Below are 288,358 nucleotides of genomic sequence, written 5' to 3'. Positions count from 1 at the left end.
CATGCCATAATCACAGAGCGTGCACACGGCTACTGCCGTGTGCTCGAGGCCTAAGTATTCATAGAGAAACCCCATGTCTAAACAACAGTAACAGATGAAAAACATAATCTTTATTATTATAATTATTTATAATCTAATTAAAAAAATGAAGCATCACTGCAAATATTGTTAAAAGTATTCTACTGTTTTCTGTATACAGCTTTTATACTGATCTATGTATTAAAACGGTTATAGACTATAAGCGCACCCTGTGTGTAGTCTGGTCCTGCAGTTGCATGTTATTCCCTTCTATCGATACTCTCTTCATGCTAGCCTACAGACAGTATGTGTGCGGGCAGATGTAAGGGAAGGATGTGATACAGGACTGCAGGATTAGGCAGAAAAAATAATTAAATTATTTAGAACCTCCTAACAAAGTGACATAAAGGGGCAGCCGCTAATAAATTTACAGGGTCGATACAGATCACAATCACATCGTCTGCGAACAATGCTATTTTATGGGTAAACTCTCCCACTTGTATGCCTGATATAGCAGGATCAGAATGTAGCATTTCCACAATGGGTTCAATGGAGAGGTTAAAAAATATTGGGGATAAAGGGCATCCTTGTCGGGTACCATTACCCAAACTAAATTGGTCCGAAAGGGCTCCATTTACATATATCCTGGCCGTTGGATTGGAGTAGAGCACTTGGATAGCTGAATAGATAGGTCCCTCAAACCATAATTTGGAAAGTACTGACAAGGCATATTCCCAGTTGACTCTATCAAATGCCTTTTCAGCATCAAGTGATAGAAAGATGGTTGGTAGTTTCGACTTAGCAATTTGCAAAAGTGAGAACAGCCTCCTGGTATTGTCTGGGGCTTGTCTACCCAATCTGAAGCCTGTCTGATCACGATGTACCAAGGAGGGAATAACCCTAAGCAATCTATTAGTCAACACTTTGGCATACATTTTCACCTCTCCATTAAGAAGGGAGATGGGACGGTAGTTATAAGTGGAATTCGTTGGTTTCCCAGGTTTTGGTATAGTGTCTACTAGAGCTGTAAGTATTTTAGTAGGGAAAGTTCCTGTGGACATTGCTAGGTCAAATGTGGACTTCGTGTGGTCCACTAGTATATCATTGAATGTTTTATAGTACTCATTGGTGAGTCCATCTGGGCCTGGGGACTTATGTAGTGGCAAGGCTCTTATAATTTTACATATTTCTTCATGAGTAATAGGTGCATTCAACAAGGATAGTTGGTCGGGGGTTAGGGTGGGCAAATGTACTCTATCTAAAAAGGATTGAATGTCACTGTCGGTGGGTTGGGGAGTGGTAGAATATTTTTGCAGATTATAGAGGTGGTGGTCATAATAGTCTCTAAATGCATTAGCAATACCTCTGTGTGTGGCTTTAGATTGTACGGTAAAAGGATGTTTTATATTCGCAATTCTAGATTTTTGTGTCATACGTTTAAGTCTCTTGGACAAAAGAGCACCAGATTTATTGGCTTGAGAGTAGTAGCGAGTTTTAAGCCTCTTCAGAGCTTTGTCATAGTTGTGAAGTAACAAGCTTCTCATGTGGAGTCTGGTGCAGGGCCAGCCTTTGGGGTGTGCGACCTGTGCCATTGCAAAGGGCAAATCACTCCAGCAGGTGGGAGGGGGCGCTGCGCTGGCTCGCTTCCCCTGCTTTTTTCAGAAGCGCCCGGACCCGGTGACTCAGCAGCTGCCTTTCTTCCCGGGACGGGCCCCCCTATGGCCGGCGCTGTCGCTAGCAGCTGCTGCAGCGGTAGCGATGCCACTATAGCAGAGCAGGTAGGTAAATTTGTGCTCTGCTATCTACTAGCGCCACTGTAGCTCCCTGAAGGAGCGGAATCCCCGTGTGGCCAGGGATTCCATTCTTGGATGGAGTGCTAGATGTCTCTGTCCATATATAGACAGTGACATCAGGGGCAACTCATGAAGCGGAATCCCCGTCCACAGCATTGCCGACTCTGTGACTGGGGATTCCACTCCAGGAGAAACCCTTGATGTCACTGTTCATAAATGGACAGAGATGTCAGGGGCTTCTCCTGGAGTGGAATCCCCGACGCTGTGACCGTGGATTCCACTCCAGGAGAAGCCAGTGATGTCACTGTCCATAAATGGACTCAGACGACAGGGCTTCTCCACACCCACGCTGTGGACGGGGATTCCACTTCAGGAGTTGCCCCTGATGTCACTGTCCATATATGGACAGAGACATCAAGCGGAGCACTCCAGGAGCAGAATCCCTGGCCACATGGGGATTCCGCTTCTTCAGGAAGCTACTGTGGTGCTATCTACAGGAAGGGGGGTGCTATCTACAAGGGGGATGTGGGCTGTGTGGCACTACCTACAAGGGGGCTGTGTAGCAGTACCTACAAGAGGGCTGTGTGGCACTACCTATAAGGGAGCTGTGTGGCACTACCTACCAGGGGGCTGTGTGGCACTACCTACAGGGTGCTGTGTGGCACTACCTATAAGGGGGCTGTGTGGTACTACCTACAGGGGGCTGTGTGGCATTACCCACAAGGGGCTGTGTGGCACTATCTACAGGGCCTGTGTGGCACTACCTACAAGGGAGCTGTGTGGCACTACCTACAGGAGGCTGTGCGCACTACCTACAGGGGGCTGTGTGGCACTACCTACAAGGGGCTGTGTGGCACCATCTACAAGATGCTGTGTGGCACTACCTACAAGGGGGCTGTGCGGCACTATCTACAGGGGGAATCTGTCAGATGGTCATTTTAGTGAGAGCGGTGGGCTGATGGTCATTTTACTGTGAGTGGGGGCTTATGGTCATTTTACTGTGAGTGCTGGGCTGATGGTCATTTTACTGTGAGTGGGGGGCTAATAGTCATTTTACTGTGAGTGGCGGGCTGATGATAATTTTACTGTAAGTGGCGGGCTGATAGTCTTCAAGTGGTTTCCACCTCTGAGCTCCAATTGAAATTAATATTAGGCAGAAAATACCTCTGGCGCCTGTTTGGAGTGCTTTTTTGCCTGGGCCTTTTGGATGAGCTTCAACGGCTTAAAGAAATCACAAAAAAAAAAAAGGTCAAACAATGCTGTCAATTCAAAATCTCCTTCAAAATTCCTGAAGGAAAGATTTTTATTGCCTTACAAAAAACACTGTGTGAACATACCCTACGAGTGTAGTGCTTGTTTTTAGCTGTTTTCTGTCTTTCTCGAAAATTTTGGTAGGTGTGCCCTGAGGAAATTTTATTTTTCCAGTGGTGCCTCAAGTCCGAAAAGGCTGGGAAACTCTGCACTAGGCTATAGGATCATGCCGGCCTATGCAAGGATTCCGTCATGGAGCAACTCAGTTCAGCGTGGGAACGGGACCTAGGTGAGTACAATTTGTTTTTGTTTGGGGGCACTGTCTACAAGGGGGAGGTGGGGGGCTGTATGGCACTATCTACAAGGAGGAGGTGGGGGATTATGGCACTGTCTACAGGGAGGCTGTATGGCACAATCTACAGGGCGGCACTATCTACACGGGGGCAGCTGTGTGTGGCAGCCAGAGGAGGTAAATATTATACTGTGTGGGGGCCACTAAGTGGACATTATACTGTGTAGAATTACTACAGGGGGCAATATACTGTGTGTGGCACTTAGGGGGCATAATACTGTGTGTGCACAATTAGGGTATGTTCACACGGCGGGGGTCCGTAACGGCTGAAATTACGGGGATGTTTCAGCCTGAAAACATCCCTGTAATTTCAGCCGTACAGGCATGTGCAGGCGCTTGAACGCCGCGTCAATTACGGCCGTAATTAGCGCTGCTATTCATTGGAGTCAATGAATAGCGGCTCCAATTACGGCCAAAGAAGTGACAGGTCACTTCTTCTACGCGGGCGTCTATTTACGCGCCGTCATTTGACAGCGGCGCGTAAATATACGCCTCGTGTGAACAGACAAACGTCTGCCCATTGCTTTCAATGGGCAGATGTTTGTCAGCGCTATTGAGGCGCTATTTTCGGGCGTAATTCGGGGCAAAAACGCCCGATTTACGTCCGTAAATAGGCCGTGTGAACATACCCTTAGAGGACAAAATACTGTGTCCTTGAAGGGGTTATAATATATTATTAAATATTATTATTATACTCTATGGAGAGCACTAAAGGGGCATTATACTGTGTGGGGGCACTATATAGGGCATTATACTGTGGGGGGCATTATACTTTTTTTATGGGGCATTTTTTTTATGATGGGGTGGGGCACCAAAAGATAATTTCACATGTGGCGCCATCTATCCTAAGGCCGGCCCTGGTCTGGCGTTTGCCAATTTGCCAGAAATGTGGGCCGAGTAGTGTTGCTTATTCAGTAGCTCTAATTTATGAATTTTGGCCAGCGTGTCCTGGAGGTCTCTTTGTATCTGTTTCTTAAGTCTGCTACCCAATTGGAAAAAAAAAAAACCTCTAATGTAGGACTTGTGAGAATTCCAGAGTGTGAAATCGTTTATGTCTGACATGCTATTGAGGGTGAAATATTCAGAAAGCGATTTACGTAATTCCTTAGAAAGAGTGTTGTGGGAGATAATATAGGAGTTAGCACGCCAGACATAGTCTGAAACCCTTGGCTACCTTTCTTTAACAGATAACAGTATAGGAGCGTGATCCCACCAGTGTATCATACCTATTTCAGCTGAGGACATCCTATGTATCAGTTGCTGGTCAATCCAGAACATGTCAATATGGGAATACGTTTCTGCTCACAATCTTCCCATACTGCTGCTACAGTTAATGCCCCACTCAGTGCTCCTACACAGTAATAGTGCTTTCTTTGTGCCCCACACAGTGCTAGTACCCCACCAAGTAATAGTGCCCCTTACAGTAATAATTCCTCTATTGTGCCAACACAATATAATATGCCTTCCTTGGGCCCCACTGTAAAAGCGCCCTCATTTTTGCCCTTACTCACAGTGATAATACCCTTTTATTTTGTGAGACAGCAGATTGTGTTAAAGTAATGAAGTTTGTCCTGTTTAAATAGGTGCTCTAACAAGTGACACAACTAACAGCCTTGTCAGCGTTATTGTGGGGATTGGGGCCTGTGGACTTCCCTGGCTTATGGGGCACGGTTGCAATTGTGACTACTGAAACCCCTATAGCTGGGCCACTGCTAAAGGCAACCTGTTCTTGACAGCCACACCTGGATGGCATTACCATTACCACATCCTTCTAGCTGAAATATTGCTCTTCCTTTGGGCTTTAAGAGGCTAATGGCAATTAGTGACTAATTAGAGATAATAACAAAACAAGGAAAGCATTCTATATATGTGCCATTTCCTCCCCACATTGCAAAATCCATAACTTTTTTAATTTTTCGGTCGATAAAGCAGTATGAGGGCGTGATTTTTGCAGGTCAAGTTGCAGTTCTTAATGGCACCATTTATTGTACCATTTCATGTATTGGGAAACTGGGGAAAAAAACTTTTACAAGGAAAAAACTAATTGTTAAAAAAATGTTTTGTGCCCCCATATTCTGAGAGCCATAACTTTGTTAGTTTTTCATCGATTGAGTGGTTATGAGGGCATTTTATTTGCAGGGCAAGCTGTTATTAGTAGTTTTTATTGGTACCATTTCAGTTCAGGTACATGAGACTTCATGATCAATTTTTATTCAATTTTTTTAGCGGAGACAAACTTTTTTTGTTTTTTATGCCGTTCACCGTGCCTGTTATATTGCAATAGTTCTGCTTATGTAGTGATGTGGTATTTTTATTCCTTTCTCTGCCTCCTTTCTTTTCATGTATGGAGTGGGTGGGTCTAGGATATATTTATATTGTCGTATATGTTGGAATGTTTTGTACTTAACAAAAGTTAATAAAATAAAGGAAACAACTTTCCAGAATGCAAATCACAAGAGCAAACTCTGTACATGCACGGAGCAAGGAATGTTGGAAGATTTGAAATAAAGTATTGGGAATGCAACTGTGGATGAAAATGCGGGTTGTTACTCAAGATAAGTAAAGCAAAGTATTTACAAAGGCATATCAAAATATTCACACTGTAAGACCCTGTAAGGAGTATTTTGCAGACAGAAAAAATATGCCTCAAAATTCCTTCAGGAAATTTAAGTCAGAATTTTACCTGCCTGCAATGTCTTTCCGCAAAAAACACAGCGAAAAACGCTTGATTTCAATAGGAGGTCAGAGTCGGAACCGTGGCAAGAAAGGTCATGCTACTTTCTTTTCCCGCCAGCGGCTGAAAGCCACTCAGGAAAAAAGACGCCTCCGCCCCACGTTTGAAATCAATGGGAGGCGGTATCGTCCATTTTTTGGCGCTGATTCCGACGCGGTTTCCATGTCAAAATCAGCACCTAAAACTCAGTGTGAACTGAGCCTAACATAGTATTTAAAGGTGTATGCATGCTTTAACACTATAAAATAAACTTTTTCACATGGTCATATATTGCTAAAAATTAGGCCTTATATTTATGAACGAAAGTAGCCAGAATTAAACCTCAGTCATGCACATTACCAATATCTGAAACATGTTCTGTAGCGGCTTATAGTGATTAAAGTTCAGAATTCCAGAATTAAAGACTATAAATAGCCCTTAATATAAGGGTTATAGATGCCTTATTAAAAAGAACATTGTACTTGCACCTGCATCCAGTAAACAACCCACCATCTTCGCATCTCCATTTCCATAGAGGGCATGTCATTTTTTGGTCACTCCCAACTGGACAGCCAAGGGACCTTTAAGTGAGCACAGATTCACCCATTGTTTCCTTTGTAATAGGGCATCTTATGAATATTCTAAAATTATTAACTATGATGATTCAGGAAGGTAGAGACGTATCCCACTGTATAGGCATACAGTGGGATGCGTCACCCGAACTCCCCGGGGACAGCGCTACTTGAAGCGTTGTGCCTTGGGAAATGGGCACAGATGCAGTTGGCACAGATGCACCCATTGTTTTCTTTGTAATGGGTCATCTTATGAATATACTAAAATAATAACTATGATAATACAGGAAGGTAGCGATGGAAGGTAGAGACGTATCCCACTGTATACAGTGGGATACCTTGTCCGAACTTCCCGGAGAGAGTGTTACTTAAAGCGCTGTGCACGTGGTAGACGCTGACGTCATTGTCCACATTTGGATAGTGATGTAAGGGGATTTCATCTATGAAGTCGGGAACTCCTGTCTTCGGAAAGCCCATGACGTCACTGTCCATACATGAACAGTAATGTTCTGCCCGGGGATTCTGTTCCTGTGGGAACCCTTGACGACGCTGTCCATATATAGACAGTGACGTCAGGGGCTACTCCAGTCCCAGAGTTCCTGGCCAGAGCCCTTCTGATGCTCTGGCCGGGGTACTCCGTAGTTGAAAGCCCCTGACATCATTGTCCATATAGTATACCACACGGTATTAATTTTTTCAGTGGGATCCCTCAGAATGGAATAGCATTACTACTATGTTATTCTATCACCCCAAAAACAGGTATACCGATATATATCATCCCCATGGAGGCCAAATAGACAATCGTTTAACCTTTGTCAAGCTAATAGAGCCCTATGGACACGTTTAGCGAATACATAGGGAGTTTTCCCAAAAATACACGCCAAATGTATGCCTAAAACACAATGTGATATGACATTCAGTTCAGTTTGTACAAATTTTATTATTGGTTGTTCTGGTGGAATGAAAATATTTGTGTTTTGTGTTAAGTTGCGTTAAAAAAAGGATGATGGTAGTGAACTTGTGGAAGAAGAGGCCTTAACCTCATCTCTGGACTGGATGTCTCGGCGGGCTGCATAGTCTCGGATATTGGTGAGGCAGGATACTACACAACAACTTAAGGCGCTACGATAGCTATTCATGTCATGGACATCATACCACTCATTTGTCTTATCATCATAACATTCAACATTAAAGGTGGTGGTAAATCCATTGAAGCCTCCTACAACAAAAAGAAGGTCATCTACTACTTCAATTCCAAAATTACTACGTGGTGTGTACATGGCTGGGACCACTCGCCACGTGTTGTTGCCGGGATTGTAAGCCTCGGCACTTCGCAGACGATTAGCTCCATCAAAACCTCCAACCTGAAAAACACAATTTTTGTATAATTTAACTGTTGAGAGTACTTAGTAATCTGAACTGTAGCATCATCCATCATGAAATAGCATAATAAATTGCAATGAGGTGTTTGTGGTTTTGTCGATTTCATAAATTTTGTTTATCACCTCTTAAAGAACCACATTTTTAATACAATGGAGTGTTAAATATGAATCTTAAATTCCATTGTCCTGAAAAGAGCAAAAACAGTCCAGAAATATGAAATTTGCTGATCAGTGATAAAAAAAAGCTTTCACATTTCCTTCAGTCTAATAACGGGTATTAAATAAGAGTCCTCCATACCACATATACTTTCTCTCCATAGGCCATAACTCCCACTCCACTCCGCCGGCTCCTCATTGAAGAGATTATACTCCATTGCTTGGTATCAAGGCTGTACATCTCGGCAGTAAACAGGCACTCAGTGCCATTGAATCCTCCACAAATATAGATCTGAACAAAAATTAATAACAGACATTAAATGTAATACATACAGGTCTCATACATTTAGATGAAAGACCTATTGAAATGTATTAACCGTTGTAAAGAATTACATAATAAAGAATAAGGGAAATTTTGGTTTCTTATGAACAGTCCAATAAGTGATGTGCCTTGAAGGATATGATGCCACTAACATAGGACACATTTGTCTTCCGCACATTATTTAAGCTGAGGTCTACTTGTTATTTTTCTTTAAGGTACCTGTACAATTGTTTATTTAGTATTATGTCCAAATGTCCTTTATCCCCAAAGACTTGTTTACACTGGGCAATTATTGGTAATAAGTTGTTTTTTTCGAATGAACATAATGATAATTGCCCAATGTAAATGCACAAAAAGATCAAAGATCAACATAAAGTAATTGTTTATCATTGATCCAAATCGATGCATACAAAAAATGTTGTTGCTGCTGGCATCGATAGTAAAATTTACATTTACAATGGCTAGCCCCGGAATCATGACACTACCTGCCATGGAGGAGAAACTCCTCCCAGATGATCGCTATGATGGGAAATGTACATCAGATTCTCAGAATGATTCTGTAAACCATCAGTCAATAGTTTGATGGCGGTTTGAAAAATTGTTTGATAATACATGAATTGTTAATTGGTAATACATGTTTCTGAATTGTGCTTTTATAATTTTTAAGGGGATATAAGTCCGGGGGGACTTATTCCCAAAATATGTGGTTAATGACTTATAAAAACATTTTCCAAAATTCTATTATTAGTTCTTCCTCCAAAATGCATGTCACTCTGATTCACTGAAAATCTTGAGCCAGGTAAATTTATCTAAAATTGTAACTTGACATGATAGTTTCAGATGAGTATTATTTTGTTCTGTTAAGCTAAATTAACAGCTCATCTATACAGAAGTGTAATTAAAGTTTACCTTAGAGGATATAGGATTTTTTATATACTAAACAGGCAGTGCCAGTACTACTGAAAACTGGAGCATGTGGCATCCAGTGTTTGCTCCAGACATCTACTGCAATTTGGATGACTTACCAATATGCACAAAAAAAACTACAGGTTAAAAACTTAAGGGACATATAGTCTAATTTGAGAATTTTTTACTGACTTAGATAGAAATTAAAATCAAAGAAAGTGCAAAGAATTCCCAACTATCACTGTATAAAGGTCAATATCTCCTTACCTTATCATTAAGTGTGGTGGCACTAGAATCACTCCTCCGCTCATTCATGGGGGCAATCAAACTCCACTGGTTGGTTTCTGGCTCATATCGTTCAGCAGTGTTCAGACGAAAATGGCCATCAAAGCCACCCATTGCATAGATACTTTCACCCAGAATAGTAACACTGACATAACATCTTTTTGAGTGCATGGGTGCTACTTGCTGCCATGTTTTCTTGACTGGGTTAAAGCATTTTACATTGTTAAAATAGTCCACACTATCAAATCCACCAATAATGTACACATAGCCATTTAAATAGGCTGTTCCATGATAAGCTCTTGGACTTTCTTCTTCACTTGTAATATCGAGCCACTGGTCGGCACGGGCATCATAACACTCAATGGCATTAGTAGGACTACCGCCACTCCAACCACCAACAGCAAACAAAATTTCATAAGGAAGACGGGGTCTGCTCATAGGGTTTTTAAAATCGGCATTTGAGTGGCCATTGATATTGAGGTCATACATAGCTTTGAAAGCATTAATAATAATAGGTTTGCATTCTTTATTGTCTCTTACATAGTTGTTGACCTTGACATTGTTGTTGAAGTAGTCAATGTGCATGAGAGCAAAGCGAACCTAAAAAGGAACAGTATAGCAGTTTATAAAAATTCAAGTAATTGTCTCATGCAAAACAGTGAGATGTATGGGGATAAAGGTAAGTAGAAAAATTAGGGTATGTGCACACACAAACTCAAAAACGCCTGAAAATACGGAGCTGTTTTTAAGGGAAAACAGCTCCTGATTTTCAGAAGTTTTTTAACTCACGTTTTTCGTGGTGTTTTTTTTACGCCCTTTTTGGAGCTGTTTTTATAAAGAGTCTAAGAAAACTGCTCCAAAAACGGCTTAAGAAGTGACATGCACTTCTTTTTCGCAGGCCGTTTTTTTACGCGGCCGTTTTTCAAAATGGCCGCGTAAGAAAATGGCCCGTCGGAACACAACGTCGTTTTCCCATTGAAATCAATGGGCAAATGTTTGGAGGCGTTCTGCTTCCGATTTTTCAGTCGTTTTTCGGGCGTTTAGGGCCTTAAAAACGGCCGAAAATAGGCCGTGTGAACATATCCTTAGTCAAATAAATCCATATTGTAGCAATATATATATATATATATAAATATCAGACCTTTGCCAGAAACAGCATCACCTTTGTTTATGCCCAGTGTCTAGTATTGTGGCGTATTGCAATACTAGACACAAAGCACTGATTGCATATTGACCGCCCATAAGCCTTTTCACGATGGTCATTAAGGGCACTTATGCCATAGCACCAACTTTTCAAAGCGGTGTGTCATAAGCCGGCTAGACGGATGTCGGGTGTCCAGTGCCGGCTGGACAGGTGTCAGGCTGTTTAAAAATATTTGGGTTCCTGCTCTAATTGCTGGGACAAGTGCTACATCTGATCCCGGCCGTTTAACCCTTTTAGCCGCGGTCAATAGCAACCGTGGTATCAGAGGGAGGGGGCTTTTCCCCCTAACAAAATGCTTTATCATGAAAAAGCCAAAAAAATAAAAAGAGCTACACATAATTGGTATCGCCGCATCCATAACGACCTGAAGTTTAAAATGATAAACTATGTTATTTAAAAAATAAAATCAAAAACAATGCCGGGCTTGCTTTTTTCTGTTCATGCTGCCTTTAAAAAAAATGCAATAAAAAGCGATCAACCAAAAGCCGTATCTATTCCAATTCTATAACTAAAATTCGTCCTGCAAGAAAATAAGCCCATATATAACAACAGGGGCAAAAATAGAGTTATGGCTCCTAGAATGTGGAGGCACAAGAACAAAAACTTTTTTAAAATAGTGTTTTTATTGTGCAAAAGTAGTAAAACATAAAAAAACATTACATTTTGAACCCGTGGTAATCATAAAGACCCACAGAATAAAGTTCTTATGTTATTTGTACCACACGGTGTAAATCTAAAATGAAAAAAGGAATGATGGAATTTTTTTTTTCCATAAACCCCCAAAAAGTTGATAAAAGTTAATCAATACATTATATATACCGCAAAAGGGTGCCATTACGAAATACATGTAACGTCTGCAGTCGCAGACTGCAGACCCCTATCATTCTGCAGATGTCTTCCTCCCCAGAGATGCCATCACATGCGGCCGTCCTGTCCTGCAGTGACCACTAGGGTGCGCGCTCGAGCTCATTCCCGACCTTAATGAGCCGGAGCACACACATCTTTTAGATTGACTAATTTCTCCCATGATCACCCTGGACTATAAGAAGTGCCCTGCCCCTTCCTTCATTGCCTGAGCTTTGTTGTGTTACCCATGTTAGTCTTTGAAAATGGTTCCTTAGTGTTGTCCAGTTACCAGTGTTCCCGTTTCTGCTACTTGTATCCTGTATCCCGTGCTACATTGTATCGTATACTACGTCTGCTGTATTTCACCACGCCTGGTGTCTGCCTGGTGCCAAGGTCCCATCCGAGCCTGCATTTGCTACTGTCTGTATTGCCACAGGTACCCTTATTCGAACTATTGACTTTGCCTTGGTATCCTGTTTGGCCAGCTGCTATCCCGCTACGGCGGTATGGCCCAGCGGGTCCACACACCCATCGTGACAGTAAGCTCAGGCCATTGACCCCGCTGGTCAACCCAAGACCATGACGACGTCACAAGTGATGCGAGCGGATATGCTAGACCTCCGGTCTCAACAGGACCAACTCCTGCAGGCGTTGAACATTATTGCACATCGGCTGGATATGCAAGCTGCAGTTTCCCCAGCACCTGCTCCTATTGCCTCTGCTGTTCCTCCTACTACACATCCTTGCAGTATGGACCCTCCGACTACACCTCCTTGCAGTGCTGACCCCCGATTTTTTCTGCCACTACCAGATCGCGTATGACGGAGATACGAAGACCTGCAGGGGATTTCTGAACCAGTGCCAGATCCACTTCAGTCTGTATGCCAGAGCATTTTCTACGGACGGTGCAAGGGTCGCTTTCATCGTCTCTCTCCTCACTGGCAGGGCCCTAGCATGGGCGAACCCTATCTGGGAACGACAAGGACCAGAGACCCGTGACTTCCAGGGATTGCTACGGACATTTAGCATGGTGTTTGAGGAGCCCGGATGAGTCTCGTTGGCAGCTGCCTTCCTGCTGGACCTTCGCCAGCGAGACACTCCGTGGGCGAGTATGCCATTCACTTCCGCAGCCTGGCAGGAGAGTTGTTTTGGAACAATGAGGCCTTGGTGGCTACATTCTGGCAGGGACTGTCGCCTGAGATTAAGGACGAGCTTGCCGCCCGAGACCTGCCATCTACCCTGGATGACCTCATCCTTCTGGCCGCCCGTATCGACAGAAGGATCCGAGAACGGTTCCAAGAGACTCATCGGGAGAGAGGACTCAATAGTCCCACTCCTACATTGCAGCAATCCGTGCTGACCTCTGTATTGCGGCCTCAGAGGCCATCTTGCACGTCTGTGCCCCCAAAAGCCCCAGAGACTAGGGTTGGTTGGAGAGACAACTCTGAGTGAAAAAGGACTTTCTTCTAAATTGTCCATCCCTGTGACCATAGTGTCTGGCGAAAGGACGCACCGGCTCTCTGCCTATTTGGACTCTGGCTTCGCAGCTAACTTCATTCAGAGAGACCTGGTTGATCTTCTCCAGTTGCCCACAACCCCCCTGGAGAGGCCTTTTTGCGTTGCCTCGGTGAATGGGCTGCCTCTACCAGACCCGATTGTGGCTATGACCAAACCACTGAGGCTCCAAGTGGGAGCTCTTCATTCCGAGCTCATCTCATTTTTTGTCCTGTCCAAGGCCGCCAACCCTGTGCTGCTGGGCCTGCCTTGGCTCTGACTACATGCCCCAGTTCTGGAATGGAATTCTGGAGAGGTTTTCCAGTGGGGTTCCAAGTCCCTCAACCGCTGCTTGGAGCAGATCTATCCGTCCCCGCCTCGGTCATTGGCAGGATTGCCTTCTCACTATTCACAATTTGCGGATGTTTTCAGCAAGAATGAGGCAGAGACGCTGCCTCCACACCGAGTGTATGACGGTCCTATTGAACTAGTTCCTGACACATCCCTTCCCCGTGGAAGGGTATACCCTCTCTCCTTGCCAGAGACTCAGTCTATGTCCGCCTATGTTAAGGAATTTGGAGAGGGGCTTCATACGAAAATCCTTCCCCCCGGCCGGGTTCTTCTTTGTCAAAAAGGACGGATCTCTTCGACCCTGCATTGACTTCCGGGGTCTCAACCAGATCACGATCAAAAATAGATATCCGTTGCCACTGATTTCTGAACTTTTGACCGCATACGAGGAGCCAAGACTTTTTCTAAGCTAGACCTAATCCGGATTCGCCGGGGTGACTAATGGAAGATGGCATTTAACACCCGAGACGGGCACTATGAATACCTAGTGATGCCCTTCGGCCTGTGTTACGCTCCCACGGTCTTCCAAGAGTTCATTAATGACATCTTCCGTGACCTCCTCTATGTCTGTGTTGTGGTCTATCTCAATGACACCTTAATATTTTCTCCAGACCCGACGACTCATCAGAGACATGTCCGTCAAGTTTTGCTGCGATTAAGGGAGAATCGCCTGTATGCCAAGCTGGAGAAGTGCGTGTTTGAGAGAAATGCTCTACCTTTCCTGCTACTTCATCTTGGATCAAGGCCCCAAGATGGATCCTGGGAGGGTAAAGGCCGTCCTGGAATGGCCACGTCCTCAAGGCTTAAGGTCCATACAGCGTTTCCTGGGATTCACCAATTTCTACCGTCAGTTCATCCTAAACTTCTCCTCACTGACAGCTCCCATCTCCGTCCTCACCAAAAAAGGCATGAACGCCAAGGTGTGGACTCCAGAAGCGAAATCCGCATTTAATAGCCTGAAGAGTGCCTTCACGTCAGCCTCTACCCACCATCATCCTGATGTATCTCGAAAGTTTTTGTTGGAGGTTGACACATCCTTTGTTGGTGCTGGCGCACTTCTGTACCAGAGAGGCTCCAAAGGGAAGGCAGTGGTATGTGGCTATTGGCCCTGGAGGAGTGGAGACATCTACTAGAGGGCACAGTTCATCCCATCCTGATATATGACCACAAGAACCTCACCTAACCCAGACGGCCCAACGACTGAACCCTCGTCAAGCCAGGTGGTCGCTGTTTTTTGCCCGTTTCCAGTTTAAGCTCCACTGCCGCCTTGCCAACAGGAATGTGAGGGCCGATGCCTTGTCCGGGTCATTCGAGACAGAGGACACCGTGGAGTCTCCACAAAATATCATTGATCCATCCTGCAATATCTCTATTCAACCCCCTGCAAGTAAGAGACATCCCTCCGGGGAGGACTTTTGTGTGCTTGGCAGACAGCAGGAGAATCCTTCGCTGGGGACACAGCTCCAGACTGGCAGGTCACGCAGGTGCCTGTAAAACCTGAGACCTGATTGCCCGTCATTTCTGGTGGCCCACGCTGCCCAAAGACATCATGGACTTTGTCTCGTCCTGCACGGTGTGCGCGGCTAACAAGGTTGCTCACTCGAAGCCTGCTGGCCTGCTCCAGCCGCTGCATGTGTCCAATGCTCCCTGGCAGCATATAGCAATGGACTTTGTCATGGACCTGGCTCCCTCTGCTGGATGCAGTGCGGTCTGGGTGGTGGTGGACCGATTCTCCAAGATGGCTCATTTCGTTCCACTGTCCGGTCCACCTTCTGCTTCTCAACTGGCCGACCTCTTCATCCAACACGTCTTCTGCCTGCATGGCTTACCTCTGCATATCGTGTCAGATCGGGGGGGTTCAGTTCACCTTGAAATTTTGGAGAGCGCTCTGCAAACTCCTTGATGTAAAGTTGGACTTTTACTCAGCCTATCATCCCCAGTTCAATGGCCAAGTTGAGAGGATCCACCAAATCATGGAGAACTATTTATGACACTTCATCTCCAGGCAGCATGATGACTGGGTGCAGCTTCTTCCTTGGGCCGAGTTCTCCTATAACAACCACACAAGTGAGTCCACTGCTTCTACACCGTTCTTTATTGTCTACGGCCAACATCCATGACTTCCTCTACCGGTGTCCGCTACGTCCCAGGTGCCTGCAGCTGACTCTGCTTTCGGGGACTTCCTACAGATCTGGCAGAAAATCCTCTATTCTGCTGGCGGTCAACCGCATGAAGCGAAAGGCAGACACAAGGAGAAGAAAGCCTCCCCAGTTTCTTCCAGGTAACAAGGTCTGGTCGTCCTCAAGGAATATCAGGCTGAGGGTGCCGTCGTGCAAATTCGCTCCCAGGTTCCTCTGACCCTTTGAGATCCTCCAGCGGATCAACCTGGTCTCTTATAAGCTTCGTCTGCCCGCTACCCTCAGAATCCCCAACTCTTTTTACGCGTCTCTTCTGAAGCCTGTGGTCCTGAACCGCTACTCTAAGACTCTTATTCCTGCAGTTGCCCCCAGCGGATCTGCCGATGTATTCGAGGTCAAGGAGATCTTGGACTTCAAGAGGATAAGAGGAAAAGCCTTTTACTTGGTGGATTGGAAAGGGGTTTGGTCCAAAAGAGAGGTCCTGGGAGCCAGAGGAGAACGTCAAGGCTCCTCCCCTCCTCTCTCGTTCTGGCCCCAAGAAGAGGGGGTGTAAGAGGGGGATACTGTAATGTCCGCGGTCGCAGACTCCTATCATCCTGCAGTCGTCTTCCTCCCCAGAGATGCCAGCACATGCGGCTGTCCTGTCCTGCAGTGACCAGTAGGGTGTGGGCTCGAGCTCATTCCTGGCCTTAATGTGTAATGACTGGGTAGGGAGGCAGACAGGTGAGCCCTAATCTACCCGCCACTCAGTCCCTTCCTACTTGCAACGGCCCGTCCTAGGCGACAGCGTACAACTGGGCGACGGTCCCTACGCTCAATAAGTGCATGACAGACAAACAGACAAGGGTACACAGAAGCTAAGGGAAATGGGGCAGTTGCCCACGGCAACACAGTGAGCAACAAGAGTAGTGAACGAGCCGAGTCAAACCAGGAGAGTACGAGATACAAATCGCAGAGCAGGAGTGTAGTCAGTAAAGCCAGGGTCAAAATGAAGCAAGGTCAATAATAATAGCAGCAGCAGCAGAGCCAGGAAACAGGAAAGAATCACAGGCACTGGAGGAGCAGGAAATGCAGGTATAAATAGACAGAGGGCGGGAGCTAACTCCGTCTGGCCAGGCTGTGATAGGCTCTCCCACTCCTCAGCCTCCCAGCCTGACTGGTAGAAGGTCGTGTCACTCTCTCAGACCTAGGAGCAGGTGCAGACTGATTACCCACGGGCATCGACACAGAAGCTGTGTCTGGCAGATCCTTTACATAATGAGCCAGAGCACACACACGTTTTAGATTGACTGATTGCTCCCATGATCACCCTGGACTATAAGAAGGGCCCTGCCCCTTCCTTCATTGCCTGAGCTTTGTTGTATTACCCATGTTAGTCTTTGCAAATGGTCCCTTAGTGTTGTCCAGTTCCCAGTGTTCCCGTTCCTGCTACCTGTATCCTGTGGTACCTTTTTCCTGTGCCGTAGAGAGTTGGAGTCGTGTTGTGTCGTATACTACGCCTGCTGTATTTCACCATGCCTGGTGTCTGCCTGGTGCCAAGGTCCCATCCAAGCCTGCCTTTGCTACTGTCTGTATTGCCACAGGTACCCTTATTTGAACTATTGACTTTGCCTTGGTATCGTGTTTGGCCAGCTGCTATCCTGCTACAGCGGTACGGCCCAGTGGGTCCACACACCCATTGTGACAATAAAACTCGAAAAACAGGCACTCTATGTGTACAAAAAAACGAAAAAAATATGGTTTTTGAAATGATGAAAAGGTGAAAAATCGCTTTGCCATTAAGGCCCAAAATAGATTGGGTACTAGAGGGTTAACTCTTTAGGCAACTCTCTCCCACCATTCAAACCTTCAAATGCAACCTGAAAACCCACCCCTTCAGAAAAGCTTGCAAACTGCAATAACCCTGCTGCTACTACTCCACCGGATGAACAGCTTCTACCCACACCTACTGTCTCCTGCCCCCTTCCCTGTCGGGCAGTGTTCTCTCGCCTTCTATACCAGTCTGCCATTCATTAAACTCATTTGAACTTGTTGTTCTTATTGTGTCATGTCATGTTCTTAAACCCTTTTCATATGTACAGCACCCTGGAGTTAATGACGCTTCAAAATAACTAACAATAATAATAATAATAGTAATAATAATGTAAAAAAGTAGCATTACCTCTTGAAGAAGAACTGAAATATACTGTTTCCGGTTAGCGGGATTATGATTGATCCACTTCACAATAGCTTCAAATGCAGCTTCCTCCTGTTTAATGTTAAGTTCATCTTTCTCTATAAGACCTTTAAGTTCCATAGCTGACAGTTCAAGGAACTCATCTGAGGTCTTCATTATATTTTCAAAATTATGCAAGATGTACATATATGCCTTCTGGTGGAGCTCGGGGCAGTAATAATATTCTGTGAACTTATAGATTCCAATACTATTTTGTGGGCACAGTTGATTTACCAGGAATTTGGAGCAAATTTGTACAAGACCTAGAATGTTAAAGTAATCTGCCGCAATAAAGAGATTTTCCACATTGTCGGGGTTGATTGGGACTCTCCGGGTGTAGGCGTACTCTAGAATTAATTTCATCATGTCTGAAGAGACGCCAGGGATGTCATAAAATTTCTTTTCACTGTTGTTCCAGCTACTTGTGAACAATGCTCTGCATGTAGAATTAAGATACATTGGAAATAAAAGCATGTTTTAACCATTGACAATGGCATTGTAAAAAAACCTACATTAAAACTGGTACAAAATGAATTAACCCCTTGGAGACACAACCAATTTCAGTTTTTTCATTTTCATTTTTCCATTGTCTCATTTCAAGAGCCATAACATTTTTATTTTTTGCCGACATAGCTGTATCAGGGCTTGTTTTTTGCCATTTTACCAGTTAATGTACCATATAATGTACTGGAAAACGTAAAAAAAAATATTTGTGGTTTGGAAGGGGAAAAAAACAGGGATTCCTCCGTTATTTTTTGGGATTAATTTTCATGTTAACGTTATTCGTCGGGTCAATATGATTATGGCGAAACCAAATTTATATAGTTTTTTTATGATGTACTACTACTTTTGCAAAGAGAAAACAGTGCTATGTTTCGCCATATTCCGAGAGCCATAACTTTAACATTTTTCTGTTGATGGAGCAGTGTGAACGCTTGTTTTTTTTTTGTGGGGCAAGCAGTAGTTTTTATTGGTACTATTTTGGGGTACATATGGTTTTTAGGGTATGTTCACACGGCGGGGGTCCGTAACGGCTGAAATTACGGGGATGTTTCAGCCTGAAAACATCCCCGTAATTTCAGCCGTACCGGCATGTGTAGGCGCTTGAACGCCACGTCAATTACGGCCGTAATTGGCGCTGCTATTCATTGGAGTCAATGAATAGCGGCTCCAATTACGGCCAAAGAAGTGACAGGTCACTTCTTCTACGCGGGCGTCTATTTACGCGCCGTCATTTGACAGCGGCGCGTAAATATACGCCTCGTGTGAACAGACAAACGTCTGCCCATTGCTTTCAATGGGCAGATGTTTGTCAGCGCTATTGAGGCGCTATTTTCAGACGTAATTCGGGGCAAAAACGCCCGAATTACGTCCGTAAATAGGCCGTGTGAACATACCCTTAGATCACTATAATACATTTTGGTTGGGAAGCTAGGTGACTAAAAAACAGCAATGCTTGTATTGTAATTTTTATTCTCCTACGGTGTTCACTTGGCGGGTTAAATAACATGATATTTTAATAGCCTGGACTTTTATAGACGCCACAACACCAATTATGTTCACTTTTTTATTGCTGACATAATTTTTGGGGAAAAATTTGGATTTTTTTTAAACTTTTAGTTATTTGATTGGTTTTAATATTTGTTTTAAATTTTTATTAAACTTTGTTAACTTTTTCTTTAAGTCCCCCCTAGGGGACTTTACCATGAGATCTATGGATCGCTCATGTAATACACTGCAATACTTATGTATCCGTGCTCAACTATCAGGTGACAGAGGGTTTCTTCTGTCTAACTGCTCAGATGCTGTGGTCGCTATTGACCACGGCATATGAACGGTTTAACGGCCGGCATTGGAGTTATCTCTAATTCCGGCCCTTACAGGCTGGTGTACAGCCGGCAACCACCATGTAAGGTGTGGGCTCAGCTCCTGAGCCCACGCCATAATGTGATGGCGCACATGTGACATAATTGTACACCAGATGTTGCCAAGGGATCATAGGTGTTTTACCAGGAAAAAATATTAATGGCCTATCCTTAAAGGGATTGTCCCACGAATCAGTATTATATTTCTTAAAACAAAAACTCATGTGTCCAGATATTATAGTTAAATACTTGTTATGGCGCCCCCTGCTACTTGTTTGATTTTCTCTTAGAACATCCACATAAGGTGTCCAGTGCTGGTGGTCACACATGCTCAATAGATCAGTCGCACTCCCTAGATCCTCTTGTACACGAGTGGAGGAGTGATTCCTGCTATTGTGCAGGTCTGTGAATAAGAATTGGAGCGCTAGAAGCACATTCTTACCACCGGCACTGTATACATTAGGTGGATGTTCTGAGAGGGAATCAAAAGAACACCAGGGTGTGCCATAACACGTATAAAACATGAATATCTAGCGTTTTTTAAAATTATTCCAATTGAGAAATTTTAATGTTTTGTGTGATCTAACAAAGAAATTTAATATTTAATTATAGGTCAACCCCATTAAGATATGCCACTAATTTGTGATTGAGGGTAGTCTGACACCTATCAGAAAAATGAAGGGGCCACAGGATTCTCTGAAGCGCTGCCATCCCTTCAATATTTGTCCAGGCACAGCTGTTTTTCTGTCCATGCAGCGGGGCCCCATAGTGCGGCTCAGCCCCATTCTCTAGTATGGGTCTGAGCTGCCGCACCAGTCACAGCCCCACATAGACATGTGTCTGGATGAACAAAAAAGAGCTCCTTTATTCTGCTTATCATAGGGGTAATTTTTTGTCTAACACACCCCAAAAGACCTTCGGTGTGCATTATGATTGTCTATATATTTTTGTTACACTACAGTTTTTCCATGTAGCTTTACAAGTTATAGCAGCACTAGTTACGGGACATTTACATTGTAACATTTATCATAATCAAAAATTATTGAGGTGAAGCAAGACACAGCATATCTGATTTAATGAAGGATGACCGGTGATCATGTGATCAATCGCGTAACTGCTTACAGTAATACAGGAAACAGCTCTGCTACTTCCAACATTATATACACAGCCCTCTTTTAGTCTTTTAGCGCTCTGTATGTAGCAAACAAGAAGGAGAGGGTAAAAACAGCTTCTGCCTTTTCTCTCTGATTGTAAATGACATCAAGACAGCCAACCCTGCGGCTACACGATTGTTTATGCTTTGCGTTTCCGTAGTGAAGGCAATAGCCAAAGTGCGATTATTAAGGACTTAATATCAATCGGCTTCTAAATAACTTTGAATACTGTGTAAGGTCAGTCAAGGATATTTTCCATAAAGTTAAATAAAGTTGTCGTTTCGGACTTCAGGCCTCCCATACAACCATTCCCCCCGATTGTGTACACAGCTGGAAAAACTCAAGATGTAAGGACTCATGCACACGGCCATGCCCATAATCAAGGCTGCCGACTGCCACGGGCTGCATTTTCATGCCGTGTTCCCATACAAAGTATGGCAGCATGGCCCGTAAAAATCAAAAAGTAGGACATGCTCCATAATTCCCGGCACAGTTCTACGACATGGACACCCTTCCGTAGCGATACGGAAAGGTGTCCGCAGCCAATAGAACCGGGCAGGTCCGTAATTGCGGACCGTATTGCAATCCGCAATTACAGAGTTTTTTTTACGGTCGTGTGCATGGGGCCTAAGGGGGACAAAATGCAATTTCATTACCAAATAGTTACGCTGCTACTTTCATTCTATATTCAATTTTAAAAAAGTCAAATATTCCATTGGGCATGAACATATGATAAACACTGACCTGAAGTAAGGACTGCAGCCACATAGGATGTTCTTATGGGCATTGAACTCCACACCGCTGACTTTGATTATAACGTCACATAGTTTTCCCTCCAATCTGAGCTCATTAAAAATAGTGCAAGCCATGGAGCTCATTTTGCGCTCCATGTTGCTGGTGTGGAAGCTTTCATTAATATCCATTATGTGTATAGGGTGGCCTGTCCTGTCGCTGCATCTTCTCTTCAATAAGCCTTTCACCTGATATAATGGAACACCACTGCCGATGCTGGGCCTTGTGGAGAACTCGACTTTCTGCCGTGAAAATCTGATGTTCTTTCATGACATCACAATCTTCACTGTGCAATGGAATTCTGAATGGAATAGTCAGGATGGGAGATTGGTATCTCAGCTAAATATATGTGTGTCTTAACTATTAAAAGTTCATGGAAATTCCAACTTTTCTCTCTATTATTTTTGTTCTTTATCTTATTCATGTTAAAAATGATCTGAACAAATCTTACTTTTGCCCGGAGTGTTTTGTAATCTCTCCCCAAGTGCTGTATCCACCCCAGCATGGACAGAGTTAAAGAGCACATGACACAACCAATGTAGGCCTGTCTGAGTGCCAAGAAGGTAGGTGCTATCAACCTCATCATTCATCCATATCTCAAATAAATACTTATGTAGATGAAAGGAGGACAAGCCTGAACATGAGCCTTTTGTTATTCCTCTTCTCTTCTCGTCTCTGTTCACACTGGCATCATGGTTTCCATGAGACATGGCAGATCATGACAAACCCCACTGACTTACAGTGAAGGAAATAAGTATTTGATCCCTTGCTGATTTTGTAAGTTTGCCCACTGTCAAAGACATGAACAGTCTAGAATTTTTAGGCTAGGTTAATTTTACCAGTGAGAGATAGATTATATAAAAAAAAAAAGAAGAAAATCACATTGTCAAAATTATATATATATTTATTTGCATTGTGCACAGAGAAATAAGTATTTGATCCCTTTGGCAAACAAGACTTAATACTTGGTGGCAAAACCCTTGTTGGCAAGCACAGCAGTCAGACGTTTTTGTAGTTGATGATGAGGTTTGCACACATGTTAGATGGAATTTTGGCCCACTCCTCTTTGCAGATCATCTGTAAATCATTAAGATTTAGAGGCTGTCGCTTGGCAACTCAGATCTTCAGCTCCCTCCATAAGTTTTCGATGGGATTAAGGTCTGGAGACTGGCTAGGCCACTCCATGACCTTAATGTGCTTCTTTTCGAGTCACTCCTTTGTTGCCTTGGCTGTATGTTTCGGGTCATTGTCGTGCTGGAAGACCCAGCCACGAGCCATTTTTAATGTTCTGGTGGAGGGAAGGAGGTTGTCACTCAGGATTTGACGGTACATGGCTCCATCCATTCTCCCATTAATGCGGTGAAGTAGTCCTGTGCCCTTAGCAGAGAAACACCCCCAAAACATAATGTTTCCACCTCCATGCTTGACAGTGGGGACGGTGTTCTTTGGGTCATAGGCAGCATTTCTCTTCCTCCAAACACGGCGAGTTGAGTTAATGCCAAAGAGCAAAATTTTAGTCTCATCTGACCACAGCACCTTCTCCCAATCACTCTCAGAATCATCCAGATGTTCATTTGCAAACTTCAGACGGGCCTGTACATGTGCCTTCTTGAGCAGGGGGACCTTGCGGGCACTGCAGGATTTTAATCCATTACGGCGTAATGTGTTACCAATGGTTTTCTTGGTGACTGTGGTCCCAGCTGCCTTGAGATCATTAACAAGTTCCCCCGTGTAGTTTTCGGCAGAGCTCTCACCTTCCTCAGGATCAAGGATACCCCACGAGGTGAGATTTTGCATGGAGCCCCAGATCAATATCGATTGACAGTCATTTTGTATGTCTTCCATTTTCTTACTATTGCACCAACAGTTGTCTCCTTCTCACCCAGCGTCTTACTTATGGTTTTGTAGCCCATTCCAGCCTTGTGCAGGTCTATGATCTTGTCCCTGACATCCTTAGAAAGCTCTTTGGTCTTGCCCATGTTGTAGAGGTTAGAGTCAGACTGATTAGTTGAGTCTGTGGACAGGAGTCTTTTATACAGGTGACCATGTAAGACCGCTGTCTTTAATGCAGGCACCAAGTTGATTTGGAGCGTGTAACTGGTCTGGAGGAGGCTGAACTCTTAATGGTTGGTAGGGGATCAAATACTTATTTCTCTGTGCACAATGCAAATAAATATATATAATTTTGACTATGTGATTTTCTTTTTTTTTTAAATATAATTTATCTCTCACTGGTAAAATTAACCTAGCCTAAAAACTGTTCATGACTTTGACAGTGGGCAAACTTACAAAATCAGCAAGGGATCAAATACTTATTTCCTTCATTGTATAATGGGTCTGTTAGGTTTCCATTTTTATTGGATAGAATAACGCTGCACGCTCTGCTATTCTGACTGGTAAAAAGCAATGAAAGCTTGGTGTAAACATTGAAAAAAATATATATATTATCATGTTTCTTCCTTCCGTTGAAGGTATACGTCAGGAGTATTCTCTGATGGAAGGCTGCGACATATTCCACTGTATAGGCATACTGTGGCATACATCGCCGATTGACTCCCATTGTAAAACAAATGTATATAGCACGGTATATTTTTTTTTACTGTATCCCCCTGTAAATAAAAACATTTCAACAGACTACACTTTCCTATACACTAAAATAAAAAGGTACGCCGATGCAATGGCCGGTATGCATCGGCGTACCTTTTTATTTTTAGTGTAGAGGAAAGTGTAGTTTGCCTAAAGATGTCAAAAGGACACTGTTTTGGCATGTGATGGGTGCATGGGGCCCTATGGATACGTTCAGCGTATACAACGAAAGCTTTCATGTGCATACGCTGAATGTATTGAAATAATGAGGTGTGAACATAGCCTGTGCCTTACTGGGACATATGGACGACATAAGGGGGATTCCCTGCTTGGATACCTCTGGAGAGGCACTAAGTATCAGCGGCTCCTACTATGGCAGACCTAGACCATTTTCATTTGAACTTATTTGAATGGCCACCATGTAATACTCATTTTTTTTACCATTTAGGCTGGCCTCAACTTGATTGCCATGCCGGCTTCTTTACAAAAAGGATTGTCTTTGTGAGACAACCCCTTTAACCCCTTGAAGTCCAAGCTATTTTTTGCTTTTTTATTTTCGCTTTACATTTTTTATTTTTCCGTCAATGGAGTGGTCTGAAGGATTATTTTTTTGCGGGAGGAGTTGTAGTTTTCTACTGGCACCATTTAAAGTACCATTTAATGTACTGGGAAACTGAAAAAAAAATTATGTGGGGTGGAATTGGAAAAAACTGTGATTCCTCCATTTTCTTTTGGGTTTAGTTTTTACAACCTTCACTGTGTGGTAAAAATGACAAATTAACTTTATTCTGCTGGTGAATATGATTACGACGAGGCCAAATTTGTAATCACTTTTTGTTAAAAAAAACTTTGCCGCTAAGTTGCCCAAACAACAGTGATTTTTATCTGGTTTTATATTTTTTCTTTTTACTTCAATCACCGTGCGAGTTAAATAATGCTATATTGTAAGAGTTCGGACATTACTTTAGAAAAATATGTGAAAAGCTTTTTTTTAAACTTGCAATATATTTGTTTTTTTTACACGACTAATAACTTTATTTAACTTTTTTTTACACATTTTATTAGTCCCCCTAGGGGACTTGAACCAGTGACTTGAAACAGTGTATAGTCATTATGAAAGGCTTCTGTTAAGCACTGCCAGAGGCACAAAGCAAGCGGTGGGATGACATAATCGAGCCTCTTGCGTCATTGAAAAGCTCTGAATGGCAGGGCAAGAATGTGCCTTGCCCTGCCATTCAGCACCTTTCAATGACCCAAGTGGCACGATTATGTCATCGCGCCACTTGCTTTGTTTAGCTCCAGCAGACCTGCTCAGATGAGAGCAGGCCTGCATTGCTTGAGGACGGCGCAGGAACAGGATTAGGTGAGTATGTAAAGTTTTATTTTTTTCATTTAACAGTGTTAATGAGTCTATCTACAGGGGGTCTCTATCCACAGGGAGCTCAAGCTACAGGGGGCTATATGTGGGGCACTATCTACATGGGGCTGTATGTGGGGCAATATCTACAGGGGGCTCTATAGGGGCCACTATCTACAGGTGGATATATGTAGGGCACTATCTCCAGGGAGCACTGTCTACAGGGGGCTCTATGTGGGGCACTAGCTATTGGGTGTCTATGGGGGCCACTATCTACAGGGGGCTCTATGGGGGCACTTTCTACAGGGGGCTCTATGGGGAGCAATATCTACAGGGGGCTGTATGGGGGCACTATCTACAGGGGGCTTTATGATGGCCCTGTCTACAGGGGGCTCTATGGGGGTAGTATCTACAGGGGGCTCTATGTGGGGAACTATCTACAGGGGCTCTATGAGGAACACTATCTGCAGGGGATTAATGAGGGGCACTATCTACAGTGGGCTCTATGGGGGGCACTGTCTACAGAGGGCTCTATGGGGGCAGTATCTACAAGAAGCTCTATAGGGGGCACTATGTATGTGGGCCACTGTCTACAGGGAGCTCTATGGAGGGCCCTATCTACAAGGGCCTCTATGGGGTCACTATCTACAGGGCACACTATCTACAGGGGGCACTATCTACAGGTGGCACTGTGTGTGTGTGTGTGTGTTTGTGTGTGGGGGGGGGGACGACAGAGTGTATGGTGCTATTATAACCAGGGACAAAGTGTATGGGGCTTTTGTAATTAGTGGTGCGGTGTATGGCGCTATTATATTTAGGGGGTAGTGTGTGGCACCATGAGAATTTTATCTTCGTTTATAGGTGCGGAAATGTTTGAAAAGTGAGAAGCTGAAGATATCTGAGCGGCAAACTGCAGAAATGGGCTGCGGCCAGGAGAAGTCATCATAGATGTCTGGACCGGATGGAGAAAAGAGAAAAATAACATCTAGAATCTGAGAAGAGTTCATCTGTGAGTCACTCAATGTAAATGTTTATTCTGGCTCTAATCACTACTGTAGTCACTGTATGATCTTCAGCGAGATAATGGCTGGTATGATTCTTTTTTGTAAAACACGAACTCCCTGCATATCCTTACCATTGTTCAGGCCATGCTGGGAGCTGTAGTTTTATGCCGTACAAACCAATACGACAGGGGTTGCACTAAATTTGCAAATAATCTCTGTACTGAGCTTGGTTCTGGTGCTGTATTTATGTACTGAGCTTTGTTCTGGTGCTTTATTTATGTACTGAGTTTGGTTCTGGTGTTGTAACTATATAGGATATATTCATAATAACAAAATTGCAGGGCAGATGGAATTTTTTTCAATTCATTGTCTATTTATTAGGAACCTGTCAGGTAGTTTTAACCCCTTAAACCGCCACCATGCGGTAATACATGACCTGACAATATTTCCAAACATTCCCCTGTATGTTTATTTCAGATGCAGCAAAATCTATAAAATCAACTTTTAGAACGGCACACGCTATATGCTAATTACACTTTAAAGGGTCATGGGGCGGTGCCGCTATCCTGAAGAGTCAAATAGTCTTGCCTATAAACCAAACTTTCCATGCTTGATTGACACCCCGCCCCCCTGACTTTATACATCACTACCAGACTCCTTCAATTCTCTCGGATGCACCATTGCCTTGTATACGCACCATGAAGAGAGGTGTACTCTGTCCGGCTTCATCGCTCCACCATGCATGCAAGGGGAGTACAAGGCAACGGCGCATCCATAACAGTTGGAGGAGGCTTCTAGTGATGTAGAACAGCCAGGGGGATGTCAATCAAGATCTGAGGGGTGCCATTTCAATTTTTGCATCAGGCAACAGAAAAGCTAGAATCGGCCCTGTACATATCTATAGAAGGGTCAGTCAGATCCTGCAGCTCCTCTCTGGCTCCATCCTTCACCTCTCTTATAATTTATACATTTGCTGTTACCCAATGCTGCATCAATTCCTCCTACCGGGGTAGTGATGATTGGTTACAGTGGGTGCTGCTAACAGGAAAAATCTATTCTTGTTTGACAGATGCTGTTTTTTCACTAAAGCAAAGGTGAGCTCATCTTACCCAGGCACTTACAGCATTATCAGACACAACATGAACACAGAGTCCAATTGGTTGCATAGACAATTTTAAAAAAAAGTACTCGTTGTTTTAGTCATGTTGTAAGATTTTGGGGGACAATCTCCAACTCTTAAAGAGGACTTTGCTGCATATATTGTATTAGCAGGGTTAGCCGGCTTCGTACGGGTGTATTTGTTTGTTGTTTGTGTGTGTGGTTAAAAACTTTGTTTCCTACTGATATGAAGCTGCTCGTCTGTCTCGCTGAGCCTGTAGTCGCGCCTCAGTCTGCTGGGGAGTTTCAGCAGCTCGCTGTTGGCTGTGACGTATCTTGTCAGTCTGGATACAGGCTTGGGTCTGTTGAGAGGTTTCAGCAGCTCGGGCAGCAGCCACGCGCTTTGCTGCAGGAGTCTTTCGTCAAAGTGCAGGGTTCCTTTTTGGAGCTAAAAGGGGTTCAATTTATGAGAATACTGTATTCCAGTGTAGGCACAGTGTAGTATAGGTACAGGCTGTGCACGGCGAATAAAAACGGATGGCTGGATTCTGTTGGCTAATACGGGTCATCAGATGTGATATGGAGGAGGACTCTTGATGTGGCAGCCAGTGGTGCCATATTTGTTTTCGATCTGCAATTTTTTTGTGAATATGTCGAGAACGGTAGGCCCTAGAGAGCTGAAACCTGGTGTAAATCTTTTGAAAAGTGCCTGATTTACAGAATGGTCCAGTCATTTAGCCATGTATAAAGAACAGACAACAGAAATACATTTTTATATATATAAAAGATATTTGTATATAAGGCAGAATGGGGTTTATTTTTGTTATGCACTGTAAAGTGCTGTGTTTTTGTACTGTTTTCCTCCGCCAGGTGGCGTTCCCTGTATGGCCTGTTATGTTCTGTTGTGCTAATGTTTATTGCACTGTAACATTATTTACACTGTAACATTATATAACGTTTAGTTATGCCGGGCCATAACAGTCGCAGGACGTTACACCGTGGCTCTGCTGCATCCTGACTTTACTGTATAAAACTGCTTGACCTGCCTAGGTAGAGTCGTGTGTTAACCTTAGACCATACTATCCCCCCCACCCCCACTTAGTAAAGACACATGACACCGAGGTTGGATGTGAAATGGCCACAGCAGCCGTTTATTAATTTCACAGTTTTATAAAAACAATTTAAATCCGAAACATTCGGATAACTAGTTAGGAATCCACCAGAGAATTCCTCCTAATAATTCACATGACCCAACATGGGTCAGAATCATAAATAACAATTAAACGTTAACATTAACCCGAGCAGAGGAAGTCCTTGAAGCCCCTTCAGATGTTCCTTATTAAGAACACACCGAATTAGCCATCTGCAAACCACCAATTACCTCCAGCCGTAAACCAGCTCGGAAGCACCGTTCACCTCTGCAGATGGCTCCACCCACTAGAAGTCCACTTCAAGGGGATAACACCCGATGAAGCCCTCAAGTGATATACCGACCACTAGAAGTCCACTTCAAAGGGATAACACCCGATGAAGCCTTCAAGTGATATACCTTCTACCAGAAGACCACTTCAAAGGGATAACACCCGATGAAGTCTTCAACCATGTACCTTTTTTGGGGGACGCATACCCCCGATGCGACCCCCCCACCATTTTGTACTGACTGGCCTCAAGGACTCCCCCCGCCACCGCGAAACAGGCCTTGACCCCCTTAAGCCTGTGAGTTCCTCCACACCACCACCGCCCTGTCTATGCCTTCTGCTATCGCCAAGCTCCAAAGATCAATGCCAACCTCGGTCAGATGAACCCCGTCACTTCTCCAGAAATTCCCCACTCCTGACTCCAAATCCCTATGCCTTACGCAAATGCCCCCGTTCTTTGCCACAAAACGGGACACCGCCCAGTTAACCTTTATGCGAGCCTTATTGACTCTCTCCACCGATCTAGCTAACCGCCAATGCTTTCTTGGGACTATGTCCGACCACACTACCACCAACTTGGGATAAGATACCCACAAACACAACATATCATGTTTGATATCCCGCACCAACTCACGAAAAGGGCGGACTCCTAAGTCATTCCCACCCACGTGCAACACTAAAACCTCCGGAACCCTATCAAGCCGCGCATATGTCTGGAATTCCGCCAACACCCTGTTCCATGACATACCTCTAAAACCCAGCCAATGCACAACCGCATCCTGTCGCGGAATGCGCAACTGGCGACCATCCGGGCGGACGTCCGCCCTCAAAGCCCCCCAGTGCACGTACGAATGACCCATCAACCACACCAGACAAGGAGGCGAATCTGAAACGGAAAAAACAATTAGGCACCACCAATATAACATTTGTAAAGCGTAAACAACCCCAATCATAACATATGGGGGCGGACATAGGACTTAAACCTTTTAGACTCCCAACGACCAATACGCCTCACCCCCTCATCATCCAACCCCCAGCGCCCCGCTTCCGTTGCTGCGCCAATCCTGAAGGAATGAGATGAATATGAGCCTGCCGCAACACCAACCGCCGTCAAACATTTTTTAAATACAGCTCCAAACTGAAACCTGGACAAAAACGACCCGTCAACATGACGTAGCAAAGGCAAATCTGGAGACCCCCCGTTTTGCGTAAAACCCCGCATGCACTCTACAGGGCACATGACCGACCCCGGGAGAGCGAACAAAACTATCAGCTTACCCTTCCCTACTTGGTCAGTTTTAGATCGACGCAACCATACCTCTAGCCGATCTGCAAATAGGCTCACATCCCCAGATCTCAGCCCCCCTGCCCGTTTAGTACTTGGCGACACCAACTCACCTATTCTAAATGCTCCAAAGAACGCTAACGAAAAAGCCAATCGAAACAAATCCATTTCATCTGAAGAACGACATACCGATGCTAATGAACCGCCCAACGAGCCAAGCAAAGCAAACGACACCGGCCTTCTACTATCCGCCTCCACCCTACCTCGGCGCAACCCCTTCAAAGCCTGCAATACCAGAAATTCCTTCGATACATCCCGAAAGCCCCGCAACTTAAACCCAAACGCCACTGCAGATATGAACCGGTTCACCTTTGCTACTGAAAACCCCGCCTCCCAGGCGTCACCTAACCAGTACAAAAGTGCCACCAACCTGTCTCTATCCGTATTGACGTCACCCAACTCTCTTAACCACTCCTCCCACTGCCTCCAACAAGCAGCATACGCACTCCACGTCGCGCGCGCCAAAGACCTTTTTAACAGCTGCTCTACGGGACCGATACCAGATCCCACAGATGCTCCGGACACGCCAACCCGAGCCGTTCCGCTCCCGGTGCCAATTGCCGAAACCGGTCCCACTGCGAGCGAGAAAGAGCATCAGCGATACAATTCTGAACACCCGGGACATGCACCGCCACCACCCACGCGTTCAATGACAAACACACCAACACTAAATGTCGCAACAATTGAACTACTGGAGGAGAGGACGCCGTGATGTTATTAATGGCCAGCACCACCCCCATGTTGTCACAGTAAAAACGGACCTTCTTATCCCTGAGCCTGTCCCCCCAAATGGTAGCCGCCACCACGATGGGAAACAGCTCGAGCAGGGCCAGATTCCGCGTGAGTCCACTGGACACCCAGCTAGCCGGCCATTGACCCGCGCACCACGGACCTCCCCCATAAGCTCCAAAACCACCCACCCCAGCCGCATCCGTAAAAATATTCAAATCACTCGTATCCTGCGCCGGAGCCATCCATAGCGAGCGACCATTGTACTGGCCCAAGAAGTCATCCCAAACCTGAAGATCAGCTCGGTGCTCCTCCTTGAGCCGCACAAAATGATGCGGCGCGCGCACTCCCGCCGTTGCCGCCGCCAACCTCCTACCAAACACCCTCCCCATTGGCATAATCCGGCAGGCGAAATTCAACTTCCCCAGCAGCGACTGAAGCTCCCTCAGCGCCATTTTCTTCATTCTACAAGCCCGTCGAACCTCCAGCCTCAAAGCACCCAACTTATCCGCCGGGAGCCGACACTCCATTGCCACCGAGTCAATTTCGATTCCCAAGAAACAAATCGTCGCTACCGGGCCCTCCGTTTTTTCCGGCGCCAAAGGGATCCCAAAATCCCTCGCCACCTTCTGTAGTGCATGAAGCAAATTACCGCAAACCGGCGAACCCCCCGGGCCAACGCACAAAAAATCATCTAAGTAATGGATCAACGAATCGACCCCGGATACTCCCCTCGTTACCCACTCCACGAAGCTACTAAACGCCTCGAAGTATGCACAAGAAAGAGAACACCCCATCGGAAGGCACCGATCCACGTAAAAGGCCCCGTTCCAAAAACAACCCAACAGCCGTTGGCTTTCTGGATGGACCGGCAACAACCTGAACGCCGCCTCGATGTCGGTTTTTGCTAGCAGCGCCCCCGGACCCGCAGCCCACACTAACCCCACCGCCTTATCGAATGAGGTATAAACTACGGAACACAACTCGTGATCAATCCCGTCATTTACCGACGAACCTTTGGGATACGATAAATGTTGAATCAAACGAAACTTTCCGGGCTCGCGTTTAGGGACAATACCCAAAGGGGACACAACTAAATCTTTTACCGGCGACTCAACAAATGGCCCCGACATGCGCCCCAACGAAACTTCTTTTAACAACTTTTCCGCTGGCCACCGCTCCCGGGAAAGGGCTGCCTAACCGGAGCCGTAACCCGTAACCAGAGAGCAATATCCTTCTGGTCCCACCGAATCGCCGGCCGAACCGCCTTCCGCTGACGGAATTGCTCATCATAACGCAGCCACGCCTGACCCCCATACGCCCTATGAGCCTCCCCAATGGCATCAAAATAACAAAACAACGCCGAACAATTTTCCGGCGCCTTTTCCCCTATCACACTAGCCAATATGGCGAACGCCTGCGACCAATTGACGAACGTCTGCGGGATAAGCCTATACCGCCGCCGTTCCTCCTCGTCCTTTTTACTCTCGTCCCGCTTGCTCTTATCCAAATTAAATTTAGCCAGCGGCAAGAGAGAAAAAATTTCAACATATTCGTCTTTCCAGATCCGATCACGCACCTCCTGCTTTAAATGCGCCCCCAACGGACCCTCAAAACAAACATACACCTCCCCCCGAGCACGATCGTCCATACGCACTCGATCGCCGTCCTTCTGTGCCTCGGTCTGTACCGACACCGCGACCGCCTCTCTAACCGCCACCACAGGACGCGCCTGTAACGATCCCACGTCCCTGGGGCCTTCCCAAACTACCGCAGGAGACACTTCCGTTACTACCGGCGCCGCGGCCCTATCCAGGCGCCCCACCAGCTCCCGTAAGCAACCCACTAAGTCTGCCAAACCCGCTCCGTCGCGTCCGCCCGCGCCACTACCGGCCCCCGATGCAACGCTAGCCGCCCCCCCGCCGACACCCGACATAAAAATCGCTGGATAAGACAATGATGGAGTTATACACTCACCGGGCTGCACAGGCGCTGTGTTCCCGTCAGCCGGACCATCCTGACCTCGACGATACACGTCCAGTTCACCTTCCTCCAGTTCTTCTCTCGCCGACGACTGTCCCTCCCAATGACATCTTCGGAACGGGGATGAGGACGCGCTGACCGATGGGCCGGCAACCTGCCGCCCGACCGCCGGGACCCAGACTTCCGACCGGACCTGTTGCCTCGACGTCGCTGCAGATCTAGGCGTCCGTCTAGACGATCCTGACGAAGCCTGCCCCCTGGCCGGAACATCACCATGCGGGGCGGCCGTACCTTGTTCTCCAAATCTTCCATCTGATGGGGGAGGGGTGACAGGGAGCCCAGCCTGCGACTCCCTGCTTACCGCCGGACCCCGTCGCGGCCTGGGATTCCTGCCAGGACGCAGGGCCTGGGAAGGGGCGGTCCTCCCAGCTGCCTGGCCTGCAGCGTCCGGGATCGGGCTCCCTCTGCGACGCCGTGTCCGCGGGACTACCTCCGGACTGAGGCGCTCTGGAGGTCGGGACCGCCGAGAGGGACGGGTCGACCCAGCCTGCGTCGTCGTCACCCCTGGCACCGCTCTCTGCCTGCCCAGCGCAGGAGCGGTTGTAGCCGACTCCCCCCCCGCCGCCATAGCCATGCTCGTAAGGGGGCCGGGGGAGGGGAGCCTGTCCCTTTCAACAGACCCCGAACGCCGTGCCCGACGTGGCGAAACGGCGTCCGGGATCCTCGTTATTGCAGCCACGGTCTCCTCTAGCCATCCGGGACCGTGGTGCACAGCAGCGGCACGCAGCCGCTCTAACATAAGGGCTTCTGCCATTTCTAAAAGCCGGGCAACGGGGAGCTTACTTGCTTCTTATGTTACTCCTCCCGCTGCTTCCGGCTCAATGCCGAGAAACAGCGGGAAGCGCAGTAACGGCCCCCCGTCCCCCTTAACTCCTCCCCGTCCCTCCTTCAGCTCTTTCCAACTCTCCCTCAACTAATTAACCCTATCCCTACCAGGACGGTCATGTCGGCTTCCCTTCACCCTGCAGCTGCGTCCAGCCTCTTCTGTTCTTTCCACCAAGAATGTTCAGTGAGCAGGTGAAAGTGGAGGAACCATCTATGACGAAACTGCAAGTGTGCAACAACCCAAGCTGGTGGACCATAGTTTGTGGGTCCTGGAACTGATTTCGGGTGACGGGCAGGAACTTCCCCGTGTGGGTGCAGTGTCGTATGAGTTGTGGTTGGTGGGTGACGGGCAGGAGCCTCTCCAGAGGAGACAGTGGAGCAGTACAGTCAGTAAAGCCTTAAATTAGTGGACATCCCCTGCATCAGGCACCCCTTCACCACACACCCCTTCACATTACCTCCCCGGTCCAGCCAATACAGGCACATTGAGCCGTCGCCCCAACTTTATTCCCAGGATTCCCAAATGTAGGCAGGAACTCAAGGCAGGAACCAAACAGTGCAGAGGCAGAACTAATCAATGAATACCCCAGATAGAGTCCTGCTGCCAGGGAACCACTTCCTCAGGAGTCAGGAAGTAGTCCGCATAGAAGTCCCATATAGCCAGTCCTGACGCTCCAGGTCTTCCATGCATTGGTCTGATCAAAAGGGACCGGTGTGTTACTGTGTGATTCTGCCAGATCTCTATCTAAACAAGCATCATGAATTCTGGTGAAATTGTGTAATATCACACATGCTTGTGTCATCAGGGTCAGATTGTCCGGACCCATCTGGGTGGCTGACATAAACACTCTCCATTTGTTTGGCAGAATTCCAAAGACGCACTCAACATACTGATAGGCTTGTGTCAGTCAGTAATTAGAGATGCGCCTCCTGTTGTCCAAACCTCACTTGGGTGTGTAATATCTATCTATCTATCTATCTATCTATCTATCTATCTATCTATCTATCTATCTATCATCTATCTATCTATCTATTGTCAAAAATATTTTTAATTATCTTTATATGTGTGAACATATATTGCTTTTGTGAAAGTGATTAGAATGGGTTTCAAAGATAACATTTTGCATGGACTCCATCTTGTATGGTAGGCATTCATTTTGGATCATTGGAATCTATCTTTTGGCCTGAAGGAGCTATCTTGAGGTTAATAAGTAAAAAGTAAATATCAGCAGCGTCCTGAAGCAATTCTATGTTAAGTGTTCTTGAATTGAATGTTTTATTACTCTTTTAAGGAGCAGATCAAATAACCTTGGTGGATGGACAATGGCTGTTTACCATAAGTCAGCCTTGGATTCAGGCCTCTGTTTAATTAATTTAAACTTATCTGCAGTCTCCATTCTCTAGTGAGATAAGAAGAAGAGACAAATTAACTTGTGTATCTGAAATGTGTGTCCTTCCCATGGGACAAGGTTCAGGCCACCTGGGGCTTGGAGGGTGAAGAATTATTATAATGCATTGATATAATTCTTATTGGCTGAATCAGAGTCATTATCATATTGTAGATGATTGGCTGAAACCAAAGCCTACACCTTTCCTGTCATTATACCATATGTGGAGTTTTGGGATATTACCATATATAGAATGTTTATGTTTGCAAGTATAAGGTTACCACCTACTCTCATTATGAGGTCACCACCTACTCTCATTACGAGGTCACCGCCTACTCTCATTATGAGGTTACCACCTACTCTCATTTTCCTATAAATAAAGATGGATCCGCCCCCTAGGGCAGAGATCATTTGAACACTGAAGCTGCGTGTCATGGTCTCTCTCCGGCCGGCCTCTCTCAGATCCACCATTGAGAGGGCATTCACTAATTTGGAGCTCATAGACAAATGCAGATAATGTCCAACGTTAACGGACATACTAAATTCTGCAGCGACATTACTTGGGGGCTCTTGTCCGGGATTCTCAACACAGATCGAAGGCGACAATCGAAGGTGGATGACGGCTAAGATAACGGAGAACTGCACACAAAACCGGTGAGTAAGAAATGTTATTCTTACTGTGCACTTCTCTCTTGTTTTAGCTGCCGTCCAGGTATTGTCTCTTTTGACTATTTGGGAACCATGAACACCATTTGTCTATGAGTTGTTGTATGTATGAATTATAGGAATAGGCGTGTGAGTAGAAATGAATCTGTGAGTGTATCTGTGAGAGGCTGAGTTAAGGGAGCATTTGTTTTCTGATCCCAAAACATACAAAAACAACCAAATACCGAGAAAACACTAAATGGCCTGTCCGAAGTGTTCCCTCCGGCCCCTGGGTTTAGTGTGTATTAAGATCAGGTTGCAAATTGATCCTTGCAGAAGTGACGGGTAACCATCCACGCCCAAGTGATTGTTAGGACTTTCGCGTATCCAGACTGTGACCCATAGGAGGCGCACCTGGCCGGAAGTAAGAGTACGTATGTGGGCTAATCCTCCGACGCCCGATCTGAATGAGTTGCTGATCATTAAGTAACATCTCTGTAACTAGAAAGTTTATGGAATATCCACGGGCCCCTGAGACAGTGAGATAGTTATAAATCACACCCATCCCTTTTAAATACAACATAAAGTAGGTTAACGTACACTGCACCGAGGGACTTGCAATAATTGTGATCTTGTTGACAATAGTTATTTGGCTGCTGTTTAGGAGACAGGATCAGAGACGTGGTTGCCCCACGACAGTCTAAAATATTTAGCAGAGCGCGTGGGGAGTAAACTCCATGACAGTCTAAAATATTTAGCAGAGCGCGTTGGGGGAAACCACCATGACAGACTAGAAATAGGCCCAGGATTTAGCAGAGTGCTTCGAGGAGCCCTACGGACAGACTAAACACAGGAGTTAGCAGAGTGTCTAGGGAATTCTCATTGACAGACTAAGAAAGCCGAAAGTCTAGCAGAGGGCATGGGGACTTCTGATTCAAAGTATGCCCAAGGTAAAGTGCTGGCCAGCCGGGAATGGGGGCATAACACCCAAGGTACAGGGTGTGGACAAACAGCAGCAGATATTGTTTGGAAACGATGCGGGGACGGTGCAGTAAAGAACCTGGAGAAAATAACAAAAAAGGCGGGAATGTCCGAGTAGTGGAATCCTTAGTTATACCAGATGGGATGATTTCTTGAGAGATGATGAGCCCTGGATTAATAGACAGAGTTGCAGAGAACAGATAGAAGTGATTGAATGTACCAGAAAAAAACAAAAACAAAAAAAACACTAGGAAACACAGTTGTCAGTAAGAATTAACCAGCGTCTAATTCTATAGATAGAGACATTCCAGTAGAAAATAATGTGCCAACATATAATTATTCTATGTACAGCTTTATAAACCAAAGGTTTACAGAAACAAGAGGTTTCCAGGGGTGACAGGCGATCAGTTATTAGCCAAACATTAGAAAAAGGCGTCATCTCAATTCATAAAGGAATGAATTAACTCTTCACTTCCTAAAAAGGGAACATTGGGTGAAATGTTCAGGGATTATTGATAGAGAGATAGATAGACGTGGATTAGGTATTGGCTAGAAATAGAGTTAAAGCCAATAGGATAATTTTAAGTGTAATGACCACAGATTGTAGAAGTGAGATTGATAAAGTGAAGATTCTTATGTATTTCTATCCAGATCTGCTTGTTGGAATATACTGTATATCATCTGTCCTAAATTGTCACTAATGAAATTTCCTCTCGTTATAGGAGTTTTCCAAGACGTTTTAAACAATACTGTAAATCTTTTTCCTTTTTGGTTTATTTAACAGTCATTTTAATAATTGCATGGAATGTCTAACAAGATTTATTGTTAATCTATAGTAACCGTGTTAGACTAATAGAACTAATGATAAGAGAATAACGTGTGTTAACGTGAAGATGTTTGGTCATTGACTGACAAGAGCACATGGTGACATTTTGACCTTGTAGCTCATAAGTTTTAGCTAGTAAGGGGTTAATGCTACATTCTCTGTTATCTGTAGTATAGCTGTGTCTGCAGAAACTGCACATTTAGTGCAAGATAAGAACTGTAATTTAAAGATTAAGAGGAAAAAAGCCTAATAAGATCACAGGATTGAGTATAATATGTTTTATGTTTATATGTTATATGTTACGTTATATGTGTTTTATGTGTCGACCACAATGAAAAACTTCATTCATATTTAAATGTAATATGATGCGCATTACTAAATGAAGATTATAGTTCATTGGATGAATAATTCAAGATTAGGAGTTTATACCCAGTCATTCTACTTGTTTTACATAAGGTCACACACAAAAGGTTTACACGTGTGAGATTGGATTCTCAGTACTGAGAGTGTCTGGGAACAGCTGGTATTGTGAGTGACCGGTGTGTGCGCTGAACTATTTTTAAAGGGAAATGGTTTCTTTGAAATCACCACATGATAAGTGATTCGACAAGAAATATTTTTTATGTCATTGTTACATTTTAGGTTATTATTATTTGATATTAAAAGTTTCTAGTGGCATATGATGACACATATAGTGCACAATATGTTTCATCATTTGTCTTAATAGATTGGTTTATTTAATAATTGACATAAACTAATTAAGGAAAGAAATATTTTGCAAACCTCTTAATGATTTATAAGAGTATCCTTTCTGTTTAATGCTGGTATATGCACATGACACACACACACACACACACACACACACACACACACACACACACACACACACACACACACACACACTCAGGTTTATGGTGTCAGATTCCTGTAAAGTCAATCTTATTGTTTCTGACCTCCTTGCAGCAATTCAGGTTGTCATTTGATATAAGTCTGATGGACAGATTGAAGTTACTGATGATATGCAAAATTGTATGTGTGCTGCACTCTATGAGAGATTGCACTGAGAGGAAGACCTCACATCTCAGGAATATTAAGGGTGGTCCTGTCCTTCTTCTGGGCACAGGGTAAACAGACGTAGGACGCATCTCTGTGGCCCCTGTGATTGTTAAAATTGTTTGCAAACAGCCCCAAACCCCAGTTGAAGCCGTGCCCTCCGAGCCTCCCACAGTTGAAAAGTATTGATAACCGAACCATACATTGATGTACAGTGTTACAGTGTTAAACCCTACTACATTGCTTCCGCAGGGTTCAACAGAGGAGGAAGAAATGGATAGCTTATATGGTCAATGGGAGACTTGAGAGGGAATGGGATAAGTCACAGGAAACAGTAGACAGTGAATTTCCAGCCTGGTGGGAAGTTGGTTTCCCAGCACATTTGATTCCCCAGTACACAGACCATCAACATAATTGTCTTGAATTAATGAAAATAGAGATGAAAACATTAGAAAATGTAACAGAGGATCCAATATCTAATGCAGATTTTGAGTTTTTTGTAGACGGTTCCAGGTACCACCATGAAGGATGCTACAAGACTGGGTATGCTGTCACCACCGAAACAGAGGTAATAAAGAAACAACCACTCCCATCCTCCATGTCAGCACAGGAGGTGGAGGTGAAGGTACTCGCTGAGGTGTGTAGACTGACTGAAGGTAAAACCGCAAATATATATATATACTGACTCTATATATGCTTTTGGTATTGCACATGATTATGGCCTAATCTGGAGGAGCAGAGATTTTGCTGGATCCACGGGTAGACCCATAATGTTGAGAGAGTGAGAGAACTGTTTGAGGCTCTGACACTGCCAAAGCATGTAGGTATACTCAAAGTGCCAGCTCTTACTAAAGTACAAGCTGCCCCCGCAGCGAGGGGAAATAGACTAGTAGACAAGGCTGCGAAAGCTGCGGCTCTCATGTCCCTCATAGAGGAGGACGTAGTATTCTTGACCAGCATAGTATCTGGTCCCATAGACATGATAATATTAAGTAGATTACAAAGTCTAGCCACAAAAGAGGAAAAAGGACATTGGCAGACAAAAGGTGCCAGTGAAGGGGAGGATGGAATATGGAAGGTGGGTAACAGGATGTGCCTACCCAGAGTCCTCTTCCCCATGATAACCCAACTAATGCACGGACCAACGCAGGTGTCGAGAGAAGGAATGAGTGCAATGGTGACCAAATGGTGGGTACCCCCGAGGTTTCAGAAAGTGCTGCTGCCAGATTTGTCCAGAGGTGCATAATATGTGTCTACCATAACATAGGCAAAACTGTGCAGGTTGCAAAAAGGCATTTGGTAAAGGCAAACTACCCATATCAGCGACTGCAGATTGACTCAGTTACCAAAGGTGGGACAGTATGACATGTACCGGTCTGTGTAGATCTGTTCTCTGGGTGGCCTGAGGCGTGGCCAGTAACGTGGGCCACAGCAAAAGTAAAAGATGGCTCTCAGAAGTGGTATGTAGATATGGGGTCTCTGAGACAATAGAAAGTGATAGAGGAACTCACTTTAGTGGAAAATACTCCAAGAAATCTTGCAGGTCCTGGGTATACAGCAGCTTTTCACACTCCGTATCCCAAGAGCAGTGGGAAGGTAGAAAGTTTGAATGGGACATTGAAGTTAAAGATCCAGAAGGTCATGGCTGAAACCCATAAACCCTGGACTGAGTGCCTGCCTATTGCCCTCTGACCTGGCCAGTTAGGTGGGAGCTCTGAAGAAACAGCTCACGCAGATGTATAAGTATGTTTATGATTCCATTCCAGATCCTAAGTGATAGGAGGACATTGTTTACAGCCGGGGACTTGGACGTGTTTAAAGAGACACCGTAAAGCACCACAGCCGCACTGTGACGCTCCGTACCAAGTCCAGCTCACAACTTCCACATCCGTTAAATTGGAAGGAAAGAACTTGGACACGCCGGTCACTGCTGACAGGTCCTCAATCACGAGGCTGAACTGTGGGTCTCGTCAAGCTCCGGCTGACCACCATCTTCTCTGTCATCTCTACATTACCTATTGTCTAAATGATGAGCTAGAAGAAGAGTTTAATGACAAGTTTATCAAACATCAAGTGATATCAGTATTGACTAAATTACTGGACTGTTGTATATGTCTCCACTCCCCTCTTTCTTCAAAAACGATGCCAGATCTGAAGATAGATGAGGTTATTGCCTTGGCCTTGCGGTCCCATCTCTTTTCTCTAGCGCTTAACCCTCACTCTCCTGGAGTTGTCGCTCTTGTAATAGCAGCGGGGGCATTGGTTCCCTGGCTGTTTTACCGTGTAAGATATTCAAAGAGGGAAGCGCTGTGGAAAATAAATCTCAGGCCAGGAATACCGCCGTCCATGATTAGATGTTACCCCAATGACACCGTGTGATGTGTAAACATGGGTCAGGTTAATAAAAATGACATGTTGTTTGATGCTGTAAACCTCACCGGCTGTGAGGGAAGAGACACAAAATATGTATCTTGTGTGGGGGTAAAAGCAACTGGCGGCTCCCAGTGCTCTGAGACAGCTAGAAAATGGATGACGCAGGGTCTAGAGGGTGTAACACGAGGTGATCTAACTAATAAAGAGGGTGGCATCGATGAATGCCACCAGACGGGACATGATCTTGTCCTCCTGGATTGCAGGAGTGTTAAATCACTCCAGGGATGTGCTTCCACCCAACATGTATGTCATATATGTGGTTGTAAAGCATATAAGTGGTTGCCACACAGGAGATCAGGAGTATGTACCCGAGCCAGACCACAATCAGCTACTTAGATAGAGATATTTTATGTTTAAACTTGTAACATGTTTTATTGCAAAAGTATCAGCAGTCAAGAAAACAGCACAGGATATAAAAGTGCATGAGGTCCAGACCACCCACCACCCTAAGAACCGAGGAGGGAGGAAACATTCAGAGCCACCTGTTTACGTGACACTAAATGCTTCCATACCTGATAAAGTCATCTGTCAAGCCGTAGAAAACCACCAAGATAGATGGTATTGCCCGAATTGTGAAACCTGTAATTCCCTAAGGGTATGTGCACACACACTAATTACGTCCGTAATTGACGGACGTATTTCGGCCGCAAGTACCGGACCGAACACAGTGCAGGGAGCCGGGCTCCTAGCATCATACCTATGTACGATGCTAGGAGTCCCTGCCTCGCTGCAGGACAACTGTCCCGTACTGTAATCATGTTTTCAGTACGGGACAGTTGTCCTGCAGCGAGGCAGGGACTCCTAGCATCGTACATAAGTATGATGCTAGGAGCCCGGCTCCCTGCACTGTGTTCGGTCCGGTACTTGCGGCCGAAATACGTCCGTCAATTACGGACGTAATTAGTGTGTGTGCACATACCCTAACTCTTCAGGTGTGTACAGTATGTAACGCTGTGCACTCACCTATTGCTAGACACGTATCCTGAGTATTCATCTCATAATTCTATTATTTTTCTAAGTCCCTGTTTTCGTTTACTGCGCATGCGCGCTCTCTTTGAGCTAATTTGGCCGTATCGGCAGTGCGCCTGCGCGGTCTGCTGCCTCCCATTGATCTCCTGTGACAGTAGCTTCTATTGTACAGGTGCGCCGACCTGGACTGTTTATGCAGTCCTGACTGAGCGCCTACTTTAACATTATGCCGGGGGATATTATTGTTACTTGTATTAAATCCTATGCGACGGCTACGGCGCTTGCGCCGACCTGTCACATTTTTGTCTCTTCTATAGTTTTTTCTAAGTCCCTGCTTTGGTTAACTGCGCATGCGCGCTTCCTTTGAGCTGACTTGGCCGTTTCGGCAGTGCGCCTGCGCGGCCTGCTGCCTCCCATTGGCCTCCTGTAACAGTAGCTTCTATTGGTCGGTTCGTTCGTCCCGATGGTTGCTGCGTCTTGCTCCACCTGATTGGTGGTTTGGCATCATACCCGCCCCCCTACCCACGTCATCTCACATCCCCATAAGAGGATTAGCTTTCTCGCCGCGTCGCCATTAGCCCCGTGTACCCCTGAGGACGCTACTAGATAGCGAAACATGTCGGGGGGGCTTTATGTTTTTTAATTTCCTGCCTTGGCCAAATTCACTTTTCAACAAGTCATATGGTACTTGCTGGCTGTAACTGACTCCTTGTGTGTCGGCCAGCATCTATCTCTGGGTGATTCAGTACTCTGCTGGATCTCTCAGCATACTACTTTTCACTCTGGCTTCAGGCAGTGACAGTTTTAAACTCATATATGTGGTCTGTCTTTTGCTACACGTAGCTTAATAAAAATTAAAAATTTAAACCTTATTCTATACTATGATTGGGTGGTCGGGAAAAAGGGTTCTGTTTGCCTGCAGGCATTCCTCCTATTGGTCGTGCTTTACATCACTCCAGCTGACACTTACCAATACGCATAGTGATGTCAGGCTTGTATGCTGCTACTCGACCATGAAAAACATTTTCTAGAGCTCCGGATGCACAGTTCTTGCGCTAATTTAACTTTCAAAGACAATATGGAACTCTGTAGTGAGCGCATCAGAGGATAGGCAATTTTTATGCACTTCACACTTGGCAAACTCTGTGAGTTTGTGTGGTCTATCTCTTCATGGCTGAGCGGTTGTTAATCTTAGACGCTTCCACTACACAATAACAGCACTTACAGTTGACTGGGGCAGGAACTGCCTGTTGGCAAAGGTGGCATCCTAGAACAGTGCCACATTTAAAGGCATGGTGTTGCCCGAAAAACACGTTTTTTTTTTAAAAATTAAACATTTAGTGTGTGGGTGCTTAAACATTGTTCAAATTTTTTTTATTTTTTTCGCGAGTCAGGAAATATTATAAATTTTTTCTAATTTATAATACTACCCATTTTTGGTCACTAGATGGAGCTAGTTCCCAAAATTGCAGCATTGCAACATTGGGTTAAAAGCCCTCGCTCTAGTGAGCTCTCAGCATCCCCCCCTCCTTTATCCTGGCTAGTGCCGGGATAAACGAGGGGTTTGAAAGGTTTAACCTCCTACACTGTGTGTCGCCATTTTTTGAGGTAACCCACAGTGTAGTAGGTTTACATACAGTAGTAAACACACACAAACACTAACATACATTGAAATCTCTTACCTGCTCCTGCCGCCGCGGCTCCCTCCGGCCCGTCCGCTCCCTTTGCTGCCGCTGTTCCATGTGCACAAGTCCGGAAGCCGCGACCGGAAGTAGTAATATTACTGTCCGGCCGCGACTTCCGGTCCACAGGAAAATGGCGCCGGACGGCGCCAATTTCGAATAGGACTGTGTGGGAGCGGCGCATGCGCAGTTCCCACACAGACGCCGTACACGGCAGTCAATGGGACGGGAGCCGTTCGCAGTCCCTATGGGACTGTGGCTGCCGTATTCCATGTCTGTGTGTGTCGTTAATCGACACACACAGAAATGGAACAAAAAATGGCAGCCCCCATAGGGAAGAAAAAGTGTAAAAATAAGAAACAGTAAAACACAAACACACAAATGAATATAAACGTTTTTATTAAAGCACTAACATCTTTAACATATAAAAAAATTATTTGTGATGACACTATTCCTTTAAAGTCACTGAGCTCTTCAGTAAGACTTATACTACTACCACTACTACTACTACTAATGTTTGTCTATGGTGTTAGTATGGCTGTATGCTTGATTTTATGCTCCTGATTGCACCTGTTTGCAATAATTAGAAGGGCTGTCAAAATATTTTTGGCCATACAGTGTATATTATGAGTATTAAGCAAAAAATCTAATATCCTTCTCATGTTAACAAAGGACTTCACCTGTATCCTCACCTTTTAGGCATATGAACTTTCTCCATAGTATTGTAAAGTGGATATATTACCAGTATGTGTATGCATAATAAGTTATACATAATAGGGCCCTATTCAAGCAACATGGTAAATGTTGCACCAAACTATCGGTATTAAGTTCAAAGGGTTGTCCCACAAAAAATATTATTTATAGTTAAATCTAGCACCAAAATAAGGAATTTTTGGTATTTACTCTAAAACCTGTGCATGTGCTAAAAACATGCAGCTTGCATCAGGATCCGCTGCGGATCTGCATGTCCAGATTTTAGGCCGGGAACTTAAAAACACCCAAAAGGGGTGGAAGACGAAGAAGAGACATTTTCTCATTGCACTGAAGGAGTTAGGAAGCATTACATGATCAGTCATGGCCCACCAGAGGATGGATATAGGTCTTGGAGCCCTGACCTCTGAAGTAAATTACCCAAAAACTCTCATAAATGTTGTTTTTTTCAGTAGCAGATGTGTTTAGAAGGTTTTACATTTTGCAGGATGTAGATGTTTGTTTGCTAGATGTGCATGCATCATAAGCGATAGTCCATGCATACATGTACTTTACCAATGGCTAAAGAATTACTGAGAAGTACTGTACTACCTATCAAAAAAGTGTCAGAAATGTTTTTATTTTTCAGTAGCGGATGTGTTCAGAAGGGTTGCTGCATGTAGAGGTTTTCTAGTTCTGCACGCATTACAGTGACAGCACATGCACACATATATAAAAATCTAGAGGACTATGTAAAAGCCATGGACACTTCTGAAATGGAAAAAAATGATTTTTACATATGTTAGTGCTTACCTGTGGATAGGTCATCAGTATGAAAATCCGCCCCATGCCTGGACAACCCCTTTAAATGTGAGAGGGCGTAATTTATTTTTATAAAAATGTTTCTTAAATTTTTTTATTACGGCTGCAATGCGCTACATCTGAGCGGCTAGTTAATTAGTTATAGAGCAGAGCCTGTATCTGGTGACAGGCACCTGCTTTTACCAATCAGGCGCTTTCCCTTAGAGCCGGGGGACAACACTGGTTGTCGTGGAGGAAGGAGCACAGGCGAGAAGTTCACACACTACACCCTAAAATACACTATACACTACACTATACACCACACTACACACTACACTGCAGCACACTACACTATACGCTACACTACACACTACTCTATATACTGTATACTACACAACAGCACACTACAACAGATCTGCCATTAGGGCAGTACAACAAATACTGCAGAATGGACCCCGATGCAGCCTGGTAAAATGTGTGGCATGTCTGTTTCTCAAGCATATTATGAAACAGAATGAGTCCAAAATTGTTAACTGACACTAACCCACTCAGCAGCCATGCATTTTGCGTTTGGCAGTTCGTTTTTGCAGTGGTGATTTGTGATAATGTTTGCCTTTTTCATCCAATTTATCAAAATTATGAACGTGGCATAATAAATTTGGCATGACTCACTAAACTCTACACACTTTTCTTCCATCTAGGACAGCAAAACCTATACCTAGAGCAACCGATTGTTACTATCATGGTTGTGAGGCTAAAGGATCCATTATCCAATCTGGTGGGATTGCCCTCCAGAAAAAAAAATATTAGGCTTCTTTCACACTACCGTTAGTATACGTTTACCTCTCTTCCGTCAGAGGAAGAGAGGATTGAAAGATTAAACGCAAAAGATTAAATGGAAAGCAACGGTTCCGTTAGAATTACCATTGATTTCAATGGTAATTCTTTTGTTTCACTTGCTTTCCATTTGTCTCCATTCGCTAAGTTTCCGTTTTGTTTTTTAACGGAAGCAAAAGTGCAGTCTGCACAAGGTTTTTTCCATGAAAAAAAACGGAAACCTAGTGAACGCAGACAAATGGAAAGCAACTGAAACAAAAGAATTACCATTGAAATCAATGGTAATTCTAACAGAACCATTGCTTTCCATTTAATCTTTCGATCCTCTCTTCCTGAGACAGAAGAGAGGTAAATGTATACTAACGCTAGTCTGAACTTAGCTTTAACAGTATGTTCTTGATAGCTAATTGTGTGTATGTCAATGTTTCCATTTTATTTTTTTTATCATAGTGCAACCCTTTGTTTGGATTGTTGTAAAACTAAAATTGGGTGATATCACTTACTTTCATTTGCTTATCTTACATGTATTGTTCATGGACAATCTTTTATGTTTCAAAATCCAATAAAACTTTTATTGGACACATTCCCTTTAAAAAGCATGAAAAGATCAATACCTAAAAAACTGTCATTTTTCTCCTGGATCACAATTGCTGGTGGCACATCATCAATCATCCTTACCAGCCATATTGAAGTATCGTGGGTGACATTCCCAGTCTCCATTGTAATTTACAATTCTGTGCAAATTTGTTACGTATTTGGGATGCTGCCTATCAAACATCTTAAACATAACATTTTCATTTCATTACAGACAAGGGTGTAGGAACGTAAAGTGAAGGAACTAAGTATTTGATCCCTTGCTGATTTCGTAAGTTTGCCCACTGTCAAAGACATGATCAGTCTAGAATTTTTAGGCTAGGTTAATTTTACCAGTGAGAGATAGATTATATTAAAAAAAAAAAAATGAAAATCACATTGTCAAAATTATATATATTTATTTGCATTGTGCACAGAGAAATAAGTATTTGATCTCTTTGGCAAACAAGACTTAATACTTGGTGGCAAAACCCTTGTTGGCAAGCACAGCAGTCAGACGTTTTTTGTAGTTGATGATGAGGTTTGCACACATGTTAGATGGAATTTTGGCCCACTCCTCTTTGCAGATCATCTGTAAATCATTAAGATTTCGAGGCTGTCGCTTGGCAACTCAGATCTTCAGCTCCCTCCATAAGTTTTCGATGGGATTAAGGTCTGGAGACTGGCTAGGCCACTCCATGACCTTAATGTGCTTCTTTTTGAGCCACTCTTTTGTTGCCTTGGCTGTATGTTTCGGGTCATTGTTGTGCTGGAAGACCCAGCCACGAGCCATTTTTAATGTCCTGGTGGAGGGAAGGAGGTTGTCACTCAGGATTTGACGGTACATGGCTCCATCCATTCTCCCATTGATGCGGTGAAGTAGTCCTGTGCCCTTAGCAGAGAAACACCCCCAAAACATAATGTTTCCACCTCCATGCTTGACAGTGGGGACGGTGTTCTTTGGGTCATAGGCAGCATTTCTCTTCCTCCAAACACGGCGAGTTGAGTTAATGCCAAAGAGCTGAATTTTAGTCTCATCTGACCACAGCACCTTCTCCCAATCACTCTCAGAATAATCCAGATGTTCAGTTGTAAACTTCAGATGTGCCTGTACATGTGCCTTCTTGAGCAGGGGGACCTTGCGGGCACTGCAGGATTTTAATCCATTACGGCGTAATGTGTTACCAATGGTTTTCTTGGTGACTGTGGTCCCAGCTGCCTTGAGATCATTAACAAGTTCCCCCCGTGTAGTTTTCGGCTGAGCTCTCACCTTCCTCAGGATCAAGGATACCCCACGAGGTGAGATTTTGAAATGGAGCCCCAGATCGATGTCGATTGACAGTCATTTTGTATGTCTTCCATTTTCTTACTATTGCACCAACAGTTGTCTCCTTCTCACCCAGCGTCTTACTTATGGTTTTGTAGCCCATTCGAGCCTTGTGCAGGTCTATGATCTTGTCCCTGACATCCTTAGAAAGCTCTTTGGTCTTGCCCATGTTGTAGAGGTTAGAGTCAGACTGGTTAATTGAGTCTGTGGACAGGAGTCTTTTATACAGGTGACCATGTAAGACCACTGTCTTTAATGCAGGCACCAAGTTGATTTGGAGCGTGTAACTGCTCTAGAGGAGGCTGAACTCTTAATGGTTGGTAGGGGATCAAATACTTATTTCTCTGTGCACAATGCAAATAAATATATATAATTTTGACTATGTGATTTTCTTTTTTTTTTTTATATATAATCTATCTCTCACTGGTAAAATTAACCTAGCCTAAAAATTCTAGACTGTTCATCACTTTTACAGTGGGCAAACTTACAAAATCAGCAAGGGATCAAATACTTTTTTCCTTCACTGTATATAGGTCGTTTTCCCCTCCTTTATCTTAATCAAATATGTTTTCGTGTTTAGTGGACTTAGTCTTTAATATAAACAGAGGGGGATACAAAGTAGAAAATTAGATCTGGATTGTGCAATATTATAGAGTTAAGAATGAAAGTCATTGAATAAAATCTGTCAGTCAGCTCTGAGCAGAGTTGAATTACTCGTAGCAAATGTATGGACATCACGTCAGATCTTAAAGGAAAGGATCCAAATAATGAATGTGGGATTGTAGTCTGTGGAGCATGTGTGAATTTCTTGCTCCCTGCTCTGATGTGCCTGCCTGGTTGTAATAATACAGATCACTCCCTGCTCTGATGTGCCTGCCTGGTTGTAATAATACAGATCACTCCCTGCTCTGATGTGCCTGCCTGGCTGTTGTAATAATACAGATCACCCCCTGCTCTGATGTGCCTGCCTGGTTGTAATAATACAGATCACCCCCTGCTCCGATGTGCCTGCCTGGTTGTTGTAATAATACAGATCACTCCGTGCTCTGATGTGCCCGTCTGGTTGTAGTAATACAGATCACTCCCTGCTCTGATGTGCCTGCCTGGTTGTAATAATACAGATCACTCCCTGCTCTGATGTGCCTGCCTGGTTGAATTACATTTCACTCCCTGCTTTGGCGTCTCTGCCTGCTTGTCCTGGTTGTTCACTGCCTGCACTGATTTACCTTCCTGGTTGTAAAAGAATTAACTCCCAGTACTGATGTGCCAGCCTAGACAGTTTACTCATACCTCCCAACCGTCCCGGATCCGGCGGGACAGTCCCGGTTTCTCACCGCTGTCCCGGGCGGTCTGCAAAATGTCCCGCTGGGTGCTGCAGCTGTATCAAAACAGCTGATCGCTGCTGACAGGCGCACTGCATGCCAGGCATCTGCAGCAGTGATCAGAAGAATGCAGGAGTCTTGCGGCGGTGTTCTGACTGGGAACGATGCCTGCCCGGGACTGGACCAGTCCAGTCACCTGACCTGTCATTTGACCTCACCGGTCAGGTGACAGGTCAGGTGACTGGACTGGTCCACTCCCGGGCCGGCATCGACACCAGTGAGAACGCCGCTGCAAGACTCCTGCCTTCTTCTGACGGTGAGAGACATCAAAGCAGAGCGGAGAGTGGCAGCAGTAGGGCCGGCTACCTCTACCGCTCTCCGCTCTGGCGGCATTGTGGCACAAAGTATAAGGGGGAGGGGGGTTGTGTGGCACTATGTATAAGAGGGAGGGGGGTTGTGTGGCACTATGTACAGGGCGGGAGAGGGGTTGTGTGGCACTATGTCACCGGGGGAGGAGGGTTGTGTGGCACTATGTACAAGGGGGAGGGGGGTACCTATGGTTGCTTTCCAGTAAATACATATACTCCAGTTAAAGGGAATGTACCATCGTAAAATGACATAGTTTTAACACAGGTTTTTATGATAAACATGTTTTAATGTGTTTTTTATGTTTTGTGTTACTAAAAAAAATAATGTTTAAATATTGCAGTATTCACACTGGCGACAATTGGCTGACGCTTTCTGTTCTCTTCGCTCACTCATCAGCTTTGCTGTATAGACTACAGAATAAGCACAATCCTCTAATTATCATTACAAGGTGGGCGAGTTAAAGCCCTTTTACACGGGCCAATTATCTGGCAAATGAGCGACCATATGAAACAGGGCAACGATCCGCAAACGCTCGTTCATCGGCTGATCGTATAGTTTATGCAGCGTGAAATATTATCGTTGTCGGCAGCACATCTCCCTGTAAACCGGGAGATGTGCTGCCGGCATGATGGAAATGTATGGGGACGAGCGATCGTAGTATCGAGCGCTTGTACCCATACATAACTGATCATAGCTCCTTGTGAAAGGAACAAACGAGCGCCGATCAACGAGATGTCTCGTTGATTTGCCCTCGTTTACACGGTCCATGTGGGGCCGTGTAAGAGGCCCCTAATGACAGCTGTATTTTCCTGCTGGAGGCCCAGACAAAGTAGCAAAGAAATGCTGTATATTCAGAAAAAGCCCTGTATACATCTCCTCTGTCACTCACTAGTCTCTGGGGGTGGGGGCTATCTACGACATTTATCAATTGACTCCCATTCATTGTAGCTGCCATAAAGCACACACACTCTGCTGTTCTGTCTATACAGATAATACAAGAAGGAAGTGCGTGTCTGCAAAATGACCGCCCCAGAATTTTTAAAAGAATAAATAAATAAATAGCAGCTTTTAAAAACAGAATTTTTTTTTCTCCCACAGACTTACAAGTAATTAATAAAACTGGAATTAAATACAAAATACATTTCCTTTAAGCAGTCTGGAATCTGAAATCCTCTACAGCAGGGGTAGGCAACCTTTTTTATATGTCATGCCGAAAAAAAGAGAAAAATCAATGATGAAGTACTCAGTGTGCCATGCAAATATAGAAGTCATATAAGACAAACTTTTACCACGTATCTCAGATAAAACAATTTGTTAATTAAACTTATATTTCAATGTAACACTTGTCCCTGACTTTCTTTGCAAAGTTGATCCATCTGTGGTGCGTACAAGGCAACTGAACAACAGCTGGAGGGGTGAACATGGGAGAGACCGTGGCTACTGAACACCGGACAGGGGGCGCTGTACACAGAAGAAACCATGTCTACTGAAAACTAGCTAGGGGGAACTGCACACAGGAGAGACCGTGGCTACTGAATACCAGCTTGGTGGCGCTGTACACAGGACAGAGAGAGACTACTGAACACCAGCTTGGGGGATGCACATAGAGAGAACTGACAACTTTTGCAAACTTTTCCTTCTACAGAGCGGTTACTGAACGCCCTCCTTGCAGTGCTGATCACCAGGAGAGAGCAGCGCTTCATTATGCACTTGGCGATGCTGAACATCAGGAGAAAGAGCGGTGCTGCATTGTGCGCTTGCCGAGTGTACAGCACGACAAACAAAATTAAGTACTGCTCTCTCTCCTGGTGATCAGCGCCGCCAAGCGCCTTATGAAGGGCCACGTTCTCTCCCTGTGTGCAGTGCCCTTAAGCACATAATGGCTCTAGACACTGAGAGAGGGAAGTGTGCCAGCAAACCATGCCCCAAGTGCCGGCTGGGGCTAGAGGTTGCTAACCCCTGCTCTTCTGTATATTCCATTTTCATCAACCACATCCCATTTGTAATTAACTCCACAAGTTATATTATCGTAGGACATTTCTTGAGGACCTAATAACTAGACCTTTACAGGTTCAGCCAAAAGACACAATTTCAATCCTTTAGAATTTTTATTATATTTGCATACAAATAGACTGATTTTACTTGTAAACACAATGCTAATCCATGTTTAAGCCAAGTATAGTAATTTTCTTATCATATAAAATTAATCCAAAATTACACTCCTGCCACATCTTCCCATTTACCACGCATTTTACCACGTAGGTTTCTTTTCTTTTTTCACTACTAATAAAGGCACCAGTCTTGCAAACAAGAAGTCACATGTGGTATCTGGGTATCCATAAAATGAGTGCTTTACTTTAAATAAATTCATGTTAGTACTGGAATACAGGTGTTGCCCAGCAAGAATACAGTCATTAACAGTACGCACAATATACAACATAATGCCATGAAGGAATGAATTAATGTAAAGCACAACCTTGGTTCTGTGGTCGCAGATGAGGCACACACACAACATATGCTTTTCATGTCTTCTTTATATATACTCAGAGACATTCAGTAGAAGAACTGAGGTCGTATGACAGATCCCATAAAAAAAAAGTTACAGAGAAGTCCCATTTAGTAGAGGGATTACTTGAAATGAAACCAAGACACTGCTTCCCTGGTGGAGTATAAAGTTATACACAGCAGTAACTGGACATAGCTGCGGCTGTAAGCCCTCCCTGCCTAACTAGTCCCTTGAACAATATATATTAGAAGATGTGAGCACTATAGGTACTTACACTGTTTAAACCTATTTTACATTATGTCTTAAGCTTATCAATATTTTTTTTATATTGCCTTCTGTGGGTATGACAGAACAGAGCGGCTCTGAAGGATCCAGGCAATAGACAGGTGTATTTAGAATTCCATATGTATGTCCAATATCTTTACTGTGACATAATGACAGTAAATAATACACAAGGCACTAACATTCTGCATGTTAAATGAAGATGCTACAGATGAAGATACCAGGCAGTGACTTGAGGCTTTGCTGGATTCTGTAGTCGCAATCCATTAACTACATTTGATTGTTATGGCAGCATCGGGCATAGATTGGCTGGAAATAAAGATGGCATATACAAGTGTCCTTTCACAGATGTACTATGGTTTGTTTGGTTTTTGCTGCATTGACAGAAAGTAATTGATGTATGATGTCAGAAGGTCATCCATCTTATAGCCCTGTGGAATAATAATAAACATTAGTATAGAGTACAATGTTTACGTCACTATATTCATTATTTATCCAATCATAGGAACAAGCTTTGTTAAATATCTTCAAAATATGCAGATTACCGCTGCTCGTCTGCCATCTAACAACGAGCACAGCACCATTTCAGGTTTGCATCTGATGGTTTTATGCAATGTAGTAACACAACTCATGTAATTTCTAAATGTAACACAATGGTAGCTTAATGTGCAATTTCCTGTGTATAATCGACACTCTTGTGTACAGTTAGGTGCATGCAGGAATGTTTCACGACTTTCTCAGAGTAGCTGTTATAGCCTTATACCCTTTTAAATCTAGGATTATACAGAGTTTGTTAGGCTGGATTCACACGAGCACATTACGTCCGTAATGGACGGAACGTATTTTGGCCGCAAGTCCCGGACCGAACACAGTGCAGGGAGCCGGGCTCCTAGCATCATAGTTATGTACGATGCTAGGAGTCCCTGCCTCGCTGCCAAACAACTGTCCCGTACTGTAATCATGTTTTCAGTACGGGACAGTAGTTCCATGGAGAGGCAGGGACTCCTAGCAGTGTGTTCGGTCCGGGACTTGCGGCCGAAATACGTTCCGTCCATTACAGACGTAATGTGCTCGTGTGAATCCAGCCTTAGAGTAAATAGAAGCGAAGGGGCCCCGTAGCAATTATTAATATATGGGTCCCCCATTATGATTCCGAGTTTTGCCACCAAGGCTCTCTTCCCACCTTCTCCATAACATTTGGGTCAAATTCCCACCATTTAATTGCCAACAATGTAGTTCCCTCTGGAGAGGAGAGTTATGCACAGGTTCTCGTCAACCAGTAGCAAAAGGGATGGGACCCACTAAGACTGAGCCTCCTTTCTCCAAAGGCCACATAGCAGCCACATGGTTTGCCTCCATGGTATGTACGCACTTGGTTCATCCATATCCATATAGTGTCATAAAACCTTTAGCGTTTAAAAAAAATAAAAAAATAAATGACCGCTATTGAAATATGCAGCCATTCTACTGATGACCCTGCTGTACTTCTCACTTTCATGTACTAGCAATGAAGAGTAGAGGGACATTAACAACTTGGAGAAGTGGGTTTATCTGTTAACAGTGGTAGTACACAGAGGAGCAGTACAGGCTTCTAAATATTTGGCCTATCAGGCAAGTGGTGTAAAACATCATAACTAAAATAAAATGAAGACGTGTCACTTACCAATGAGGTCTCGCACAGGATCTTGTTATCTCGTACCAGGTTCCCAGTTGTCATCTGAAAATACGTATTCCCACTGTTCCAGCGAGAGATTTTATTTAGTGGGTGGTTAACAAGCAACTCCTATATGGAAATAAAAATACAAAAAAACTGTCAACAATGAGCTTATCTTTAAATGCCGTTCTACAAAATCTGCACAAATAGAAATTGTCTAAAAGTAGGCATATACGGTACACTCCATATTATATGTGACATCAGCTATTATAAAAAGTGTATTTAAAGCACAAGAAGGGCTTTAATAATCCAACCCCACTTTATATTCATTGAGGATTTATTTGGAATAAAATTGAATAATGTAGCTCATAATTTTATTGTCTTCAGAGGTAAATGAAATTGCACATGAGTTACACTTGCCTCTCAAATCCTTCTATGTGCAACAAATGCCCCAGATGTATTTTGAAGAACATAACCTTCCACAAGTTTCAGTTAAAATCATGTTCTTCATATTAGGCTTCGTTCACATCTGCGTCGGGCAAGGTTTCCGATTTTGGCGGAATCGATAGCGTAGTCGACTGCGCTACTGATTCCACCAAAAAAACCTGAAAACTTGCGGAACGGAGACAAACGGAAACTATTTGTAACGGAAGCATTACCATTGAAATCAACTAAGGACCTAGCGAAGGTCTGAAACGCGTAGGCTACCGCCTTTCCTCTCCTTCTCTCTGTACTCTGGACTGTACCTACCTGTCACTTTATTCTTTCGTAGCCCCTGTGCTTCGATTTTAACCGAGACTAATTAAACTTGGAAACTTGATTTCCGTTTTTACTGAAACTACACTCCCAGCGCTGGTTCCAACTTTCCTGGTTCTGTTGTATCTTTTGCGTGTGCCGACACGAGGATCCGTGCTGCTGACTCCTATATCCTTCCTGTGACAAGGTGAGCTGGAGGAGTTCCTTCACATTTTTTCCTGTATTGAAATCAATGGTAATGCAAACGGAAAGCTATGGTTTCCGTTCTTGGGTTCCCCTGATGGAAAGGTCTGATGGAACCCATGAACGGAACCCCACACAGATGCAAACGAAGCCTAATGGGGACATAAATAAAAATCAGGAAAGACAGTATGATTGCCTTGTTGTTGCCATTGATACGTACACTTATGTTTATTTTTTAAGCATTACAAAAACAACGGGAATTTGCTTGATGGCCACACACTACAGTTTTATTTGCACAACTTTACAAGTCCTCAAAAGTCTTTTTTTTCCAATTGTTTAGAAGTACGTTTAATAATAATTTTTCTAAAATGAGAGGGTGGGACTAAGGGGAGGCGAGGCTTTGTGGTTTAGGGCATAGTAGGGTGGTGATGGGGGTGGATGATATCGGGTGAAAACAGATGCACTATGTCCATAGCATTGTTTCAGATATAGTAGAACATCTTTCTTGTTCCCTCCGATGATCCCTTGCAAAATAACTAATGGTATGACTTTAGAATATCCTGGAGGTCTAAACGTACTGTCAAGTGGTGATCATATTTCTTGTTGGTTGCCAGGTCCTTTTTAGGCATAAAGAAGAATGACTGACTTTGAATGTGTTACCTTGTGGGATTGATGCATTATAAATGTGGACAGGCATGACAGGATGCACAAATGAATCGATTTTATTCTGTGTAAATAACTCCACACTTTACTTAGTTTGGCATTTGGATAGAGGAAAGATTGGAAGATAATTAGCTTCCTGAAATCCTACATTTCTTACCTTAGTCTTGGGATGAAATAATGATACGCCGTGCTTGTTTATTGCAATGAGTACAATATCAGGTAATGATGGATCAGAAGATTGCTGTAAGGTAAAGTTGCATTCTCAAAGTTATATACAGTACAATGACGTAGCACACCAGAATAATACACCACAATAATAGTATTTAGTCTAGTAGGATACGTGTGATTAGAAAAAAATGAAGCAAGAAGAAAAACTTTGCTGTCCTTACAACAGACACAGTATAATAAGGACATGGTAAGTAAATACAATACTGTTTAATGAAATGTATAAGATAATATATTACTGAACTATGCAATGCAGTTAATTACAGATGCAATGTTTAATTGAATTATATGTAATGTAAAGGCTATGGACAAAATTGTTTCAGGCTGTAATCTCCATTCCTTCATTCATTCATTTTCAGACCCCTGATATTCAGTTTACAACCTGCTCAAAATTAGAGACTTTTCTCATGTGCTCGTGTCTCTCCTAGTAATACACGCTGAATGTCAGTTCTGTGAGTTCAGGATGCTGCTGCCTTCACTAGCTCTACCACAACTTAATTCCTGTACTGCTTTCCCCATCTACATCCCATGAGGGATCTCTTCTCCCTTGTGCTGACAGACACTGGTACTGAGGAATGTGTGATTCCCCTCCCCTGTATTGTCTGCTGTGGGTGCTCTCCTTTCTTTCAATACTCATAGACAGTCTGTGTGATCTCTCCCTCCTCCTGTTACTGCCTTGTGTGCACTGTGTGATACCGTTCAGCCTGGATGATCTGAAAACTGGGATGCAAAACTTGGATTGCTGTACCCCCTCTCCATAATCTGATCTTCCGTGTACACCCTCCTCCTCTCTGCTGATATCCCTTACACTGAGAAAGTAGAGGGGAATAGCAGAGAGAGATGACACAGCCAGGAGTGTTGTCTGATCTATGCAAAAAAAAAAAGCAGGACAACCAGCTAGGTGAAGGAGTTACACAAACTTTAAAACAGCAAAATGGTAGGAAAGTATTAATAAACACTATTTAGAAAGTTGCCTAATTTTACATTTAGGAAGCAAATGAACAATAAAAAAAAATTCTGGGAAAAGGTGTCCATAGCCTTTTAGATTATTTGCCTTTGTAAAGAATCCAATGGTATGAAATGCATTTCTCATGCCTCCATTGGAAATTATAATTTTGATGGTAACAGACCAATTTCCTGTACTTCATAAACTTGTGAGCACTCTACCCACCTTGACCTCGAAAAAAGCAGAGCCGAACGTTGGCCATCTGCCAATGTGCTTCAGAAATGCTATCTTAGCTTCTTCCACTGTTTTCTTCTCATGTTTATTATAAGCAGCTATTATGTTCTAGGAAAAAAAAAGAATACATTTATCTTTGCCACATCCCTGATGTACTGCAAAATAGTGGTCCAAGAAAAATACTACTTCTCTACAACATTTCACAGTTTAAATCTACAGTTTAAATTCTCCATTCAAAGTGAAAGTAGAAATTCTTGGACAAGCACTTTTCTGAATTTAGCTTAGAGGGCTGGTACACACCCTTGTGTCGGACTGGGCAATGTCATAGGAAGTTCCCACATAGACTGAGCAAATTTGCGCCTTATATTCTCAGTGTCTGGCACTTCTGCCCCTGGCCACCTGCATACCATGTACTGTGTACCTGACATCAAGTCTGAACTCCCTCTAAGAGCAGAATCCCCTGCCAGAGCGTCAGCAGAGCTCTGGCGGGTATTACGCTCCAGGAGTAGCCCCTGATGTCACTGGAGAAGCCCCCGGCGTCACTATCCATATATGGACAGTGAAGTCAGGGGTTACTCCTGGAGCAGAATCAACCGGCCAGAGTGTTGCCGACGCTCTGGCTGGGGATTGCACTCCTGGAGAAGCCCCTGGCGTCACTATTCATATATGGACAGTGACGTCAGGGGCTACCCCTGGAGCGGAATCCCTGGCCAGAGCGCTGCCTACGCTCTGACAGGGCATTCTGCTCTTAGAGGAAGCCCCTGACGTCACTGTCCATATATGATTTAAAAGAAAAGAGGCAGCACTCCAAATAGAAGGTCTCAAAAAGCGTTTTTTATTCACCCATAAGTGAAGAGGATGCAAACTTTCAGCTGCTCAAATGCAATCTTTGTCAAGCTTGACCGTCTATTTGAAGTGCTGCCTCTTTTCTTTTGAATTGTCTACATTTGAGGGATTCACAAGTCGGATTCCTGGAGGCTGGCAACCTATTGACCCTTGTGAGGTCCAGACTTACTGTGCTGCTCCTACCTTCTATTTTGGACTGTCCATATATGGACAGAGACGTGAGGGTCTCCGTCTAGGAGCGGAATCCCCGGCTAGAGGGATTCCGCACCTATAGGGAGCTACAGTTGTGCTATCTACAGGGGTGGTGTCATCTACGGGGAGGGGATTCAATCTACAGAGGGGAGTGCTATCTACAGGGGGGTGGTGAAATGTGCTATCTACAGGGGGGTGATATCTACAAGGGGGCTTCTATCTACAGTGGGTGCTATCTGCAGGGAGGTGGTGCTATCTACAGGGGGGGTGCTATCTGCAGGGGGTTTCTATCTACAGGGGCTGCTATCCACAGGGGGGTTGGTGCTATCTACAGGGGGTGCTATCTACAGGGGGTGTGGCGCCATCTACATTGGCACTGTGGCACTTTATTGGGGGTGTGGCATTATCTGCATGGTCACTGTGGCAGTATGTGGGCTCTGGCACTATGTGGCTTTATATGTGGGCACTGTGGTACTATGTCTGCACTGTGGCACTATCTACAATGGGCACTGTGGCACTATGTGGGCACCTGCCTTTTATATGTGGGGACTATGGCACTATGTCAATTTATATTTGGGCACTGTGGTACTATGTGGGCACTGTGGCACTATCTACAGTGGGCAGTATGTTACTATGTGGGCACTGGCCCTATGTGGGCATTATCTACAGTGCGCACTGTGGCACTATCTACAGGGACATTGGGGAACTATCTACATAGGCACTGTGTTGTTTTCAGGGGGTCGGGACAAAAAAAAACGTGACAAATGAAATCCGTCCGTTTTTTTTTTTTAACGGCCATGAAAAACGTATGGCAAATGGATGACAAATGGACATTAAAAATGGACAGATGGACTGGAAATGGATGAAAATTTGGAGACACACTAACAGTTGATCAGTTTTTAATGGCCATTTTTTTTCACTATCGTGTGAATGTATCCTAATCAGGGCGTATTAATCCGTCTAAACTTTAAATCCCCAATAAAACTTTCTCTGTGTATTCTCTACTGATATATACCGAAAAGTTGTGTCACCCACCTTCTTCCATTCTTCTTGTGTACTCATACGCATGAGGTACTCTGGAACAAAATCACGTAGGATTTTATTGATGTTGATAAGTTGAGACCGGTCATTGTTGTATCGTATTTTGTATATCAGTCCAGCCAAGTTCACAGCATCTTCCACACTACATCGGTGGTATCCACGCATATATTTTGGTAGCTCCTAAAAATTACATTGAGATAACAAAGGGAAATTTGTACGTTTCTATTTATCATAGGCAATCTATATATATCTTGTAGTTCAAATGCCACCCACCTGATGATAATGAAAAATAGTATCAGCCTTAATATCCTTTCCCGGTTGAATAGATACCCATAGCTTCCGCATAAAGTACAGCTGGAAACTGGCAAAAGTAGGTGCTCCTGAATGACAAAATCATGACACTAGTTTCAACATCACCCTGATAAAACTAAGTATTTTATCTGCAGATCAGATACCCCAATTTACCTGCTGTAGGACGGCTCTTTCGGATATAGTCATTCAGTTGCCTCAGTGCATCGTAGAAATATTCTTGCTCATTCAGGCTCATAACCTGTAGCATAATTATCACTCAATTAATACATGAAAATGCTGCTCCGGAACTTAAGTAATGATCATCACAAATATGGGAAATCATCTTTTCAACAAACACCATCAATCCTTTCCAAACTCAGAGTTTTTTTGGCGCTGATTTTGACGCGGAAGGACCTCAATGGCCGGCGACGAAAAATGCTTTAAAAAACGCTGTGAAAAACCACGGCAAGAAAGTGCAGGCAGGTCAAAATCTTCCTCAAAATTCTTGAAGGAATACTCTGTGTGAACTAGGCCTCAGGGTTCAAACTAGCAAATATTTAAAATTTTTTTTCAGAAACAAGAAACTCACTATGCTGCATCAATTGGTCCTAAAATGATGCCGTTAAGCTGTCTATTTTTTTTATTTATTTTTTAAAGGCTATGTACACCTTTGAAATGTTTTATATATATATATATATATATATATATATATATATATATTATTTTTTTTTATATATATATATATATATATATATATATATAAATGTCTATCGGTGTGATTAAAGCAACTTTCAAAATACTTTTTATTAAAAATTATTTTAACTTTTTTAGATATAGCTGCTTTGTATCCTGTATACAGAGCAGCTTGCATCTTGCGCTGAATCCTGTATCTGTCAGGTCTGATGGGTTCCATGAAAGCAAGTTTTTTTTGTGGTCTTTTTTAGATTGTATAGCTGCTGTAAGATGTTTGATGTTTGATATATAGCCCCTAGGTTATGTATTTGATTATACGTTGGTCTATATAGGTGTATATTAGAACATTGTAAATGTTTTCATTCACACACTGACTAAGCTTTATTTACATAAAAATGCAAAACCCTTCTAACCCCTTGGAGACACAGCTAGTTTTGGCCTTGTGGACACAGACTATTTTTTCATGTGTCAGTTTATGTGGTAATAACTTGGGAATGCTTTTACTTATCCAAGCGATTCTGAGATTGTTTTCTCGTGACATATTGTACTTTATGTTAGTGAAAAAGATCGATAAATTCAATATTTATTTGTGAAAAAAAACAAAATTTAGGGAAAATGTGAAAAAATTATAATTCTCAATTTAAATGTATCTGCCTGTAAGACAGATAGTAATACCACACAAAATAGTGACTAGTTAACATTTCTCATATGTCTACTTTATGTTTGCATAATTTTTGAACGTTCTTTTATTTTTCTAGGACGTTACAAGGCTTAGAACTTTAGCAGCAATTTCTCACATCTTCAAGAAAATTTCAAAAGGATATTTTCCAGGGACTAGTTCAGTTCTGAAGTGGCTTTGAGGGCCTTATATATTAGAAAGTCCCCATAAATCACCCCATTTTAACCCCTTCCCGACATTTGACGTATCCATACGCCAAAGTCAGGTAGGGGAAGTATGGAACGGGCTCACGGAGTGAACCCAATCCATACGATGCCGGTGTCGGCTGTATGTTACAGCCGACACTTCAGAGTAATGAGCGGCATCGCGCTCGAGCACCATCCCACTCATTTAACTCGTTAAATGCTGCGGTCAACACCGACCGTAGCATTTAAATCGTTAGAAAGAGTGTGGTGACCCCCTCTAAAAGCTCATCGCGCCCCCTGCAACGCAATCGCGTTGGAGGTAAAAGTTAAACATTTCATATTTTTTGCCGAAATGTATTTGTAATACATTTTATTCTGTAACACAGAACGTTTTACCCGAGAAACGCAACTCAATATTTATTGCCCAGATTCTGCAGTTTTTAGAAATATCCCACATGTGGCAAAGGAGCACCTAGTGAATTTTCAGGCCCCCTTTCTATTAGAAAATATTTTAGGCACCATGTCAGGTTTGAAAAGGTCTTGTGGTGCCAAAACATAGGGGAAAACCCTCAAAAATGCACCATTTTGGAAACTACACCCCTAAGGGATTAATCTAGGGATATAGTGAGCATTTTGATCCCACAGTTTTATTGCTAAATTTCTTTGAATTAAGCCATAAAAATGAAAATGTTTTCATACAATGTTTTCATTTTTACAAGGAATAAAGGAGAAAAAGCACCCCAACATTTGTGAAGCAATTTCTCCCGATTACGGAAATACCCCATATGTGGTTATAGACTTATGTTTGAACATACAACAGCCCTCAGAAGGGAAGGAGTGGCATTTGGCTTTTCGGTGCCATGTCGCATTTGCAAAGCCCCTGAGGGACAAAAACAGTGGAAACCCCCCAAATGTTACCCCATTTTGGAAACCACCCCCATATGCAATTTATCTAGGGGTATAGCAAGCATTTTAACCTCACATATTTTTTGCAGAATTAATTGGAAATAGGCTGTGAAAGTGAAAATCTAAATTTTTCCCCCAAAAATTTAGTTTTAGCTTAGATTTTTTCATTTTCACAATGGCTAAAGGAGAAAAAGCACCCTAATATTTGTAAAGCAATTTCTCTCGAGCACGGTAATACCCTATATGTGGACATAAATTGCTGTTTGTACCCACGGCATGGCTTAGAAGGGAAGGAGCATTATTTGGCTTTTGAAGCCCAAATTTTGCTGGAATGGTTTGCGGCACCATGTCACATTTGCAAAGCCCCTGCGGGACCAAATGAGTGGAAGCCCCCCAAAAGTGACCCCATTTAGGAAACTACACCCCTGAAGGAATTTATTGAGGGGTATAGTGAGCATTTTGACCTCACTGTTTCTTTGCAGAATTTAGTGTAATTGTGCTGTGAAATTAAAAATAATTTATTTTCGCATTAAAACATGGAAACTTTCAATTTTTACAAGGAATAAAGGAGAAAATACACCCCAACATTTGAAAACCAATTTCTCCTGATTACGGCAATATCCCATATGTGGTAATAAACTGCTTTTTGGACCCACGGCAGGGCTCAGAAGGGAAGGAGCGCCATTTGGCTTATGAAGATCAAGTTTTGCTGGAATCGTTTTTGGGTGTCCTGTCGCATTTGCAAAGCCCCTGAGTGACCAAAACAGTGGAAACCCCCCAAAAGTTACCCTATTTTGGAAACTAAAGCCCTCAAGGAATTTATCGAGGGGTATAGTGAGCATTTAGACCACACAGGTTTTTTGCTGAACTTGCCGTGAAAATGAATATCAACATTTTTTACTCTAAAATGTTGACTGTTTTTTTGTAAAGCAATTTCTCCTGAGTACGGCAATACCCCACATATGGTCATAAACTGCTGTTTGGACACACTGCAGGGCTCAGAAAGGCAGGAGCACTACTTTTGCATGCAGATTTTGTTGATTTGATTTTTCGGCACCATGTTGCATTTGCAAAACACTGAGGTACCAGAGAACAGTGGAAGCCTCCAAGAAGTGACCCCATTTTCGAAACTACACCCATCAAGGCATTTATCATTTGCCTGGACATATGACAGTGCTCAGAAGTGAAGAGCACTATATGCATTTGAGGCCTATTTTGGTGATTTTCACAGCATTGGCCCACAATTGCAGGTCTCCGAGGTCAAATAGTAAAACAAACCCCCAAGTAGTGACCCCTATCTTGGAAACTACAAAAGTAGGGCATATTAAGGGGTGTAGTGAGCATTTTGACCCAACATGTTTTTTCATTAGAAATTAACATATAGTGAATGGTGCAAAGTAAAATTTTAAATTTTCTGCTGATATGCCATTTTAGTGCACAATATGTTGTGCCCAGTTTGTGACACTGCAGACAAATACGTCATAAAATGTTAAGCGGGTTCTCCCAAGTATGGCGATGCCACATATGTAAGCTGTGCAGAGTACATCAGGGCATATGTAAGCTGTGCAGAGTGCATCAGGGTATATGTAAGCTGTGCGGAGTACATCACGGTATATGTAAGCTGTGTGGAGTACATCAGGGCATAATAAGAGGGTATAATAATGCAGTAAATAAATAATAATTCATAGATATGTGGCCTGTGCCCGATCTTATCCACTTTTGGAACACTCTTCACATTTTGCATCGCCATATTCTGAGAGCCAGAACTTTTTTAATTTTCCTCCACTGGAGCCGTGTGAGGGCTTATTTGTTACGGGACAATCTGTAGTTTTCATTGGTACCATTTTGGGGTACGATTTTTTTTATCACTTTTTCTTCCATTTTTTGTCAAGCAAGGTGACCAAAAACCAGCAATTCTGACAACGTTTTCTATTCTATTTTTTTTTTTTACAGTGTTCAGCGTGCGCTATAAATGACATTTTACTTTATTCTGCGGGTCGATACGATTACGGTGATACCATATGTATATCGTTTTTTTTATGTTTTACAGCATTTGCACTTTTTTTTAAAAATAATACATTTTTTGTATCACCATATTCTTAGAGCCATAACTTTTTTATTTTTCATAAAAAAAAGCTGTGTAAGGCCTCATGCACACGACCGTGCTCGTAATTACGACTCCCATTATAAAGTATAGGAGCACGGCCCGTAAAATGAAAAAATAGAACATGTTCTATTTTTTTAACGGCACGGGCACCTTCCCGTGAGAAAACGGGTAGGTACCCGTGGCTAACAGAAGCCTATGCGCCCGTTATTGCGGGTCGTAATTACGACCCGCAATAACGGGTGTTTTTACGGTCGTGTGCATGAGGCCTAAGGGCTTGTTTTTTTGCAGGATGGGTTTTAGTTTTTATTGGTACTGTTTTGGGGTAAATGCGACAATTTGATCACTTTTTATTCTATGTTTTGTGAGGAGTGGTGACAAAAAAATTGCGATTCTGGCATTGTTTTTTATAAAAAAAATATTGCGGTGTTCACCGTGCGGGAAAAATAACATTATAGTTTTACAATATATGTACTTTTTTTTTAACGTTTTCATTTCATGTCATTCGTTTTCCTATAATAAAAGACTTACTATAGAAAAAAAGGCAGTGGTTGTTTGTTTTTTTAACTTGGAACTTTTATTTTTACACTTTTATTCAACATTGTTATTAACTTTTTTTCCCCACTAGGGGACTTGAAGGCTTGCACTTCTGATCTTTACTCTAATACATTGCACTACCCACATAGTGCAATGCATTAGAGCTGTCAGTTATTCACTGACGGCAAGCCTATTAGGCCAAGCCTCCGGACGGGTCCTAATTGGCTTCCATACATGGCAGACCAGGAGGCCATTGTTAGGCCTCCGGGTGCCATAGCAGCCATCGGCAACGCTGCGCATCGCAGCGATGTCGATTGGCTAAAAAAACACTAAGATGCCGCGATTGCTTTTGATCGTCGCATCTATGGGGTTAATGGCAGGGATCGGGGCCAAATCCGTTCCCTGCCATTACAGCACGGTGTCAGCTGCAACATACCGCTGACACCGGTGGCTGATGTCGCAGGCTCAGCTTCTGGTATTTTAGACCCCGCCTCCGAGTGAGACCTAACAGGCTTCCTTACTTGGCATACAGGAGGCCATTGTTAGGTCGGCCGGAGTAGTCATCGGAAACTCTCGATTACATCGCTGGGTTCCAATCTGCTGGTAAAACCCCATAGATGTAGCGCTCGCTTTTGAGCACTGCATTTTAGGGGTTAATCGGCCGGATCGAAGACTAGCTCCTGTCCTGGCCATGGAGCAGGGTGTCAGCTGCAATACAGCCGACACACCCGCTGGCGATGGTGCAAGCTCAGCTTCTGAGCCCGCACCATCATCATCGTGTACTATTACGTTGGTTTGCCTTAAGACCTTGGCGACAGCAACGTAATAGTACGTGACATGTCACCAAGGGGTTAAAGGGAAACTGTCAAGTTAAAAATGCAAAAAAATGTTCGAGCAACATGTTATAGGGCAGGAGGAGCTGAGCAGATTGATATATTTGTAGCAAAAGATTCAGTATAACTTGTAAATTATTTATTTAAACCTCTACACTTTCTAGGCTTAGGAGTCCAGTGGGTGGTCCTAAACAAAGATTGACAGCTACAGCATCTCTGAATTCACACTCAGACAGGGAAGGCTGTCAATCACTGTGTAGGATCGCCTGCTGGACTTCTAATCTCATAATGAGGAGAGGTTTAAATGAATAAATTATACTGAATCTTTTGCTACATAAATATACCTCAACCTGCTCACCTACGCCTGCTCTATAACATGCTGCCCGCAGATTGGACTGCATTTTTAACGTGACAGGTTCCCTTTTAAGATGAACAGTAATTTATGAATGAGACCTTCAGCCACATTTCATATACTGTGTGTATAAGAACATGGTGAAGTGTATTTTCCTTAGCATTTACATCTTATTTAGGCTATTACAATTATACATTGTAATTAATTATTAAAAGCAAAACTTATACTCACACTTTTACTACTAGGAAATTATGTCAGAAATATATATTACAGTACAAATTACAGTACAAATGTCAAATATACAGCTGTGATTAATGAAAATGTTAGACTAAAACGTTTAAGACTTGCCTTGTCTCCGATCTTTAAAAAGATGCTGAAACCGTCCCAGGAGATGAGCTGCAACTTGTTAGAGATGTTCTGGCACACTTCTCTCACCTTAGTGTTTGTGCCAACTTCAAAGGCCTATGACAATGGGGAATATAACATAGATATTACTATTATTTACTTGATCCCTTTTTCCTAAGGATAAAAGGATGTAAGGACCTTTTATTGAGAACAAGCTGATTTTTAATGGAAAGGAAAATCACAACCCTTAAAAAGAGGCTGTTATGAAACTTATAAAAATGAAAACTGGGATTATTTTAATAATATCCACCTTAATTAAGACACTATGAAGGTATGCTACATGGACTATTTTTCATGAAAAAAACAGGCCCAGAAAAGTTTCCTTCTCCTATAAGTCATTTCCAGTGACATACCTCTTCTGTTTCATTTGGAAAGTACACTTTGTGGTAGATCTTGGTGCTCATTTGTTGTATGGCTTCAACTTCTACCTGGTGAGGGGGCTGTTTTCTGGGACCAGTTCTATGTACCATAAGAAAGATATAGTCAGTAACATGTCCAGGATGTTAAATATCTACAGTATACGTAACACACGTTATTCTTAGAGAGCATCAAATAATTAACTACGGAAAAAAATTAGGAAAATGCAAATAAAAGTAAAGTATTCTGAAACAATAAGATACGGGTCTCAGCTTCAGGTAATTGAGAGGTATTCATTTGTTATGTAGGGAGAGAGGTTCATATAATATCATATGGGATATTAGGGTGAGATTGTCCTTTTATTTTATATTTATGGTTTCCAGTGTATACATTACAAAAGTGAATATGATAGACTAGCTGTTATTACTGTAATACTCTTTGGATCCTTCGTTTACACTCTTTGGATAGTGGTTCCCTTTGACGATTCTCAATAAATTTCTGAACATGGACCAACAAACTTTTACTTGGTGGAAAGAGCCCGGTACAGAGCCAAAGCAGCTGCCACCCACTGCTTAAACTATAACTGAAAAAGAAACACAATTTTATCTTTTAAAAGTGAAATAGAAAATGGTAAATCATATGTTGCAAACATTGAAATTGGGAATTCAGACATTTTTTAGTAGCATGGTTATTGTTAATGTCCGGACACAGGGTGGTTTTTCATACTGATGACTTATCCCCAGGATAGGTCATCAGTATATGATCGCTGGGGGTCCGACACCCGGACCCTCACCGATCAGCTGCTTCGGCTGCCTCAGGGCACCGAATGTCCGTGCTGGAAGAAGATGACTAGAGTTATGCAGTTGCAGTACTGTAGTGTTGCAGCACTGTAAATCTGCTCCTATTCAAGTGAATAGGAGAAGAGTTGCAGCACTGCAGCAAGGCCACTATGCAGTGTACGGAGCCATCTGATTCCATGCACCCCCATGAGCATATACTGATGACGTATCCAGTATGAAAAAAAGCCCCATGTCCAGACAACCCATTTAACTAGTATAATGTTTAATAGACAAAATACAAACATTTGACAAAAATTATTTACATATAAAATACTGATATAGCAAAGACTAAATGATCAACCAAAGATATTGCTGAATATATACATGTATGCATACACACAAACAAACAAACAAACAAACAAACAAACAAACAAACAAACAAACAAACAAACAAACAAACACACTATACAAAATATATATACAAAATGGCCATTCAACAGCAGAGTTTACCTGTTGCTATTTCCTGTCATTTGTTTCAAGATCTGACAGTAGATTTCATCTCTGAGAGATTCCTCACGTACCGGGCCAGAGAATATCTGATCTGTAAGTTCTACTGGGGAGCGAAACTGTTTTGATGGATAGTCACCCATGTATTTCATAATAGGTAGGCTATGTTAAGGTTAATAATTGTAGGTTTATTATTGGTATCTGTAATTAGGACAAGCATGCACCCCATCATACTTCTACATGAATTACATCCCACATTTTTTCCATAGGCTAGTTTAAAGTACTAGAGTGATAGTATTCCTTGTAATATTTTTGATAGTCTAGAGCAGTGTTTCCAATGTTTTTAAGCCAAGTACCCACTACTCAAATAGTTTACATACCAGACCGGCTAAACAAATACAGGCTCAGACCAGAAACCCTAAATAAATAAAAAAAAGACCTAAACAAATACAGACACCAGACCACTTATATAAACACAGACTCCAGACAATGACCACTATATAAATAGACCCCAGACTAGTTTCCCTAAATTAAATATATATCCCCGACATCCTAAATAAATATGGACCCCAAAACAGATCTAATAAACGAATACATACCCAAGACCAGACTTTGTAAATAAATATAGACCCCAGACCAGACCCTCTAAATAAACATAGACCTCCTAAATTAATAGACTCCAGACCAGACATCCAAAATAAATACAGACCTAATCCCCTAAAGAAGTATAGACCCGAGACCACACAATGTAAATAAATACAGAATCCAGACCAGATCCCCTTAAACTAATACAGACCCCAGACTAGACCTAAATAAAGACCATTGGGGTCGTCATCAGGACGTTATATGCGGTGGCAGCCAGGAATGAAGAGGACTGTAGGAACAAGGAAAGGTGAGTTTTTTCAGGAGCTTCCTGGACATTCCAGGAGAATTGGCAAGTATAGTTTATGTGAATGGAAGCCGTGTAATACCACATTTTATTACATATCATCCATCTGCTAATTAATAAAGGATATCAATAAAAGCCTGGCATGCATAATCACGCAGATCAGCCACTTCACAAACCTTCCGAAGCAGGGGCTGTCTTAATGGTTCCCTCGAGTAAGCCCAGAGCTGTGATTTACCACGAGATCTTTGTAGAAAGGCCTTGGAAACACTCTCAGGGTCTGGAGGTCTGAGGACAGTACCAAATACATTTAAAAAAATTCACTTGTTATACTCATTAAACATTTAAAATATATTCTTTCTCAGCAGATTTTTTCAAATAAAATTGAAAAATGCTGCTTGCATAAGTGTGTCAATTTTACACATACACTTCTCTACGTCCTTGTATTTGTATTTAAAATGTCTGTACCTGAAATACTGCATGGAAAATTCCTCTAATGTGTATGGCTTTACTACTTCCTGTTGGCCAAACTCATCAAATGAAGAGCCGACTAATTCTGATTTCCGCTGTTCTGGGGACATAGCAATCATCCTCTAAATACAAAAAATTAAATGCATTAGTTAATAAACAGCAAAGTACACATATGGCACAGAAATGTATATCTGGAAGACAATGTACATAAGCAACACAGTATCGAATACATTGGCCCAAATTAACCAGTTTACACCAGTTTTGGGCGTAAATTGCGCAATTTTTTTGCAACTTTTCTCCTCTCTCCAAATATGAAAAGTGACAAGAATGGTCTTTGCAGAAGAAGTTGTTTACACTACATTTAGAAAAATGGAGAAAGAAAAAACAATGCACAAAACTGAGGCTCAAACATACGACTGCTCATAGCAGGCGTAACAAGATTTTCAGACAGCAGATATTTCAAAATACGCTAGATTTTTTAAGAGGAAAAAAAGCAGCAAATATTTATATATATTAATAAGTTTGGGCCATTGTCTCTATAATGTAAATTCTTTAATAGGACACTGTGCACTTTTATAAAAGCTTTTTGCTTACCAGTATTTCAGAGCTAGGTTTGGTTAGGGTTGGTACAATATAGATGGCATCCAAAGACACAGCACCACTGTTTCCAGTTCTTTCATTTTGTGCATAGGTCCAGTTCGGCCCAGATTGAAGTTCTGGACTTCTGTTAAGAAGAAGCAGATCCCCATTCCGAAAGCTTAACAGGTCTGGCTCATCTAAGATTAGAGATAAAGACCTGTGATGGTCTCAGACAAACAATGCATTTCAATGTTTGACACTATAACAATTTTACTGACTCGAAGGATAAATTCACATCGCGTTTGGGGTTTACATTCGGTGGGATGATGAAATAGCCCCGCCAAACGTATGGGCAGACACATGCAACTGTAGGCTGTACGTTTGACAATTAAACTTAATGAGAATGTTTGTGTGAATGTCAGGATATTTTCTAGGGGTATACACGTCGTGGTGAGAATTTCACCTAGGGCGTACAAGCAATAAACTGGGATTTGTCGCTGCAAATCTGGTTGGGTTTCCAACATGTATGTTAAGATTATATATGGTCCTTCAAAGCTGATGTCTGTAATATTTGTATTCTGAGAAGTAGTCTTCATTGATCTAGTCCATCAGTCATGAACTTTAATACCTGTTGGTGTTTTGTTGATGGAGTCCAATGTGTCTGTCAATGATCTGGAGCTGTCCTGCAGAGCTACTGCATACAAGGATCTCGCCTTTAGGCCATCCAAAAAGTGGAGAAGCAGCTTAGCAATTTCTTCACTGTTCTGTGAGGTTAGAACAAATTGCTCTCCTCTCAGTGTATTTAAGACACAGCACTGACCAAATGATTTTTCAGCCCTGTAAATAAATAATTAGATATTCCATTAATACATAAATATAAAATATTCAAATATACAGTAATAAATCAATCAAGAAAAAAGAAGGGTGGTCCTTGGCTGATCACTTCATTTCCCCACTGTTGGCATGCCACAAAATCAATTGACATGCAACTGAATTACAACACTGGCAATATTGGTGGATGATTTCAGTGGATGCTTAACTGTGTAAGAATAAATGCATCTCGTGTGTTAAAAAAAAACATATTCATGTATATGTATTTCTCTTTATTAAGTGATGTTTAAATTGAATTCATTGTTAGAAAGTGATGCAAGATCGGTTAAGGGCTTTGTCATCTTGTGGTGTAGGCAGGTTCATGGTACTAGGCACAGGTGAAATGCAATCCACAACAGAGGTTTCTTTTTAGACCCGAGCCTGTTTTCTTAAATTCTATAAGGTTTTTTGGTCGGTATTGGGCCCTTCCATGTTTGATGGAGTATCGCCATTTAGCCCTTTTCCCAAGTCAAGTCATTTTGGCAAACATTACAGTTGTGCCACAGCCAGGCAAAGATCCTTTGGTATGTGGAAATTTCCACCTGATATCCCTGATTAATATAGACAAAGATTTACTCCAAAATACTAGCTTAGCGGTTGAGACTGAATTTTTCCTTCTTAATAGATCGGCACAGGTGAGGTTTGTACTAGAATGTGAAGCACGACATAATACAATCAAAACGATGTCCCTGATTTCTCGGGCTCGCTCCCAGGGAATCCCTCTTTTGCTTTTTATCCATTGATGCTGAGAAGGCCTGTGATCGAGTGCGTTTGGGGTTCCCGGGGGCGACCCTACGAAGTCTTGGTCTGGGGGATGCATTTATTTCCAGAATAATGTCTCTTTACAATGGTCCTTACAATTGGATTAATGTATTTCAGTCAGATCCTTTTGGGATTAAAAATGGGACACGGCAGGGATGCCCATTTTCGACCCTTCTTTACATCTTGGAAGTATTGGCGAATGCGCTTCGAGATAATGATTCTATTTGGGGTATTTATAATGGGGAAAAATGACATAAGCTTGCATTATATGCTGATGATCTATTGATTTTTAAAGAGGCTCTGTCCCCACATTATAAGTGGCCTATATTGTGCATGATGTGATCGGCGCTGTAATGTAGATTACAGCAGTGTTTTTTATTTTGAAAAACGATAATTTTTGACAGTTATGACCTATATTAGCTTTATTCTAATGAGTTTCTCAATGGACAACTGGGTGTGTTTTACTATATGACCAAGTGGGCGTTGTGGAGAGAAGTGTATGACGCTGACCAATCAGCGTCATACACTTCTCTCCATTCATTTACACTGCATATAGCGATATAGCTATATCGCTATGTGCAGCCACATAAACACACTATAACGTTACTGCAGTGTCCTGACAATGAATATACATTACCTCCAGCCAGGACGTGATGTGTATTCAGAATCCTGACCACTTCTCTGCACTTCTCTGTGATTTACAGCATAGCAGGCATAGTCTCGCGAGATTACACTGTAAACTGTCATTTACAGCGAGATCTCGCTGTGCTGTGCTGTAGTCTCACACAGACGCTACAGAAGTGGTCATGATTCTGAATACACATCACGTCCTGGCTGGAGGTAATGTATATTCATTGTCAGGACACTGCAGTAATGTTATAGTGTGTTTATGTGGCTGCACATAGCGATATAGCTATATCGCTATGTGCTGTATAAATGAATGGAGAGAAGTGTATGACGCTGATTGGTCAGCGTCATACACTTCTCTCCACAATGCCCACTTGGCCATATAGTAAAATACGCCCAGTTGTCCATTGACAAACTCATTAGCATAAAGCTAAAATAGGTCACAACTCATCAAAAATGATCGTTTTTCAAAATAAAAAACACTTCTGTAATCTACATTACAGCGCCGATCACATCATGCACAATATAGGGCACTTATAATGTGGTGACAGAGCCTCTTTAAGTTGTTATACATTTTTAGTACACTGCTTTGAGCCTTGCCCAGAACCTTTCTTCTACGTCTTAAACGTTTTTCTAGGGAATTTGAGTGGAAGGGTTCTACTCCACGCCTACGTCATGACATTCTAATAAGGTCTAGGCACACAGGTGGGATGGGACTCCCAGATTTCACAGTATATCATAGAGCGTCCATAGGAACTTGCACTTTGGATTTAATTTATCACTCAGAAACTAAACTGTGGGTTAATATCAAACATAACTGTTCCCTGTTATCTGTGAAATCTGTGCTTTGGTCTGATTATCGCTCCTTGTTGACCCACTCAAGCTCCTCTCATGTCTTGAAGGCAGTTTTGAGGGAATGAAATAAGATGCTTCATACCTCTCAGGTTTCTACTCAATTTCTCAATTTGGTCCTTTAACTTGTTCAAGCACCACGATGTAACAGCACGTCGTGGTGTGGGGGTGATGTTTTGAGCGGGCTCACCAGCTGAGCCCAACATAAAAAACCTATACATATTTGGTATCATCGTAATCGTACTGATACATAGAATACAGCTATGTCGACATAAAAACAAAAAAAGTTATAGCTCTTTGAATGCGACTATAGAAAAATGAAAAGAATAGCTTGGTCATTAGGGCAAAAAATAGGCTGGCCACTAAGGGGTTAAACAGCCCAAGCCCCAGACTGTTTTGATGAAAAGATGGAGTGAAAGCCAACCCTTCTCTGTCCACTCTAGCCACCATGCCCTTTTCGAGGTTTTCCCCCAAAAACTTATTTCATAAGGAAACAATAGGGAAACTTCCCTGACAAAAAAAACTGCATGGTTGCCATTGTAGTATAGAATGCATTTTAGCAGCTACACTGCCAAAATACAAAAAGCAGTGTTACTTTTTAATGGGGAGCTCTGTACCCAAAACTGCATTATGGTTCTGGACTGATGCTACCCCTATGCAAAAATTCGGTTAAGATGAAATATCCGTGTGTCTTGGAGGATATTAAACATTTCTCACTCTAAGGGGAGTGTATGTTTATTCAAAGGGATTATACGGGACTTGCATATTGATGGTTTATCATTAGGATAGGTCATTAATATCAGATCAATAGGGTTTGCGGTGTTGGTCGTTGCGCATCTTCACAGTTCACAGGGACACAGCACCGTACACTTCTACAGTGGCTGTGCCTAGTTCCGGTCCCATTCAAGTAAATGGGCCTGAGCTGCAATCTCAGACACAGCTGGTACAAATGTGCACGCCACTGTGCCTGGTAAAAACGAAGAGGCCGCAGCGATCGTTGCCTTGGCCTCTTCACTCAGCTAATCGGCGGGAGTGCCAGGAGTCGGATCCCAACTGATCGAATATTGATGATCCATCAATATACAATGCCCTGAAAACCTTTTTTTTAAGGGCTGGTCTCTGTTTTGCTAGTTGTCAAATGCAGTCAGACCAGTAAATGTTGGTTTCCATTACCATCCAGCCACAGACAAACCTAAGCTCATAACAGGGTAGAGGGAGGGGGAGATAAAAATGGATGCCTGCATGGAAAAATAAGAGAATATTACCCTTTGGACTATAGTTTGAAACAGAATAGTAATTTTTAAGGAAATATATCATATAATGGTTAGTATTCCTTCTTTTTCTTTTTAACTTAAAGGGGTTGTCTGAGATTTAATGACTTTGTGTTAATGCATGTAATTTATAAATGTAAATACATTTGTAATATACTTACATTTTCCAAAGTGGCCCCGTTTCCAGATCCTGCTGTGGGGAACTTGACGGGTGACATCACTCTCTGCTCTGGCTCTGCCGCTTTGTTGATCTTGAATTCTTTGCCGGGTATACGACACATCACTTGCGACATGCCGTGTATGGGCTGTTCTGCTTCACAGCCCGTAACGCGCATGCGCTGTCACTGCTGTTCTCGCGGTCCCTGCTGTTCTCGAGATAACAGCAGGGGCCGCGCATGCGCGTTACACCACAACAAGCCGATATACACCACGTCACGGTATATCGGTTCTCGAGAACATCAGGGACCGCGAGAACAGCAGTGACAGTGTATTCGCGTTACGGGCTGTGAAGCAGAACAGCTCATACACGGCATGTCACAAGTGACGTGTCGTATACCCGGCAAAGAATTCAAGATCCACAAAGTGGCCAGAGCAGAGAGTGATGTCACCCGTCAAGTTTCCCACGGCAGGATCTGGAAACGGGGCCACTTTGGAAAATGTAAGTATATTACAAATGTATTTACATTTATAAATTACAAGCATTAACACAAAGTCATTAAATCTCAGACAACCCCTTTAAGCAGGAGTCACTAACTTCCTTTAAGCAGGACTCAAATGGTGCAGTACTGCTAATGCTAAGCTCCTGATTCTCACAATTATCCTTTCACAAACAAGAGTAGCATTGGAAAACACGACAAGATGATCTCAATAGCCTGTTTGTAATCCAGCTACCAATGTAGACTGCAATCAAACTAAATTTAATCCATCTTTTTTTTTAGAGAAAGACCAGAGGGAATGTAATTCGTGGACACCACACTGTTTCCGTGCTCCGTTCAGCTTCTGCTCAGCACACATACACTATAACATCGCTAGTAGTATAAGTCGTACTGAAGAGCTCAGTGACCTTATATGTGGCACTGTCATAGGATGCCAACTTTGCAACAAGTAAGTTAGTGAAATATCTAATCTGCTAGCTCTGCTCCGGACAACAGTAAGTGCTATTATTGTGAAGGGGAAGCATCTAGGAGTAACAACTGCTCGGCCACAAAGCAGCCAGACCACGCATACTTATAGTGCGAAGTTGCCAAGTGCTGAAGCACATGGCACAAAAAAATCACCTATCCTCTGTTGTATCACTTACTATAGAGTTCCAAACTGCCTCTAGAAGTGACATCAGCACGAGAACTGTGTGTCGGAAGCTTCACAAAATGGGTTTCTATGATTGAGCAGCTGCACACAAGCCTAAGATTACCATGTACAATGTCAAGCGTCAGCTGGAGTGGTATGAAGCACGACCTTCTCATCCAACATCAGAGACTAACCTCACAGATGCTCTTTCCCTTAGATGCACTCTAAAAACTTGTGGAAAGCCCTCCCAGAAGAGTGGAGGCTGTTATAGCCACAAAAGGGCATCCAACTCTATATTAGGAATGGAATGTCCAACAAGCTTATATAGGTGTGATGGTCAGCAGTGTACATACTTTTCGCCAGATAGTGTAAGATGCCCACTAAATTTGCAAACATACTCATTGATCCATAGTAGGCACTCTGTGCTGTTTTTACACAGTGTGCAGCAGAGGGATTGGTAGGAATAGGATCTGTAACTAATGAATAAAGCAGAAGACATTAAGAAACGTTATTAAAGCGAATTACAGTTAAGGGCTTCAAACTTATATTTTAAGTTTTCGTCCCATCTGGACAACCCTTTCCACATAGGGTCCCCCCCTCTATGAGCCAGCACGGAGACCCACAATAAAGGGCAGCTTTCACTCTAGCAGACTTGACACAGCCGGGTTACAGAAGCAAGACAAAGGCTAAATTCTGAGAAGAGTTGTTGTTGTTGTGCCTTCAAGGACAATCTTTTCATGCCAGCGTCTCTCTCCCCAGAGACGAACGGTACACGGGGCTGCAGCTTCCCACTGAATCATGTAGGGTGCGCGCGCTGGCCCTTTAAGGACGGTAAAGAGCGCACGCACCCTACAGGATTCAGTGGAGAAGCTGCAGACGCGTGTGCCGTCGTCTCTGGGGAGGGAGACGCCGGCATGAAGAGAGTGTCCTGCGGTCGCGGCTGCCGGTAAGTAGGATGTGCAAAGTTCCCTGGCCAATCCCTAATAAATCATGGACTTTAAAAAGTGCTCTGCCCTTCCTCTCCTTGCCTGAGCGTTGTTGTGTCTGCCCATGTTAGTATTTTCAAATGGTCCCTTAGTTGTATCCTGTTTTCCCGTTTCTTGTATCCCGTATCCAATAATTGTGTTTGTTCCAGTGGGTAATCTAGTGTCGGAGTCTAGCGTGTCATCTGTGCAAACTGTCATATGTGCCAAGTATTATCTGTGCCAAGTGTCTGCTACGCCACGTGTCTACTACGCCTAGTGTCTGCCACACCGAGTTTTTTCCAAATCATCTATCCAGAAACTCTTGTCCTAGAGACTGTTATTGACTATTGTTTGGCCAGTTGCAACTCCGCTACGGCGGAGCGGCCAAGTGGGTCCACATACCCCATAGCCGTGACATTTGTCCAGTTTGGACAACCACTTTAAGACTCTATGCCATGGGTAATTACTTACAATGTTCTCTTCTTCAGTATTGGCTGTTTTATATCTCTGCTCCTCTAGTGACTACAGTGAGAGTGACAGCTTAGCTGCATTGTAATCTAAACGGCAAAGAAAGTGTGAGGTAGTCTGGAACACACCACCTGTCACTTTAGAGGCCCAAGTTGCTGCTATGTCCCTTCCCCCATGATTTACAGTGCAGCTCTATGTGCTCAGATCGTTTGCTGTGTATAAGCACAAGCTCACCAGGAAGCTCAGAAAAGGTTACCAGAAAGTCACAGCATATTCAGATGATTTTCCTTATAGCAAAACTGCATGAATCTATACGACTAGTCTGAAAAAGAAGACTATCAGGAAACTGCCACATATATACTGAGCCAAATGATTCTAAATGATGGAGGACCCTGGAGTTTTGTAATTCTCCCCTTAATTTTTTACATTTGCTAAAACCGGGGGTGCACTGTAATTATTTAAAATGTTAACTTTTACAAAACATGGGATGTGATTTAGCGTCCATATTATATAACTACAACACACGGACCTCTCATGGTACTAATGAACCGAACAAAGATCAGCATAGGGTTATATGGTTGTCCAAGTTTAGTTCACTACAATACAGATACTAAAATGTGGCTACATTAGGGCTGTCCGGAACAGGAATAAGGCTTTTATCTAATATGGTTTCATCCACAATAGGTTGGTAAAACAAAACATTGCATATATTGCTGATTGGTGAATTTTCACCTAACCAATCTATAAAATGTCTGGTAGTTGTACCTTTTTGTGAGGATACCAGTTATCTCCGGAAAGGTAAGATCCAACAGCTTTTTCTCGTTCTCATCCAGGAAACTCACTCCTTTCCAGTTTATTGCAATAATGAAGTGGTTTCTGCTGATACTGGGTCCTGCAGAATATGTATGTAACAAATAATGTAAATTATTATGATGGGACAACACGATTTATGCAGATAATTAATAGTAAAGACATCAAATTCTCTCTTATGATTCATGTCTCATGATTGTGATCCATATCTTTACGAAAAGTATCATGCAATGAACCAGTCATTATAAAACTGATACAGCTGCAATGCTATATCTCACCTGCAAATCTGGAGGCTTCAAAGAACTTTGAAAATAATAAAGGCCACTGCTGGCGTGAGTATTCTACTACTGTTTCCTTAACTTGTAGTGCAGGAGTTTTCTCTATTATATATTGAGCCTAAAGAAAAGACACGAGTCCAAATTAGATGACCGATAAAAAAGTAGTTTTGTACTCACCGTAATAAAAATTTTTTGTCATTTTTGTCATTGTATTCATTGGGGGACACAGCACCATGGATATAGACCCTTGCCACTAGAAGGCTGACAATAGGTAGTGAAATTCTCGGCTTGGCCCAGGCAGGTTATACCCTTCCCAAACACACTGGCTTAATGGGTTTGTACAGAAGTAGTAAGAGAAAACAAAAAACAGACAACATGTCGACCATCCCAGGAGAAAACCAACCAATATTTAGAACAACGGATGCTGCTGCCTGGAACAACAAAACAAGAAAGCAGGATCGTTTATATCACTTGCGGACAAAGCACCATGGGATGTCCTAAAGCAGTTTTAGAGGGTAGGAAGAAAAAGAAAGGAAAATGCACAGCCATGCAAGCCGCCTAAAACACAGCTGTCCGCAGCACCTTGCGACCCAAACTGACCTCAGAAGAGGCCAGAGAATGAATCTGGAAAAAATTTGGTGAAGGTGTGCAACGAAGTCCACGTAGCAGCTTTGCTGACCTAAGCAACTGAAAGCTTGATGCCTAATCACCCAGGAGGCACCAAAAGCCCCAGCAGAATTGGACCCGAAGAGGAGGAACTTTACCCTTGGACTGATAGGCTTCCAAAGTTACAGACCGGATCCAATGTGCAGTGGTGGCCTTGCACTCTGCCAGCCCCCTGCATGTTTCTTCAGGAACAACCAGAAGGATGGAATATTCCAGAAAACCAAAGACGAACTTGCAGGACAGAGCAACCAGTTCCAAAACCCTCCAAATGTAATTGACAGAAATCAGAAAGGCAACTTTGCAGGAAAAGAGATGAAGCAAAATGTTGCTCAAGGGTTCAAAAGGAGCAACCTAAAGAGCTCCAAGGAATTTTTGAATGGACGGACCACATCAGCCAACGCCTGCGGGAAAAGTCTACACCTGAGAGCATAGGGCCATATCTCGCTAAAAAAGAATAGACAGAGCATAAAACTGCCCAAAAGGGTAGACAAAACAAAACCCAGATCAAGGCCAGACTGTAGAAAGGACAAGATCCTAGGAGTGGAACATACCATCGGATGGAAACTACGCTGTTCACCCCAGAAGTAAGCTTTTCATGTACAGTGGTACACCTTGGCTGCTTGAGTTTCCTGGCCTTCAACATGATCTGGATGACTGGCTAAGAGAGGCCACAGGCCCTCAGAACCTCAACTTCTACAGACACGATGTTAGACGCATCTCATGTAAAGTGGGGTGGAATAGCGGACCTTGGAAAAAACGGTCTGGTCGGGTTGGAAGACACCAAGTTGAGCCAGTGAACTGGTAGGCTAGTTCAGCTTTCAAGGGCCCTGTGGGGCCAGTCTGGTGGTACCAGGATTGTGAAAATGCCGTCCCTCTACAGTTTCTTGATCACCCTCAGCAGAGGCGGAAGGGGAGGAAAGAGATACAAGAGGGAGAACTCATCCCACGGAGAGACCATGGTGACGACCATGATGGCCCTGGGATCCCACATCTGGCCACATTTGTTGAAACTCTGTGGTTGAGTCTTTGGGGCCCCTGCCTTCCCAGATAGCAGCCGAGCAGCCTGAAGCACTTAATGAAAAATAAATGAACCCTTTAAGAAAAGATTAGCCCTAGGGCTGGACTACCAGACCCTGGTACCGTGTACAGCTGGAAAACAAACACCTGCAGTGAAAGGCGAGAGAAAATAAATAAATTAAAACTAAAATTTAAAAACGCAGCAGACCAGAGTATCAGGTCATGTCTGCCACGTATGGGCAATACGATAAAACTGATTAAGCCAGTGTCTATGGGAAGGGTATGGCCTGCCTGGGTGGAGCCAAGACTAATCCTATCTGGTGTCAGCCTCCTAGTGGCAGGAATCTATACCCATGGTGCTGTGGCACCAAATGATATAAACGAGAAAGGATATGCTTGTCAAACAAACCTGACTGTGAAAAACTATTAAGTGAATACAACATATAATAAGACATTTATAGTGTATATACTTAAATATTCAGAAACATTAAAGTTGTAAATGTGCTTAAAACAGTTCCACTGTCCACGTGCTCTTAGAAAAAGACATAAAAGTATGGCTCCACCGCAACACATCGCCTGCAATTTGCGGTAATACTGCAATTTTAGCATAATTCGTGGGCGAATCCGTGAAGTTATAGATTGCCATTTACTACTTAGTTGTCATCTGGGCACAAGCTGCAAGCCCTTCCCCTCATGCGAAAAATTGAGAGAACACAGAATTATGCAGTAGGGTGCTGCGGCTGTGGAACTAAGACTTCGTTCGCATCTGTGTCGGGACTCTGTTCATGGGTTCCGTCAGGGGAACCCATGAACGGAACCCTGACTGAAACAAAAGGAAAGCATAGGTTTCCGTTCGCATCACCATTGATTTCAATGGTGATGGATCCTGTACACATGGTTTCCGTTTGTCCCGGTTGTGCAAGGGTTCCGTCGTTTGGACCGAATAAATAGTGCAGTCGACTACGGTATTGATTCGGTCAAAACGACGGAACCCTTAAACAACGGTGACAAACGGAAACCATTTGCACCAGATCCGTCACCATTGAAATCAATGGTGATGCAAACGGAAACCTATGGTTTCCGTTTGTTTCAGTCAGGGTTCCCCTGACGGAAAGCTCCGATGGAACCCATGAACGATGCCCTGACGCAGATGTGAACGAAGCCTAAGGTCTTTTATATTATTTTATGTGGGCAATTAGGTTATTGTAGCAATATTACAGTAATATATATATATTTTAAATAAGCTTTGAGATGGGAGAATCCCCTTAAAAATGGACTTTTATGACTATATTTATTTTAGTGGAGAATTGACCACACATGGGCATAAAACAGTGCTCTGTAAACTCAGACTTTAACGCTCTACTTATAATATAAATTATTGAAACAAAAAATCAGTTAGTGTGCTGACAAGTCCGATCTCTTATTAGCCAAAACGAAAAATAATGTGCTGTTCGGCTAATAGTGTTCATAGTTGTAGTTGGTTATATTCATGAGGGGAGCTCTACTCAAGATTCTTCACGGCCTCCTCAGAGTAATTAACGGGCTGCTGTGTATGCAGAGATTAACCAGCCATCCTTCAATCACCCCTGTGAGGGACAGGGAGAGGTAGGGAGTGGCAGGGGAGTGTTCCTCTTATGAATACACTGGAATCCTAGTTATAAGTCCGGTGTATTCTTTGAATATTTTTTTTGTGCCGTTTTGGCTAATATGAGAGTGGACCTGTCCCTATGCTATGTTGCTCTTAACGAGGGCAGCACAGTCTGATGACAGATCCGCTTTAAATCAGACAACACAATTAGAACAAAACGGACCTTATGGAGCTGAAAGTGTAAAAGGGGTTGGCCTATCAAAAACATTTATCACCTATCCACAAGATAGGTGATAAATGTATGATCTCTGACGGCAGGGGCCCCCAGCGATCACGAGTGTCCCGTGTCCGGTGTTTAAATGGAATGGCGGTCATGCGTGTGCACTACCATTCCATTTACTCTCTATGGGACTGACGGAAATAGCTGAGTACAGTTTCCGTCAGTCTCGTAGAGAATGAATGAAGCGGTAGCGGGCATGCGTGACCGCCGATCCATTTAAACGGGGGACACGGGACACTTGTTCTCGTGGTCGCTGTGAATAGGTGATACATTTTTTTTTATAGGCCAACCCATTTAACATTAAGAAAAATATAAGAAATAAAACAGAACGTATTATTTTATTACACACACTGTAGTTTGTTTAATACCTTAGCTTGATTTTCCTTCAGTAAGTTTACCCAATGGGTGCTGGGTTTTGAAGCCAATTGTTTTGTAGGAATGCAATCTTTTAGGACATTGTGTATGTGTTCGTCTTTTAAGACCTCACCATATTTAATATAGTAGTGTTTGGACATCAGCTCCACCAAGTCATCCTCCTGCAAGAAAATGTTTTTCATGTATTACGGCTGTAACAAATCATAACACAATTATTCAAAGTTGCTTTAACATTTTGTTTTGCATCAAAGTTACATGAAAAAGGCAATAAATAAATTCAGATTATCAGGCCATGTTAATATGGGACACATATTTACTACAGGATCTTTGGCAGAAATTCCAGACTTATTTCAGATTTCTGCTGCGGATATGCAGTTTAATGTACCGCGGATCCGCACAAGAAATTAGCCACATTCGATGGTGCTAATTTATGTGTGGAAATGTGGCGTCTTTTTTGTGCGGAATCTTCAGGAAACAGTAGCATGCTACTTATTCTGGGGGATTTTATTTTACCACGGACATAAATTCACGTGAAAATGTTTTATAGCATGTGAACTGAGTTGCAGACACCTCATTGATATCATGGGATGCGGATTGTTCAATGTCCTGAGTGCTGCTTCACATGCAACTTCCTGATGCTGCTCGGAGTGGTGAGGTAAGCAAACATATATTTTTTTAAATATTAATAATATGGTGGGGGTAGTCTGACAGGCCTCTAATTTGCTACGCCAGCTATAATAGCTGGCGTAGCTAGCTATTATAGCTAGCTACAGGGGCGTAGCAAGGGGGGGCAGGCAGGGCATGTGCCCGGGGCGCAACTTAGAGGGGGCGCCAGCGCCACCCCCTCCTGCACTATAATTGTACCTGCGTCTATAGGAGACAGGTACAATTAGAACCAATGAATGGCCGGGTACGTTCCGTGCCCGGCCATAAATGGTAAATTATCATATTATCATGGCCGCCCAAAATACATTGTAGTTTTGTCGCGATTCTGCGGCAAATCGCGCCAAAAAACATGACGAAACTGCATTGTGTATGTCCTGCAAAAGTTCCTTTAGACATAAGGTCACATGACCTCATCTCTGAAGTTCTTACTATTGCTTATCGACCTGCTGGCCACATGACCGCAGGACCTCGAGCAGCAGCAGCAAGACTCCACAGAGAAGACTTACTATGTAAGTATGAGGGTATGTTCACACGGCCAAATTTCAGACGTATACGAGGCGTATTATGCCTCGTTTTACGTCTGAAAATACGGCTCCAATACGTCGGCAAACATCTGCCCATTCATTTGAATGGGTTTGCCGACGTACTGTGCAGACGACCTGTTATTTACGCGTCGTCGTTTGACAGCTGTCAAACGACGACTCGTAAAAATACAGCCTCGTCAAAAGAAGTGCAGGACACTTCTTTGGACGTTTTTGGAGCTGTTTTCTCATAGACTCCAATGAAAACAGCTCCAAAAACGGACGTAAAAAACGCCGCGAAAACGGCGCGAAAAACGCTGCGAAAAATGCGAGTTGGTAAAAAAACGTCTGAAAAGCAGGGTCTGTTTTCCCTTGAAAACAGCTCTGGATTTTCAGACGTTTTTGTTGACTACGTGTGAACATACCCTAAGGGGATTGATTTGTTTAATGGGTCTATATTTAGGGAGTCTGTATTTAGGGGGCCTTGTTTGGATGTATTTAGGAGGTTTGGTGTCTATTAGTTTAAGGGGTCCGTATTTAGGGGGTCTGGTCTCTGTATCAGTTTAAGGGGTTTAGGGTCTGTATATTTAGGGGTCTGTGTTAGTTTAAGTGGTCTGGGGTAGGTATTTAGGGGGTCTGTTTTAGTTTGAGGTCTGGGGTCGGTATTTAGGGGGTCTGTTTTAGTTTGGGGTCTGGGTTCTGTATTAGTTTATAGGGTCTATTTAGGGGGCCTGTTCTAGGGTCTGTATTAGTTTAGGGGTCTGATCTGGGGTCTGTATTAGGTTATAGGGTCTATTTAGGGGGCCTGTTTTATGGTCTGTATTAGGTTAGGGGTCTGTATTTAGGGGTCTGTTCTGGGGTCTCTATTAGAATAGGGGGTCTGGTCTGGGGTCTGTATTACTCAAGGGAGCCAGGTCTTTTGGTCATTATTAGTGTAGGCGTCAAGTCTGGGGTCTGTATTTAGGGGGTCTGTATTGGTTTGAGGTCTGGTGTCTGTATTTAGGGCTGTGGTCTGGGGTCTGTATTAGTTTATGGGGTCCGTATTTAGGGGTCTGTATTAGTTTAGGGGGTCTGGTCTGAGGTCTGTATTAAGGGAGTCAGGTCTGGGGTCATTATTTGTGTAGTTGGTCAGGTCTGGGGTCTGTATTTAGGAGTCCGGTCTGAGGTCTGTATTTATTCAGGGTGCTTGTTCTGAGACCTGTATTTGTTTAGGGGGGGTCTGGTCTTGGGACTTCAAGAGTTTAGAATGTCTGGGGTCTGTATGTATTCTATGATCTAGTCTGTGGTCCAAATTTATTAGTCTGACTAAAAGGGGTTGTCCGATCACATCGATAGGTCATCAGTATAAAAAACAGTCTATGCCCGCACCACCCCTTTAATGTATGGTCCTGGGCCTTGGTGTCTAAATTTGTGTGTTTCTATAGGAGCTGGAAATGGCTGCAGAAGTGATGGGCAAAGATGTCTCATCAGGAGAAGTCGCCATAACAGTCTGTGTCAGATGGAGAAGAAAAGGAAACGACTCCCATCAGAGAAGACGTCACTGGATCTATAGGGGATCTCTTCTCCTGACATGTCTGTTGCAGGTAATCCTTGTATTCTACATATCTCTGTGTACCCAGAGCTAATAGACAAATGCGTGTTACCATTCACATTGTCAGGAGGATGTGTCCCTACACAGTGTGATACTGTCAGCGATGGTTGGAGACAGGGCCGCCATCAGGGGGGTATTACTGGTACTCCCGTCAGGGACCCGGCCACATGGATGAAGTAAAAGGGGCCCGCCGAGCTGCCGTCGCCCCCCCCCCCTCAGACTGTTGCCCCCCCCCTCGCAACGCTCACGGGCCCCCCCTCGCAACGCTCACGGGCCCCCCTCGCAACGCCCGTGGCACCCCCCTAGCGACACCCCCCTAGCGACACTCCCCTAGCGACACTCGCGGCAGCCCCTGCATACCTGTTGTAGCTTCACTGGAGGGGAAGATGCAGCATGTGCTGAAGCTGCGTGTGGAGATCCCGCCCCCCAGCTCCTCTACACTGCTGACCGGACCTGCAGGCTGGTGAGTATGTTCCCCTATCCATTCTGATTCCCATCCCCCTGACCCCATTTGTAGATTGTATAAAGTTGGTTAAAAAGTTTTTTGGTATTTTTTCGTTTTCCTAGCGCTTTTTTGCCGCGATTTTCGTGATCGCGGCAAAAATGGCGCAGTTTTGCCGCGATTATATAAAAATCGCGGCAAAACCGCGTGATTTGTGCCGCAATTACGAAAATTGCATAAAAAAAAGATACAAAACATGAAAAGTGCTGTTAGGCTATATTCTCACAGTGCGGTCAAGTCACGTTTTTTTGCAAAAATTGTGGCAAAAAAATGGGATTTCACCGCACTGTGTAACTAGACTAAGGCCTTATTCAGACGGCCGCATTCGGTCCGTGACATACGGAGCGTGTATCGGCTGTATCTCACAGGCTGAGCACAATTCATGGAGCCGGACTCCTAGCATCATAGTTATCAGTGTTGCTGGGAGTCCCTGCCTCTCTGCGGGAATACTGTCCCATACTGTAATGATGCTTTCAGTACGGGACCGGGGACAGTATTCACACGGGAAGGGAGGGACTATGATCATAGATAACTGTGATGCTAGAAAGCCGGCTCCCTGAACTGTGGTCGGTCCGGGAAATATAGCCGATACACGCTCCGTATATCACAGACCGAACATGGACATCTGAATAAGCCACTTACTTGCCTCCTATTTTTGGTGCGGATTGTGCACTGAAAATTCACTACAAATGACAATATAAGGCCTTATTCACACGAACGGGTTATACGTCCGTGATACTTATTACGTCGCACTGACTTATGTTAGTGAATGGGGCCGTTCAGACTGTCAGTGAATTTCACGCAGCGTGTGTGCGCTGTGTAAAACTCACGACATGTCCTATACTTGCCCGTGTTTCGCGCAGCACACACCCATTGAAGTCATTGGGTGCGTGCAAATCGTGCACGGCACACGGAAGCACTTCCGGGTGACGCGCGTGATTCCCGCTACACAGGGCCGTCATCAGGGGGGTATTAGGGGTACTAGTGTAGGGGGCACGGCCAAACTTAATTGAAAGGGGGGCCCGGCAACTGCCGCGACTTGCCTTTGGTAGAAAAAAACAGGCCCCTGCAATGGGGCCTGTTCTTTTCACCAAAACAATGTCGTGAGCTGCGGGCCCCCCTCTCGTCAAACACCGCCGTGAGCTGCGGGCCCCCCTCTCATCACCGCCACGAAACACTGCTTGCGCGCGCGAACGACCGCAAGCTCGCGCACGCGCTCGCATGACCGTGCCCACGCGGGAAACGACAAGTAGCCCGCAACACAAGTCCGATCTACGGGGAAGGACAGCCACACAGGGACAGCGGCGCACAGTTTACTTACCTGCTGGCCCGACTCCTCGTCCGACTCCGCCTCCTCGTCCGACTCCGCCTCGTCCTCCTTCTCCAGAGCGTAGCTGCGTAAGGAGAGGGGGGGGAGTCTAGTTGTTGCGCGGCGGCAGGAGTTCTACGATCCCCGCCATTTTCTGGAGCCTGGAGGTCAAGGACGACATCTGGACCGAAGACATCGCCTGACGAGGACTGGAGTGGGAGCAGCAGCTCTTCTGACACGGTGAGTAAAGTGTCTCAAAGTGCTGTTTCTGTATGGCCCTGTTCACGCAGAGTATTTTGCAGGCCGAAAAAATCTGCCTCAAAATTCCTTAAAGAATTTTGAGGCAGATTTTGACCTGCCCACACTATCTTGCCGCGTTTTTTGCTGCGTTTTTTGCCCGCTGCGATTGAGGACAGCAGACAAAAAACGCAGCGAAAAATGCATTTTCTGCCTCCCATTGATTTCGATGGGAGGTCAGAGGTGGAACCGCGGCAAGAAAGGACGTGCTGCTTTTCCTTTTTTCCGCGACTGGCTCCCATTGATTTCAGATTAAATCAATGGGAGGCGGTTTTGGAAGTTTTTTGGTGCTGATTCTGACGCAGTGTCCGAGTCAATATCAAGGCCCAAAAACTCTGTGAACTGGGCCTTATTGTTAGGGCTTATTCAGACGAACGTGTAATACATCCGTGCAACGCGCGTGATATGTTACTCTATGGGGCCGTGCAGACTGTCAGTGATTTTCACTCTGCTGCGACTGTAATACGCTGCGGATTTTCCACAATAAAATGTGTTGCATAAAATCCGCAGTGTTCATGCCTAGTGTGTTCCTACCCTAAGGCCGGATTTACACGAGCGTGTGCTTTTTGCGTGCGCAAAAACGTGGCGTTTTGCGCATGCAAAAGGTCCATAACAGCTCCATGTGTCAGCAGCGTGTGATGCGCGGCTGCGTGATTTTCGCGCAGCCGCCATCATTATGACACTCTGTTTGTATGTTTGTGGCACGTGGTGCTTTTCTGTTTTCATTCATAGTTTATACTGCTGCGGAAGTGCTGGGCGTGATTTTCACGCACCCATTGACTTCAATGGGTGCGTGATTCGTGAACAATGCACAAATATAGGACATGTCGTGAGTTTTACGCAGCGGACACACGGACACACGCTGCATGAAACTCACTGACAGTCGGCACGGCCCCATAGAGTAACAGGTCCGTGCGAGGCGCGTGAAAATCACGCGCGTTGCACGGATGTATTACACGTTCGTCTGAATAAGCCCTAACAATAAGGCCAAGTTCACAGAGTTTTTGGGCCTTGATATTGACTCGGACACTGCGTCAGAATCAGCACCAAACAACTTCCAAAACCGCCTCCCATTGATTTAATCTGAAATCAATGGGAGCCAGTCGCGGAAAAAAGAAAAAGCAGCACGTCCTTTCTTGCCGCGGTTCCGCCTCTGACCTGCCATCGAAATCAATGGGAGGCAGAAAATGCATTTTTCCCTGCGTTTTTTGTCTGCTGTCCTCAATCGCCGCGGGCAAAAAACGCAGCAAGATAGTTTGGGCAGGTCAAAATCTGCCTCAAAATTCGGTGCGCAGTTCGCGGGTGCGCATGCGCGGGAGTTTGCGGGTGCGCGCGATCGGTTGCACGGGCGGCAGTGTTTGACGGCCCCCATGACGACCCCCATGCTACCCAGGGCCGCCATCAGGGGGGGTATTATGGGTACTGATGTGAGAGGCCCGGCCAAACCTAATTGAAAGGGGGGCCCGCAGCTCACGACATTCTTTTGGTGAAAAAAACAAGCCCCATTGCAGGGGCCTGTTTTTTTTTTCTACCAAAGGCAAGTCGCGGCAGTTGCCGGGCCCCCCTTTCAATTAGGTTTAGCCGGGCCTCTCACATCAGTACCCATAATACCCCCCCCGATGGCGGCCCTGGGTACCATGATATGGTGCTGGACGGAGTACCGTTAACAGGCGGCGCCACGGTAGGGGGGCCCAGAAAATTTAGCTGTAGGGGGCCCTGAAATTCCTGATGGCGGCCCTGGTTGGAGACTGTCAGTATGTAGGGACACAGCCCTTTGACAAGGGGAATCGGAACAACCATTTGTCAATGCTCACACAAAAAGGTGGTGTTCACTATAGACACGGCAGAGCGGCGGTGGGGAAGGGGGGCCCAAGTTTGTGGAACAGCCCAGGGCCGATGGTCTACTTAATCCGCCACTGCCGGGCCATTCAGCGCCTTTCAACGAGTGAAGCAGCGCAATACTTTGCGCCGCTTGCGTCGTTGAAAGGCGCTGATTGACAGGGAAGCGTTCAACCCCAGAAGACCTGCGCAGAAGAGAGCAGGTCTCCATTGCTGCCGGACGGCGTGGGAGCGGGATTAAGGTGAGTTTGAATAGTTTGTTATTTTATCGTAATAAAAAAGTGTGTGGCATTATCTACGGGGGAGGCTTTACTTTATCTACAGGGGGGACTTTATCTACCAAGGGGGGCATTTTCTACGGTGGGGCTCTATCTATAGGGGGGCTATATACAGGGGGGGCTTTATCTACAGGGGGGCTTTATCTACCGGGGGGCTTTTTCTACGGTGGGGCTCTATCTATAGGGGGGCTATATACAGGGGTGGGCTATCTGTGGAGCACTATATACAGGGGTGGGCTATATCTACAGGGGGGCTATATAAGGGGTGGGCTATCTGTGGAGCACTATATACAGGGGTGGGCTATATCTACAGGGGGGCTATATACAGGGGTGAGCTATCTGTGGAGCACTATATACAGGGGTGGGCTATGTCTACAGGGGGGCTATATACAGGGGTGGGCCATCTGTAGAGCACTATATACAGGGGTGGGCTATAGCTACAGGGGGCTATATACAGGGTTTGGCTATACGTGGAGCACTATATACAGGGCTGGGCTATGTCTACAGGGGGGCTATATACAGGGGTGGGCTATCTGTGGAGCACTATATACAGGGGTGGGCTATAGCTACAGGGGGCTATATACAGGGTTTGGCTATACGTGGAGCACTATATACAGGGCTGGGCTATGTCTACAGGGGGGATATACAGGGGTGGGCTATCTGTAGAGCACTATAGGGGGAGCGATATGTGGGACACTATACAGGGGTGGGCTATATGGGGGCACTATCTACAGGGTGCTCTATGGCAGGCACTATCTACAGGGGGCACAGTGTGCATGCGTGTGTGTATGGCGCTATTATATTTAGGGGCATAGTGTGTGGTATAATGAGAACTTTATCTTTGTTTATAGATGTAGAAATTTTGGAAAAGTAAGAAGCTGAAGAAATCTGAGCGGCAATCTGCAGAAATGGGCTGTGACCGGGAGAAGTCATCATAGAGGTCTGGACCGGATGGAGAAAAATAACTAGAATCTGAGACATCACCGGTGAGTCACTTAATGTAAATGTTCATTCTGCCTCTAATCAGCACTGTAGTCATTGTATGATCTGCATTGAGATGATGGGTGGTATGATTATGATATGATTTAGTTTTTGGGAAACAGCATCTCCCAGCATATCCTTACCATTGTTCGGGCCATGCTGGGAGCTAGAAACAATTTAGTGTGAATCTATACGTCAGGGGTTGCACTAAATTGAGCTGTATTTGTGCTGGTGCTGTATATATGTATTGAGCTTGGTTCTGGGGCTGTATTTATGTACTGAGCACTATTCTTGTGTTGTGTATAGAATTATATTGCTTGTAAAATGTACAAATGTTTTTATGCTCGAGTTACATAAAAAGAAATGTGGAAAAGAAATGACACGTCGATTGGTAGAGAAAACAAACATGGCGAGGGGGAAGGAGATGTCCGGAAAGAGGTTGGGGGGGGGCGCCAAACTGAATCTTTTCCCCGGGTGCTGGAGAACCTAGCTACTGGCTAGCTATAATAGCTAGCTAGAATAACTGGCGTCCTGACCCAACTTAGTGACTTAGCATGACAAGTTAGTATGTCGCTCTCTATCCCATACATTGGAACTGTTTGCACTTAGCACTTTATATTGTAGGTTAGGTACATTTAAAGTAGCGTAGTACTATAGGTTTTCAGTATATATTAGATCCCTTTGGGGACTAATGACAGTCTCAGTAGAACATTTCCTTAGAAGGATGCACGATACTTGATATTTGCTCTGCAGTATGCATTTTTATACTGTGCTTCATATACTATGTATTTTGTAATATACTGACATTTAACATCAATGCAATATTCTCTTTGCTTAGCGATCCTTCTTCCATCTGTGTAGATTTATTTTTTAATTTATATTGTATGTAATTTTTTAGACTTGATAATATGTATTTTATATTCGACTTATAGACTCAGTGTTCTCTATTTGGTACTAAATTTGTCGGGCTGTGGCGCTCCTTTTTTGTAAGCCACACCCTCTTTTTAGAAAAGTGGCGAGGTCGGTGTAAAATGGCCAAAAGTCACACTTTTCAATGCAAATTGCCACTTTTGGGTCTTTTTGCGACTTTTCTATGCCAGAAAACTGGCGCAGAAAAGTTAATAAATTACCCTATTGAGTTGTGCTCTTCTGCCATATAGAGGTTACTCAGGTTCTATTTAAACTGGTGGCCATATTGCTTATTCCTAAAAACAGAGGCAAATCAGATATAATTAAGATGTGGCCGGATAACATTTTTAATTGCTCAAGGAAAACAAAGACTTAAATATCCATCTCATTTCTCAAATCTAGGTAAAAACGTTTATTGCATTTGTCTCTATTTTGTAATCATTATATACTATTCCGGCTTTTTAGTACTTCTTAATTTTGAGTTTACATTGCAAGGTGCAGACTTTTGGGACACTCAATAAATTATTGCCAATTGTATTCATCAGTAATGCTTATTCATTTGAGTAGTGCAGTAATTTAGTTTGTGACAGGTTCTCTGAGCTCAACCTACCTTCTCACAGCGATACTCTCCGAAGCATAAGCCACGTATCACCTGGTTGTAAATGAGGTCAGTGCTCACAGGGTCATCTAAAGATTTATGCCATGGTGTGAAGACTTCCTTACGGAAGAAAAGACGCCAGGGTGCATGCTTCTCTTGGTCTCCTTTCTCCCTGGCTAACTGCTCACACTGAGAAATACCATCCATTAGGTGCTCTGATCCACTGCCCAGTGACCACACCTGGAGTTTATCAATTTAAAATTTGTAATGTTATAAGAATACACCAACAGTGCAAAAAGTCACAAAGATACTTCCCTGTAAGTACATGATACAGTTTATGTCTCACAAGATATACTCATTTTATTGTGAAACTATTCCTTAACCACTGGCAAGAAACAATAGAGTTTGTATTGCCAGTAGGTGAAATTTACACTTTACTCACTTCTGAGGCTATGTTCACACGAGGTCATTACGTCCGTAATTGACGGAACGTATTTCGGCCGCAAGTACCGGACCGAACACAGTGCAGGGAGCCGGGCTCCTAGCATCATAGTTATGTACGATGCTAGGAGTCCCTGCCTCGCTGCCGGACAACTGTCCCGTACTGAAAACATGATTACAGTATGGGACAGTTGTCCGGCAGCGAGACAGGGACTCCTAGCATCGTACATAACTATGATGCTAGGAGCCCGGCTCCCTGCAGTATGTTCGGTCCGGTACTTGCGGCCGAAATACGTTCGTCAATTACGGACGTAATGACCTCGTGTGAACATACCCTAATAGAACATCCAGGTATAAACACCTAGAACAGATATCTTATAAGTATCCTTATATGAATATTATTATTGAAGCAGAGCTGTCACCATAATATGCTGTCCTATTTAGGGCAGCATGTTATAGTAACAGGTCCACTTGGCCATTAGACTAAACGGTACAAAAAATATTGTGCCATTTGGATAACAGTAGTTAAAGAGGCTCTGTCACCAGATTCTCAAATCCCTATCTCCTATTGCATGGGATCGGCGCTACAATGTAGATAACAGTAACGTGTTTTTTTTTTTAAAAAAACGTTCATTTTTGGCCAAGTTATGAGCTATTTTATATATACGCAAATGAGGTTTGAAATGGACAACTGGGCGTTTTTTTTTCGTTATGTCCAACTGGGCGTGTATTGTGTTTTTAACTGGGTGTGTTTACGTGTATGATGCTGACCAATCAGTGACCAGTCAGCATCATACACTCCTCTACATTCATTTACACAGCAGCGATGTGCAGCCACATACACAGAGATTAACGTTAATCAAGTGTCCTGATAATGAATACACATGAAATCCAGCCTGGACGTCATGTGTATTCAGAATCCTGACACTTCTGACTCTTTTCTTTGAGATTTCTAGCAAGGGAAACAAAATCTCGCGAGATTACGGAGGTAAACGAGATTTCGTTTCACTTGCTGGAAATCTCACAGAGGCTATGTACACCTTTGGAAACTATTTTATATATATATATATATATATATATATATATATATATATATATATATATATATGTGTGTGTGTGTGTATCAGTGTTATTGGTGCAACTTCCTAATTACTTTTTATTTATTTATTTTTTCAGATACAGCTGCTTTGTATCCTGTATACAGAGCAGCTGTATCTTGCGCTGAGACCTGAATCCGTCAGGTCAGCGGGAATGACGGGTTCAGTGACAGCGTGTCTGTGACACGCAGGATCGAGCTGTTATCGATCACATCTAAGTAATGAACTTATATCCAAAAAAGACAGATAGAAGCAGCACTCAAAAAAACTCTGGTTTATTCATCCAGCATGCACTGCAACGTTTCACCTTCTCCATGAAGGCTTTTTCAAGTCAGTGACTTGAAAAAGCCTTCATAGAGAAGGTGAAACGTTGCAGTGCATGCTGGATGAATAAACCAGAGTTTTTTTGAGTGCTGCTTCTATCTCTCTTTTTTGGATACACGTTTGTGCAGGGAGAGGTCACTCCCTGTTTGAAAGCTGAGCACCAGCCTTAACAGGCAAGGAATCACAGTGCTGCTCCTACCCTTGATTTGTCTATATAAGTAATGAACTTAGATGTGATCAATAACAGCTCGATCCTGCGTGTCAGAGACATGCAGGACCTGCTGTCACTGAACCCGTCAGTCCTGCTGACCTGATGGATTCAGGTCTCAGTGCAAGATACAGCTGCTCTGTATACAGGATAAAAAGCAGCTGTATCTAAAAAAGTAAAAATAATTTTTAATAAAAAGTAATTAGAAAGTTGCACCAATCACACTGATACACCGTTTTTTTTATTTTTTATTTTTCAAAGGTGTACATAGCCTTTAATCATATAATCAGTGGTGTAGCTTTTGGGGGGCGGTGGTCCCGGGCCCACTGAGATGGTGGGGCCCGCCGCCATGGGTCGCCGCCGCCCCTGCAATAACCGCCTCGGCTGATGATGGCGTTTATATACAGGGATAATGGCTGGTATGTACAGGGATGATGGGGGTTAATACAGGGATGATGGCTGGACTACTCATCATCCCTGTATATAACCTCCATCATCCCTGTATATACCAGCCATCATCCCTGTATATACCAGCCATCATCCCTGTTACGGTTTATACCAGCCATCATCCCTGTATATACCAGTCATTATGCCTGTATATAACCCCCCATCATCTCTGTATACACCAGGAGGGATGGTATATACAGGGATGATAGGGGTTATATACAGGGATAATGACTGGTATATACAGGGATGATGGCTTGTATAAACTGTAGCAGGGATGATGGCTAGTATATACAGGGATGATGGAGGTTATATACAGGAATGATGGCTGGTATATACAGGGATGATGGAGGTTATATACTCTGAGGGTATGTTCACACGCAGTGACCAGAAACGTCTGAAAATACGGAGCTGTTTTCAGGCAAAAACAGCTCCTGATTTTCAGACGTTTTTGTAGCGTTTTTCGCGGCATATTTTACGGCAGTTATTGGAGCTGTTTTTCAATGGAGTCAATGAAAAACGGCTACAAAAACGTCCCAAGAAGTGACATGCACTTCTTTTTCGCGGGTGTCTTTTTACGCGCTGTATTTTGACAGAGACGCGTAAAATTACACCTTGTGGGAACAGAACATCGTAAAACCCATGGAAAGCAATGGGCAGATGTTTGTAGGCGTATTAGGGGCGTTTTTCAGGTGTAATTCGAGGCGTAAAACACCTGAATTACGCCTGAAAACACTGCGTGTGAACATACCCTTACATTTAGTGTCTGCAACACTTTCTAATGCAAACTCCTCTGTCAGAGAAAAGATTAAACCTTAGTAAGAATGGATAATATAGCAGAATATACTTTCTCTTTCAGTATGATAACCATACATGCATTCGGGGGGCCACTGGGTTGGGGCCCACTCAGATATGTTTCGCCCACCCTGTGCTAAACCCCTAGCTACGTCGCTCCATATAATGCAATTAATACATACGATTACATTTGTCTTGTGGGGTATATCAATGTTATGTTATAAACTCCATAATGTACATGATACTAAAAAAGCTTTACGCACCTGATCATATATTGAGATATAAACAGAAAAACCAAATATGTCCTTCATCTTTAGTTTCTGGGCAATGTTCCTGCATATTTCCTTAGCACAGGTGGCAGAATCTGCTTGGACAACCACAGTCTCACCAGTCATGATCTTGACAGGAACTTCTAGAGATGCTGAACCTTTCAATGCCTGAAGAAGACAGAATGGATTTGAAATTACTTATAACAATATAGAAATTATGAACAGAGGGTTTTAACTGTCCCAAATATAACAACATTTTCCACTGGTGGCTCTCAAACATTAGCTACGATACACACTATGTATGTATTCTTTAGAATGAGAATTATAAGAATAATATAAGTGTTCATAAAACTGAAATGTAGGCTAATTCTCTGTAGCAGGAATGTATTTATAGAATGCTTTTATTTGGAGGTTGAAAAAAACCGTAATACATCACCCAAAGACTTCTATAGGGCCCTACGCCGATTATAAAAGGAGGCATACAGAGAAGTTTGCTTTAAGATTTTGTATGAATATAATCATGTTCCATCGGACACCGTATTTATGGAGCTATTCTATTCCTATACTGCCCTCCTACGGTTTTAAAGAGCTTGTTCTGACTTAGAAGCAATATTATCCATAATGTTAGACATACTACACTGGGTTACTTTATCACAATTATTTCTAAGGTGTATTATTTGTTTTCCTACTAATAAAGAACAATACATTAAAAACTTTTCTCCTTCCATGAAAATCCTTTGTACAAAAAGCCAGGATCAAGACTGTGCTTGACTCTGTCCAGTCTAATGCTGGCCTTACACACGAGATAGCTGTTGGCTTAAAGGTCGTTCTCCATACTACACCATAAACACGTATGATCGGTTCTACTTGTCTCATATGTGAAGTGCTATATATAAATATAGTGTTTGACACACCAACAGGAACTCCATTTTTTATATCTTTATCTTAATAAATAGAAACTGAATCTAAACAGTGATATAAAACAGACATCTATGGTTTACAAGCAAGAAATGAATTCACTTAAAGTCTTCAGAAACTGAAATGAGATCAATAAACCCAGTCATAGAAGATTTTGTTTTTTGTTTTTTTACAGGATACAATGTACCTGTAGCTCTAACCAGCTGGGGGGCTCTGACCGTGCACCATTAGCAATGGTTCGATTCAGCTGTTTTATACACACGGAGCTGTGTGCTATCTGTTGTCCATGGATAAAATTCTGCAGGTACTGTAAAAGTAAACAGGATGTAAACAGAGATTATGCTTATTGAAGAAATATTCAGATATGTTCTGATTTTGCAAACATTTATCAGATGCAGTTTAAAAATATTTCTGCACTTCTCAAACTAACTAAAAAGACAATTGTTAATAGATGGTTTCAACAAGAAATTAAATAGAACAGTTACAACTTAGTCTACAATGCTCAGCATTGAACTATCTCTTACACAAGACATTTGTTGTGCCGTGTCCAAAGGGCAAGACATATTATTTATGTGAACTTGCTCAATATACTGTATTGTAAGATGAACTGAGCCTCCTCCATTCATTTCATCTTGGCAGGATGTTACCAGATAACATGGATCCAGTTCAAACACTCAGTCCAGTGTTTATTATAATAGTCCATGTCAAATTGTTAAGGCTGGACTAGTCGAGTTCATCTGCTCTCCCTCCTAAGCTTCTTATCTGCAGCACTACACATGTCCAGCTCTTGAGTAGTACAATTATTTATAAGATATGGTAGTAGAGGGGCAGGGTATATTCTGCACTACCCAATGTTCAGCTTCCCCATCTTTTCTCCATTGAAAAATGGTCAGTTTATTGAATTTGATAGACAAAAATATGGCATTCTGTGTGGACAACAGTTTTGAGGTCTCTAAGATCAAAAGTGACTGCACTTTCATGAAACTTTTCATATGTCATAAAGACATATCAAAAGTTTGAGTTGTTGAGGTCCCCACGGTTGGTGAAACGAAGGTGCAGTAATGCTCATCTCCGGCTGTGATCAGCGCTCCTCGGCTCACATAAAATGTCTATAAGGCTGGGTTCACACGACCATGTTACGTCCGTAATGGACGGAACGTATTTCGGCTGCAAGTCCTGGACCGAACACACTGCAGGGAGCCGGGCTCCTAGCATCATAGTTATGTACGACGCTAGGAGTCCCTGCCTCTCCGTGGAACTACTGTCCCGTACTGAAAACATGATTACAGTACGGGACAGTTGTCCGGCAGCGAGGCAGGGACTCCTAGCATCGTACATAACTATGATGCTAGGAGCCCGGCTCCCTGCACTGTGTTCGGTCCGGGACTTCCGGCCGAAATACGTTCCGTCCATTACGGACGTAACATGGTCGTGTGAACCCAGCCTAAGGGTATGTTCAGACACACTAATTACGGACGTAATTCGGGCGTTTTTGCCCCGAATTATGTCCGAAAAATGCGCCTCGATAGCGTTGACAAACATCTGCCCATTGAAAGCAATGGGCTGACGTTTGTCTGTTCACACGAGGCGTATATTTACGCGCCGCTGTCAAATGACGGCGCGTAAATAGACGCCCGCGTCAAAGAAGTGACCTGTCACTTCTTTGGGCGTAATTGGAGCCGATATTCATTGACTCCAATGAAAAGCAGCGCCAATTACGTCCGTAATGGACACAGCGTTCAGGCGCCTGCACATGCCGTTACGGCTGAAATTACGGGGATGTTTTCTCCTGAAAACATCCCCATAATTTCAGCCGTTACGGACGCTGTCGTGTGAACATACCCGTAGCCATCTTCACCCTGACAGGGCTGCATTAGGACAGTCCTATTTTGCATCTGTCTGAAGAGAGAAAACCAAAAAGAAATCCTTCTGCTACCATATTACCCATAATTAGTTTAGCTAGTCTTCACTATTTGTTTTCCCTTGTCCTTCATAGAGAGATCCAAAGAACCAGTAGGGAACACAATTATCTTGTTTTATTCTTTATATACCTAGACAGGTGATTTACCTTGATAAACTTTTCTTCTGGTGGAAAGCAGCCCAGGCAGAGTGACAGTAAGATCCAGCCACGGGCATAGCTATTCCTATTATTGTTCCCAGAAAGTTGCTTGCAGAGTTGGCAGTAAATTTCATCCCTAAATAAGAAGGTCAATAAAAGAGGCATTTTTTTAAGGGCAGATACAGACGGACGTTGCGTTTTTGCGCGCGCAAACAACGCAGCGTTTTGCGCGCACAAAAAACATTTGACAGCTGCGTGTGTCATCCGTGTATGATGCGCGGCTGCGTGATTTTCGCGCAGCTGCCATCATAGAGATGAGGCTAGTCGACGCCCGTCACTGTCCAAGGTGCTGAAAGAGCTAACTCTTTCATCACCCTCGACAGTGAATGCCGAACACAATATCGAAAAACCTGTTGAAAAAAAAGAAAAAGTTCGTACTTATCGAGAACTTCCCGGCCGTTGCCTTGGTGACGCGTCCTTGGTGACGCGCCTCTCGACATCGGGCCCCACCTCCCTGGATGACGCGCCAGTCCATGTGACCGCTGCAGCCTGTGCTTGGCCTGTGATTGGCTGGAGCTGTCCCTTGGACTGAATCGTCATCCCGGGAGGTCAGACTGGAGGAAGAAGCCGGGAGTTATCGGTAAGTCAGAACTTCGTTTTTTTTTCCACAGGTTCATGTATATTGGGATCGGAAGTCACTGTCCATAGTGCTGAAACAGTTTAACTCTTTCAGCACCATGGACAGTGACTATCTCCTGACGTCGCGTACCGATAATTTTTTTGCCGGGTTCGGCCAAAACGAGTTCGGCCGAACCCGGTGAAGTTCGGTTCGCTTGTCCGGCTTCGCTCATCGCAAAGACACTCCGTTTGGATGTTCAGAAACAGAAAAGCACGTGGTGCTTTTCTGTTTACATTCATCCTTTTGACAGCTGGTGCACTGTTTCAGTCGGTTCGCACGGAAGTGCTTCCGTGCAACCTGCGTGGTTTTCACTCACTTATTGACTTCAATGGGTGCGTGATGCGCGAAATAAGAAAGTTATTGAACCTGTCGCGCTTTTTGCGCAGCAGACAAACGCTGCGCAAAAAGCACGGACTGTCTGTACTGCCCCATAGACTTGTATTGGTCCATGCGTGCCGCGTGAAAACCACGCGGCCCGCACGGACCGAATACACGCTCGTGTCTATCCCCCCTAACAGTCCATTGACTAGCCTGTAAGTAAGACTACAATAACATTTAACTTTTTTTGTGGTTTTGTCTTGTTTTTTTTGCTCCTATTTTCGCAATCATGGCAGAACTACAGCATTTTTTTCTGAAATTCCGAAAAGCAAAGCAAAAACAGTAAGTATTTATAAAGAATGGGAGCTCCAGTATTAGGGTCAGTTCACAAAGAGTTTTTTTGACACTTTTTTTGATGCGGAAACCGTGTCGGAAAATGTGCCAAAAAACGGCCAAAAGCGGAAAAACAGTCTCGTGGGAAAAAGAAGCGACATGCCCTATCTTCGGGCGTTTACGTCTCTCACCTCCCATTGACATCAATGGGAGGCGGCAGAGAAAGCGTATTTTGTGGCGTTTTTTGCCCGCGCCGCTCAATGGCCGCGAGCAAAAAACCGCGGCAAACGGCGTGCAGGCAGATCAAAATGGAATTTTGAGGCAGAATTTTCTGCCTGCAAAAAACTCAGTGTGAACATACCCTTAAGGTGGTTTCCAAGGGGCCCAGAATTCTAATAAATTTATGATAGCATCCTCTAGCCACATACATTTATTTAAACAGTATTATAGCATTATCAAAGGGGTTGTGAAGGATCCAAACTTTTTTCAAATACGCCTCAAACTTTGTCAATTGACAAAGTGATGTCATTTTCGTTTGCTGTAAAAGACGTAAATATTCATATGTATATACTGTAAATAACTTAGAATAAAATTGTATTATTTAAAAAATAAATAAAAAAAAACACCTCCTGTGGAATATTTTTTTTTTAAAATAATATACTAAATATCTGTATTTTTCCCCAGTCCTGGTGTTCTTTCAGGCTATGTAAACCTTTGAAGGTGATTTTTTTATTTAAAATAAAAATGTAAGTCAGTGTTTTTAGTGTAACTTTGTATTTCGGCTTTATTAAAAATTAGTTTTACTTTTTTAGATACAGCTGCTCTGTATTCTCTATACAGAGCAGCTGTATCTTTCGCTAAGACCTGAATCCGTCAGTTTTGCAGACCTGATGGGTTCAGTGTCAGCAGGTCCTGCGAGTCTCTGACACGTAGGAACTATCTGTAATATATCACATCTGAGTTATGAACTTAGATGTGATGGATAACAGGTGGATCTCTGTGTTAGTGACTCGCAGGACTTTCTTGAACCCGTCAGGTCAGCGGGACTGATGGATTCAGGTCTTAGCGAATGATACAGCTGCTCTGTATAGAGAATAGCTGTATCTCAAAAAGTTTTTTTAATAAAAACTCATTTGAAATTGCACCAATCACACTAATTGACTATTTAATTTTTTTTGCTCCCATTGATTTTAATTCAGAAGCGCAAACTGCAGGGCATGCTGCTTTTTTTCCCCTCTGCAAGCCGCCAAATGCCGCTTGGGAAAAAACCAACCTCTACCTCCCATTGAAATCAATATGGGTGGGTAGATTGTTGGCACTGATTCCGATGAAGTTTCTGCATCAAAAACTCAGTGTGTACTGGGCTTTAAACAAGCTGCTTAAGGGTCAATGCACACGATGCGTATTATGTGCGGTTTTGCCACGCGTATTTGAATGCGGCAAAGCCGCAGCGTAATACAGTACCAGCATAGACAATAAGATTCCAGGGAGTCTCATATCCATGCTGCAGTCTTTTTCGGGATGTAAATTGACCTGAGGTGCGTATTTTCGAAACCGTGGCATGTCAATTATTTCGCGATTCCGCTTGCTAATTCTATCCCTGTAGTTCTACAGAAATACGCAGCAAAAGCGGCAGCATGAAAACCCTGCGATTTACGCAGCAAAACTTAAAAACCGCACCAAAAAACACATAAAAAAGGCACCTTCAGGTGCTTTTTTTCCTGCGAATTTCTTGCAGTTTCCTGGGGTTTTGCTGCGTATTTTCCGCAGCAAAATACGCAACTTGTGCATGTAGCCTGAGGGTATGTTCACGCGCAAAACAAAAAACGGCTGTAAAATACAGAGCTGTTTTCAAGGGAAAACAGCCTCTGATTTTCAGCCGTTTTTAAAGCATCAAACGTTTTTGCGGCCATTATTGGAGCCGTTTTTCTATTGATACAATGAAAAATGACTCCAAAAGTGGCATGCACTTCTTTTTACGGGGAGTTTTTTTACGCACAGTTTTTTCAATATGCCGATTTTTTTCAATTGAAATCAATTGGCAGATGTTTGGAGGCGTTCAAGCTTCCGTATTTTTAGCGGTTTTTCAGGGGGCGTTTATGGCCGTGTGAACATACCCTAAGCTGAAATTCACACGAACATGTGCGTTTTGCGAGCGCAAAAAACGCAGCATTTTTTGCGCGTTGCAGTTTCGTGTGTCATAATTGTTTGGTGCGTGGCTGCGTGATTTTCACGCATATGGCATCGTTATGACACTCTGTTTTTACCTTTAGAAACAGAAATGAAGGAGGTGGTTTTATTTTTGCCTTCATTTCTTGAACAACTCTTGCGCGAATCACGCGCATCACACGGAAGTACGTCTGTGTGCCGCGCGTGATTTTCACGCACCCATTGAGTTCAATGGGTGCGTGATACGCAAAAAACACTCAAGTATAGGACATGTCGTGAGTTTTACGCAGCGGACACACGATGCGTGAAAATCACGGACTGTCTGAACGGCCCCATTGAGTTACATAGGTCCGTGCGACGCGCGTGAAAATCACGGACGTGAACTACGCTGGTGTAAATAAGGCCTTACTGTTGCCCTGCATTTGTTTTTTGATCAAACCTTTGGGAAAGTGTTGCATTTGCTGGACGAGTTTACTACGGATTATTTGATCCCTAGCTGAGATCATAGAGTTGAATAAAGCATCAACCACCTCCTGTTCATCATCATTCACCAGGAAGGGAACGTCATGTTGTGCAAATGTTTATAGAAGTGTGGTTTGCATTTCTCACCGTATTTCAGGCCTCAGGATTCCATTGCCGACAATAAAATGTACTTTTTCTAACATTGACATAGGTTTATCAATGAGCGAGCTCTCTTCTTCTGGTATGTCTGTTGCACTGTTCAATTGACTTGAAACCTAAAGTGATATAAAGCTTACAGCACTACACATATTTACCAGAATTTTTACACTTATTTGTTATAAATATTAAGCTGCATAATATATAAGAAAATATATATGGCGTGGAGGCATTTATTAATCTAAAACCAAAATACTTGGTTTTATTAAGCTGCTCATAGACATGAGATTATGGTTGCTGGATCCCGATTTGGATGGAATTGGTAATTGGTGGAATAAACTATGAAGCCTAGCAGACCGTGGATTTAAAGCCATCAGATCCATCCCCCCCCCCCCCCCCCCAGATAAGCAGGTTTTTCCTATTGAATTCAATAAGGATGTAAAACCCGCAATAGAAAGCCGAGTGTTGCGACTTTTGCAGGGGTTATCGCAGCGATTCCCCTACAAAAATCACAACTCACTACGGCCTCCTGGGATGACGATGATGTCAATCACAGATTGCAGTGGTCACATGGGCTGCAGCATAATCCAGGAAGGCCGGACCAGACGGCAAAGGTGAGACACGTCACCATAAGGGTATGTGCACACACACTAATTACGTCCGTAATTGACGGACGTATTTCGGCCGCAAGTAGTGGACCGAACACACTGCAGGGAGCCGGGCTCCTAGCATCATACTTATGTACGATGCTAGGAGTCCCTGCCTCTCCGTGGAACTACTGTCCCGTACTGAAAACATGATTACAGTACGGGACAGTTGTCCTGCAGAGAGGCAGGGACTCCTAGCATCGTATATAACTATGATGCTAGGAGCCCGGCTCCCTGCACTGTGTTCGGTCCGGTACTTGCAGCCGAAATACGTCCGTCAATTACGGACGTAATTAGTGTGTGTGCACATACCCTAACAACGGTCGGGGTAAGTATGAACATTTTTTTTTTATTCTACGCTCCGACCCATGGGAACCCGGCCTTATAAGGAGAAATCTGTCAATCAGTGGATGGAGGGGAGGGAGAGTAATATTATATATGAAAATCATTGGACATATGCCTTGCTTCGCCAGACGCACTGCAATTATAAAGTTTTAAGTTCTCCTAAACTTCGGAACATTGCTAAGTGACAGACCTCTGAAATCAGATAGGGCAGCAGAAATATTTGACAAATCTGCTTGAAGTATATGTTTTAAAAAAATTAACATTTTGTTATCCTTTCATGAATTTTGAGGGTAAGGACACACACAGCATAAACACTGCGAATTTCCTGCAACAGATTTTATTGCGGAAAATCTGTATCATAGTACAGTAGTAGCAGAGTGGATGAGATTTACACAAATCTCAACCACACACTGTGGAAAAAATCAGTCAAGAAAGGGTTGTCACATGGACTGCAGCATCATCCCAGGTGGGCCGGCTGCACTCAGAACAGAGGGACGCGTCACTATGACAACCGAGAACGGGGAAAGCATTAACTTTTTTTGTGTAGAAATGTTTTCGTAGCGGAGATTCCGCCTAAAAAAACGGCACCACAATTTGGTACGCTGTGTCTTTTCTTGCAGTGTATCCTCCCTGATGGCACCTAGCCTAAATGTGATCATTTAGAAATATTTTTATGTTCAGTGGAGGTGTATCTATTTATGAAGATAACTGTGACTGCTAATAGATTGCTGATAGGACACTGCTCTAAGCAGTTTATATATGTGAAACTGAAATAAATTCATTAAAACTACATTTCACATGCCAAAATGGGCAGATTTTGCTGCGGATTCGACGCCTTCTGAATTGAAAATGTAGAACAGAATTAGCATGCTGCGGTTTTGAAAAAAACGAGCATGCTCTGATTTCCGTCCAGAGAATGTCCAGCAGCATGTGGATGAGATTTGTTCAAATCCACATGCCTGGGATTTTAATACGCTGTGGATTTTCCACATGGAAATTCTGCACAAAAAAATCTGCAGCATCTGTCCCCCGTGAATCCAGCCTCATTGTTTTGATGATTGCAAATGCTTGTACAGTATACATAGAAAAATAGATCTGGCAGAATAGAAAAAAGTCAAACAAAGAACTTCACTGCAGTTTATACTGCATTATTTGCATTTCACCTGTCCAGCCAGTTTTGATGACCTCTTCAATTTCATGGAGGAAATTTCTTTTGAAAATTTTGTGCTTCGGTTGATTCTTGGTGTCTGAAAAAGAACACATGGTTGGCTAGGAGCGTCGTTGTGCAGGGAAAATAAGTGAAGGAGCCGCATTCTAAGGCACCGGTAGGGACCTGGCAGTAGGACCCCCTATGGGTCAGTAAGTTATGACATATCCTCACATTGTCTATTACATTTAGTACTGATTATCCCGAGCTGTGCTTGGGCAGGAGGAAAAGAACTGTAATGGCCGGAAGGAGGTGAAGGGAAAGTGAGCCCTAATCTACCCACCGCCCTGTCCCTGCCTACTTGCAACGACTCGCCCTAGGCGACGAGGTACAACTGGGCGGCGGTCCCTACGCTGTCTAAGTGCACAGGAAAACAAACAGGGAACATGCAAGGGAAGGGGCAGTAGCCACGGAACGCCACGAGGAAACGGAGCGGCGAACGGACAGTCAGGACCAGGACGAAGAGAGTACACCCAAGCGGGCAAGGAGACAGAAGCAAGCCAGGGGCAAAGCAAAGCAGGTCAAGCAGAACTGCAGCAAGGCAGAAGCACGGCAGAAGCAGGCTGGAGCAAGCAGCAGTGGGGACAGGAATCCAAAAGAATTACAAGCACTGAGGGAGAGAACAGGGCAGGTAATAAAGGACAGGGGGCGGAGCTAACTCCGACAGACCAGGCCGCGATAGGCTCTCCCACTCCTGAGCCTGCCACCCTGGTTGGTGGGAGATGGTGTCAGTCGAACAGGTCTGGCCTCAGGTGTGGATTGATTAATCCCAGGAGTATACCTAGATGAAGTACCTGGCAGATCCCTAACAAGAACAATACCGTTTTGCCAGAGCATAGTTAGGGCAGCAGTGTAAATGCAGTGTAAATGCAGTGTAAATGCAGAGAAAGAGCTCCCTCTAAGCAGCAGCTGCTCCTCCCTGCACACTAAAATTTTGTGAACACACAGCGTAAACAGTGCGGATTTTCCACAACGCATTTCATTGTGGAAAATCAGCAGCGTATTACAGTAGCAGCTATGAACAAATCTCATCCCCACACAGCAGAAAAAAGCCACCGTTAAAAACACTCAAATTGACCTGCGGTACGTTTTTTTCAGCCGCAACATGTGAATTTATGCTGCGGAATTGCTGCTCGTGTGTTGTGGGTTCTCCCCATTGAATTCAATGGGGTGCTTAAACCCGCAACACAGTGTTATGTGATGCGACATTTGCGGTGGAATCGCAGAAAGTAAGAAAAAAAAAACCCTGTTATATTTACCCAGAATTCCCTGCTTCTTCTCCAGTCCGGCCTCCTCTGATGACGTTTCATCTCATATGACCACTGCAGCCAATCACAGGCTGCAGCGGTCACATGGCCTGCAACGTCATCTTAGGAGGCCGGACTACGCACAGAAGAGAGGGAAGGGTTAAGTATGAACGTTTTGTCTTTTTCTAGCGCTGCTTTCCGCAGCGGAAATTCCGCCTGAAAAACCGCACCACAATGTGTTGTGGTTTTTCAGACGGCATTCCATGAAGGGTTCAGGGCGGATACGCTGTGCAACTTGACGCAGCTTATCCGCCCTGAACACGCTGTGTGTGTTACTACCCTTAGGATGTATTCACACTGTGCATTTTTTTACGCATTTTGCCGTCTGTCCGGAAACCACACCAAAAAAACTTAATTTTGCAAATCTACTTAAAAAAAGAATAAAAAAAACTAAGTAAAATAGTATATTAATGTATTCTATCCTCTCCTCTTCATTCCCCTTTATATTCTGTGTCCCTCTACTCTTCACCTTAGCTTTCCTGTCCATGTCTTGCTGTGTTATGCCTCCCTGCTGCTTTAATCCTCTTATTTATGAGTTCAAAGCTCCTGCTATTCCAATCCAATAAAATGAATAAAATTAAATGTTACAGGGAGTAAATCTTTTTTTTTACAAGATAAAAAGCAATTATCTATCTATCTATCTATCTATCTATCTATCTATCTATCTATCTATCTATCTATCTATCTATCTATCTATCTATCTATCTATCTATCTATCTATCTATCTATCTATCTCTCTCTCTATCTACTAGTCCTTCTTAATGCATTAGAATAATCATCAAAAAGTTAATTAATTTCAGTAATTAAACTCAAAAAGTGAAACTCCTATAATATATAGATTCATTACACACAGAGTGATCTATTTCCAGCATTTTTTCCCCTTTAATGTTGATGATTATGGCGAACAGTTAATGAAAACCCAATATTTAGTCTCTCAGAAAATTTGAATATTAAATAAGCCCAATAAAAAAATGATTTTTAATACCGAAATGTTGGCCTACTGAAAAGTATGTGCAGTATATGCCCTCAATACTTGGTCGGGGCTCATTTTGCATGAATTACTGCATCAATGCGGCGTGGCATGGAGCCGATCAGCCTGTGGCACTGCTGAGATGTTATGGAAGCCCAGGTTGCTTTGATAGCCGCCTTCAGCTCGTCTGCATTGTTGGGTCTGGTGTCTCATCTTCCTCTTGACAATACCCCAGAGATTCCCTATAGGGTTTAGGTCAGGCTAGTTTGCTGGCCAATAAAGCGCAGTGATACTGTGGTTATTAAACCAGGTATTGGTACTTTTGGCAATGTGGGCAGTTGCCAAGTCCTGCTGGAAAATGAAATCAGTATCTCCATAAAGCTTGTCAGCAGAGGGAAGCATGAAGTGCTCGAAAATTTCCTGGTAGACGCTGCGCTGACTCTGGACTTGACATAACACAGTGGACCAACACCAGCAAATGACATAGCTCCCAAAACCATCACTGACTGTGGAAACTTCACACTGGACTGCAAGCAACTTGGCTTGAGTGCCTCCCCACTCTTCCTCCAGACTCTCGGACCTTGATTTCCAAATGAAATGCAAAATTTACTTTCATCTGAAAACAGGACTTTGGACCACTGAGCAACAGACCAGTCCTTTTTCTCCTTAGCCCAGGTAAGACGCTGATGTTGTCTCAAGGAATGTGACAGTTGTAGCCCATGTCCTGGATACGTCTGTGTGTGGTGGCTCCTTAAGCACTGACTCCAGCCGCAGTCCACTCCTTGTGAATTTCCCCCAGATTCTTGAATGGCCTTTTCTTGACAAGCCTTTCAAGGCTGCGGTTATCCCTGTTGCTTGTGCACCTTTTTCTACCACACTTTTTCCTTCCTCCCAACTTTCCATTAATATGCTTGGATACAGCACTCTGTGAACACCCAGCTTCTTTAGCAATGTCCCTTTGTGGACAACTGTCAAGTCAGCAGTCTCCCCCATGATTGCGTAGCTACTGAACCAGACTGTTGGACCATTTAAAGGCTTAGGAAACCTTTTGCAGGTGTTTTGTGTTGAGTAGCTGATTAGAGTGTCACACCATGAGTCTACAATCTTCAACTTTTACCCAATATTCTAATTTTCTGAGAGACAAAATTTTAGGTTTTCATTAACTGTTAGCCATAATCATCAACATTAAAAGAAAAAATGCTGGAAATAGACCACTCTGTGTGTCATGAATCTATATAATATATGTGTTTCACTTTTTTAATTGAATTACTGAAATAAAAAATATATTAACGTTTTAATGATATTCTAATTCATTGAGAAAGACTAGTACCTCTCTAATATATAAAAGAAAAACAGCCCTATTAAATCCTTGGTTTAGTAGGTGTGCACAGCAGATGTGGTCAATAAGAGTGCTAGTATTCACCCATGCATGTAACAACACAACGTTTCAGCCCTTTTATGCCTTATTTAGACGAGCTTGTGTCAAATTGGCCGTGAAAAACATGGACATATGGACAGTGATATCAGGGGTTCCCTCTAGAAGCAGAATCCCCAGCCAGAGTGTTGGCAACACATTATTTTTTACAGAACTCGCCAATTTGGATTTCTAATACAGTGTTTAAGACTTTGGATTCTACAGTGAGAGGTTTTCTGTAAAAAGGTAAAAAAACAAGGGCATAATTACGGTTTTTAAGCCTACCGGTGAATCAAGGGGGCTTTGCGTTATCGGATTTTAGATTGTATGACTATGCGTCTGAGCTGCAGCAATTAGTTAATTGTAATATAAAACTATTAAAGTTGTATTTTTAAAAAAACAATTCATGTGTTTTTTTTATCACAACAGCTACAATGTTTTCTTAATTCTTAAAACTTACTTAGAAATGATCACAACAAAAATATGATCGCTGGGTTATTGTTACAAAAGATTTGGGAAAAATTATGAGAATAAAGTAATATTCAGGGTTATTTTGATTTTACTCCTATTTGGGGAAACAAGTGGATGGAATTAAAAGTACTAGAGAATAGTAGTAAATAAAATCACAGCTCTTGAAAATACATTTCTTCTTTTTTTTGCTACTCACTCCATCCATGTTATCCTTCATCCCAGCCTGAAAGTTGTTCTTCCTGGTCAAAGTGTCATAAATTTGTGTAATAACGGAGCTGTTCTGGCTGCTAGATCTGGGAGCGTATAACACTGGTTCGGGAAGGTCGCCCATAAATCGCAGTAGAATTTTCCAAACTGCTAACGATGCCTAAAATGAAAATAAAATATAGACAAAACATAACAAATGGATGGAAATGTACACAAAATTATTGCCAACTATGTAATTAGTTTTCAAGCATACAATCTGGCCAAGTTTAAAGGACAACACCCCCATACAGAATTGCATATTCAGTGATACAAATATGCTGATTTATTACCCACAGCTTAAAGTGGATCTCTCAGGTCTCCTATCTGAGCAGCATAGAGGGGATGATACTGACCTCGAGGATATTATGTTTTTTATTACTTCATCAAAAAGTTATGCCAATCACAGAAAGTGATGCATGTAACTAGGAAAGCCCCTTCATTCTGAGAATCAGTGTGAGTCTCTGAGGTCAGACCCCCATTGATCAGAAAGTTTTGGCATATTCTAGCGATATTACATCACTTTTTGTTTATGGGAATAACCCTTTAAGTACGATATGTTTGTGTAAAAAGCTGCCAGTACTGCTGCTTTCCCTACTCACTCAGAGTGATTGACAGATCTCCCTATAGGATTGTGTATACAGGGAAAGCTGTCAATCAGCAGATTTATTTATTTGAGTTTTGGGCTTTGTGTGAATGTAGGAACGCTTAGTTTTTTTTTTCTAGAAATCCTCTCTGTTCTATTATGAAGTCAGCTTTGTACCACATGTAAACGTCCTCTTATTTTTACACCTATGTCAAGTCATTTAATGCTTTACAGTATATTATATTAATTTAACACTTCTTATTTTTGACCAGATCTTTACTGCTAATCTTTCTAACTTTTCTCTGTCAAAAGGTTTTACAATATTTACTCAAATCTTGCCAGATACTTTTCTGATGTTCTATTGTTTTCTCATACTTTTTCTTAGAGGTTTGGCGCCAACTATTGATAAAAGTGAGAATGCAATCTTGTTTCCTTCTATGACCATTTGTTTTGCATAAGAATACAATATTATCTTCTCCAGACCCGGAGGTGAATTAGGGAATTATTAAAGGGGTTATCTAACGGCAATGAAAAAAAAAGTAAAAAAATGAATAGCCCAAAAAACGCCTATAAAGCCCATTTAGCATCCACCCCAGTATAATTCTTTAGAAAAAGTGTATTATTTCATTACCAACCTATTCCTGATATTACACCCGTGCTGCTGTTCCCCTTCCTGGTTTTGAGGCAAAGCTAAGTCTTCCAGCATGCGCTGAAAGACACCAAATCTCACCATCTTCTTCTGTCCACTCCAGTCCTGGTTTCTCCGCCCTCCCAACCACCTCTCTAGTATTTCAGTTAATCACACAATCTTATACTGTTCTATGCCCTTGTGATCGATGATGAGTCGACACAGACTGGAGGGGGAGACATTGTGATGCTGCGTCGATGCGTCACAGCGGAAGAAATTACTGCACTTCCTGTACCGCGTGACTGTAAAGAAGAACGGGGATCCGCGCGTCTTTCATAAAATAAGTGATTTAGTAAGTGGTCTATTTTTGAGTATAAATATAATGCTGAATATTTGTTATATGTATTATTACTTTATTGTAAGTTGGTTGTATCCCTATTATATGGTATTACCAATGTAATTTTTCTGTTTCTTGGATGTTTTCTTTTATTTGTCTGAAGGTGTTTTTTTTAAGAAAATAATTTTTAAATTATATTTACATTTCATTTGTGAGGGGATTATCAGCCTTTATTATCCCTGCTTTTGTATTTTTGGAGTTTTGTGGCAGATTGGGCAGCACTCATTGTGGATTTGGTTGTGCTCGCAATTTTTCCATAGGATAATAACTCGTTTTACAAAAGTCATTTTTTGTATCAGTAAAACAGCCATTTAAAAAGCAATACATATTTAATATGAATTTAGCAGTCGTACTAGAACATCACCCTGGTCTTCGTGATACAAAAGTGGCTGGTGTAATGTCTTTCGTATATGGATATCTGTTGCAGAGCCTTGAAAGTAGGTAGCAGCAAACTTCGGAAAAGTGAAATTAGCCAGATGGTCCACCACTTTCTCTGGTTCAAGAGGCAGGGTGTCCAGGTCTATTTCATCTAGGTCCTTTTGAAAGAAGATGTTTATATTACGTTTGTTTTACTCAGATAAACAAATTTATATAATGTAAAATTAATCCATTAACTTATTTATTGCTGTTTACCATCAGAGGTAAAAACCCAAACACTTGCTCCACCATTGCCAGGTTTTCCTTCTCCTGCTGTAAAAGAAGCTCTTTTTGCACCATCTTTCTTTTCTTATCCATGGCAAATTCCTGCTGATTTAGTACCTCCTGCAGTAAGAAAGCAAATTTTGAATGTAAACTGACCTTAGGATCACTTACTATAGAGAATGAATAGTCTAATCTGGGGTGGACTCACTGGGACATTGGCCCCTGAGTCATTGGCATAGGCCCTTCCCTATTAGGAAATTCTGAATTAATAGAATGGGCTTCCTATTCAAGACCCTCATCCATTTGCCAGTGGAGAGCAGCTACAAAGAGGTTGTCCTCTCTAGGACCCATCATGTCCATGCATTACATAAACAGACAATGATTTTAATGTACGCCATGTATTGCTTGTATTTCCCCTGAGGTGGTACGGTAAAAAAAAAAAGAACACTTGCTGACAGTTTCCCTAACAGATTACAGCTGATCACAATGGAGCCCGCGTCAGGTCACCTTATAATCAGTTTATCGTTGGGGACTTTTCTATTAAAAAAGGTATTATCCTTTGACCTCCATGGCAGATGAAACAACACATTGGAGGAAGTTATGTATGTTAATATTGGTTTAATTTCTTTATTTTATTTCCCCATTTCTTGCTATTTGATGTTACTTAGCACACAAGTCTAAATAACAATATAATATAGGAGGCAACCAGGAGGTTAAGTAAAATAAACATTGGCACACATTTTTTTTTAAATTAAAAGAATCCAATAAATAACATACATAGGCAGATAGGGGTCTTTTGCTGCACTACATTTAGGATTGTGGCCCCCTGCTGTAATAGCACAGGCTCCAGTTCTCAATAAATTCTCTAGCATTTAGTATTAATATAATAAAAACATATTTTACACAGACTGCTCTGGTATGTGTTTCCTCTCATTCCACAGTCATTGGCCATTACAAAAGTCCTTCAATTGTATCTTATAGTTATTAAAACATGGTTTCTGTTGCTTCTACTGAGATTTTGGGTACTACCCGAATGCCAGAATTTTGCAGTCCACCTGTGGTTATACTTACACTGTTCCTCATCTTCCGGTATGTATTACGAGCCAGCATACCCCTCGTGTATGTCTGAAGAATAAGAACAGCATTCTTTTCCTGTGCAAGTCTCTTTCTTAGTAGATAAGCTCTGCATCTGGCCTGCAGTTTTGTAATGACTGCTTGGGATTTCTGATACTGTAGCCGTATATATCTACTTCTTATCATTGCCTGAAGCCTTTGGAAGCCATGTTGCATCTGAAACAAAAAGATGTGTCAGGCCATCTGGAGAACATGACCATTACATTGCTTTAAAAACGTTAGTTCTAAGAAGGTCAACACTTGGTTGATATCTATTGGTTCTATTGTATTGTATGATCAAGAACAGTGTTAAAATTGATGTGGGTCTGGACTCATGCTCTTGTTGATAACCTATATTGCATAATATTTGTAAGTAATAATGCCATGTAATGAAGAGAACACTGTTCAACTGCAAAATATTTTTTATATGTAACATTGTTTGCTTTGTTGAAGACAAAGAAACCCCAAAACTTTAGTTCTGCAATGAGAAAAAAAAAAAAAGCCCATAGAAAGAAAGAATATAACCTTGAGGTAGGATTTTCTATCGTGATAACCCCTCCAAACTGCTTGAATCTTCACAGCAGCTTCTTTCTGCCTAAGAAAACGTTTCCTGCAAAGTAAGAATATATTTCAACCAAATAAACAATGAAAATAATATTGCAGACATTTTTTAAAGGCTACGATATATATAATTGAATAAAAATTATAATTAACAAAATCAACAAAACATTGGCTCCCAACTCCCAACAGTGGGAGAATATAACTAAGATAAGAGTTAGGGTATGTTCACACGGCAGCGTCCGTTACGGCTGAAATTACGGGGCTGTTTTCAGGAGAAAACAGCTCCGTAATTTCAGCCGTCATGGCGAGTGCAGGCGCTTTTTCGCTCCGTCAATTACGGACGTAAATGGAGCTGTTTTTCCATGGAGTCAATGGAAAACGGCTCCATTTAACGTCTGAAGAAGTGACAGGCACTTCTTTGACGCGGGCGTTTATTTACGCCCCGCCTTTTGACAGTGGGGCGTAAAAAAAATGACCGTCGGAACAGAACATCGTAAGACCCATTCAAATGAATGGGGAGATGTTTGCCGACGCTATCAAGTCGCATTTTTGGACGTAAATCGAGGCAAAAAACGCCCGAATTACGTCCGTAAATAAGCCGTGTGAACATACCCTTAGGGTACATCCAGACGTAGCGTAAACACTGCAGAATTTCATTTTCGCAAGAGAAATTGACATGCTGCAGATTGAGAATCTGCACCACAGGTCATTTTCCGCACGTCTTTTCTGCTAATTTTTGTCTGCAACACGTGGATGAGATTTATTCATGTCTCATCCACTCTGCTGATACTGTAATACGCCGTGGAATTTCTGTACTGAAATTTGGATGGAAATGATGCAGTGTTTACACTACGTGTGGATGTACCCTTATGATGGTAGTCCTATTGTGCTGTGATACCAATTAATGAGGAATAATTTTATATTTGTTGAGTAATAATACATATGTTAGTCACGTATCGTATCTCCAATAAAGTTAGATAATAATTCAATGAACATTAGGATAACAGTGACTACAGGCTCCATAGTAGATATATTGTATGAGCAGAAATAATAAATCTATTTCAGGTATAGCTTCATTATCATATGACCTTACATACTAAAATAATGCAAACAATGATGCCTGAGGTCCCACAGCTACAGTATGACATAGTTGTCAGGACCCAACGTGGCGCATTAAGGACTTGCTCACTTTCAATGATGGAAGGGAGCATACAGGAAAACAGCTTTACCTAAGGGTTTGACCAAAACCCTTTAAAGAGCCCATCAAATAATAATGACAACAAAATGGTTGATAGTACATTTATACAATTTTTACTATACCTGTCTTTATATCCCCTTAATACTTTTTGTATGAGAACAGCTTTGGATATGAGTGCTTTTTCACGTTCCACCTCCAGTTTTGTGTCATGAAGATCCTGAACAAAGAATAGCGAGACAAACAATTTATTTCCCGACCTTTATAGGGACATAGGTGCAGCAAAGATATAGCAAAATATAAATCTGCATATATTTCAGATCTACATAATGCACTAACCATTCTTTGTTGCTTAGCATAGTATTTATAATATATATGTCAAATAGATTTGATGAGAAGTCTATAGTGTATGTAGAAGCTTGCTCTGTATTCCTTAGGGCAGGAATTTAGTCTAGTTTACATTGCACTGCACATGAGTCTGACAATGAATTACCATAGATTGCCAGGATTTTTATTTAAAATCTTACCTTCAAGAAAAGCTTTGTCTTTCCTACTTTCCAGTCTCCATCTTTTCCAATGACTGACCCGACAATATCAATGCAGCAAGCAAGATGGTCCCACTAATACAGGAAGAAGTGGTATAATGTAACAGAATCGATGTGACAACTGTCAATAAAGGATGTTGATGGGTAGGTTTTTCTTACTTTTCTATATTTAGTACTTTGAGTGCATGATAGTGTCATGATGGAAACGTTAGTCCGACTAAATGAATTTTCATACAGTAAAGCGGTTGTCTCAACACAGACAACTTCCTTCATATTGGATATTCAGTATATCATCATTTTCAAACCGATTGAGAGTTTTCTATGAGGACCCTAAGAAGTCCTGTGAATGAATGGACTCTGTACTTTTTCTTATGTGTGTGCAGGCATTAAGATAACATTTATCAGTTTATGGCAGTTGTTTTTTTTGTGTGGTTTTAGTAGAGGTTGGGGATGAGTGGTGAAGAGTCCATTAGTGTACTGGCACTATGTTTCCTTTGAGACCATGCTTACTTTTCACGTCACTTTCCAAATTTAACGATTGACGAGCAAAAACTGATGTAAGCCGCTTTGTAAACATGGGCCAATGTCCCTGGATACAATATCAAATAAAATACCATTGTCTGAGGTTCAGGATATTTAAAACAATGGAACAGCTAACTGCTCTATTAAGAGGTACTTTGCCTGACTTCCAGAGTCTGGTCTCCATTATGATTGACTGGCTTCTTAATTACTTTACAGAGATGATGTTCTATTTCGGTCTTCTTTTCTACCATGATGTGTTGTATTTACATCCCAGAAGAATCTGATCTACCACCAGGGTTCCCCCTCCCCCTTACTTGTCTTCTCTTTGCGTGTTCCCATGTTTTATGTGGTTTTCTCTGTTTCATTGTCACTTACTATTTCATTATGTAAACTGCTAGCTACTTTTTAAGGACCAGTTTGATTTGCTGCCACTGTTTTTTGTCAGTTTTAGTTTTTTCATTTCGATAATGCTTTATAACATCCTACAGTGCTTCACCCTGAGATAATGATGACCCCTTACTGAGTATCACCTCTTTCTCTTGGACTGTGATTATACTTTGATACTGATTTGCCATATTTTGCATGCTTGCTTTATCATACTGGTACAATAGATGTGCCTTATTTACAATTGTTTCAGCTGCATAGTAAACTGTCAATTGTATTTTGTTGCAGTTTTTTTAGCTTGTTTAATAAAACCCAAAAATAAATAAAAATCTTGTCTGATTCTATAAAATAAATTTAGATTAACTTTCCCAACAGAGAACTTGATAGAAATTTTACATATTAAAGGTGTATTTCATTTTACATTTATGGCATATTCACAGGTTATGACACAAAAGGCTAATTGGTTGTGGCTCAAAAGGCAATTTCCTCATAGAAGCGAGTGGAGGTTGGACCCGTTCCTATCAGGCATTTATAAATTTTGGAGATAGTAATACCCCTTTAAGATTTGTTAACATGCCAAACTGGTTTTGAATAAAATTATAATAAATAAATTATTATATATAAAATGAAATAATTTTGAGAAGGTGATTTATGTATTACCTTACTGCGACTGGAGGACTTTAATGGCAGCAACACTCGAAAACGGTGAAAGAAATCAGAGAAACTGTAACGTATTGGGTACCCTGCCTTCCGGATTCGTATAGTCTCCATCATTCCAGAGTATCTCAGTTGTCGGATACACAGTTCTCGATCAAACAGCTAAGGAAATATAAGAATTATAAGTTCAAGACATAATGGAACATTGATATGAATATTTTATAAATGAACCATGCAACAAACTAGTGCTCTGTGCCTTTTTCTGTTATATGTCTCAGTTTGTTTTTTGATGAATTTGATTTAGTTCCACATCGTCTTGCTCTGCATATACAGTATTATAGAAAAAATAAATATAATTAACTCATGACACAAGGATTCTCTCTCTGCTGTTCTTTGAATTCCTGTGATAAGAAGCATCCCTCAGGCCTAGAATTAATCTATGTTTTATTCATAGTGATTGTTTAAGGCAGTTAATGAAGAAAGGGTGAATACACTGGTGTACATACTGATTTTTAAATTGCAAAATTCATAAAGCATCTAGCTATCTTTTTTGCATATTTCCTCATACCCAACTTTATGTTTGGGTGTGCTTTAAACTGTCATAAGCGGGTGACAAATATATAAAGCTAATTTTCTACACCAAAAACTGTAGGACAGCTTTTCCCAAGTCAGACCAGGCTTAAAGGGGTGGTTCCATAATTTTGTTTTATTACCTATTCACGGAATAGGTGATAAATGTTTGACTGATGCGGGACCGACCGCTGGTAACCCCAGTGGTCAGAAGGAGGGTCCCGTGTCTCCTGTTTGAATGGAGCATTGGTCACGCATGTGCACTACTGCTCTATTCATACTCTATGGAGAAGCACAGCTATGTCCATCAATGCCATAGAGAATGAATAGTGCGGAAGTGCTCTCCTCCTTCTGGTAATAAAAACTTTGCTTCCGTGGGACGCCTCTTTTAAACTGTAGATGTGACATTATATTATTTTGAAGGTGCCATTTTATTAAAGGGGTTTTCCATTTCAGAGAGATTTCTGACATATCCATAGGATATGTCATAAATGTCAGATAGATGCGGGTCCCACCTCTGGGATCCACACCTATCTCTAGAACAGGGTCCCCTAATCCCCGTTCTAGCTTTATGTGCTCACGCTGCACAGGGCCGGCCTTAGGTAGGATGGCCCCCTGTGCGGGATTCTCTATTGCTGCATTCCACAAACCAAAAATTAAACACATATATAGACACGTACATACTGGTACATATATACTGAACATACATAAAGACATATTTAGACATACAGACACATTTATATATACAAACACACACAGGAACATAAATACACAGACAGAAACATACAAATACATAAAAGGCACATATATACAAGCACAAAGCCAGATTTACATACAGACCATATTTACCCACACAGGAACATATATACACAGTACAGATAATGTAGTAGATGTTACCTGCAGTCCTATGTAACACCACAGATAACACACAGTGATAACGCTCTGAGTATAGGTAATGTAGTAGATGTTACCTGCAGTCCTATGTAACATCACAGATAACACACAGTGATAACGTTATGAGTACAGATAATGTAGTAGATATATATATATATGTATATATATATATGTACATATATATATATATATATATATATATATATATATATATATATATATATAATGCAGTGCACCTCCAAACTGGAGATACACTTTAAAAAGATTATTTCCATGAATTATTTGCCATGAATAGGTTCAAGTTTTATAGATTACCATATATGAAAATGTAGTGTTTCCCTTAAGGGGCAGCAGAGTATGTAAGGGGCAGTAGACTATATAAGGAGCAGTAGAGTATATAGGGGACAGCAGAGTACATAGGGGCAGCAGAGTTTATAGGGAGTAACAAAGTAGATAAGGGGCAGCAGAGTAGATAAGGGGCAGCAGAGTATATAAGGGGCAGGACAGATATCTTAATTTTAGCTGTTCTACTTTAATATTGAACACACACACTTACAAAGAGACATAAACACACACACACAAATATATTGTCACGAGGCAGGATGTGGACCCACTGGGCCGTTCTGCGTAGCGGGATGGCAGCTGGCCAAACAGGTATGGTACAAAGTCTATAGTCCAGAAAAGGGTGCCTGAGGCAATGTAGACAGCAGCAAGGCAGGCTCGGCTGGGACCAGGCGGCTGGTAGGCGTCAGGCGTGGAGCAGCAGAACAGGCATGGAGATGAAGCACAACACGACAACAGCTCAGCACGGCAGTAGACCAGCATGGTACAGATAGCATGGAAAACAGGATACAGGTACAGGGAACACTGGGAAGCTGGAAGACACTTAGGAGACCTTTCGCAAGACAGACTAAGGGAAACAACAACACTCAGGCATAGAAGCAGGGGGCTGGACCCCTCTTATAGTCCAGGGTACTCACGGTTCAAAGTTCATCACAAGTTCCGGTGGGCGCGCTGCTCGTTTAAGAGTGGGCACGAGCGTGCGCGCGCACCCTACGGGATCCGGCTGAGGTGCATGGACACCAGCGCTGGCGTCTCCTGAGGAGGAGGCTGGGGCCAGCGCTTGCCGACTAGTGGCTGGGGCTGTCAGGGGGAGGTTGGAGCTGATGGCCCGCAGCCACAGACATTACAGTATCCCCCCTCTTATGCCCCCTCTTCTTGGGACCAGAGCAAGAGAGAAACCTTTTCAGAAGAGTAGGGGAATTGAGATTCTCCTCTGGCTCCCAGTACCTCTCTTCGGGACCAAACCCCCTCCAATCCACCAAATAAAAAGTTTTTCCTCGCACTCTCTTGGTGTCCAAGATCTCCTTTACCTCAAAGGTGTCCGAAGGGCCGCTGGAGGCAACCGCAGGGCTGAGAGTCTTGGAATAGCGGTTCAGAATCACCGGTTTCAGGAGGGAGACATGGAAGGAGTTGGGAATCCTGATGGTTGGAGGCAGCCGAAGCTTGTAGGCGACAGGGTTACTCTGTTGCAGGATCTCGAATGATCCGAGGAACCTGGGAGCAAATTTACAGGATGGCACCCTCAGCCGGATATTCTTTGAGGACAACCAGACTCTCGTACCTGTAAGAAACTGAGGAGGATCCCGTCTTCTAGTATCTGCTTTTTCTCTTCATGCGATCCACCGCCAGCAGAATAGAAGATTGGGTCTGTTGCCATATTTGCAGATAGTCCCTAAAGGTCGAGTCAGCTGCAGGCACGTGGGACATAGTAGAGACAGGAAGAGGTATTCGAGGATGTTGGCCATAGACTATGAAGAACGGGCTGGAGGTGGTGGACTCACTAGTATGGTTATTATAGGAGAATTCTGCCCACGGGAGCAGCTGCACCCAGTCATCATGTCGTCTGGAAACGAAGTGCCGCAGATAGTTCTCCATAATTTTTTTAATCCTCCCGACTTGCCCATTGGACTGGGGATGATAGGCCGAAGAGAAGTCCAACTTTAAACCAAGGAGACCGCAGAGTGCTCTCCAAAACTTCGAAGTGAACTGTACCCCTCGATCCGAAACAATATGCAGGGGCAAGCCGTGCAGACGGAAGATGTGTTGTATGAAGAGGTCAGCCTGTCGAGCAGCAGAAGGCAGGCCAGTCAGGGGAACAAAGTGAGCCATTTTAGAGAATAGATCCACCACAACCCAGATCACACTGCAACCCGCAGAGAGAGGAAGATCCGTGACAAAGTCCATTGCAACATACTGCCAGCGGGCATCAGGCACAGGCAGTGGTTGGAGCAGGCCAGCTGGTCTGGAGTGGGCAATTTTATTAGCTGCGCATACCGTGCATGAGGAGACGAAGTCCCTGACGTCTTTGGGCAGCGTGGGCCACCAGAACTGATGGGCGATTAGGTCTTGGGTCTTACGAGTCCCCGTGTGACCTGCCAGCTTGGAGCTGTGACTCCAGCGAAGGATTCTTCCTCTGTCAGCCAGACGTACAAAAGTTCTTCCTGGAGGAATGTCTCTAACCTGCAGAGGGTTCACGGAGAAGATGCAGGAAGGATCAATAATATTCTGTGGAGACTCCACAGTGTCCTCTATTTTGAATGACCTGTCTAGGTCATTCAAAAGGCATCGGCCCTCACATTCTTGTCTGCAGGTCGGTAGTGGAGTTCGAACCGGAATCGAGCAAAGAATAACGACCACCCGGCTTGACGAGGATTCAACCGTTGAGCCGTCTTTAAATAGGTCAGAGTTTTGTGATCCGTGAAGACCAGTATAGGGTGGACTGCGCCTTCCAGTAGGTGTCTCCACTCCTGCAAAGCCAGCTTAATGGCCAGTAACTCCCGATCCCCAATCGAGTAGTTGCGCTCTGCGGAAAAAAACAGTTTGGAATAGTAGCCACATACCACAGTCTTGCCTTGAGAACCTCTCTGGAACAACAGTACGCCAGCACAAACAGACGAAGCGTCCACCTCTAAAGAAAACTGTAGGGACACATCAGGATGAAGAATAGAGGCTGATGTGAAGGCTTTTTCAAGGTCTCAAATGCGGCTTCAGCCTCCGGAGTCCAAATTTTGGCATTCATACTCTTCTTTGTGAGTTAAGAGATGGGGGCTGTCAATAACGAGAAGTTGGGGATGAACAGCCGGTAGAAGTTGGCGAATCCCAGGAAGCGTTGTATGGCCCTTAAGCCCTGAGGGGGGGGGGGGTGGCCATTCCAGGACAGACTTTACCTTCTCAGGGTCCATTTTGAAACCCTGATCGGAGATTATGTAGCCCAGGAAGGGAAGGGATTTTTTTTTTCAAACATGCACTTCTCCAGCTTGGCGTAAAGATGATTCTCCCTCAAACGAAGCAACACCTGGCGGACATGACTCTGATGAGTTACTGGATCTGGGGAAAAAATCAATATGTCATCAAGGTAGACTACTACACAAACATAGAGGAGGTCACGGAAAATGTCATTCACAAACTCCTGGAACACCGCGGGGGCGTTATATATGTCGAAGGGCATCACTAGGTATTCATAGTGCCCATCACGAGTATTAAATGAGGTCTTCCACTCGTCCCCGTGACGAATCCGAATCAGGTTGTAGCTCCCCCCCCTGTAAGTCCAGCTTAAAAAAAAAAATTGCCCCCCGTATGCGATCGAACAGTTTCCGAAATTAAAGGCAAAGGGTATCTGTTCTTCACCGTGATCCGATTGAGGCCTCGGTAGTCAATGCAGGGACGGAGGGATCCATCCTTCTTCTTGACAAAGAAGAACCCGGCTCCGGCCGGGGATGAAGATTTATGAATGAAGCCCCTCTCCAGATTCTCCTTAATATAGGTCGACATAGACTGAGTCTCTGGCAGGGAGAGAGGGTATACTCTACCGCGAGGAGGGGATAATTCAGGAACCAAGTCAATCGGACAATGTAGGAGAAAGAAGGGAAATGATCCAGCGCTGTGTTAGGATAAAAGGGATACTCCGTTCCCACTTTTATTGATACTAAAATGACTTTAAAATTGAAAGGAGACGCAGTGTCAAGGTGGTTGTGATGCGGGCAGATGCCCGAGCCTACGCTTTTTGAACACCAACAGTGTTCTTATTCATGGCAAAAATACAATAGCCATGTGTGCCTATCTCGTCTACATCCCCCGTCAGTGATTGGGGCGGGATAATACTGAAAACACCTGTAACCAGCAAAAATCGTGGAGCGAGATATAACCCTTTCGGTGCTGAACAGGATCCAGGTAAGTAAAATGTATAGAGTGAAATTCTACTTACATATAATTAGAGGAAAGATGCCAATGATGTGAGTATATTTTAAGTAATAACCTCTGAGCCTCAAATTCATGTAAGGTTTGAGACGCAGGATTGGTGAGCTGGAGGTTTCCTCCTTTTTCTCAATCGGACAATCATAGGCATGATGAGGCGGCAAGGCGGCAAGGTCTTTGCTTCCTTCTTGTCGAAGGCATCAGCGAACTGAGAGAAATACGGAGGCAACCCTGCCAATGACTGATGCAGAGAAGGCTGCGGTGGATGGATATGACCCAGACAGCGGTCGAGACTCTTGGGACCCCACTGGAGAACCTCTCCAGAGTTCCAATCCAGGACTGGGGCGTGCAAACGGAGCCAAGGCAAACCCAGCAGCACAGGGTTGACGGCCTTGGGCAGAACAAACAGGGAGATGAGCTCAGTGTGAAGAGCTCCCACTTGAAGTCTTGATGGCTTGGTCACGGAAAAAACTGGGTCAGGCAAAGGCAGTCCATCTACCGAGGCAACGATTAACGGCCTTTCCAGGCGGACAGTAGGCAACTGTAGAAGATCCACAGGGTCTTGACGGATGAAATTCGCTGCAGAGCCAGAGTCCAGGTAGGCAGAAACCAAATGGAGCCTCTTGCCAGAGACGATGGTCACGGCAATAAACAGTTTGGAAGAGAGTTCACGATTAAAAGCAGTAGCGCCCAGTGTTGTCTCTCCAACCAAACCGAGGCGTTGGGGTTTTTTGGTTTCTGTAGACACAGACGCACAACATGGCCAGCGAGGCCGCAATACAGACAGAGACCAGAGCTACGCCTGCGCTGTTTCTCTTGTATAGAGAATTTTAGGCGATCCACATGCATCGGCACCCCGGGCGTAGCAGTAGATGAGGGGTTGTTGAAAGTTGGGTACCAATCTAGGAAGCCGTCTCTCCTGTTGCATCTCATGAGACCTCTCCTGAGCCTTATATCTACCCGAGTAGCCAACAGAATCAGGTCATCCAAGGCAGGTGGTAGGTCTCGGGCAGCAAGTTCATCTTTGATCCTGGGCGACAGGCCATGCCAGAAGGATGCCAACAAGGCCTCATTGTTACAGGACAGCTCTCCCGCCAGGGTCCGGAACTGGATGGTGTATTCGCCCATGGAGGTGTCCTCTTGGCGAAGGTTGAAGATAGCCGTGGCTTCCAATGAAACACGTCCTGGCTCCTCAAACACAGTACGGAACAACCGTACGAACCCCTGGAAGTCTCGAGTCTCGGGTTCTTGTCGTTCCCAGATTGGGTTCGCCCATGCCGGGGCCTTGCCAGCAAGTAGAAACACGATGAAGGTGATCTTTGTTCCGTCCGACGGAAATGCTCGGGCGTGCAGGGAAAAATGGATATAGCATTGGTTCAGAAATCCCCTGCACGTACTTGCGTCTCCATGGAATCGAGAAGGTAATGGCAGCGAGAACCGGGAATCCGAACTGGAGCCGCCAAGAGAAGTAGCAGGGGGGTCGATCGGGGGAGCTTGTATAGAGGAAATGGAAGCAGCTAGCGCCCCTAGCTGCTGCGCCATGGAGTCCACCGCCACAAGAAGTTGATCCTGTCTTGTTCGGAGATCCTGCGGGTCCGCCTGCATGGCTTGGAAGAGTGACATGTCCTTAAATTTACCAGCGGGGTCCATGGCCTGAGTGTACTGTCACGAGGCGGGTTGTGGACCCACTGGGCCGTACCACGTAGCGGGATGGCAGCTGGCCAAACAGGTATGGTACAAAGTCTATAGTCCAGAAAAGGGGACCTGAGGCAATGTAGACAGCAGCAAGGTAGGCTCGGCTGGGACCAGGCGGCAGGTAGACATCAGGCGTGGAGCAGCAGAACAGGCGTGTAAGGCTGGGTTCACACGTGGCGGAATTTCACTTGAATTCCGCTGCGGACACTCCGCAGCGTTAATCCGCAGCGGAGCCGTTTCTCCATTGACTTCCACTTAAATTTAGAAGTGTTCGTTTAGACGATGCGTAAAATTCCGCTGCGGAGCATAGGCTGCGGAGCGGAATTTGGTGTCCGCAGCATGCTCTGTCTGTTGCGGAGCAGTGGCGGACTGGTTGCAGACTCATGGCGGAATTTCTCCATTGACTTCAATGGAGATTCTAAATTCTGCAATGAAGTCCGCAGCTGTCATGCACATGTTATGTGTGCTGCGGATGCGTCTTGCTTTTTTAACATTACATTTCTTCATTCTGGCTCGACCTATGTATTGCTAGGTCTACAGCCAGACTGAGGAAGTCAATGGGGCTCCCGGAATTACGGGAGCGTTGCTAGGAGACGTCAGTAAATAGTCACTGTCCAGGGTGCTGAAAGAGTTAAGCGATCGGCAGTAACTGTTTCTGCACCCTGGACAGTGACTACCGATCCCAATATACAGCAACCTGTAAAAAAATAGAAGTTCATACTTACCGAGAACTCCCTGCTTCTGTCTCCAGTCCAGCTTCCCAGGATGACGTTTCAGTCTAAGTGACGGCTGCAGCCAATCACAGGCTGCAGCGGTCACATGGACTGCCGCGTCATCCAGGGAGGTAGGGCTGTATGCCGAAAGAGGGACGCGTCACCAAGACAACGGCCGGTAAGTATGAAATTCGTTTACTTTCACTAGGGAAAGTGCTGTCCCTTCTCTCTATCCTGCACTGATAGAGAGAAGGGAAGCACTTTTTCCGCAGTCCGCAGCAGCTAGTCCGCATCAATTTACTGCACATTTTGGGCAGATCCGCAGCCGTAATCCGCAACCCGGATTAGGTGCGGCATTGATGCGGACAGTTGCGGAGGAAATCCGCCACGTGGGGGCATGCCCTAATCAGGAAGTGGCCGGGAGTCAGCGCAAGCACAAAAAGCTAGACTCCGTTCTAGAGATTGGTGCGGGTCCCAGAGGTGGGACCCGCATCTATCTGACATTTATGACATATCCTGTGGATATGTCATGAATGTCCCTCATGGGAAAACCCCTTTAATTTTGCAACATTTCAATTTTTGAATTAGCATGCATGCAAAAATAACAACTTTAAAATTTGTAAAATATACATATGCATGTGCTTGAAATTAGGATCCTGAGCTGAGATCTCAGAGAATGCCACTGCTAGGACACAATTGCCCACATTTACAATGCAGTTTATGCCAGTTTTTGGAGTAAAGACACCAACAAGAAAAACGGCAATTCATGATTTGCAGCAATTTGACATTAAAAATGTTGACTTTTCACGGCCCTGATCAAAAATTGAAAAGTGACGAGAAAATGGGCATGGTCTCCAAGAAGACGTAAATCAATACAGGTGTAGATTTGATTTTCTGACTTTAAGGCCCCATGCACACGACCGTAAAAAATCTTCGTAATTGTGGAGCGTAATACGTAATTACGGACTCTTCCGGTTCTTTTGGCAACGGACACCTTTCCGTATCGCTACGGATAGGTGTCCGTGCCATAGAACTGTGCCGGGAATTATGGAGCATGTCCTACATTTTGATTTTTACAGGCCGCGCTCCCATACTTTGGATGGGAGCACGGCCCGAAAATGAGGCCCGCGGGTGTCGGCGGCCGGCCGTGCCCGCAATTGCAGGCCGTAATTACGGGCACGGCCGCGTGCATGAGGCCTAAGACAATTATAAAAGTGCTAAATTACTTAAGAGGCGTGTGCCTTTTAATAAATTTGTCGCAAATCATTCCAACTCACTTCTTTACTTAGGGCTCATTCAGACACGTGTGTATCATGTCCGTGTGACGGCTGTTAAAACAACGGCCGTCACACGGACTCATGTATTTCAATGGGGCCGTTCACACGGCCGTTGTTTCAACGGAGCATGTGAAGAGTCCGTGAAAAAATGGGACATGTCCTATTTTTTTGCGCTTCATGCATCCCTCCATAGACTCTAGTCTATGGTGGATGCATGATAACGTGCCCCGCACGAGTGCAGCACTAGTGCACCTCGAACGTGAAAAACTGCAGTTTTTCCCGCCTGAGGTTGGCCACGTTCCTGTCAATGTAGCCTTAGACTCAATAACATACACCAGTCTTCGTAAATGTGGGACAATGTGTTTATTTATCTAAGTATATCCATACAGGACCCTAACCAGAACCCCGTGGTACATAAACTTAAATTTCAATTTTACAACACATACATATCCTATGTTGGCTATTTGATTTGGCAATATGTTAGATTACACCTACCAAAGGCTTCTTGAACTCATTCGGTTTGATGCAGCGAACAAAATAAGGTTGACAATTGGCCAAAATTTTCATCAGCTGCTCCAGTGACTGTTTAAATTGTCCTCCAAGAGTGGGTAAGGACTTATTTGTATCTGTGATCTGCAAGTAGAATATAACATGTGAAATTTATTGTAAGGTAGATTGGGGTTCTATTTTGCTTATATTGAACTGTTCATTCTATATAGCCTGAACACCACAGTATTGAGTAGCCAGAAGGATTTGCTTTCTATGGAATTTTTCTCAACCTGGAGTGAGCAATATCCTTTGAGAGGAATCATGCAGGGAAGTGTCTGTCTGGGACTGAGCATAACTAAAAAACATTTCCCAAAAAATAAGTCCTGTGTCTGGTTAAGCACTTATTAGTTATGATCAATACCAGGTAGCTGCTATGCTGTCTGTGACATTGAGTCAGCTGCCTGTCCAGACAAGAGAATGTATACAGTACATGGAGTCTCCATGCAAACTTATGATTTTTAGTCTTTACACAGGAGATAATGCCACCAACAAATGTTTTAAGGCTTAAAATGAAATGACCTATTTAAATAAAAAAAAGGAATGGCATTCAATTTAGGAAATAAATTAATCTCTTCTGCCGAGAAATTATTTTTGAAGCCTGTGTTATTAATCCCTTATGGATTGCAAGCTTGTTGACTCTTAGGGTATGTGCACACGGTAGCAGGCTTTTACGTCTGAAATGACAGACTGTTTTCAGGAGAAAACAGCTGCCTCGTTTCAGACGTAAATGCTCCTCCTCGCATTTTGTGAGGCTTCTCTGACAGCCGTAAATTTTGAGCTGTTCTTCATTGAGTTCAATGAAGAACGGCTCAAATTACGTCTGAAAGAAGTGTCCTGCACTTCTTTTGACGAGGCTGTATTTTTACGCGTCGTTTGACAGCTGTCAAACGACTACGCGTAAATGACAGGTTGTCTGCACAGTACGTCGGCAAACACATTCAAATGAATGGGCATGTTTGCCGACGTATTGTAGCCCTATTTTCAGACGTAAAACGGGGCATAATACGCCTCGTTTACGTCTGAAAATAGGTCGTGTGAACCCAGCCTAATACTTTGCCAAAACCAAATATTTGAATCCTAAAACCTTCCAAGTTGTACTGGGCATATACAGTACATAAATATTCACATTCATGTGGCGCATGCGCGAAGCTCAAGAGACAGGATGCACCTGATGTGAGCTCCGCTCCGGCAGCACAATATAAGCCGTTTTAGCGCTGTTTCTAACAGCTCCTCAGCAGCCAAAGAGTTTCGTAAGGCTCAGTATGACCCGGACCAACAAAACCAAGCTAAGGGGACCGGCGAAACCGGCCCCTTCTCAGACAATCCCGGAGATCTTCCGCACCACGAGTCAATCCATTATGGCCGACCCGGCCGCTACTCAGGTCAGTGAGAGCTCTTCGCCGGCGGCTGCATCCCCGCCGCACTCACCTCCAGAGGTACCAATCCGCACTGACACTGATTATCTGTTCAGGAACATAGCATCTCTGTTCCGAACGGAGCTAGTACAAGCGGTTGCCGAATTTTCCCGCCAAATCCATTAAGTGGGTCAGAGGGTGTCTGACATGGAGACCAGAGCAGATGACATGGCGGACGCACTGGATTCAGATCGAAGGTATATAGATTCCCATGCTGCTCAGTTGGAGGCACTGGAACTTAAATGAGAGGATCTGGAGAACAGGTCTCGGAGAGGGAACCTGAGGGTCAGGGGGCTCCCGGAGGCCATTACAGACCTAGAACCCACTCTTACCACGCTTTTCCGTACCCTTGTGGTTCAAGATGACATTGCTCTATTCAGAATGGATAGAATCCATAGAGCCAAGACACGACCGAGGAACCAAGATTTACCACGTGATGTAATATTGAAATTTCATTATCCAGAGGGTAGAGATAAAGATCTTATGGCAGCACGGAACCGATCACCTTTACCGGGAATGCCACCCTCTGTTCATTTATATGCAGACCTGGCACCCTCCACACTCCAACGTAGGAGGTACATGAGGGAAATTACTCAAGCAAACAGCTTGTGTCCGTTACCGATGGGGCTTTCCATTCTCACTTAACTTTCAGGTGAACAACAGAACCTATGTGGTTAAATCGCCAGCAGAGGGACGAGATGCTCTGCGTTGCGCTGGAATTTCGGCGGTCCCCTCCTCGGCCCTCCCACCTAGACCTCAACGTCCGGCCAGGATTTGGACGACTGGACCGCGAACCTCGAACACTCCTACTAAACAGCACGAACCGCGGGTGAACTGAAGACACATCCTCTGCGGATCATACTATCTTCCGTGGCACTCCGATGAGTATAATATATTATAAGAGTCTCTGTTTTCTATGTATTAAGCCTTACCCAAGCTATATATACTACTCCATGATCCGGAGGTATCTAAGGCTCTGTTTTATCCTCAGGCTTAGTGTTGTCGGCCATCATGTTAGCCTGTTATATGAGACTCTATGTGGCAGAGTTGTGCACCACTTGTTTTTTGTTGTTTGTTTAGGAAGATTGAGCTAACATTTATAAGCATCTATGTGGAACGCACATGTCACTTCTCCACACCTTGCTGTATGCCTAATATCTCTCTTATCTGTATAATTGCCTGGCGGAAGCCTCTTCTATACTCCTATCATGTGTAGAATACTAAGTCACAATGTTAGGGGATTTAACTCCCCGCAGAAGAGGAGAAAAGCATTCCTTTCATATATTAACCCCTGGGCGCACCAGGACGCAACTGTACGTCCATGTGGTCAGTGTCTTAAGGCACAGGGACGTACAGTTACTGCGTGGTTCCCGGTGTATACTGTCGGTGACAGTGTGCACTGGGAACCGGGAGGCCAGCTGTCCCTGACAACTGACACTCCACTGTATGCCGATCAGCGGCTTATTTCCGCTGATTTCGGCAATTAACCCCTTGATAGCGGTGATCGATTGCAATCACCGCATTCAGGGGTTTCTAGCTCATCGGCAGACCTCACGATGAAATCGTGAGGTTTGCAGATGGCTAGCATGGCGATCGGAGGCCAAATAAAAGCCTCGGTGTCTGCCATGTACGGAAGCCTATCAGAATCAGCCTCCTGATAGACTTCCTGTTAGGGATCTGCCAGGTACTACGTCTAGGTATACTCCTGGGATTAATCAATCCACACCTGTGGCCAGACCTGTTAGACTGACACCGTCTCCCACCAACCAGGGTGGCAGGCTCAGGAGTGGGAGAGCCTATCGCGGCCTGGTCAGTCGGAGTTAGCTCCGCCCCCTGTCCTTTATTACCTGTCGTGTTCTCTTCCTCAGTGCTTGTAATTCTTCTGGATTCCTGGCCCCACTGCTGCTTGCTCCAGCCTGCTTCTGCCGTGCTTCTGTCTTGCTGCAGTTCCGCTTTACCTGCTTCGCTTTGCCCCTGGCTTGCTTCCTTCTCCGTGCTCACGTTGGTATACTCCACTTCATCCTGGTCCTGACTATTCGTTCACCGCTCCGTTTCCTCGCGGCGTTCCGTGGGCTACTGCCCCTTCCCTTGCGTGTTCCCTGTTTGTTCTCCCGTGCACTTAGACAGCGTAGGGACCGCCGCCCAGTTGTACCCCGTCGCCTAGGGCGGGTCGTTGCAAGTAGGCAGGGACAGGGCGGTGGGTAGATTAGGGCTCACTTTCCCTTCACCTCCTTCCTGCCATTACATAATTACAAGCCCATACCTAGGAGTCATAGCTACCTGTCATTTACAGTCATAGGCATTATTGTACGCCCCTCTCTTTCCTCGTCTATACGACATTACTTATGGATATAACTTAAGGGGAATTCAGGTTGTCCTCCATATTGGTTGTGTACATTTATTATCTGTTGTTTTTTCAGATTCCAGGAGGTGCACCGACATGGACTTTACAGCCAGGGAAAAGACCTGGCTGACCAAACTCGATTTGGTTTTTAAGGATGATGCCACAGGGGTAGATCCTGACACCAGGGAGAATGTTGCTGCCCTTAAAAACACCTTTAGAACCCTTTTCCACAAACGGGTTAAAACTTGGTGGAATAAGGCCTTTCTGGAAAAATATTTACAACGGGGCCTCCTTCCCAGAGGCCTTCGTATCCAAGTTTTCCCTTCTTTCCCAGTGGACGATGACATGTTTATGTCACGGTGGGAGGATGCTTGCAATATAGCATCCAAAACTTTTATGGAACTCTTGGTCGGTCTAGATAGGAAAGGGCTTGAAACCATAGATGTTGATATCCAATTAATACAAACTCAACTCAAAGACAAAATGAGTAATGAAGATTTTGGAATCTTTTTTCAGTCCCTGGAGCTAGACATGGATAAATGGGAAAAAGAAATACAGGATGTCAAGAAAAGCAAATTTATGCGTGATCAGAATGATGCATCTCTGAACCGTGTATATAGATGGCGCAACCCGAAATCCAAGAATAAAATTATATTTAGAACGTCGTCCATGTCGTCGGGTAATTCTACATCAGAATCCAGTGACACATCACAGGGGATGAGAACACGGAGCACCATGGACCCCAGACGATTTAATGGGAATGGTTACAGAGGTCGTCAAAGACGCAAACAAACTGGACGCCATATGGAACCACGCGGTTCTGGAGCTTATAACAGGCAAAGAAGGGTGGACCCATCAGAAAACCTAATGGACAACCCAAGGCTTAAGGTAATTAACCTATCAGAACATGCTCTATCAAGTATTGATATAGGGGTCCTGTCTAGGGGGATGACATTTGTGCCTGCCTCACAATTCGACACTTTTACAGCAATAAAGGACCTCCATCTATTTGCCAGGAGTCTCATGTTCAAGAGATGGTACCATAGGAGAGATGACAGCTACAATTTTGAGACACCGGAAGAAATTGAGACATTGCGATGTTTGGAACAACTGCTGAACGAACAAGAAGAATTAACAGCAGGTAGGATTCCGATCTCTATACATAAACGTTCTACCAGATTTCCACAATTTGCTACATGCCCTCCTATCGAGCTATTCGTTAAATTGGTGACACAGGATTTGGAAAAAATTCCTGTATCCATCAGACATGACAACCTCTCTATAGTTGAACGCAAGAGTCTCAAAAAATTGAGGAATTTACCGGATATCATATACAAACCGGCAGACAAAGGGGGTAATGTAGTGGTCTGGCCAAGAAACATGTACGAGAAAGAGGCATATCGGCACTTGAAAAATTCTACCTGCTACAAAAAGCTGACATTCAACCCTCTCTCTTCTTTCAGTGCAGCTTTAATGGATATTCTAAGGGAAGCCTCAGATGATGGTATCATCTCCGCTGAATTGAAGGAATGTTTGACCATACAAGAACCTACAATAGCAAGCCTGTACTTGCTACCTAAGATTCACAAGAACCCTAAAGTACCACCTGGACGCCCCATTATTTCGGGAAGGGGAAATTTATGTGATAATCTTAGTAAGTACATAGATGCTATGCTAAAACCATCAGTTGAGACCCTCCCGTCCTATCTGAGGGACTCTGCGGATCTTATTCAAAAATTAGAGGGTATTCATCTTGACCCTGGGATGCTATTAGCCACCTGTGATGTCGAGTCGTTATATACTAACATCAGACACCAGGATGGTTTGTGTGCAGCGGCATACTTCTTGAGAATGACTGACACAGACCCTGCCAAGATTCAATTCATACTAACTATCTTGGAGTTTGTGTTGACTCACAACTTTTTCACCTTTGGAGGTTCCTTCTACCTACAGCTCCAGGGCACTGCAATGGGGGCAGCATGTGCACCATCATATGCCAACTTATTCCTGGGGCTGTGGGAGAGGGATCTCTTTTTGTCTGACCGGATGTCGTCGGTGAGCAAGGTCGTACTTTGGACCAGGTTCATCGACGACATTTTCTTGATATGGCATGGCACAAGGGAGGAATTTTACTCTTTTGTGGCTGAATTGAATTGTAATGAGGTTAACATCAAGTTGACATGGAGAGTAGAAGATCAGGCAATAGATTTTCTGGATGTACTCATCAAACGTGACAATGATGGGTACATACAGACGGATGTCCATAGAAAAGAAACCGCTGTTAATTCATATTTGCATGCATCCTCGTCTCACCCTAGGCATATGATACGGGCTATTCCAACAGGACAATTCCTTCGAATGAAGAGGCTTTGTTCCACCGAAGAGGACTTTGAAAAACAGGCAGCTATTCTGAGACAGCGTTTTCTGGATAGAGGATACAACACAAAGAATATACGGAAGGCATATAATAGAGCTTGTAAAACAACTCGTTCTAAACTATTGCAGCCTGTAGCCAAGCGATCACTACCCTCACAAATTAGGTATGTGACAACTTACCATGACAGGTGGGGGGAAATGGTGCAATGTTTGTCTAAATACTGGCCCCTACTGAGGACAGACCCAGTCCTATCGGAATTGTTGCCCCTGAGACCTTCGGTGGCCTCTAGGCGAGCGATGAACCTTCGAGACACACTGGTTCACAGTCATTATGGCCCTCCTACAATAAAACCTATCTTTGGTGCAGGTAAACCACGTTGGGGCTGTCGCCCATGCGGACGTTGTATTGCCTGCCCAAACATCACTATGAGTGAGGAGTTCTGGGATTCAAGCAACGAGACGAAGTACAGAATCACGTGGCCCATTACATGCAACACGAAAGGGGTGATCTACTATGCCCAGTGCCCGTGCCCCTTGATATACATTGGGCTGACTACAAGAGAACTAAAGGTAAGGATACGAGAACATGTGAATGGGATCGAGGCTGCCAGAGGAACGATGCCCGAAATGGTAGATTCATTAAAAACTTTGCCTAGGCACTTCTTTCTCCATCACAGTTGTGATTCTAAGGGCCTGCGTGCCATGGGCATAGACCATACGGAGGTGGGCCTTAGAGGTGGGTCTCTGATGAAGAAACTTCTTCGTTTAGAGACCCGCTGGATTTGGAAACTGAAAACCATGCATCCAACAGGCCTTAACGAGAATTTGGGTTTTGCGGCCTTTCTATAACTGGTGTCAGGATCTCTTGTGTGATGCTTTTAGGTGTCGAACAATGACATGATAATTTTAATGTTGTAACTTTTTCTTCTTCTTGTCTTTGTTTCTGAATTTTAGGTCCTGTCGACCATTCTTTTGATGATTCATGAGTCTGTTTGGAGGCCATTTATGCATTTTAGATGAACATCTGCACTATTACCTTCTCATTAGACGGATGGATATAATGAATAAATATTTTGTGTTTCTTCCCCCCTTTTTTTCTTTATTATCTGAATTATATATTTAGTGTATTATAATTTATTTAGTTTATATATGTGAGTATGTATATATCATGTAGGCATGTTATTAATTCAATCGTATATTTTTTCTTTTTATATTGTTGGTTTCATATGCATGGGCGTATGGGTATATTGCACATTGCACACTTTTATGTGTTTTATGTGTTTTATGTATGCATGTGTGCATTATACACACATGTATATGTTTCTAACACAATAATAGGATTTTCCTTGATATATATGTGTGTACTTCTTTTTGTACATTTGGGATTGTATATACTCATATGTATATATGTGTATATATAGTTTTTCACATTTATTCATATTTTTAATATTTATCACTAGTAATAAAACACACATATAGAGAATAAATAATGAAGGATCTATAATTCTCTTTTATCATTTTCTTTTACGATCTTCACAAACACACACTAATTTATTATTCACAATTCACTTTGCACACACTTCTTTCATTTTTAATCATATACTTCTGGATATATGGTTGATGTAGCACTTTTTATTTATGTTTACAACATTAACAATTTTTAGTTTTTATGATATAAGTTATGTGCATGTGTTGATATGTATATGTGTATATTTTTTTATATATGGTTATATGTATATATGCATATTTTACTCACATAGTGTAATGATTAATTTATTTTATTGTACATAGTAAATGTGTTTTGTATGTCATTTATTATTTATTTATATATACTGCAAAGGCATTATCTGCCTGTCACATATATATATATATATATATATATATATATATATATATTTTTTTTTTCATATATATTGTGTATTCATTCATTGCTGTTTTTGTTTCTATATGTACACATGTATTTTATGTACACTGTATATTATAAAATAGGGAAAGATTAGGGATAGTATATGTATTTTTATATTTGTATACAATGACATATAATGGTTCTCAAATGTGATCACATGCATTTACATTCTGAAACTGGGATACACAGCAGTGTATCTACGCACTTTTCTGTAGCTCCGATGTTCCCTTGTTGACATCCGCCAGATCATGTGACTTCCACGGCTGATTCGGTCATGTGATCGCTCAGTTCTGATGTGTCAGTTGGTCAGGCAGTATGCCTGTGGGCTGTGTCTTGTCCCGATCATCGCCTGCGCACGCGCAGGCCTCTGACCTTTTCATCTTGAACTCTGCGATGTGTCATGTATGAGATGCGATTGGCGTTTCGAACGCCTCGTCACTTGCCTCATTACTTCGGTCAGCTGTAAGTGATGAGGCTACTTACCAGCCACGCACGCGATTGGTGTTCTATTTGCATAAATTCCTCCTCTTGGCTCTCTGGCACCACCCCCGGACAAAGGCTTTTCCGCCGAAACGCGCGTCGGGTGTGACGCCAGACAGCAGGATAACATACCATGGGTAAGATTCTCACATGTTACTTATACACCTTCCTCTATACCAGTTTGTGGATGGGCTAGGTATTTCTGCCCTATCCCTTATGTTTACAACCATCTACTATGATCTAGGACTGTGTATATTAATTGAAATTGACTCTTCAGTCCCCTTCCTTGTTATCCTTTGGAGTACAATACTCCTATATTTATACACTGTGATCTATACCTGTCTGGCTTCCAAATGTTTCCACACTGTGGCAATCATCCTTGATTTTAATGTGTGATAAATATTTCATGTTTTATGTTTTGTATAAATAAAGATTATTATTTTTATTAGTCAAAGCTGTGTATTGACTCCATTTTTTAGGTTTTTGTTCTAGATATTTCAGGAGTCATAGCTACCTGTCATTTACAGTCATAGGCATTATTGTACGCCCCTCTCTTTCCTCGTCTATACGACATTACTTATGGATATAACTTAAGGGGAATTCAGGTTGTCCTCCATATTGGTTGTGTACATAATTACAAGCCCATACCTAGTCTACCATTCTCCTACGCTGACGCTATCATGGACCCCCTTGAGACCCTGACCCAGCAGATGCAGGGCCTCTCCCTACAGGTCCAGGCCCTGGCCCAGAGGGTCAACCAGGGTGACGCTGCCTTAGTAGTACCCCTCACCTCACCTCTAGAACCCGACCTCAAGTTACCTAACCGGTTCTCAGGGGACCGTAAGACGTTTCTCTCCTTCCGGGAGAGTTGCAGACTGTATTTCCGCCTAAAACCCCAGCGGGTGGGTATCATCATATCCCGACTCCAGGAAGGGCCCCAAGAGTGGGCCTTCTCCTTGGCTCCTGACGCCCCTGAACTTTCCTCTGTTGATCGATTTTTCTCTGCCCTCGGACTCATTTACGACGAGACTGACAGGACTGCTTTAGCCGAGAGTCAGCTGGTGACCTTACGTCAGGGTAGGAGACCGGTTGAGGAATACTGTTCTGATTTTAGAAAGTGGTGCGTAGCTTCTCGGTGGAACGATCCGGCCCTAAGGTGCCAGTTTAGGTTAGGATTATCTGACACCCTGAAGGATCTGCTGGTTAGCTACCCCTCTTCTGACTCCCTTGACCAGGTTATGGCCCTAGCAGTACGACTTGACCGACGTCTCAGGGAACGTCAGCTTGAACGTTTCAATGTGCTCCCCTCTGACTTTTCTGCGATCCCCCCCGAGGTCCCGTCCCCTCGCCCCTCCACGGAGGACTCGGAGGTACCTATGCAACTCGGGGCCTCCATGTCCCCTCGACAATGTAGGGAGTTTCGCAGAATGAATGGTCTCTGCTTCTACTGTGGGGACGACAAGCATCTACTGAACACCTGTCCCAGGCGCAAGAATAAAAAGCCGGAAAACTTCCGCGCCTAAGTGATCATCGGGGAGGTCACTTGGGCGCACAGGTATTTCCCGTTAATGTGAAACGCAATAAAATTTTGCTTCCCTTTCAGGTCTCGTTTGCTGGCCGGTCTGCCACGGGCAGTGCTTTCGTGGATTCTGGCTCATCTGCTAATATCATGTCTGTGGAATTTGCTATGTCTCTAAAGATGCCTTTTATTGATTTACCTTATCCTATCCCTGTAGTAGGTATCGACTCAACTCCCCTTGCTAATGGTTATTTTACTCAGCATACTCCTGTTTTTGAACTACTGGTTGGCTCCATGCATTTGGAGCAGTGCTCTGTACTGGTGATGCAGGGATTATCCTCTGATCTGGTATTAGGTCTTCCCTGGTTGCAGTTGCATAATCCCACGTTTGATTGGAATACTGGGGAGCTTACCAAATGGGGTAATGAATGTCTTATGTCATGTCTTTCTGTTAACTCTATTTCTCCCCGGGAGGAGGTAAACACGCTTCCTGAGTTTGTTCAGGACTTCGCCGATGTGTTTTCTAAGGAGGCCTCCGAGGTGTTGCCCCCCCATAGAGATTACGATTGCGCCATCGATTTGGTGCCTGGTGCCAAGCTTCCTAAGGGTAGGATATTTAATCTTTCATGTCCTGAACGTGAAGCTATGAGGGTGTATATCCAAGAATGCCTGGCCAAGGGTTTCATTCGCCCCTCGACTTCTCCTGTAGGTGCTGGCTTCTTCTTCGTGGGGAAGAAGGATGGTGGTCTTAGGCCGTGCATTGATTATCGTAACCTGAATAAGGTCACCGTAAGGAACCAGTACCCACTTCCTTTGATTCCGGATCTTTTTAATCAGGTTCAGGGAGCCCAATGGTTTTCTAAGTTCGATCTACGGGGGGCATATAACCTTATCCGCATCAAAGAGGGGGATGAGTGGAAAACGGCGTTCAACACACCCGAGGGTCATTTCGAATACCTGGTCATGCCCTTTGGGTTGTGTAATGCCCCTGCTGTCTTCCAGAATTTTATTAATGAAATCCTGAGAGATTACCTGGGTAATTTTCTTGTTGTGTACCTTGATGACATACTGGTGTTTTCCAAGGACTGGTCCTCCCACGTGGAGCATGTCAGGAAGGTGCTCCAGGTCCTTCGGGAGAATAATCTGTTTGCTAAGACTGAAAAATGTGTCTTTGGGGTACAGGAGATACCATTTTTAGGGCAAATCCTCACTTCTCATGAATTCCGCATGGACCCTGCCAAGGTTCAGGCTGTGGCGGAATGGGTCCAACCTGCCTCCCTTAAGGCATTACAGTGTTTTTTAGGGTTCGCCAACTATTACAGGAGATTTATTGCCAACTTCTCGGTCGTCACTAAGCCTCTTACGGACCTTACTTGCAAGGGTGCTGATGTCCTCCATTGGCCCCTTGAGGCCGTCCAGGCCTTTGAGACCCTCAAGAAGTGCTTTATCTCGGCCCCCGTGCTGATTCAGCCCAACCAAGAGGAGCCATTTATTGTGGAGGTTGACGCATCCGAGGTGGGAGTGGGGGCCGTCTTGTCCCAGGGTACCAGCTCCCTCACCCATCTCCGCCCCTGTGCTTACTTCTTTAGGAAGTTTTCGCCCACGGAGAGTAACTATGATATTGGCAACCGCGAACTTCTAGCCATTAAATGGGCTTTTGAAGAGTGGCGGCACTTCCTGGAGGGGGCCAGACACCAGGTAACGGTCCTTACGGATCACAAGAATCTGGTTTTCCTAGAATCAGCCCGGAGGCTTAATCCTAGACAAGCTCGGTGGGCACTATTCTTTACCAGATTTAATTTCTTGGTTACCTATAGGGCTGGGTCCACGAATATTAAGGCTGATGCTTTGTCACGTAGTTTCATGGCCAATCCTCCTTCCGAGAAGGATCCTGCTTGTATTTTACCCCCTGGTATAATCGTTTCTGCCACGGATTCTGATTTAGCTTCTGATATTGCGGCTGATCAGGGTTCAGCTCCCGGGAACGTCCCTGGGGACAAACTGTTTGTTCCCCTGCAATACCGGCTAAGGGTACGCAGGGAAAACCATGACTCCGCTCTATCTGGTCATCCTGGCATCTTGGGCACCAAACACCTCATTACCAGAAACTATTGGTGGCCTGGGTTGCCTAAAGACGTTAGGGCTTACGTCGCCGCTTGTGAGGTTTGCGCTAGGTCCAAAACCCCTAGGTCCCGACCTGCGGGCCTACTACGTTCCTTGCCCATAACCCAGAGACCTTGGACCCATATCTCCATGGATTTTATCACCGATTTGCCCCCATCTCAGGGCAAGTCGGTGGTGTGGGTGGTAGTAGACCGCTTCAGCAAGATGTGCCACTTTGTGCCCCTTAAGAAGCTACCTAACGCCAAGACGTTAGCTTCTTTGTTTGTGAAACACATCCTGCGTCTCCATGGGGCCCCAGTCAATATAGTTTCTGACAGAGGGGTACAATTTGTTTCCTTATTTTGGAGAGCTTTTTGTAAAAAGTTGGAGATTGATCTGTCCTTCTCCTCCGCCTTCCATCCCGAAACTAATGGCCAAACGGAAAGGACTAATCAATCCCTGGAACAATATTTAAGGTGTTTCATCTCTGACTGTCAATTCGATTGGGTCTCATTCCTTCCCCTTGCTGAATTTTCCCTGAATAACCGGGTCAGTAACTCGTCAGGGGTCTCCCCGTTTTTCTGTAATTTCGGGTTTAACCCAAGGTTCTCCTCCGTTTCCCCTGGTTGTTCCAATAATCCTGAGGTAGAGGATGTTCATCGGGAACTGTGCACAGTCTGGGCCCAGGTTCAGAAGAACCTAGAGGCGTCCCAGAGCGCACAAAAGATTCAGGCTGATAGTATACGTTCTGCTAACCCCCGGTTTGTCGTCGGGGATTTGGTCTGGTTGTCGTCCAGGAACTTGCGCCTTAAGGTCCCGTCCAGGAAGTTTGCTCCCCGATTTATTGGACCTTATAAGATCATTGAAGTCCTCAACCCTGTATCCTTCCGTCTGGAGCTGCCCCCATCCTTTCGCATACATGACGTCTTCCATGCCTCCCTCCTCAAACGCTGCTCCCCGTCCTGGTCCCCCTCGAGGAAACCTCCTGTTCCCGTTCTCACCCCTGAGGGGGTGGAATTCGAGGTGGCCAAGATTATGGACAGTAGGATGGTCCAGGGCTCCCTCCAGTACCTGGTCCATTGGAGAGGATACGGGCCGGAGGAGAGGACTTGGGTACCTGCCCGTGATGTTCACGCTGGGGTATTGATCAGGAGGTTCCACCTTCTCTTCCCTACTAAACCGGGTCCTCTTAGTAAGGGTCCGGTGGCCCCTCATAAAAGGGGGAGTACTGTTAGGGATCTGCCAGGTACTACGTCTAGGTATACTCCTGGGATTAATCAATCCACACCTGTGGCCAGACCTGTTAGACTGACACCGTCTCCCACCAACCAGGGTGGCAGGCTCAGGAGTGGGAGAGCCTATCGCGGCCTGGTCAGTCGGAGTTAGCTCCGCCCCCTGTCCTTTATTACCTGTCGTGTTCTCTTCCTCAGTGCTTGTAATTCTTCTGGATTCCTGGCCCCACTGCTGCTTGCTCCAGCCTGCTTCTGCCGTGCTTCTGCCTTGCTGCAGTTCCGCTTTACCTGCTTCGCTTTGCCCCTGGCTTGCTTCCTTCTCCGTGCTCACGTTGGTATACTCCACTTCATCCTGGTCCTGACTATTCGTTCACCGCTCCGTTTCCTCGCGGCGTTCCGTGGGCTACTGCCCCTTCCCTTGCGTGTTCCCTGTTTGTTCTCCCGTGCACTTAGACAGCGTAGGGACCGCCGCCCAGTTGTACCCCGTCGCCTAGGGCGGGTCGTTGCAAGTAGGCAGGGACAGGGCGGTGGGTAGATTAGGGCTCACTTTCCCTTCACCTCCTTCCTGCCATTACACTTCCTGTCAGAGTGACAGGACGTCACCGCCGTTCGCGATGCACACTGTCGATGACAGTGTCTGTGACAGTGTCAGCGACAGTGTGCACCGAGAATCGGGAGGTCAGCTGTCCCTGACAGCTGACACTCCACTAGTTGCCGATCAGCGGCTCATTGCCGCTGATGTCGGCAATTAACCTGTTACATGCGGGGCTCGATTGCGATCTCCGCATGTACAGGGTTTGTAGCACATCAGCAGCCCCCATGCAATTGTGGGGGCTGCTGATGCTTGTGATGGCACCCGGGGGCCAGACAACGGCCCCCGGGTCTGCCATGTATGCAAGCCTATGAGGATCTGGCTGGTCCTCGTAGACTAACTGTTAGGGTATGTGCACACACACTAATTACGTCCGTAATTGACGGACGTATTTCGGCCGCAAGTCCCGGACCGAACACAGTGCAGGGAGCCGGGCTCCTAGCATCATACTTATGTACGATGCTAGGAGTCCCTGCCTCGCTGCAGGACAACTGTCCCGTACTGTAAACATGATTATACTACGGGACAGTTGTCCTGCAGCGAGACAGGGACTCCTAGCGTCGTACATAAGTATGATGCTAGGAGCCCGGCTCCCTGCACTGTGTTCGGTCCGGGACTTGCGGCCGAAATACGTCCGTCAATTACGGACGTAATTAGTGTGTGTGCACATACCCTCAGAGTGACTGTGACATCACACTGACAGTTGGAATACGTTACACTACCAAGGTAGTGTAATGTATTCTAGCAGCGATCAGAGCTGCAGGTAAAAAAAGAAAGTGTAAAAAGTAAAGAAAAAAAAAAAGTTAATAAAAATGTTTTACAAAAGTGTAAAAATAAGTCTCTTATTATAGGAAAAAAATGAAACCGTTAAAAAACAGTACACATATTTGGTATCACCGCGTTCGTAACGACCCAATCTCTAAAACTATAATTTTATTTTTACCGCACGGTGAACGCCGCAAAAAAATAAACTAAAAACAATGCCAGAATCACTATTTTTTGGTCACCACCCCTCGCAAAATATAGAATAAAAAGTGATCAAAAAGTCGCATGTACCCGAAAATAGTACCAATAAAAACTACAACCTGACAAGCCCTTACACCGCTTTTTTGACTGAAAAATAAAAAAGTTACGGCTCTCAGAATATGGTGACACAGAAAATAAATTATTTTTATAAAGAAGTGATTTTATTGTGCAAACGCTGCAAAACATAAAAAAAACTATATACATATGGTATCGCCGTAATCGTACCGACCCACAGAATAAAGTAAAGTTGTCATTTATAGCGCATTATGAACGCCGTAAGAAATAAAGAATTTAAACCGCCAAAATCACTGTTTTTGTCCACTAAAGCTCTAAATAAAATGTAATAAAAAGTGATCAAAAATTTGCATCTATCAAAAAATGGTACCAATAAAAACTACAGCTCGTCCTACCAAAAATAAGCCCTCACACCGCTCAATTCATGGAAAAATAAAAAAGTTATGGCGTTTGGAAGGCGGGGAGTGAAAAACTAAAATGGAAAAGCAAAAAAGATCAGTCCTGCAAAGGTTAATTAATTTCTATTAAAAAAATTAATTATTACCACATGTGGGGTATTGTCGTACTCGGGAGAGATTGCGTTACAAATTTAGGGCCACTTTTCTCCTTTATCCCTTGTGAAAATTTAAAAATTCAACATTTTAGTGGACAAAAATGTTTATATTCATTTTCACGGCCTAATTCTACTAAATTCTGCAAAAGACCTGTGTGGTATAAATGCTTACTAAACCCCTAGAAAAATTCCTTGAGGGGTCTAGTTTCCAAAATGGGGTCACTTTTGGGGTGTTTCCACTATTTTGTTCCCTCCAGGGGGTTGCAATCACGACATGGCACTAAAAACCAATCCAGCAAAATCTGTGCTCCAAAATCCAAATGGCGCTCCCTCCCTTCTGAGCGCTGCCGTGGGTCCAAACAGCAGTTTATTACCACATATGGGGAATTTCCGTAATCGGGAGAAGATGCTTTACAAATGTTGGGGTGAATTTTCTTCTTTATTCCTTGTAAATATTAACAATGTCTATGTTATTTCAGAAAAAAAGTAGATTTTCATTTTCACAGACTAACTCCTATAAATATAGCAAAATACCTGTGGGGTCAAAGTGCTAACTATACTAGATAAATTCCTTGAGGGGTCTAGTTTCCAAAATGGGGTCACTTTTGGGGAGTTTAAACTGTTTTGGCACCACAAGACCTCTTCAAACTCTACATGGTGTCTAAAATATAATCTAAAAATAAGAAGGCCCCAAAATCGTCTAGGTGCTCCTTTGCTTCTGAGGCCGGTGTTTCGGTCAATTACCGCAGTTTGAAGATAATACCACTCCTGATGTTAGTTCTCATACTGTGTGGTAAGCCCATAAGGCATTTATACGGGGTAGGATAATAGCATTAGCTCCTAAATTTAAGAAAGAACGGTCCCAGGCTTAGACTGCGTTGGAAGCCAAACTCGCCCGACTAGTGTTGGCCAACCAAAGAAGTCCTTCCTTCTATCTAATTCGTACTATCAAGGATACCAAACTTCAAATTGATATGTTGTTAACTCACAAGACAGAGAAGGCCCTTAGGTGGACACAGTCAAAATATTATAAATGGGCTAATAAGCCTGATAAACTGATGGCCCAGCAGCTAAAGGCCTGTCAAAGAATAAACCAGGTGCTCCGTATTCAAACACGCCCAGGAAAGACCACCTCTAATCCAGACCATATCAATGATGCCTTTACCACTTTTTACCAAACATTGTATGCTAATTCATCCTCCCCTCCTGAAACTGCGGTGAAGGACTTTTTGGCTAATATAAATATCCCTCAACTCTCCCGGGCTGATGTTGATTCCTTGAATACTGAGATTATGAGTGAAGAAGTAAAAATGAAACAATTAAAGAGTTAAAATTGGGGAAGGCCCCAGGACCAGATGGGTTCACTGCTTTATACTACAAAAAATTCTCCCAACAGTTAGTCCCACATATTTTAGATAAGAAACAGAAAACACAGCGCCACATAGTGCAGGTTACCCAGATGTGATGTGGTGTGAAATACAGATACTACTCACCTGGGATAAGATGATAACAGACAATGAATGATTAAATGCTGCTACTGCCAGGACTCAAAACCGGTGTTCCGAGGAAAACCGCGAAAGGTGTGCTGGGTATGCAAGAAAAAGGACTCCTTTTTCTTGCATACCCAGCACATCCCACATATTTTGAAATTCTACATGGAGCTGATGAGGGACCGGCCCATGCCAACTGAATTCCTCTCCGCAATGATAACAGTTATTCCGAAACCTAACAAAGACCCCTTGATAACTGGTAACTACAGGCCGATCTCTCTACTTAACCTAGACACTAAAATATTTACCTCCATTTTAGCCAGACGTTTGAACAGGTTCCTGTCCCAACTAGTTCATAGAGATCAGGTGGGATTTATTCCAGGACGTGAAGATCCTGACAATGTGAGGAAAATCCTTAATACTATACATTCAGCTAATACCTCAAAATCCCAAATGGTTCGTCTTGCTTTAGATATAGAAAAGGCTTTTGATAGCCTATCCTGGGAATATCTATTTACAGTCCTAGACAAAGTGGGTATCAGAGGCCCTTTTCTTCAAGCAGCCAAGGCTATTTACAAAAACCCGGAGGCGCACCTTAAACTACCAGCTACCAAACTTCATCCTATACATATTAGGAGAGGCACTAGGCAGGGATGCCCCCTATCACCAGCATTATTTGCACTAACTATGGAACCCCTAGCGGACATAATTAGACGTAATCCCGATATCTCAGGTCCCAAGGATGGGAACGAGGAACAAAAATTGAGCCTCTTTGCAGCTGATATAATTCTCACTCTTACTAAACCATTAACTTCCCTGCCAAATCTGACGGTGGCTCTCGACTCCTTCTCCACGGTCTCAGGTCTTCGTGTGAACCAATGCAAGTCTGAGACTCTTTATTGTAACATCCCACCTCCCCTACAAAAGCTGGTGGAATTGAACTTTGGTTTCCATACTCAAACACATCATATTCCCTATCTAGGCATGGCCCTGACCCCCTCCCTTGATACCCTATATAAACATAATTACCCTCCATTGTTTAAGGCCATAAGTGCTGATTTGGCTAGATGGACTAAATTACCGATTTCCTGGGTGGGCAGAATCAATACGATTAAAATGGTTACCCTCCCCAGACTACTTTATCTATTTAGAACCCTTCCCATTCCTCTACAGACAGGTGATTTAAAGGCCCTTCAAAAAGACATTTTTAAATTCATTTGGAACAATAAACGCCCCAGGATATCGATACGTATTATGATGTTTCATAAGAGAATTGGGGGTCTCTCAGTCCCCAACCTGATAAAATATTACAAGGCAGCTAGAGTAGCTCAATTACTACTGACACACCTTCCATCAGATAGAGCGCCGATATGGGTTTCCCTCAAAACGGCGCACTGATGTGGATGGCCTCTCCCGTGCCGACTACTTTTAAGAATCTCTCCCTTCTCTCCTATCAGTCTTTACTATTATGGCGCTCATTTAGATTTAGGAATGGTTTACAATCTAGATATTCCCCGATGACCTCTGATATTGGGAACCCAGACTTCCCCTCAGGTCTCCAACAATCTAACTTTCACTGGTGGCACTCTAAACGCTTAACCAGAGCACAGGATTTCCTTAAAGAGGGACGCTTGATCACATACGCTCAGTTTACTGAAACCCATGCTTCCCCCATATCCGAACAGTACAGGACTCTCCAGATATTCTCCTATTTGCACACGTTAGTCCCTGCCCAATTTAGTACGTCCTACACTATTATAGAAAAAACGCTACTTTACACACCTTCTCGACTGGGTTTGTTATCTATGATGTATAGTATCTTTAATACACCTTGCCCTGATACCAAGTTGCCATACATGTTGAAGTGGGAGGAGGACATGGGTGCCACGCTCTCACCTGCACAGTGGAGACAATGCTGTGACACGATAAGTAGGGGTAGCTGGCAGGTATCATTAGTGGAGACGTCCACGAAATTGCTCCATAGGGCTTACTATGTTCCGTCGACGCTTCGCACCATATATCCCACGGTTTCGGCCAGTTGTTTTAGAGGTTGTAGCCTTGAGGGTACTATGTACCATATTTGGTGGTCTTGCCCTCGAGTGTCCACGTTCTGGACGCATGTCTGTACCTTAATTTCCAATATGCCAGTTTAATGTCCCGAAACGGCTACCCACGTGTCTACTGGGGGCTATCCCTCCAAATTTAAACTTGCCCAGTTTATACTTCCGGCAGCTTGAATTTATATAGCCTCAAAGTGGAGTACAGTGGATTTTGATTTCTCTATGGTTATTAATCGAGTTAATCGTATCGCTATCTTTGAAAAGTTAGAGGCGGTAAGAACTGACTCGCTCCACCTTTATCGGGCGGTATGGGACCCATGACTTTCCTCTACATATTCTTCTGACTTCCAGTATACCATTACATTGTAAATGATCTCCTAAAGAGATGAGGTACATACTCTACATTTATGTAACTGATATGTGCAATTTAAGTTTAAAGCTCGAATGTTTAATCTCTATGCATTCACCCTATGTCCCTCCATTCCCCTTTTACTCCGTATGGGTATCCTTGTTTGGTATACGCACTACTCATTTTATCCTCCTGCGTGGGGACTGTTTTTTCATTGTATTATTTTCTATGTTCTTAACATGATATACCAATAAATACCTTTTGAAACTAAATATTCACATTCATGTTTTGTTCTAAAACTTTCCAGTCGTACTGGGCATATACCCGTTTTGTGCTTAACACTTTCATGCCGACAATCTGTAGATACTCATCCTTTTCGCACATACCCCGTGCTGCCAGGGTGTGTATATACAGATCTCTGTTCCAGCCGGCATAGCGTGTGAAAAGCGCTCGGACGCTGGCTGTGTCAGTGTCCGCGGCTCCCCAGCAACCTGTTCTCTGACAGCCGAACCGATTGGTTTGGCTACAGAGAATATGATCACCGTTATTAACTGCTTCCTGACCGCCCACAGTAAATTCACGTCGGCGCTTGCTGGGCTCTGTGCAGCGCCGACGTGGACTCACAGTGGGTGTGAAAAGTGTGATCCGGGTGTCTCAGAGTAGTGCTGACACCTGGATCGCACTGTAAACCCCTGCCTGTGTTACTAGAGACATGATCGGGACTTGATTGGTTCAGGTCCCGATCATGTGATCGCAGGGAAAGTTTGTTGTAGCAACAAACTGGCAAGTTTGATGCTACAACAAACTTTCCCGAGGACCGATTGCGGGTACTGCCGTCGGTTGCATGGCAAAACCAGAGACCATACAACGGCCTCCGGTCTGCCATTCACGGAAGCCTATGAGGACCAGCTTGTCCTCATAGGCTTCCTGTCAGTGTGACTGTCAACTTAACACTGACAGTTTATAACACGTTACACTACCTAGGTAGTGTAATGTATTATAGCAGCTATCAGTGCTGCAGGTCTTCAAGTAAAACAAGTAAAAAAAAAAAAGTTATAAAAATGTTTTATAAAAGTGTAAAAACAAAAAATCCTTTTTTTTCCTATAATAAGTCTTTTATTATAGGAAAAAAAAACGTTAAAAAAGTACACAAGTAACGACCCCACCTATAAAACTATAATATTATTTTTCCCGCACAGTGAACACTGCGAAAAATAATTAAAAAACAATACTAGCATCACTATTTGTTTGGTCATCACCCCTCCCAAAATATAGAATAGAAAGTGATCAAAAATTTGAATGTACCCGAAAATAATACCAATAAAAACTACAACCCGTCACGCAAAAAACAAGACCTAACACAGCTTTTTCGACTCAAAAATAAAAAAAATTATGGCTCTCAGAATATGGTGACACAAAAAATAAATAATTTTATAGAAAAGTGATTTTATTGCGCAAATGCCACAAAACTTAAAAAAAACTATATACATATAATATCGCCGTAATCGTACCGACCTGCTGAATAAAGTAAAACGGCATTTATAGCGCACAGTGATTATTGTAAAAAAAAGACAAAAAACATTGTCAAAATTTTTTTGGGCACTTTGATTGCCAAAAAATCTAATAAAAGTGATCAAAAAATAACATGTACCCTAAAATGGTACTAATGAAAACTACAGATTGTAACGTAACAAATAGGCCCTCACACGGCTCCGGTGGAGAAAAAATAAAAAAAAGTTCTGGCACTCAGAATATAGCGACAGAATTTGTGCAGAGTGTCCAAAAGCGGATAAGATTGGGCACCATTTATCAGTACGACACCGGCCACATATCTATGAATTATTTATTTACCCTCTTATTATACCCTCTTATTATGCCCTGATGTACCCCGCACAGCTTACATATCCCACATTATAAACTGAAATACCAGCAAAAACCCAAACAGAACTTTTACCAAGCAAAATCTGCGCTCCAAAAGCCAAATGGCGCTCCCTCCATTCTGAACTCTGCCGTGGGTCCAAACAGCCGTTTATTACCACATATGGGGTATTGCCGTAGTCGTGAGAAATAGCTTTACAAGTTTTGGGGTGCTTTTTATTATTTATTCCTTGTAAAAATTATATTTTTTTATATTTTTTCAGAAAAAAAGTAATCTGGGCAATAAATATTGAATTGCATTTCTCTGGTAAAACCTTCCGTGTTACAGAATTTTTTTTATTACAAATGAATTTCGGCAAAAAAAATGAAATTTGTAAATTTCACCTCTACTTTGCTTTAATTCCTGTGAATTGCCTAAAGGGTTAATAAACTTTCTGAACGCTGTTTTGAATACTTTGAAGGGTGCAGTTTTCAAAATGGGGTGATTTATGTGGTCTATCTAGTACATAAGGCCCTCAAAGCCACTTCAGACCTGAACTGGTCCCTGGAAAAAAGCCTTGTGAAATTTTTTTGAAAATGTGAGAAATTGCTGCTAAAGTTCTAAGCCTTGTAACGTCCTAGAAAAATAAAATAATGTTCAAAAAACAATGCAAATATAAAGTAGACATATGGGGGATGTTAATTAGCAACAATTTTGTGTGGTATTACTATCTGCTTTACAAGTAGATTACATTTAAAATTAGAAAAATTATAATTTTTGCACATTTTCTTTACATTTTGGTGTTTTTTTTACAAATAAGCTATGAATTTAATGACCAATTTTTTCCACTAACATAAAGTACAATATGTCACGAGAAAACAATCTCTGAATCGCTTGGATAGGCAAAAGCATTCCAGAGCTATTACCACATAAAATGACATGTCCGATTTTAAAAGATGGGGCTGGTCATTGAGGCATCGATGACCCTTGGTCCTGAAAGGGTTAAATACAACACATAAAAAGATTGAAGGCTATGTGACACAAAGACACTAACCTTTTGGTAATTAAGACCTGTGTTTCGGATAATTCCACGAATGGAAGTGCCACTGGAATTTTTTTCCACCTGGAAAATTTGCTTTAGGAATTTACTGGTTGAGGAGTGCATCAACAAGATGAGATCTGTGCTCAGCAAATCGCGATTCTTGTCCAGGAATCCTTAATGAAAAACACAAGAACAGAACTCTTTCTTTTTGGATGAAAGTTTGCGATTGTCTTTAGAAGACTTTGATAAGTTAGAAATGAAAAGTGTACACCCATGCGGTTCACATATAATGTGAACAGCATGTAAATAAATATGAATAGTATACTTTTAACATTGTAGTACTATATTGTTTCATGAATAAACAATAACAAATACTATATATTGCATCATACTATAACACATCACTCACCTTCAGTTTCATAATATACAAGTCCTGCAAAATGGTTTATCCCAAATTTTGTGTCATGTACACTTTTGGATGCAATGTAAATATTACTTTTGCCATGAATGCTATTCACTTTGGTTAGCATAGTAGCATCAGTTCCCTAAACACAAAATTGAAACATTACTGTAATACATTAAATTTACAAATTCACTAACTACTATTTGTTGACCCTCGGATTTCTGCCACTGATTTGCAGTTTCATCTGTCGCAGGTCCTCACACAGATTAACCCCTTTTAAAAAGACTAATCCACATGTGGCTGCCCGGCATGGTTTTCGCGCTGAAGTCAAGAAGTGACATCTCAGTTCTATTTTACCCCTACGTAGAAAATTCTGCGCCATATAAAAATGGGGCAAATTCCAATTAAAATCAATGGGATGCTGTTTGTAAGTGGTTCTCATGCATATAAGAGTCGACATACAAGTGCAAATCCATCGTGTGAATAAGGCCTTACAATGCCTCTGTATTCCAAATGGGTTTTGTAAAAAGCTGTACTGCTCATATGGTACAATTATTTTTTTAAGACATCAGCAGACTTTGATGATGGCAAAACTTTTGGGCGCCTTCTTAGAGAAAGTGTCCATGTTTTTTAAAACAACCAATTTCCTAAACTGAGTTGCAAAATAAATGAAGGACTTTTTACTATTGGCAACAAAGTCTCTTTTCCTTTTGAAACTGGGTGCCATTTAAGTCTTGTTAAAAAAAAGGAAAGCATCTTACCTGTGGAAATTTACTTTCCTCATCTATGAGGGAGATGATGTTCATGGGTCGGAGTGCTATTATGTCCAATGCACGCTGGTTATCTGTAAAATCAATGTGCTGCCAAGGTATCTGCTCTGCATTGTATTCCTCTTGCTCAAGTTTAAATATATGACGTACAAAAAACTGCTGAAGATGTTCATTAGCAAAATTAATGCAAAGTTGTTCAAAACTGGAATAAAAAACAAATGTTTATTTCATGTAAAAATGTAATGACAGACAATTGCTTTGCCGGGTTTTTATTCATACTGACCTAATTCAATATAATGTTTCTAGTGACAAGCTCAACTGTAAACTAGAATAAATGTATAACTATTAAACTCTACATGAAGATATTGCAGCGGATTGTACCCCTCACAATGTAAAAGGTAAAATCTGCTGCAAGTTCCGCTGGAAATCTTCAAGTGATACGGCATACAGTGCATATATTTTTGAATCTTTTTCAGCAATTTGGTCCCTAAGAACAGATCTCTTAAGGTGACCATACACATTAGATGTATGTCGGCCAAACCCGCCAACCATCTAATGTGTATAGCGGCGTCCTGTCAGTGGAGAAAAGGGTTGGGCATGTTGGATGTCAACATGCTCGATCCTTTTGTCTGCTCGGTCATAAACTGCTGCCAGAGGAGTCTGGCAACAGCTCTACTTCTTCTCCCTATTAAAAACACATGTACGCTTGGCAGAGCCGAGTGTGCATCTGTATGGGAGAGTCGGGGAGAATAGCTGTCAGCCTAACGAGCCTTTTGCCGACAGCTATCTGAAATGTGTGGGCAGCTTTAGACTGTAAATACAAAGAAAGCACTGAATCAAAGAAAATTGCATTTCTCAACTGTGGACAAAAAAATGCTTGGATTAATCTCATCTATCAATATGACAAGTATACATTTTATTAATAAATTCAACCTAGTACCACCTTTTTAATTAAAGAATCTTACCTATTTGTGTTGAAATGTTCGAAACCAAAGATATCTAATAACCCAATAGACCTTTGCACAGTCCCAAGATCTTTAGATGCTTTAGTGAAAATTGCTTCATTGATTTTATTTACTATCCACATGAACATTCGACCATAAATACCCTGCAACAGAATACAAAAAACATACTGACAAGTTAATTAAAATTGTCTCTAGTTTGTATCTGTGTGTTTGAGATAGGGAAAGTAGATCGTGAGATAGGGACTGATGTCTGATGACAATTTCTGCGCAGGACTATGTTGGCGATGTATAAGCAACAGAAAATAAACAAATATCTGCACTTGTGCCTATCAGGTTGTTTTAAACTCATGTGATGTGCATCTATAAATTGAATCTGTTTAATTTAAAAGCACACTTTTGTAATTCATAGGGATTGTACAAGATGAAAAAAAGTGTCTGATTTTTTCTAGAAACAGGTCCACTCTTCCTATTGCCATTGGCTATGTCTGATGCTCAGCCCTATTTACTTGAGCGGTACTGTTTCTGGAAGGAAAAATGTAAGGCTGGGTTCACACGACCATTTTAACGTCCGTAATCGACGGACATATTTCGGGCGGAAGTCCCGGACCGAACTCAGTGCAGGGAGCCGGGCTCCTAGCATCATAGTTATGTACGATGCTAAGAGTCCCTGCCTCTCTGCAGGACAACTGTCCCGTACTGTATTCATGTTTTCAGTACGGGACAGTAGTTCCACGGAGAGGCAGGGACTCCTAGCATCGTACATAACTATGATGCTAGGAGCCCGGCTCCCTGCACTGAGTTCGGTCCGGGACTTCCGCCCGAAATACGTCCGTCGATTACGGACGTTAAAGTGGTCGTGTGAACCCAGCCTTATACTTTTTTGTATGCATTCTAGGTATCTGAAAGGAGAAATGATCCTGAATCCATTATATAGATTGAGCAGCCACGGGCTCACTATGTTTGTCTCACTGGTAAAATTGCACCCTTTTCCTTTTAATTAAAAATGTCTAATAATGTAACAACTGACTAACCACACTGAACAATAAATAATTCCAATTCTTTATATGAAGGGGAAAAGAAAGCCCACTTTACCAAGATATAAGTTTGTATTTTGCATAAATAAAAGTCTTTAGGATAACATTTTGCCAAAAGAACTGCTGAAGCCTGAAATTTTTTTATTTTTTTTTAAATTATAATGCAAAAACACTGTACTAATTAGGCCTCATGCCCACTTCCGTTTTTTTCGTCAGGGTGCTATCCGTTGATTTAACTGATAGTACCCTGACACATTAATTTCAATGATGCCATGCACACTTTCGTTGTTTTAACAGAACCATGCGGCCGTTCCGTCAAAAATAGGACAGGTCCTACTCCTGCCCGTTTTTGACGCAACAGTCTCAGCCATTTCATTGATTTGTTCCGTGAAACAACGGACTGTACGGAAGCCATCTACGTGCGGCCCGTGTTTCACGGATCCACCATTAGCGGCCGTACAACTGCCGACAGAAGTGTGCATGAAATCCTGCACATCCCCAGAATAAGAAGTACAGTAGCTTATGACTATGTCAAGGTGAATATGGTATGCATAAAAATCTTACAGTAAAACCTATTAAAACAACACGGTGTAGGCTTATTTAAATTCTTGTTATATCCTTAAATTACCTTAGTGAACGCATCTCTGCCATCACAAGCCTGTGAGCAACTCAGAGGTTTGGAAACACTGTCTCCTCGTACTATTATGGTGTGTCTGCTAAGGCTACTTTTTAACTCCATTGAGTTCACCTATTTGGAAAAAAGATCAAATTTGTTTATGTTATATATAGCTGGATATACCATAAATATATAACTGGCTATGCCATATTGTAATGTTTACAGTAAACTTTGTATACAACTATTTTTATCTGACTTTGCAGGCAAGTAATCTAGTCAGCATCAGATTTTCATGTCCAGAGCCTTTAGGCACAAAATGCATTGCACCTCGTGCCCCTTCCATTAATAAACCTGCATCAAAACTGCGCCTCTTGAAGGGATTTTCTGGTCATGGGGTGGTTTTTTATTCAAGTAAATAGGAGCAGAGCTGCAGTACTGCAGCACGGCCGCTATACAGTGGTTGGAGCTTTCTCCTTCCGGCTCTGAACACTGTGTAACTCCCGGTGATGGAGGCAGCAGTAACAGCTGATTGGTGCAGGGTCCGGGTGTCGGACCCCCACCGATCTTATACTGATGACCTATCCTGTGGATAGTTCATAAGTATAAAAAAAACGCCCCATTAGCAGAAAACCCCTTTAAAGGGATTTAAAGAGAGCTCCGATACACTGTATCAAGCCATCTACCTATGTGGCCAGGACTTTATCAGAACAGGTTTTATCTTTTGAATGTAAATACTTTTATTCACTGACACCAAGCAGAGCTCTTTAAAATGGTGAGGAATTGAAACAAAAAATATGACAGAAGGTTGCATAATTTTTAATCATTCAATTATTAAGCTTTATTTACAAAATAAACTGGGAAGCCCCCTTTAATCTAAAACAAATTTATATCATTAAATAAGAACTAAAACCTGTAGTCTACAGGCACACAATGCGTATTTTACTGCGGAAAATACGCAGCAAAACCGCAAGAAATTCACAGGGAAAAAACGCACTTGAAGGTGCATTTTTTGCTGCGTTTTTCAGTGTGATTTTTACGTTTTGCTGTGGGTTTTGCTGCGTATTTCTCCAGAACTAGGGAGATAGAATTCGGAAGCGGAATCGCGAGATTAATTGACATGCTGCGGTTACGAAAATACGCACCGCGGGTCAATTTACGTGCGAGAAGATACATACCACAGCATGTACACGAGATTCCCTGGAATCTCATTGCCTATGCTGGTACTGTATTACCCTGCGGTTTTGCTGCACGCAAATACGCGTGGCAAAACCCGCTTAATACGCATCGTGTGCATTGACCCGTAAAGTAATTAACTACAGAGCTGCATCACAAATATATACATATAGTATACTAGTGGACAACCTTGGATGAACTAACAATCCTTCCTAACCCTAAGCCCCCTTGCACACGACCGAGTACAATTCGGGCTGTTTTTCACGGCATCCTAGTGACACCCGATAGTTTTCACGGACCCATTCACTGTAGTGGGTGAATCAGGTCTGTGAAAACGGACCCGACTCTCCGATCCAAGGAAAGATAAAACATGTCCTATCTTCCCACGGACGAAACAGCACACGCGGTCATCTGCATTAGGGCTAAGGAGCAGGTGCTCCTCCCAACAAGCCGGCCTGTAGGCATGTGCCTATTGGAAAGTATGACTTTGAATACGGTATACCTACATGAAATATAAAATATGAGTATATGATTTTGTACAAAATATTTCAAACTTGGTGAAAAGAGCAACATATAATGGAAATATCAACCTGTGCAGATGGCTTCTTAGTGGTGTTAAAGGTGTTGTAAACACCAACAAAATTCAATATTACTATGCAGTGGACGCCACCAAGATGACTACATTTACTTTTAGTACATTGTGAAAAATAATTGGAAGCCATCCTCTGTCCCAATCACAATCTCAACTTCTTGTTACAGAAGTTTCCGGACTAAATTTTATTGTCAAGACTTATTTATTGTGAGATATGATGGCCAGCAATGGGGGGAACTGTGTAATATTCAGAAACTAAAGGCCCTTTTACACAGGCTAATGATTGGGCAAAGAGCGTTTATATGAATGCTCGTTCCTGATCATTGCCCTGTGTAAACAGGGCAACGATCAGCTGATGAATGAGCAAACGTTCGTTCATCGGTTGATCGTATCGTTTATGCAACAGAAAATATTTTTGTTGTTGGCAGCATATCTTCCTGTGGGAGTTGTGCTGCCGACATGATGGTAATACATGGGGACTATCGCTCGTAGTAATGATCGCTCATCCCCATACATTACTGATCATGGCTCATTTTGAAAGGAGCAAACGAGTGCCGATCAACGAGCTGTCAAGTTGATTGGCGCTCGTTGTTACGCCCAAAATTGTTTTTTGTAAAAGGACCCTTAGGTAAACCAGGGGATTGGTTATATGCTATTTATTGATAAGATATAATTCAATGCTTTTCTGGTTACCTCAAGCAAAGTAGCTACAGTGGTTAGATGCATAGACTCACGAACCTCACAACCATCAATGTTTCCAAACATTGCACCTATAAATGAAATATATAATGTAAATATATCATTTAAATATAGAAAAAACATATATCATACATTGTTGTACGTCAATAATGTCTCTTAATAAATTAGGCGCATCTCTGGCTGTCCGTGCGTCACAAAGCAAAATCTACGCCAGCTAGGTGCTGGTGCAGATTTCAGGTGTTATTTACACCAGTTTCTGGTGTCAATTATAGTATACAGATGTAGCCATCTTTATCTTGACTTTTAACACATTAAATACACAATGGCAAGATCCTTTATCTTGAATTTTTCAATGACTTTTCAATGGCTTTTGCAGTGTGATATCACGCTGCAGAAAGTTAACAGAATCAAGATAAAGATGGCTAAATCCGTACGTGTCCCGCCACGTGTGGCACTGCCCTTTCAGCTACACACAGCGCAATTTTTTTCTTCGCCAATTTGAGACTTTTCTGCCATTTGTGGCTTTTCACAAAGTTAATCAATTTCCCCTGTAGGGACTAGAGATGGTTTAAAAATACATATAAATATCAAGACATACCAGTATGAAGGTACAGTGAAGAAAATTTTTATGTGATATACTGTATACTATGCAGAAAACCAGACGTTTTCATTCACAACAACAATGCATACTTTGGAAGTCAAGATTGCCCAGGTGCAGCATAGCTGCCAGCAGTTTATTAATGTCTGTTAAATCTTGTTCCGAAAAAAGAAGAATCTTCATGGCAGAACGGACTTGTGTGTAGTCTCTGGCATCATTGCGTCCCTCACAAGCTGTGCAATTACCCTAAAACAAGAAAATAACAGAGATCATGTTACTGTATGTCATTAGAAGTCATATCTTGGCTTTATTCTTTTCAAACTGACATACTGCCGATCTATTCATTTGGTATCATATACTAAGTAAGTCGATATCTCTGTGTCCTATAAAGAAGAATTAACAGATGGTTATCTGTGCAACATTTTAATTGTGAAAAACATAGTTGTTGTAGCTAGTTAAATAGTATCCCTTGGAATTGTTTTAAATGTTGTTAATTTACTATTATGCCCTCTTCACATCGCATTTCTGAACTACGTATACATCGGTAAAGCTACCTATATACACGATAAATGTGCTCATAGGGCTCAATTAGCCCCGATGCAGACCAAAAGAGTGTCCTTTTGGACTCCATCGGGCTGGTTTACGTCGGCATAACTTTTTTTTTTTAAGGATGAAATAGCGTATTAGACTACGCTATTCCATCCTGAGGGATGCCGCAAAAAAAGTAAGCCACAGGGTATACATTTTTTTAACACGAGAGCCTATGTGGATATATAGAGCATATATGGACAATTATGTAGCTGGAGCTTCCTGCACTAGCTGATGCCCTGCCCAGGGAATTGGGCCCCGGGGATCTCCTGACATTACTATCCATATATGGACAGTGACTTCAGAAGCTTCACCAGGGCCGGAGTCCCCAGGCAATGTACCCCAATGTATGCCAGACAGTGGGATACGTTGCAGCCTTTCATCGGATGAATACGTCGGGAGTCCTCCCATCACACGGAAGGCCAAAATGCGATATATGTTCAAAAGATTTATTATTCTTTTAATAAAAATAATCTGCAACTTATAGTAAAAAAAAAATCCTAAGTAAAAAAAAAAGTCCTTGTATGCCTACAGATGTCTAGGACAAAATGGCTGCTCACTCAGTTTCAGTACGAAACTGTTACCAAACTCGCTGCAAGGGCTTGCTCCTGTATGGGCATCTTAGCTATACAGTGTTGTGCTCATATATACTGTGATAACACACTTAAATAGCAATCCAAGATGTCTGAAGCATATGATTTATAAAGGTATGTTACCATTGTGAGGTACTTGAAATCTGAAGATTTTTCCAAGTTCAGTTGCTTCTTTTCTTCTGAACTCATTCCAAGCAGCATGCAGTAAAATATGTGATAATTTCTCTCCCCTGTGGCCTATGGAATAACAGCAGAGACTATGATAACAATATGCTGGAACTGGACTGACGACTTCAGTGAGCGCTGGTCATGCGTGTCTAAGTTCATTAACTTAGATGTGATCAGGGCCGGCCTTAGGATAGATGGCGCCCCGTTCAAAATTATCTTTCTGCGCCCCACTCCATCATAAAAAAATGGCCCATAAAAAAAGTATAATACCCCCCACAGTATAATTCCCTATATAGTGCCCCCACACCGTATAATGTCCCTTTAGTGCCCCCATACAGTCAAATAATAATATAATATATTATAACCCATTCAAGGACACAGTATTTTGTCCTCTAATTGTGCCCACACAGTATTATGACCCCTAAGTGCCACACCCAGTATATTGCCCCCTGTAGTACCCCTACACAGTATGTCAGCTTAGTGGCCCCCACACAGTATAATGCTCCCCTCCCCTGGCTGCCACACACAGCCCCCCTTGTAGATAGTGCCCCCTGTAGTTTGTGCCATACAGCCTCCCTGTAGACAGTATTATAATCCCCCACCTCCTCCTTGTAGACAGTACCATACAGCCCCCCCACCTCCCCCTTGTAGACAGTGCCCCCAAACAAGAAAAAAAGCAAACAAAATCTGTCACAAAATTCCTTCAGGAATTTTGAAGCAGATTTTGAATTGACAGCGTTGTTTGACCTTTTTTTTTTTGTTTGTTTTTTTTAAGCCGTTGAAGCTAATGCAAAAGACGCAGGCAAAAAAGCATTACAAACGGGCACCGCAGGTATTTTTTGCCTCCTATTAATTTTCAATTGGAGCTCAGAGGTGAAAACCACTTGAAGACTATCAGCCCCCCACTCACAGTAAAATGACCATCAGTCGAGCACACACCACAAAAAGACCATCAGCCCACCACTCAGATTCCCCCTGTAGATAGTGCCACACAGCCCCTTGTAGGTAGTGTCACACAGCCCCCTGTAGGTAGTGCCACAGAGCCCACTTGAAGATAGCACCCCCCCTTCCTGTAGATAGCACCACTGTAGCTCCCTCAAGTCAGGGAATCCCCCTGTGGCCGGGGATTCTGCTCCTGGAGCGCTCCGCTTGATGTCTCTGTCCATATAGTTGCCGACGCTGTGACCGGGGATTCCACTCCAGGAGAAGCCCCTGACGTCTTTATCCATTTATGGACAGTGACGTCAAGGGCTTCTCCTGTAGTGGAATTCCTTGTCAGAGGGTCGGCAACGCTGTGGACAGGGATTCTGCTTCAGGAGTTGCCCCTGATGTCACTGTCTATATATGGACAGAGACATGAAGCGCTCTGTCCAGGAGCAAAATCCCAGGCCACACAAGGATTCTGCTCCTTCAGGGAGCTACAGTGGCGCTAGTAGATGGCAGAGCAGGGAGATACCTCCCTGCTCTGCTATGGTGGCATCACTACCGCTAGCGGCGCCACCGGCCATGGGGGGGGCACGGCTCGACGGGTGCCCTCATGCCCGGTGTCGGCGCTAGCGGCCGCTATGGCTACTACAGCGGTAGCGACGCCACTGAGTGAAGCGTCCGGGGGAAAGGCAGCTGCTGAGTCGCGTGGGCCAGGCGCTTCGGAAACAAGCAGGCGAAGGGAGCCAGCACAGCAGCCCGCTTCACCTGCTGGAGTGATGCTCCCTGTGCAATGTCACAGGTCGCACAACCCTAAGGCCGGCCCTGGATGTGATCGATAATAGCTGGATCCCGGTGTCACCGAAGCCGTCAGTCCCGATGATTTCATGGATTCGGCTTTGACCGCAAGATACAGCTTCTATGCATACAGAATACATAGAAGCTGTATCTCAATAAGTAAAAAAAAAGTTGTTCATAATAAAATAAAACATTGATTTATTTTTTAAAAAAATGTCTTCAAAGGTCTTTAATTATTTCCTAAATTTCTATAAGAATTCTGCAAAAAATCCAAAGACACTGCTCATACTTTAAATAGAAAACAAATGCATACAATTATTACTAATGTTGTTAATTCATACATGCAAAGTCACTGTATCAAAATAATATGAAATTCTGCATGTGTCTGCAGTAAATAGAAGGCGTAATGACAGTATCATCAATGCTAATACATATTCTAGACTTGCCTAGAATATGTTTAATATTCAGAGAGTTGTGTATTTTAAGTAATTCCGTGTTTTAACACTAAACTATGTTTGTCTACCATAATGTATTTCTTCAGTTCTGAAATCATGTGAAAGCTGTGAGTAATGATATTCTGAATGACCGACCTGCCTGCATACTCGAGACTTCTCCAAAAGGAACTGCTCAATACGAGCTCCCTCAATGACATTCTCTTTGGAGAAATGAATTTCTATGTATTTTCCAAAACGGCTAGAATTATCATTTCGGATAGTCTTGGCATTTCCAAAAGCTGAAAAGATATTGACAAAAGTTAAGATAAAGAAATCATTGATCAAAATTCTAAAACACAAACATATGCAAACCTACCTTAGGGGTTCTCCAGGATATACTAGTCCATCTCAATGAATTAGAATATCATCAAAAAGTTAATTTATTTCAGTAACTCAATTCAAAAAGTGAAACTCATATTATATAGATTCATTACACACAGAGTGATCTATTTCCAGAATTTTTGTCTTAATGTTGATGATTATGGCAAACAGTTAATGGAAACCCAAAATTTAGTGCTTTAGAAAACTAGAATATTATATAAGCCCAATTTCAATACCGAAATGTTGGCTTACTGAAAAGTATGTACTGTACGTGCACTCAATACTTGGTCGGGGCTCCTTTTGCATGAATTACAGCCTGTGGCACTACTGGGGTGTTATGGAAGCCCAGGTTGCTTTGATAGCGGCCTTCAGCTTGTCTGCCTTGTTGGGTCTGGTGTCTCATCTTCCTCTTGACAATACCCCATAGATTCTCTATGGGGTTTAGGTCAGGTGAGTTTGCTGGCCAATCAAGCGCAGTGATGCTGTGGTTATTAAACCAGGTATTGGTACTTTTGGCAGTGTGGGAAGGTGCCAGGTCCTGCTGGAAAATGCAATCAGCATCTCTATAAAGCTTGTCAGCAGAGGGAAGCATGAAGTGCTCAAAAATTTCCTGGTAAACGGCTGCGTTGACTCTGGACATGATCTAACACAGTGGACCAACACCAGCAGATGACATGGCTTCCCAAACCATCACTGACTGTGGAAACTTCACACTGGACCACAAGCAACTTGGACTGATGCCTCTCCACTCTTCCTCCAGACACTGGGACCTTGATTTCCAAATGAAATGCAAAATTTACTTTCATTTGAAAACAGGACTTTTGGACCATTGAGCAACAGTGTTGGTCCACCGTGTTATATCAAGTCCAGAGTCAGCGCAGCCGTCTACCAGGAAATTTTCCAGCACTTCATGCTTCCCTCTGCTGACAAGCTTTATGGAGATGCTAATTTTATTTTCCAGCAAGACTTAGCACCTGCCCACACTGCCAAAAGAATCTATGGGGTATTGTCAAGAGGAAGATGAGACACCAGACCCAACAACGCAGACGAGCTGAAGGCCGCTATCAAAGCACCCTGGGCTTCCATAACACCTCAGCAGTGCCACAGGCTGATCGCCTCCATGCCACGATGCATTGATGCAGTAATTCATGTAAAAGAAGCCCCGACCAAGTATTGAGGGCATATACTGTACATACTTTTCAGAAGGCCAACATTTCGGTATTAAAAATCATTTTTGAAATTGGGCTTATTTAATATTCTAATTTTCTGAGACACTAAATTTTGGGTTTTCAGTAACCCATAATCTTCAACATTAAAAGAAAAAAAGGGCTGGAAATAGATCACTATGTGTGTAATGAATCTATATAATATGAGAGTTTCACTTTTTGAATTGAGTTACTGAAATAAATAAACTTTTTGATGATATTCTAATTCATTGAGATGGACTAGTATATATATATATTTTTTTTTTATTAAGCCCTCTTGTTCTGGTAAAATAAGGGAGCTTTATTATACCATGTTTGTAGCAAAGAAAGCTCCTTTATGCAAAGTATGGTTGTTGGCAGTGTGGGAGGGGAGCCATTTAAAAAGAAACGGTTTTAGCGTTAAGATTTTACAAAAGTTTTATCGGGCAACCATTGACAGTGTTTTGATTTATGGCATCACAGTTTAGTTGGGTATGGCCACGGTGAAATAAAAGCATTTTTTATGTATGGTGGGTGGCTAAAACAGCTGGAGCCATTATTGGCTGCAATGTTTTGCAATTATCAAGTATTTATGAGAAGTGGAGTGTGAGTAGAGCAGCTACAATCTTAGGAGACAGTTCACACCCATGTAATAGCCTGTTTGAATTGCTACCATCTGGAAGGTGTTATCAGGGAGTTTCTATCCTACAACAGTACAGTTTCTAAATAAGAAAATGGGACGTGCTGACCTAATGTGTTCTTTCTCCGATATGTTCTGATGGTTTGCACATTACACATTTTTCAATGTGTAAATTGCTGATGTTATATTCTGTCATTTTCATAGTTGGCAATGAAGTTTTCTATATTCTATTTCTATGTACGGTCTTGTAAACTGCCTGAAGAAGGAGCCTGTGTGCTCTGAAAGCTTGCATATAGAATTTTTATGGTTAGCCAATAAAGGTATCGAACCTACTATACTTTTGTCTTTTTTGACACAAAAATATTTGACATTACATATGTACGGACTATGGCCGTTTATTGCACAGAGAGGCTTTCCCCTTGGCCATAGGAGAAAAAGGCTTTCCATGCAATGATTCAATGGGCGCCGTAGGAAGTGAGGTAATTTTTTCTTTATTTTTTTTACAAATATGGTATTGAAATGCCCTCTTATTCAAATTATATATATTTATCCTGGGGAACCCTTTTAAGTCAGTGGTGGTCTAATAGTAGATCAATATCTACCAATGGACCTTAGAATGGGGACCAATAGAACTTGATATCATGCGCCAGGTCACCAGAGTTTCAGGTGAAATGTCAATTGACAAATCAGATAGTGACTTGTGAGTCTCGACCAGCGCTATTAGCTTGTGTAGGTCTTACAAACTAGCTGACGGCTGATATACACTCTAGCGCAGAGGGGAGAAGCAGCATGGTCATGCTTGAAGAAGGCATGGCAGTAGAGCAAGTGAAATAAGTATCTAACTAAGGCTGCTATAACCATCATGGCTAACTGGGACATCTGAAAAAAGGCAGCAATGTCCTCTGCGTGCCCCATTAACCTGTCCCTGGTCCCTTGGTAGATCGTGTAACTCAGGCTCCACATTAAGTCAATCCCATACTGGAAAAATAAGCCACTTTTGACTTTCGTTTTTCGAGACCATAAATACATTTTACAAATTATAAAGTATAAGGGTATATTCATGCATAGAAGATTTCCTATTCTGTCTTCATTTCACAAGATTTGTAAAAATCAAACAATCATGCTGCAAGAGCAACCCCATTTACATGGAAAAGATTTTCAGTCACAGACATTCTGCAACAAATCTGCTACATACAAGCATACACTAAGACTTCATCCCATTCACATGATGCAGTGAATAATTGTAGATATCAGGGCATGCTGCAGATTTTCCAATGTACAGAATGCCTTATTTGCCACATATTTCTTCCTGATTTGATTACATAGCACTGCAAAGAGAGAAATCTGTGGCCAAATATACAGAAAAATCCTGCAATAGTGAAAACTAAGTTGATTACAAGCAGTCCTCAATAAAAGCAGTTGTAAGGACACTTTATTCCCTTAACGAAGAATGACATACATGTACATAATTTACGGGGGTTAGTTGTTGCAGAATTCACTACATGTACGTCATTCTGACCGGACGGCACAAGAGCTGTGACCTGAGATTGCAGGCTGATGATGGATTGCCATTGCATGGCCTAATTTTTTAAACATACAGGCTAAGCATACCAAAGCATTTTATCACACTTTGTGAAGTCCACTAATGAGACTAAAAAAAATTATTAAATTAATTCAAATAAAGTTTTTTTTTTTTTAAAAAGGGTTCACTTAGAAAAAAACTATTTTTTCCATAAAAATGGTTTTATTTTGTAAAAGTGTTATATATATATATATATATATATATATATATATACGCCGTACAAAAAAAACAACAGATGTTTTGCTTTTTTTCACAAGCCCCTCAAAAATAAAGTTGATCAATAAGTCCCATGTATCCCGACGAATGTTTTTAATGTGAAAAAGTAGTAAAACTACTACATATTTGGTACTGCCATAATCGTATAGACCAATAGAATAAAGGTAACATGTTATTTATGCGTCAAGGTGAATGGTGTACATTTAAAGTGCAAAAACAATGGCAGAATTACATTTTATTTTCATTACCCTCCTGGAAAAAGGTAATAAAAGTTAATAAGTCAATAAATTATACTCCAAAATGGTGCCATTAAAAAAATAAAACTCATCCCACAAAAAACAAGCCCTTATACAGCTAAGTAAATGGAAAAAGAAAAAAATATTGCTCTTGAAAAAAAAAAAAAAATGCTTGGTCCTTAAAGAGGCTCTGTCACCACATTATAAGTACCTATTGTAACGTCTATGGCCACGGTCCGTCGTTCTGCCTTAATCCCCGACGGCCATGGCCATGGACATCTTACGTGCTTGCAGCGTCATCTTCCTGTGAGGCGCCGGCACTCACTTCCGGACTTCGAGCGTCTCCGGCGGGCGCGCGTGCCCGCCCGTGCACGCTTTTAAAGGGCCAGTGCGCGCATTTTTGCAGGAAGTCTGCAATATAGCCCAGGATGCCCTGGACTATAAAAAGGGCTCTGCCCTCTTGCTCTTTGCCAGAGCGTTGTTTGTTAACCAAAGTTTGTCGTGCTTATGGTCTCCCAGTATCTTCCAGTTTCCCAGTGTACCTTGTTCCTGTATCCCGTATCCTGTTTCCGTGCTACCCAGTCCTAGTGCCCTGCTGTGCTGTTGCCGTGATGTGCTGCGGTCTACGCTTGATTTTCTACGCCTCACCTGACGTCTTCTCGCCTCCTGGTCCTGGACGTGCCTGCCTCGCTACTGTCTACGATTGCCTCAGGTACCCTCGCTGAACTATTTGAACTCTGTACTTACCTGTTTGGCCAGCTGCCATCCCGCTATGCGGTACTGCCCAGTGGGTCCACACCCCGCATCGTGATACCTATCTCCTACATAATGTGATCGGCGTTGTAATGTAGATAACAACACAGTTTTTTTCTTTTGAGGAAGTTATGAGCAATTTTAGATTTATTCTAATTACTTTCTTAATGCCCAACTGGGCGTTTTTTAACTTTTGACCAAGTGGGCGTTGTAAAGAGAAGTGTATGACGCTGACCAGTCAGCGTCATACACTTCTCTCCATTCATGTCCATTTGTACTTAGCACAGCGTGATCTAGCGAGATCATGCTGTGCAGTCACATACACCCACATTAACTTTACTGAAGTGTCTTGTCAGTGATTAGACATCGCCTCCAGCCAGGACTCGATATCTATTCACAATCCCGACACTTCGGTAAAGTTTGTGTGGGACTTAATCGCTGCACAGCGTGATGTCGCTGTGCTGTTATTCATAGCGTGATCTCGCGAGATCACGCTATGCAGCGCTTAAGTCCCACACAAACTTTACGGAAGTGTCGGGATTGTGAATAGACATCGCGTCCTGGCTGGAGGTAATGTCTATTCATTGTCAAGACACGTCAGAAAAGTTAATGTGGGTGTATGTCACAACACAGCGTGATCTCGCTAGGTCACGCTGTGCTGAGTACAAATGGACATGAATGGAGAGAAGTGTATGATGCTGATTGGTCAGCGTTATACTCTCGTCTTTACAATGCCCACTTGGTCAAAAGTTAAAAAACACCCAGTTGGGCATTAAGAAAGTAATTAGCATAATTCTAAAATTGCTCATAACTTCCTGAAAAATGATCGTTTTTCAAAATAAAAAACAGTGTTGTTATCTACATTACAGCACCGATCACAGTATGTGGTCGATAGGGCACTTATAACCCCACTTATAACCCCTTCACGCTCAATGACGTACTATTCTGTCATGGTAACCATAGTGTTCGCGCTCCATGATGGAATAGTACGTCACAGGAGGAACGGCCATTTCGGCCGTCTTCCCGACACATACAGGAGCTGTGACAGCTGCTTCTCGTACAGAAGTTGCCGCAGCTCCTATAGCGGGGACTGATCGCTATGTCCCCACTGATTAACCCCTTAAAAGTCACGTCCAATAGCGATCGTAGCTTCTTAGGGGTTAAACCACCATCGACGGCCCGCTACATGATAGCGGGCAGCGATGGTTGCTATGGCAACCGGACGCCTAACAATGGCGTCCGGCTATGTCATCTACGGAAGCCTAGTGGGTCCTGACTTTGTCAGGACCCACTATGCTTGCGGTCAGCGAGTAGCTGACAGCTCTAATACACTGCACTACGCATGTAGTGCAGTGTATTAGAATTGAGATCAGGGCCTCCTGTCCTCTAGTCCCCTAGTGGGACAAAATAATAAAGTTAAAAAAAGTTGTGTAAAAATAAGAAAATAAAAGTTTTAAAACTAATAAAAGTAAAAATCCCCCTTTTTCTCTTATCAGTCCTTTATTATTAATAAAAATAAACAAATAAACTATACATAATTGGTATCGCCGCTTCCGAAACGGCCTGAACTACAAAATTATGTTGTTATTTATCCCGCGCGGTGAACGCCATAAAAGAAAATAATAATAAACCATACAAGAATCACAATTGTTTGGTCACTTCACCTCCCAAAAAATGGAATAAAAAGAGATTAAATAGTCGCATTTACCTAAAAATGGTACTGATCGAAACTAAAGTTCGTTACGCAAAATACAAGTCCTCATACGGCTTTCTTGATGGAAAAGTAAAAAAGTTATGGCTCTTAGAATAAGGTAATACGAAAAGTAAATTAATTTTTACTAAAAGTATTTTATTGTGCAAACGCCATAAGACATAAAAAAACTATAAACATAGGGTATTGCTGTAACCGTATCTCCCCGCAGAATAAAGTGAAAATGTCATTTATAGCGCACGGTGAACTTTGTCAAAAAAATGGAATGAAAAACAATAGTAGAATTGCTGTTTTTTAGTCACCATGCCTCTTAGGCCTTATTTACACGAACGTGTTAAACGTCCGTGGGACGGCCGTTGAAATAGCGACCGTTCCACGGACCTATGTAATTCAATGTGGCCGTTCACACAGCCGTTGTTTCAACGGACCGTGTGAAGGGTCCGTGGGAAAATAGGACATGTCCGTTCTTTTCACGAATCACGCATCCCTCCATAGACTCTCAACCATGGGGGATGCGTGACATCGCGTCCTGCAGCGCTGAGCACGGATGCACCTCGGACGTGAAAAACTGCAGTTTTTCATGTCCGAGATGCGCAGCGCTTGTGTGAATCAGGCTTTAAAAATAGAATTAAATCTGATCAAAAAGTCGCATGCACCCCATGAAAATAAATTCCTCAAGAGGTCTAGTTTCCAAAATAGGGTCACTTTTGGGGGGTTTCCACTGTTTTGGCACCACAAGACCTCTTCAAACCGGACATGGTGCCTAATAAAAAGGAGACCTCAAAATCCTCTAGGTGCTCCTTTGCTTCTGAGGCCGGTGCTTCAGTGAATTACCACACTAGGGCCACATGTGGGATATTTCTCAAAACTGCAGAATCTGGGCAATAAGTATTAAGTTGCGTGTCTCTGGTAAAACCTTGAGTTTTACAGAAAAAAATGGAACAAAAAGGATTTTCTGACAAAAAAATTAAATATGTAAATTTGACCTCTACTTTGCTTTAAATTCCTGTGAAACACCTAAAGGGTTAATAAACTTTCTAAATGCTGTTCTGAATACTTTGAAGGGTCTAGTTTCTAAAATGGGGTGTTTGATAGGGGTTTCTAATATATAGGCTCCTCAAAGCAACTTCAGAACTGAAATGGAACCTAAAAAAAAATAAAAATTAGGCAATACGTTGCTTCTTACATTATGCTGATAATAAGCAGTGCCCACCCCGAGATGACCCCAGTTTTGACCGTTTGTATAAACGGAGACCCCTATTAGACTATTTCAGTGCCCGGTTTGCCCCAGCATACACTCCTGAGAAGTGTATTTCTGTTGATGAGTCCCTGGTACATTTTAAAGGGAGGCTTCAATTCCGCCAGTACCTGCCGGGTAAGAGGGCAAGGTATGGCGTGAAGATGTATAAGCTATGTGAGAGTGCATCAGGGTATACCTACAAATTTAGGATATATGAAGGGAAGGACACCCATATTCAGCCCCCAGAATGCCCCCCCTTACTGGGATATAATGCAAAAATTGTGTGGGATTTGGTGCACCCACTGCTGGACCCGGGTTACCACCTCTACCTGGATAATTTTCATACCAGCGTCCAACTCTTCAAGTACCACGCTTCCAGAAGTCCTGCAGCATGCGGCACTGCTAGAAGAAATCTGAGAGGCCTCCCTAAGACTCTGCTTGGGCAAACACTCAGAAGGGGTGAGAGCAGGGCACATTCTAGAATCAACATATTGTGTGTCAAGTACAAGGACAAGACAACAATACATGGCCACACCAGTACCCATGTACCTGTGCAAGGTACCAGTACAGAGACCCAGAACCAGACTGCATCGTGGACTACAATAGGTACATCCGGAGGGGTGGTCTTGTCAGATCAAGTACTGAAGCCCTACAGCGCCATGCAGTGTGGTATAAGAAGCTGGCCGTGTACATCATACAGATGGCATTGTACAATGCGTACGTGCTACGTCGATGTACAGGCCAGAGGGGAACTTTCCTGGAATTTCAAGGGGTGGTTATCAAGAACATAATCTTTAGGAACCAAGAAGGGGGGCACCCAGTACTTCTGGAAGCGAGGCCACACGCATCATACAAGGGCAACCCTTTCCAGGAGAAGTTCCCCAAACTGGCAAGAAGGGAAAAAGCCAAAAGAGGTGCAAAGTCTGCTATAAGAGGGGGATATGGAAGGACACAATATATCAATGTGACACGTGTCCCGAAAAACCAGGGCTCTGTAGGAAAGAGTGTTTTAAAATTTATCATGCATCCCTTGATTTTTAATCTACCCCAGTTTTACTTACCCTGATGCACTCCGCACAGCTTATCCCCCTCATCTTTCCGTTCTGAGCCCTGCTGTGTGCCCAGGCAGCTGTTAACAGCCACATGTAGGGTATTGCCATACCCGGGAGAACCCACATTACAGTTTATGGGGTGTATGTCTCTGGTCAAAATGCTCACTATACCTCTAGATGAATGCCTTAAAGGGTGTAGTTTTTAAAACGGGGTCACTTCTCGGGGGCTTCAACTGTATTGGTACCTCAGGGGCTTCTGCATACATGACTTCGCACCAGAAAATCCCAAGTAGGCCAAATGGTGGTCCTTTCCTTCGGAGCTCTTCCATGGGCCCAAACGGCAGTTTATCACCACAAATGGGGTATTGCCGCACTCAGGACAAATTGGGCAACAAATGGGGTATTTTATTCCTTGTGAAAATAAGAAATTTTTAGCCAAAACTACATCTTATTGGAAAAAATTTCATTTTTCTTAATTCCCAGCCCAATTCAAATAAATTCTGTGCAAAAACTGTGGGATCTAAATGGTCACAACACCCATAAATGAATTCCTCGAGGGGTGTAGTTTCCAAAATGGGGTCACTTCTGGTGGGTTTCCTTGGGGCTCTGCAAATGCGACATGGCACCCAAAAACCAATCCAGTACAATCTGGACTCCAAAGAACACATAGTACTCCTTTCTCTTTGAGCCCTACCATGGGCCCAAACGCAGTTTATCACCACAAATGGGGTATTGCTGCACTCAGGAAAAATTGGGCAACAAAATGGGTTATTTTTTACATAGTTACATAGTTTGTACGGTTGAAAAAAGACACATGTCCATCAAGTTCAACCAAGGGATGGGAAAGGGGAAGTGGGATAGGAAAGGGGAAGTAAAAAATTTCTACACATAGCAGTTAATATTTTTTTGTTCTAGGAAATTATCTAAGCCTTTTTTAAAGCCATCTACTGTCCCTGCTGTGACCAGCTCCTGCGGTAGGCTATTCCATAGATTCACAGTTCTCACAGTAAAGAAGGCTTGTCGCCTCTGCAGGTTGAATCTTTTTTTCTCCAGACGGAGGGAGTGCCCCCTTGTTTTTTGAGGGGGTTTTACATGGAACAGGATTTCACCATATTTTTTGTATGCGCCATTCATATATTTATATAAGTTAATCATGTCCCCCCTTAGTCGTCTTTTCTCAAGGCTAAATAGGTTTAGTTCTTTTAATCTTTCCTCATAACTTAGATTCTCCATGCCCCTTATTAGCTTCGTTGCTCTTCTTTGTATTTTTTCCAACTCCAGGGCATCCTTTCTATGAACTGGAGCCCAGAACTGGACTGCATATTCTAGATGAGGCCTCACTAATGCTTTGTAAAGTGGTAATATTACCTCCCTGTCCCGCGAGTCCATGCCTCTTTTGATACACGACAATATTTTGCTGGCCTTTGAAGCAGCTGATTGACACTGCATGCTGAAATTTAGTTTATGATTTACAAGTACACCCAGATCCTTCTCAACAATTGACTCCCCCAGTGTAGCTCCCCCTAGGACATATGATGCTTGCAGGTTTTTCGTACCCAGATGCATAACTTTACATTTATCTACATTAAACTTAATTTGCCAAGTGGACGCCCAAACACTTAGTTTGTTTAAATCTGCCTGCAATTCACAAACATCTTTCATAGTCTGAACTATATTGCATAGCTTGGTGTCATCTGCAAAAATAGAAATAGTGCTATTAATCCCATCCTCTATATCATTAATAAATAAGTTGAATAATAGTGGTCCCAGCACTGAACCCTGGGGTACACCACTTATAACTGGGGACCATTCAGAGTAGGAATCATTGACCACAACTCTCTGGATACGGTCCTTGAGCCAATTCTCAATCCAATTACAAACTATACTTTCTAAACCTATAGTCCTTAATTTACCCATTAGATGTCTATGAGGGACAGTGTCAAATGCCTTTGCAAAGTCCAAAAACACTATATCCACAGCGGCCCCTCTGTCTAGGCTTCTGCTTACCTCTTCATAAAAACAAATCAGGTTGGTTTGACAGCTTCTGTCCTTTGTAAAACCATGCTGGCTGTCACTTATAATACTATTTATTGTCACATAATTCTGTATATAGTCCCTCAATAGCCCCTCAAACATTTTCCCCACAATTGATGTTAAGCTTACTGGTCTATAATTACCCGGCGAAGACCTAGTGCCCTTTTTGAAAATAGGCACCACATTTGCCCTGCGCCAGTCCCTTGGCACTATACCACTCATGAGAGACTCTCTAAATATTATGAAGAGGGGGACAGAAATAACTGAACTAAGCTCTTTAAGAACTCTAGGGTGTAACCCATCTGGTCCCGGGGCCTTGTGTACATTTATTTTATTTAATTTAGCTTGGACCATATCTACATTCATCCAATTCAGTATATCAACTGATATATTAACAGCACTGGCACCGGCTACATCAGCTGCTCCTTCTTCTGTTGTATATACAGAGCGGAAGAACCCATTTAGTAACTCTGCCTTCTCTTGATCCCCTGTGACCAACTCCCCATTACCATTATCTAGGGGTCCTACATGTTCAGACCTTGGCTTTTTTGCATTTATATGCTTGAAGAATTTTTTAGGATTTGTTTTACTATCCTTGGCCACCTGCCTTTCATTTTGTATTTTTGCTGATTTTATTACATTTTTACAGATTTTATTAAGCTCTTTATATTTTACAAAGGCTGCAGATGTACCCTCAGATTTGTATTTTTTAAATGCCCTTTTTTTGTCATGTATTGCCCCTTTCACAGAAGGTGTAAGCCATGTGGGGTTTAATTTTAGTCGTTTATACTTGTTACCTGTAGGAATACATTTTGCACTAGAATTACCCAAGGTAGATTTGAAAATCTCCCATTTATCATTTGTCCCATTATTTGACATTAGTTCTTCCCAGTCTATATCCTGAATTGCCGCCCTCATCCTGGGGAAATTGGCTTTCTTAAAATTAAATGTTTTTGCCCTCCCAGCCTGCGTTTGTTTTTTACAGTATAGGTAAAATATAACTATATTATGATCACTGTTACCGAGGTTTTCACGAACATTGACATTCCCAACAAGCTCTGCATTATTAGAAATGACCAGATCCAACAGAGCTTCACCTCTAGTCGGGTCTTCCACAAACTGGCCCATAAAATTTTCCTGCAACAGGTTGAGGAAATGTCTCCCCTTTGCAGTTGAAGCCGAACCATGACACCAATTAATATCCCGGAAATTAAAATCTCCCATTATCACTACAGTCCCTGTGAACATAAGAAATTTTGATGAAAGATGAAAAATGTAATTTTTTTTATTTCACAGCCCAATTCAAATACGTGCTGTGTAAAAACTGTGAGGTCAAAATGGTAACAATAACCATAAATAAATTCCATGAGGGGTGTAGTCTCCAAAATAGGGTCACTTTTGGGGGAGTCCTACTGTTTTGGCACCTCAACACCTCTTCAAACCTGGCATGCTGCCTAAAATATATTCTAATAAAAAAGAGGCCCAAAATGCACTATGTGCTTCTTTGCTTCTGGGGCTTGTGTTTTAGTCCACGAGCGCACTAGAGACACATGTGGGACATTTCTAAAAACTGCAGAATCTGGACAATACATATTTAGTAGTGTTTCTCTGGTAAAATCTTCTATGTTACAGAAAAAATTTGAAATTCAGCAATAAAAATTTAATTAGCAAATTTCACCTCCACTTTGCTTTAATTCCTGTGAAATGCCTAAAGGGTTAAAAAAAATCTTTCTAAATGCTGTTTTGAATACTTTGAGGGGTCTAGTTTTTAAAATGGGGTGTTTTATGGGGGTTTCTAATACATGGGCCCCTCAAAGCCACTCCAGAACTGAACGGGTACCTTAAAAAAAAGGCTTTTGAAATTTTCTTAAAAATATGAGAAATTTCTGTTTATGTTCTAAGCCTTGTAACATCCAAGAAAAATAAAAGAATGTCCAAAAAACGATGCCAATCTAAAGTAGACATATGGGAAATGTGAACTAGTAACTATTTTGGGTGGTATAAATACGGAGGTATAAATTGGGTGGTATAAATACAGAGCTGTTTTCAAGGGTAAACAGCTCCTGATTTGCAGATATTTTTGAAGCCACACGCGATTTTCGCAGCGTTTTTATATGTCCGTATTTGGAGCTGTTTTCAATAGAGTCTATGAAAAACAGCTCCAAAAACGTCCCAAGAAGTGACCTGCACTTCTTTTTCACGGCCGTTTTTTTTACGTGGCCGTTTTTCAAAACGGCCCATAGGAACAGAATGCCGTTTTTCCCATTGATTTCAATGGGCAGATGTTTGGAGGCGTTCTGCTTCCAATTTTTTGGCCGTTTTTCGGGCGTTTACGGCTGAAAATAGGCTGTGTGAACATACCCTCAGCATTCCGAAGTTATTACCACATAGAGTGAAATATGTCAGATTTTAAAAATGGGCTCTGAGCCTTAAGGCCAAAACTAGGCTGCGTCCTTAGGGGGGATTCACACGAGCGTGTATTCGGTCCGTGCGGGCCGCGTGGTTTTCACGCGGCACGCATGGACCAATACAAGTCTATGGGGCAGTACAGACAGTCCGTGCTTTTTGCGCAGCGTTTGTCTGCTGCGCAAAAAGCGCGACAGGTTCAATAACTCTGCGTATTTCGCGCATCACGCACCCATTGAAGTCAATGGGTGCGTGAAAATCACGCGCACCACACGGAAGCACTTCCGTGGGACGAGCGTGATTCGCGCAACAGCAGTGAAAAGGATGAATGAAAACCGAAAAGCACCACGTGCTTTTCTGTTTCCGAACATCCAAACGGAGTGTCTTTGCGATGAGCGAAGCCGGACAAGCGTACCGAACTTCACCGGGTTCGGCCAAACTCGTTTTGGCCGATCCCGGCAAAAAAATTATCGGTACGCGACGTCAGGAGATAGTCACTGTCCATGGTGCTGAAAGAGTTAAACTGTTTCAGCACCATGGACAGTGACTTGCGATCCCAAAATACATTAACCTGTAAAAAAAAAACGAAGTTCTAACTTACCGATTACTCCTGTCTCCTTCCTGCAGTCCGACCTCCCGGGATGACACTTCAGTTCAAGTGACAGCTCCAGCCAATCACAGGCCAAGCACAGGCTGCAGCCAATCACAGGCTGCAGCGGTCACTTGGACTGCTGCGTCATCCAGGGAGGTGGGGCCCGATGTCAAGAGAGGCGCGTCACCAAGGACGCGTCACCAAGGACGCGTCACCAAGGCAACGGCCGGGAAGTTCTCGGTAAGTAGGAACTTTATCTTTTTTTTTTACAGGTTTTTCGCTGTTGTGTTCGGCATTCACTGTCGAGGGTGCTGAAAGATTTAGCTCTTTCAGCACCTTGGACAGTGACGGGCGTTGACAAGCCTCATCTCTATGATGCCGGCTGCGCGAAAATCACGCAGCCGCGCATCAGACACGCATGACACACGCAGCTGTCAAATGGTTTTTGCGCTCGCAAAACGCTGCGTTGTTTGCGCGCGCAAAAACGCAACGTTCGTGTGAATCTCCCCTTAAGGGGTTAAGGCCAAAATAGGCCTGGTTTAGGAATTAAAAATGCATTTACTCATACAAAATGTACAGTTCAAGTCCTATAATGATACTTAGTGTAAAATGTAAATAAATTGTTACAATGTTTTCAAAAAATTCAATTATTTCATCACATTATCACTTGTTTCACTTTTTTTGTTTCTTTAAAACTTTAAGGCCATGTTCACATCGCACGGATTTGCCATAGGCAAATCTGCTGTGTATTTTTAAGAAAATCCACAGGAGAAATCTACTGCTGAAACAGGAATTGCCCACCGGATCAATTGTAATTTAATAGAGCTAATCCACGGCTTTTCAGAACAGAATCTGCATCAATATTGAACATGATGCGGGTTTTAAAATATATTCCACTCAGGTATTTTCCTGAGTGTATGAAATGGGTATAAAATTCGGACAGAACCCTGAACGTGTGAACATGGTCTTAAAGCAATTGTCCAGTAGTGAGCATAAAAATTATATATAAGTTAGGACCTTAATTCTTTTTTTCCTTATACAGCAAGAGCAGCATGATTATAAAGTACAGATTACTAAACCTCCAGTGAGAAAAGATGAACATCAGGTTATTATCACACATATACTAAAGTAATTAACAACAATTTTTGTTACAAAAAAATAAACCAAACATGTACAGACCAAACATTTACAAAAACGTACCTTCCATGATAGGATTGGCCTCTAGAATTTGCTGCTCTATCCAGGAATGTTGACCACTTGCAGAAGCCAGAAACTGCAGCATTAATTTAGTACTTTCTGTCTTTCCAGCTCCAGACTCTCCACTGGAATTAGAAGTTTGGAATGTTTAAGGCTACATACACATGTTGCATATTTTGCTGCGGAAAATACGCACCAAAACCGCAGCAAATACGCAGGTAAAAATCGCACGTAATCGTGCTTTTTTCGGTATGGTTTTTATGTTTTGATGCGTTTTTCAGGGCGTTTTCATGCTACGGGTTTTTTGGTCGATTTTCCACAGCACTAGCAGATACAATTCGCAAGATAAATTTGTCATGCTGCGGATTCTAAAAAACGCACCGCAGGTCAATTTCCGTCTCGAAAAATACTGCAGCGTGTACATGAGATTTCCTGTAATCTCATTGATTATGCTGGTACTGTATTACGCTGCGGATTTTCCGCACACAAATCCGCGCGGCAAAACCGCACGTAATATTCATCGTGTGCATTGAGCCTAAAGGAAAATGCTTGGACCACAGAAAAAGATAACATCTGTGGCAAATCTGCAAACAAGTGTCAAACCAAACTGAACAGATTTGATTTCTCCTGAAGTTTTTATCATTTCGTTTTTCTTTAATCTAAACAGGTACAGAGATCCAGATCTTCTGCTTTCCTTCAAAAGCCATAGACTTAAAGCAGATCTGTCATTATACTATACTGCCCTCTTTACGGGCAACATAGCATGAGGACATATCCACTCTACTATTAGCCCAAATGACATTAAAAAATGTTATGCCATTTGGCTAATATAGCCTAACAAAAAATACAGTGGACTCAGAGTTATAAATCTGCTGTATTCATGCGGGAGCACCTAACTCTTACCAGTGGTTGATGGCTGCCGGGTATACATGCAGATACATGGCAGCTTATCAGTCACTGGTGAGAGGGGCAGAGGAGGCGCGGAGAGCTCACCTCATGAATACAGACTCATAAAAATGAACCCAGTGTATTATTTATTAATCTCAATTACATAATAGTAGTGCAGGCCTGTCCCCATACTGTGTTCCCATTAACCCCATACCAAACATTTGACGTACATGTAATTCATTGTAGCGTGCTCAGGAGCGGAGCCTGGTCCAGAGCGGGTAACAGCTGTATAGGATATTCCAGCTGGGATCATAGATACCTCTAATACCGGCCATTTTAACCACTTAAATGCCGCAGTCAAAAGTGACTGCGACATCTAAGCCGTTAGACAGAGGAATAGTCACGTCTGTCACCCCCATCGGCTACCCCCGCGGAAACGATTGTGGGGTGTCTATAGGTTGTCACATCAAATGAATTTAAGTGTAAACAAATATTGATGTATTAGAATGATATTATACGTTATTACTGACAGTACCTTATAACACAGCACTGGTCCGTCTTGCTCCTCTGCATGTTGAAGTAACAGGTGTCTGCCATGGCAAAAATATGTGGAGGAAGTTCCCCAATCCGTCTGTTTCTATACAACTGGATCTGTTCTGTGTGGTAAAAAGGCAGTTCTTCATAAGGATTCACAGCAACTAAAATGGCTCCAGTGTATGTCTGTAATAAATATATGCAATCCGATTATAATCTTTATCGAAAGAGAGGAAAATCGTTTTCGTCCAAGTTTAAAGTCACAAATAAAGTGTCAATGTCTTACATAAATGTTATTCTCCTTGTATCGGATATGCAAATTGTGGACAATTCCAGCTTCATTAAGATCTCCCAGTCTTATCATGTCTTTTACTCCCTGGGCTGAGCTAGGGTGCATAGCATGTATGCTGCTCATGTTCCGGGCAGATATCCAATGTTCCTGTAACAGCAAAGTAGGCACTCAGTAACACACATCATGGAGAGACCAATTGCTTTCATGATTCTAGTATTAAGAAAGTATTAACAGATGGTCTTCCCAGGATTGGTTTAAATCTGAACACATTGTAATCGGACAAAGGGGTAGTTCTATCAGGACATCCCTTGTTCATGTAACCTATCAGGGCATATGGACATCATGAAAGGGGTTCCTCCACTCAGGAACCCATTTATGACCCTGTGTGGAGAGTCCCTGGCGGACCAAGCCCACCCTTGTGTTACTATGTAATACTACATTTCCCCTACAGCGACTTTCAGAAGCAAGACCCGGCTTCATTTTCAGAAGCAGTTCTCATGGTGAGGCAACCGCTTGAACTTCTTTCTAGGGCTATATTTCCAGTCATATAAGTATTTCTTCTTACAGCACCACAGCTATTTTGTTTTCCAAAGGGTTGCAATGGGCCAGTATTCTGTTGTCATAAATGGCAGCTAAATTTAGTTTACAGATTTACAGGGCAACATTTTGGAATATAATTTCCCTGTGTCCACCCTGTTCTGTTATTGGATTACTCTTGCCTATAAAAGAACAATCAAGTCAATAGATATGTAATACACGTCAATGGGAATTTTCGATTGACATATCCATAAATAATATTGGTATAAACGTCACATTCTGTTATTAGATCCTGATGATTATACAGAGATGAGTGGTTTTATATAGGAATAATCTACCCCCTACTATGAATCGTATAGCACACTACCACTTTGGCATTCCGTGGCCTGTATAAATATTCTTGGTCTGTGGTTTGATAAAGTCACTGAACTTGGTGAGTTATGATATTCTTTAATATATGGACACAGTGAAGTCAGGGACTTCTCCTGGAGCTGAGACACCGGCTACAGGGTCGGGGATTCCACTTCAGAAGTGCCTGTCGTCTCTGTGTCCATATATGGACACAGTGAAGTCAGGGACTTCTCCTGGAGCGGAAACACTGGCCACAGGGTCGGGGATTTCGCTTCAGAAGTGCCTGACGTCACTGTGTCCATACATGGACACAGTGAAGTCAGGGACTTCACCTGGAGCGGAAACACTAGCCACAGGGTCGGGGATTATGCTTCAGAAGTGCCTGACGTCACTGTGTCCATACATGGACACAGTGAAGTCAGGGACTTCTCCTGGAGCGGAAACACTGGCCACAGGGTCGGGGATTCCGCTTCAGAAGTGCCTGACATCACTGTGTCCAGTGACATCTGGCACTTCTGAAGTGGAATCCCCGACCCTGTGGACGGTGTTTCCGCTCCAAGAGAAGTCCCTGACTTCACTGTGTCCATATATGGACACAGTGACGTCAAGCACTTCTGAAGCGGAATCCCCAATCCCCCAGCCACAGCATTGCCGAAGCTGTGGCCGGGTATTGGGGATTCCGCTCCCACAGGGAGCAAACAAATACCATCCCCCTCACATGCACTTCGCACTGTGAGGAGAAGGAGAGAGAGCGAGCAACGGAAGACACGGCTGTCACTCGGGACACATTCCAGTGATGGCCTTGTATTACCTGGCCCCATAGACTTTTTTGGGTGCCGGGAGGCTGGGAGAACGGCCAAAAATAGGGCAAGTTCCATTTTTTGGACGGCCGGGTTTCCTGGGCCGTCAAAAAATCGGTCGTGTGAATAGCCCCATTAGGGGTCTTTTGTTCCTACTGCGGCTGTGCGACGGCCGTTTTATGAACGGCTGTCACACGGCCAGGAAACCCTGTCGTGTAAATAAGGTCTAAGGCTTTTCACATACATGGTTCTCTCAATAGCTGTCTTTAGTTTCTCTTCTTTAACTCATGAATTTCTACTTTATGTAACCAAAACTTTTTGCTAAACAATGTATAACACTTACCTTGCCATCATCATCGACAAGCAAAGTCTGTCCATTACGTGTATCCTTAACCACTGCACCAATGGGTACTCGACTGTCAGATGGTATTTCCAACCAGACATATTCCCCCTATAATAATATGATGCTTATTATTTTCTTATTACTCTCTTATTCTAGCTAGTTCACAATGCTATCAGTAAGCAAGAATGTGAAGCACAGGCTTTAATAACTACTTACAATACTACATAATGCTAGAAGCCAGTCCAATGCATATTATTATTAAAAGAATCACTTATATTATAGATTACAGTCCACACTCAGCAGTTCATTTTTGTAAAGGGCACACTTCATTGCAAAACAAGCAGGACAAATCATTCTTTTATTTACCCGATGACTTTGTATTGCATCGAGAATCAGCATATGATTTGATGAGCCTTAAGAAAAACCCTTGAACCCCTGAGTTGCATTTCTCCTGTAAAACTTTCTGTGTTACAAAAAATTTTTATTAAATATGAATTTCTGCAAAACAAAAATGAAATTTGTAAATTTCACCTCTACTTTGTTTAATTCCTGTGAAACGTCTAAAGGGTTCCGAAACCTTCTAAATGCTGTTTTGAGTACTGATACGGCAAAGTCACTTCAGAACTGAACTGATACCTGAACTGATACCTAAAAAAAAGAGGTTTTTGAAGTTTTATTCAAAATATGAAAGATTGCTGCTTATGTTCTAAGCCGTGTCACGTCCTTTTTTTGGGTGGTATAACCCTCTGTCTTACAAGCAGATGCATTTAAATTCAGAAAAATGCTATTTTTTCAAATATGCTCTAAATTTTGCTATTTTTCACAAATAAACACTGAATATATCAACCAAATTTTACCACTAACATAAAGCCCAATGTCTCACGAGAAAACAATCTCAGAATCGCTTGGATAGGTTTAAGCATTCCGAAGTTATTACCACATAAAGTGAAATATGTCAGATTTGAAAAATGGGCTCTGAGCCTAAGGCCAAAACAAGGCTGCGTCCTTAACGCCTTAGTGACCAGCCCATTTTAGCCCTTAATGACCAAGCTATTTTATTCGTTTTTCTATAGTCGCATTCAAAGAGCTATAACGTTTTTATTTTTTCGTCTACATAGCTGTATGAGGACTTGTTTTTTGCGGGATTAGTTGTGCTTTTTAATAGCACCATTTTTGGGTACATATAATTTTTATATTAACTTTTATTAACCTTTTTGGGGGGGATTATAAAAAAAACCTGAAATTCCGCCATTGTTCTATGCGTTTTTAAATTGACGCCATTCACTATGCGACGTAAATAACATGTTACCTTTATTCTATGGGTCGGTACGATTATGGCGATACCACATATGTGGAGGTTTTTTTATGTTTTACGACTTTTGCACAATAAAAACACTTTTGAACTAAAATTATTTGTTTTTGCATCGTCGCTTTCCAAGAGCCGTAATTTTTTTATTTTTCCATCAATGTAGTGATTTTTTGGGCTTGTTTTCTGCGGGACAAGACGTAGTTTTGATTGGTACTGTTTTGGGGTACATGGGACTTATTGATTCATTTTTATTATGACTTTTTTGGGGGGCAATGGAAAAAAATTGCAATTTCGCCATAGTTTTTTGCGTTTTTTTTTTACGGTGTTCACTTTGCGGTTTAAATTACATATTAACTTTATTAATGGAGTCATTACGGTCGCGGCGATACCACATATGTGTACTTTTTTTTTTTTTTACACTTTTACTAAATAAAACCACTTTTTATGGAAAAAAATGGTTTTATTTATTTTTTTACTGTACTTTTTATTAATAATCTTTATTTCACTTTGATAACTTATTTTATTAGTCCCACTAGGGGACTTTACTGTGCGATGTTCCGATCGCTGCTATAATGCTCTGGTATACTTCGTATACCAGAGCATTATTGCCTGTCAGTGTAAATCTGACAGGCAATCTGTTAGGACGTGCCTCCGGCGCGTCCTAACAGGCATATGTCCAGGGCAGACCTGGGGGCTTTTATCAGTCCCCCGGCTGCCATGACACCCCATCGGAGACCCGCGATTGCATTCGCGGGCCGCCGATGGGTGACAGAGGGAGCGCACTCCCTCTGTAAACAAAGTTAAATGCCGCGGTCGCTATTGACGGCGGCATTTAACGGGTTAAACGGCCGCGATCGAAGTAAACTTCGATCGCGGGCGTTGGAGCAGGAGCTCAGCTGTCATCAGACAGCAGAGCCCCGACTCCTGCCTGCACGGGAGACCCGTGCAGGACTTAGACTAGGCTGACGTGAAAAGGCGTCAGCCTAGCCTAAAGCCCATTAGTGAATCACGTAAAAAGGCGTATTAGTGGTCACTAAGGGGTTAAGGGTATGTGCACACGGTAGCAGGCTTTTACGTCTGAAAAGACAGACTGTTTTCAGGAGAAAACAGCTGCCTCGTTTCAGACGTAAATGCTCCTCCTCGCATTTTGCGAGGCTTCTCTGACAGCCGTAAATTTTGAGCTGTGCTTCATTGAGTTCAATGAAGAACGGCTCAAGTTACGTCTGAAAGAAGTGTCCTGCACTTCTTTTGACGAGGCTGTATTTTTACGCGTCGTCGTTTGACAGCTGTCAAACGACGACGCGTAAATGACAGGTTGTCTGCACAGTACGTCGGCAAACCCATTAAAATGAATGGGCAGATGTTTGCCGACGTATTGTAGCCCTATTTTCAGACGTAAAACGAGGCATAATACGCCTCGTTTACGTCTGAAAATAGGTCGTGTGAACCCAGCCTAAGGGGTTAAGCACTGCATTGTAGGCAAAACAGTTCTGTACTGTGTGCCGTATGTCAGACCATAAATAAATGGTACCATATGATTTTTTTTGAATGTGAACTTCGCATTGGGTATAATATCGTACTAAATAACCTTGATGTAACATTATTAACGCCCTTTGCTTAGTTTATATTGTTATAGATAACGACATTAAGGCACTGGATAAACTGTGCCTTTAAGTGAATAGAAACACCCTGGTACTCTGATCAGTATGTAATGACAGTCATGTCATATTTACTGACGCACATCTGTCAGTATAATATTTAACTTTTTCAATGACTCAGGATTAGAGGAAAATAATTATATACTGTACATCTTAGTGTTTGTTATCAGGTATTTAGTGCAATGTAATGAAACAATGCAATATATGAATGTCAATAAAAAGGAATAGGTAATTGTCATGAACAAATACACGGGTAACAGGTCCCTGTTCTTCCCAAACCTCTGTCCCTACCTACTTGTACGACCCGACCTAAACGACAAAACACAACTGGGCGGCGTTCCCTATACTCGTACAAGTGCAACTGACAAACAGATAAGACAGAGACAGTACGAAACAACAAAGGGTCACCTGGGAAGTACACGGAGGGAGAGGCAGGGCAATTGCGCCACGGACAAGTCCGGGCGCAAAAGGCGGAGTCAGGCAGGGTCAAACTGGGAGAGTGCGGCAAAACAAAAGTCAGAAGGCAAAGGAAAGTCAGGAGTCAAGCAGGGGTCAGGGGTAACACAGGAGTAAAATGCAAGTCGCTCAGGGGAGTCTGTAACTAGGGAAAGCACAGGGCTAGGAAACACTAATTACAGGCAAAGGCCTACTGCCCCAGGCTGAACTAAATAAGGAGAGGGCGGGAGCTCAGGAACATCAGCCAGGCCTTGATTGGCCTGACGCTCCTGAGCTCCCATTGCTGCAGACTGCCTCAGTCTGCCAGGTCGGGCGAAGCCCGAGCGAGTAACTCTCAACGTCCTGGAGACCGAGGGAGCTGCAGGAAGGGAGTACGTCACAGTAATAGAACTACTAAAACCTGTTTCATAATACTTAAAGGCTATGTACTGTACACCTTTGAAAGCAATTTTTTTTATATAAAAAAGTCAATCTGTGTGTTTTGTGCAACTTTATAATTAGTTTTTATTAAAAATAATTTTTTACATTTTGAGATACAGCTGCTCTGTATTCTGTATACAGAGCAGCTATACCATGCACCAAAACCTGAATCCGTCAGGTCCGCTGGACTGACAGGTTTCAGCGGGTCCACGCAGGATCCACCTGTAATCGATGACATCTAAGTTATGAACTTAGACGTGCAAGACCCGCTGACACTGAATCCGATAGTCCCGCGGACCTGACAGGTACAGGATTCCGCGTAGATACAGCTGCTCTGTATATAGAATACAGAGCAGCTGTATGTCAAAAAGTACGGCCGTGTGCATGGGGCCTTAAAGAGGCTCTGTCACCACATTATAAGTGCCCTATCTCCTACATAATGTAGGTGACAGCAGTGCTTTTTATTTTAAAAAAACAATCTGTTTTCACCACTTTATTAGCGATTTTAGATTTATGCTAATGAGTTGCTTAAAGAGGCTCTGTCACCAGATTTTGCAGCCCCTATCTGCTATTACAGCAGATAGGCGCTGCAATGTAGATTACAGTAACGTTTTTATTTTTAAAAAACGAGCATTTTTGGCCAAGTTATGACCATTTTCGTATTTATGCAAATGAGGCTTGCAAAAGTACAAGTGGGCGTGTTGAAAAGTAAAAGTACAACTGGGCGTGTATTATGTGCGTACATCGGGGCGTGTTTACTACTTTTACTAGCTGGGCGTTGTGTATAGAAGTGTCATCCACTTCTCTTCACAACGCCCAGCTTCTGGCAGTGCAGCACTGTGACGTCACTCACAGGTCCTGCATCGTGTCGGCACCAGAGGCTACAGTTGATTCTGCAGCAGCATCAGCATTTGCAGGTAAGTAGCTACATCGACTTACCTGTAAACGCCGATGCTGCTGCAGAATCATCTGTAGCCTCTGGTGCCGACACGATGCAGGACCTGTGAGTGACGTCACAGTGCTGCACTGCCAGAAGCTGGGCGTTGTGAAGAGAAGTGGATGACACTTCTATACACAACGCCCAGCTAGTAAAAGTAGTAAACACGCCCCGATGTACGCACATAATACACGCCCAGTTGTACTTTTACTTTTCAACACGCCCACTTGTACTTTTGCAAGCCTCATTTGCATAAATACGAAAATGGTCATAACTTGGCCAAAAATGCTCGTTTTTTAAAAATAAAAACGTTACTGTAATCTACATTGCAGCGCCTATCTGCTGTAATAGCAGATAGGGGTTGCAAAATCTGGTGACAGAGCCTCTTTAATGCCCAAGTGGGCGTGTTTTTACTTTAGACCAAGTGGGCGTTGTACAGAGGAGTGTATGACACTGACCAATCAGCATCATGCACTTCTCTCCATTCATTTCCTCAGCACATAGGGATCCTTTTAGATCGCAATGTGCTGTCTTATACTAACACATTAACGATACAGAAGTGTTTAGACAGTGAATAGACATTCCACGGGATGTCTATTCACAATCTCTGCACTTCGTTACTGTTTCTGCGGTAGTTACAGCGTAATCTCGTTGTAACCTATCATCTACAGCGTAATCTCGCGAGATTACGCTTGCTCTGCTGTAACTACCACAGAAACAGTAACGAAGTGCAGAGATTGTGAATAGACATCCCGTGGAATGTCTATTCACTGTCTAAACATTTCAGTATCTTGAATGTGTTAGTATAAGACAGCACATAGCGATCTAAAAGGATCCCTATGTGCTGAGGAAATGAATGGAGAGGAGTGCATGACGCTAATTGGTCAGCGTCATACACTCCTCTGTACAACGCCCACTTGGTCTAAAGTAAAAACACACAGACTTGGGCATTAAGCAACTCATTAGCATAAATCTAAAATCGCTATTAAAGTGGTGAAAACAGATTGGTTTTTTTAAATAAAAAGCACTGCTGTCACCTACATTATAGCGCCGATCTCCTTATGTAGGAGATAGGGCACTTATAATGTGGTGACAGAGCCTCTTTAAGGCCCCATGCACACGGCCGTAATTTTGATACGCAATTGATCCGCAACTGTAATTTGGATCAAAGTACGGACCAATTCATTTTTATTGCCCACGGACACATTCTCGTATATTTTCGGGACGGTGTCCGGGCCGTAGAAATGACCCGCAAAAAATAGGACATATCCTATTTTTTTATTTTACAGACTGTGCTAGCATGCTTTATAATGGGAGCACGGCCCTCAAATGCGGGTGACTGCCCGCACCGGCTATGCCCATAATCACGGCCATGTGCAGGTGGCCTAAGGCAAATGTATACTGACATATACCTGCCAAACATATGTCAAAATGATACTCTTTTGGCATGTGTTTGGCTAATAAAATTATCTGGCATATATAACAAACGTAATGTGAAGCTAGCCTGGATGGAGGTACTTTATAACTTCAGATATATATGTAATGAATAGAGCCTGTGTTAGGAATGTATGTTGTTCAATGGGAACAACATTAATGACAAAGTCAAAGGCTGCTATATAACAGCTTTGGTCATAAATAGCTTTCTGTTATAAAACAAGCAAATATTCAGTAGTTAACCCCTTCCTGCTTTGGCTACTTTTGACCTTCCTGACAGAGCCTTATTTTTAAAATCTGACATATTTCACTTTATGTGGTATTAACTTCGGAATGCTTTTACCTATCCAAGCGATTCTGAGATTGTTTTCTCGTGACACATTGGACTTTATGTTACTGACAAAAGTTGCTCAATATATTTAGTATCTAATTGTGAAAAACACCAAAATTAATGAAAAATTTAAAAAATTAGCATTTTTCTAAATTTAAATGTATCTGCTTGTAAGACAGGCAGTTATACCACACAAAATTGTTGCTAATTAACATCCCCATATGTCTTATTTATTTATTATTTTTCTAGGACGTTACAAGGCTTAGAACTTTAGCAGCAATTTCTCACATTTTCAAGAAAATTTCAAAAGGCTATTTTTCCAGGGACCAGTTCAGTTGTGAAGTGGCTTTTAGGGCCTTATATATTAGAAACCCCCAATAATTCATCACATTTTAACCCCTTCCCGCAGGGGCGTAGCTAAAGGCTCATGGGCCCCGATGCAAAAGTCCTTATTGGCCCCCCCGCAAACTTCTCATGGCCGACCGTCCGCAGCATTCAACTGCATCGCTGGGTCTCCCAAGTGACCCAACAATGCAGCACTAGCAGCCAGGGGCGTCACTAAGAACTTAAAATGTCAGGGGAAATAGCCCCAATACATATCTGTCCGCCCCAAAAAAATGTGTGTGTGTATGTGTGTATAGGAGACAGCATATCTATTGCACTACGACCCTATAAACTATGGATAGGATTAGATACATTGGCTCAGCAGAGGGTATCACAAATGATAGAATTAGATACAGTGGCACAGCAGACAGAATCACACATGATAGGATTAGATACAGTGGCTCAGCATACAGTATCACACATGATAGGATTAGATATAGGGCCCAGCAGACAGTTTCACACATGATGGGATTAGATACACAGCTCAGCAGACAGTATTACACATTATAGGATTAGAAACAGTGGCTCAGCAGTCAGTATTACACATGATAGGATTAGAGATAGGGCACAGCAGACAGTATCACACATGATGGGATTAGGTACAGTAGCTCAGCAGACAGTATCACACATGAGGGGATTAGATACAGTGGCTCAGCAGACAGTATCACACATGATAGGATTAGATAGAGTATCACACATGAGAGGATTAGATACAGTAGCTCAGCAGACAGTATCACACATGAGAGGATTAGATACAGTGGCTCAGCAGATGGTATCACACGTGATAGGATTAGATATAGGGCCCAGCTCGCTGACATTGCAGCTCCAGTGCTGGACCAGGGAAAGGTAAGAATAATAATTGTTTTGCTTCTTTAGGTGTTACTAATTATTTTTGTGTGTTTGTGTTTTTTTACAAGTTCGGTTGTTGGACTACTTCGGATTCGAGGAGTACTTCAATGACAGCGTTTTTTTATTCTCAATAAAATGGTTAATGGGGGTTGTTTTTTTATTTCAATAAAATATTTTTTCTATGTGCTTGTATTTTTTTAAACTTTATTATTACCACCTTAGTAATGGCTGCTGGCTGATTGACAACCTCCATTACTAAGGCGGGGCTTAATGTTAGCAGGTGCAGAGGCTAACACTAACCCCCATTATTACCCCGGTACCCACCGCCACCAGGGGTACTGTGAAGAGCCGGGTACGAACCAGTACCCGACCATCTGCAGTGACGGTCAGGCACTGATGCGGCCGCAGGCTGGCATTACAAGGATAGGGAAGGCCAAAAACAGTGGCCCTTCCCGCCATGGTAATGCTGCCTGCTGCTGCTGTGTTGTATCTGGCTGGTTATGAAAATTGGGGGGGACCCCACATCGTTCTTTCCAATTATTTAAAAAAAAAAATTTTTATTTTTTTAAACGTTGGGTCCCCCAATTTTTCATAACCAGCCAGATACAATAAAGCAGCAGCAGCCTAGTATTACCAGCGTGGGAAGGGCCACTGTTCAAGGCCTTTCCCAGCCTGATAATACTAGCCTGCGGCCGCCCCATTGCCCGAGCATCACTACAGATGGTTAAGTACTGGATCGTACCTGGCTCTTCCCAGCATCCCTGGTGGCGGTGGGTACCGGGGTAATAATAGGGGTTAGTGTTAGCCTCTGCACCGGCTAACACTAAGCCCCACCTTAGCAATGGACGCTGTCAATCAGCCGGCGGCCATTACAAAGGCGGTAGTAATATAGTTTTAAAAAAACACAAAGACATAGAAAAAATATTTTATTGAAATAAAAAAAAAAAAAACACACAACCCTCATTAACCATTTTATTGATAATAAAAAAGCCGTCATCGATGTAGTCCTGGAATCCGACGTAGTCCAATGACCGAATCTGTAAGAAAACACACAAAAAACTATTAGTAACACATGTGTTAGGCTTAGATACAGGGCCCATGTGTGATACTGTCTGTGGGACCCTGTATCTAAGCCTACCACAAGGCTTTCTCAATAAATAAAAGAAAAAAAGAACCACAACACTTGTAAAGCAAGTACGGCAATACCCCATATGTGGTCATAAATTACTGTTTGGACACACAGTAGGGCTCAGAAGGGAAGGAGTGCCATTTGGCTTTTGGAATACAGATTTTGCTGGATTGGTTTCTGGTTGCTATGTCACATTTGCAAAGCCCCTGTGGGACTAAAACAGTGGGAACCCCACACAAGTGACCCCATTTTGGAAACGACACCCCTCAAGGCATTCACCTAGGAGTGTAGTGAGCATGTTAACCCCGCAGGTATATTTGCAGAAATTAGTGTGCACTCGATGTTGCAGAGTGAAAATTTTATTTTTTCCATAGATATGCCAATATGTGGTGCCCAGCTTGTGCCACAATAACAAGAAAGCTCTCTAATTATTATGCTGTGTTTCCCGGTTTTAGAAACACTGTAATGTCCGTGGCTGCGGGCTGTCAGCTCCGTTCCCCTCCTGACAGCCGCAGCCACGAGTCGGCAAGCGCTGGCCCCAGCCTCCTCCTCAGGAGACGCCAGCGCTCGTGTCCACTCACCTCAGCCGGATCCCGTAGGGTGCGCGCGCACGCTCGTGCCCGCTCTTAAAGGGGCAGCGCGTGCACCGGACATTGTGGATGAACTTTGACCCGTGAGTACCCTGGACTATAAGAGGGGTCCAGCACCCGAGTTCGATGCATGAGCATTGTTGTGTTCCCTAGTTTGTCTATGTGATGGCCTCCTAGTGTGTTACCTGTTCCAGTCCCTGTTCCTGTTCCTAGCATTCTATACATTCCTGATCTAGCACTGAGCTGTGCCAAAGTCGTACCGTGCTGCATCCACGTCTGACCTGCTACACCTCGTCTGACGTCCCAGCCGAGCCTGCCCTGCTGCTGTCTGAGCTGCCACAGGTACCTATAGAACTATAGACTATTACCTGCGCCCTGTTGGCCAGCTGCCTTACCGCCAAGGCGGTACGGCCCAGTGGGTCCACAGACCCTTCGTGACAAACACCCTACATGTGGCCCTAATCTTTTGACCCCATTTTGGAAACTACACCCCTCAAGGCATTTATTAAGGGGTGTAGTGAGCATTTTCACCTCACATGTCTTTTCCATAAATGATTGCGCTGCGGATGGTACAAAGTAAAAATTTTAATTTTTCCTTAGATATGCCATTTCAGTGGCAAATGTCGTGCCCAGCTTGTGCCACTGGAGAAACACACCCCAAAAATTGTTAAAAGGGTTCTCCCGGGTATGGCGATGCCATATATGTGATGGTAAACAGCTGTTTGGGTTTAGGGAGGGAGCACCATTTGGCTTTTATCGCGTGGATTTTACTTGATAGTAGTTTTGTTTGGAGTTTTACTGGTATTTTAGTTTATAATTTGGGGCATATGTAAGCTGGGCAGAGTACATCAGGGGCATAGTCAGGTGGTATAATAATAGGGTAAAAACCACAACAAAATAATCCATAGATGTGTGTTACGTTGTGATGCAATCCTTTCTGCACAGGCCGTTGTCGCACTGATAAAAGGTGTCCTTTCTTATCCCCCTTTTGGCCAAACTCTGCACCTTTGCAGTTTGGGGAACTCTGCTGGGAAAGTGCTGTCCTGGTATGATACGGGCACCCTTGCTTCCAGCAGATATATTTGGGCCCTCCCCTTCCTGGTTCCCTAATTTTAGGGCCTTAAAAAATCGTCTCTTGAAACAGAAGAAGCGTTCCCCTCGGGCCTGCACAACCGCATATTTTTCTTTCCTGACTTATTGGATTCTTAACTTATTTCATTTTATCATAGACGTAGTGGTATGAGGGCTGTTCTTTTGCGGGATGAGCTATAGTTATTATCGGTACCATTTTGGGGTACATGCGACTTTTTGATCACTTTTTATCCTATTTTTTGGGAGGCAAGATGACCAAAAAAACAGCAATTCTGGCGTAGTTATTTAGTTGTTTTTATTCAGCGTTCACCATGTTTTATAAATTACATGTTAACTTTATTCTGCAGGTCAGTACTATTCCGGCTATACCAAATTTATAGCACTTTTTTATGTTTTACAACTTTTTGCACAATAAAATTACTTTTGTAAAAAGAATGTATTTTTTCTGTCACCATGTTGTCAGAACCATAACTTTTTAATTTTCTCGTCGATGGAGCTGTATGAGGGCTGTTTTTTTGCGACACAAGCTATAGTTTTTATAGGTACCATTTTTGGATACATGCGACTTTTTGAGTACTTTTTATATCAATTTTTGTAGGGCAACGTGACCAAAAAACTGAAATTCATTGTTTTTTACAGGTTTTTTTTTTTACGCCGTTCACCGCGTGGAATAAATAACATACTATTTTTATAGTTCAGGCCGTTACGGTCGCGGTGATACCAAACATGTATGGTTTATTTTATTTTTTTCAATAATAAAAGACTTGATAATGGAAAAAGGGCGATTGTTTTTTACAACTTTATTTTCCACTTTTCTTTAGTCCCACTAGGGGGCTTGAAGGTCCAACTGTCAATTTTTTTTTCTAATACATTGCACTACCTATGTAGTGCAATGTATTAGATCTGTCAGTCATTCAATGACAGCGAGCCGATTAGGCTCCGCCTCCGGGCGGGACCTAATCGGCTTCCGTAATGGCAGAGCAGGAGGCCATTGTTAGGCCTCCTGTTCCCACAGTAGAAGTCGGCAGCCCTGCGATTGCAGGGCAGAACTGCCGATCTGCTGCCAACCACTAAGATGCGGTGATTGCTTCATCTAAGGGTTTAATGGCAGGAATCGGCCGTACAGAGCCATAACCTAAACCCCATCCAACACCTTTGGGATGAACTAGATCAGATATTACAAGCCAGGCCTTCTCATCCACATCAGTGTCTGACCTCACAAATGCTCTTCTGAATGAATGGGTACAAATTCCCACAGACACACTCCAGAATCTTGTAGAAATCCTTCCCAGAAGAGTATATTATCCATAAAAAATATAGGACCACAAACGGCGCTGCTACACATATAGAAATAATCAAAATATATTTATTTTGTTTTCAATAGTTTTTTGTTAAACAGTTTTGTAAAATAATAATATAGTAATAACACAGACTCGCAGAGTCTCAGCTTTTGCATTTCAGTAATACAATTAAACAGAGTATTAGACCAACATGGCCTACAATAAATCTCACATTACAGGTCTGTCATGATGTCAAAACTCTTGCAAAATATAGAGAATATAAATGTATTCATTGCTAACATAGGTAACTACCCTTGACATCACATTGCTTTATAGAGTACCATAACGTGGCCTCTATGGGAGAGAGAAAGGAAAAGAGAAGAAAAAAACAAAACAAAAACACACATAATAACCAAAAGAAGGGTGGGGAGGGGGGAGGAGAGGTGTGGGGTAGGGGGATATCGTGACCATCTCTATGTGTTCACGAAAGTGCGCGATTCCTCCATGGGTCCCAAATGGCGTCAAATTTGTCTAATGTACCAGCTAGAAGATGTGTTAGGTGGTCATTGACCATTATCCATGAGATCTTAGCGATCAACATATCCATAGACAACGTAGATGATCGCCAAGCCCTAGCAATAGTTATTTTAGCTGCCAGGAACACATATCGGAGAAATTTACATGCGGGGGCCCGACCCTCCGGAATAGGACCACATAGCAGTGCCGTAATCACATCATTGGGGGGTTTGACTTGGATCACTGTGTTAATAAGCTGGTATACCTGGTTCCAAAAGGCGGCAACCACTGGATATTCCCACAGAATATGCATTAGCGTGCCCTCCGCACCACACTGCCTAAAGCAGTACGAATCCACAGATGGATTAAATCGAGCTATACGAGTGGGGACCATATACCATCTCATTAATACCTTATAACCCGCTTCCACCAAGGATGTGTTGATAGATAGTTTCGAGGTCATACATGCCATCTCCCGCCACTGCTCCAATTCCACCACCGTACCTAAATCGTGTTAACACCGAGTAAGGGAGTTTACCCTCCGGAGTAACCAGATCGGAATATATCGTGGATATTTTACGTCGTAGGCCAGAGAGCCAGCACAGTCTTTCAAAAGTAGTTAATGTACAGTAGTCCCCCTGCCTGGATTTCCAGTCCAACAAGAAATGGTGTATCTGCATGTATCTAAAATGCTCCGATGGGGGCATCGAGTGTGAGTCCTTAAAGTAATCCAAAGTTCTAATGTCCCCCCCCCCCCTATAAAGAAGTCCTTGTAAAACCCCTTATTGAGCCACCACCGGAATTCCATTCTACGCAGACCCGGAGGAAAGGCAGAATTATCTGTGATAGTCATAAGCGGGTTATGGGGTGATTTAATATGGAATCTCTTTCTAAGCGAGTCCCACAGCTGTAACATCTGAGAAAGCACAGGGGAGAGAACCAGAGGCCTGTCCGAGGACTCCATCCACAATAGCGTTTCCAGCGGGAAACGGGCACATGCGGCCGTTTCAATTTGCGTCCACTGAGGGCAGTATGGTCCTCACATAAATATCTGTAAGCTGCGCAAGACGTGCTGCATGGTAGTAATGGATATTGGGAACCCCCAGACCCCCCCGCAGTTTTAGGGGTAAATAAAGTTTGTCTCTGTATTCTCGGTCTTTTAGAACCCCAAATAAACAACATAATGAGCCCTTGGATTTTTCTAAGCGCCTTCTGAGGGACCACGATAGGGAGCGTGCGAAAATAGTAGAGCAATCTGGGCAAAATCGTCATTTTGATGGAGGCAATGCGACCAAACCATGAGAGATTAAGAGGGGACCATCTAGTGAGATCTGTAGCTAAATGTTGAAAAAGTGGAGGGAAGTTGTCCTTGTAGAGGGACTCTATGGTGGGTGTCAATTTGATACCTAAATACGTCAATCTGCGTGCATCCCAATGAAAATCAAAGTTACGTTTTATGAGCTTTACTACCCCATTTGGTAATGTAAGATTCATTGCCACCGAATTGGAGTGGTTGACCTTAAGCCCAGACAGCTTGCCAAACTAATCAAGAATATGAAAGAGATTCGGCAAGGATGTGAGAGGTGTCGATATAAAAAGCAGAATGTCATCCGCAAACAATGCACATTTATGTTCTACTCCCCCCACCTTCACTCCCCTAATGTCGGGAGAATCTCGTATGAGATTGGCCAACGGCTCAATAGCCAGCGCAAACAGGGAGGGCGATAGCGGGCATCCCTGTCGCGTTCCTCTGCATATTGGAAAGACTCCCGACATAAATCCCCTAGAATTTATTTTTGCTGTAGGGAGACAATATAAGATCTTAAGAATAGACAAAAAGCCGGAACCAAAGCCCATCCTTTCAAGGACATAAAACAAATATTCCCAGGATAACGAGTCAAAGGCTTTCTGAAGGTCAAGGCTTAATAACATACTTTGACGTCCGGAAGTACCATCCCACCCAGAGCGGACTGCTGAGATAATATCCACAGCCCGTCTCGTCTGGTCCTCCGCCTGGCGGAAGGGTATAAACCCCGCCTGGTCCTTATGTATATATGTGGCGAGGACCGAATTCAATCTAACCGCCAGAATTTTTGTCATAATCTTAAGATCCACATCGAGAAGGGATATCGGGCGGTAATTGGCCTGATCTGTATGAGGCTTGGGAATGAGATGTATGTAAGCTAAATTCTAAAAAGGAGGCAAGTTATTACCCTCCCGATAGGCATTGAACAGTTCAACCATGTGCGGGGCCAAGACCTCCCTAAAGTGTTTGTAATAACCTGAAGAAAACCCATCTGGCACCGGGGCTTTGTGAGCCTTCAGATTTTTAATAACATCCAATACCTCTTCCAAACTAAATTCAGCATCCAGTATTTCTCTATCCCCTTGGGAAAGTTTAGTAGGGAATGCTGTTTCCAGCAAGACCGTAGCCTTATTTTTATCAAACTGAGGTGGTGCCGAGTACAATGCTGAATAAAAATCATGAAAGGCCTTTAAAACTTTTGTGGGGTTCTGTGATAGAGATCCGTCCGCCAAGCGCAATTTCGGTGGTGTTGAGGTGTTAAATCGGGGTGTAAGGCGTCTGGAGAGTAATGTTCCCGGTTTGTCCCCTTGTGAAAAAAACTTATGTTGTGACCATCGCAGGCTTTTTTCCGCCCAGCTTGTCAGACATAAATTTAATTCTGTTCTAGCTTCCGCCAATTTTGCTTTGATAGCTGCCGATGGGTCTGTTTTAAATTGCTCGGACAGATCCGCAAACTTCCTTTCCTTTAACGCAAGTACCTCTTTCGACCGTTTCTTATTACGCGAGGCTATCTGAATGAATTTTCCCCTAATCACTGCTTTGTGAGCCGCCCAATTGGACATGATCGAGGTGTCTGGTGCCTTATTCAGTAGGAAATATGTGTCCAATTCCCTTTGGATTTCTTTGACCATCTCCTGATCCGATAGTAGTGACTCATTCAATCTCCAAGAGGAGATGGGAGGTCTCCCACATAAATCTGACAGCCGAACCACAATCGGGGCATGATCAGACCAGGGTGTAGCCAAAATCCTAGCGTCCGTGACCTTAGGGAGTAAGCTAGTTGACAACATAACATGATCAATGCGGGTGTGAATATTATGGGCTGAGGAGAAATAAGTATAATCCCTTGCTGTGGGATTAAAATCCCGCCAGACATCTATGACATCCACCGAATGGAAGAAACGTGCTACTTGTATGCTGGTTGACGTAGGAGCAATAAATCACACCCTGGATGCGTGGGATTTATCCATGGACGCATCTAAAGCTATATTAGAATCCCCCCCATAATTATCGGGCCCTCTATCGACGCTTGAAGCTTGCGCCACATGCCTTCGAAGAACGCCGGTTGATTGGAGTTCGGGGCATAGTAGTTAATAAAGGTTATCGGAGATTTGTGTAACAGACCCGTGACCAAGATGTACCTGCCATCCGGGTCAGAGATCGTTTTGTGAGATGTAAACGGGACCGACCGAGACAGCCATATGCACACTCCCCTGTGCTTAGTAGAGGCACTAGCCAAAAAATTTTGCGAGTAGTGTCTATGAAAGTACGATGGAGCAGAGGAGGTAGAGAAATGCGTTTCCTGTAAAAATAGTATATCAACATGAGAAGATTTATAGTACAAGAAAGCTTTTCGACGCTTGATCGGGGAGTTAAGGCCCTGCACATTATGCGTGAGTAAACTATAGGTCTTAGTAGATTCCAGGACCGCCATTATAGAGCAGAAGGTAGAACCATGTGCTGATTGGGATCCAGCCATAGAGACAAAGGTCAAAAATAGGAAAGAAGGGAAAGGGAAGGGAGTGAGAAACAGAACAAAAATAGGACAGACACAAAATATCAGTAATACTGAACATAGTCTACCGACTAGGCAGTCAAGAAAAGACTGCAAAATGGGGACAGCAGACCGTCGTGAAGGCACAGCATTTCCGTAAATATGTACCCAGACATTCAACCCCATAACATATATCATCCCTGAGCGTAATAGGCATTCACATGTTAATAATAAGGTAAAGCAAACTTCACATCTTTAACCGAACATATCTATGGCCGGGATACCAACTCACTGCGACCTTGACACATCAAGAACCTTCCTCGCCTTGTTCGGGCCAGCCTATAAACAAACGTTCAATACTATAAGTGGGAATCAAAAATCCCCATAACGACCCCAACGTATGGAGCCACGGCTCCCAGTCCCCTGAGAACTGCAACTGGCGGTATCAGGCTGAAACTCAACATCAGTGTTGTTTGAAGACATCTCAGGCCGATATGAAGAATAAGGAAAAATAAAATGAATGCTTCTATATTCGGCCCTCTACCCGTCATGGAGGATTCAGTTGTTGACGACGAGAGTTCACCCTCTGTTCCCAAGGCGCGTCTGGACGGCCTCCCTGGGTGCGCCATAGTGGTGACAACGGAGGATCCTGTATAGGGAGTCTGGGGGAGCTGGACATATCCTGGGATGGTAGAATATGTAAGTCCCTCAGAAGATCTTCCCCTTCCTGTAGCGTAGAGAAGCCATATTGCCTGTTATTGCGCATGAAAAGGAGACGAAATGGGAATGCCCACCGGTATGGAATAGCATGGTGTTTGAGGGTCTGCAGAATAGGGCGAAGCATCCGCCTTTTTTGAATGGTTTGGGGAGCCAGATCCGCAAATATCTGTATCGCGGTATTACAAATGGTGATCACCGGAAGCTTCCTAGCTCTTTCCATCACTTTCTCCTTAACCGAGTAATAGTGGAGTTTCACTATAATATCTCTGGGAAGTCCATCCCGCCTCATGGCTGTCAATGCTCTATGGGCCTGGTCAATTTCCTTATGTGATTCCGATATATCAGGTATCAAGGTAGTAAGTAGCATACGAACCACCGCTGGTACATCCGTTTGAGATTCCGGGACCCCTCTGATCCTGAAATAATAGCATCGGGATCTGTTTTCCAGGTCCTCAATCTGGTGTCCGCCTCCTCCAATTGCTCCTGCAGGTCCTCCATAAATATGGTATTCTGATTAACTCTTGCAGTGATGGAGGTCATTTTGGTTTCAATAGCCTGCATATGAGCCCCCACTTTATGTAGATCTTGGTGTACAGCGGCGATCTTGGAGCTTATTTCCCCCATCTGAGCTTGCATGGCTCTTGATATGAAGGAAAAGATGGCGTCCTCTGTCAATCCGGAAGTAATGACCGGCGGCATGAGCGAGTGCTGTGGCACGTGAACGGGCGCTGGCTGCGGCATTCCCAGGTCCGGGATCGGGCCCTCTGCCTGCGAATCCTCCGGTGCCTGCGATGGTGATGCACTGCCGTGCTCCCGCAGGAGCAGAGGATAGTCCTGCGACAACGCCGATGTGCTGGGCTGTATCTGTGTCTCCTGCTGCAGCAGGCCCTGCTCCGCCATGTTCGGCGCCGCCATCAGCATGTCTGCCACGGACCTCTGAGCCTGGGTTTGCTTGCCCCGTCTGCCGCTCCCTCTGGCCATAGGTGGATGCCCGGGGCATCTAAGGTACTTCTCCTATCTTTTATGGGTCTCGATGTCTGCTGTTAGCAATATATATGCTGGGATTCCTTCACGAGGTGCGGAGCCTGGCTAGAACGCGTCTGCCATGTTCAGCTGCGCGCATGCGCCCCATCAAAATATATTTAATAAATAAAGGTTACGCCTTTCAACGCTGGACTAGCTTCTTCCTCAGGCCATACATAATACAAACAGTAATGCACCGTAACCCCTTCCCTACATCCGCCGTATCGTTAATAGTGTGGGCTCAGGAGCTGAGCCCGCATCATCACCGCCGGGTGCCAGCTCGAAGATACAGCTGACACCATGATGTAACGGCCAGGACCGGAGCTAGCCTCCGATCCGGCCGAATAACCCCTCAGATGCTGCGTTCAATAGAGATCCCAGCATCTGAGGGGTTTTTAGCAACCGGCACCCCAGCAACGTGATCGCTGGGTTGCCGGTGGCTGCAACGGCAACCAGAGGACTAATACTTGCCTCCCGTTCTGCCAGTGATGGAAGCCTCCTATGCCCCGCTCGGAGGCAGGGCCTAAAAGGCTTTCGGTATCAATGGCAAGATGGGGCCGGCTAAGCTTACCGCTCAGAAGCTGAGCCGGCGTTTATCAGCAGTGTGTGTCCACTGTATGTTACAGCGGACACCCTGCTGTAACGGCAGGAACCGGAGCTAGCTCCGATCCCTGCCATTAACCCCTTAGATGCAGTGATCGAAAGCGATCGCTGCATCTTAGTGGTTTGTAGAAAATTGGCAGCCCTGCCATGCGATGGCAGGGCTGTCGACTGCTACTATGACAACAAGAGACCTAACAATGGCCTCCTGGTCTGCCATTACGGAAGCCGATTCGGCCCCGCCCGGGGCCTGGTTGGCTTGCTGTCAGTGAACAACTGATAGTCCTAATACATTGCACTGTAGTGTAATGTATTAGTACAGCAATCAAATCATTGGACATTCAAGTCCCCTAGTCGGACTAAAAAAAAGTGTAAAAAAAGTAAAAATAGAAGATGTAAAAAAAAAAAAAAAGTTTCAAGTAATAAAATAAAACACAATCACCCTTTTTCCCTGATCAAGTCCTTTATCATTGAAAAAATAAATAAACCATACATATTTATCCATATACACATTGACTTTTAATATTAATACACTACCGTTCAAAAGTTTAGGGTCACTTAGAAATTTCCTTATTTTTGAATGAAAAGCACAGTTTTTTTCAATGAAGATAACATTAAATTAATCAGAAATACACTCTATACATTGTTAATGTGCTAAATGACTATTCTAGCTGCAAACGTGTTTTTTAATGCAATATCTACATAGGTGTATAGAGGCCCATTTCCAGCAACCATCACTCCAGTGTTCTAATGGTACATTGTGTTTGCTAACTGTGTTAGAAGGCTAATGGATGATTAGAAAACACTTGAAAACCCTTGTGCAATTATGTTAGCACCGCTGTAAACAGTTTAGCTGTTTAGAGGAGCTATAAAACTGACCTTCCTTTGAGCTAGTTGAGAATCTGGAGCATTACATTTGTGGGCTCGGTTAAACTCTCAAAATGGCTAGAAAAAGAGAGCTTTCATGTGAAACTCGACAGTCTATTCTTGTTCTTAGAAATGAAGGATATTCCATGCGAGAAATTGCCAAGAAACTGAAGATTTCCTACAACGGTGTGTACTACTCCCTTCAGAGGACAGCACAAACAGGCTCTAACCAGAGTAGAAAGAGAAGTGTGAGGCCCCGCTGCACAACTGAGCAACAAGACAAGTACATTAGAGTCTCTAGTTTGAGAAATAGACGCCTCACAGGTCCTCAACTGGCAGCTTCACTAAATATTACCCGCAAAACGCCAGTGTCAACGTCTACAGTGAAGAGGCGACTCCGGGATGCTGGCCTTCAGGGGAGAGTGGCAAAGAAAAAGCCATATCTGAGACTGGCTAATAAAAGGAAAAGATTAATATGGGCAAAAGCACACAGACATTGGACAGAGGAAGATTGGAAAAAAGTGTTATGGACAGACGAATCGAAGTTTGAGGTGTTTGGATCAGACAGAAGAACATTTGTGAGACGCAGAACAACTGAAAAGATGCTGGAAGAGTGCCTGACGCCATCTGTCAAGCATGGTGGAGGTAATGTGATGGTCTGGGGTTGCTTTGGTGATGGTAAAGTGGGAGATTTGTACAAGGTAAAAGGGATTTTGAATAAGTAAGGCTATCACTCCATTTTGCAACGCCATGCCATACCCTGTGGACAGCGCTTGATTGGAGCCAATTTCATCCTACAACAGGATAATGACCCAAAGCACACCTCCAAATTATGCAAGAACTATTTAGGGAAGAAGCAGGCAGCTGGTATTCTATCTGTAATGGAGTGGCCAGCGCAGTCACCAGATCTCAACCCCATAGAGCTGTTGTGGGAGCAGCTTGACCGTATGGTACGCAAGAAGTGCCCATCAAGCCAATCCAACTTGTGGGAGGGGCTTCTGGAAGCAAGGGGTGAAATTTCTCCCGATTACCTCAGCAAATTAACATCTAGAATGCCAAAGGTCTTCAATGCTGTAATTGCTGTAAATTTCCTTGACGAAAGCAAAGTTTGAAGGAGAAAATGATTATTTCAAATAAAAATGATTATTTCTAACCTTCTCAATGTCTTGACTATATTTTTTAGTCATTTTGCAACTCATTTGATAAATATAAGTATGAGTTTTCATGGAAAACACAAAATTGTCTGGGTGACCGCAAACTTTTGAACGGTAGTGTATTTACATTTCTACATAGTTTTACATACACCACATTCCAAATTATTATGCAAATGTTATTTTTCACTGATTTTCCTAAATAGTCGATGCAAATGACAGTCAGTATAATCTTCAAGCCATGAACCGTTGGAGTATAATGCAAATTTTATTGAACAAATCTCCTAATGATAACAGATTTTTTTTAGAAGTAAAAAACTCAAAATGCACTGTTTCAAATTATTATGCACAACAGAGATCAAAACATTTTAAAGGTTGTAAAGAGAACTAAAATGGTAATTTGTTGAATTTGCAGCATCAGGAGGTCATATTTACAGAAATCAAAAGCTCTTTCAATCAATAAAAACTTAACAGGCCAAGTTACATGTTAACATAGGACCCCTTCTGTGATATCACCTTCACAATTCTTGCATTTTTGCTTGAGGATGTTCCAAAGGTTCTCAATAGGGTTGAGGTCAGGGGGAACATGGGGGCCACACCATGAGTTTCTCTCCTTTTATGCCCATAGCAGCCAATGACACAGAGGTATTCTTTGCAGCATGAGATGGTGCATTGTCATGCATGAAGATAATTTTGCTACGGAAGGCATGGTTCTTCTTTTTGTACCACGGAAGAAAGTGGTTAATCATAAACTCTACATACTTTGCAGAGAGAATATCTATTTGTAATGTTACCTGTTTTTATACCAATTTTTCATTAAAACTTGGAAATAGTTTCCGTTTTTAAACAAACTTCAAGGACACAGCGCTGGATCCATTTGTTTTTTCCTGTACTTCATACGTGTGCCGACACGAGGACCCGCGCGCAAGTCTACTCATACGATAAGGTGAGCTGGAGGAATCCAATCTTTTTTTCTACATTTATTATCGGCTTTTCCTTACGCGCTCCCATCGATCTGATAATCCACAGATATTCCCACATATCGTGATGCCAAATATTGCTAACGCTACATGGGGTTTATGACAGCAGTCTAAAAAAAATATTTTTCTCAATATAAGAATAAAAAAGAAAGAAAAAAAAAATTTTTTTCCTTTCAAACATACTGCCAAAAATATACTATGTCAAGTGGCTGATTTCTTCTTGATTTTAACTATATTTGTATAGCACTGCCAAATAGGAAGTCGAGAACTGAGAATCTGTGCTTAACAATTAATTTCCCAAAGGACACAAATAATCGTGCTCACAATGACATCTGATGCATATCAGAGTCGATCGGAAATGGCTGCCAGAGTGTTTGGTAACACGACAAGTAATTGTGAAACAAGTTTTGAAATCAAAGATACTTTTCACTCAATGGAAAAGCTTATGATACAAGAGGCAAAAATCTGGTGGGATTTAACAACCCTTAAAAATGACTGCACAAAGGAAATGATACCTAGAGGTTTACGCCTGAAAAAAATTCCATCCTTCAATTATTCTGACGATTTTTGCAAGGAATGGAATCAGACCCTCACTAGTTGTTCACTAAAACTTATGGAACTCATAATACAACAGGAGGAGCTCAAGCTTGTGGAATTAAAGGAGGAAATTTCAAAATCCAAAACCAAGCTAGATTCATTCCCCAGCTCACCAGAGTTTATCGCATTGGATTCTCGCACAACGCAAAATATAGACAAAGTTGACAAGTCTATAGCCGAAATTAAAAGAACGAAGTTTCAGCGGGACCTTCATGATTATGCTCATAACCAGGTGTATGAGTGGAAAAATCGAACAAGAACACATAATCAAATAAAGCCCATCCTTAAACAACGACAACGCCGCAAAAACTATGGAAATTACCAACATAGAGTAAGTTTCAGTTCCACTGATTTTGATTCCGCTGATGGCGACAATGATGGATCAGATACTGACAACACGAGAGGATACAAATCTAGACACATTCCTGACAAAGACAAACACTTGTCAAAAAACGGGGAAGGAGGGGCGGCCGTAAACATAGACATGGATCAGGAACACAGCCGTCGCCTCCGCTCACGCAAGAATCCGTACCCGATCTGAACATCATCAATCTTTCAAGTCTGGAACTTACCAAGGAGCAAGCAGAGGTATTATCCCTCGGTTTAAACTTCGCCCCCAGTAAAAGTTTTGACCTCTTTGGAACCTTAATGGACATCAACAGATTTGTCAGAAACTTAACTGTCAAGAGACACTTCTACATGGAAGATCCTAAGTCACACGAAACCGAACATAAAGAAGTAACCACCTTAATTGACAAGTCATCCTCCAATACACAAGAAGACAAATGGGAAAAGGACATACCTAACCATGACACCCTTTCATTTGAAGAATCCAGGACTCTAATATGTCTGGAAAACATGAATACAGAAGTACAACCTAAGAATACTCACATTTCCCATAATTTCAAAACGTCAAACACCAAATTTTACCCAACTACCTCAAGGACAGACAACATGGATCGGTTCCAAGCAATGGTGGAAAAGGACTTACAACTTCTAATGGACACTCAAAACAAATCAAAAGAACCGAGGAATCTGTCCATCAACCTGAAAAAAGCAATAAAAACTCTCCAGGATAATAAGGACATTGTCATTAAAATGTCTGATAAGGGTGGGAGTATCACCATTATGAAAAAAGATGACTATAAAACTCAAATCAGAAACCTATTAGCTGACCATGATACCTACGAAGTTCTGAAAGATAACCCCACTTCAAAATTCCAAAAAGATATTAAACATCTACTAGACGTAGGGCTACGGAATGGTTCACTGACATTAAAACAAACAGAATACATGTATGTCAACCATCCTATTACACCTATAATGCATGCATTGCCCAAAACCCACAAAAACACTGTCCCTCCACCAATGCGACCTATTGTGTCAGGTATAGGTTCTCTTTTGGAGAAAACATCTGAGTGGCTTGATTCCCTGCTGCAGCCTATAGCCCAACATACGCCAGGTTATCTCAAGGACACAGCGGATGTACTCCGTGCTTTCCACACTGAAACATGGTGTGAAGACTTTACCTGGCTAACATGTGATGTCACATCACTGTATACCAGTATTCCCCATCACGTAGCGCATGCGTCAATCGAACACCATCTGAACATGCACAGTGATTACAGTGACCAACTTCAGACGTTCATCTTACAAGTACTTACATTTTTGATGACCCACAATTATTTTGAGTTTGATGGCACCTTCTACCTGCAATTGCGAGGGGTCTCCATGGGGTCCAAATTTTCCCCCTCACTAGCCAACCTCGTGATGGCTTGGTGGGAGGAAACCACCATTTTTTCCATGTCTAATCCATTCAGTGACAGCATCCATTGGTATGGCAGATACATAGATGACCTCCTCTTCATTTGGAAGGGGGATGTATCTGCCATACCAGACTTTGTCAGATTTCTGAATACTAATACGTCTAATTTGAGCTTCACATCAACTCTTGACAGAAACACTATAATTTTCTTAGATCTGGAATTAACAGGCGTAAACAATTTCCCCATACAAACAAAAACCTTCAGGAAACCCACAGCCGGCAATACAATTCTGCATGCTCACAGTAATCATGCTAAATCTACCATTATCTCCATCCCGGTAGGAGAACTCCACAGAGCTAAACGCAACTGTAGCACAGATACCCAATTTAGGTTGGAACAACAACAAATCAACAATAGATTATATAGAAGAGGCTACCCCACATGGTCACTAAAGAGAGCAATCAATATTACCGCCAAAAAAAACAGAAACGACCTTCTAATACACAAACAAGCACACCCGAGTTCAGAACCGAATAAACCTACCTTGGTCTTGGGCCAAAGCAATCAATTCAATGATATCAAAAAGATTGTTACCAAACGCATTCCAATGCTAATGGAGGATGAGGCGTTAGCGGACATATTAAAAGAAGGTTACAGAGTCGTGGCACGCAAAGCCCCCTCACTCAGTAGTTCCCTTTCCCCTTCATTCTTCAGTTCCAATGTACCCAAATCAACTTGGCTAGAACACAAGGGGTTCTATAAATGTGGCCAAAAGCCTTGTAAGGTCTGCCATTATGCAACCCCAACAAAAGTATTTTTAAATTCCACAAATACCAATACATTTACTATCAGAAATTACATAAACTGTAACTCAGACTCGGTTATATACACCATAGAATGCATAGAATGCAATCTCAAATATATCGGATGTACCAACCGGAAACTAAAAACCAGAATTCTTGAACATCTAGGATATATCCGTAACCCAAATATACTCAACATATCAAATGCGGCGAAGCATTTTGTTCATCAACACAATCGTTCAACTAACAGCTTTAGATGCTATGCCATTGAAAAAATTCTTACACCCAAAAGAGGAGGGGACATCAAATATAAGACCCACACCAGAGAGGCCTTCTGGATATATAGGCTTCAAACACGAGTACCCAATGGTCTCAATTTAAGGAAAGACTTGATGTTCCATTATTGAGTAAACAATAAACGTCAATTAATCACTTTAAATTAAGTAATTCTAGAATAAATAGCCATAATCAAACAGACATTAGGCTCTATACTACTATAATGCCCTACCAAAGGCCCACTAAAATATATTCATAGATCAAAAATTATATGTAATACATGAAATCTCAAACTTCCAGACTTTTTTTATTTATTTATTTTTTTGCCCACATATCAACACTCACAATTTTCCAAGGTCTCTAGTGGTTGTGGGAATTGTTGTCCCCTTTAAAATATTATGAATAATTGATACTGTCATTGTACACAGATCAAATTTCAATAAATTAAAAAATATATTCTTTAAGCATATTCAATAAACTAGACAGTATACTACATACTCCTGCTTTCTCAATACTAGTCTCTGCCAGATCCCCACAAATTCCCGGCAAATCAATTAGCCGATATATTTTCATAATATAATAAATAATGCATTAAGTAATATACCTTTATATATCGAAACTGTCATTGAAAATAGTCTGAATCATAACAGACCAATTTACATGTTCTTCGAGCATGTATAACAAATGTAATGGTCAAATACAGACTCCTGCCTTTAAATATCATTACCAATCAGGCTTTCGGAACTCCCGACAATTTAATCAGCCGGTGTATACACCAAAAACAAAGAACAACATAGTAAGTAAATCATATATAAGCAACATCTATATATACAATAAAAATAAAAAATTCCGGTTGATTTATTCTTTAAGGGATGAGGGACGTGACGTCATTGCAAGGATTATCATTAAAATTTGACATTACCATCTATCATAGACTAAAATACTACACATTAAAATACAATATTTTTTCAAGCACATTTAACAAACTTTGATAGTGCACCATAGATGTTTGTTTCAATAATAACATCTGCCAGATTTTTATAATCCCCGACAATTTAATTAACTGTTCTATTTACAGAATACTACGAATACTACATTTAGGACATATATCATTTTAAATTGACACTGTCATTAATCATAGTTTGAATTTTGGTACATTATAACACATGTTCTTCACATATACATCACAAATTTGTCAGTTCACTATTAACCCCTGCCCTTCAATACCAGCACTAGTCAGGTTCTCACAATTCCCGACAATTCAAACAACTGTTACATTCATTGAAACATTGAATCACACAACAAACAAAATGTATCTAAGCAACAAAAAATCTTTTAGATTGAAACTATGTTACATTATACAGAGTCTGTACATGCACAGTAACACTCACCCAGTCTCTCAGTCCGAAGTATAGTAAGATCCCCTTTCATAAACTCTCTCCTTCCGTCTTTTTCCAGTGCTATCATCTTTTATCTTGTATTTTTTTATTCCTATATACTATATATTCTCAGTCAGTCTTTTCTTTTGGTCAATCAATCCCACAGAGAACAGCCCGTAACTACAAAGTATATAACATTGCTTGCATTTTTCTTATACATATTGCAAATACACTTATATCTCACAAACAGTTACGATCCTCATAAATTTATAGTGCTATACCTTACAAGTTATTAGAGATTTGAAACTTTTTTGATACAATTTACTCACGTATTACCAGCGTATTTCTATCCAACAGGAAGCGATTTGCGTTCCAGGCTGTAGTAGGGAGTTCCTTATCTCTTGACCCGCAATTAACTTTTACTAAAAACAGACTGGCTATAAAACCCTAGACTGAATAAGTGACTCAGCAGAAGCCATGACTAAGGACGCTGCATGCGTCAGAAACGCGTAGGCACCGCTCACACTGCCATGAATCCCACTATTCATTGAGAATATCTATTTGTAATGTTACCTGTTTTTATACCAATTTTTCATTAAAACTTGGAAATAGTTTCCGTTTTTAAACAAACTTCAAGGACACAGCGCTGGATCCATTTGTTTTTTCCTGTAATTTTCACACCGTCAGGGACCCTAAAGGGGCCTACCAGCTCTCTCCCCATGATTCCAGGCCAAAACATGACTCCGCCACCTCCTTGCTGACGTCGCAGCCTTGTTGGGACATGGTGGCCATCCACTACTCCATCCATCTGGACCATCCAGGGGTGCATGGCACTCATCAGTAAACAACACGGTTTGAAAATTAGTCTTCATGTATTTCTGAGCCCACTGCAACCATTTCTGCTTGTGAGCATTGTTTAGGGGTGGCCGAATAATAGCTTTATGCACACTTGCAAACCTCTGGTGGATCCTACACCTTGAGGTTCGCGGGACTCCAGAGGCACCAGCGGCTTCAAATACCTGTTTGCTGCTTTGCAATGGCATTTTAGCAGCTGCTCTCTTAATCCTATTAATTTGTCTGGCAGAAACCTTCCTCATTATACCTTTATCTGAACGAACCCGTCTGTGCTCTGAATCAGCCACAAATCTTTTCACAGTACAATGATCACGCTTACGTTTTCTTGAAATATCCAATGTTTTCATACCTTGTCCAAGGTATTGCACTATTTCACGCTTTTCGGCAACAGAGAGATCCTTTTTCTTTCCCATATTGCTTGAAACCTGTGGCCTGCTTAATAATGTGGAACGTCCTTCTTAAGTAGTTTTCCTTTGATTGGGCACACCTGGCAAACTAATTATCACAGGAGTCTGAGATTGAATACAATGATCCAAAGAGCCCTAAGACACAATACCATCCATGAGTTTAATTGAAAAACTAATAATTAAATGTTTATGACACTTAAATCCAATGTGCATAATAATTTGGAACACGGTGTAGTTGCTTATTATTCATGTATTCCATTTGTGTCTTGTCCACAGACTCAATAGTATACAAATCACCTACCTATTTATGCAACTTTATGCTTCTATTTATAATTTAAAAATGTAGTCAACATTAATATGCTGGAATCTACTGTTAATATTCATCCTAATATTTATTTTGTTGATATTAGTCCCCATTAACACTTTTTAGCCCTATAAGTAATATATGCATATTCATTGTCACTCTACGCCCCGGGCATGTAGATGTGATATAGATGTGATAATGTTGAATGCCCACTTAGGTAATGTTCTCATATACTTACCATTCCTGCAACCTGTCTGTCTCTTCTCAACTTCCGTTGCTGCTTTGGTTGCTGTCACGATCTGTGGGTATGTGGACCCACTGGGCCGTACAGCCGTAGCGGGATAGCAGCTGGCCAAACAGTGTGCCAAGTCAATGTCTATATAGTCCAACCAGGGCCGGCCTTAGGGCTGTGCGATCTGTGCATTTGCACAGGGTGCATCACTCTAGCAGGTGGAAGGGGGCTCTGCACTGGCTCACTTCCCCTGCTTGTTTCAGAACTCTTGTTTTCTTCACTCACCGCCAAAGCGGCTCATAGCGGTGAAACCGGGCATGAGGGCGCCCACGCCGGACCCCATGGGCGCCGGCGCTGCTGCAGTTGCTACAGCGGTAGTGATGGCACCATAGCAGAGCAGGGAGGTATCTCCCTGCTCTGCTACCAACTAGCGCAACTGTAGCGCCCTGAAGGAGCGGAATCCCTGTATGGCTGGGGATTCCCCTCCTGGAGCGTTCCGCTTGATTTCTCTGTCCATATATGGACAGATATCCAAAGCAGAAAATTACCACAGCACTGGACCACAAGTGGGTGCACGCCTCAATAGGACCGGATCCGCGGTCCCCAATATCAGATAGACAGAATAGACGAGGAGACAGCACTTCCAACATATGTCAGCTTTTTAATCACCCGTGTAACGTTTCAGTCCAACAGGACCTTTCTCATGCATTATGGACATCATATATGGACAGTGACATCAGGGGAAACTCCTGAAGCGGAATCTCCGGCCACAGCATTGCAGACGCTGTGACCAGGGATTCTACTCCAGGAGAAGCCAATGACGTTACTGTCCATAAATGGACACAGACGACATGGGCTACTCCTGGAGTGGAATCCCCGGTCAGAGCGTCGGCAACGCTGTGGTCGGGGATTCTGATTCAGGAGTTGCCCCTAATGTCACTGTCCATATATGGAGAGAGACATTAAGCTGAGCGCTCCAGGAGCGGAATCCCCGGCCACACAGGGATTCCGCTCCTTCAGGAAGCTACAGTGGCGCTATCTAGAAGTGGGCTGTGTGGCACTACCAACAAGGGGGCTGTATGGCACTACCTATAAGGAGGCTGTGTGGCATTACCTACAAGGGTGCTGTGGGCTGTGTAGCACTACCAACAAGTGGGCTGTGTGGCACTACCAACATGTGGGCTGTGTGGCACTACCTACAAGGGGGCTGTGTGGCACTACCTACCAGGGGACTGTGTGGTACTTCCTACCAGGGGGCTGTGTGGCACTACCAACAGGGGGCTGTGTGGCACTACCTACAGGGGGCTGTGTGGCACTATCTACAAGGGGGCTGTGTGGCACTATCTACAAGGGGCTGTGTGGCACTATCTACAAGGGGGCTGTGTGGCACTATCTACAAGGGGGATATGTGGCACTATCTACAAGGGGGCTGTGTGGCACTATCTACAAGGGGCTGTCTGGCACTACCTACAAGGGGCTGTGTGCCACTATCCACATTGGGAATCTGTGAGTGGTGGGCTGATGGTAATTTTACTGTGAGTGGGGGGCTGATGGTAATTTTACTGTGAGTGGGGGGCTGATGGTCATATTACTGAGAGTGGGGGGCTAATGGTCATTGTACTGTGAGTGCGGGTTTGATGGTAATTTTACTTTGAGTGGGGGACTGATGGTCATATTACTGTGAGTGGGGGGCTGATGGTCATTTTACTGTGAGTGGGGGGCTGATGGTCTTCAAATGGTTTCCACCTCTGACCTCCAATTGAAATTAATAGGAGGCAGAAAATACAGTACCTGCAGCGCTTGTTTGGAGCTTCTGGCAGTGCAGATCTGTGACGTCACTCACAGGTCCTGCATCGTGTCGGCACCAGAGGCTACAGTTGATTCTGCAGCAGCATCAGCATTTGCAGGTAAGTAGCTACATCGACTTACCTGCAAACGCCGATGCTGCTGCAGAATCATCTGTAGCCTCTGGTGCCGATGTGTCCTCGCTCGGCTGACACGATGCAGGACCTGTGAGTGACGACACAGCGTGATCTCTGGAGAACACGGCTGTGTCTGCACTGCCAGAAGCTGGGCGTTGTGAAGAGAAGTGGATGATACTTCTATACACAACGCCCAGCTAGTAAAAGTAGTAAATACGCCCCGATGTACGCACATAATACACGCCCAGTTGTACTTTTACTTTTCAACACGCCCAGTTGTACTTTTGCAAGCCTCATTTGCATAAATACGAAAATGGTCATAACTTGGCCAAAAATGCTCGTTTTTTAAAAATAAAAACGTTACTGTAATCTACATTGCAGCGCCGATCTGCTGCAATAGCAGATAGGGGTTGCAAAATCTGGTGACAGAGCCTCTTTAAATACAGTGTTTAACTGTTTTATCTTGTACATTGTAACATTTGGTTACTGCCTTTTTATGTGATCCTTTACTACTGTAATGGTTGAACTACTCTTTGCATCATTTTAACCCTGGTATGACGTCACAGCCACTCTCTGGCCTGTGTGCTTTGGCTGCTTTTATCAAAAACCACATTGTATTTAAAGAGGCTCTGTCACCACATTATAAGTGCCCTATCTCCTACATAAGGAGATGGGCGCTGTAATGTAGGTGACAGCAGTTCTTTTTATTTAGAAAAACAATCTAGTTTTACCACTTTATGAGTGAGTTTTAGCTTTATGCTAATGAGTTTCTTAATGCCCAAGTGGGCGTGTTTTTACTTTAGACCAAGTGGGCGTTGTACAGAGGAGTGTATGACGCTGACCAATCAGCGTCATGCACTTCTCCCCATTAATTTACACTGCACTAGCGATATAGTTGTATCGTTATGTGCAGCTACATACACATACTATAAGATTACTACAGTGTCCTGATAATGAATATACATTACCTCCAGCCAAGACGTCATGTGTATTCAGAATCCTGACACGTCTGAATCTTTTCTGTGAGATTTCCATCAAGGCAAACGTAATCTTGTTTACATCGTAATCTCGGGAAACTCATTAGCATAAAGCTAAAAATCGTTCATAAAGTGATAAAAATAGATCGTTTTTCTAAATAAAAAGCACTGCTGTCACCTACATTATAGCGCCCATCTCCTTATGTAGGAGATAGGCCACTTATAATGTGATGACAGAGCCTCTTTAAAATGCATTACTGTTTATCTTATGTTTGTCCTGAAGAAGACGCTAGTACAGCGCTGAAATGTGTAGCCTTTATTTTTTAAATAATTTTTGATTATTTCTATCCTCTTCTGATCTATATGTGTAGCAGCGCAGATTATCGTCCTATATTTTTTATGGATATTATACTTTATACTTTGTGGTGATACCCATTATTATCGGTTTGGACTGTGGCAGCAGCACAACCCCTGGATTCACATTTCTATACTTACATCAGAGTTGTGTCTGAATAAGCACAACCTGCATAGGTGAGCAGAACCTTGTCTCGACCTGTCTGTTCACACTCCCCTGGTTTTGCCTGCACTATGTGGCGCTGTGCCTTTTTCCTTTTTTTCACTATCTAGATTCCCAGAAGAGTGGAAGCTGTTTTAGCTGCAAAGGGGGAACCAACTTCATATTGATGCCTATGCACTTTTGTCCATATAGTGTATGTTATCAGTGGCGTAACTACCGCTATAGCAGCCGTAGCGGCTGCTACAGGGCCCGCGGCATGAGGGGGCCCGTGTCGCCCGCCTGCACGGGCCCCCACCATGGCCGGAGGCTCCGCTAGCAGCCGCTATGGCTGCTACAGCGGGACGCCACTGAACACTACGGCAGAGCAGGGAGGTATCTCCCCAATCTGCCATTAAACAAAAGACATGTATCTCCTATCCACAGGATAGGGGATACATGTGTGATCGCTGGCATTGATAGGGAGAACGGGGGACTGAAAGTCTGTGCCGGCAGCTCCTTAGAGATGAATGGAGCGCCGGTCGCGCTTGTGCGCATGCGTGACCAGCGCTCCTTTCATTTTTATTGAGCTGCGCAGACGCCGGAAGTCAGAGGTTAGTCATGGAGAACTTGGGGGACTTTCGGTCCCCTGTTCTCCTTATCGCTGCCAGCGATCACACATGTATCCCCTATCCTGTGGAAAGGGGATACATTTCTTTTGTCTTTTCACACTGTAGGTCGCATTTTTTTGGTGGGTTGGGGACGCAGTATGGCGTTCCCTACAGGGGGGGCTGTATGGCGTTCCCTACAGGGAGGGGCTTTATGGTGTTCCCTACAGGGGGGGCTGTATAGCGTTCCCTACAAGGGGGGGGCTGTATGGCGTTCCCTACAGGGGGGGCTGTATGGCATTCCCTACAGGGGGGGCTGTAAGGCGTTCCCTACAGGGGGGGCTGTATGGCGTTCCCTACAGGGGGACTGTATGGCGTTCCCTACAGACCCCCCCCTGTAGGGAACGCCATACAGACCCCCTGTAGATAACGGCATACAGACCCCCTGTAGATAACGCCATACAGCCCCCTCTGTAGATAATGCCATACAGCCCCCTGTAGATAGCGCCATACAGCCCCCTCTGTAGATAACGCCATACAGCCCCCTGTAGATAGCGCCATACAGCCCCCTCTGTAGATAGCGCCATACAGCCCCCTATGTAGATGGCGCCATACAGCCCCCCCTGTAGATAGCGCCATACAGCCCCCTCTGTAGATAACGCCATACAGCCCCCCTGTAGATAGCGCCATACAGTTCCCCTGTGGATAGCGCCATACAGCCCCCTCTGTAGATAACGCCATACAGTTCCCCTGTGGATAGCGCCATACAGTCCCCCTGTGGATAACGCCATATAGCCCCCCTGTAGATAGCGCCATACAGACCCCCCTGTAGAGGGGGCTGTATGGCGTTATCTACAGGGGGACTGTATGGCGCTATCTACAGAGGGGGCTGTATGGCATTATCTACAGGGGGGACTGTATGGCGTTATCTACAGAGGGGGCTGTAAAAAAGGCACTATCTAAAAGGGGGGGGTTGTGTCACACCCAGGGGAGGGGGCGCCCCAGTCAAAAGTTTGCTATGGGGCCCAGTCTTTACTAGTTACGCCCCTGTATGTTCTATTAGGTACATGGAAGAAAAAAAATTGGGTGTTTTCTGCTTCGAAGAGAGGAGGCTCGGCTTATCTGTGCATCCTAGAGCACAGGACAAGCGGGAGATCTGTGCTGTTAAGCTCACAAAGGCTTGCCTGGACTGATACACTGGAGCAAGCTCAGTAGCTGTGTCAGAAGAGGTTTTAAATCTTTAGAATGTTTAAATTTACTCAGGAGCATAGCTATAGGGGTGCAGAAGTAGCAGTTGTCTGAGTGGGCCCAAAAGCTCCTCTGTCACATAAAAAGACACCAGTATTATAAATAATGCATGGTAGATGGGGTAACCTTGTTAAAAATTTTGCATTGGGGCCCAGGAGCTTCTATGCTACTGAATTCACGACAGCAAGCAGAGTTCATGAAAATGGTAAAGAATTGAAACACGAAGTACATATACAAAAGATTACACACATTTTCATTATCCAATGAGCTATACATATATATATATATATATATATATATATATATATATATATATATATATCACACTTATATTTATCAAATGAGTTGCACAATGACTAGAAAATATAGTCAAGACATTGACAAGGTTAGAAATAATGATTTTTATTTGAAATAATAATTTTCTCCTTCAAACTTTGCTTTCGTCAAAGAATGCTCCATTTGCAGCAATTACAGCATTGCAGACCTTTGGCATTCTAGCTGTTAATTTGCTGAGGTAATCGGGAGAAATTTCACCCCATGTTCCAGAAGCCCCTCCCACAAGTTGGATTGGCTTGATGGCCACTTCTTGCTTACCATACAGTCAAGCTGCTCCCACAACAGCTCTATGGGGTTGAGATCTGGTGACTGCACTGGCCACTCCATTACAGATAGAATACCAGCTGCCTGCTTCCCTAAATAGTTCTTGCATAATTTGGAGGTGTGCTTTGGGTCATTGTCCTGTTGTAGGATGAAATTGGCTCCAATTAAGCGCTGTCCACAAGGTATGGCATGGCGTTGCAAAATGGAGTGATAGCCTTACTTATTCAAAATCCCTTTTACCTTGTACAAATCTCCCACTTTACCAGCACCAAAGCAACCCCAGACCATCACATTACCTCCACCATGCTTGACAGATGGCGTCAGGCACTCTTCCAGCATCTTTTCAGTTGTTCTGCGTCTCACAAATGTTCTTCTGTGTGATCCAAACACCTCAAACTTCGATTCGTCTGTCCATAACACTTTTTTCCAATCTTCCTCTGTCCAATGTCTGAAGAGAGAAAAATATACACAGCGCCAACTGGTGCAAGATAAACCATAAAAGCTAGTACTGGCAGGTGGAGCTTAATGTAAAAGGTCGTTTTTGTAGCCAGGTTGCAGCTTTCCGTATCCAGGTACCGGCATCAAGGGAATTGAGCCGCAGGAAAATGAGGATTATATATTTCGAAAAAATATATATATATTTTTAAAAACTCCTCAGTGAAGAAGAAAAGGCAGATAAGTGCTGGTAGGCTGATTTATTTGAGCAAAACAGGATGGGCAACGCGTTTCAACGCAGGACATGTGTCTTCGTCAGGCCGAGAAATCCCCCTTTTTCCCTTATCTGTCCTTTATTATTAAGAAAAATCAATAAATAAAGAAACTATACATAATTGGTATTGAGGCGTCCGTAACAGTCTGAACTACAAAAGTATTTAGTTATTTATCCTGCATGATGAACGCCGTAAGATAAAATAATAATAAACCATACCAGAATCACAATTTTTTGGTCACTTCACTTCCCAAAAAATGGAATAAAAACAGATCAAGAAGTTGCATGTACCTAAAAATGGTACTGATCGAAACTACAGTTCGTTACGCAAAAAACTAGTCCTCACATGGCTTTCTTGATGGAAAAATACATAAGTTATGGCTCTTAGAATATGGCAACACAAAAAATAAATGATTTTTTATAAAAAGTATTTAATTGTGCAAACGCCATGAAAAACTATAAACACGCCTCTTAAAAAATAGAATAAATGCTCATCAAAAAGTCGCATGCTCCCCATGAAAATTACAATGAATTCCTCAAGGGGTCTAGTTTCCAAAATGGGGTCACTTTTAAGGGGTATACCCTATTCTGGTACTTCAGAAGCTCTGCAAATGCGACATGGGGCCCAGAAACCAATCCAGCAAAATCTACATGCCAAATAGCGCTTCTGTCCTTCTGAGCCTTTGTAAAATTGCTTTACAAATGTTGGGGGGCTTTTTCTCCTTTATTCCTTGTGATTCCGTGCGGCATGCGTGGTTTTCACGCACCCATTGACTTCAATGGGTGCGTGATGCGCGAACAGCGCACAAAGATAGGACATGTCGTGTGTTTTTTTCAGCAGACTCACATTGAGCAAAACTCACGGACTGTCTGCATGCCCCCATAGACTAATATAGGTGCGTACGACACGCGTGAAAAGCACGCGCGTCGCAAGCACGTATATCACGCTCGTGTAAACGAGGCCTAAATGACACCTTACAGCGTAATCTCGCAAGACTGCGCCTGCTATGCTGTAAATCACAGAGAAGTGGTCAGGATTCTGAATACACATCCCGTCCTGGCTGGAGGTAATGTATATTATTATGTGTGTTTATGTGGCTGCACATAGCATTATAGCTATATCGCTATGTGCAGAGTAAATGAATGGGGAGAAGTGTATGACGCTGATTGGTCAGTGTCATACACTCCTCTGTACAACGCCCACTTGGTCAAAAAGTAAAACACGCCCAGTTGTCCATTGAGAAACTCATTAGCATAAAGCTAATTTAGGTCATAACTCCGTAAAAAATGATCGTTTTTCTAAATAACAAACACTTCTAATCTACATTACAGCGCCGATCACATCATGTACAATATAGGCCACTTATAATGTGGTGACAGAGCCTCTTTAAGCATTCCGAAGTTATTACCACATAAAGTGAAATATGTCAGATTTGAAAAATGGGCTCTGAGCCTTAAGGCCCAAACTAGGCTGCGTCCAAATTCTGCTGCTGTAGTTTGTGCAAATCTACATGGCTTGCCATGCTGCTGCTTCTGAGATAAATACGACTGCACACTGCTCCTGTCTGATGTTGACTCAGGGCTGATGTAATCTGAGAGCCTGCACTTTCTGCTCTTCCTCTCCCTCCTCTCAGAAGAGTACGGCGTTAGGATAAGTCCACACGTAGCATAAATACTGCAGATTTTCATTCATGAATGTCATTGCAGAAAATCTGCAGCGTAAAACAGTAGCATCAGAGTGGATGAGATTTGAACAAATCGGTTTAAAAACAAAACGACTAAAAAAATTCATAAATTGACCTGCGGTGTTGTTTTTTAATACGCAGCATGTCGATTTATGCTGCGGAATCGCTGGTTTTCTGTTTTCCCCAATAAATTCAATGGGGAGGTAAAACCCCAGCAAATAGCAGATAGCTGCGATTCCTCCGCAAAAATCGTAACTCGGAAAAAAAAAGTCTATACTTACCCAGACCTCTATGCTCCTGCGTCCTGCCCAGCCTCTAGGGATGAGGTTTCATGCCATGTTACTGACGCATCAGAGGGACGGGTCGCTATGACTACGGGTAAGTATGGGCTTTTTCTTTTTTACCTGCCATTTTTAGTGGACATTCCGGACGAAAAAATGCACCATAGTTTGGTACGGTTTTTCGGCCGGTATTCCCTGCAGGGATAAGGTTGGATACTCTGTGCACTTTTATGCTGTGTATTCGCCCTATGTGTGAACATATCCTTAGAGATACGAGCAGGGAGGGGGTTATGGCAGAGCAGGCTGAATCAGAGTATAAATAGGGAGCAGTGCGCACATACAGCAAAGTCTGCAGGGGGAGTTGGGGACTCACAAAGTACATCAGAGTAAAGAGATGAGAGAACCCACAGCAGAATCTGCATTGGGAGGGATATCACACACACAGGCAGCATCAGTAGAAAAAGGAAAAAAAGAGCATCCACGGCAGGTTGGAGGATCTCACACACCTTACCATTATGTCAGCATGTTTGTAGAGGGGAAAGGAGATCACACAGGGGCTGTATCACAAGGAGAAAGCCATACAGAAATGAAGCTATGCCTGTACATGAGAGCTAGTGAAGGCAGCAACATCCTGGACCCACAGATCTTATATCCAGCACGTCTTACTGGGAGGGGCGTGCAAGTTGTAAACTGAATATCAGTGGGGTCTCAAAATGAATGTAAATTGTAGCCTGGAACTTACTGCAACTTTTTTTTTTTAACTCAGAGCATGCATTAACATATGTTAAACTATTTTTTATATTTCAAAGGTATTCATAGCCTTTAAAGTTTTGATTTAACCTAATAAAACCCCACTCAAATATAGCACAATCAACACAAATTTCACAGAACAAGTAGATGGCTAGGTGATACCAACATAATGTTAAACACCTCCAAGAGTTCAGAAAAGTACAAGAATAGAGACTCCAAAATATAATGTATTAACACGGAGAAAGAGGAGTCAGACACTATTAATATTGAAAAATAGAAAATGTCAATTTTATTATAATAAATTAAAAAATGAGGAAAAATAAAAACTACAGAGGATCTAAAACAAGATCTGTATATGGACCACATGTATAATGACATTAGCACCACAATAATGAATATATAATAAATACATGAATGCACAGTGCAAACCGTGTATTATTCATTAATACAAGACAGGCATTAACATGACTAAATGTAAAAACAATTTTCAACAGGGTACATGCAGCATAGCTATATTAGCAGGTAAACATTCACCATGTAAATTCACAAAAGGTAGATCGTCAGTATGTAGCAGAGGTATAGTCACAGACCAAAAGGATGTGACCTGAGATAGTAGTCAAAAACAGCTAGCTTAATGGACAAATACGTATCAAGTGTCCAGAAGATTTGAAAATTTTAATTGAAATATCAAAAAACAGAGCATGCCTTACCCTTAGTGAAATGAGGCAGCGCCCCGATGTGCGTTTTGCAAAATACATAGATTTTTTAACACAGGGCATGCATTAACATACGTTACAGTATTTTTTCTATTTCAAAGTTATTCATAGCCTTTACAGTTTTGATTTGACCTAATAAAAGTCCCAGTCAAATATAGCACAATGCCTTTAAATTATAGGAAGCATTTTTTTTTACAGCTACATTTTCATGTGAACAGTGTTGGATAATTTTGCTCCTTAACCCCTTCCCGACATATGTCATAAGTATACGTCATGGAAAGCCAGTGCTTCCCGCATTATACTTACGACAAATGGATGGCACCGGCTCAGAAGCTGAGTCGGTGCTATCATTCCCGCATGTATCCAAAAATGGTATCTATAAAAACTATAGCTCGTCTCACAAAAAACAAGCCCTCATACAGCTCCATCGACGACAAAATTTAAAAGTTATGGTTCTCACAACATGGAGACAGAAAAAATACATTCTTTTTACAAAATTAATTTTATTGTGCAAAAAGTAGTAAAACATAAAAAAGTGCTATAAATTAGGTATTGCTGGAATCGTACTGTCCTGCAGAATAAAGTTAACATGTAGTTTATAACGCATGGTGAACGCTGTATAAAAAAATGCTATGCCAGAATTGATGTTTTTTGGTCACCTTGCCTCCCAAAAAATAGGACAAAAAGTGATCCAAAAGTCGCACGTGCCCCAAAATGGTACCAATAATAACTACAGCTTATCCCGCAAAAATCAGCCCTCATACCACTACGTCTATGAAAAAATATGCTCCAATAAGTCAGCAAATAAAAATATGCGGTTGTGCAGGCCCGAGGGGAACATTGCTTCTGTTTCAAGAGGCGATTTATCGGGGCCCTAAAATTAGGGAACCAGGATGGTGAGGGCCCAAACATATCTGCTGGAAGCAAGGGTGCCCGTATTACACCAGGACAACACTTCCCAGCAAAATTCCCCAAACTGCAAAGGTGCCGAGTGTGTACAAATAGGGGGATAAGAAAGGACACCGTTTATCAGTGCAACACTGGCTTATGCAGAAACACATCTATGGATTATTTTATTGTTTTTTTTTTACCCCATTATTATACCACCTGACTATGCCCCCCCTGATGTACTCTGCCCAGCTCACATATGCCCCACATTATAAACTGAAATACCAGTAAAACTCCAAACAAAACTACTACCAAGTAAAACCTACGCTTAAAAAGCCAAATGGCGCTCCCTCCATTCTGAGCCCTACAGCGTGCCCAAACAGCAGTTTACTTCCACATATATGGCACCGCCATATCCAGGAGAACCCTTTTAACAATTTTTGGGGTGTGTATCTCCAGTGGCATAAGACATATTTGCCACTGAATTGGCATATCTGGGGAAAAATTGACATTTTTACTTTGCACCATCCGCAGCGCATTCATTTATGGAAAAGACCTGTTGGGTGAAAATACTCACTACACCCCTTAATAAATGCCTTGAGGGGTGTAGTTTCCAAAATGGGGTCACTTCTAAGGGGTTTCTTATATTACTTCACATCAGAGCCTCTGCAATTGTGAACCAATACTTTGTAAGTCGCCAAATAAGGCCTCAATTTCTCATGGTAGTCTTTCACTCCTGAGTCCTGTCAAATGTCCAGGCAAAAGATTAGTGCCCCATGTAGGGTCATTCTAAAACCGGGAAACACAGCATAATAATTAGAGAGCTGTACTGACAGGCAGTTGTTAGGGCATACCTAAGTATGCCCTAACAGGTAATATGGTCAGATACGGCCGCACAGCTTAGGCCTCATGCACACGACCGTGAATTGCGGTTCGGGCTGTTGTGGAGTGTCACCCGCGGGGTGCCTGTAAATCGCGGGCCGTGCACATGGCCGTGTGCATTAATTTCAATGTGCCTGCACCGCAAAATACAGCCGTAATAAGACATGTCCTATCTTCTTGCGATCCAGGCTCCAGGGCAATGCACGGACCCCACGGTCGTGAGCATGGGCCCATAGAAATTAATGGGACCGCAATTCACCCGCAGATTTGAAAATACATTAATTCACAGTATTGAACTGTTTGAGCATCGAAATAGTATCAATATTTTGATGCATGCTGCAACCCTAGTTCATATGAACGCTCGTTCCTGATCATTGCCCTATGTAAAAATCTATTAATCAACTGATCGTATCGTTCATGCAGCACAAAATATTATTCTTGTCGGCAGCACATATCGTGTGTAAACTGTAAGATGTGATGCCAACATGATAGAAATGCATGGGGACGAGCAATTGTAGTAACGATTGCTCGTTCCCATTACATTACTGATCATAGCTCCTTGTGAAAGGAGCGAACGAGTGCCGATCAATGAGCTGTCTTGTTGATCGGTGTTTGTTTTCACAACCCATATTGGCCGGTGTAAAAGGACCCTTTTGAGAATTCTTCCAGAAAATGTGTGTTTATGGCTGTGGTTTCCAACCTGTGGCTCTCTGGCTGTTGCACAACTACAGCTCTCATCATGGCTGTCAATGCATGCTGGAATTTGAAGTTTTGCAACAGTTGGAGAGCCACATATTGGAGACCAATGGTCTATGGTAACAAATTAATTGTTTTTTTTAATAAACTGTTCAATTGGGTCAAGATGTATTTGGACAAAATAACTTTATATTTCTCTGTCACCTGGACTTTTATAATTCAACAACAACCAGCTGAGAATTACCTATGCAAAGGAATGCAAGTGTTAACTCATTCTGTACATGCTAACATTATAGGGATTTTTTATGAGGATATTGTGTCAATCATAGAAAAATAGTCTGCACTTATGCCCATGTTCTTAAATCAGTTGGATCCTCACATGCAGGAGTATGGTTACTCACAGCTTATAACTACTGACTCAAAATAATAACAAAGAGATTAGCTATTGAATAAAAGAAACCTTTATAATAATGAACTCATAGAAATTAACATACATATGGAGAGACAATGAGAAATAGGCATTTAAACTGCTATGATGCTCACCGTTCGGAGAATAACCATTGCTTCTCAGGGTGTTGTGCTTCTACTCTTGCCTGTAAATGATGAAACACAACTATGAACATAACTGGGTTAAGAACAGAAGAACCTTTACCTATAAAATGCTAATTACGCTCATTTACTTAAAAATACAAAAACAAATAATGAACTAATTAACCAGTTGCGGACTGCCCATAGACGTTTATAACTTCTGGGCGGACCACACTTAACTCTGCAAGGTTCCAGAATGGCCTGCAGAATTAGCTGGTTTGCTGCTACCCGGCTTATTTAGCTCCGTGATACAGCTGTCTCTAGAGACCTGTATTACAGAGCTTCAATGTAAATGAAGAAGAAGCAGCGCTCGGACGAGAGATGCGAGCCCTTCAAGACAGCTGATCGGACGGGGGGTGCTGGGAGTTGGTCGCCGACTGATCAGATATTTTTGGGGACTGGACAACCCCTTTAACAGTGTTTTGGCACTTCACAACATCTGTAATGGCCATATGGTGTCAGCAAACAAGCTTTGGAAGATTGCTCTCCAAAAGTCAGTCAGTTTGCGCACCATTCATTGTAAGCTCTGATTTGCGTCCAGCGTGTAAGAAATGCACACATATTTGGTATCACTGAAGTCGGCAGAAGTTGCCAAATATGTATTCAGGTGTGTTTACCCAGTGGCATGCACCAGAAGTCAAAAAAGATTACCTAAAATCACATATTCACATTTTTTTTCCATTTTTCCTTCCATATTTTTTAAAAAGTTAAATATATCTACTTGAAAATGGGCCTGGTCAGGAAGGGGAGTAAAGCTTGTGGTCAGGAAGTGTAAAATAAAGAATAAATTCTCAGTCTGTCTCATTTATTGTGTAGTTGAATGTTATCTTGAGTTGTCTGGAAGAAGCTACAGTATATCAGGCTGGATAGAGTATAACAATATGCTTACAAATACAATTCCTAATATCTAATCGGACAATTCAAATAAGAATACATGACACATATTATATCTTCTTTTAAATATATTTCTACATATGATAGATTCAATTTCTATAGGTGCATTGCTCCTTCAAACATCTGGCTATTGCATTTTTAGCAAGCCAAAAAAGGCCGCAAAATATGACCTAAAGTTAGTAATATGGGATTACAATGATGTTGATTTTTACCAGAAAACAATGACTGCATGCTTCCCAGAGCCTTAATTCATTTATATAAAATATTGTTATTAATTAAAATATAAAAAAATATATAATGTATACAACGTATCAGCAGCACGCATTTATTACTATTAAATATCATAAATTTATTTGACAGTGCCACCTTTATGGAACTTTCTTTCTAATACGTCTGGTATGTGTTCAGCAAGAAATGTCATCCATGTAATCACCTCACTCGTGCACTATTTCTCTGCAGAGTGTAACATCCATGGCCGCGGATCGTTGGGATTACTCACCCCTCGACGGCCGTAGCCATGGTCTGGTGAGCGCTGGCCCGCATCTCCTCCCCAGGAGACGCCAGTGCTCACTAACGCTCCTCTGCTGTGTCCTGTAGGGTGCACGCGCACGCTCACGCCCGGCCTTAAAGGGCTAGTGCGCATACATGTAAAACATCAGCAATTAGCTCATGATCACCCTGGACTATAAGAAGGGCCCTGACCTTTGCACATTGCCTGAGCGTTGTTAGTATTCCCATGTTAGTCCTTGCAAATGGTCCCTTAGGGTTTACCCTGTTCCAGTGCCCTTGCTACCTGTATTCCGTGCTGTGTTATTGTCCTGAGCCTGTTAGTGATTGGAGTCATGTCCTACTGCACCTGTTGTCGTCTGCCACATTTGGCGCATCCTACTGCACTTGCTGCCATCCGCCACGTCTGGCGCAACCTGCTGCACCTGCTGTCATCCGCCATGTCTGGCGCAACCTGCTGCACCTGTGGTCATCCGCCACATCTGCCTCAACCTGCTGTCATCCACCACGTCTGGCGCAATCTGCTGCACCTGCTGTCATCCGCCACATCTGGCACAACCTGCTTTACCCACCTCCATCCATGCTAAAGCCTCTGCCACTGTCTGGACTATTCAGGTACCCTTGTGCGGGACTTTGTATTGATTGGGTGCTCTGTTGTTTGGCCAGCTGCATCCCCGCTACTGCGGTGTGGCCTAGTGGGTCCACACACCTACAGACCGTGACACAGAGTCTTCCATATACGTCCCTTAGCTTGCTTGACTACCTTTCTACTTGACCTAGACCATCTCCCCTTCCCTGCTGATTGTGTATTGTGTGTTCCCTATACAAGTTACTGATTTTATGTTCCACCTCTGATGTTGCTGCTCCAAAAGTACTTCATTCTTTGTGGATTCACTACTGGCCTTCCTGTGCCTGTTGCTAGCTGCCACTTTAGGACTGCTTAGAGAGTTGCAACATGAGTTATTCACAGCAAAGGTCAGCACTGAATTACAGAGGGGTCCCTAGAGAAAACCTGAAGTTGTTAGACACACGTCCTTTCAGTCAGTCACAATCCTAGTATGCATAAGAGAGTCCACAAGCGTCTGTTCCCGCAAATAGAACTTTCTTTTTAAAGGCACCAATGTATCGGCTGCCAAGGGTGTCATAACTGTGTGACTAGAGGAAGTGACTGATGGGAAGAGAACAAGCATCAGGTGTCAGTGTATATATATTTATTCTGTATATTATGTAAAGGAGCTGCAGGAGACCCTACTAAAGGTTGGGTGGTACTGCAATGATAACTACCTGTATGTAGAGGGAATAGGTGTGAAGGGAAATGGGGAGTATGTAATATGAATGTGAATGCTACAGATTGTTGGCGAATGGGGGCAACAGAGGGCAACTAAATTAGATTGCTGCTGCTCAGAGTGATTCTGTATCCTCTTTCATGAAAATTAATACTACCAGTAGCCTCTCTTCCAAAGTGCCAGAACAATTACCTCCACTATATAAAGAATTCTGACGTCTGTGATAAGAAAATGCTGAACAATTACCACCTCACCGGCCATATGATTGCCCAGTGGATTTATTACCTGGGGCAGCCATACCCTTTGGTTGTACATACCCTTTACCGAACCTGAATTAAAGGTTCTTAAGTCCTTAGAAGAAAACTCAACAAAGGGTTTTATTCGTGCTTATGCATCTCCAGCATGGGCACCTATCTTCTTTGTGAAGAAAAAAGACGGTTCCTTAAGACCTTGCATGGATTACAGAGAATTTAATAAAATCACATAATATCCTCTCCCACTTATCTCTGAATTGTTGGAGAGGCTTTGCTCAACTAATATCTTCACTAAATTATACTTACGAGGTGCATGCAATTTAATACGAATAATATAATTTCACCTCAAGGTTTACAAATGGATCCCATGAAGGTTCAGGCTGTAATAGAATGGCCAATTCCTGGAAATGTTAAGGAGTTTCAGAGGTTCATAGGATTTGCCAACTCCTATAGACGCTTCATGAAATACTTTTCCAAGATTGCTTCTCCAATCACTCAATTAACTAAGAAGGGATCCTACTTTATTTATCCCCAGAAGCAGAGAAGGCCTTTTCTGCATTGAAGATGAGGTAGACAACAGCCCCAATCTTGATATATCCTGATCCAAGGCTCTTTTATCATCGAAGCAGATGCCTCAGAGTCTGCTGTTGGAGCAATACTGTCACAGAGAGTGGGAGAATTTTTTTTTTATTACACCCATGTGCTTTCTTCTCTCATCAAATAACTGCCCCAGAAGGGAACTATGACGTGGGAAATAAAGAACTGTTGGCCATCATAAGTGCGTTTGCTGAGTGGAGACATCTGTTGGAGGGTGTGGAACATCAAATAATTGTACTGACAGACCATCGGAATTTGGAATTTGTCAGGTCTGCAAAGAGACTCTCACCCCGACAAGCCAGATGGAGTTTATTTTTAAATTGATTTAACTTTCTTACTCTCAGACCAGGATCTCGGAATGGCAAGGCTGATGCTCTATCTAGAGATAAAATATCAAGGATTCACCTCAGGTTGAGACAGAAGAAACAATCCTCCCAAGTCAATTGTTTTGGGAGCTATTGGTACTAGTGATGTAAAGGATCTGCCAGACACAGCTTCTGTGTCGTCGCCCGTGATTAATCAGTCTGCACCTGCTCCTAGGTCTGATAGAGTGACTCAATCTGCTACCACTCAGGCTGGTAGGCTGAGGAGTGGGAGAACTTATCACAGCCTGGCCAAACGGTTCTAGCTCCCGCACTCGGGTCTATTTATACCTTCATTTCCTGCTTGTCTTTGCCTGTGAGTCTTTCTTGTTTCCTGGCTCTGCTGCTCCTGCTGTTACTATTGACCTCTGCTTCATATCGACCCTGGCTTTACTGACTACGCTCCTGCTCTGCGTTTGGTACCTCGTACACTCCTGGTTTGACTCGGCTCGTTCACTACTCTTGTTGCTCACGGTGCTGCCGTGGGCAACTGCCCCAGTTCTCTTAGCTTCTGTGTACCCTTGTCTGTTTGTCTGTCGTCCACATATTGAGCGTAGGGACCGTCGTCCAGTTGTACGCCGTTGCCTAGGACGGGCCGTGCAAGTAGGCAGGGACTGAGTGGCGGGTAGATTAGGGCTCACCTGACTGTCTCCCTACCCCATCATTACAGGTGAATTATTGTCTCACATCAAGGAAGGTTATGGAACAGACCCAACCCTTCTTAATCCCCCAGTAGACTTGCATTTATACTATCAGAATAATTTATGGAAATATGACCATCGTTTGTATGTACCACCAACATCACGATTGAAAGTTTTGCAATTTGTTCAGGATTCCAAACCGGCAGGTCACAAGGGTGTTCAGAAGACCCAAGAATTACTGTCTAGTTATTTCTGGTGGCCAAAATACATGGAGGATGTTAAAAGATTTGTATCGTACTGCAGTATCTGTGCACCTCTCCGCTTGGACTTTTGCAACACTTGCTTGTGCTCTCTCGTCCATGGGGTTTGATCTCAATGGATTTTATTGTGGATTTACCACTGGCTAAGGGCATGACTACGATCCCAGTAGTTGTAGATCGACTCACAAAGATGGCTAATTTAGTTCCGTCATGGACTTTCTTCTGCAAAAGAGACCACAGAATTAATGATTAGTGAGGTGTATCAACTGCACGGCGTTCCTGATGATGTAGTGTCCAATCGGGGAGTACAATTTACTTCACGCTTTTGGAAGCAATTTTGTTCTGCTCTCAATATCAAAATTAATTTATAAATGGCTTTCCATCCACAATCCAACGGTCAAAAAGAACGCAGTAATCAGTCACTGGAACAATATCTTCGTTGTTATATTTGCCATCTGCAAGATGATTGGGTTGACGTTCTACCAATAGCAGAGTTCTCCTGCAATAACTCCCAACATACATCCACAAGACAAAGTCCTTTCTATGCCAATTTGGGCTATCATCTGTTACGGCCGCGGTCACGGACCGCGACCTCTACTTACCTACCTCCCGCAGATCTTCCTCTTCCTGCCGATGTCTCCCTCCCTGGCTACGCCAACACATGCATCCGCTCTGTCCCGTAGTGCTCACTAGAGTGCGCACGCTGATTCTCAGGCTTAAAAGGCCAGCGCGCTCATATGTAAATAATGAATTCATTATTCCCAGATCACCCTGAACTATAAAAAGAGCCATGCCCTTCTGATCCTTGCCTGAGCGTTGTTTGTAATTCCCATGTTAGTCTTGCAAATGGTTCCTTAGTGTTGTCCCATTCCCAGTGTTCCCGTGCCCTGCTACCTGAATCCCGTGCGGTGTTATTGTTCCTGAGCCAGTTTAGTGATTGGAATCATGTCCTACTGCACCCGTTGTCATCCGCCACGTCTGGCGCATCCTACTGCATCTGTTGTCATCCGCCACGTCTGGCACAACCTACTGCACCTACTACGCTCAGGCCATGGGTCCGACTGGCCAGCCCAAGAACACAGTTCAAAGGATACAGACGGAGATGCATGACCTACAGACACGTCAGGATTAACTCCTTGAGGCTGTAAATTCCATCATGGCCCAGTCTGGATCATTTCACTGTTCTACCGCCGGTTCTTACTCCAGAGACTGTTGCTGTTCCGCTGCCCGTTGCTCCTCCTGTTTGGTCCGGATCCACAGTTTCACTGCCTCTTCCTCCTTGCTATGACGGTGATCCCAGAAACTGTAGAGAGTTCATCAATCAATGTACTGTTCATTTTAGGCTACGAGCTCATCTCTTCCCCTCTGAGGAGGCCAAAGTAGCGTTTATTATCTCATTTCTGAACTCTTTGATAGAATTCACAGGGCCAAGGTGTTCACGAAGCTGGATCTACGCGGGGCCCATAACTTAATCCATATCCGAAAAGGTGATGAGTGGAAAACTACATACAAACACCCAAGACGGTCACTACGAATATCTCGTAATGCCCTTTGGACTGTGTAACGCTCCAGCTGTGTTCCAGGAGTTCGTGAATTACATCTTTCCGGATCTGCTGTATGTCTGTGTGGTGGTCTATCTGGACGACATCCTGATCTACTCAGCTGATTTGACGACACACCGGAGGCATGTTCGCCAAGTTCTGTCTCAATTAAGGGGGAATCTCCTGTATGCTAAACTCGAGAAGTGTGTGTTCGAGAGGAACTTTCTGCCCTTCCTGGGTTACATAGTATCCGACCGTGGACTCAAGATTGATCCAGAGAAGGTGAAATCCGTTTTAAAGTGGCCACGTCCACAGGGGCTTCGGTCCATACAACGATTTCTAGGATTCGCAAATTTCTATTGGCAATTTATCCTGAACTTCTCGTCTCTGACAGCCCCAATTTCCGCTCTCACCAAGAAGGGGGTGAACGCCAAGGTTTGGCCTCTGGAGGCAGAGTCAGCATTTATAAATCTCAAGAACGCTTTCACCTCAGCCTCCGTTCTTCATCACCCTGATGCATCTCGGCAGTTCTTTCTGGAGGTGGACGCATTCTCCGTTGGTGCTGGACCACTACTATGTTATAAAGAAACTCTAAGGGCAAGCTGGTGGCTTGTGGCTTATCTTCGAAACTATTCTCTCCGGCTGAACGTAAGTACTCCATCAGGGATCAGGAGTTGCTGGCCGTCAAGTTGGCATTAGCGGAGTGGAGACACTTGCTGGAGGGCGCGGTTCACCCTATTACCATTTATACAGATCACAAGAACCTCATGTATCTACATTCAGCACAACGACTAAATCCTCGCCAAGCCAGGTGGTCGTTGTTCTTCGCCCGATTTCTATTCTTCACTCCAGTCCTGCTGATAAGAATGTGAAGGCTGATGCCCTGTCCTGAACATTTGAGACTAGTGACTCTGAGGAGATTCCTCAATTATAGATCCTTCTAGGATTATTACCGCTAACCCTCCTCAAAGTAGAGACTTTCCACCCGGAAGGACTTTTGTTCGGCTTGCAGACAGGAGGCGAATTCTCCGCTGGGGACACAGCTCCAAACTGGCGGGGCACTGTGGTGTTCGAAAGACTCAGGAGACTTGGTAGCTCGTCATTACTGGTGGCCCATGCTGCCTAGAGATGTTGCGGACTATGTTTCTTTATGTAAAAACTGTGCCTCGAACAAGTCCATCCGCTCCAAACCTGCTGGTCTGCTCCTACCCCTGCCTGTCCCTGATGCCCCTTGGCAGCATAATGCTGTGGACTTTATTACAGACCTTCCCCCTTCAGCTGGATGTACTGTGGTCTGGGTAGTAGTGTATCGTTTCTCTAATATGGCACATTTTATTCCGTTGACTGGTCATTCCACCCAACATGACAATTGGGTACAACTTCTGCCTTGGGCGGAATTGTCATACAACAATCACACTAGTGAGTCTACTACTTCGTCTCCCTTCTACATTGTGTACAGTCAGCATCCTCGAGTTCCCCTTCCTGTGCCAGCCATTGTCACGAAGAGTCTGTGGACCCACTGGGCCGTACCGCCTTGGCGGTAAGGCAGCTGGCCAACAGAGCGCAGGTCAATGTCTATAGTTCGTATAGGTACCTGTGGCAGCTTGGACAGCAGTAAGGCAGGCTCGGCTGGGACTAGGCAGGTAGCCGTCAGGCGAGGTGAAGCAGGTCAGATGTGGGATACAGCACGACACGACTTTGGCACAGCACAGTACTCGACCAGGATAGTATGGAATGCAGGGAACAGGAACACACTATGAGGCCATCACATAGACATACTTGGGAAACATCAACAACACTCAGGCATCGAAGCACGGGGCTGGACCCCTCTTATAATCCAGGGTACTCACGGTTTAAAGTTCATCAAAAGCCTACGGGATCCGGCTGAGGTGAGTGGAAGCGAGCGCTGGCGTCTCCTGAGGAGGAGGCTGGGGCCAGCGCTTGCCAACTCGTGGCTGTGGCTGTCAGGGGGGATTGGAGCTGACGGCCCGCAGCAACGGACATTACAGTATCCTCCCTCTTATGCCCCCTCTTCTTGGGACCAGAGCGAGAGAGAAACTTCTTCAGAAGAGTAAGAGCATTGAGGTTCTCCTCTGGCTCCCAAGACCTCTCTTCAGGACCAAACCCCCTCCAATCCACCAAATAAAAAGTCTTTCCTCTCACTTTTTTGGTGTCCAAGATCTCCTTAACCTCAAAGGTGTCTGAAGGACCGCTGGAGGCAATCACAGGGCTAGGAGTTTTGGTATAGCGGTTCAGAACCACCGGCTTCAGGAGGGAGACGTGGAAGGAGTTGGGGATCTTGAGGGTAGGAGGCAGCCGAAGCTTGATCTGCTGTAGGATCTCGAAGGGTCAGAGGAACCTGAGAGCAAATTTGCATGATGGCACCCTTAGTCGGATATTTCTGGAAGACAGCCAGACCCTCGTGCCAGGAAGAAACGGAGGAGGTTCCCTTCTCCTTGTGTCTGCCTTCCATTTCATGCAGTCGACTGCCATTAGGATGGAGGATCGAGTCTGCTGCCAGATCTGCAGGAAGTCTCTAAAAGCAGAGTCAGCCGCTGGTACCTCGGAAGTATCGGTCACCAGGAGTGGAATTTGTGGGTGCTGGCCATAGACAATGAAGAACGGTGTATTCCTTGTAGACTCGCTGGTGTGATTATTGTAGGAAAATTCAGCCCATGGGAGCAACTGCACCCAGTCATCATGCTGCTTGGAGATGAAGTGGCGTGGGTAGTTCCCCAAGATTTGATTGATCCTCTCGACCTGACCATTGGACTGAGGATGGTAGGCTGAGGAAAAGTCCAATTTCACACCGAGGAGTCCGCAGAGGGCTCTCCAGAACTTCGAGGTAAACTGAACCCCTTGATCAGACACAATATGCTGCGGCAAGCCGTGCAGGCGGAAGATGTGTTGGATGAACAGCTTGGCCAGCTGAGGAGCAGAAGGAAGACCGGTCAGAGGAACAAAGTGGGCCATCTTGGAAAATCGATCCACCACCACCCAGACAGTACTGCATCCGGCAGAGAGAGGCAGGTCCGTAATAAAGTCCATAGTTATATGCTGCCAGGGAGCATTGGGCACAGGCAATGGCTGAAGCATACCAGCAGGTCTGGAGTGAGCGGCCTTGTTGGCTGCACATACAGAACAGGAAGAAACAAAGTCCATAATGTCCTTGGGCAGCGTGGGCCACCAGAAATGATAAACAATCAGTTCCCGGGACTTGCGGACACCCTGGAGGAATGTCCCCAACTTGCAGGGGATTGACAGAGACAATGCAAGACGGATCAATAATCTTCTGTGGAATCTCACATTCTCGTCGGCCGGGTGATAATGGAGCTCAAACTGGAACCTGGTAAAGAACAGTGACCAACTGGCCTGACGAGGGATCAGCCGTTGGGCTGTCTGGAGGTAGGTCAGATTCTTGTGGTCTGTAAAAATTAGGATCGGATGAGTTGCGCCCTCTAGTAGATGTCTCCACTCTTCCAGAGCCAATTTGATGGCCAGTAACTCACGATCTCCAATCGAGTAGTTGCGTTCTAGAGAAGAGCTTAGAGAAATATCCACATACCCTTGACTTGCCCTTGGGACCACTCTGGAACAGGAGTGCACCAGCACCGACAGAGGATGCGTCCACCTCCAACGAGAACTGTAAAGAGACATCTGATTGTTGGCTTTGTTTTGCCTTATTAATTGCTTTGTAACTTAATGATGACAAGTAAAATGGAAAATTATTTTGAAGCTGGAACACATTGTTATTTGATGTACGTATTATTGTGTGTGTGACACACATTGCATACTTGTAACTGTTCTGGATTTGAATAAAAATATATTTGAAAAAAAAAGAGACATCTGGATGATGGAGGATAGAGGCTGACGTGAAGGCACTCTTCAGGCTATTGAATGTGGACTCTGCCTCAGGAGTCCACACCTTGGCGTTCATACCCTTCTTAGTAAGGTTAGAGATGGGAGAAGTCATTGAGGAGAAGTTTAGAATAAACTGTCTGTAAAAAGTGGCGAATCACAAAAACCGCTGTATGGCCCTCAAGCCTTGAGGGTGTGGCCATTCCAGGACAGACTTTACCATCTCAGAATCCATCTCGAGACCTCGATTCGAGACGATGTAGCCCAGGAAGGGTAGAGCATCTCTGTCAAACACGCACTTCTCCAACTTGGCGTACAGACGATTCTCCCTTAATTGTAGCAGAACTTGACGGACATGTCTCTGATGCGTCATAGGATCTGGAGAAAAACTCAAGATGTCATCAAGGTAGACTACTACACAAACAGAGGAAGTCATGGAAAATGTCATTAACAAACTCCTGGAAGACCGCGGGAGCATTACACAGGCCGAAGGGCATTACTAGATACTGAGTGTCCATCACGGGTGTTAAATGCAGTCTTCCATTCATCACCCTTGCGAATCCGTACTAGGTTGTAAGCCCCACGCAGGTCCAGCTTAGAAAAAATCTTGGCACCACGTATACGATCAAACAGTTCAGAGATCAGTAGCAATGGATATTTATTCTTCACCGTGATCTGGTTGAGACCTCGGTAGTCGATAAAAGAACGAAAAGAGCCATCTTTCTTTTTGACAAAGAAGAACCCGGGGAGGAAGACTTTTGTATTAAGCCCCTTTCCAAGTTCTTTTTCACATAGGCGGACATGGACAGAGTCTCTGGCAAGGAGAGAGGATATACCCTACCACGGGGAAGGGATGCTTCAGGAATCAGTTCAATAGAGCAGTCATACGCCCGATGTGGAGGCAATGTATCCGCCTCCCTCTTGCTGAAGATGTCCGAAAATGCAGCATAATGACTCGGCAATCCTCGGCAGAAGGTCCACCAGGTCTCTACGGATGAAATTAGCAGCGGATCCAGAGTCCAGATACGCAGAGACCTGATGCGTTCTCTCACCGGACACTATGGTCACAGGTATGGACAATTTAAGTCCATTCTTACCCAAGGTTGTCACTCCTAGCAACCCTAGACTTTGGGATCTTTGGTGACGCAGGCGCACAAGATGGCCACCGAGGCCGCAATAAATAGGACTCTCTAACTGCCACGGTCTCACGCGTGGACAGGAAGTCAGTTTCTCGATTCATTCCTATAAGGGTATGTTCACACGCACTGTTTTCAGATGTAATTTGGGCGTTTTACGCATCGAATTACGCCTGAAAAAATGGCTCCATTACGCCTACAAACATCTGCCCATTGCTTTCAATGGGTTTTACGATATTCTGTTCCCACAAGGTGTAATTTTACGTGTCGCTGTCAAAAGACAGCGCGTAAAAAATGCCCACGTCAAAGAAGTGCATGTCACTTCTTTGGAAGTTTTTGGAGCCGTTTTTCATTGACTCCATTGACAAACAGCTCCAATAACGTCCGTAAAAAATGTGAGTAGTTACAAAACGTCTGAAAATCAGGAGCTGTTTTCAGGCGAAATCAGCTCCGTAATTTCAGACGTATTTTGCTACTCCGTGTGAACAAACAGCCTCAATGTGAGTCTTAGGGTAATAGTAATGAGTAGAGAAACTGACTTCCTGTCCACACATGAAACCGTGGCAGTTAGAGAGTCCTATTGCAGGTCACATGACAAAGCTGAGGACCAGAAGGGAGTGGATAATTCACAAATACAGCCACTGGTAAGAAGATTAACATCACCACAATTCTAATGGGCCAGAGAATAAAAAACAATTGTGGAAAAGCTCCTTTAAAGCAAGATTGAAGCATATCAGTATAACATATGCTCATTAGGTTTCATTTTAAGAAGCATATAAGACACAGAAATACAGATAAATCAGTTCATATGCTTTCCCAGTGCTAACAACTGTAGTCATTTTTTATAAAAAGCAACAGATTATTCACATCAGGATCAGACTGGCCCACCAGAGCATTAAATAACCTTCTGGTGGGCCCAAATTACAGATACAAGTATAGTGGCAATAGATGTTGTAGAGACAGAAAAAAAAGGCATGTAAAATTGTACTGCCTGAACTGGGCTCTGGGACAAACCATTATCCAGCAGGGATGAGGTTTGAACAAATTGTAATCAGCCCTCCACACTGAACAACACCGGATATCATTGCATTATCCTCTCTTTAACACCACCTATAGAACACCAACCTGATTTTAACCCCTTCCCTCTTTAGCCACTTTTGACCTTCCTGACCGAGCCTCATTTTTCAAATCTGACATCTGTCACTTTATGTGGTAATAACTCCGGAATGCTTTCACCTATCCAAGCGATTCTGAGATTGTTTTCTCGTGACACATTGGACTTTATGTTACTGGCAAAATTTGCTCGATATGTTCAGCATTTAATTGTGAAAAACACCAAAATTTAGCGAAAAATTGCAAAAATTAGCATTTTTCTCAATTTAAATGTATCTGCTTGTAAGACAGGCAGTTATACCACACAAAATTGTTTCTAATTAACATCACCCATATGTCTACTTTAGATTGACATCGTTTTTTGAACATCCTTTTATTTTTCTATGACCTCACAAGGCTTAGAACTTTAGCAGCAATTTCTCACATTTTCAAGAAAATTTCAAAAGGCCATTTTTACAGGGGCCAGTTCAGTTGTGAAGTGGCTTTGAGGGCCTTATATATTAGAAACCCCCAAAAAGTCACCCCATTTTAAAAACTTCACCCCTCAAAGTATTCAAAACAGCATTTAGAAAATGTCTTAACCCTTTACACATGTCACAGGAATTAAAGCAATGTAGAGGTGAATTTTACAAATTTCATATTTTTTTGCAGAAATAAATTTTTAGTACAATTTTTTTTATAACACAGAAGGTTTTACCAGAGAAATGCAACTCAATATTTGTTGCCCAGTTTCTGCAGTTTTAGGAAATATCCCACATGTGGCCGTAGCGTGCTACTGGACTGAAGCACCGGCCTCAGAAGCAAAGGAGCACCTGGTGGATTTTGGGGCCTTATTTTTGTTAGAATAAATTTTAGGCACCATGTCAGGTTTGAAGGGCTCTTGCGGTGCCAAAACAGTCAAAATCCCCCAAAAGTGACCCCATCTGGGAAACTACACACCTCAAGGAAATTATCTAGGGGTACAGTGAGCATTTTGACCGCACAGCTTTTTTACAGAAATTATTAGAAGTAGGCCGTGAAAATTAAAATCAACATTTCTTCAAAGAAAATGTAGGTTTAGCGATTTTTTTTCTCATTTTCACAAAGACTAAAGGAGAAAAAGCACCGTAAAATTTGTAAACCAATCTCTCCCGAGTAAAACAATACCCCACATGTGGTAATAACCGGTTGTTTGGAGACACGGCGAGGCTGAGAAGGGAAAGAGCGCTATTTGGCTTTTGGAGCTCAAGTTTAGCAGGAATGGTTTGTGGAGGCCATGTCACATTTACAAAGCCCCTGAGGGGACAAAACAGTGGAAACCCCCCACAAGTGACCCCATTTCGGAAACTACGCCCATTGAGGAAATTATCTAGGGGTATAGTGAGCGTTTTGACCCAACAGGTTTTTTGCATAAATTATTGGAAATAGGCCCTGAAAATGACAATCTAAATTTTTTCAAAGAAAATGTAGATTTAGCTAATTTTTTCTCATTTCCACAAGGACTGAAGGAGAAAAAGCACCGTAAAATTTGTAAACCAATCTCTCCCGAGTAAAACAATGCCCCACATGTGGTAATAAACGGTTGTTTGGAGACACGGCAGGGCTGAGAAGGGAAAGAGCGCTATTTGGCTTTTGGAGCTCAAGTTTAGCAGGAATGGTTTACGGAGGCCATGTCACATTTACGAAGTCCCTGAGGAGACAAAACAGTGGAAACCCCCCCACAAGTGACCCCATTTTGGAGACTACACCCATTGAGGAAATTATCTAGGGGTATAGTGAGCTTTTTGACCCCACATGTTTTTTGCAGAAATTATTGGAAGTAGGCCCTGAAAATAAAAATCAACATTTTTTCAAAGAAAATGTAGGTTTAGCTTATTTTTACTCATTTCCACAAGGACTGAAGGAGAAAAAGCACCACAAAATTTGTAAAGCAATTTCTCCCGAGTAAAACAATACCCCACGTGTGGTAATAAACGGCTGTTTGGAGACACGGCTTGGCTTAGAAGGGAAAGAGCGCTATTTGGCTTTTGGAGATCACATTGAGCAGGAATGGTTTGCGGCGGCCATGTCACATTTGCAAAGCCCCTGAGGGGAAAAAACAATGAAAACGCCCAAAAAGTGACACCATTTAGGAAACTACACCTCTTGAGGAATTCATCTAGGGGCGTAGTGAGCATTTTGACCCCACAGATGTTTCATAGAATTTATTAGAATTGGGCAGTGAAAATAAAAACAATCCTTTTTCTTCAATAAGACGTAGCTTTAGCGCAAATTTTTTCATTTTCGCAACAAATAAAGGAAAAAAAAGAACCCAACATTTGTAAAGCAATTTCTACCGAGTACGGCAATACCCCATATGTGGTCATAAACTGCTGTTTGGGCACACGGCAGGGCTCAGAAGGGAAGGACCGCCATTTGGAGTGCAGATGTTTCTGGATTGGTTTCTGGGCGCCTGTGGGCCCAAAACAGTGGAAACCCCCCAGAAGTGACCCCATTTTGGAAACTACACCCCTCAATGCTTTTACCTAGGGGTGTAGTGAGCATGTTAACCCTGCAGGTGTTTTGTAGAAATTAGTGTGAACTCGATGTTGCAGAGTGAAAATGGGATTTTTTCCACAGATATGTGGACAATATGTGGTGCCCAGCTTGTGCCACCATAACGAGACAGCTCTCTAATTATTATGCTGGGTTTCCTGGTTTTAGAAACACCCTACATGTGGCCCTAATCTCTTGCCTGGACAGTCGACCAGGCTCAGGAGTGAAAGCGTACCATGTAAAATTGAGGCCTAATTTGGCGATTTACAAAGTATTGGTTCACAACTGCAGAGGCTCAGATGTGAAATAATAAAAATAAACCCCTGGGAAGTGACCCCACTATGGAAACTGCACCCCTCAAGGCATTTATTAAGGGGTGTAGTGAGCATTTTCACCCCACAGATCTTTTCCATAAATGAATGCGCTGTGGATGGTGCAAATTAAAAATTTATATTTTTCCCTAGATATGCCATTCAGTGGCAAATATGTCGTGCCCAGCATATGCCACTGGAGACACACACCCCAAAAATTGCTAAAAGGGTTCTCCCGGGTATGACGATGCCATATATGTGGAAGGAAACTGCTGTTTGGGCACGCTGTAGGGTTCAGATGGGAGGAAATGCCATTTGGCTTTTGGAGCGTGGATTTTGCTTGGTAGTAGTTTTGTTTGGAGTCTTACTGGTGTTTCCGTTTATAATGTAGGGCATATGTAAGCCGGGCGGAGTATATAAGGGGCATAGTCAGGTGGTATAATAACGGGGTAAAAAAAAACAATAAAATAATCCATAGATGTGTGTTACGCTGTGAAGCAATCCTTTCTGCACAGGCCGGTGTCGCACTGATAAATGGTGTCATTTCTTATCCCCCTTTTGGTCCACACTCCGCGCCTTTGTAGTTTGGGGAATTTTGCTGGGAAGTGTTGTCCTGGTATAATACGGGCACCGTCGCTTCCAGCGGATATGTTTGGGCCCTCCCCTTCCTGGTTCCCTAATTTTAGGTCCTTGAAAAATCGCCTCTTCAAACAGAAGAAATGTTCCCCTCGGGCACAACTGCATATTTTTTTATTTCCTGACTTATTGGAGCCATAACTAATTTTATTTTTCATAGACGTAGCGGTATGAGGGCTGGTTTGTTGCGGGATGAGCTGTAGTTATTATTGGTACCATTTTGGGGTACATGCGACTTTTTGATCACCTTTTATCCTATTTTTTGGGATGCCAGGTAAACAAAAAAACGCAATTCTGGCACAGCTTTTTTCGGGTTTTTTTTATACAGCGTTCACCATGCGTTATAAATTACATGTTAACTTTATTCTGCGGGTCAGTACGATTCCGGCGATACCTAATTTATAGAACTTTTTCATGTTTTACAACTTTTTTGCACAATAAAATTACTTTTGTAAAAAGAATGTATTTTTTCTGTCGCCAAGTTGTGAGAACCATAACTTTTTAATTTTTTTGTCGACGGAGGTGTATGAGGGCTTGTTTTTTGCGGGACGAGCTATAGTTTTTATAGGTACCATTTTTGGATACGTGCGACTTTTTGATCACTTTTTATTCTAATATTTGTAGGGCAAAGTGACCAAAAAACAGAAACTCTGGTAACGTTTTTTACGGTTTTTTTTACGCTGTTCACCGCGTGCAATAAATAATATAATATTTTGATACCTCCGGTCGTTACGGTCGTGGCGATACCAAATACATATGGTTTATTATTATTTTTCAATAATAAAGGACTTGATAAGAGTAAAAGGGGGATTGTGTTTTATTTGATTACTTGAAACTTTTACTGTTTTCAAACTTTTATTTTGTGCACTTTTTTTTACACTTTTTTATACTTTTTTTACACTTTTTCTCAAGTCCCACTAGGGGACTTGAAGTTCCAACGGTCAGATTTTTTTTTTTCTAATACATTGCACTACCTATGTAGTGCAATGTATTAGATCTGTCAGTCATTCACTGACAGCAAGCCGATTAGGCTTCGCCTCCCGGCGGGGCCTAAATCGGCTTCCGTAATGGCAGAGCAGGAGACCATTGTGTCTCCTGTTGCCATAACAGCAGTCGCCAGTCCCGATTGCCTGTCAGGGCTGGCGATCTGCTAGTAACCGCTACGATGCAGCAATCGCTTTCGATTGCTGCATCGAAGGGGTTAATGGCAGGGATCGGAGCTAGCTCCGGTTCCTGCCGTTACAGGTGGATGTCAGCTGTACAGTACAGCTGACTTCCACCGCTGATGACGCCGGATCAGCTCCTGACCCGGCGCCATCTTGCCGACAGCTACGGAAGCCGATCAGGCTCCGCCGCCGGGCGGATCTTGACCGGCTTCGGTGCTAGGCAGACCGGGAGGCCAGTATTAGGCCTCCGGTTGCCATTGCAGCCACCGGAACCCCGGCAATTTCATTACTGGGGTTCCGATGAGCTGCAAACACCTTAAGTGCAGCGATCGCGTTTGAGCGCTGCACTTAAGGGGTTAATGGCGGGGATCGAAGCTAATTTCGGTCCCCGCCGTTACAGTCGGATGTCAGCTGTAAGATACAGCTGAGATCCGGTGATGATGGGACCGGCTCAGCTTCTGAGCCGGTCCCAAACATTTGGCGTACATGTACGGCAAGATGCGGGAAGTCAGTACTTTCCATGACGTACATGTACGGCAAATGTCGGGAAGGGGTTAATCTATCCCACACGACAACCCTGAACACCAAAGAGTATGACCTGTGCACTGTGCACACTACAAATGATTAACCCTCCCCTCTGTTAAACCACCTGTGAAATTAACCTGCCTTCAGCCTCTGAGCGGCAGTATAAATGAACTTCATCTTCCACCATTCTCTGTGTTGTCTGATGCTGCAGTCATACTCCATTTTATCTGTCTACTACTTTTTTCTAATCTACTGATTGTGTGTAGGTGTGTCATTATCTTTTCTAATGATAGCCTCCCTGGCGACCAATTCATCGGCACTAGTCTGTTTCCTGGAACCCCCCAGCGGTTAGCTCCGGGAGAAGTTCCAACTGACCATACATTTCCCATGCAGTGGCTGCTGCAGGAAAAATGTAGTATTGAATTACATCGTTTAAATCGCTCACTTAGCTGCTCTCCATATGCCTAATAGGATATGTGGACAGGGATTGTCTTTCTGGCACAACCCCTTAATGACCGCCCACCGTCTTTTGATGGCAGGCGGTAAATGTGCTTAGTCTACAGCGACGTCTTTTGGCGTCGCTGTAGAAGAGTCTGATGAGCGCTCCTGTGAGCGCTCATCCACTAAGCAGGAGCTGTAACTAACAGTTCTTGATCTTAGAGCAGACTGCTAAATACAGCTGTCGTCGGAAAACATTCGGACCCAAGCTGTTTAACCCTTTGATCACTGCGGTCCTTAACGGTGGCATGATCAAAGGGAACTCCCCTCTTTGATCGCGTCACTGGAAACCCGGTGGCGTGATCAAATAGCAGGGAATACCTCTGCAGTCAGCCCTTGGGACCTACAAAGGACACCAGGGCTGTCTGTGGAGTTTGCCTGCTGTTAGGACACACTATGTGCTGCCCTAACAGCAGCCTGTGTCATAGTGACACAGTGTAATGTATTAGCATACAAGAGTATGCTAATACATTATAAGTAAAAAATAGAGTTGTAAATAAAGTTATCCCTTAACCCTTTAAAGACCAGCCTATTTTAAACCTTAAAGACCAAGCTATTTTTTAAGTTTTTCTATCGTCGCATTCCAAGAGCTCTAACTTTTTTATTTTTGCGTCGACATAGCTGTATAAGATCTTGTTTTTTGCGTGACTAGTTGTATTTTTTAATAGCACCCTTTTGGGGTACATATAATTTATTGATTAACTTTTATTAACTTTTTTTGGGGGTGGGGGGATAGAAAAAAACCTGAAATGTCGCCACCCTTTTTTGCGTCCTAAATCTACGCTGTTTACCGTGTGGTATAAATAACACAATAACTTTATTCAGCGGGTTGTTATGATTGCAACGATACCAAATCTGTATAGATTTTGCATGTTTTACTACTTTTACACAGTAAAAACACTTTTTTTTTTTCAAAATTATTTGTTTTTGTGTCACCATATTTGAAGAGCTATAACTTTTTTATTGTTCCGCTGATGCAGCTATATGAGGGCCTTTTTTTTGCGGGACGACTTGTAGTTTTTATTGGTACTATTTTGGAGTTAATGCAACTCTGAATCTTGCCTTAAAAAAAATATCTGACACAGAAAAAAGCAGTGTTTCCATTGTTTTTTATTTTATTTTTTACGGCGTTCACCGTTCGGGTTAAATAATGTAATAACTTTATAGTTGGGGTCGTTACGGACGCGGCGATACCAAATATATGTAACTTTTTAACTTTTTTTAGTTTTTTTTATAATAAAGCATTTTGTAAGTATAGTATACCGCAGGAGCTGGTCACAGCAGTGACAGTGGACGGCTTTAAAAAAGGGTTAGATAATTTCCTAGAACAAAAAAGTATTAGCTCCTATGTGTAGAAATTTTTCCTTCCCTTTTCCCTTCCCTTGGTTGAACTTGATGGACATGTGTCGTTTTTCAGCCGTACTAATTATGTAACTATGTAAGGGGAAAAATTGTGTAATTTTTTTTAAATTAACTTTATTAAACTTTTTTTTTACTTTTTTACTAGTCCCTCTAGGGGACTTTAATACGCGATCATCCAATCACTTTTATAATACACTGCAATACTTTTGTATTGCAGTGTATTACTGCCTGTCCATTCAAAACGGACAGGCATCTGCTAGGCCTGTCCGGGTGTCGGTGGGAGAGAGAGGGAGCTCCCTCCCTCTCTCCAAAAGAACTCAGATGCGGCGCTCGCTATTGAGCGCCGTATCCGAGGGGTTAAGCGGGTGAGATTGATACTGATATGGATCTCACCCGTTCGAGCAGGGATGCCCCCAGCCCTCAGCTACCTCTAGTAGCTGAGAGCAGGGAGATTTAACGGCTTCCTGCTCTGTTTATTTATTCTGATGCAGCGCCGTGAAAAGGCATATGCATCAGAATAAAGCCCATTAGTGGCCGCTGTGAAAAGGCGTATTGGCGGTCACTAACGGGTTAATGGGATTAAAAACAGAGTAACAAAAAAAATAAAATAAAAATTGTTTCTCCTACACTAAATAAAAACAAAATACCTACACATATTAGGTATCTAAATGACAGTAATAACCTGAAGAATTAATCTAACGGGTTATTTAGCGTGTACGGGATAAAAAAAAAAAAGAGGAAAAACTCTGCTGATAATCGCTTTTTCCTATATTCATGCCGTAAAAATATTTTTTTTCTACCTCCAAACTGTTAAAAGAATAATACAATTTCTCCCGCATAAAACAAGGCCTCACACGGCCCCGTCAATGAAAAAATAAAAAAGTTATGGTTGCTGAAATGCAGAAAGGTAAAAATGGAAAAATTTAGCTGGTCATTAAGACCTTTTCAGGCCTGTTCATTAAGGGTATGCGCTCACGCTCACTAAAAAAAATATCTGAAAATACGGAGCTGTTTTCAAGGGAAAACAGCTCCTGATTTTCAGCTGTTTTTTAATCAAACTCGCGTTTTTCGCTGCATTTTTCACAGCCGAATTTGGAGCTGTTTTTCCATAGTCAATGAAAGACGGCTCCAAAAACTTCCCAAGAAATGACATGCACTTCTTTTTCGCTGGCGTTTTTTTACGTGGCGTTTTTTGAAAACGAGGCGTAAAAAACCGCCCCATCGGAACAGAACGTGGTATTTCCCATTGAAATCAATGGGCACATGTTTGTAGGCATTCTGCTTCCAATTTTTCACTCGTTTTTCGGGACCTTTACGGCACGAAAAAAATCTGAAAACACTCCGTGTGAACATACCCTAAGGGGTTAAGAATATCAGAATACACAACACAATATTTTAGTTACTAAGTGGAAGTAAGCGACACTGATTTAAATAAAAGTCCATGCTGCTGACAAAATACAGAATTTATTGTCCTGGCAAAATAGAAGTTTGATATCTCGAATTTAATTTAATCAGTTAGTAAAAGACATTGTGTAATTGCACTGAAAAAATTGTGTTCAGTAAGAACTCCATATTTATAAAGGCCCATTGCATTAGGCCCCATGCACGCGACCGTAAAATCGCCCGTAATCTCGGTCCGTAATTATGGTCCGTAATTACGAGCCCATTCGTTTCTATGGCTGACGGACTCTTTCCCGTATATTTACGGGAAGGTGTCCGTGCCGTAGAAACTTGACGAAAAAAATAGGACATGTCCAATTTTTTTATTTTACGGGCCGTGCTCCCATACATACCCGTAAAAACGTCCGGCTATCTGCTGCCATCCGGTCGTGTCCATGGAGCCTCAGGCCCTACGCACACAACTGTATTTTTCATCAGTAATTATGGTCCGTAATTACGGACCCATTCATTTCTATTGGCCACGGATACCTTTCAGCATATTTACGGATGGGTGTCCGTGTTAAAAAATGATAGAACCTGTCCCTATTCTTGTCAGTAATTACGGCACGGACTCTCCCATAGAAGTCTATAGGAGCTTCCGTAAATACGGACGTCTACTGATGTGCATCTGTAAACCATCCGTATTTCCGGAAGCATTGCTAGGCAACATGTTGATGACATAATTTGCAGCCTCCCTCTGTTTTTTACTGATCCATATATACGGATCAAATACGGATGCAATATGGACTGTATTTGTGGATACCAATCCGTAAATACGGATGAATTACGGATGCTTACGGATCCGTATTTACGGACAGTATTTACTGATAGATAAAAATACGGTCCCATGCATACGGGTGTGCCCGTAATCACTGCTCACGATGGCGGGTATGGCCGGCACAGTTCTACGGCACAGACACTAATCCGTAGCGATACAGAAATGTGTCAGCGGCCAATAGAACTGAATGGGCCCGTAATTACGGACCATAATTGCGGTCCGTAATTACGGGCGATTTTACGGTTGTGTGCATGGGGCCTTACCCAACAGACTTTTACCATATTAAGGACAGTAGTGTACACTACATTGCTTGACCACTACAACACTCTTTATACATGGGCGCCATTGTCTTTTAATGCAACATCAGATCAAATAGCATCTGTCAACAATTTTAGAGTCATAATCAAAATGATTTACTTAGGAGCGGATGAGTCTAAGGGGTGTGTCTATCTCTTAAAGAGGTAAAACATGAGTTTTTAAAAGAAAAACTAGAAAAAGAGCATTTTAATGACAAATACGGTACTCTTTATTGTTCAGCTGTCATACTTGATCCTAGGTGAACGAGTATGTTAATATCTATGGAGGAAGGAGAGGAGTGGCTATTAGTACCTCTGGTGACATTTCTCTAAGGGGAAAAAACAAATAAATTGGGCAAAAAAATCCAACAGTCAATTAGTTCCTCTCCTTTGCTTAATAAACACATTAAATTGTCATCAAATGATGCTTTAAAGTATGGGATCCACCTATATAAAATGTAATGTCTATGGGAAGCTTACGTGAAAGACAAAGCACTTCTATGGTACAAATATGTTTAACCCTGAAAATACATTTATACTATATACAAATACATTGCTGATTACTAGTCTTAATTCCTTACAGTGTATCGTTCACATGAGTATAGTATGTAAAGATTACCTTCTGTGTTGCTTGGTCGAGATTCCCAGGAAAAAGAAGTTTTTGTCAGTGCTCTCGAGTCTCATTTATGAGCGGACTTTGCTCTTCCTGCACTCAGGCTAATCCCTGTCCCTTATCTCATTTACATAACCATAAATTAATATCTAGTAACCTTTTAATTGCCAGGTATCTTATATTTCATACAGGTAAACACAACTTAATTTTGAAAATTTTAGTTAATCCTGGATGTTCTATACATTTATACAAATAATTCAATTACATTAATTGATTGGCTTCTTCATAAATTACAGAACAAAAATTAAAAGCGTACAAACCTTATTTGGGCCCGGTTCATGCCTTTTGTTCTGGTGTGGCATAAAGTCAGACCTCACTGTACGAAAGTAGTCAAAACCGCAAGTAATACTACAGTTTTCCCAGGATATGCTGTTGTTCCTTTTGTTAAGGAAGCAGTTTTAGGAAAAGTTCCCATAATTCCATCTGAGGAAAACCGCAACCATGTCTCGGATATAAAAACCATGGTTTAACTGTGTTCAGATGATTTTTCCCCACAGTTGGATGACACACTCTTGGACTAAGCCACCCTACCTACTATCTCAGAGGATCAGCTACAAATCCGAAATGCACAGGTTATTAGGGAAGAGGTAGATGGGGCTATTAGGAACCTGAAAAATGCAAAGGCACCCGGCCCAGATGGCATGACCGGAGAATTTTTTAAAGCCATAAGGGAAAATGTGACTGAGACTTTAGTTTCTCTATTTAACAACGCTTTGGGAAGTGAGGGATTACCACCATCGGCGGACACATCATATGTTAAACTATTGTTAATATCTGGAAAGGATCCCCTATTGCCTGGGTCAAATTGGCCTATATCGCTTATTAACGTAGACGCAAAACTTCTTTCTAAAATTATTGCGGATAGGTTGGCAATTATAATGCCACATCTAATAGCCCCCGAACAGGTGGGCTTTATTAAAGGTAGATCAGTGGTCACTGGGGCGTGGCTTAGGCATGGCGGTGTGAGGACGCGTGCAACTGCAGCTCCGGAATCACCCCGCCGAATATCGCCCGACAGGGCTCACAAAACAGCCGTCGGACCTAATATGACCAGGGGGAAGCACCGTCGGTACCCCCCGGACACCTCCAATATCGCCCGGTTCCTCCGATCCGCGCCAGAAGGCACCCCGCAACGTGCCTCCTCGTTCCCTCCAACAGGCCGCAGCCAGCCTTCCGGGTCGCAGCAGGGGCACACCCCGCCTTCCTCTCACTCCGGCCAGCTACAGCCCGGCGCCGGCACCGCAGGACCTGAAGGAGAGATGCAGCCGGCAGACAGAGGTCAGTGTGGGGCAGGAAGCACAGGGCCCCCTCCACCGGCCCAGACAGAGATCACACCCCTCCTGTATAGCCACCACCAGCCCGTTACCAGTCCTGGGGCCCCTGACATGGCGCCCACATGCGGGACACTGGAGACACCACTACCACCACCGGCCCAGCGGCCTCTACCCGTGCCAAACAGTCAGCAGAGCAAGGGGTTACCGGTCATCTTCCGGGAGACCCTCTCCCCCACCCCGTCAGTGCACACAGGAGACCACCACACCGGCCTGTCCTCGGGCCCCCCGCTCTCCATGGAATGGACACTGGCAGAACTCTGGGAGATGGTCAAGGTACTGCCCACTAAAATGGATTTAGACCTCCGCCTTGCACGACTGGAGGAGAAACACGACAGGGCCATAGGTGAGGTCACCCAGGAGGTGCGCGCCCTAGCCGTGAGAGTGGACACCCTACAACGCCAGCACTCCGTCGACTCCCTGGACATATCGGTCCTCTCCCAGTCCTTGGCTACCCAAGCTACGCAACTCCGAGATCTCTCCCTACACTTAGATGATGTCGAGAACAGGGGAAGGTGGAACAACTTGAAGCTGAGGGGTTTGTCCGAGTCTGTACCCCCCCGATGGACTTTACGATGCTGTGACCCACATTTTCAACAAGTTCTTGGAGCGCCCGCGAGATATGCCCATAGAAATGGACAGAGTGCACAGACTGGCAGGTACCAGGAATGGAGACGGCAATCGACCCAGGGATGTTATCTGTAGAGTGCATTTCTACAAGCAAAAAGAGGAGATTGCCCGCAGAGCCTGGGAAAAAGGGGCTGTCCCATACAATGGCGCCGATATCACCGTCCTGCCAGATGTATCCAGACTGACACTCTCCATGCGCAGAACTGTCCGCCCGTTATTGGAAGCAACAAGGGCAGCAGGCGCAACATACAGGTGGGGACACCCTTTCCACATCATCCTTCGCAAGCAGGGAATGTCTTTTGCTGTCCGCTCTCCGGACGACCTGGAGGAAGCTTTCCGATTCTTGGAGACCACGCCGGTGCGGTTACCAGACTGGACCGAACCGCCGACACCATTTGCTCCCAGAGGAGGCCCATACCCGGATTTTGGGTCCCGTCAGCCGATCCGACCTGGAGCAGAGCCATCCGACCTCCGAGCCATGGAACGTCGACCTCCACGCAGAGACCGAGGGTCGGGGCCCGATGACCTCCATTCCCCTGGACGACGATCGCCGCGGAGGGACTGAATGTCCACAGACGCCTTTATTGTAGACGTTTTCCTGTACTACATTTTGCCTCTCTCTTTTTCCCATAGGGTTCCTGGAGGACTGTCAGGAACACATTGCTGGAACTGCCTTATAGCTGGCTGTATCACTGTGGGTCGAGGGGGCGGGCAGGTCCACCTGTTGGGGGAGGTTTTATCTAGTTCACCTGCTTTAACTGTTTCACTTGCCTAACCTGGGTTATCACGTAGGGGAAGGTGACTACTAGAAATGTTAACTGTTAATAGGGTGAGTCCGGGGCTCTCAAGCACTTTGGTTAATTAAATTTGCTAGTTGACATTTTAACTGTTGTCGCGCTGTCTTTGCACTCTGGTCTTTCCTCGTTCCCTCATAGGGATCCGTGTAGCTGTGTCGTGTTTGAAGGTTTCCTGCGGGCGGCACAGCTCGCGTTGAGTAGTGGAGAGGTATAGTACTCCGACTTTAGAGAGCTTGCTCTGAATATACCCGTTCTTTTCCTTTTTCTCTCTTTTTCTTCCTCGCCTTTCCCTCCCCTTCCCCCTCTGTCCACTCCTGAAATTTCCACTGCCATGACTGACATTACTGTTGTCTCCCTAAATGCACAGGGTCTGAATGTTCCGGAAAAGAGGTCCTCCATTCTCCGTCTCCTGTGGAAACTAAAAGCACACGTGGCCTTCCTGCAGGAAACTCACTTCCGGGCAGATAGCATCCCGAAGCTTACAGACACCAACTACCTCGCAGTGTATCATAGTGCGTCCCCCGACTCCAAGACCAAGGGAGTCTCCATCCTGGTCTCTCGTTCCCTACACTGGTAACACGCGGACACCTGCGCAGATGAAGCGGGATGGTACCTTTTCGTAAAGGGTAAGTTGGATAATGCACTGTACACACTGGCCTCATACTATCTCCCTAACTCTGGTCAGGTGACCTACCTGGACAGAGTATTGAGGGCTCTGGATGGCTTTCTGGAAGGTACCCTAGTCATGGGGGGGGGATTTAAATGTCACCCTAGACCCCGTTTTAGACACATCACGAGGACACTCCTCCCTACCCAGGGCAGCACATCGTCGTATATGGCGATTGCTGCACGACCATCAACTGGTTGACGCGTGGCGAGTTATGCATCCTTCAGTCAAAGACTACACATACTAATCGGCGCCTCACAACTCCTATTCCAGGTTGGACTATTTTTTCCTGCGCCACGTACATCTCCCTAGCCTTACATCATCCTCAATAGATGACATACGATATCTGACCATGCCCTTATTACCATCACGCTAGCGCGCCCATTGGCCCATCCTCGCTCCTGGCAGTAGCGACTGAATGAGTCGCTCCTACAGGATACGTCAGTGGTCTCTGAAGTACGTCGTGACCTGGTGGAATACTTTGATAGATATGACACACCAGGGATGGACCCGTTCTGTATATGGGAGGCGCATAAATGTGTGGTGCGCGGTTCCCTTATACGACTGGGAGCCAAACTCAAAAAGTAGGAAGATCCAGTAAACTACTGTCAAAGTGGAGAAAGGGAGGGATAGTAACTTTGGGAGATATGTTTCATGAACAGTAGAGGAGGTGGTTTTCCTTGCAGGAACTGCAGACTAAGGCCTTATTCACACAAAGGTATAATACGCGCGTGGCATGGACCTATGTTAATGAATGGGGCCGTTCAGACTGTCAGTGAATTTCACGCAGCGTATGTGCACTGCGTGAAACCCATGACATGTCCTATATTTGCCCGTGTTTCGCGCTGCACGCACCCATTGAAGTCAATGGGTGCGTGCAAATCGCGCTCGGCACACGGAAGCACTTCCGGGTGCCGCGCGTGATGCGCGCTACAGTAGTAAAAGCTATGAATGAAAACAGAAAAGCACCACGTGCTTTTCTGTTTGTAAACATAAAACCAGAGTGTCATCATGATGCCGGCTGCGTGAAAATCACGCAGCCACGCACCATATGCTGATGCCACACAGACCTTTCGTGCGCGCAAAACGCAGCACCTTTTGCGCGTGCAAAACTGACATGTCCTTGTGAATAAGGCCTAAGTATAACTTCGAACATCAGTATTTACAGTATTTCCAAATACTAACTTACTGTAAAACTAAACTTGTCGATATAGCTAGTGAAATACCTTCCAACATGTTTGACTCGTGGTTCTCGGGCACTCATAGAAGATCCATATCGGAAATATATAGCACTTTAAGACTGCTACTACTAAAGATGTCCCCTGCACAGGCCTTTGGGAGATGGGAAACACTGTTTAGCTTGCCAGGTATTGAAAAACATATTGAAATGGGGTTGGTAGAATTCAGGGCCCATGTTAACAACGAGAAATGGAGGGAAACCCATCTGAAGATCATTCATCAAGCAGTTTATGCATTAACTTTGCCCCCTTACATAACCAAACCCGATAGGAAAATTTCCTGTCCTAGGTGCAATACACCGCGAACAGACATGTATCATGGTTTTTGGGCCTGCTCAAACATACAACCATTTTGGAGGGAGATAGCATCCCTACTACAGCAAGTGAGCAAATGTAAGGGGATTTTGGGACCAATAGAAGTATTTTTTCATGTACAACATGATGGAGAACTGGAGGATACGGAGGTGACACACCTTCCCCCAATAGCTCATGCCACACTTATGATGGCGAAGCGGTGTATACTCCAGAATTGGTGGATAGCAGATATCCAGAACCAAAGTTTAGTTATCCAAGGGATGAGAAAATTGTTCTAGTTAGATAGAATCAGCATCTTTCAACACAAGGACACGCAGGGAAAAAAATTCTTTGGGAAATGGAAGTTGTTTATTACAAATCATTTCTCTAGTTTGAAACTACGTAATATAATTGACCCATTCACAGGATCGCCCTGGTATTTGATAGAAGACCTCAAGGGCACTGAAGGTTTCTTGAACATAGTATCTATATTTTTTATGTCATTTACTAGCTGACTTGGGTGTGTTTGCTGCTCCACTAGGCTCCAGTTTAGTTAGAAGATTATTGTAAATTTGTTAACAGGAATACTTAATAATAGAGATGTCTACATGGCGACATGGTTGCCCACTTTGGTTAAACAATGACAATGCATTTATGAACGTGATGACATTATAAGGATGTACTCATTATCTCATAAGATCTGTATTCCTGTCATTGTATGATTATAGGATTACTTTTGTTATCTTTATTATTTCTTAAAAAAAAATCTAAAACCAATAAAAATATGTTTTAAAAAAAAAACACAAAAAACCATAGTTTAACACCTGGCTGTTTAAATATCCCACATATAGTGTAATGGAATAGCAGCACACATGCTTATAACTCCTCCTTCCTGCTGACGTCCTAGTGACTCTGCTCAATCTAAAAATTTTCATCTATCCTGTGTATACTAGGAAGTTTTACACCTCGTGCACACGACCGTGTGTGCTGTCCGAGTCCCGTCAGTGATCCGAGGAAAGACATGTTCTATCTTTCCTCGGATCAGAGACTCGAACCATTTTTCACAGAACCGATTCACCCTCTAAAGTGAAAGGGTCCGTGAAGACTATCGGGTGCCACTTGGATGCCATCAAAAATGGCCCGAGTGGCAAAACGGACGTGTGCAAGAGACCTTAGGCTTATTAAAACCATGAGCTTCACATGTACAATCTTTGCGGCAAGAAAACAGACTTCCCACGTCGCACACTACCACTACTCAGCTGCTGTGTGTATTGGCATCTACATACACGGGTTTTACAGCAAGACGTGTTTAGCCCGTAAGAAATAGCGGGGCCAATAATTGCATCGCAAAACCGAGTAAATTCGCAGTAGAATGCATGCATGTGAACACTGCCTGAGTGAGACTTGTCTAATTTTGACATGCGTTTTTAATGCAGTTTAAAACGCCAGACGAAAACCAGGTGTGACAGGGGAAATTCCGCAGCATTTACAGTAGCAGCAAAGTCGATGAGATTTAGAAAATCTCATGCCCACACTGCATGATTAAAACTCAACGTAAACGTTTATAAATTGACCTGAGGTGCGGAATTTTAATCCGCAGCATGCCAATTTATGCTGCGTTTTTGTTGCTTCTCTGTTGTGGGCTTTCCCCATTGAATTCAATGGAGATGCAAAACCCACAACAGACAGTAAACTGTTGTGACTTTTGTGGCAGAATCGCAGTGATTCCACCGCAAAAATTGCAACTCAGGAAAAAAAGATTTTAAAAAATCATACTTACCCAGAACCCCCTGCTTCTTCCTGCAGTCCGGCCTCCTGGGCAATCACAGGCTGCAGCGGTCACATGGCCTGCAACGTCACCTTGGGAAGCCAGACCACACACAGAAGAGAAGGAGGGGATAATTATAAAACCTTTTTTTTTTTCAGCGCTGCTTTCCGCAGCGGAAATTTCCGCCCGAAAAACCCCACCACAATGTGATGGGGTTTTACAAGCGGAATGTGCTGCGGGTTCTAGGTCGGATGGACGTAGCGTATTCCACCTGTGGGAACCCAGCCGAATCCACCAGAAAATCTGCTCCAAATCGTGATTTTGGTGCAGATTGTCTGCTGGCACTCTCGTAGCAGTACATCACTGGTCCCCTGGCTGGTCTCTGTGCAGCTGGCCTGTAATGACGTTTCGTCAAATGTGACCGCTGCAGCCTGTAATTGTCAATCCGGATGGAAAATCCACAGCAATAACACTACGTGTTAACATAGCCTTTGGGTGCGTTTACATAGTTTTTTGTCACATTTTATGCTGCAATATGCGTAATTGCATCAAAATAGGGTCATTTTAAAAAAACAAAACATGTAAATAAAACTACTCATGTAAATATACATTTAAGGCTAGTCCACATGTGGCGTAAACACTGAAGATTTTCCGCAACTTATTTCATTGGGGAAAATCTGCAGCACAATACACTAACAGAAGAGTGGATGAGATTTCAAGGAATCTCATCCACACGCCACGTACGTGATATGCGGAGAATGTGCACACAAACCTGCGGTGTTGTTTAAGCCGCAGCATGACAATTGTGGTTGCAGAATCGCCGGAAATTCGTTGTTGGTTTCCCCCCCATTGAATTCAACGTGGATCTAAAACCAGCAGCAAACAGTCAAGTGTTGCGACAGAATCGTAGCTATTATGTCGCAAGAAATCCCACCTTAGAAAAAAAAAAAACCTTATACTTACCGCTGACGTTCTGCAGACCGGCCTCCTCGAATGATGTTTCATCCCATATGACACTGCAAATAATCACAGGCTGTAGTGGCGATCACATGGGATGAAACGTCTCCTGGGATGGCGTTTCATCCCATGTGACCGGCCGCTGCAGCCAATCATAGGCTCCAGCGGTCTCCTAGGATGCAAGCCGGCTAATTTTGAAGTTTTTTGCAGCAGACATTCCGTGTGAAAAACTGCACCACAATTTGATGTGTTTTTTTGCCAGGATTTCACTGCACCACCGGGGCGGATATGATGTCTACCTTTACGCTGCGTTTTTATACCAATGTTTCAAAAATTACGCCTCTTAACAAAGAAATGCATGTCATGTTTTTGAGGAAGAAAAAAACGCCACAAAAAATAAATAAATCGCATACAACATTTAAAAAAGGCTGGCGTTTTTACATGCGTTTTTTCATACAGTTTAAAACGTTACACAAAAACCCTGTGTGAAGGTGGCTTTAATGATATTTACAGCACAACACTAAACCTAAATATTTAAAGTGTTAAATTACCGAGTGTCTATAGTTACATGAGTGCACTTTGACATCTGTACCTATATAACATTAAAGAGGTTTTCCCGTAATCAATATTAATCACCTATCCACAGGATAGGTGATAAATATCTGATCGGTAGGTGTCCTACCACTGGCACTCTGACCGATTATGAGAACGCACTTAGTGTTGTGGTTGTGCACATGCTCAGCAACCGCTCTATTCATTTTCCTTGGGGCTGCCAAACGTTATCTCCGGCCAACCATCTAATGTGTCCCAACTCTCCCCCAAAGGCATATGTAGGGGAAGAGAAGCGTCAGGCTTGTTGGATTCCAACATGCTTGCAAGTAGATAAGCTGCTGCCAGACAAGTCTGGCAGCGGATTTAGGGTCAGTTCACACGTTGCGTAAATACTGATGATTTTCCACAACAGAATTCATTGTGGAAAATCCGCAGCAAATACAGAAGCAGCAAAGTGGATGAGATAATCTCATCCACGCGCTGTGTAAATACTGAGCGGAAAAACGCTCAGAAATTGACCTGCGGTGCGGAATTTTATTCCGCAGCATGTCAATTGTATTTGCGTAAATGCTGCTGATTTGTTGCGGGTGTTCCCCATTGAATTCAATGGGGAGGTAAAACCCGCAATAAATAGCAATTGTTGCGTTCAGAGGCGGTCTTAGCATAGATGGCGCTCCGTGCAAAATTTTCTTTCAGCACCCCATCCCCATAAAAAGTATAATGCTCTTTATAGTGCCTCCACAATATAATGCCCCCACACAGTATAATGTCCCCTAAGTGTCCCCCCCACAGTTTAATTCAAAACCACAAAAAAGGCCATACTTACTAAGTGGGTGGGTGAAACCCCGTTCCCAGCAGGACGCAGACAGGTCAATAAAAGCTGCAGAAGGAGGGTGCATTAAAGAGGCTCTGTCACCAGATTTTGCAACCCCTATCTGCTATTGCAGCAGATCGGCGCTGCAATGTAGATTACAGTAACGTTTTTATTTTTAAAAAACGAGCATTTTTGGCCAAGTTATGACCATTTTTGTATTTATGCAAATGAGGCTTGCAAAAGTACAACTGGGCGTGTTTACAGTAAAAGTACAACTGGGCGTGTATTATGTGTGTACATCGGGGCGTTTTTACTACTTTTACTAGCTGGGCGTTAGGAATGGGAGTGTATGATGCTGACGAATCAGCATCATCCACTTCTGTTCGTTAACACCCAGCTTCTGGCAGTGCAGACACACAGCGTGTTCTCGAGAGATCACGCTGTGACGTCACTCACTTCCTGCCCCAGGTCCTGCATCGTGTCGGCCACATCGGCAACAGAGGCTACAGTTGATTCTGCAGCAGCATCAGCGTTTGCAGGTAAGTAGCTACATCGACTTACCTGCAACGCCGATGCTGCTGCAGAATCAACTGTAGCCTCTGGTGCCGATGTGTCCTCGCTCGTCCGACACGATGCAGGACCTGGGGCAGGAAGTGAGTGACGACACAGCGTGATCTCTCGAGAACACGCTGTGTCTGTGCACTGCCAGAAGCTGGGCGTTGTGAAGAGAAGTGGATGATACTTCTCGTCAGAACGCCCAGCTAGTAAAAGAAGTAAACACGCCCAGATGTAACGAACACAATACACGCCCAGTTGGACTTTTACTTTAAACACGCCCAGTTGGACTTTAGCAAGCCTCATTTGCATAAATACAAAAATGATAACTTGGCCAAAAATGCTCGTTTTAAAAAAATAAAAACGTTACTGTTATCTACATTGCAGCGCCGATCTCCTGCAATAGCAGATAGGGGTTGCAAAATCTGGTGACAGAGCCTCTTTAAATAGTGATAGCCACTCCCACTAGTCTTGGGGGGAGTGGCGAACTAAGTGCTCACAAGTGTGTGATAAATGAATGTCAGTGTTAGTGTAGTGCTAAGGTGTGAATGTATGGAAAAAAGAAAAGTGTATGTATGTAAGTGTCAGCAATGTGTGATAACGTAATAAGAAATAAATGTGTGATGAATGGGGGTCACCCACTTAGAAAGTATGGCCTTTTTTGTGGTTTTGAAGTTATCTTTGTCCCATTTTTTCTGCTGGTGTACCCACAGTTTAATGTCCCCCCTCCCCTGGGTGCCACACACACACACACACACACACACACACACACTTGTAGATTGTACCATGCAGCCCCCCTGTAGATTCTGCCATACAGCCCCCCATGTAGACAGTGTCCACCTCCCCCTTGTAAACAGTGTCATACAGCCCCCCACCTCCCCCTTGTAAGCAGCGTCATACAGCCCCCACCTCCCCCTTGTAGACAGTGCCTGCCCAAACAAATAAAAAAAAATTGTACTCACCTAGGTCCCATTCCCGCAACGAACGGAGCTGCTCCACAACATACATACATACATACCATACACACATTACATATATATTTCCTGATCGTCCTACGGCAGCACACTTAAGGGGTTAAGATACTTCATCTGACCGGATAGAAGAGACATATTACTCAGCAGTAATCAATTAAACAATTAGGAGGTCCCAGGTAACCTTAAAGAGGCTCTGTCACCAGATTTTGCAACCCCTATCTCCTATTGCAGCAGATCGGCGCTGCAATGTAGATAAGAGTAACGTTGTTTTTTTTAAAAAACGAGCATTTTTGGCCAAGTTATGACCATTTTTATATTTATGCAAATGAGGCTTTCTAAAGTACAACTGGGCGTGTTTAAAGTAAAAGTACAACTGGGCGTGTATTATGTGCGTACATCTGGGCGTTTTTACTTCTTTTACTAGGTGGGCGTTGTGAATGGGAGTGTATGATGCTGACGAATCAGCATCATCCACTTCTCTTCGTTAACACCCAGCTTCTGGCAGTGCACAGACACAGCGTGTTCTCGAAAGATCACGCTGTGACGTCACTCACTTCCTGCCCCAGGTCCTGCATCGTGTCGGACGAGCGAGGACACATCGGCACCAGAGGCTACAGTTGATTCTGCAACAGCATCGGCGTTTGCAGGTAAGTAGCTACATCGTCAGCATCATACACTCCCATTCACAACGCCCAGCTAGTAAAAGAAGTAAAAACGCCCAGATGTACGCACATAATACACGCCCAGTTGTACTTTTACTGTAAACACGCCCAGTTGTACTTTAGAAAGCCTCAATTGCAAAAATATAAAAATGGTCATAACTTGGCCAAAAATGCTATTTTTAAAAAAAAACAAAACATTACTCTTATCTACATTGCAGCGCCGATCTGCTGCAATAGGAGATAGGGGTTGCAAAATCTGGTGACAGAGCCTCTTTAAATAGAGCCCAAATTCCTTCAGAAAGCATATTTTTTCTCTTCTATGAACATAGATAGTTGAAGACAGAAGACATCTATACCAAAATGCTTTATACAGAGGCGGTTCCTCTGTCCCTAAGCTGTGACCCATGAGGACATGGGGGACTGTATACTGGGGGTTTCCTCGGTCCTTCGGCCTGGCTTCTAAAAATCTTACCTGGAGGTAATGAGAAGCCACCTTTCCAGTCTGGAGCGGCATACAGGTTTTACCTGTCCCTCGGCTCCTAGACGTGGATCCTATACACCTCCGGACGGGTGTACCAAGATGGCCACCGCCGAGGTAAGGTGTGTGCTGGCTTCCGGCACATGCGCTGTGCATTCTCCCGGACTTCAGGTGTGGTCTGTGCATGCGCGAGAAAGGAAGTCTCGCGGGATCCCGGCGGTTCAAGAAAGGACTGCGAATCCGGCGCTACGGCGCTGGTGCAGCTGCTCGACCCTGGAGATTAAGGTACCCAAAACTTTCATTGTGTAATGTTAGAAGGGTTTTTCCTTAAAGGGAAGAAGTCATGAAATTATTATTTTTTTTCATATTGCTTTTAATATGATATTAACATAAATTTAATTTATTTGTGTTTTCGTGTTCTACTTTTTACTTACTTCTACTTCTCTATGGGGGCTGCCATTTTTTTTTCATCTCTGTATGTGTCGATTAACAACACATACGGAGATGGAATACGGCACATAGAAACCCCATAGAGAATGCGAACGGGAGCCGTTCCATTCTCTGCAGCGTACGCCGTCTGTGTGGGAACGGCGCATGCGCCGCTCCCACACAGACTAAAACAAAGCTCGTTCACAGAGCGAAATCCGGCGCCACTTTCTTGTGGACCGGAAGCCGCTGCCGGACAGTAAGATGACGACTTCCGGCCATATGTTCAAGGAAGCGAAGGCGCAAGGAATAGGAGCGGAGGTGGCAGCAGCGGCAGGAGCAGGTAATTTATGTTCGTGTATGTACCTTCTGTAAAAAGGGCAATACATGACAAAAAAAGGGCATTTCAAAAATACAAATCTGAGGGTACAGCTGTAGCCATTGTAAAATATAAAGAGCTTAATAAAATCTGTAAAAAGATAATAAAATCAGAAAAAATACAAAATGAAAGGCAGGTGGCCAAGGATAGTAAAACTAATCCTAAAAAATTCATCAAGCATATAAATGCAAAAAAGCCATGGTCTGAACATGTAGGACCCTTAGATAATGGTAATGGGGAGTTGGTCACAGGGGATTAAGAGAAGGCAGAGTTACTAAATGGGTTCTTCCGCTCTGTATATACAACAGAAGAAGGAGCAGCTGATGTAGCCGCTGCCAGTGCTGTTAATATATCAGTTGATATACTGAATTGGATGAATGTAGATATGGTGCAAGCTAAATTAAATAAAATAAATGTACACAAGGCCCCGGGACCAGATGGGTTACACCCTAGAGTTCTTAAGGAGCTTAGTTCAGTTATTTCTGTCTCCCTCTTCATAATATTTAGAGAGTCTCTCATGACTGGTATAGTGCCAAGGGACTAGCGCATGGCAAATGTGGTGCCTATTTTCAAAAAGGGCTCTAGGTCTTCGCCGAGTAATTATAGACCAGTAAGCTTAACATCAATTGTGGGGAAAATGTTTAAGGGGCTATTGAGGGACTATATACAGAATTATGTGACAATAAATAGTATTATAAGTGACAGCCAGCACGGTTTTACAAAGGACAGAAGCTGCAAACCAACCTGATTTGTTTTTATGAAGAGGTAAGCAGAAGCCTAGACAGAGGGGCCGCTGTGGATATAGTGTTTTTGGACTTTGCAAAGGCATTTGACACTGTCCCCCATAGACGTCTAATGGGTAAATTAAGGACTATAGGTTTAGAAAGTATAGTTTGTAATTGGATTGAGAATTGGCTTAAGGACCGTATCCAGAGAGTTGTGGTCAATGATTCCTACTCTGAATGGTCCCCAGTTATAAGTGGTGTACCCCAGGGTTCAGTGCTGGGACCACTATTATTCAACTTATTTATTAATGATATAGAGGATGGGATTAATAGCACTATTTCTATTTTTGCAGATGACACCAAGCTATGCAATATAGTTCAGACTATGGAAGATGTTTGTGAATTGCAGGCAGATTTAAACAAACTAAGTGTTTGGGCGTCCACTTGGCAAATGAAGTTTAATGTAGATAAATGTAAAGTTATGCACCTGGGTACGAACAACCTGCATGCATCATATGTCCTAGGGGGAGCTACACTGGGGGAGTCACTTGTTGAGAAGGATCTGGGTGTACTTGTAAGTCATAAACTAAATAACAGCATGCAGTGTCAATCAGCTGCTTCAAAGGCCAGCAAAATATTGTCGTTTATCAAAAGAGTCATGGACTCGCGGGACAGAGATGTAATATTACCACTTTACAAAGCATTAGTGAGGCCTCATCTAAAATATGCAGTCCAGTTCTGGGCTCCAGTTCATAGAAAGGATGCCCTGGAGTTGGAAAAAATACAAAAAAGAGCAACGAAGCTAATAAGGGGCATGGAGAATCTAAGTTATGAGGAAAGATTAAAAGAACTAAACCTATTTAGTCTTGAGAAAAGACGACTAAGGGGGGACATGATTAACTTACATAAATATATGAATGGCACATACAAAAAATATGGTGAAATCCTGTTCCATGTAAAACCCCCTCAAAAAACAAGGGGGCACTCCCTCCGTCTGGAAAAAGAAAGGTTCAACCTGCAGAGGCGACAAGCCTTCTTTACTGTGAGAACGGTGAATTTATGAAATAGCCTACCGCAGGAGCTGGTCACAGCAGGGACAGTAGATGGCTTTAAAAAAGGCTTAGATAATTTCCTAGAACAAAAAAATATTAGCTCCTATGTGTGGAATTTTTTTCTTCCCCTTTCCCATCCCACTTCCCCTTTCGCATCCCTTGGATGAACTTGATGGACATGTGTCTTTTTTCAACCGTACAAACTACGTAACTATGTAATATGTGATGTGTGTATTATGTTCGTGTATGTTCGTGTTATACTGTCTGCTGAGCACTGTATCTAATCCTCCTACACTGTGCAGTCGCTCAGAAAATGGCGGCACACAGTATAGGAGGTTTGAAGATTCAAACCCCTCCTCCTGGCAGTAGCCAGAATAAGGGAGTGCGGATTGTGTGAGGACACAAGAGAGTGTGTCTACCCCAAAGTACATGGCTTAGTCAGCTCTCTCAAGATCTGGAGGAAGGCGTACCTAGAGAGATGATCTTGCAAAATATCCCTCTCATGAAAGCAGCTGCAGAGGTTTTGGGTATGTTCACACGACAGCGTCCGTAACGGCTGAAATTACGGGGATGTTTTCAGGAGGAAACATCCCCGTAACGGCATGTGCAGGCGCTTGAACGCCGCGTCCATTACGGACGTAATTGCCGCTGCTTTTCATTGGAGTCAATGAATAACGGCTTCAATTACGCCCAAAGAAGTGACAGGTCACTTCTTTGACGCGGGCGTCTATTTACGCGCCGTCATTTGACAGCGGCGCGTAAATATACGCCTCGTGTGAACAGACAAACGTCAGCCCATTGCTTTCAATGGGCAGATGTTTGTCAACGCTATCGAGGCGCATTTTTCGGACGTAATTCGGGGCAAAAACGCCCGAATTACGTCCGTAACTAGTGCGTGTGAACATACCCTTTGTGTGACGAGCCGCTGGATGTCTTGAAGTTTTCTTCCAGATCCCTGGCTCTCTCTAATATGGCGCGTAGAACCCTCTAGATCAAGCAAAGTACAGGGGATGTGCCATCTAAGAATCATTTCTGTTCCCTACCATTCCATCCCTCTTCTCACTTCGGCCCTCAGCTGGAAGACATCCTTAAATTAATTAATGATGAAAAAGGGGTTTCCTTCCCACGTCCTCCAAAGAGGCCGCCATTTAGAACCTTTCAAAACCGTTCCAAGGTCCCCTAAAGGTCAGAAATATTTTTGTGGGGGTGACAGGCAGCGTAGATTCAAACGCAAGAAGAAGGGTAACCCATCCTTCAGGAAGAAGTCACCCTTTCAAATAAAATCCTAACTTATGACGCCAAGAGAGAGGAGTGTCCAGTAGGTGGAAGACTAGGTCAGCGGGGTCGGGGAGTGTACTCCAAAAAAGGAAGACAACTGGCAGTTAGTGATAGATTTAACATATCTGAACCAGTTCTTTGTAAAGAAAAAGTTCAAAATGGAATCTATACAATCAGTCATCAATATTATCCAGGAAGGAGATTGTCTAGCCACTATCGATCTGCAAGATGCATACCTTCATATCCCGGTCCTGAAGAAACACAGGAAGTTTCTTCAGGTAGCAGTTCTCGTTCATCATCAAGTCTTATATCTTCAGCTCACCTGTCTACCCTTTGGGATAACATCAGCGACCAGAGTGTTTACGAAGGTAGAGGTGGTACTATCTGCAGTATTACGCATGAAAGGAATCTTCGTATGTCCGTACCTGGACGATTGGCTGGTGAGAGCTCCGTTAGAAGACATGCTCATAAAACACCTGAAGGTCACTCTAGACATGCTCAGATCGCACGGTTTCATCATAAACCTCTAGAAGTCTCCCCCAACACCATGCACCAAGTTAAAATACTTAGGCTTCATGGTAGATACACAGAAAATGTCACTGACTGTGTCCAGCGACTGGATATGTTCTATCTGTCAGGGTGTTCAGTGACTAACTTCAATGAGTCACTGCTCCATCCGTCAGGCCATGAGAGTGTTAGGCCTTCTAACATCGGCTATCGAGGCGGTACCCTGGGCAAGGGCACATATCCGAATGTTGCAATCCAACATACTAAAAAGCTGGGACAAGAGATTAGTGTCACTCGACACCTTAATATCAGTGCCTCCGGATGTGAAGCGGGACCTCCAGTGGTGGCTGGTACCCTACCATCTCTATCGAGGCAGATCTCTGAAACTAGTTCATCGGATACTCCTCACTACAGATGCCTCAGGCTCAGGTGCACATGTGGGAAGGGCCAAAAACAGTGGACCTTCCCTACCTTGTAATGCTAGGCTGCTGCTGCTGTGTTGTATCGGGCTGGTTATAAAAATGCTGGGGACCCCCACGTCGTTTTTTTTTTAAAATTTAACAATAGACGTTGGGTTCCCCACATTTTTAATAACCAGCCATATACAAGGCCGCAGCAGCCTGGCATTACACGGGTGGGAGGGGTCACTGGTTTAGTATATTCCCAGGCTAATAACACTGTGTTGTTTGTGGCCGGTTATGATAAATTGGGTGGAACCCCATGTCTTTTTAATAAAAATAATAAATAATAAAAAAATACATACATACAACATACATACATGCAAACATACATACATGCAAACATACATACATTCACATATACACATACATACATGACAACATACCTACATGCAAACATACATACATGCACATATACACATACATAAAGAAGAAATGGAGACAGCACTACCAAATTTTCAAAGTGAAGATCCTTTTATTCCACGGTGCAACGTTTCAGCTCAATACGAGCCTTTCTCAAGCATCCTGTGCTGCTGATCTATACATATCTATACACATACATACATGACAACATACATACATACATGCAAACATACATACATACATGCACATATACACATACATGCATGACAACATACATACATGCAAACATACATACATGCAAATATACATACTAACATGCACATATATACTAACATGCACATATATATATATATATATATATATATATACATACATGCCAACATACATACATGCAAACATACATACATACATACATACATGCACATATACACATAAATAAACTCACCTAAGACGTTCCCACGAAGATCTGAACGGTCCCGTCACTTTTCTTCTTACTGCTCCTATTCACAATAACAGAGCGGTGGGCGCAGATGACGTAATCACGTGGGCCTGATATGATTACGTCATCTGCGCCACAACGCATTGTTACTATGAATGCGAGCGGCGCCAAGTAGCAGGAAGATGGCAAGTGACGGGACCTTTCAGAGCTCCGTAGGAACGTCTTAGGTGAGTTTATTTTTTATATATATTTTTTGTTGTTCGCCGGGTGCTGATGCAGCACCGATGCGGCGGCTACAAAAATTACATGTAGTGACAGGGTGGGGGAGGGAAAAGTTGGTTGCCGAAACGGGGTGAATGTAATGTAGTGTAGTGTAGTGTAGTGTAGTTGACATTCACGGTAAGTTCGTCTGAAGCGGGCTTACCATGCCCGCTTGAGACGAACTTTCTCCCGATGTTGCTAGAACTACAGTATTTAGCAACGTCGGGAGTGCGCAGACTGCAGAGCAGAGCGGCTTGATTGACATCGAGCCGCTCATGCCCCTTTTTAGAAAAGATAACCAGCACTTGCTGAGTTATCAAGTGTAAAAAAAAGGTACTTAGGGAACTAATTTTTTAAATGTTTAACAGCAAATGTTTTAAAATTAATTTCCTGCTTAGAATGTCTAAAAAAAAAAATTTGAGTCAACTTGGGAATAACCCTTTAATGCTAATTCAGAGAGGAGGTTCTCCAACCATCCCCTGATAATCAGATTCCTGAAAGCAGTTCAAAAATTAAAGCCATACTATCACAATCCTCTCCCCTCTTAGGAATTGCCCATTGTTTTGAAGCACGTCGGCCGTGCCCCATTTGAGCCGCTTCATAGTATAAACCTTAAGCTTCTCTCATATATAACCCTATTCTTGATAGCTATTACCTCTGCAAGGCGGGTTGGCGAATTGCAAGCTCTGTCCTGTAAAGAGCCTTATCTTAGGATTTTGCCCGAGTGCGTTATCCTTAGAACAATGCCAGGGTTCTTACCAAAAGTACAGTCTAGCTCTAACTTAAATGAAGAGATAGTTTTGCAGGTCCTATCAGTAGACTCAGCCTCTGATACCCCTATTGATTCTCAATGCTTAGACGTAAGGAGGTCCCTACTTGCTTATTTAGAAATAACGGCCCCCTTTAGAAGGGCAGTTTCTCCAATTTCAGGGGCCAAATAAGGGGAAAAAAAGCCAGCAAAGCCTCACTAGCTAGATGGCTCAAAGAAATCATCAGGGACTGCTACTCCCTGGAAGGCCCAGAGTCCCCTTTAGATATTCAGGCCCACTCAACCAGGTCTACATCCACATCCTGGGTAGAAAGATGCCATGTCCCCTTAGACCAGGTCTGCAAAGGAGCCACTTGGTCTTCTTCCTCGACCTTCATTAAACACTATAGGCTCAACTTATTTTCTTTTGAAGGTTCTGCCTTTGGCAGGAAAATACTAGTGGGAGCATCCAAAGCCTAACCCCCCCCCCCCCCCATATTGTCATTGCTTGTTGAGTCCCTTAAATGTGCTGCCGTAGGATGATCAGGAAGTGGAAAATTTACCTGAAACTTTCATTTCCTGGAGTCCATAGGCAGCACAAGTTTCCCACCCTATATATATACTGCTGCATACATTACGCTTTCTGAAGGGATTTGGGCTCTATTTAAGGTTACCTGGGACCTCCTAATTGTTTCATTGATTACTGCTGAGTAATATGTCTCTTCTATCCAGTCAGATGAAGTATCTTAACCCCTTAAGTGTGCTGCCTATGGACTCCAGGAAATGAAAATTTCAGGTAAATTTTCCACATATATAGCCCCGTATATACATGCAGAGCTCGAATAACAAAATTTTGGTACAATATATATACACCAGTCTCAATATAAAGATTAGAAAAGGGCCTGTAAGACCATACATAGTGAGGCATAAGAATCACATATGAATCGACAATTAGCTACATTGCATGTAAAAACAATATTCTGAGGAGAACAGCAGGCAGGTAAATTCTCTGAATGTGGAGAAACGGAAGGAAGGAAATGGAAGGGGGGGGGGAACAAAGGATGAAGACAGGGAAGGGTATCAAAGTAAAACCGTAAATACAATGCATAGTCATAAGTACCAAGCAATACATATAAAGCAATAAAGCATAGTACAATACATAACAATCACAGACAGTAGTCATAGATCACCATTATGTCAGAAAGGCAGACGGAACCAGAGCAATGCTAGGGATAGGTCAATGAAATGCAGGTAACAGATACGCCCTAAATCCGAGGCCTGCTATCTTGCTGTCACGATGCGGGGTGTGGACCCACTGGGCCGTACCGCGTAGCGGGATGGCAGATGGCCAAACAGGTAAAGTACAGAGTTCAATAGTTCAGTGAGGTTACCTGAGGCAAAGTAGACAGTAGCAAGGCAGGCACGTCTGGGACCAGGCGGCGGGAAGACGTCAGGTGCGGCGTTGCAAAACAGGCGTAGACCGCAGCACAACACGGCAACAGCACGGCACTAGAACTGGGTAACACGGAAACAGGATACAGGAACAAGGTACACTGGGAAACTGGAAGTCACTGGGAGACCATTAGCACGACAAACTTCGGGTAGCAAACAACGCTCTGGCAAAGAACAAGAGGGCAGAGCCCTTTTTATAGCACAGGGCATCCTGGGCTAGATTGCAGACTTCCTGCAATATTCGCGCACTGGTCCTAAGACCGTGCACGCACGCCCTCCGGACAGTCTCGATGTCCGGATGTGAGCAAAGATCTGTTGCCAAAACAAGAGCAGGTCAGCTCAATCCCACCAAATATGTAGAAAGGTGCCTATCTACCGGCCACACTTCCAACAGGTATCAGGTTAAAACGCATGTCTGGTACCACATCTAACTGGGTTCAGGTACCATCTTGGTAGCAATTTGTACGCATTCTCCCTGATTTTGATGCATTGTGACATGAATCTGGGGGCCCTCATCATCTGGTCAACATCAGCCGGGGAGAATTTTTTATTCAGATCTTTCTCCCAGTCTGCAATTAAGTATGGGACGTGTGTGGCTCTGGATAGAGCTAACTGTTTGCAGATCTTTGATAAAAGTTTCTTAGGTGTTTGTGTCTGTGAACACAGTTCTTCAAACCAGGACAATTGCCTGTATGTACCCGTGGGGGGTAGGAAGCCTCTTATGTGCTTGAGGATGTATGCTAAACACTCTGCATGTTTAGAATAGGGCAATTAAAGGTGTCTCTCAGAACATCAATAGGTGGGAGGCAACCCTCTCGATCCGGGAGATTGGTTGGTGAAAGGGTGTTATGCCTAACCGGTAAGGATAATTCCTGGTAACCCGGATCCATTGTTGATAAACAGTCCTTTACACGAGCTAAGGGGGAAGGGAAGGAAGAACATAAAAATCTAATGGTATTATCTCCCCATATTTTTAGAGTTACCTGCATGATGAGGCTAAAAGTAGGGAGGTAGCTAGCAACCTTGGCATCTGACAAAAGTAATTGTCACAGAGGTCTTTGAGCCAAGTATTCCTCCATTAGAACCCAATGTTTGTGAGAGGGTTCTCTAATCCAGTCAACAATTCTACTCAAGTGAACAGCTGTGTGGAGTTTATTTAGGGAAGGAACACCAATCCCTCCCACGTCAGCCGGTAGTTGTAGAATTTTATATGAGATCCTAGGTTTTGAACCATTCCATATGCAATCAGAGCAAAGTTTTCTATATAAGTGAAAGAAACTACTAGGAAGATGTACAATATAAGCAAGGTTTGGAGTAGATATTTTATTTTTGGGGAAATCTACGAGTTGAGTATATTCGTTCTGCCCATCCAAGACAGAAAGGAGGGAGACCAGGCCTTAAGTATGCCAGGAAGGGACTGCAACATCTTTTTATAATTAACGGAATATAGCTGGTTTGGTTTGGGCGAGATGTTCAAACCTAGAAATTTTATTGATTCGGTAGGCCAAACAAAGGAAAAATCCCGTTGCAATGGTTCTATTTGTGAAAGGGGCAGAGACATGTTCAAGGCCTGAGACTTAGACAAGTTAATTTTAAAATTAGTGATAACGTTTTTTGCAGGGACTCAAAGGCCTGTGCGGGGTTGGAAAGCAGTAAAAGGAGATCGTCGGCATATGCAGCTAATTTGTATTCCCGATGACCAAATTTTATAGCGCATATTGAGGTGTCTTGACGTATTGTTTGAAGTAAGGGTTCCATCAATAAAATAAATAATAGAGGGGAAAGTGGCCATCCCTGTCGTGTACCATTGCGAATTCCGACTGTTCCAGAAAAGGATTCGTTGATCTTTATGAGGGCACAGGGTCTAGAGTACATTGCCATAACGGCAGTAATAAATTTGCTGTGGAATCCGAATCTGCGTAGTACATCCCACATGAAAGGCCACGCCACCCCGTCGAACGCATTTTCGGCATCCGTTCCCAATAAAACGAAAGGGGCCTTAGAATGCTTGGCCAACGATATGGAGTTGAGAACCTTATAGGTATTGTCCTTCCCCTCCCGAACCGTCACGAAGCCAGTTTGATCCGCGTGTATTAGATATGAAAGAGTGGATTGCATCCTCAGGGCCAGAATCTTAGCGTATAATTATAAATCTAGATTTAACAAAGATATGGGGCGGTAGTTGGTACAGATAGCAGGATCCTTGCGGTTTTATGAATTAAGGAGAGTTTGAGGCAGGAAGGGGGTTCCCTCTAGGGCTAGATTAAAGGAGGAGAGCATGTGTGGAGCAAGGATATCATAGAAGGTACAGTGCCGCACCTACCATGGGGCGAGGTGAACCGTCAGCCTCAGGCGACGCAGCCTAGCTGAAAGTGCGGGGCAGCATTTTGAGCCAGAGACGGACTGGACCGGGGAGGGGGATTATTTTACTTAGCAGATGTGCCCGTCTGTTAAAGCACTCCTCCTCCTCTCTGTATGCAGCACGTGCCACCAGAGAGGAGCAGGTCTGCAGGAGGAGCTCCATCCATTCTCCCATTGATGCGGTGAAGTAGTCCTGTGCCCTTAGCAGAGAAACACACCCAAAACATAATGTTTCCACCTCCATGCTTGACAGTGGGGACGGTGTTCTTTGGGTCATAGGCAGCATTTCTCTTCCTCCAAACACGGCGAGTTGAGTTAATGCCAAAGAGCTCAATTTTAGTCTCATCTGACCACAGCACCTTCTCCCAATCACTCTCAGAATCATCCAGATGTTCATTTGCAAACTTCAGACGGGCCTGTACATGTGCCTTCTTGAGCAGGGAGACCTTGCGGGCACTGCAGGATTTTAATCCATTACGGCGTAATGTGTTACCAATGGTTTTCTTGGTGACTGTGGTCCCAGCTGCCTTGAGATAATTAACAAGTTCCCCCCGTGTAGTTTTCGGCTGAGCTCTCACCTTCCTCAGGATCAAGGATACCCCACGAGGTGAGATTTTGCATGGAGCCCCAGATCGATGTCGATTGACAGTCATTTTGTATGTCTTCCATTTTCTTACTATTGCACCAACAGTTGTCTCCTTCTCACCCAGCGTCTTACTTATGGTTTTGTAGCCCATTCCAGCCTTGTGCAGGTCTATGATCTTGTCCCTGACATCCTTAGAAAGGTTTTTGGTCTTGCCCATGTTGTAGAGGTTAGAGTCAGACTGATTAATTGAGTCTGTGGACAGGAGTCTTTTATACAGGTGACCATTTAAGACAGCTGTCTTTAATGCAGGCACCATGTTGATTTGGAGCGTGTAACTGGTCTGGAGGAGGCTGGTAGGGAATCAAATACTTATTTCTCTGTGCACAATGCAAATAAATATATATAATTTTGACAATGTGTTTTTCTGTTTTTTTTTTAAATATAATCTATCTCTCACTGGTAAAATTAACCTAGCCTAAAAATTCTAGACTGTTCATGTCTTTGACAGTGGTCAAACTTACAAAATCAGCAAGGGATCAAATACTTATTTCCTTCACTGTATATATATATATATATATATATATATATATATATATATATATATAAAAATATACATCAAAGAATAGAGTCTAGAAGCAGCACTCAGCAAAAAAATTTGAATCTATTCACCAAACACAGCAACGTTTCACTTCCTCCATGGAAGCATTTTCAAGTGGGCATTGTAAAGAGAAGTGTATGATGCTGACCAATCAGCGTCATACACTTCTCTTCATCCCAGCCCAGCTTCTTTCAGTACACAGCGTGATCTCTCGAGATCATGCTCTGCTGTCACATTTACTCACACAGCACAGCATGATCTCGCGAGATCACGCTGTGCTGTGAGAACAGATGGACTGGCTGGAGGCGATGTCTATTCACTCTCAAGACACTTCGGTAAAGTTAATGTGTGAGTAAGTGACAGCACAGCGAGATCTCGCAAGATCACGCTGTGCAGTGAAAGTAGCTGGCCATGAATGAACAGAAGTATGACGTGTATGACACTTCTCTTTACAACGCCCACTTGGTCAGAAGTTAAAAACCGCTCAGTTGGGTATTAAGAAACTAATTAGCATAAATCTAAAATTGTTCATAACTTGCTCAAAAATAATCGTTTTTCAAAATAAAAACCACTGTTGTTATCTACATTACAGCGCCGATCAGATTATGTAGGAGATAGGGCACTTATAATCTGGTGACAGAGCCTCTTTAAGGAACACAATGATTTTGTTTTGTCACTATTAAGTTTTGTACTTACACATAAGTATTACCTATTTGAGGGTACTTTTTACCACTAGATAAAAGGTACTGCTATGGGCACCGTTTGTGCGTCTACGTACGCAAACCTTTACCTTGTTTGGTGGGAAGATCAGAACGTTTTTTTCCGGAGATTTAAGTTCTTACACAAGTCACATTTTTTATGGGGTTGTTACATAGATGACATTTAGATTTTTTGGGAGAGTGAAAAGCACCTTTTTGAGGATTTTATTTATATTCTCAATAACAACATTGGCATGAAATACAAGAGAAATCTATCAATTTCCTTGATCGTAAGATCTTGTTGGATTCTGCTGGCGGTGTCCTTACGGATATCTACAGTAAACCTACATCAACTAATACCTTTCTCCACTGGGAAAGTTAACATCCTACTGCCGTTGAAAAACAGTATACCCATAAGGCAATATCTGAGAGCCCATAGAAATTCTACGGCCAAAAATGACTTTAAATCTGAATGTGATAATATATACAAGAGATTTCAGATGAGGGGCTGTTCTAAAAAAAAACTACGAAGAGGTCTATACCAGGGCTACGGCGAGTGCCGGATGGGACCTTCCGATCCATAAACGTGTTTCAAATACTACAAAAACAATAAGATTTATTGGTACATTTAATGGATATGCTACGGATATAAACACAATCTTGAGAAAATATTGTTCAATCCTAAAAGCCGACAAAGATCTCATTGAAGTAATAGTGATACATCCTAGTGTCACCTACAGACATAGCAAGAACATATGTGACTTTTTAGTACATAGTCATTTAACACAAGGGACAGAGAATCCATCAACAAAGCTAACTTCCGCAAAAAAAAGGGGTCCTACCCTTGCGGCAATTGCTCTGTTTGTGGGATTATGCTAAAAACAAAGGAGTCTGTAAATCTAATGGATGCCAAAAGTGATACCATCCGCCAATTCATAAACTGTCCCAATAAAGGTATTATTTATGCCGCAAGATGTTTCTGCTCTATAATCTACTGTCACGGCCATGGTCGCGGACCGCCGCCGCTCCTTACCTTGCGACTGCCGCGACCAAAGACCATTGCCATCCCGCCAGCGTCTCTCCTCCTAGAAGACACCAACACTCACGGTCATCTGGCCCTGCTCTGATTGTTAAAGTGAGCGCTTGGTCTCGGCCTTAAAGGGCCAGCGCGCACATGTTACAGTTCCCTAATTAACCCCTGTTCACCCTGGATTATAAGAAGGGCTTTGCCCTTCCATTCCTTGCCTGAGCGTTGTTGTTGTTGTTTTCCCATGTTTGTATTGCAAATAGTCCCTTAGTGTTTTCCTGCTCCCATTGTTCCCGTGCCCTGCCTCCTATCTCCTGTATCCCGTGTTGTGTTTCGTTCCTGAGCCTGTTCAGTATTGGAGCCGTGCCTTGCCACACCTGATGGAAAACACCACGCATGGTGTCATCTGCTCCTTCTGGTGTCTTCTGCCACGTCTGGCGCAACCCGCCACATCTAGCCTCATCTGTGCCAGAGCCCTTGCCGCCGTCTGGACTATCCCAGGTACCCTTGTGCTACACTTCTTCAATAGACTTTGCATAGACTGTAAGTTGGTCAGCTGCCTCTCCACTACGGCGGAGCGGCCTAGTGGGTCTACATACCCATAGATCGTGACATCTATGTTCCTAAAACGACTTGGAAGGAATTTCGATGTAGTGTTTCTAAACAAAAGTCAGTTCTATAAATACAAGGGAAGATGCTCCATTAGAGAGACACATTTGTCTTGCTCATGGTGGTGACATTACCAATCTTAAATTTTGGAGAATTTGACAACTACAATTTGGACACAGGCAACGAAACTTGGATAAAAATATAAATGTGTGACCAAATGCAGTTGCGCTCTCTCAATCATAGTATTATTTATAAGTGTCCTGACCTGTCTATCACGCAGGTGCATTTACCATCAATTGATCCTTGTGACGTCATGGAACGACAAGCTGAGCCCCAAAAGAGCAGCATTCTTGTCAATCATACAAAAGGGTTGGATGGCGCTTTATTCTGCCATCCAATTGGTTGCCCTCATGAGGGAGCGATTAGGCAGGCTTTAAAACCTGTGGAAACATGGCATTCTCTGGCCATTAGCCCCTAGACCCCTTAAGACGCCGAATGTGGCAAAACATATGGCGGCTTTAAAATGTTTCCTTGTTTTAGCAATGCGTCCAAAACTGTCCAATGAAGAGATGTAAACTGTAATATATGGCAGGTTACGTGTACTGTAGACACACCATGCTAATAGAAATAGTCTAAACATATAAGACCCTCAAAATTCCATTAGGGTATGTTCACACTGAGTGTTTTGGCGCTGTTTTTGATGCGGAAACCTTTCATTGATTTCAATGGGAGGTGGAGGCATTTTTGTCCTGCGAGCGGAAAAAAACGCTCTCGGGAAAAAGAAGCGTCATGCCCTTTCTCCAGGTGTTTCCGTCTCTGACAACCCATTGACATCAATGAGAGGCAGAGAAAGTGGTTTTCGCAGTGTTTTTTGCCTGCTGTGCTCAATGGCCACGGCCGCAAAACACTTCAAAAAAACGCGGCAAAGAGAGTGCAGGCAGGTCAAAATCTGCCAGATTTTTCCGCCTGCAAAAAACTCAGTTTGAACAGGGCCTTAGGAATTTTGAGGAAGATTTTGACCTGCCTGCACTTTCTTGCCTCAGTTTTCGCTGCGGGCAAAAAAAACATTGTGAAAAACGCTTTCTCTGCCTCCCATTGATTTCAATGGGAGGTGAGAGACGGAACCGCGGGAAGAAAGAGCAACACCTCCGCCTCCCATTGAAATCAGAGTTGGTCAGAGACGGAACCACAGGAAGAAAGAAAAACGCCTCAGCCTACCATTGAAGCCAATGGGAGGTGGTTTCATGCGTTTTTTGGCGCTGATTCCAACGTGGTTTCTGCATCAAAATCAACACAAAAAATCACTGTGTGAAGAGGGACTAAGGCATACTAAAGTGAAGCGTTTGATCATTTAATACTACTATCATTAATTTGAATAGGTCGGGACAGCTAATTTTAACATCACTATTTGGCATAAGGAATTGTCTTTTGAATTTTAATAGTGATTAATGATATATAGATTTTTAGATTTTTTTTGTGTGAGGTGGAAATGAAGCACCTTCTTTTTTGCCCTACAGCACTTTTTACCTATTAGTGAATGTATAGACACTAAAAATTTGATAATTGTGAACAGACACCAAGAATTAGACAATTCTGTATAGACAACAACAATTAGATAATTGTGTATAGACCCCGAAGATTAGATAACTGTGTATAGACACCAATGAATTGATATTTGTGTAGACACCAACATTTAGACAATTGTGTATAGACACCAAAAATTAGATAATTGTGTATAGACCCTGGGTGATTAGTTGTGATAGGCTGCTTTGTAGGATAGCGTCCATCACAGCTCTATCGCGATAAATACGCTGATGATGAGTGCTTGATGCGACCATGCACTATTACATCGCTTTGCTCTATCTAACCTCCCACTGCGATAAGAGTTTCAGTGCAGGGAGGGGTTCCTTCCTTTTTCTGTCATAGTCACTGTCATTTTGCTGGACAAAATAGCGCTGCATGCTGCACTATTTTGACCTGCAAATAAGATGGAATCTGTAACGTAGGGTCCTAACGGAGCCTACAACGCAGACGTAAACAGAGACATATGGACAAGAATCAGTAAATAAACAATACATATATATATATATATATATATATATATATATATATATTATATATATATATATATATATATATATATATATATATAGTTATAACTAGCATCAGTATTTGCCATATTATATTTGAAACTTACTAATAATGTACTTTAATTATCCTGAATCAACGGACAGGGACAAGCACAGTTAGCAATTATTAATCAAAATCACCAAGAAATGTCTTTAAAGGACAAACTAGAAGATTACTGATGCTATTGAGAGATACAGGCGAATAGCTAGAGACAATTTGTAGACCTTACATTCCTTTTGTTATATACAGCAGAGGTTCCCAACCTTTTGTACCTTTTCAACTTGTAGTGATGGTTGAGAGTCACATTTAACGAAAAAATGGAGGAGAGCCATAGTTAACATGATCAAACACAAAAACAAGAAATAGCAAAAATTTCCGATAAAGATTTCAGGGGGAAATCTGACACTGTTTGGGGGGTTAAGCTATGTCTATATTATTGTCTATTTGCATGTCGTACACTATATGGCCAAAAGTATGTGAATACCACTCCTAAATATTGAGTTTAGGTGTTTCAGCTACACCCATACCACCCAACTTTCAAGTATCGCAAAGAGAAACAGCTTTTTTCCTTTTAAGTCACACCTCTAATTCCACCCAAACCTCACCCATACACACCCGTTTCAGCACACACAGTATAATGCCCCATAGTTGCCCCGACACAGTATAATGCCAAATAGCTGCCTCCATGCAGTATAATGCCCACATATAGTATAATACCCCCATAGCTGCCCCAAACAGTATAATGCCCACACATTTGCCCCCATAAGGTATAATACCCATACAGATGCCCCCATACGGTATAATGCCCCCATAGTTGCCCCCATACAGCATAATGCCCCCATGGCTGCCTCATGCAGTATAATGCCCCTATAGAGTATAATGCTCCCACAGCTGCCCCCATAGAATATAATTCCCCTTTAGCTGCCACCATACAGTATGTCTCCTTAGCTGCCACCATACAGTATAATGCCTCTTTAGCTGCACCCATACCGTATAATGCCCTATAGCTGCCCCATACAGTATAATCCTGTCTCAGCTGCCCCCATACAGTGTAATGCCCCCTTAGCTGCCCCTAGTGGCAGTAGTCAAATATAAATTGCAAGAGCCCAAGTAGATAGTGCCACAGTGCCCATGTAGATAGTGCCACACACAGTGTCCATGTAGATAGCGCCCCAGTACAGCGCTACCCCCTCCCGTATATAACACCATTGGGGTTCCCTCTAGCTCCAGGAGAAGCCCCTAAATGTCACTGTCCATATATGTACAGTGACGCCAGGGGTTCCTTCTTGGAGCGGAATCCCAGGCCATGCAAACGCACAGAACGGGACGGGTGAGTGCTGAAGTGCAGTTGGTGTAAAAATTGCCTATCCTCTGTTCAATCACTCACTACAGTGTTCCAAACTGCCTCTAGAAGTGACATCAGCACAAGAACTTCATGAAATGTGTTTCGATGGCCGAGAAGCTGTATGCAAGCCTTACATTACCAAGCATAATACCATGCATCAGATGTAGTGGTGTAAAGCACGCCGCCACTGGACAATGGAGCAGTGGAAACGTGTTCTATGGAGTGATTATTCACGTTTCACTTTATGTCAGTCTGATGGATGAATAGGGTTTAGTTGGATGCTAGGATAATGCTGCCCACTGGAATGCATAGTGCCTACTGAAAAATATGGAGGAGGAGAGAAAATCGAGGCTGTCTTTCAGGGTTTGGGCTAGATCCCTTATTTCCAGTGAGGGCTAATGTTAATGCTACAGCATGCCAAGACATTTTAGACAATTGTATGTTTCCAACTGGACAACAATTTGGGGAAGGCCCTTTGCTTTTTCAGCATGACTGCACCCATGCGCACAAAGAGAGGTCCATAAAGACATGGTTTGATGTGTTTAGTGTGGAGGAACTTGAGAGGCTGCACAGAGCCCTGACCTCAACCACATTCGACACCTTTGGAACACTAAGGGTATGTTCACACGGCGGGGGTCCGTAACGGCTGAAATTACGGGGATGTTTCAGCCTGAAAACATCCCCGTAATTTCAGCCGTACCGGCATGTGCAGGCGCTTGAACGCCGCGTCAATTACGGCCGTAATTAGCGCTGCTATTCATTGGAGTCAATGAATAGCGGCTCCAATTACGGCCAAAGAAGTGACAGGTCACTTCTTCTACGCGGGCGTCTATTTACGCGCCGTCATTTGACAGCGGCGCGTAAATATACGCCTCCTGTGAACAGACAAACGTCTGCCCATTGCTTTCAATGGGCAGATGTTTGTCAGCGCTATTGAGGCGCTATTTTCGGGCGTAATTCGGGGCAAAAACGCCCGATTTACGTCCGTAAATAGGCCGTGTGAACATACCCTAATTGTGAACCAGACCTGTTCGTCCTTCTCACGCCTGAACTAAAAAAATGCTCTTTTGGCTGAAAGGGCACAAATTCCAACAGACACAATGCAAAATCTTGTGGAAATCCTTCCTAAGAGTGAAGGCTGTTACAGACGCAAAAGGCCCCACACTCCATATTAACGCCCATGATTTTAAAATGGGTTGTCCAACAAGGTGATATAGGTGTACCGGTCAAGTGTCCACACTCTTTTGGCCATATAGTGTATTTTAGACAGTGCTTATGATTATGTTTTTATGGTGATACACACAGCTGGGGATTGTGAGCCACATGTGGCTCCTGAGTCATTGTTTGGGGACCACTGATATACGTTATAGAAAAAAAATGCTTATTTTGTTGTACTTGCCATAGACAATCTCCATGGTGGTAGCGGAATCAGTTCTAATGTAACAACAATCTCCGTCGTTCAACCTGCAAATTAAATGAAATAACATTACTGGTGCACATTCAGAAAAACAGGCAAGTCTTTGTGTGGTACTATTTATATTGCTGTGTTAATACATTATGATGATGATGATAATAATAATAATAATATTTCAGGAGTACTCTGCATAAATTTACCAAACCACTGATATCCCTAGTTGTTTTTAAAAATCATGTTATTGTAAGAACTTATTCACACAGTGCCGCTTTAGTGCAGTTTTTAATGCAGTTTTTTAAGCCACAACCTGGAGTGGACCGTAAAGGAAAGGGAAGTATATAGGAAAGATTCTACTTCTCCTGCTTATTTGAATCCACTGAGGCTTTAACAATTGCACCAAAATTGCACTGTGTGAATATACTCTTAAAGCGGATATTTCATTAAAATATGCAGGCATCGAAGCAATCTTTTCAGATTTATTTACAACCCTCATTCTACAAATACACACACATATATTACAATAGGGCTTGATTACATGGAAATATTTGAAGTCCACGTTTACATTGGAAAACAGAATGCAATTATGGTCAGAGTAAAAAAAATCACTAGTTTGATCGGAGTCAGCCATGGTGACATCCATATTGGCACATAACACAGCTTGCTTCAGTACCAAGAATAACACTGCCAGTCACATTGGCTTTATAACAATCAGTCACACTACCCCCCATTAAAACTAAATTCAGGCCTGCAGAAGTGATATTTGACAGATTACCTACTGCAAGGGCAGTGGTGGTACAGGGTGCTATTCGGGCAAAATTCAATTGCACCATTATGAAGAATGCTCTAAAATCTACACGGTTTGCAATCATAGTGTAAAGAAGAGAATCACAATTACCTAACATCTAGCCGCAGCAGCCAACTAACCTTAGTCCAGGATTACATCTGTGAAACGTTGATAAATATGCCCCACTGTGCGTACCAAGGTTCTTCAGTACAAAGCCCCCTCCAAAAACAGAAAGTGATTGTAACCCTAGATCATATATGAGCCATACTACAAAACTTCTGCGATGTGTGGTATGGTTTCATCAAAGCCATGTGTGTTTACAAGTTGCAGAATAAATCATATATGCCTGTTACGATGTGTGTAAAGTATCAATGTTGTGTACAACAGCATGCAGCCATCATCCCTTCATAAGCATACGTACAGTTCACAATAACAAATGACTTGAGTTAGTAACTAACCATTAATTCTTCTTCTCTGTGTGCTGCTGTCCTGCCATGAGATTGAGGGCATGCAATGCCCCTTACATACTCTTATAGCTGAAAGAATGCATACGATATGTCCAAATAACAAAATCGAATTCCTGAAGGTGTTAACACTAAATAAAATACTATTCAATAATATATATATATATATATATATATATTTATTTCATACTTACTGAATTATTTGGATGTCCTTTGGTACAGCAGATGGATACTATGCACGATCACGTAGAGCATTACTGTGAAAGTCCATTCACAAATTTGGTCTAGCAATTTTTGTTGTGCTGAGAAAAGATAAAGGCCTTAGTAATTTCCAGGGATAACTGAGGCTTCTTCACACTCAAGATGAAAACAGGTCAGTGTTCCCTACTGAGCAATCCCATTAAGTTCTCACATGCTTACTTCACCCCTCCCAATGTCTGCTAGAAACGGATTAGCTACTGTCCATGAGACTTTGTGAAATATTTAATTAACATTGTGATTGTGATTTGCCTTGTTTTCAGGGTTCATTGAAGAACTAACTGAGTTGAGAGCAACATTAATCATTTCCCGGTCAGAGTTTCTGGACATTTTGCACCTCTGGGAGCTGGAACAATTTTCACATGTACAAATATAACCTGAATTGTAGAATAAAAACTGAAGAAGCCAAGAATCTGTCTTTTAGGCTGAATTCACACACCCATTTTTCATAGCATTTTTAACTGCCTTTTTATTTTTTTTGCATTTTTTAGTGCGGACAGATGTTACATTAAAGTCTATAGTAAAATAAGAACTATGTTTTGGTTTGTGCCATTTTTGAGGAAATTGTGTGTTCAGTGGCATTTTTTCCATACGCAGAATGCTCTGGGTATATAGTTTTTCTAATTAGTATCTCTATAGGACTTCAAAAACTGCATTAAAAAAAGCATGTACAAAATTACACTAAATGAATAACACCACTAAACACATCATAAAAATCATGTTACATTATAATAATCATTTTTTTCATGCAATTTAAATTGCAGTTTTTTCCAGCATTTTAAAATGCATGTAAGAAAACTCAGGTATTTCAAGCATTATCTTATGCCATTTTTTTTACAAGCGCTTTTAATACCGTTTGTTTTTATATAGATTTATTTTGAACATGCATTTTTTCTAAGCCTATGGGAAAAAATGCTAGAAGTCCATACCTACAGCATGCTGCATTTTGACCCCAGAGACAGTACAAAAATGGTAAAAACAACAAAATGCTGTGTATGCAGGTATTCTTATATGGACTTTAAACATAAATCTGACTGCAGTCATTAAAAAAAATAAAAATGTGGCAGAAACTACAAATTATAAGTTGTTGAAAAGCTGGAAACAGGGAAGAAAACCAGTGATCCAGTGCAAAGGTATTTAAAATGAAAACTAGTTTCAATTTTATTCGAAATTTTTAAAAGGATTGTAGATAGCTACCAGATACAGGGAATAAACACTAGCTTATGCCTACGCATTTCAGACGTGAACAACGTCCTTCCTCATGGCTTGTTAGAGGAAGTGCTCTGCTTCCTCTAACAAGGGGATTCCGCTTCAGGAGTTTCCCCTGATATCACTGTCTATATATGGACAGAGACATCAAGCGGAGCGCTCCAGGAGCGGAATCCCTGGCCAAAGGTGGATTTCGCTCCTTCAGGGAGCTACAGTGGCACTATCTACAGGAAGGAGGAAGGGGTGCTATCTACATGGGGGCTGTGGGGCACTACCTTCAAGGGGACTGTGGGATGTGTGGCACTACCTTCAAGGGGACTGTGTGGCACTACCTACAAGGGGGCTGTGTGGCGCTACCTACAAGGTGGCTGTGTGGCGCTACCTACAAGGGGGATGTGCGGCGCTACCTACAAGGTGGCTGTGTGGCGCTACCTACAAGGGGATGTGCGCCGCTACCTACAAGGGGGCTGTGTGGCGCTACCTTCAAGGGGGCTGTGCGGCGCTACCTACAAGGGGACTGTGTGGCGCTACCTACAAGTGGGCTGTGTGGCGCTACCTACAAGAGGGCTGTGTTGCGCTACCTACAAGGCGGCTGTGTGGCGCTACCAACAAGGGGGCTGTGTGGGGCTACCTGCAAGGGGGCTGTTTGGCACTACCTACAAGAGGTCTGTGTGGCGCTACCTACAAGGGGGCAGTGTGGCGCTACCTACAAGTGGGCTGTGTCGCGCAACCTACAAGAGGGCTGTGGGCTGCGTGGCGCTACCTACAAGGGGGCTGTGGGGGCTACCTGCAAGGGGGCTGTGTGGCGCAACCTACAAGGGGGATGGGTGGCGCTACCTACAAGGGAACTTTGTGGTGGCTGTGTGACATTATCTACAGGGGGTACTGTGGCATTATATACAGAGGGCAAAGCGGCATTATCTACAGGGGCATGTGTGGCACTATATACCAGGGGGGTGTGGCACTATATAAAGAGGGCACTGCAGTATTATTTACAGGGGGTGTGTGGCACTACATACAGGGGTTGGCACTATCATCAGAGGGCACTGCGGTATTTACAGGGGGTGTGGCACTACCTACAGAGGGAACCGTTGCATTATCTACAGGGGTGTGGCACTATATACAGAGGGCACTGCGGCATTAGCTAGAGGTGTGTGTGGCACTATATACAGGGGGGATGTGGCACTATCTATAGAGGGCACTGCGGTATTACCTACAGGGGGGTGTGGCACTATATACAAGGGCACATTTTCAGAGCCTAGACTACCATTTTGTGGACCATTGTGGTAAAAACTGATGTTAAAAACGGATGTTAAAAACTGATGACAACTAACGGCAACTGATGAGAACTGATGGTTTTGTAGTAAAAATCGTGAAAAAGGCTGATGGCAACTGATACATTTTTGCCTCAGTTTTTGCATCAGTTGTAATCACTTGAGAGACAAAAAAACCTGATACTGATACAACTGAACAACTGAGGGCCTGTTCACATCACTGTTCGCTTTCCGTTCCGGGGTTCCGTCTGAAGTTGCCGTCGGGTGAACCCCGCAACGAAAAGTGAAAGTGAAACCACAGGTTACGTTACAGTCACCATTGATATCAATGGTGACGGAAACATCGCTAATGGTTTCCGTTCGTCACCATTCCGGCAGTTTTCAGTTTTTCAGACGGAATCAATAGCGCAGTCGCTATTGATTCCGTCGTTAAAACGGAAACCTGCCGGAATGGTGACGAACGGAAACCATTAGCGATGTTTCCGTCACCATTGATATCAATGGTGACTGAAATGGAAGCTGTTGTAATGGCAGGAAGGAGGTGAAGGGAAAGTGAGCCCTAATCTACCCACCGCCCTGTCCCTGCCTACTTGCAACGACCCGCCATAGGCGACGGGGTACAACTGGGCGGCGGTCCCTACGCTGTCTAAGTGCACGGGAGAACAAACAGGGAACACGCAAGGGAAGGGGCAGTAGCCACGGAACGCCGCGAGGAAACGGAGCGGTGAATGAGTAGTCAGGACCAGGATGAAGTGGAGTATACCAAAGTGAGCACGGAGAAGGAAGCAAGCCAGGGGCAAAGCAAAGCAGGTTAAGCGGAACTGCAGCAAGGCAGAAGCACGGCAGAAGCAGGCTGGAGCAAGCAGCAGTGAGGCCAGGAATACAGAAGAATTACAAGCACTGAGGAAGAGAACACGGCAGGTAATAAAGGACAGGGGGCGGAGCTAACTCCGACTGACCAGGCCGCGATAGGCTCTCCCACTCCTGAGCCTGCCACCCTGGTTGGTGGGAGATGGTGTCAGTCGAACAGGTCTGGCCTCAGGTGTGGATTGATTAATCCCAGGAGTATACCTAGACGTAGTACCTGGCAGATCCCTAACAGCTGTGGTTTCACTTTCACTTTCCATTGCGGGGTTCACCCAACGGAAACCTCCAACGGAACCCTGGAACGGAAAGCGAACGGTAATGTGAACAGGCCCTGATATATGTGAACGCACCCTTACAAAGTTATCTACAGCCATACCCACTTACAGGAAATTTTGCAACACAAAGTGTTTTTTTGTCTTTTTGGGCAAAATACACCGCGTTCCAAATTATTATGCAAATGTTATTTTTCGCTGATTTTCCTAAATAGTCGATGCAAATGACAGTCAGTATAATCTTCAAGCCATCAACCTTTGGAGTATAATGCAAATTTTATTGAACAAATCTCCTAATGATAACAGATATTTTTTTAGAAGTAAAAAACTCAAAATGCACTGTTTCAAATTATTATGCACAACAGAGATCAAAACATTTTAAGGGTATGTTCACACTACAGCGTCCGTAACGGCCGAAATTACGGGGCTGTTTTCAGGAGAAAACTGACCCGTCATTTCAGCCGTAACGGCATGTGCAGGCGCTTGAACGCCACATCCAATACGGACGTAACTGGAGCTGATTTTCATTGGAGTCAATGAATAATGGCTCCAATTACGTCCCAAAAAGTGACAGGTACTTCTTTGATGCGGGCGTCTTTTTTACTCCCCGCCTTTTGACAGCGGGGCGTAAAAAAATGACCGTCTGAACAGAACATCGTAAGACCCATTCAAATGAATGTTTGCCGACGCTATTGAGGCGCATTTTCGGACGTAATTCGGGGCTAAAACGCCCGAATTACGTCTGTAAATAGTGTGTGTGAACCCAGCTTAAAGGTTGTAAAGAGAACTAAAATGGTAATTTGTTGAATTTGCAGCATCAGGAGGTCATATTTACAGAAATCAAAAGCTCTTTCAATCAAAAAAAACTTAACAGGCTAAGTTACATGTTAACATAGGATCCCTTCTTTGATATCACCTTCACAATTCTTGCATCCATTGAATTTGTGAGTATTTGGACAGTTTCTGCTTGAATATCTTTGCAGGATGTCAGAATTAGCCTCCCAGAGCTTCTGTTTTGATGTGAACTGCCTCCCACCCTCATAGATATTTTGCTTGAGGATGCTCCAAAGGTTCTCAATAGGGTTGAGGTCAGGGGAACATGGGGGCCACACCATGAGTTTCTCTCCTTTTATGCCCATAGCAACCAATGACACAGAGGTATTCTTTGCAGCATGAGATGGTGCATTGTCATGCATGAAGATAATTTTGCTACGGAAGGCACGGTTCTTCTTTTTGTACCACGAAAGAAAGTGGTCAGTCATAAACTCTACGTACTTTGCAGAGGTCATTTTCACACCGTCAGGGTCCCTAAAGGGGCCTACCAGCTCTCTCCCCATGATTCCAGCTCAAAACATGAAGTCTGCAATCAAGCCCTGAATGTTAGTGGACTATAAAAGGGGCTCTGCCCTCTAGTTCTTTGCCTGAGCGTAGTTCGTTACCCAAAGTTTGTAGTGCTAATGGTCTCCTAGTGTCTTCCAGTTTCCAAGTGTACCCTGTTCCTGTATCCTGTTTCCCGTGCTATCCAGATCTATTACCGTGCTGAGCTGTTGTCGTGTTGTGCTGCATTCCATGCCTGTTCCGCTACTCCACGCCTGACGTCTACCTGCCGCCTGGTCCCAGCCTAGCCTGCCTTGCTACTGTTCGAGTTGCCACTGGTACCCTTTCTGGACTATAGACTCTGTACTTTACCTGTTTGGTCAGCTGCCGTCCTGCTACGCGGTACGGCCCAGTGGGTTCACACCCCGCATCGTGACAACAAGATTAATAAAACATAGATTAAAACCAAATCAAATGAGTAAGGGTCTTTTTACACAGGCCACTAATGGCCATAAAAACTAGTGCCGATCAACGATACAGCTTGTAATGTTTTCTGTATGACGTTGTCCAATCGTCATACAGCTTCTCCCCCTTCCCTGCCCAGCAACACTGCCTGATTATATAGTAAGCAACTTTCATTCCAACTGTGTATTCAACTGGTAAATATCTACGGTTGTTTCACAGCTAGAACTAGTCCTGATTAGAATCTCATCTTTCATATGACACCAGAACCACTGTTCTAGGTGGTCCACATCCGGAGATATGGCTATTTGAAATGATGCCCCTTCCCTCCAGCGTTAGAGGCTGTGATTTAGCTCTACCTCAGGAGAATCACTGCTGTTACCGCCCACTTGTCTAGTATTGCCTCATTTACATATTTAGAAAAAAAGCTCGTAACTTTTAAAATAATAAATGTTTTGGGACAAAATTTTCACTAGCACTATCGGTGTGACAGCGCTGGAGATTGGGCATTACTAAACCAATGACAGATCCTCTTTAACCCCTTTCAGCTGCCCATACATGTGCAGTTGAGTGCAGCATGTAATGGGCAGGGCTTCACAAACCCTGTCTAATGTTAAATTATTTTTCCAACTTCCGTTATATTTGGCGCCCGATATGTAAATAAGCCCCATAACTGTCAATGGGGGATTTCTATCTAACTAAATGATAAGGGGGCGTGATATTTTCACTCCGACACTGTCCAATCAGCTACGGACAGTGTCAGGGCGGCTTGCGCTGTGGTCCGCCCCCCCCCCCCCCCCCGCGAGAACACACACAGACTGGTGGTGCTGCAGAGAGCACGCGCACATGCGTGAGGGCGCGCGCGCGATCTCTGCAGAACCACCAGACTCGGCCAATTTGTTTTTTTATTTTCATTTTTTCCTCCCCGCCTTCCAAAAGCCATAACTTTTCTATTTTTTCATCAACATAGCCATATGAGGGCTTATTTTTTGTTGGACAACTTGTAGTTTTTCAAGGCACAATTTACTGCAGCAAAAAATATTTGTGGGGTAAAATGGGCAAAAAAAGGCGATTACGCTATTTTTGGGGGGGTTTTGTTTTTACGCCATCCAGAAGGCGGTAAAAATTACATATTCACCTTATTCTACAGGTTGATACGATTACGCGATAGCAAATTTATATGTTGTGTTTTGTGTTTTACCACTTTTTTAAAAATCAAACTATTTGCTAAAAAAAAATGTTTTGTGTCTCCATATTCTGAGAGCCATAACTTTTTTATTTTTCCATCAATTTAGTGGTGTGAGGGCTCAAATTTTGCAGGGCAAGCTGTAGTTTTCACCGATAAGATTTTTGAGTACATGCGGCTTTTTGATCAGTTTTTTTTTTTTTTTTTGGAGAGCTAAGGTGACCAAAAAAACAGCAATTTGCATGTTTTTTATATATATATTTTTTTTACCGGGTTAACCGAGCGGGTTAAACAATGCTATATTGTGATAGTTCTGACTTTTAAGGACGCAGTGATACCAGTTATGACAACTTTTATTTTTTTTAACATGCTTTAGGGGAAACTCGGAAAAGGTTTTTCTTTTAAACTTTTTTTGAAACATAAAAAAAACCTTTATTTAACTGTTTTTTACTTTTTTTTATTAGTCGCCCTAGAGGACTTGAATCAGCGATTGTTGGATCACTTGCATTATATACTGCAATACGAATGTATTTCAGTATATCATGACTCTGAGGCTGGGTTCACACACACTATTTACGGACGTAATTCGGGCGTTTTAGCCCCGAATTACGTCCGAAAATGCGGCTCAAAAGCGTCGGCAAACATCTGCCCATTCATTTGAATGGGTCTTATGATGTTCTGTTCCGACGGTCATTTTTTTTACACGCCGCTGTAAAAAGGCGGCGCGTAAAAAAGACGCCCGCGTCAAAGAAGTGCCTGTCACTTCTTCAGACGTAAATGGAGCCATTTTACATGGACTCCATGGAAAACCAGCTCCAATTACGTCCGTAATGGACGCAACAAAAGACGCCTGCACATGCCATTACGGCAGAAATTACGGTGCTGTTTTCTCCTGAAAACAGCACCATAATTTCAGCCGTACAGACGCTGCCATGTGAACATACCCTGACAGTCTCCTTTGAAGCCTTTCCGAAGGAGTACAAAGATGGCAGACCTGGGGGCCTTCATTCTGAAGATCGCACAGTAAAGTCCCCTAGTGGGACTAGTGAAATAAATAATAAATGTGAAATAAGGATTAATAATAAAAATTACAGTAAAAGAATAAATAAAACCATATTTTTCCATAAAAAGTGGTTTTATTTAGTAAAAGTGTAAAAAATAAATAAAAGTACACATAAATGGTATCGCCGCGACTGTAATAACTCCATTAATAAAGTTAACATGTAATTTATACCGCAAGGTGAACACCGTAAAAAAAACGCTAAAAACAATGGCGAAATTGCAATTTTTTTCCATTGCCCCCCAAAAAAGTCATAATAAAAATGAATCAATAAGTGCCATGCACCCCAACACGGTACCAATCAAAACTACGTCTCGTCCCGCAGAAAACAAGCCCAAAAAATCACTACATTGATGGAAAAATAAGAAAGTTACGGCTCTTGGAAAGCAACGATGCAAAAACAAATAATTTTAGTTCAAAAGTGTTTTTATTGTGCAAAAGTCGCAAAACATAAAAAACCTCTACATATGTGGTATCGCCGTAATCGTACCGACTCATAGAATAAAGGTAACATGTTATTTACGTCGCACAGTGAACGGAGTCAATTTAAAAACGCATAGAACAATGGTGGAATTTCAGGTTTTTTTTATAATCCCCCCCAGAAAAATAAAAAATGTATAGCTCTTTGAATGCGACTATAGAAAAACGAATAAAATAGCTTGGTCATTAGGGCCTAAAATGGGCTGGTCACTAAGGGGTTAAAAGTACTTGTTTTTGTGACACTATATTGTAAGAGCCATAACTTTTTTATTATTACACCGACGTAGCCGTATGAGGGCTGTTTTTGCGGGACAACTTGTAGTTTTAATTGGTACCATATGACTTATTGATCACTTTTTATTGCAATTCTTGAACGCTGATTAACCCAACTATTATTTATCATTATACACAATATTATATAACCAAAACAAAATGACATCAAAGGTTTACATAGCTTTAACCGGTTCCCGACCGCGGCATCTATGCCGTTAGATTAAGGGGGCGGCCCCTTCTGACGTGCCATCACCCCACCCCCCCCCGCACGCACGCACGCACGATGCAATCGCAGGGTGCCAGTGGTCGTCCTGGTAGCCTAATAGGTGCCTATCATGAAAGCAATACAACGATCGCTGGTTCAAGTCCCCTAGGGGGACTAGTTAGAGGCTCGATCAGCAGTTTATAAGCGCCCTATCTCCTACCTAATCTGATAGGCGCTGTAATGTAGATAACAACAGTGGTTTTTATTTTAACCCCTTCCCGTCGTAAACAACTTTCAGATTTTCATTTTCGTTTTTTCCTCCCCACATTCCAGAAGCCATAGCGTCTTTATTTTTCCGTATGATTTTTGCGGCACCATTTATTTTGCCGTATAATGTACTAGGAAACGGGAAAAAAATTATTTGTGGGGTAGAAAATGAAAAAAACTGCGATTCCTCCATGGTTTTTTGCGCGCCGTTTTTACGGAATTCACTGTGCAATTAAAACAACATGTTAACTTTATTCTGCGGGTCAATACGATTACAGCGATACCAAATATATATAGTTTTTTCTATATTTTACTACTTTTACAAGTAAAAACCCAAGTGTAAAAAAGAAAATGTATTTTGCGTCGCCAAATTCCAAGAGCCATAACTTTTTATTTTTCCGTCGATTAAGTGGTGATACCAATTATGTTTATTTATTTATTTATTTACTATGCTCTAGGGGGGAAATAGGAAAAGGGGGGTTTTTTTAACTTTTAATATTTTTATTTTTTTTACACAAAAAAAAACTTTATTTAACTCGTTTTTACTTTTTTTATTAGTTCCCCTAGGGGTCTTCAACCAGCGATCGTTAGATCGCTTGCACGATATACTGCAATACTAATGTAGTGCAGTATATCGTGATTCTGCCAAAGGCAGGGCTTAATAGCTGTACAAAGATGGCGGACCTGGGGGACTTCATTAGGCCCCCAGGCAGCCGTAGCAACCATCGCCCCCCCCCCCCGCAATTGCATTGCGGGGGGCGCGATGAGCTCTTAGAGGGGGTCGCCCCCTCTTTCTCACGATTTAAATGCTGCAGTCGGTATTGACCGCAACATTTAACTAGTTAAACTAGCGGGATCGCGCTCGTGTGATAAATGTTTTATAAGTCATTTATTATAGGGAAAAAATGAAACCGTTAAAAAAAAGTACACATATTTGGTATCACAGAGTTCGTAACGACCCAAACTATGAAGCTATAATGTTATTTTGTCTGCACAGTGAATGCCGCAAACAAAATAAACGTAAAACTATGTCAGCATCGCTATTTTATGGTCATAAAAGAAAAGAATAAAAAGTGATCAAAAAGTCGCATTTACCCTAAAATAGTACCAATAAAAACTACAACCTGTCCCGCAAAAAACAAGACCTCCCACAGCTTTTTTGACGAAAAAATTAAAAAGTTACGGCTCAGAATAGCGTGTCTCAGAAAATGTATTATTTTATAGAAACGTAATTTTATTGTGCAAACGCTGCAAAACTTAAAAAAAACTATACACATATGGTATCGGCATAATCGTACCGACCCACAGAATAAAGGAAAACTTAATTTATTGCGCACGGTGAACGCTGTAAAAAATAAAGAATTTAAAGTGCCAAAATCGCTCTAAAAAAGATCCTGTGGGGTCAAAATGCTCACTATACCCCTAGAAAAATTCCTTGAGGGGTGTAGTTTCCAAAATAGGGTGACTTTTGGGGGGTTTCTACTGTTTTAGTCACTCTGGGGCGTTGCAAACCCGACATGGCACTGAAAACCAATCCAGCAAAATCTGCGCTCCAAAATCCAAAAGGCTATGCAAATATAAAGTAGACATATGGGGAATGTTAAAGGGAATGTGTTGTTAGCAAAAAAATTTTTTTTTTTTTTAGTTAAACAATTAGTGTGTAGGTGATTAAACATTGTTCTAATTTTTTTTGGGGTGACACTCTTCCTTTAACTAGTAACTATTTTGTGTGGTATTACTATGTTTTACAAGCAAATACATTTAAATTTAGAAAAATGCTAATTATTGCACATTTTTGCTAAAATTTGACGTTTTTCACAAATAAATATTGAATTTATCGACCAAATTTTTTCACTAACATAAAGTACAATATGTCATGAGAAAACAGTCTCAGAATCGCTTGGATAGGTAAAAGCATTCCGGAGTTATTACCACATAAAGTGACACATGTCAGATTTGAAAAAATCATCTGTGTCCACAAGTCCAAAACAGGCTGTGTCCTAAAGGGGTTAATGACCAACTGGGCGTTTTTTTTTTACCAAGTGGGCTTTGTAAAGAGAAGTGTATGACGCTGACCAATCAGCGTCATACACTTCTCTTCATTCCAGCCCAGCTTGTTTCACTGCACAGCGTGATCTCGCGAGATCACGCTGTGACGGGACGTCCTCCCACAGGTCCTTCACTGAAACGACAGAAGATTTAACAGACATCGCCACCAGGACGTTTATCCGAATCTGCAGCGGCTGGAGGCGATGTCTGTTCAGTCTTCCATGGCTGCGATGAAGAACCTGTGGGAGGAAGTCCCGTCACAGCGTGATCTCGCAATATCACGCTGTGCAGTGAAACAAGCTGGGCTGGAATGAAGAGAAGTGTATGACGCTGATTGGTCAGCATCATACACTTCTCTTTACAACGCCCACTTGGTAAAAAGTTACAAAAATGCCCAGTTGGTAATTAAGAACTAATTTGCATAAATCTAAAATTGTTCATAACTTGCTAAAAAAATGATAGTTTTTCAAAATAAAAACCACTATTGTTATCTACATTACAGTGCCTATCGGATTAGGTAGGGCACTTATAAACTGGTGACAGAGCCTCTTTAAAACAGTTATAAAAATTCATATATAAAAAAACTAAAAATATTAAATATTTATAATAAAAAAAACTTTCCTCCAAAAGCAATGTAAAAAAAATAAAAATTAACATAACTAGTATTGCCGCGTCCATAAAAGTTCAAAGTATCACAATATGTTATTTAACTCGCACGGTGAACGCCGTAACAGAAAAAAATTCGTCAGAATCGCTGTTTCTTGTTCACCTCATCTTCCACAAAAAAATAAAATAAAGTGATCAAAAAGTCTCGTGAACCCGAAAATGATCCTAATAGAAAGTACAGCTCACCCTGCAAAAAATAAGCCCTCGTACCGCTCAATCAATGAATAAAAAAGTAAGGCGACACAAAGTAAATTTTATTTTGAACAATTAGTTTTGTCCTTGCAAAAGCAGCAGAACATAAAAAAACAATATAAATTTGGTATTGCTGTAATCGTACGAACCCACAGTATAAAGTGTGAAGGATGGTTTATTTGCTTATATTCTCTGTATGAAATTACATTGTGAATTATCAAGCAGGATGCCGAATTACTAAGATATGTATTATGTGAAAGTGATTATAATAATGTTTAAATGATTTAGTTTCGTGCAGCAGCCATCTTTTCTGGAATTCCCATCTTGGTTCTTTTGTAGTGAATAAGAAAGTCATTGTTCCTTTGACGCAAGTAATGTTGATTTCGTATGTTTTATCTTTGACCTTGGCTCCCATACGAAGCTTGCAGAGACGGCACAGGGAGTGAGATGGGAGGGTGGTAAATATGCTTGTGGGAGTGCCTCCCCCATCTTACAGGAACATTCTTGCCAAGAGAGATAAGGCCACCTGCAAACCTGATGTGTGAAGAATTATAATGATGTATCTGGAAAGTATCGCATGTCTGTAATTGGCTGAATAAGAATTATTGTCACATTGCCTCTGATTGGTTAACCTCAAGTCTACACCCCATTTGAATGATATTATTATAGTGGAGTTTGGTAATAAACCTCCAGAGGAGTATTTTGAGCATATCAGCAGCGTCTGTGTGTTTTTTCTCCTCTCTCGATATATATTGGTATGAAATATCCTGATTAGGATGCTGGATAAAGTTCCTGGCGTGAGTGTCTATTGGAACACTCATCTAAATTTCAGTCTAATATATTTTGAGCCATTGACTTCCACGACAAAACTTAACATGCTATTTTTACTGCATAGTGAACGCCGTAAAAACAAAACCCCTCAAAAAAATTTAGAAATCTTATTTTTTTTCTCCCATTCCACCCCACAAAGAATTGGTTTCCATTTTCTCAGTACATTATATGGTACAGTAAATGTTGCCATGAAAAACGACAACTTGTTCAGCAAAAGTAAAGCCCTCATACGGCTTTATCGATGGGAAAATAAAAAAGTTATGGCTTTTGGAAGGTCGGGAGAAAAAAGCGAAAAACCAAAAAATGGCTGCGGCGGAAGTTTGGCCAGACCACCAGTACTCCCCATCGACATTCATGCTCTGTTGAGTCTGCATCTTTAACCCGTTAGTGACCGACCCATCGTGTTTCTACGTCGGTCACTAACGGGCTTTATTCCGATGCCATAGACTTTTTACGTCGCGGCATCGGAATAAAATAGCGCCGCCGGGGGGAGGTTTAGCTCCGTGCTCTCAGCTGCCGGAGGTAGCTGAGGGCTTGGAGCAGTGCCTGGGGACCGCTGTTTGCGGTCCCCATACCGGCGATCGCCGGTATTCAACGAATACCGGCGACCGCCGTTACAATAAATGTGCGTCAGCAAATTATGATTTTATCTCCTCTCATCATGTATGTTCGGTGAGAGGAGATAAAAAAAACTGCTTCTTAGGCCCCCTGCTGCCTCCGATCGTGTCCCCCGTCGTCCCCCCGTGCCCCCCCGTCCCTAACTGCCAGGAAAAAAAAGAAAATGGCGCACGCATGCGCAGTGAGTCTAAGGCAGCTATTCTGCCTGTAAATAGAAACTGATCAGGGACCCTGATAATTGGTCCCTGATCATATGGTCACTGTGATATACCTATCACAGTGACCATAGTCCCATATTTACACAATACAGCACAAGATTTGTGCTCTTTCCCTCCCTCCTCTCACTGTAGTTGATCTGTGAGAGGAGAGAGAGAAATACTATAGAAATCTTGTGCTGTATTATACTGTGAAATACACCACATACTTACTCGCCAGTGTTCCGATATTGTCCGTAATCACCCCAGATTACCCGTAATCACGCCAGATTACCCGTAATCACGCCAGATTACCCATAATTACTTGTTATCTCCGTAATTCTTTTTTTTTTTCGCTGAATTAGTTTTAGTTGCTGTAATTAACTGCGGTTTACCGTATTTTTTTACGTTAGTGTTGTGTCTATATTATATAAATAAATAAAAAATCCCCAAAAAATGTAAAATCCCGCAAAAAAAAAAATGTACTTGTTAGTTTAGTGTTAGAAAATAATGAACCGCAGAAGCCGCAGAATGTTCTCTGCAGAGCAGGCATACGCCATGCTATGCTCTAGCGGTTCCGGCAGTGATACGGACACTGCGTCAGAAGCAGAACTTGGCTCAGAAAGCTTCTGCCACTGGACCCCCCAGCCCTATGGTGGTGGACGCAGCGGTCACCGGTGAAGCGTCAGGAGCCGGGCCTAGTACTGCAGTCCCTCCCGCAATGTGGGATCCTGCAGTTTCTTTCTCCCCCCAAATTCCGCCATTTACAGCGACTCCAGGCATCAACTCTGATGTCAAAAATTTTACCCCCTATAATTTTTTTTATTTGTTTATAGGCGATCAGGTCCTGGAACTAATCGTCCAGAAGACGAATTTATACGCCAGGCAATTTGTCACCCAAAATCCCAGTTCTTACTATTCCAGAGGATAGATCCCCACAACCGTCTGTGAAATGAAAATTTTTTGGGGAATTACCCTAAATATGGGGATAGTAAAAAAAACTTCTATCCGCTCTTACTGGGCTACTAGCGCTATCCATAGCACCCCTGTATTTGCTGCTGTCATGA

At 43.2% G+C, this 288,358-nt stretch overlaps 2 protein-coding genes across 2 annotated transcripts; both read right to left on the bottom strand.

Moving 5' to 3' along the window:
• Positions 1–7,619: 7,619 nt before the first annotated feature.
• Positions 7,620–22,040, bottom strand: LOC142760784 (kelch-like protein 10). Its single transcript, XM_075863964.1, has 5 exons — positions 21,762–22,040; positions 17,945–18,434; positions 9,733–10,350; positions 8,380–8,529; positions 7,620–8,063 (listed from the first exon to the last, which is right to left on the bottom strand). Exons 1-5 carry the CDS (start codon positions 21,938–21,940, stop codon positions 7,692–7,694), a joined length of 1,809 nt encoding a protein of 602 aa, XP_075720079.1. The 5' UTR covers positions 21,941–22,040; the 3' UTR covers positions 7,620–7,691.
• A 30,728-nt stretch (positions 22,041–52,768) lies between these two features.
• Positions 52,769–219,157, bottom strand: MYO7B (myosin VIIB). Its single transcript, XM_075863636.1, has 47 exons — positions 219,098–219,157; positions 177,955–178,062; positions 175,918–176,070; positions 175,633–175,817; positions 174,213–174,334; positions 159,142–159,284; positions 156,785–156,898; positions 155,573–155,726; positions 154,877–154,953; positions 152,431–152,550; positions 150,769–150,911; positions 149,795–150,005; positions 149,040–149,175; positions 148,643–148,803; positions 126,217–126,354; positions 116,319–116,477; positions 114,735–114,827; positions 114,333–114,427; positions 112,977–113,061; positions 112,410–112,628; positions 111,330–111,458; positions 111,050–111,232; positions 109,039–109,209; positions 104,637–104,720; positions 102,473–102,600; positions 98,374–98,500; positions 96,493–96,612; positions 95,382–95,555; positions 91,822–92,049; positions 82,312–82,479; positions 78,393–78,510; positions 78,070–78,196; positions 70,831–71,039; positions 70,218–70,399; positions 69,621–69,745; positions 69,279–69,440; positions 68,270–68,428; positions 67,408–67,563; positions 66,977–67,082; positions 66,567–66,680; positions 60,104–60,188; positions 59,912–60,018; positions 59,633–59,818; positions 57,551–57,667; positions 56,312–56,395; positions 54,562–54,681; positions 52,769–53,329 (listed from the first exon to the last, which is right to left on the bottom strand). Exons 1-47 carry the CDS (start codon positions 219,113–219,115, stop codon positions 53,252–53,254), a joined length of 6,381 nt encoding a protein of 2,126 aa, XP_075719751.1. The 5' UTR covers positions 219,116–219,157; the 3' UTR covers positions 52,769–53,251.
• Between the last annotated feature and the right edge of the window lie 69,201 nt (positions 219,158–288,358).

This window comes from Rhinoderma darwinii, chromosome 4 (assembly GCF_050947455.1).
Source record: "Rhinoderma darwinii isolate aRhiDar2 chromosome 4, aRhiDar2.hap1, whole genome shotgun sequence".
NCBI lineage: Eukaryota > Metazoa > Chordata > Amphibia > Anura > Rhinodermatidae > Rhinoderma > Rhinoderma darwinii.
This window is presented reverse-complemented; position numbering and strand designations above follow the sequence as displayed.

What these genes read in the sequence shown, in the direction of transcription:
- LOC142760784 (XM_075863964.1), bottom strand. Translation starts at nt 21,940, where the DNA reads ATGGATATTAATGAAAGCTTCCACACCAGCAACATGGAGCGCAAAATG. An exon ending in TTTCAGTTCTTCTTCAAGAG is followed by an intron (nt 10,351 to 17,944) that starts GTAATGCTACTT and finishes GTTCCTTTTTAG; the next exon opens with GTTCGCTTTGCTCTCATGCA. An exon ending in ATGGAGAGAAAGTATATGTG is followed by an intron (nt 8,064 to 8,379) that starts GTATGGAGGACT and finishes TGTGTTTTTCAG; the next exon opens with GTTGGAGGTTTTGATGGAGC.
- MYO7B (XM_075863636.1), bottom strand. An exon ending in TGAAGGATAACATGGATGGA is followed by an intron (nt 104,721 to 109,038) that starts GTGAGTAGCAAA and finishes GTTCTTTTTCAG; the next exon opens with ACACCAAGAATCAACCGAAG. An exon ending in TGAAGGAAAATCAAGCTAAG is followed by an intron (nt 78,511 to 82,311) that starts GTATTAAACAAA and finishes TCTTTTCTTTAG; the next exon opens with GCTCAATATATAATAGAGAA.